The 264,693-nt window shown below is 39.2% G+C and overlaps 5 protein-coding genes, 1 long non-coding RNA gene and 1 other non-coding gene across 19 annotated transcripts in view; 1 reads left to right on the forward strand and 6 right to left on the reverse strand.

The window, feature by feature from the left end:
- CPM (carboxypeptidase M) overlaps positions 1-49,012 on the forward strand; it is a 77,515-nt gene extending 28,503 nt beyond the window's left edge. For 3 of the 8 annotated variants that reach the window (XM_019455055.2, XM_019455054.2, XM_019455057.2), the window contains exons 3-9: positions 16,741-16,838; positions 28,609-28,781; positions 30,614-30,798; positions 31,502-31,672; positions 35,216-35,368; positions 44,977-45,125; positions 47,111-49,012. In XM_019455055.2, coding sequence (XP_019310600.1) covers positions 16,741-16,838; positions 28,609-28,781; positions 30,614-30,798; positions 31,502-31,672; positions 35,216-35,368; positions 44,977-45,125; positions 47,111-47,353 — 1,172 coding nt within the window. In that variant the 3' untranslated portion in view covers positions 47,354-49,012. Of the gene's footprint in view, positions 1-16,740; positions 16,839-25,915; positions 26,225-28,608; positions 28,782-30,613; positions 30,799-31,501; positions 31,673-35,215; positions 35,369-44,976; positions 45,126-47,110 lie in introns of those variants that run through there. The other 5 variants (XM_053895636.1, XM_053895635.1, XM_053895639.1 and 2 more) reach the window with 3 other exon arrangements.
- LOC109270486 (uncharacterized) lies at positions 35,366-47,112 on the reverse strand. Its single transcript, XR_002081556.2, has 5 exons — positions 46,656-47,112; positions 45,724-45,850; positions 45,183-45,266; positions 37,622-37,754; positions 35,366-36,368 (listed from the first exon to the last, which is right to left on the reverse strand). It is a non-coding gene; the product is annotated as an uncharacterized LOC109270486 (long non-coding RNA).
- Positions 49,013-56,292: 7,280 nt separating the features above from the next.
- MDM2 (MDM2 proto-oncogene) lies at positions 56,293-81,901 on the reverse strand. Its single transcript, XM_019455049.2, is given in 11 exon segments — positions 56,293-57,373; positions 59,819-59,896; positions 60,841-60,996; positions 65,141-65,301; positions 69,899-69,995; positions 70,125-70,192; positions 73,713-73,762; positions 76,888-77,021; positions 78,604-78,678; positions 81,820-81,858; positions 81,860-81,901. Coding segments are annotated over 11 exon segments (1,476 nt in total). The 3' UTR covers positions 56,293-56,797.
- Positions 81,902-88,051: 6,150 nt separating this feature from the next.
- LOC128775165 (U6 spliceosomal RNA) lies at positions 88,052-88,155 on the reverse strand. Its single transcript, XR_008419813.1, has one exon. It is a non-coding gene; the product is annotated as a U6 spliceosomal RNA (small nuclear RNA).
- A 23,240-nt stretch (positions 88,156-111,395) lies between these two features.
- On the reverse strand, positions 111,396-127,596 carry SLC35E3 (solute carrier family 35 member E3). Its single transcript, XM_019455046.2, has 5 exons — positions 126,980-127,596; positions 126,007-126,117; positions 121,963-122,121; positions 118,893-118,975; positions 111,396-113,989 (listed from the first exon to the last, which is right to left on the reverse strand). The coding sequence occupies exons 1-5, from the start codon at positions 127,379-127,381 to the stop codon at positions 113,803-113,805; spliced, it is 942 nt and encodes a 313-aa protein (XP_019310591.1). The 5' UTR covers positions 127,382-127,596; the 3' UTR covers positions 111,396-113,802.
- A 6,628-nt stretch (positions 127,597-134,224) lies between these two features.
- Positions 134,225-177,859, reverse strand: NUP107 (nucleoporin 107). Of its 4 annotated transcripts, none has more exons than XM_019455043.2 (28): positions 177,729-177,859; positions 175,636-175,727; positions 175,117-175,203; positions 173,952-174,067; positions 171,436-171,580; positions 168,456-168,559; positions 165,639-165,766; positions 164,575-164,623; positions 162,297-162,368; positions 161,803-161,891; positions 159,916-159,994; positions 157,944-158,057; positions 153,563-153,653; positions 153,328-153,404; positions 151,309-151,368; positions 150,300-150,445; positions 150,128-150,176; positions 146,790-146,859; positions 146,352-146,470; positions 145,551-145,589; positions 145,094-145,244; positions 144,648-144,760; positions 142,988-143,090; positions 142,370-142,530; positions 141,471-141,596; positions 138,840-138,953; positions 135,239-135,406; positions 134,225-134,627 (listed from the first exon to the last, which is right to left on the reverse strand). In XM_019455043.2, the coding sequence occupies exons 1-28, from the start codon at positions 177,734-177,736 to the stop codon at positions 134,520-134,522; spliced, it is 2,778 nt and encodes a 925-aa protein (XP_019310588.1). In that variant the 5' UTR covers positions 177,737-177,859; the 3' UTR covers positions 134,225-134,519. The 4 variants fall into 4 exon arrangements, with proteins under 4 accessions (XP_019310588.1, XP_019310590.1, XP_019310589.1 ...); XM_053894968.1 differs by lacking the exon at positions 134,225-134,627 and adding an exon at positions 134,747-134,892 and having other exon boundaries at positions 135,136-135,406; XM_019455045.2 differs by lacking the exons at positions 175,636-175,727; positions 177,729-177,859 and having other exon boundaries at positions 173,952-174,091; positions 175,113-175,188.
- Positions 177,860-197,876: 20,017 nt separating this feature from the next.
- RAP1B (RAP1B, member of RAS oncogene family) lies at positions 197,877-243,513 on the reverse strand. Of its 3 annotated transcripts, none has more exons than XM_019455042.2 (8): positions 243,305-243,513; positions 208,256-208,338; positions 207,132-207,200; positions 205,604-205,660; positions 204,424-204,564; positions 202,640-202,783; positions 201,597-201,713; positions 197,877-199,202 (listed from the first exon to the last, which is right to left on the reverse strand). In XM_019455042.2, the coding sequence occupies exons 2-7, from the start codon at positions 208,310-208,312 to the stop codon at positions 201,627-201,629; spliced, it is 555 nt and encodes a 184-aa protein (XP_019310587.1). In that variant the 5' UTR covers positions 208,313-208,338; positions 243,305-243,513; the 3' UTR covers positions 197,877-199,202; positions 201,597-201,626. The 3 variants fall into 3 exon arrangements, with proteins under 3 accessions (XP_019310587.1, XP_053751976.1, XP_053751977.1); XM_053896001.1 differs by lacking the exon at positions 243,305-243,513 and adding an exon at positions 212,994-214,838; XM_053896002.1 differs by lacking the exon at positions 207,132-207,200.
- Positions 243,514-264,693: the final 21,180 nt, after the last annotated feature.

Genomic DNA, 264,693 nt, shown 5'->3' on the forward strand with positions numbered 1-264,693 from the left:
CATACCACACACACACACACACACACACACACACACACACACACAGTTTCCTTTCGTGGGGTGGGGAGAGGGATGAGGAAGATGAAGCTTTCGTTTGCTTTAGGAGTGAGATGCCTAATGGCTGTAGGAGTTAGATGCCTCAAGTTCTTGTCTGGAGAAAGGTAAATATCTATTGCATCTAAGATGGTGACAGAAAGTTCTGTTTTATATTGGAAGAGTAATGTGGAAGAGAGAGTAGTCGTAGAGTGAAACAAACAAAAAACCAGTTCAGATCCAAGCCATCTGAGCTGTTCCCTCACCTGTAAAATGAGAATATCTGCCTTCCCTACCTCATGGGGTTTCTGCTGCAGATTAAATATGATGATGTGTATGAAAACATTTAGGAAATTATGTAAAATATTAGTATTTTAAGCAGATAGGATTTCTTAAAATCTTTGAGTTATTCCTCAGACTCTATGATTGACGTCATTTAAATATGCTATTTCCTTTGTAATCCTAATAATCAAATTCTCTGTGAAACCCTGGAAAAGCCCAGAAATTCCTATGCAGGCAGCCCACTCTAGAACACCTCTCAGAGGGACCATTGTGAGAGTGTCTGCTGAAAACACCATTGCAGATTGCTTTGTAAGCTTGAGAAGTGTGTTCACAGTTTCTGAAGGTGGGCTGTGGCACTGATGTGAGTGGGCAACCGGCTCGTTCTTTTTAAGTAAATGTTTATATTTGTATTGACTTTGTAACAAGGACAGCAAACTTAAGCTACTTTGTTAGAGACGTTAATTAGCAGCAGCTAGGATGCCTGGTTGGGATCAGTCTGTAGAATGTGTGACTCCCGATCTTGAGGTCGTGAGTTAGAGCCCCACATTGAGTGTAGAGATTACTTAAAATAAAATCTTAAAACAAAAGTTAGCACCAGCTTATGGTTCTAGGTCCCACCCAGAACCGTAGTGTTAAAGTATGCTCATATTCTTCTTGGCTATGTGAGAAATGAAAGACAAATATAAATAAATCTCACGTTTACTACTTCTTTGAAAGCACTTGAGTGATTATTATGTAGTTTCTCAAGTTTGTTGACAACAAATGAACGCTGTGATAGTTTTGTTAAAGGATAAATTGAAAGGATCCGTGAAAGCCACAAACGTATGTATGGTCCTGCACGGAGGTCCATTGGGTAAAGTAGGGCCTCTCGAGTCTGTGTTGGGCTGGGTGACAGGCCCTGTTTCTCAGACTTTGCTTCTCAGTGGCCACTGCCCTTGTCCCTGCCAACCCTCCCCTTCCTCTTCCTTAAGAGTCTTGCTGCTGTGTTCTAACTGAAGCCTGGAGGGGAATGGTGATCAAATGGAGGCCGAGAGAACAATTCCAATCATTCACATTCCTTTTTTCCCCTGATCCAAAATCCAATCTTGAGGAAGAGATGGGACTCAGGATTGAGCTGCCCAACACCCAAGCTTTACTGATTCCTTATTTTTATCCTTTGTTAGTCACTTGGCCTTTGCCGGCTAAATGACTTGATGATCAGAAGGCTCAAAGGTCATATAAATCATACGATTTAAAAATATTTTTGTGGCCTTTTTTTCCTGGTTGTCGTAAAAATGAAAAAATTTCCTTTAGTTAACGTTCACGTTGACATCAAGATGATTTTTCTTTCTCACTACCTGCAGAGATGTAATAAGCTAATAGGCCTTGATTTGAGATAGTTTATATGGTAATTTCTTAACTCCTTTTTGTAGGATTGTTCTGTGTTTTTTCTGGGAAGAGGCAGCCTGTGAATTTCTTACCTCCAGGCCTCCATTCCCTTCCTTATGGCCTCACCTTTTGGGTGAACGGCTCTGACCTTTCTTGATCCTATGTGTCTCACTTTTATAAGCTGCAGAAGCCAGTGGAGCAGGCCATGGTGGTTTTGTTTGTTTGTTTGTTTGTTTGTTTTTACTTTTACCTTTTTGAAACCTCTCCTCTCCCCAGCTTTTCATTTTGAAATTTTTCAGACCTACAGAAAATACACAGTTTTCATGCAGAACCCCCAGTTGTTAATATTTTGCCACATTTGCTTTGTCTCTCTCCTGAGCTTTATCTGTAGATTTTGCTGAAGTATTAGAAATAGTAGCTTGCCACATCATCCCTAAATACTTGAGCATGCATCACCTAAAAATGAATTCTTCCCGCCTTACCACAGCACACCATTATTAAACTCAGAAAAATAATACTCAGTGAATAATATACTCCATTTTCAAGTTCTCCAATCATTCCAAGAATGTCTTTTATAATTTATGTTCTCTTAGAATCCAGTCAAGGCTCACACATTGGATTATAGTATTATATCTCTTTAGTGTCATAATCTGGGACAGTCCCCCTGCCTTTTGTTGACATTTTGAACGCATTTTGAACCAGTTTTATGTCATTGACTGATTCCTTAATGAACCAATTCCTTATCTACAAGCTCTTGGGTTATGCCCTTTCAGTGATGAGAGTGGAAATCAACATGGTTTCCAGCCTCATTAGCCTGGAGATAGTTAAAATCCGTGTGATGGCTTCAGTCACGTTGGTAATAAGCCATGTAAGAAAATGTGAAAGACTTGTTTATGATTAACAGTTCAGCAGGATTAGCTGAGGTGACTGGTTTCCTGCCCTGCCCTCTGGCCATGTGGGCTTACAGCTTCCAGGCTCACTACCACCCTCAGGCATCTCATCCTGGGAATTCTGAGTGAGATTCAGGGTTTATAAAATAAACTCATTGGATGTCTGGTGATAGGAATGTTTTGTGACACTTTTTGCTAATAGATTTTGAAGGACATGTTTTCTCAAGATAGCACCTTCTACTTTCTGAATCCATACTTCTAATTTTTTTTTTTAACTTAAGTATGTATTGGTCTATCTAAGCTGATCTGATCTGCAGATCTTCTGGAACATACATTGCTGCTGACTCTTGGCACAAGGTCTCCATCCATGTGTTATGGACACTTTATATTTCAAATTTTTCTTTAATTGTTCTAATGCTGCGTCGTCTGCTAGAGCCTATAGTTTGTCATGAGCCAATTCTGTGCACCCAAGGCCCTCGAGCAGATGTGTGCTTACCATGTTTCTGGCACTATTTGTAAAGCTTGTGGGGATTAAATGAGATAGCCCCATGAAGTGTGAGTACCCTTAATCCTGTAACCAGGATGACAAAACTGATGCACTCAGAGAGATTAAGCAACTTGCTCCATACCACATGGCTAGTAAGTGGCAGAGTGGGGGGCTAAACCCTGCAATTTGATTCTAGAATCTGTGTCAATACATAATGCCGCTGCAGGGATACTGCCTATCTTTTAAGAAATCCCAGATGCTGTTTTGAGGCAGATGGTGTAGCACTGAAATACTGGTTTTGATGTCTTTACTAAAGTATTTATTTGTGAGATTTAAATTTTTTTAATGTTTATTTATTTTTGAGAGAGAGAGAACATGCATGCTCACAAGCAGGGCAGGGGCAGAGAGAGAGGGCCACAGAGGATCCGAAACAGGGTCTACATTGACAGCCTGATGCAGGGCTCGAACCCATGAGCCATGAGATCATGACCTGTGCTGAAGTCAGGCGCTTAACCCACTGCGCTAAGCTCACAAACAGGGGCCCCTGGGTGGCTCAGTTGATTGTCCGACTTCAGCTCAGGTCATGATCTAATGGCTTGTGAGTTCAAGCCCCGTGTCCGGCTCTGTGCTGACGGCTGGGAGCCTGGAGCCTGCTTCAGATCTGTGTCTCCCTCTCTCTCTGGCCCTCCCCTGCTCACACTCAGTTTCTCTCTCTCTCAAAAATAAATAAGCATTAAAAAATAAAATAAAAATAATCTCAGAACAGTGTTACTAGTGAGAAGTCCACCTTTGTTAATCCCGCAAATCCATCAGATGTCCTGATTTTTGGTCAGGTCGAGTCCTTGAGGGACCCTATCCCATGTTGGCAACTTCAGGGCTTTTCCTGCTGTCAGGAGCTCCACATCCTTCTGTCTGGACTCTGGCCCACTTGACTTTCAAATGAAAGAAAGACTTTTAGGGCACAATCTCAGGGAGCGGGCTGATGGAAAGAAATGGTTCTGTCCTCCAGAGTAGTTTATGAGGAAACTAGTAAGTCACTTGCCCTCATTCCTTGCCACTAAAAGATGAGTTCTTATGGTAACGATAAATAGGCAATAAAGTTAAGCCAGCCCTCAGCCAACTGTCTTTTTCTGGGCCAAATGAATGTGAATTGACCTCATCATAAATCACAACTCTCTGACACCTACAGGAAACTCGTAAGAAATAAAAGCAGCTGGGGAGAAAGAACTGGAACGTCAATACTGAATGAGAGAATGCCCCTGACAGACCATGAAAGAGAACTCTCAAATGGATAATAAATATATAGTGGTAGATGTAATTATTTCATCTTTTAAAATAAGATTTTAAAAATCTCTTTAAGTACTTGTTTGCATTTTAAGGTAATACTCAACTTGGTTACTATGATTGCTGAACTCTTCAAAAGGGTGATCTGATTATGTTTGACTATTCTCCCAAGGGACCAAAAAGGGAAGTTCTCAGCTTTTTATAGTATGAGGCCTCTAGAGGTTTTCACTTGGGGGATTTAAAAACAAGTTTCCTGTCTCTATATGAAAAAAAAAAAAAAAGACTAGAAAGGCTCATAGGGAGATGATGGTGGTTGGGAATGATGGCTAGTTCTTAAAAAAAAAACTTCTTATAATTTACAGCTTAAAAATAAAAACATTTAAAAGAAAGGGAACAGATTCATCAGCCTCTGACCTGGAATAGAATGGGAAGACCAGAGAAGGTAGCCTTGTCAGGAGAAAGGCAGAGGAATTTCCTCCGATCTTGTTGGGGTTGCTGGTTAGTGATTAATGAGACCAGCCTCACTGCTTCTCTTAGAGTCGTGACTAGTGTTGAAATCAAAAAAGAAGAAAAGAGAACTTATCCCAACTCGACACATCTTCAAATTTTTCTTTTCTTTTTTTAATTAACAAAGGGTCTCTGAGCAATCAGAAGAATCCTTTATTTAGAAATTGAAATCCCCAGCCCCCCCCCCCCCCCATTTACCTGTTCAGGAAGAAATAAAATGGAACCAAACATCTACATTCCCAGGAATCATTTCAAAACATTAGTACTGTGCATGGAGGCAAATGAAATCCGATCTCCCCATAATGTTGGAAGAGCCCAACTCAAAGCCAGATACCGGGTTTGGATTTCTGTGTTCTCACATAGTAATACTCCAAGAAGGTCCATCTACTCTAGATTAGCCATCTAGAAAATCAGATCCTTTGCAGATCCTACCCAAATGGTAGACTAGCTGACTTTTCCATAATACTGGAAAACAGTTGCATCTAGTCTCTGGATCAAGGGTGACCCCAGCTCCAACTGGACTTCCTGAGTTGTTAATTTATCCAGTCATCCATCCATTCGACAATCATATATTGATCATATACTATGTATGGGCCACACACTATGATGGATTCTGCAAGCACAAAGATACACAGTCCCTTGCTTGTAGGAAAACCTGTGGTTTCAACAATGTTAGGAGAGGGGCTGCAGAAGTACTATGAATGCTCAAAGGGGAGAGTAACTCAGGCTGGCAAGGGATGGGACCAACAGAGGAGAAGGGTAAGAAAGGTGTTGGATGGAAGAGGCTTTTGGTTGAGCCTTAAAAAGGCCAGTAGAAGTTGGCCACTTTGATCAGGTAAACAGAGGACTAACCATGCACTGAAGGTGCTGAGGCAGATGGTTTGGAACTACACACCATTAAGAATGGCTAGAGGGGCACTTGGGTGGCCCAGTTGGTTAAGTGTCCGACTTCAGCTCAGGTCATGATCTCACAGTTTGTGAGCTTGAGCCCCGTGTCGGGCTCTATGCTGACAGCTCAGAGCCTGGAGCCTGCTTCCGATTCTGTGTCTCCCTCTCTCTCTCTCTCTGCCCCTCCCCTGCTCAAGTGCGCTCGCTTGCGCGCACGCTCTCTCTCTCTCTCTCTCTCTCTCTCTCTCTCAAAAATAAACATTAAAAAGAAAAAAAAATGGCTAGAGCCTGGTGTCTGGGATTATGGTGGGGGCTCAAGGCCAAAAGTAGGCAGACCATGAGGTCTGGTGTGCCATGCTGAGGGCTTGGGTTCTATCTTGATGCCATGGCAAACTATTACAGGACAAGCAGTGGAGCCATGGGATTCGATTCACGTTTGCTTAACCCCCCAAATAATGGAAAGTTTATAAGACATTATGCTTATTTGGACTTTGTCTTTTCTTTTCCTTTTTTAATTTTTTTGAGAAAGAGAGCAACAGAGTGCAGGCTGGGGAGGGCAGAGAGAGCAATCTGAAGCAATCTCCAGTCTCTGAGCTATCAGCACAGAGCCCGACATGGGACTCGAACCCACGAACCGTGAGATCATGACCTGAGCCGAAGTTGGACACTTAACTGACTGAGCCACCCAGGTGCCCCTAGACTTTGTTTTTTCAAATGATGAAGGTGATGTCAGAAATAGAAAGTCAGGGGTGCCTCGTTGGCTCAGTCAGTAGAGGCATGCTACCCTTCATCTCTGGGTCCTGAGTTCAAGGACCACATTGGATGTAGAGATTACTTTTAAAAATAGAAAATAAAATATGACCTCCCAGAATATTTAAAAAAAAATGAAAAAAAAATAGAAAATCAGTGTTTTTCAGGCCAGTATATAATCAGTTAGTGATGTACGGTTGTTTCAGCTAACTAAACGCCAGGCTCAGTCTTGCATTTGGTACCTATTTACTGAATGAATAAATGGGAAAACTAAAGGCTAAAAAGCCTTTGTATAGGATCGTAGCTTTCACAGTGAAGCTGTACCTGATTTTTGTCAAGTTCATATGAGGATTTACAAAGGAGTCTGGTCGCCTCAGGAAGCACTCAGTCCATCAAGGCAGCAGTTACTGGCTGTGGTGCCGGCTGCTGCCCTTGCCTGGTCTCCCAGCCGAGGGTGAGCAGAGCCTGTGCTGGCCGGTTCCTGGCTCCTGATGTCAGGTAGGCTTGTGTTCCAGCGGGTTACCGGGCTACCACTTTGCCTATGCCTGTGTTTTAGTGCATCCTTAAAGGGCCTCCTCTGTTCACCTTGCTTAACACTGCCCCACTTCCCTTCCACACGACAAGTATTTAGGTCCTTTGTTGTCCATTTTTCTCGATTCACGTCCAGCTTAGCACTTCTAGAATTCAAAGCATTATTTCAGCTCTGGAATCACGTCCACCTGTAAATGCTATTTGAGATAGCAGTTATAATGAGATGATCCAGGGGAAAAATTCCAAGAGACAGTCTTTGCTAGTGATGTCTTACTATGGTATTATTTTTTATTACAATGTTTTCAGTGCATTTTAATGTTTTCAGTGATTTATTGGCTGTCCACTGTCGATCAATAACTTCCCTGAATGTGTAGGACACCTTCTGTGCTATAAAAACAAAACTGTAGAACATGTTTAGTAGATAATTTGGATTGAGAAAATACACAGAAGAACAGTATTAACAGAGGTTTATGTATATTTTGTGCCATGTGAGTAGTGTTAAAGCAATATTTTTAGGGATGCCTGGGTGACTCAGTTGGTTAAGTGTCCAACTCTTGGTTTTGACTCAGGTTACGATCTCACGGTTCCTGAGTTCAAGCCCTGCTTAGTATTCTCTCTCCCTCTCTCTCTGCCCCTCCCTTACTTGATCTCTCTCTCAAAATAAATAAAAATAAACTTAATTAAAAAAAAAAAAAAACAAAGTTTTTAAACTTTCTTCACCTCTGGGTCAGCACCACAAAATCTTAGGGTTCTGGGAGCCCCTGTCTGGAAAAAAACAAAACCACTGTTTTTCAGCACTAAGAATGATGAACATTCAGTAGAGGGAAATATCATTTCGGGTGGGTAGGTCACAGAGGGTATATCAGAGGAGAGGCTAAACTCTACTACAGAAATTTTTTAAACCCCAAATCTCAGTGGGTTATAACAGCAAAATAAAGGTTTGTATCTTACTCACATGTTTTTCAGCAATCAGTTGGGACTTGGTTCCCTGTTGTCTTCCCTCCAGGACCTAAGCTGACAGCAGCCTCTATCAAAACATTGCCTGTCTTGTGATGGAGGGAAATGATCTAGCAAACCATGCCTTGGCTCTAACAGCTTTTTCCCAGAAATAACGTGTCTTTTCTACTCACATTTCATTGGCCAGAACAAGTCATGTGACCACACCTGAGTTCAACAAGGCACTGAATGTTGGGCCAACAGTAATACAGAGGTCTCTGCTAAAAAGTGACTTTAATACTGGTGGATTGCCATGATTTACCATAGTAGACACAATAGAGGAGAAGAAGGATCTAACTGCTCAGTCAATGCTGACAGCATTGTTAAGAAAACAAAACTCTTCCATGTGAAACCCTTAGAAAACTAACTGAAAGGGAGAATTTTGTTTTGTTAACCTATAATTGAGCAGAATATTTTTCAGTGCCAAAGCATGTAGTGTCACTTTTGTAAAGTCTATTTATTTATTTTGAGAGAGAATGGGAGCATGAGGAGGGGAGGGGCAGAGACAGAGAATCCCAAGCAGGCTCCATGCTGTCGGTGCAGAGCCTGACATGGGGCTCAAACCCATGAACGGTGAGATCATGACCTAAGCTGAAATCAGGAGTTGGACAGACACTTAATGGACTGAGCCTCCTAGGTGTTCCTTGTAGTGTCATTTTATAGAACTATTGTAAAGGGGAAATCAGGGTGGATCAAAGTAATCTGGGGAAACTTCTTAGAATTAGGTTTTTGTGGAATGCATAGGATTTGTAAAGGCTGAAAATCCAGGGATGCATTTTAGGTCAAAGTTGACAGAAGTAAAGATGAGGCTGAGCCTAGGGTAGGGAAAGGAGCCTGATCCCATGAGGAGCATCTGTGAGCAGGTAGTGAGAAATATGAGTGCAGGGTGGGTGACGGAAGACCCTGAAAACCTGGGGGAGGAATTTGGATCTGATGTGCCAGTATTTACTAAAAGTAGTCCTGGAGAGGCACCAATATCTTGTGAAATGCTGCAGTAAGATATTTATTGAACACCTGCTATGCACCAGGCACTGTTCGCTACGAATAGAGCAGTGAACAAAACAGGCAAACCAAACAAAATAGTAAACACACAGGGAGTGCATTTGTATGTTGCATTCTAGTTGAGACAGACATTATGCAAGTAAATGATTCAATTTACAATCTTAAAGAATGAAAAATGCATGAAAAAAGATACACAGGATTGGAGAATGATCAAGCTATCCAGGGCAGTGTGGTAGTATTAGTACATCAGGGGGATGAGATGGGGAGGATGACAAGACACCGGTGAAGACTGATAAAGTGAGGGAGTCCTAGGTGATAGCCAGCATCCACAGGCCCAGCATCCAACAGCAGGATTGGCACACTCAACTGATGAAAACCTCCTGATCCAGGCCTAGTACATCCGTGTACAAGATACTAGGAATACTGGGTCCAAAGAAGGTGGCCATTGGGATCTGCTCATGTATCAGTTGGAAAAGCGCTCAGTGGATGTGGTGCCTAGATCCAAAGCATGCAGGTGTGACACCCGTGCAGAAGCCCTAATGACCTCTGAGTCCCACAGCCTCCTCTGGGCCCACGCTCTCACAACAGGTAGCCCCGCTTGGGACCCCACACCAAGATCACTGTACAGTGGGAAACTCTGGTGCAGCAGACGTTGGTGTCCAAAAACTGCCTAGGAGTGCTGGGATGCCTCCTGTGTCCCCTTCATCCCCCTATTAACCTGAGCCACAGGACCCATGGCCCTTAATGGAATTTGGAATTGCCCCATCATTGCTTCCAGGCAGAACATAGCACTGGCTCTTACCACAGTAACAGCAGGATCCCTGGGACACCCGATTCCTTTCCAAACCCCTGAGCCCCTTCTCAACAAGTTCCTCTGTTCATAAACAAGATCAGCTTCGTGGGGATCAAGTGGCTGACTTGGGGGGGTCATCGCATCTGTTCGAGTATGGGTTCTTGGCTTTGCATGTACAGAAACAGACTGGGTGTTCATGGTGGCTGGCCAGAACCCCTCACTTCAGTACAGAAGCCACGGTAAATGCTGGCTGATTTGCCATAACGGAGGGCGTGTGCATGAATTTTGGGTTCCAGGTATAGAGCAAATGAGTTTTGCCCATGTGTTTATTTCTGTTGCTGTTCCATCCTCCCTACTTTTTAAGCCTTATCTTTGTAGATTAGAAGCCAAACATTTCAGGAAAAGCACCTAACAGCCAGGTCCCCTGAGGTATATCCACCCCAGATTCCACACTTTGGGGCAAAGTCTTTAAGGCTTGCCTATAATCCTTAAATAGCAGTTTGCAAACCAGTTTGGGGTTTGCATACCAAAGGGAGCAAACAGGAGCTTTAACTTCTCAAACCATCTTCATAGTACCCTCAACCTCTGCCTTCTGTTTCCAATTCTCCAGAGGGAGAAGGAAAAAAATCTCAACACCAGAAATGGTGCATATAGAAATCTTGGGACACCAGTTTGCATTTCTTTCGTTTTTCTTTTTGTCATTTTGTCTTTTTTTGTTTGTTTGTTTGTTTTAGTTAACATACTGTGCAATATTGGTTTCAGGAATAGAATTCAGTGATTTATCATTTACATACAACACCCAGTGCTCATCCCCCCACACCTCCTTCCATCAACCCTCAGTTTGTTCTCTATCATTGAGTCTCTTGCAGTTTGTATCCCTCTCTCCTCTTCCCCCACTCCCCTTTCCATATGTTCATCTGTTTTGTTTCTTAAGTTCCACATGTTAGTGAAATCATATGGTATTTGGCTTTCTCTCATTGGCTTATTTCACTTAGCATAATACATTCTAGCTCCATCTATGTCATTGCAAATGGTAAGATTTCATTCTTTTTGGTGGCTGAGTAATATTCTATTGTGTATATGTGTGTATGTACATACTCAAATACACCACATCTTCTTTGTCCGTTCATCACTTGGTGGAAATCTGGGCTGTCTCCATAGTTTGGCTATTGCTGATAATGCTGATATAAACATCAGGGTGTATGTACCCCTTTGAATCGTATTTTTGTATTCTTTGGGTAAATACCTAGTAGTGCAATTGCTGGATAACAGGGTAGTTCTATGTTCATTCTTTTGAGGAATCTCCATATTCTCTGTTTTTGCCTTTGATTTTTCATCTTGTCGGTAGCTAGAGCAGTGCAGAAAAGTGACTGGGAACAAAGCATGTGGATGGACTACCCAGCTCTGTCTCTTGTTACAGCAGTTCTTTTTTTTTTTTTTTTTCTTTTTGAGTTTATTTATTTTGAGAAAGAGAGGGAAGGAGAATCCCAATGAGGCCCCAATATGTCATCAAGGAGCCCAACACAGGACTCAATCTCATGATCCGTGAGGTCATGAGCTGAGCCGAAATCAACAGTTGGACGCTTAATGGACTGAGCCACCCTGGCACCCCCGTCACAGAAGTTCTTAAATTTCAGTATGCATGAGAATCCCCTGGCTTCTTACTAAAACACAGACTACTGGTCCTCATTCTCAGCTTCTGATTCAGTATATCTGGGGTGGAGCCCAAGAAAGTGCATATTTAACTAGTTCCCAGGTGACGCTGATGCTGCTGGTCCTGCGGCCACACTCGGAGAATGGCGGCCTTCTGAGGTTACCTAAGATTGTGTCCACTTGGGTAAAAGGCTAATCCTACTAGTAGATACCACTTACAGTTGTCGGGGGTGTTAAGTGAATATGCACAAAATGCTTTGAGCTATGAACACTATGCAAGCATAGCCAGTCTGGAAATTTTTGCCCATGCTTTTTGTCCCTGTTTTATTTGCTCTGGTTTGTATGTGTTTTGTTTTCGTAATGAGTCACTTAGCAGGAACCTCTTTTCCTCTACTTCGAAGTCAGAGGACATGTGAACTTTGGAGGCCAAATGTTCAACTTGATTTAAGTAACGTGCTGTTTTCACCTTGTCCATTATTGAATGCAGGGCTTCGTAGCTGCGTGTCAAGCTGTGTGTGTGTGCGGGTAGTGGGAAGGTGCACAAGTGAAATGGAAGGTTTGGTGTCAGATCTTTGACTCATACTTAGGGAAGGAGGAAGGAATTCATCAGCCTTACAACAGCCTTGCCCACTGAGCTGTTATTCCCACTTCTATATGCGGACGCTCTATCAGGCAAGCTCCCTCAAGCTCTGACTTGGGTTCAGAGGGTAATTGTAGGGATACACAGAGCAATGCAGAGTCTGGGAAACCAGCAGCTGATTCATCCCTCTGGATACCAGAGCTACGTGGATCATACAGTACATACAAACAAGCCTCATGAAAAACCGGAATGTGGCTCATCATTACAGCCACTCTGCTCCAGTGGCCAGGCCACCCAGGCAGAGTCTGCTTCTCTCTGGGCACGTTCCACTGAGAAGCTCTGAGCAGAGTCAGACAGGATAGCCTTCAAATCGGGTGTCTTATCTTGGCTCAGTTGGTCATCCCAGGTGGCAGCCTGGGTCTTGCCCCAGGTGTAAACCATAGCAACACAACATTGAAAGAATTGCCTGGGAACGTTTCCCACGGGGGAGGTTGGCTCTGGCCTATCTAGAACTTTCAGGGAGATTAAGGCAGCCTGGAGTCCTCAGAAGAATACAGAGTTTGGAATCAGACCTGGGTTAGAACCCTGCCACTTGAATCAGTTTCCTTAACAGTAAGTTGTAGGTACCACCCACCACATGAAAGTGTTGTGAAGCTCAGGTAACAAAGTGCTTAGGGGGTCTGATGCATAGGAGAAAAAAAATATTTGATTTCATCACCCTATCACTCAAACCCTTATCACTCATGGTGTGCCATTGTCAACTCTTGTAGACTCATATGTTAATTTAAGGCTTTTTTTTTTTTTTAAGGCTTTATATGCTATGGAACTATTTCCTTCCATGGTACCTTTTTTTTTTTTTGGAGAGTGTACCACATGAGCAAGGTGGGGGGAGGGGCAGAGGGAGTGAGAAAGGGAATCCCAAGTAGGCTCCATGCATAGCTTGGAGCCTGACCTGGGGCTCAATCCCACAACCCTGGGATCCTGACCTGAGCTGAAATCTAGAGTCAGACACTCCACCAACTGAGCCATCCAGGTGCCCCTCCATGGTACTTTTTAAATGAAAATCTGTTTTACATGGTTGTAGTTTATATAATTTTGTATTCTTATTTCTTTCACATGATATAATAGTTTTGTTATAAATTCTGTATGTAATTTTAGTGGATTTACATAAAAATACTTACTGAAGTGGCTCAGTCAGTTAAGCGTCCGACTTCGGCTCAGGTCATGATCTCGCAGTTTGTGGGTTCAAGCCCCACATCAGGCTCTGTGCTGACAGCTCAGAGCCTGGAGCCTGCTTTGGATTCTGTGTCTCCCTCACTTTCTGCCCCTCCCCTGCTTGTGCTCTGTCTCTCTCTCTCCCTCTCTCTCTCTCTCTCTCTCTCTCAAAAATAAATAAACATTAATTTTTTTAAAAAAAACTTAATTTTGAACATCTAACAAGAGTATTGGTTGAATAAATGGTAATGTATTCATATGGTAAGATATTAAGCAGCCATTTAAAAAGGAGTATATGTGTTAACATAGAAGCATGTTCATGATTATATGTAAAATGAAATGGTTTTACCTAAAGATCAGGTGGCTTCCAGATCTATCTGGACATTCACTATCTCAGTCTCAACAAGCTTTCACATTTTAATGGGCCTCAGAATCACCAAGGGAGACTATTAAATGCAGATTTGGGGCTTTACCCCTAGAGTTTGATTTAGCAGATGGGGCTCAGGGGTTGGCATTTTTACAAGGATCCACGTGATTCTGATGTGGGTATGACACTCCTCCCATCTCTACCTGTTGAAGTTGTACTTAGCTTTCCAAACTTCTCCATCTGCTTTCCCCTGAACACCTGAAGTACTTCTTGGCATTTATTATCTGTTTTCTTGTCTTTGGATCTTTGTGAATCCTTCTAAATTGTAAAACTTTTCCTGATCTTCCGAGCAAACCCAGTGAGACACCTATGTCACACCCCCGGGATTTGTGTCAAGCTCCCAGTTCCTGAATATAATATAGATCATGAAATATTTGAAATCCAAGTTTCGCTTACTCTGTAGTGAGGAGAAAGGCACCAAGCATTTCAGAACTCTTCACATCTGGCATTAGAAAGAATTTGGGGGAATAGGGTAGCCTTTCCAACCTCGATAAGAAAAAAAAAATCTTGTTTAAATTACCCTTGTCTTGGCAGTCATACTGTGAAAAGTAAAGTTTGTTCTCTGTGCATTTACTCTGGTCTAAGCCAGAGGTGGCCAGTGCTTGTGGAGAGGGGGTTAAAACCCTTCAAGAAGCTTGTCATTCCAAAAGCATTGCATGAATATCTTCCAGGATCATTGGTTGGTTTTCATTCTCAAACGTGGTGCCACTGAGGTTATTCGAGGTACATTTCTCATCTTGCAGTTCACTTAGGAGCCATTCATGCTAAAATGGAGATTGAGTTACCCACAAAGTATTTGTTCACTTAGGTTTTTATTGGTTTGATTTCCGTCCTTCCTTAAGCCAATTAGTATTGGCTATCCATGTCAAGTCTGGTTTTGTTGTCTTTCCCTAGCCTTACGTAACAAGCCAGCTGTTGCAAATCGGTTGTGATAGTGTTATCACAATTGGTAAATATTAGGTTGAGATTATTGAATTTTCCCCCTTGCCTAGGAGGGGACCAGGTCATATTCTGTACAAATCTGATTATTCTAGCTTTAAAGGCATTAATAGCCAGGGAAAAGAATTCTCCAGAAGGAACCCTCAAGAACCAGGGTTACTAGCTCGCTCAGAAAGTTTTTCCTTACTCACATGAAAATGTTAACTTTGTAGAAGTGGAACTCCAGATGCCCTAAGAATTCATACCGGGGAATAGAAGCTTCTGAGGTTAATGAGATGGTTCTGATGAAAAATCACTGGCTGGCTTATACTTGCCACATGGCAAACTTGGAATCATTCTTCAAAACCCTGTTAAGAAGTCATCTATAAACCCCTAGATCTATAAAGTTTTTCATGATCCCCTCCTTGGGGAAAATTAACCATTCCTTTTATTCTACAGGCACAACGGTACCTACATACACTTCTGTGGCCATATGCATTACAGTCTAGTGTAATGATGTGTTTGCGCATCACTAGTCTCCACTTAGGTCAGAAATTCACTGGGTGTCGAGAGTATAACTTACCTGTACAGTCTGTTCACCTGCCTAAATGGCTGGATACGGTACTACTAAATGAATGAATGTATGAATGAATGAGGATTCTGCACTAAACAGGTGGCATCAGTCAGATACATGGCATTTTGTGGGTGTTTTCTGAGAAATCCTGCAGTTACTGAATTTAAAGCATCATTCTGGCATGAAAAATTTCCTTACAAAATTGTTATAATAAATTATGAATGCTGGAAAAGACAGGCTGAGTATCTGTTTCTCCCTGGATTCCTCATGCCAACGGAGTGTTCCTCAGCCTGTGGGACCCCTGATTTAAGGGACTAGATCTGAAATTCCACAGAAACCTTCACATTAGCCCAGGAGCTGCTGTTAAATTCCTTCTCTGGGCTCGTGAATTCTACAGAAGGCTCAGATAGCACAGACGTTTGAACTTTGTGTCTATGTGATAGCTTTCGAATATACTCCTCAATTTCTAATTTTAAAGTCTTTGTATTTAAAAGAGCCTGATGACTAAAAGAGATGATTTTAGTCATCTCTTCATCATCTCATCATCAGTTATCATGATGACTGAAAGAGACCTCTTCATTTTACTGATTAGGAAACCAAGCCTCCAGGGAGACGGGCAGTTTTCGTTATTAGAAGGCTCACTGGAATTGAAGTCAGATAGGTCAGGTCTTGGCTCTGGGGCTCAAATCACAGCTTCTCACTGGCTGTGTGATCAGAAGCAGCTTACTTTAATGTTTGGAAGATCAGTTTTCTCACTTGTAAAGTTTGGTTCACGATCCGTCTCAGTGGGTCACGTAAGGGATTACTGAGATAGTGCGTAGCGGGGTCCCAGCCATGATGTCTGCACAGAGCAGATCCTCATTGATCTTTAATCTCTGCCCTTCCTTGCCAGAATCCAGCTCCTCAGGCAGGGTTAGGATTTAGAAGTTTTCCTTGAGGCATCATTAGGATACATTGTTCCCAGTTTACTTGGCAAGACTCAAGCACATAAAGGGCACTCCTTGCCAAGGAGCTGTGTTACATCAGGGTTTGAATACAAGATTCAAGATTTCTTACTTTAAAAACAATATCCCCAAAATAAGTAAATAAATACATACGTACATACATACGTACAATCTCCTTTCTGAGTTCCACGTTTTATTGCTTGTTGCTTTTTTCACTTGTACTGAGAATTAAGGCACCCTCCCAGTCAACCATTGACTGTAATTTAAGTTTGTATAATTATGAAAATTAGCAAGATCCTTTCTGAAAAGCACTAGGGACTCAGAGCAAAGCGTATAAACGTTTTGGAAAAATACGACCTGTGTAACCTAATCAGTTTTCGATTTTTAAAAAATCGCGTTCTAAAACAAGAAGTTAAATATCTGTGCTAAATTGAAGGGATCTGGGCTGGTAGGGAACTAAGCATTTTAAGCACGGAGGTGTCAGTCCTATGTGCTCTGGGCATCACAAGACATGAGTCAGGTGGGAGAAGCCGCAGTTTGCTGTCTTCTCGTTCTCCCAGAGTTCATTTGTCATTTTCAAACACAACTTATTTTTCTACCTTTCTCTTCCCTGTAAAGGCAGAAACCTATGGGTTCTTGTTGTGGGGCGCTTCCCAAAGGAGCATAGAATTGGGATTCCAGAGTTCAAATACGTGGCCAACATGCATGGAGATGAGGTACGTATGTGGCTCAAATATCTGGAAAGTTGCCGGAGGAGCTTCCCCTCGGGTCTCTTGAGTTCCATGTGAATGCTAAGGAAGCAACATAAATTACACCAACGAGTCTGGAAAGGTCTTCCCACAAGGTCTTCTGAGAGAACATAAGGAACCAGGGTCCAACAGCCACCACCACCAGTGCCCTGGGAGGGTACCTGGAGTCAGCTCTGTGCTGGGACTGGAAGAATAGCAGAGTCCAAGTTCTGCACTGCCAGCTGGGTCCCTGAGACCCTTCGTGGGGTGACTTCTCCCGCCTCCTGACGGGCAGCAAGGTGATGAGCTAAGGAGCTGTATTGTATTTGAACTCAAAACAATCAGAAGACCCCAAATAGCTAATCTAAATTCCTAATATCTATTTTTCTGGAAGCTTTTGTCACCTTCTCTTAATCTTCTACTCAGTGTTTTCAATCCTGAAGTTTAGACCATCAAGCTTAGCGTTCTCTCATTCAACAAATGCTCTTAAATTTTAAAATCATGCATTGCTTCTTCTCCAACTTATCAGGGATAAACTCTACTTTTGGTTTTGTTTGATGTCATGTCATTTATTTTGTTTTGCAATTACCCCTACTTGCTAGTCATTCCTGCCAGGCATTTGAGGGTGCTCATCTCCATTTCTTCCCTCCCTCCCTCAGACTATTTTAAGAACATGGCAACTGCAGTATTTTCTGTTCACCAGGCTCCCACATGCTCGGCCAGTCAAGTGGAGGTGAAAGATAGTTCCCAGTCATCACAGTCAAGAAAATTTACATAGGAATATGGGTAACACCCTATAAAACATAATTTAACTTTAAGGAACGTCAAAGTAAATGCATAGTGCAGTAAGTACAACCTAGTGACTTGTTAAAACGCTTGGGAATTTGCAGTAGTGTGGGTGGCAGGCTCTAATCAGATGCTGGGCTCCCTGTCCTGGCTTAACACCTCCCCCCCCCCCCCCCCCCCCCCCCCCCCCCGCCCCGACCCCAAGCTCCTTGGGAGCAGGACCCACCTCTCCTGACACACAGAGCCTGCCCTTTTCCGGGCATGCTGCCCGACCTGTCCTGCTGGGAAAAGGTACTTTGCAGCTGGAGCCCAGATGCAAACAAATACTTGCCTCTAAGGAAGGGGTTGGCCTTTGGACCCGATTTGTGAGTAGATGGAAGGTCAGACCCCTCGTGACTCTTCCGAGTGATCGGGCTGTGCCTATCAAAGACTCGATGTCGCCGGGAATCTGACCGATACTGTAATAAAACAACTGTTCACTGCAGACCCCAGCCCAGACTTCCGTCTTGTCATCTGGTCTACTGATCAAGATCCCATGGAATCCGTTTTTAGTAAGAGACATACAGCATTCATGAGGTTCAATAGTTTCTTTATTGAATTTTTGGGACTTCAAAAGTTGCAGCGTGCTGCTCAGAAATAGTCCTCTGAGCTGAAGCTTTCAAAGAGAAGCCAGAGTCCTTTCCCTCACTTGCCTCCGAATTTGCTTATTCCTAACATGCACTTTCCCAAATTTCTGGCATTTGCTAATATATCCCATCAAATCGGGGCTCTCTGACTCACTCACTCTGATTCTTTGAAGAATGCTAAGGACTGGGGCGCCTGGGTGGCTCAGTCGGTTGGGTGTCCGACTTCGGCTCAGGTCACGATCTCGCGGTGTGTGGGTTCGAGCCCCGCGTCGGGCTCTGTGCTGACTGCTCAGAGCCCAGAGCCTGTTTCGGATTCTGGGTCTCCCTCTCTCTCTGACCCTCCCCCGTTCATGCTCTGTCTCTCTCTGTCTCAAAAATAAATAAACGTTAAAAAAAAAAAAAAAAAAAAAAGAATGCTAAGGACTGAGACCAAGAAGGAGAAAGGGCCCAGTGTGTTTGGGGGCAGGGACCTGAGGCCCTGTTATCCCCCACATGTCCCGGCTGGTAGCAGTCAGGGCAGTGTGGGCCACTGAGGAACTTGTCCTGAAGGTGAGATCTTGTGCCTTGTCCCCTCCTGGTGCATCAGGAGCTGGGGACAGGGATGGCTTCACACAGGAGCTGAGGAGTCTGTGTGAGTAAGGTCCAACCACCTTACTCAGCCTTCTTCCTTTCTCAGATCTTTTGGAATTGAAAGAGCATTTTCCAGGACCCACTGTTAAAAAGCAACATGGCTGGGGTGCCTGGGTGGCTCAGTCAGTTAAGCGTCCTACTTTGGCTCAGGTCATGATCTTGTAGTTGGTGAGTTTGAGCCCCGTGTCAGGCTCTGTGCTGACAGCTCGGAGCCTGGAGCCTGCTTCAGATTCTATGTCTCTCTCTCTCTCTCTCTCTCTCTCTTCCCCTCCCCCACTCATGCTGTCTCTCTCTCTCAAGAATGAATAAAACATTTTTTAAAATGTTTTTTTAAATAACAAAAATAAAAAATAAAAAGCTACATGGCTAACATTTGAGGGCAATGGTTCTCATCTTTAGATGGATTCCTCGCTATTCTGCCACAAATTTTGAATGCTGACCTCAGGGTGTATGGATCTTCTGTAAGAGTCTGTGGGCCTCATGTGGAGAAACCCACAGGGGATATACATGCACTCAGTGGCATGGTGGGCACAATTGACCACACTATTTTTAAAATGTTTCTTCCTGGGTCGCCTGGGTGCCCAGGTCAGTCAGTTAAGCATCTGACTCTTGATTTCGGCTCAGGTCGTGATCTCGAGATTCATGGGATGGAGTCCCGAGTCGGGCTTTGTGCTGGCAGTGGGAGAGTCTGCTTGGAATTCTCTCTTCCTCCCTCTCTCTCTTTCTGTCTCTGTCCCTCCCCCGCTTGAGCACACACTCTCTCAAAAAAAATTTAAAAAATAAATGTTTCTTTTCTTTCCTGGACCCAACCCCACAGAGGTGTGGGTGTTTTCCTACACTTATACGATGGCTTGATGGTAGTCAGCATCAGCAGCATCCAGGAGACCCAGTCCTGCCGAGCATACTTGCTGTTTTCCCCCCATGAATTTTTACTTTACCTCCTTATGCCTTGTCTTAAAATCCAGTCTTTTTAGCGGTGCCTGGGTGGCTCAGTCGGTTGAGTGACCGACTTCGGCTCAGGTTATGATCTCATGGTTCGTGGGTTCAAGCCCTGCGTCGGGCTCTGTGCTGACAGCTCAAAGCTTGGAGCCTGCTTCGGATTCTGTGTCTCCCTCTCTCTCTGCCCCTCTCCTGCTCGTGCTTTGTCTCTCTCTCAAAAATAAACATTAAAAAAAAAAGTCCGGTCTTTTAAAAATTAAAAACAATCTATTATAAAATCAATCATGTACATCTTAGAATATAGGTAAACAAACAAAACACTGTATTTGATCATCCAAAAATTAGTACCGTTAAGTCCTTACTATTATATTCTTCTAGATGTTTATGTGTGCACGTGTGCATTTTTATTAAATGAGCTATGCTAATTTGCTATTTGTAACATTTTTACGTTAATACTAGCTACCTTTCAGGTCAATAAGAGTTTGTCCTGTCTTTAGCATATACCCCACTTTCTAGTTTCTCAAAATGTCCCCCAGATTGTCCTAAGCAGGATCCTGTCCAGGCTCAAGCATCACCTTTGGTCGGTATATCCCTTGAATCTCTTTTATTCTAGCATTTAAAGGATCTTTTCATTTCTAGACTTAATAAAGAGACCCCACCAATTATCTGTCCTGCAGAATATTCCACATTCTGGATTGTTTGCTTCCTTTCTTGTTATCATCCAACTTGTGCCTCTAGTCCCTCTGTTTCCTTTCAACTGGAAGCTAAATTTAAAGGTTTGCTGTATTTAGGTGAAACTTTTTGGCTAATATACGTTGTAGGAATTGTGAAAATGGGCTAATTTGGTGCTGAGGGTTTGCAAAAAAGCAGACTTTGGTAGAAAATAACTTAAAATGGCCCCTTTACAGTCAAATATTATTATAAAAGAAGTGATGTTAAACCTATACTTGTATAATAGTTTTCTTGTCTTCAGTCACCCTGCTGTTGGCTCACATCCTTCCGATGACACTGGCTCACTGTGCCATGTTGATCAGACTGGCAAGTTTCCTTCTGCACAGTGCTTTACGGGCAAATAATAATAATAGCTAACATTAACGAGCATGGGCCACACTAAGTGCTTTGAGCGTTTCTGCAGCAGGCATATTGCTTAGTCCCGGTTACCCAGGAGGGAGCCAGGTTTGTGCCGGTCATATGCTGTCCAAATCCGAGCCTGAGCACCAAGCCTTACCCAGCTATGGATCTGCCTCCTTCACTCTCTCTGCTGCCTTCTACGTGTTCCATTTTTATTGTTTTCATTTTTATGTATAGATCTGTGATCTGTCACAAATTAATTTTGTTTGGATGGTTACCTGGTTGTTGCAGTGCCATTCAATGAGAAGATTGGGCCTCGTTCATCATGTAGAAGGTGGTGAGCTCTTAGAGTAACCCTGGAATAAATCCAGGTCCTCTCTCTGTCCCTTTCTTTTTTCTACTCCCTGCTTTCCCCTCCTTGATTCCTGTGGAATCACACGGGGTAGCTAACAGAGAGCCCTTTGATCAGCCTTTGTCACATTTGCCTGTGACGAACCTTTGTCACCTGATGTTCGTGCTCTTTTCAGCACAACACCGGAGAAGTGTTTCTGGTTTCTACCTCTCTCATTTTAATAAGACTAGCAGGTGTCTTCTAGTTCATCCGGGCCCTCCGTTTGCACGCACGCTGACCTGTTGCATTATAGAAGCCCCAATTCTAGTTTTGATTTATGCAGGCTCCGAATCGGCCATGCAGACACATCTGAGGTCTAGTGTTTCCCACTGGAAGGGATGATGCCGGAACACACTGAGTGGGCTCCCTACCGTTCCCTTCCTCCACAAATATTGACATTTGAGAATGGGGTCTCCGTCCCCCTTGCCCTTCCCCTCTCTGCTGTTAACTGGCTTTGTAATGAACTATAACCAATCATCTACAGTCAGAGTTCTACTGGAAACTGGGACCATGCCCTGAAACTGGGACCGTCTTATACCTTCAGCCTACAGGTGGGCACAGAAGAGAAGCCTAAGAAAGTCACTCTCCGTGTTCCTTCCTCAAGGCCTCCTCACACTGTTTTGCACCTGTCTGCTAGCCCATGGTTTTTAAACTTCCTAGAAAAAAAAAAATCTTGGGTAATCTCTACATTGTTAAGACATCTCTGATTCTTCTCTAATGGAAGTATTGAAGTTTGACATGACTATGTACTGAGAAAGTTGAGTGCCAGTGGTTTTAAGCTAATCCAGTAAATAGGCAAAGTAATCCAGTAAATAGGCAAAGTACAGGTCATGGGCTGGGTTCACAAGGTTCCTTGACCTCAGGGCCCATGGTCTTAAGTAGTATGGGGGGTAGGTATTCATTATGTTCTTGTTATGCTTAACTGAATCGCCAATTTGGATTCTTTTTTTCCCCCCCTTTAAGCTCCTACTTCTTAAACATCAGTGAATTATTGTTTACTGTGATGGGTTATTAGGGTATAGACTTTTGAAATAGCCACATCACACTTAGAATTTCACGTTTGTGTGGCATTACCTTATAGTTTATTGTATTCTAGATATATAAATTGAAAGCAAAAACACTCCCTGGATAACAATGACCATATTTTTCAACCTAAAAATAAAGGATAATGGATAAATGATTTTCACACACCTTCTAGGCATAGGAGACAGTTTATGAGAGGCCCCTGGGTGGCTCTCAGTCAGTCAAGCGTCCAGCGTTGGCTCAGGTCATGATCTCAGTTTGTGAGTTTAGTCCCACGTGGGGCTCTGTGCTGCCAGCTCAGAGCCTGGAGCCTGCTTCGGATTCTGTGGCTCCCCCCACCCCCCGCTTGTGCTTGCTCAGGCTCTCTCGCTCGCGCGCGCCTGCGCTCTCTCTCAAAAATAAGTAAATGTAACCAAAAAAAAAACTTAATAAAAAAATAAAAAAGAGTTTATGGGATGTAGTTTGTATCCCTAGATGTTTGTATTTAGGAGGTATTTTAACGGTTTATATGAACACTAAGACATAATATCTGAATTTTGCATGTGCTGGAAAATCTGGAATGTGTAGCCAATGCGCGGTACAGGTTCCAAATATACTAAAACAAACAAAAAAATTAAAGCTTGTCCTTCCAGATGCCATTGGCCAAGCTCTTTTTTCCACCATTATCCCAAATGCTAGCAAGATGTTCTCAGTTAATGCAGCGTGGTTTTGGATCATTAATTTTTTCTTTTTGGGGTTAGACAAAATTAATCTTTACTGCAGGTGAAGTGTCTAATTCCTTTTAAGCATGTATTAAATTTGTCCTGTAATTGTCTTTTTTCTCTTCATCTCTACTTTTGGTGAGGCTGGACTAGGGTGACCAGTTATCCAGAGTCCTTGGCATGATCAGAATTGTTAGCCCTCCCCTCTGTAAAAGTCATTCAGTATTGACAACTGTTCAGGGACACTTGGGTAGCTGAGTCAGTTAAGCAACCAACTCTTGATCTCGGCTCAGGTCATGATCTCAGGGTTTGAGCCTTGCATTGGGCTTCATGCTGACAGTGCAGAGGCTGCTTGAGATTCTCTCTCTCTCTCTCTCTCTCTCTCTCTCTCTCTCTCTCTCCCCCCCTCCCTCCCTCCCTCCCTAACATGTTATTTATATTGCAGACTCTTCCAAAAATTTTCTCTACTGTTAAGAAACATTCTTTAAAGAGCTTGAACACTCATTTTTATCTATCTAGCAAATTCCACCTTGACTGTAAGCTGAAACTGATGGAGAATTTGTTTTTTGCTTTCTGGGTTATTACCCTTTTAACTGGCAGATCAGTGAGTTTCCAGAAGCTGGTGCGTTCATCCAGTCTTTCAGTCTCTTAATGAGGGATTCTCATACAAAGTCTACACCCACAGAAAGGAAGTGAGCATACTAACTGAAAAGCTGATTAAGTTAATAGAGATTGTTTTGACCATGTTCTTTTTTAAAATTTGGACTCCTAAGGTTTCATATTCAAAGACTTAATTTTAAAGAAGGGAGGTTTGGGGCACCTGGGTGGTTCAGTCGGTTAAGCATCCGACTTCGGCTCAGGTCATGATCTCGCAGTCAGTGAGTTCGAGCCCCGCGTCGGGCTCTGTGCTGACAGCTCAGAGCCTGGAGCCTGTTTCAGATTCTGTGTCTCCCTCTCTCTCTGACCCTCCCCCGTTCATGCTCTGTCTCTCTCTGTCTCAAAAATAAATAAACGTTAAAACAAAATTTAAAGAAGGGAGGTTTTGCATGAAACACGAATGAGTGCTTGAAACATTTACATTAAAATTGGGAAGAATTAATTTGAATAATATTTGCCATATATCTGCTGTTACAAAGGCAACAAAATATAGCCCAACAGAAAAAGAGAACTTTAACTCCCTGAAATTTTGTCTGTTTTACCTCAACATTTTAAAATTTTTATTTATTTTTTAAACACATCTTTTTTTTTTTTTTTTAATGTTTGTTTATTTTTGAGAGACAGAACATGAGCAGGGGAGGGGCAGAGAGAAAGGGAGACACAGAATTCAAAGCACGGTCCAGGCTCTGAGGTGTCAGCACAGAGCCTGACACGAGGCTCGAACCCACTAACTGTGAGATCATGACCTGAGCCAAAGTTGGACGCTCAACTGACTGAGCCACCCAGGTGCCGTCCTCAGCAATTTTTAAATTAACTCTTACTTGGTCCTTTACTGTATCTCCAAGATTTTTATTTATCCTCTGCAGTTAAGGACTTGCGATTTGTTTTGGAATGTGGAGACAAACAGAAGATACTTTGGCTTTACATTTGTTTACTTGAAAGAATCATGATTTTATTGTTTTTGTAAAAATATAATATAGGTTTTCTTTAAAAAGTGACACTAGAAAAATAAAAGGAATAAAAATCATTCAGAAGTAATCATTAATATGTGTCAGACATTACTCTAGAGATCTATGGATTTCTGTAGTAAGAGAATGAGAAGGTTTAAAGGATATAAAATAAAATGTGTCATTTTCTATGTTACCCTTTAAGAAGTAGGAGATTTCATTTTACTTGAACAGAATAAAACTGAAGTGAAACTAAAATAATTGGCGAACTTGATAAATATTTTCTCAAAACAAGAAATTATAGAGAACAAACTGATGGTTACCAGAGGGGAGGTGGGCAGGGGATATGCTAGGTGGGTGATGGACATTAAGGAGGGCACATGTTGTGATAAGCACTGGGTGTTGTCTGTAAGTGATAAATCACTGAAATCTACTCCAGAAGCCAATTTTACCATATTTGTTAAATAACTAGCATTTAAATTAAAACTTGAAATTATATAATTTTTAGCTCTTGATAGTATCTTACGACCCACTACCATAAAAACTTCCTCTCTCGTCTCCTCTTCCCTAGCCCCCACCCTCTGTTAATTATAAACCTTAACTTTTACATTCTGTTCTGTACCTGTTCTCCCACAGTTGCTCAGTCTAGTTCTATAACTTAATCATAGCTTCTTTACTCTTTGTTTTCATTTGCTTTAGGTTGGATGGATGTCTTTGCCAGCTCATGTCTTGAGTTTTGTCACGCTTGAGAATGTACAGTTGAGATAGTTGAGGGAAAGTCACAGCTTGAACTACATGAGGATTCTGATATGGCTCCCCCTGTACTTGGGACTCAGATGGGCCTTGAGTTCTTCCTGATTCATCCCTCTAACTGAACCATCCAACAGCCCCAACCAATGTTTAGAAATTTCAGGAGCTACAAGTGATTCCTGGTCACTTCCTCCTCCGTCTCCTTAACCTTCTCCTCTTCCCCAACCCATTGGCTGAATGTTCCTTAAATCACCACACTTTCCACATGTAAAGCAACTTTTCACAAATAAGAGTCACCAGCCCCTCCTCCGCTGGCTTTGGGTAGCTGGGGAAGTAGCTCATAGAGGTTGCTTCCAGAAGTGCTCAAGCTTCCAAAACAGAGAGTTGGAAACCTAGTGTATGGGTCACTTGACTGTTTTGGTTATTAGTTCGTAAGGACTTTTTTAAGATGAGAATTTTGACTGTAAAAACAAAATTCAAGGTAGCAGAAGAAGATAGAAATAAGTAGGAAAAAATGAAGTCAGAATTGAATATATTTCCACTCTGAAATTCATGGCTATCTATGAATATGTAATTCACATATCCCAAATTTTCTTAGTCCCCATTTCAATTCTGTGTTTGTTAGGATAAAAATATGATTTCTTTGCTTGCCAGTGAGGGGAACAAAGTTGAGAAATTACCATTCGAGGATTGCTCATCCTTTGTCACAACAGTGAATCGATACAGTGGAGTTGTAATCGGAAACTCTTCCCGCTCGCTGCCTGTATTAATGCATCTACAGCACTGTGCTTATTTAATCACCTGCTGCCCCGCTTCCCCATTGACTAACCCCTCAACAGCAATCTGATCTTAGGTAAGAGGCAAACATTCCTTACTCAGAAGTAGATTCATTGAACCCAGGAATAGAGAGACAAATTGATGTAGCCTCATCAAATCTTTCTATAATAAGGTTGAAATGTAAATTACTTTTTTTTTTTTTTTTTAAATATGGTGAATTTTCACCACTGGGGATTATAAAGCAAGATCTCTCTCTCATAAGTCTTTGGTTTCCTGATCACTGGTGATACATAATTTTAGGTGGATATGACCATTTTTATTTTCACTGTCCTGCATTTGTTTGTTTGTTTGTTTGTTTATTTATGAGAGTGCGCTTGTGCACACATGCCAGTTAAGAGCCAAGGGAGAGAGAGGGAGAATCTTAAATAGCCTTCATACTGAGAACCCAACACGGGGCTCTATCCTATGACCCTAGGATCATGACATGAGCTGAAATCAAGAGTCGGCCGCTCAACCAACTGAGCCACCTGGATGCCCCAGTCCTACTTTTTAAAAAATGTACATTAGAAACATATCTAGCAAAATCTATGAAGAACTCACCTAACTCCACACCCAAAAAACAATCCAGTGAAGAAATGGGCAGAAAACATGAATAGACACTTCTCTAAAGAAGACATCCAGATGGCCAACAGGCACATGAAAAAATGCTCAATGTCACTCCTCCTCAGGGAAATACAAATCAAAACCACACTGAGATACCACCTCACGCCAGTCAGAGTGGCTAAAATGGACAAATGAGACTAGATGCTGGAGAGGCTGTGGAGAAACAGGAACCCTCTTGCACTGTTGGTGGGAATGCAAACTGGTGCAGCCACTCTGGAAAACAGTGTGGAGCTTCCTCAAAAAATTAAAAATCGATCTACCCTATGACCCAGCAATAGCACTGCTAGGAATCTACCCAAGGGATACAGGAGTACTGATGCATAGGGCCACTTGCACCCCAATGTTTATAGCAGCACTCTCAACAATAGCCAAATTATGGAAAGAGCCTAAATGTCCATCAACTGATGAATGGATAAAGAAATTGTGGTTTATATACACATTGGAATACTATTTGGCAATGAGAAAGAATGAAATACGGCCTTTTGTAGCAACGTGGATGGAACTGGAGAGTATTAGGCTAAGTGAAATAAGTCCTACAGAGAAAGACAGTTACCATATGTTTTCACTCTTATGTGGATCCTGAGAAACTTAACAGAAGACCATGGGGGAAGGGAAGGGGGGGGGAAGTTACAGAGAGGGAAGGAGGCAAACCATAAAAGACTCTTAAGTACTGAGAACAAATGAGGGTTGATGGGGAGTGGGAGGGAGGGGAAAGTGGGTGATGAGTATTGAGAAGGGCACCTGTTGGGATAAGCACTGGGTGTTGTATGGAAACCAATTTGACAATAAATTTCATATTAAAAAAAACATATCTAGCAAAATGACACAAAGGTTTTCATTTTTCACGTAAGTGAAGAGTGAGCCAATTTAAAGAAAATATAAACTAAGCAGTAGTGTAGATAATGTGCAGATAGGGCAAAACATTTTGAGGATGATGTGCAGACGACTGAAGTTTCAGAAATGTGAGAACGTGGCAATCAGACGTACACAGATATGGCAAAAATTGCACAAAGGTGCAATAGGGGAATATTAAAATCGAAACCTATGTAAATTGTGCTGATTCCAAACTTGGATTTTCCCCTATTAAAATCTGCATACATCTGGGGCGCCTGGGTGGCTCAGTCGGTTAAGCGTCCGACTTCGGCTCAGGTCACGATCTCGCGGTCCGTGAGTTCGAGCCCCACGTCGGGCTCTGGGCTGATGGCTCAGAGCCTGGAGCCTGCTTCTGATTCTGTGTCTCCCACTCTCTCTGACCCTCCGCCGTTCATGCTCTCTGTCTCAAAAATAAATAAACTTAAAAAAAAACATTAAAAAAAAAAATCTGCATACATCTAATGCAGTGGTTCTCAGTCCGTCATCCACTGAGACAGGCATGGCAGCCTCTGGCCGCAGCGGGCATTCTCATGGAGACACACGCTCCCTCGCCCTCTCTGAACCACCTCTGCTCCACCACTCCAGAAGGTATTCTGGAAGGCAAACAAATTGGAAACATAATAAGAATCACTTATTCTACCTAATTCATTTTTTAAAAAGCAAATTATTTATAGATGGGTACTTTTTTTAAAAAAAATTAACTTTTTTTTTTTTTTTTAATTTTTGCTAACAAATAATTTTCAGCACACCAGTGACTGATTGCCACTTGCCAGAGTATCCGTATGTTTGAGAAACAGTGATCTCACAACTGGTTTGGGTTTCAAATACCAAACTTATCTAGTAGAAGCCCTTGATGGGGAATTTGCGCTTTGGAGACTGTTTTTCTTTCTGACCTAGTAATGTCCCATTTTCTCTATAACACAGACTGTTGGGCGGGAGCTGCTGCTCCATTTAATTGAACATCTCGTAACCAATGATGGAAAAGATGTTGAAATCACAAATTTAATCAACAGTACCCGGATACACTTGATGCCTTCAATGAACCCAGATGGATTTGAAGCTGTCGTAAAGCCTGACTGTTTCTACAGTAACGGAAGGTAAGGATGGGCTAGTCTATTTAAAACAAAACAACCACGGGGCACCTGGGTGGCTTAGTTGGTTAAGTGTCCGACTCTAGATTTCGGCTTAGGTCATGATCTCGTGATTCATGGGTTTGAGCCCGTCATCAGGCTCCAGGCTGGCAATGTGGAGCCTGTTGGGATCCTCTCTCCCTCTCTCTGCCCTTCCCTAGCTCGCTTGCTAGAGTGTGCGCACTCTCTCTCTCTCTCAGTAAAGAAACAAACTTTTAAAATAAAAAATAAAACAAGGCCCTCATCAGATAGTAGCCCAAGGCCTTGTTAGTGAACCAGCTCATAGCATGTGTCGTGTCATTGCCATGTTGAAAACTCTTCAGGCTGCCACAGCTTTGAGAATGAAAAGGGACGTCCTGAAGAAGGCTGCTTTACTCCTGTGGCCACCCTACTGCTCACCCCGCTCCAGCTGCTCAGAGTCCCCTCGGTCCCCAGGAATGAGCTGGCTCTTTCTCGCCTCAGGCAGTGGGCACACCTCATTTCCCACTCCTTACCCCTCACACTGCTAATCAATGTTTCCTCAAAGACTCCCTCCCTAACCTATCCTGTATTAGGTCCTCGGTTCATATCACCTGCCACTTTACCTTCATAGCACAAATTTTAAGGTCTGATTTCTTTTTTTCATTTTCTTAAAAGTTTGTTTATTTTTGAGAGAGAGCGACAGAATGCAAACGGGGAGGGACAGAGAGAGAGAGGGAGAGACAGAATCCGAGGCAGGCTCCAGGCTCCGAGCCGTTAGCACAGAGCCGAATGCTGGGCTCGAACCCACATACCGTGAGATCATGACCTGAGCCGACGTTCGTCGCCCAACGGACTGAGCCACCCAAGTACCCCTAAGGTCTAATTTCTCTTTGAATGTCTGTCTCCTCACAAATCTATAAGCTACCCGGGGGCAGGAATCCTGTTGCCTGTGTTCCTCACTGTTAAATCCCCAGGGCCTAGCTAGGCCTTCGGTAATTACCGGTTGGTTTATTAAGCCAGTACAAGAACTAACCAAAAAAGAAGAGGGAGTCTTGTAGTAGTTCTCATTTAAACAGTTTATTTTGTTGAACTCTGTCTCAGGAAGTTTGGAATTTCTCAGATGTCTAGTATACATTTATATTTGTGCAAACATTTGTTTGCTTTTACCAAAAGTAAAATCTCACCACTTGATTGCACTCAACTTTAGGGTTTTCTAGCATATTTAAACATGGCCGGTCCACTTTCCAGAAATATATTTGTGTAAAGTAGTATGTTCCTGTCGTTTCTGTTATCAATTGCTATGTAACGAAACCCTCCCCAAATTTAGCGACTTAAACCTTTTTTATTTACCCTCAATTGTAGAAGTTAGGAATTTGGACAAGATAGAGCAAGGCTGGCCAATCTCTGCACCATGTGTCTGGAGCTTCAGCCACCATGTGGCTGAGACAGCTGGACTGGGACATGTGTAGAGTCTCAATTCTGGCTGTCACCTGGGTTTCTCATTTCTCCACACGGACTCTTCACATGGCTAATGTCGGAGTCTCAGGGTTCCCAAAGGGAGCGTTCCCAGAGCAAAACCCTAAAACACACACACTTATCAAACCTCTGCTCACATCACAATAGCTACCATCCCACTGGTGAGAGCAAGTCACACGGGAGGGGACCGCAGGTTATGTGAACGCCAGGTGTGGTTCATCGGGGGCCACCAAGACAACCATCCCCAGCCCTATAGTCGCATTTTGAAAAACAGCTGGTGCCCAGACAAAAGGTTTGCATGTTGCATGAGGCTACTTCCTCACATACCATCAACAAAACCTAAAATATTCTTTCTTTTAAAGGGAAAATAGTAACTACTATGACCTGAATAGAAACTTCCCGGATGCTTTTGAACTTAATAATGTATCGAGGCAGCCTGAAACTGCAGCTGTCATGGAGTGGCTGAAAACAGAGACGTTCGTCCTCTCTGCAAACCTCCACGGCGGCGCCCTGGTGGCGAGTTACCCGTTTGACAATGGTGTTCCAGGTAGGCAGACACGGCCCCAGCTCTGGCTTTCTGAGCCCAGAGTGGAGTTACTGCTCTGCGTCTGGAGGGGACGGATCTTCCTCGGCTTGCCTTCTCTGCCAGGGTAAAACGGCCTCCGCGTCTCCCCTCTGGGCCGTCCTGCCCTCAGTTGATAAACCGTAGATGGGCGGTGTGGCTGAGCTGGTCCCCGACAGGATTATTTGAGATTCATCAGAAAAATAATAAAATTGGGTTAAAACACCCTACAAGAGGCAACATGACTGAAAGAACGTAAAATGAGAACTTGCCTTTCTTTGCTAATCATGAGCGATAATTGCCGACTCCTTTTAAAACTCTGTGGGATAAGGTATGTACCAGGGACTTAAAATAGTACAGTGGCTTTATTTACCCCCCCTGGTACGTAAGGAAAGTTTCCTGCCCTCCAGAAATTAGCAAGAGGGACTAAGAGGGTACTTATGAGCTGATGGAGGAGTCCTTTGAATATGGCTGTGGTGTATTTTGTGTGATGCCACTTTGCGTATATTCCCTAAAAACTAGGAGAAAGAGCAGAAGGGAGCGGAGCGTTCATGGCAGGGGGTGGGCTTCCCTCTAGTAAAGTAGAGCCTTCCTGTGTGACCGGACAGCAAGTTTGCTGACCGGGCGCTGCGTGTTTCCACGTCCTCCAACACCAACCGAAAGGCTTCGGTTTGTTTTTCACACACAGCAACTGGGACGTTATACTCCCGTAGCATAACCCCTGATGACGATGTGTTTCAATACCTTGCACATACCTATGCTTCAAGAAATCCCACCATGAAGAAAGGAGATCAGTGTAAAACTAAGATGAACTTTCCTAATGGAATTACAAATGGCTACTCTTGGTATCCACTCAAAGGTGAGTTTCTCCTCTAGCTTTCTCCTTATTGACTTCCTCCCCATGTGCCAGCTGGTTTTTGTGGACCCCAGCAGTTGTCAAAGTTTGTTTGGCATGGTGTGGTCCCTCCAGTTGCGTCTCTGTCAGCTAATGTCACAAAAGCAGTGGGGGGTGACTGAGCGATGTTCAGATACTTGTTCAGCATTTACCTACTCTGAGCCAGAAACTGTGCCAAGAAAGATGGACAGAACACAGACCCTACCCTCAAGTTTAACAGGAAGAGCCACGTGCAAATAAATAATTGTGGTGGCAGCTTATTAGAATAAAAAGGAGAGATTTAGAAAAGGTACAGCGTACCCCAGAGGTATACTGTAAAGCCAGGGTGCAGGAGGGAGTAGAGAAGACCTTGGAGAAATGTGATGCTTCTGCGGCATCTAACAAGGACAGCGGCTGATCCAGCTCATTATGGCCACGCACCAGTGGGATCCAGCTATTGCCAGATCTTCTGGTTTGTAAAATAAGCTGAACTTGTACGTGAAATATCTTGATCTTTTTTTTTTCAATATATGAAATTTATTGTCAAATTGGTTTCCAAACAACACCCAGTGCTCATCCCAAAAGGTGCCCTCCTCAATACCCATCACCCACCCTCCCCTCCTCCCACCCCCATCAACCCTGTTTGTTCTCAGTTTGTTTTTTTTTAAGTTTATTTATTTTTGAGACAGAGAGAGACAGAGCATGAACGGGGGAGGGGCAGAGAGAGAGGGAGACACAGAACCAGAAGCAGGCTCCAGGCTCTGAGCCATCAGCCCAGAGCCTGACGCGGGGCTCAAACTCACAGACCGCGAGATTGTGACCTGAGCTGAAGTCGGACGCTTAACCGACTGAGCCACCCAGGCGCCCCTGTTCTCAGTTTTTAAGAGTCTCTCATGCTTTGGCTCTCTCCCACTCTAACCTCTTTTTTTTTTTTTTCCTTCCCCTCCCCCATGGGTTTCTGTTAAGTTTCTCAGGATCCACATAAGAGTGAAAACATATGGTATCTGTCTTTCTCTGTATGGCTTATTTCACTTAGCATCACACTCTCCAGTTCCATCCACGTTGCTACAAAAGGCCATATTTCATTCTTTCTCATTGCCACGTAGTACTCCATTGTGTATATAAACCACAATTTCTTTATCCATTCATCAGTTGATGGACATTTAGGCTCTTTCCATAATTTGGCTATTGTTGAGAGTGCTGCTATAAACATTGGGGTGCAAGTGCCCCTATGCATCAGTACTCCTGATCCTTGGGTAAATTCCTAGCAGTGCTATTGCTGGGTCATAGGGTAGGTCTATTTTTAATTTTCTGAGGAACCTCCACACTGTTTTCCAGAGTGGCTGCACCAGTTTGCATTCCCACCAACAGTGCAAGAGGGTTCCCGTTTTTCCAGAAATATCTTGATCTTAAAGCCATTTTGCACGCTAAACAAAAGTGATTTTCCAGCTGGGTATGGGGGGGGTGAGGGCAAGCTTCCACTTTTCTGTCCGTGGAACAGGAGGGCCAGGTGAGAGAGGGGAGGAGATTGCCTTGTGGGGGTCACAGGAGGGGGGAATATTCTTGTCAAAAGTAACAATGGGAGAAGAAGCTGAGGGGTGTAAGAGAACTCACACGAGTCAGGGGCCTGAGAGAACAGAGGGACCTAGGGCGGAAGAGCCAGGGGAGACCGGGGGCTGGAAGGGGGTCTCGTTGCTCAGCGGAGAGGGCCCCATTTGAGACCTACCTCTAGCAGGCCATAGGCCATACTTGGGCGATAGGCCACACACAGACCGTCAGGTAGCCTTGCACAAGCTGGTACTTGTGTGTCTCTGCCAGCTTTCCAGGTGATGTGAATTAGCACAGACCACGACTGGAAGCTGCAGGGCCAGCGAGACAGCACTGCACCCCCACTCTCTGTTGGACAAGGCACAGTCCGCCCCGCCCCCCAAGCCTAGTCCCTGCTCAGCACTCCCCCAGGGAGGACAGGGCTCCCTCCCGCCCTGTCACCTTCCGGACACATCCAGATGTGCTTGCGGGAGGTTAGCTAGGAACCTGGTGTCACCGTTGGGAATTGTTTCGAGTGTCGCTGTGTGTCAGCTGTGTCTCCTGAGGGAAAATGCAGGCAGAGCCAGCTACGTTGAGGAGCTTAGAACACAGCATCCTGGCTCAGCCTGGAGGTTTTGTCCTCGGGGCCCGGCGTGCCTCATCCACAGGCGCACACGCTCTCCACAAGTAAGCATTCTCACCCCTGCGTGCTCTGTACACCTGTTTTGCCATTTAAATTCTTTCTGTCCGAGAGCCGTCCAGCCAAGGGCTTCTGTTTTATTATTCTCGTCCTTTTTTCTGTTTTCTATTTCTTGGTGAAAATGATCTCAGAGAGAAATACAAAACTTAGAAGGTGAGTAAAGGATCTAGAAAGGACATAGAAATTCTTCCTGCTAGAATCTAGATCTACGTAGATATTAATCTAGATAATATTTTGATGTATTTTGACTATTAGTATGAGTTTTTTTTTCTAATTCAGTACTTCCGAAATACCCTGATGGAATTGAGAATGTATTTTATAGGCAGATTATCAAGTACAACAAGTTGAAATCTGGCCGAAAGTCCTTCCTTCAAAGTTACCATATTTCAAAATCCAAGATGCCACTGGTTGGAAAATACACGGTACCACCAAGGAAGAAAAAACAAATGTTTCTGGCCAAACTCATGCCACAATGATGGTTTTTAGCCATCAAATTTAAGACACATCCAATTCAGAGATTTTAAAATATGAAAATCTTGCATCTTAGAAGATAGGAAATATGATTATACCCTTTTGAAAACTGGGTTTTCAGAGGTAAGAACCAGAAACTGAGCACAGGTGATGGCAGCCCCGGACGCAAGGGGGCCTGGGTCCCTTCTCTCCCGAAAGTTAGCACAGCAGCCTTTCTTTCATCCCCTGAAGCAGTTTCGTGTCATAAGAGCACGGGGCCCGCAAGACAGCCTGTGCTCTGGGCTCGGCCTTCACTGGCACGTTACTTACCGTAAGCGATTGTTTCCCCATCTGTAAAATATGGGCGACAAACTCTTCAAACGGTGCCCGGTAATAGTGAACACTCACTAAATGTCAGCCACTATTATTCCGCCGAATGAGTATACTTAGCTTACATGTGTATTTATGAATGGTTTGCAAAAACATTTTTTAGAAGTATCACTCTCAGTTTAAAATGATTTTCACAGAAGAAATGTACATTGATGAATCCTTTTTGTAATGTATGATCGGGGGGAAAAAAAAGGCTGACCCTTCCCCTGCCCCTCAGTTGATTTTGATGCACAGTTGAACCTTAGCTCTGATCCAGTTACCCATATGGGAACATTTAGGATTGCCTGTTCATGCCTGGGTAATAAAATGGCAGGCCGTGACTTTATATGCTAATATGTCAAATTCATCTTTTCCTGTTTAAATGTACTTTCTTTGCAACGGATTCATTTGTCCCCAAGGGACAGGATACTTGACTCTGTTCCAATTTTAGACCTTAAAAAATTAAATATGCTTGTGTTTAGGTGGAATGCAAGATTACAACTACATCTGGGCCCAGTGTTTTGAAATTACATTGGAGCTGTCGTGCTGTAAATATCCTCATGAGGAGAAGCTTCCATTCTTCTGGAATAAAAACAAAGCCTCATTGATTGAATATATAAAACAGGTGCACCTAGGTTTGTAAGATTTTTCTTATTAATTCCTCTTAACACAAAACATGGCATCTGGCAAAATGTTTGGGTTGAGAAAATGCAAGTCCCTGTTTGTTTTCTCGGTACAGCCTCATTTTTAGTACCAGAACTAATGATGAAGAATTTTCCCTGTATGAATATCTGCAGCATGTGAGAGTTACAGTGCTTGTTAGTTCATATAAGAGAGAGCATGAGGTATGCTACTCAGTGTAGGGGTATGAAATCCACAGTACTTCACATTTTACATGTTGAAGCCCTAGAAATCTGGCAAGAGATCCAGGAAAACAGGTTATGACTCTGTTACATCATCACCCATTTAGAAAATGCCAAGTTTGCTTGCCACTTGTCACACAATATCATAGATCCAGAGAACCCTGAACATGCCATTTTGCATTTTTTCTAGTCCTGGGCTGGTGACCTGGCACCATTAGCTTCAAACCCCTCACAGCCTGCAACTCTGCCAAATGATCTGGTCCTGGGAACCTTCCCAGTCTAGTCTGGTTTTTGACAGCTATCTAGCCTTTGTCATAGACAGGCTAAATGTGGCAAGAGTGTTTGTTCTCGAACATGTACGGCAGACTCGCTGGAGGGTTTGTTAAAACACATCCCCAGAGTTTGATTTAGTGTGCCTTGACTGGTTAATCTTTCCCAAGGAGATGCTGCTGCCGGTTCAGGGACCTTGCTTTAAAAACCATCATACTGCTTGTGATGGTGATGGATTCAGGGAGTTCAAATGTATTTAACCAGGCTGTGTCTCTTTGGGCAGAGTGTGGAAGGCTCTTCTGCATTGACAGAGTTTAGTTTTCTCCATTCATATGGCTTGGGGGAAGAAACGTATCAGAAATTGGCACAGTAGTTATGCTACCCCATCAAGCCCAAGTAGAAGGTATGTGTTTGTGTTGAAGAGGTTTGCCTCATAGGCCTGCTATATAGCTGCACAATTCCTGGAATTTTCTGTGTGCTTCACGCCAAAGCTTTCCACCTGCTAAAGAGACAGAGGCAGTTGAGGAAGGGAAGAGTCAGAAGCACAGGGGGTACAGGGCTGAGTGCAAGGACAATTAAGGGCTTCTCTGGGTTCCATATCCCTAAAATGGATGCCCCTCCCTCCTTTCATACCTCTATCCCCAACCTCCAGCACCCTCCCCCCACCCAAAAACACAAGCACACAAAGATTAGTGGTGAAATGTCTCAGCCAGTTCATGAAGTAGGCTGATTCTCTGTGATAAGATGTTAAAAAAGTCATTATTAGCATTTATTTAGATTATTGGGTCCTTCTCCTTTTTCACATCATCAAGCTTTGTTTTGGGTCTTCTCCTGATTACTATTCTGGTATTTCACCACTAGATTTTCCTCACGAGGCACATTTAGCCTTTCTACTGTATTTCTACCTTTAATATGTTCCTCTGCCTATTGTAAAATTTCTCCTCCATCAACATCAACGCGTGACTGCAAGCTGGACAAGGAATATGCTCCACATAACTGCACTATTTTTGGAATTTCAGTCTAGCAGTAAAAGTTATTTGCTAAGCACTGAATTAAGGTGGGCTCTGAAATATCATGGTGACCTAATAATGCCAACGAGGAGCTTTATAAACTGTCACTTAACATGCAAATTATAGCATGTTAAGTAATTCTTAATTTGGAGGGCTTACAAGTCCATTTACACTAGGTTTCATAAAGAGTATTTATCTGCCTGTCCCTATAATCAGGTATGCACAATCTACTTAAAAGTATATATAAAGCACATCAACCCTGCCCCCTTGTGGTTTAAGACAGAGGCAGGCATTTTCTTTTTCTAATTTAATAATGAAAACCGATTTCAAAATATTGACAGTGTGGTTACTGTTACTGGATGGAAAAGGTCTCTCAATTTTGGTATGTAGTAGGAAGCCAAAGAATATCTTTGCTTAGGGATGATGGGAGCAAACACCTTCTTAGGGGTATTACTGTGGTTTAAAGAAAGTACTGGTATTTGTCAAGCTGTGTTTGCATTCACTGGCTTAGCTTCATCACTTGCTTAAGACGCCTCTGAGACTTTGACCCATCTGGAAGTCTCCGGCCTACCTTGTCTGGGAAGGAAAGGCCTCCTGCACCAATAGAAGGGGCTGGAAGGTGGTACATATCACCCCCGTTTTACAGGTGATGAGACAGAGTCCTAGGAGCTGGGATTTACACTGAGACTTGACTGGGTTCTTTCTGTCACACAAAGCTGTGATGACGGGACATATCTGTACTTACCTAATGTGTCAAAGGACTTCCTAAGAAGGGCAGGATGGAAGTATTTCTTCAAAGAATAATGGCACTGATACCCAACGAATAAATGCATAATCAGGCTACTAACTTACGACTGATGTTTGTGATTGGGTACTACCTAAAGACCAAAAGGATAAATACCAAGTAAGAGAAATAAATATAAACGAAACTTTTAGAAGAGGTAAAAGAACAAATTACATGAAAATTGAGGTTAACATAGCTGATGTCTTCTGAAAATACTAGAAGGAAATACAACATTTAGTAATTCCTTCTCTGGGGGGAAAAATTAAGAGTCAAGAATTAGGAAAGAAAGTAAAAGGCAACTTGGGTCAACCAGAAGTCTGTTTAATGTTTGAGACAAAGATGTTTCATTTTAAACTTTTCTGAAGGAAACTAGTATGTGCCTCATATTTTTCTGCTCTAGTAAATAATTACAAAGTAGATAGTTTGGGGATAGTTCAGGGTCATTTTTTCATTGTGGAGTCTTACGTCATTAAGATGATTTGTCATTAAGTGAGCAAACTAGAAGGTGAAAAGTAACATTTAAAATGAGAAGAGTCTCTTTTTCAAAATACATAAACTTAAAAAAAGAGAGGGTGGGGGAGACCATCCCAAGCAGGCTCTGCACAGCAGTGCTGAGCCTGATGCGGGGCTCCATCTCAGAGTCTTTAAATATAAATGGCCTTTTGTCAACTGTACTCCTGAAATTTTGAGGGGTGGGGTGTGGTCCTGGATTCAGTGGGGGCTCTGGGGATTAGTGTGGATTTACAGCCATGCTGTACCACTTAGCTGTACAAGTTTAAGGTTAGTTAATAATCCAAAGCCTTAGTTTCCTCATCTGTAAAACTGTGATAATATTGATGTGAGGATTCAAAGAGAATATGCACATTAAGCACTTTGCCATAGAGCCTGAAACATACTAACTGGTCACTAAATGTTCACTCCTGTTGTTAGTAATAAGACACCTTCAATCAGTTCCATGATTCCAAGCAATCTTGTGATTATAATTGTTTCACATGTAGTTTGACCAGGAGACAAAACTCTTAAGTCCCTTGCATAGATAAGTATCTTATTATAAGTACACTGGCCTTTTTAAAAAGATTTTTTAAGTAATCTCTACACCCAACATGGGGCTCAAACTCATAATCCCAAGATCAAGAGTCACATGTTCCACTGATTGAGCCAGCCAGGCACCTCCCCACCCCCTTTTGTAAATACACTGGCATTTTTTAGTTTAGGATTTAATGGAATCCACTGAGGGCAATGTCATAGTAGTTTGGTGACTGAGTAGACAACTTGGAAAGGAAAGGAATGGACTTAGATTGTCATCTGTGTTCTCTCGTTTTGATAATCTGTGTTATTAATGGAATATTTGACAACAGATTTAGCCTATATATACAATTGGTAGCCTGACTGTATTTTAAGTTACATCCAAAAATAAGTTTTCCTAGTTTTGGTTCAAGATGGCAATGTAGGAGGATCCTGAACTCCTCTCCTCCCACAGACACACCAAATCTACAGCTACATATGGGGCAATTTCCTCTGAAAGAAACCCAAAAACTACCTGAGCCATTCCTACACATTGGGTGAGGGAGAATAAAACTATATTGCAACGAGTGGGAGAGGTTGAGACACGATCTTGCCATACACCCCCGTCCCTGGTGCAGGCACACATCAGGAAGGAACTTACACCTCCAAGCTTCTCCCTGAGCCGCAAAGGGTTTAAACCCCATATTTGGCACTCTACTGTTAAGAGCTACACCAAAGAGACAATCCCTCAAAACACCTCGCTTTGAAAGCCATGGGACTTGCATCCACAAGACCCTCAAGGCTATATCGAACTTCAAGGATTCATACAGATTCAGTTGGCTACCTGCCAGGGCCTCGTGCAGAGCCCACCAATTGAAAGATGCCCAGTTTTTGGGTTGTTTTTTTTTTGTTTTTTTTTTGTGAAAGAGGCCTATTTGCTGCTCTTAAAGCTTTGGCCTGAAGGGCAGACACCTAGATTTAACACACATCTAGGGGTCTACTGAAATATTCTCCAAAGATGGAGGCCAGCAGACACCATGTTTGCACTCTCTCTCCCTCCAGGTCACCAGTGTCTCCCAAAAAGGAGTTTATGCAAGCGTCTGGTACCTCTTGGTAGCTCTGGTAGCCAGTGGGGTTCGTGTTCATGGGTTCAACAGGACACTGGCAAACAAATAGTTCTTAACTGGCTACCACCCCAGGGCTCAGTGTAAAGGGAGCAGGGAGACACATCCAGTCCCCAGTCTTCCCCCTGAAAGGTTTTTTGGATACTTTAAGAGCCTCTGCCTGAAGGTCTGGCTTCTAATCAGCCTCAATCTAGGTACTGACAGGTCTTGGCACAACTTCAACTACTGGGATCTACTAAGAATAAAGTAGGCTGCTTAGACAAACACAAAGGTTTGAGAAACAACCAAGAGCTAGGGCAGAGTTGAATTATAAGGTTCATCCACAAAAGACCACTCCTCCAAGACTGGAAGAGGTGGCTGGGTGGCTCCGTCAGGTGAGCATCTGACTCTTAATTTTGGCTCAGATCATGATCCCAGGGTCATAGGATTGAGTCCCATGTCAGCTCTGTGCTGGGCATGAAGCCTGCTTAAGACTCTCTCTCTCTTCCACCACCCCTCCACCCCGCCCCCCTCACTAGTAAAAAATATTTAATAAAATTCCGAATAATCTAATGTTGTAAAGGTAGTGGGTTTATCACTTATAAAACTATTGTAAGCATTAAAAAACAAAGCAAATATATAGCTACAATAATTTGTTTATCCCAAGGTAAAAAGATGTAAAATGTGGGCTGGAGGGAGTAAACATGCAAAGGTTTGGAATGCTATCAAGTTATTATCAACTTAAAGTAGACTGTATTATGTAAGTCTCAAGGTAACCACAAAGCAAAAACCTATAGCTACATAAAAGATGAAGGAATCTAAGCATACACTAGAAATCCAACAAATTACAAAGGAAGAGAATAAGAACAAAGGAATTATAAAACAGCCAGAAAACAATTACCAAAATGGCAATAAGTACATACCTATCAATAATGACTATAATGTAAATGAACTAAATTCTTCTATCAAAAGACATAGAGTAGCTAGATGGAGGAAAAAGAAAAATAAATAAATAAATAAACCACAAGACCCATCTGTATGTTGCCTTCACAAGACTCACTTCAAGACAAAAGGACACACACAGACTGAAAGTGAAGGGATGGAAAAATTTTCCATGGAAATGGAAACCAAAAGAAAGCTGGGATAGCTATACTTATATTAACAAAAAAAAAAAAACAAACAGACTTTAAGATAAAGACTGTGATCAGAGACAAAGTCATTATATAATTCTAAAAGAGCCAATCCAACAAGAAGACCTAATATAGGTGTACTTAACTATATAAAGCAAATATTAGCGGACCTAAAGGGGAAAATAGACAGCAATATAATAACAGTAATGGGATTTAATATTCCATTTTCACCAATGGATAGATCAGACAGAAAATTACTAAGAAGACACTGACCTTAAACGACACGTTAGACCAGCTGTACTTAATAAACACAGAGCATTTCATCCAACAGCAGCAGAATATACATTTTCTTCAAGTGCACATGGAACATTCTCCAGGATAAATTTTATGTCATGCCACAAAATGAGTCTTAATAAGTTTACAAAGCTGAAATCATATTGACCATCTTTTCCAACAATGGTGGTATATAACTAGAAATCAATTACTAGAAGAAAATTGGAAAATTCACAAATATTCAGATGTGAATCAACATGCTACTGAACAATCAGTGGCTCAAAAGAGAAAAATCAAAACCTTGAAACGAATAAAAACACAACATAGCAAAACTTACGGGATGCAGCAAAAGCTATTCTAAGAAGTTCATAGGGATAAATGCCAACAGTAAGAAACTGAGATCTCACAGAATTGTTGAATTATTATATTTTACACCTGAAACTAATATAACACTGTATGTTTACTGGAATTAAAATTTTTAAAAATCTAAAATAACCTAACTTTACACCTCAACTTAGTTTGTTCTCAACTTAGGGGAAAAGAACAAACTAAGCCCAAAGTTATTAGAAGGAAGGAACAAAGATCAGAGAAGAAATAAATGAAATAAAAACTAGAAAGACAATAAAAAGATCAACAAAACTAAGAGCTGTTTTTTTTTAAAAGATAAACCTTTAGTTAGACTCACCAAGAAAAAGAGAGCAAGAACTCAGAAATGAAAGGGATGTTGCAACTGATACCACAGAAATGCAAAGGATCATAAAAGACTAAACAATTGTACATCAAAAAATTAGACAACCTAGATGATCGTTAAATCCATAGAAACATACACCTACCAAGACTGAATCATGAAAAAAAATAGAAAATCTGAACAGACCTTTTACTACTAATAAAAAATATGCCAGCAATCTCCTAATTTAAACAAAAGCTCAAGACCAGATAGCTTCACTGGTGAATTCTACCAAACATTTAAAGAAGAGTTAATACCAGTCCTCTTTAAACTCTTCCAAAAAACAGAAGAGGAGATAACTCTCAAATTCATTTTATAAGGCCAGCATTACCCCAATAGCAAAACCAACAACACTACAAGAAAATAACAAGCCTATATACTTGATGAACACAGATGCAAAAATCCTCAACAAAGTATTAGCAGACCAACTTCAACAATACATTCAAAGGACCTTGATCAAGTGATTTATTCCAGGGATGCAAAGGTGGCTCAGCATCCACAAATCAATCAACATGATATACCACATTAACAAAATGAGAGATAAAAATAATATCCCAATAGATGAAGAAAAAAAAATTAACAAAATTTAACATCCATTTAGAAAAACTAACAACAAAGTGGGTATAGAGGGGAATGTACCTCAACATAATAGAAGCCATATATGAAAGGCCTACAGCTAACCTCATAATCAACAGTAGAAGTTTTTCTTCTAAGATCAGGAACAAGACAAGGACACCTACCCTCACCACTTTTTTTCAACATAGTACTGGAAGTCCAGAGCAGTTTGGTAAGAAAAATAAAAAGCATGCAAAACAGAAAGGAAGAGGTAAAACCCTCACTTATTTTCAAGTCACAATACTATATATAGAAAACCCTAAGGACTCTATCAAAAAACTGTTACAACTAATAAATTCAGTAAAGTTGAAGGATACAAAATCAATATACAAAAATCTGTTGTATTTCTCTAGACTAATAGCAAACTATCAGGAGAAATTAAGAAAACAATCCCATTTAAAACTGCATTATTGACAAAACACCTAGGAATAAATTTCACCATGGAAGTGAGAAAGACTTGTACACAGAAAAATATAAACCTTTGATAAAAGAAATTAAAAGCACAAATAAATGAAGATAATCCATTAATTAGAAAAATTAATATTGTTAAATAGTCCATACAACTCCAATCTACACAGTGCGATACCTATCAAAATTCCAACAGTGTTTTTCACAGAGAACAAACAACCCTAAAATTTGTATGCATCCACAAAAGACCCTGAATAGCCATCTGAGAAAGAAGAACAAAGCTTCCTGATTTGAAACTATACTTCAAAGCTATAGTAAACAAAACAGAAGGATATTGGCATAAAAACAAACACATACATCAATTGAACAGAATAGAGAGCCCAGAAATAAGTTTAGGCATATATGGTCAATTCATTTATGTCAAAGGAGCCAAGAGTATACATGGGAAAGGACAGTCTCTTCAATAAATGGTGCTGAGCAAACTGGACCACTGTCTTATATCATACACAAAAATTAAAATGGATTAAAAACTTGAATATGCAACTTGAAATCATAAAGCCCCTAGAAGAAAACATAAGTGGTAAGCTCCTTGACATCAGTCTTGGCAATTATTTTTTTGGATTTGATACCAAAAAGCAAAGGCAACAAAAGAAAAAATAAGACAGGTGGGACTATATCAAGCTAAAAAGCTCTGCACAGCAAAGAAAATCATCAATAAAATGAAAAGGCAACCTATCGAATGGGAGAAAATATTTCCAAATCATATATCTGGTAAGGGGCTAATAGCCAAAATATATAAGGAACTCCTACGACACAACAGCAAAAAACAAACATACAAAACAAAACAAAACAAACAAACAAAAAAAACAATCCAACTTAAAAATTAAGCTGAAGATCTGAAGGGGTATTTTTCCAAAGACGACGAGCAGGTACATGAAAAGGTGCCCAAGATTGCTAATCATCAGGGAAACGCAAATCAAAACCACAATGAGACACCAACTCACACCTGTCAGAATGGCTAAAAATAAAACACAAGAAACAAGTATTGACAAGGATGTGAAAAGAGAACCCTTGTGCACTGTTGCTGGGAATGTAAACTGGTGCAGTCACTGTGGAGAACACTATGTAGGTTCCTCACATTAATAAAGAGCTACACAGTATGATCCAGCAGTTCTACTTCTGAGTACTTATCCTAAGATAATCGAACACTAACTTGAGAAGATATCTGCACCCCCACATTCACTGCAGCATTATTTGCAATAGCCAAGACATGGAAGCCACCTCAGGGTCTAATGATGATCACATAAAGAAAATGTATATGCACATCACTTTTTCTTCATACAAAAAAAAAAAAAAAATCCAGCCATCTGCAACAACATGGATGGACCTTGTGGGCATCGTGCTAAGTGAAAGGTCAGACAGAGAAAGACAAATACCATATGATCACCTTTATGTAGAATTAAAAAAAAAAACAAACAGAGGCACCTGGCTGGCTCAGTGGAGTGTGCAACTCTTGACCTCAGGGTTGAGTTTAAGCCCCATATATGGTGTAGAGATTGCTTAAAAATAAAATCTTAAAAAACACAACAAACAAAAAATTCCTACTGATTTGTAGAGAACAGATTGGTAGTTGCCAGAAGCACAGGGCAGCTAAAATGGGTGAAGCTGGTGAAAAAGTATAACTTCCAGTTATAAATCCTGGGGATTTAATGTTTAGCACAATGAATACAGTTAATAATACTGTATTGTATATTTGAAATTTGCTGAGAGTAAATCTTAAAAGCTCTCATCACAAGAAAAAATTTTGAATTATGTTAACTAGATATATTATGGTGATCATTTCACAAATAAATCATTATGTTATACATCTGAATCTAATATAATGTTATATGACAATTAGATCTCAATTTTTTGAAACAGTTTACCTTCCCTTAAATACTTTATTGTTATTATCAAGACAACTTAATAAATATTGGGCATATTTTTCTTAAGTAACTACAAGAATTTATATGTCATAAAACACGGTATTAACATTTAATGCTTTTTGTCTTGCAGGTGTAAAGGGTCAAGTTTTTGATCAGAATGGAAATCCGTTACCCAATGTAATTGTAGAAGTCCAAAACAGAAAACATATCTGCCCTTATAGAACCAACAAATTTGGAGAGTATTATCTCCTTCTCTTGCCTGGGTCCTACATAATAAATGTAAGTATACAGCCCTAGTTATTGTTATTAAAACACTTTAGAACTTGCAATACTTACCCAGAAGGAATCTGAAATAAGTCTGGAAAGTCCCAGAAGTAGATACATCAGGACAGAAGGAAAGGACAACATCAGACATGGCATCTGGTAGGGAGTGGGAGAGGGTGAGAGTGATAGGAACAAACCAAAAAAATCATGTTTTTCCCCAACTGGCAATGTTTTTAATAGAAGCCAAGTTCTATTTCTTTTGATCCCTTTTATGATAAAAGAATGACCCTTATTAATAACAATAATTAAACAATGTAGCCAAAGTACTTCCAAGCTTCATGGAATACCATTTTAACACCCATTTCATGAAACATAATTTCTGCTATTAAGTGGATTGGGGCACAGATTCCTTAGAATTCATTATAAATAAAATTTGATCCACAGACCGACCTATTTTGCAGCCCTTTCATAAGCAAATGATGGTGAGTTCCAATCAATGCAAGTAAAGTTCCAGGTTTAATTCTATTAAGATGTTTGAGTCATTTCTTCCTAGGAGGAGGCTTGGACTAGTTTGAGCGCAAACAGGTTTTTGTAAATGAATTAAATGAAGTACCTCATTTAGTTGACCAGGTTGTGCCCGTTCCTCTTTGATTTGACTTTCTCTAAGAAACTCAAGATTCTTCTGCTTTGCCTAGTGAGTCTGATCCCAACTATGGTAGTCGTTCTGTACAGAGTGACTCCTGGGGAAAAAAGTCATCTATTCTGTAGTAAAAACTGGCCTTGTATTTTATAAAGGTGAAATAATGGAAGGCATGTTTTTCAATTTATACAACTGCAGGATTCAGAGCTTCTCTGTTCCGTAGGTGATCCCCACAGTACTCAGCAGTGGGGGCTCATCAACTGCTAATCCTCTTGTTAAGAATCTCTCCTAGAACCAGGAAGACATCAATTCACTGTGAATCTTTGCCTTAAAAGGCCCCTTATGTTCCTGTTACACTGACATGTCCATTCTATGATAAGGGGAGGGGGCTCCTTGTAATGAAGCTAAATTATTTTTATGTAATCCCAAAAATAAGTCACACACTTACAAAGTTATGAATTGTTCATTTCCAGTTAGACTAATGTAGTACCTATTGGCTTTAGCTACTAGTTCTGGGATAAGAGTGGAAGGCAAGACTTTGGAAGCTGAAATGAATGACTGAAATATATATTAGTGCCCAATAAATGATTTTCCCCATTCTTTTCCCTCTCTACCATATATAGTAAAAGTATTTCTTAGTGGACATGGTCTGTAGTTAGGTTAGCATTTGTCGTATTTTTTCTGATATCTTCTACCAAAAAAATAAATCTAGCTTAGGACTCAAACTCATGGAGAAAACTGGGTAAAATCAAAGCTTTTTGAGGAAGCAATAAACTTGTACACTTAGATCAGCTGCAAGGAAAATGAAATAAATTAAAAAAAGAATTCCACTTACGAATAATATCGATACCCAATCAGGATATTAAGTACAGACTTGGGACAAAGGGAAACTGTCAACTCTTTACCTTTGCTCTCCATAGAGATGATGGGGATACAGTCTGTGGCTTTCTTCTCCTGGCTTACATCTCCAAATAAAGGACCTGTCTTATTTCACTTTATAATTCTTGGGGCAACAGCATTAGCAACGGTGGTCCATATCAATGGGCATTGGACAATTCATTCAGTGAGCAGGACTGAAGCGGTTACCAGCTGGGGAGGCCTGGCAGATGGTTACATGTGTTTCATAGAGGGCACACTTGTAGTGGTAGACATCAGTGTTTTTAGTGCTGGCCCCACAAAACATCTGAAATCACTCAGATAATTCTTTTTTTTTTTTTTTTTAAGTCATTGGCTTTATTCTTTTTCTAAGATAATATATTTTTATTTTTATTTAACATTTTTATTTTTTTATAATTTTTTTTTTAATTTACATCCAAAGTAGTTAGCATATAGAAAATAATTGTTTCTTGTTTCCTCTCAGGTTACAGTCCCAGGGCATGATCCATACCTCACAAACGTGGTTATTCCAGAAAAATCCCAGAACTTCAGTGCTCTTAAAAAGGATATTTTACTTCCATTCAGAGTGCAACTGGATTCTATCCCAGTATCAAATCCTTCATGTTCTAAGATTCCTCTATATAGTGATTTGCCAAGCCAGTCAGAGGCAACAAAGCCTAGTCTGTTCTTATTTTTAGTGACTGTCTTTCACATATTTGTCAAATAAAGCAAAATATGGAACACACTCCCCATCATCACCTGGAATCAGGGATTACTCATGCCAGGTTACTGCAACTCTCAACTCCCACTGTGGGACCTTGACTGAATAAACTTCATGGTCCTTCAGAAGATAAATGGTTGTTTCCAAATCACAGCAAGCTATGTGTGGTGATAACAAAAGCAATGATTTAGTCTTGATGAATGGAAGATACCTACCTTTCAAGTACTATCCACTTATGCTCAATCTTGAAGTTGTCTTAGAAATTTGTAAGAAAAACTTGAGAATCAAGAAAGAAGTTCCTGCAAGAAAAAAATGGAGCTAATTTTGTATACAGAGAGCCAGATGAATATAAGCAATGAAGATGAACATTCATTGATTACTTACTATATACAAAACCCTGTGGTGAATGCTAGATGTGAAGATATATAGTAATTACTGGTGCCAAATATAATTAATTCTCAGCACGTGGAGAAATGATAGCACTGGAAAATTTCATTTATCAGATGTTCTGAGGAGAGAAAATAGGCAACAATGTCTCAGTGGCCCACAAAAACATGAGCCTGATGGGATGACAAGGTTGTGTCTACAGAGCCCCAAAATAACGGTCAATTAAGTGTCCCTGCCTTCCTGCGCTCAGATGCCACATCAGTTACGCTGATGACCCCCAAATGTGTAAGTCCAGCCTCTTGCCAGAGCTTCAAACTCCAGTCCAACTTCCCACTGTACATATCTACCTGGATATGACCCACAGGTACCTCAAATTCATGTAGAAATCACACACATTTTTTCTCTCTAGAGCTGCTCTTCCTCCTGTAGTTGTCTCAGTGACTGGTACCACCAAACTAGAAACCTGAGTGTTATCCTTGACAGTTTCTTCTCCTCCTTCATCCCATATATTCAGTCAGTCACTAAAGATTGATGTTAATTACAAATGTTGATTGATCTTCCCTCTCTCCATGGCTAGTAACGTTGTCAAGTTTAGGCCACCATAGCTCACTGGCACCGCGGTGACAGTTTTGCTAGTCTCTTGTGCCCAGCCTTCTCCTCTTTAAGTCCATCTTCTACATGGCACTGAGGAAGAGGATCTACTCAAAACAAAAACCATCAGTCAACTGCTTGTAGCTCCTATACACTTAATGTGCTATTTGTGTACTATATCTGGAATACCATTCTGACCCACCACGACATTTTCTTTCCCACTCCTTTAAAATTCAGTTCAGGTATCAACTCCTCTAGGAAGTCTCTGCTGACCATCATTCCATTCCATTCCACCCCATCAACCCCTTCCCAGTCAATCTGGAGACCTTTCCTCTTTGCTTCTCTAATGTGTTACCTCTATTATTGAATTTACAACTGTATTATGATCTTCTACTTTCATGTATGATTTTCCCTAATAGAATGTGAGCTCTGAGGCCAGAGTGTATTTAATTTGTTTGGGAAAATTCATTTTTATATCCTCAGAGCCCAGTACATAGCAGAAACTGAATGAATGAGTGAAGAGTTCCACAAACCTACTACTCCCAGTCTCTCTCAGAAACTGTTGGGCTTTGAGTCATTTTGTCAAATGAGGTCCAATGCTTTGGCAATCTCCAGCTCAGTAGTAACACTGACAGAAGAGTGTTTTCAAATACATGTCAACAAATAAATTCAAGTATGGTGTTTTTACTACGCTTCGCATTTATCCTAAGGTTCATAGTAAACATGTTACCTGTTAACACAAGCTACCTTTTTTAAATTAGAAAACAAAATTTTTACCATTAGTACTCAATTTGAAGCAACTGTTCTCTGTTATCATGAGAGTTAACCCGTCTTAAAATATTATAAGAATTAAGGGGAGGGGGGACATCAAAAAATAGCAACTCCGTGAGCAGGTTTCTAAGTGCTGTGTATTGCTCATGGACTGCGAGTTGCCTTCGTCTTTCAATTGGAAGTTCTATAGGATCTGAAAATGAAACTACACTGGTTGGGTTTGGTGTATGGTGAATGCATGAGAACCACAAGTGAATGGGAGACACATGGGCACATAGGAGCTATCCTTGTGCCAAGCTTATTCACATGTACACAATCATACTTGTTAATCTAAACAGAATTTGTAGTCTTTTTATCACTTATAAAATCTGGTAATAACTTGAATATCTGGGTCATTTTTATTTAAATAAACCGTAATTTATTATATACTTGAAAGTATGTATTGCAGAAAATGATTTTGGATTTCTACAAAGCACATAAAATTCGATTTACCATCAAGCCTTATTTTTCAAGCAGACCTTTGGAGTCATAGCTTTTCCTTTTCTAAGATACCAATTTTCAAAGGGACATAAACCAAAATGTGATGTGGTTCATGAGCTTTAGTGTAAATTTCTTAAGGAAATAATGTTTTTAAAATCAGAAATTTCATCAGAATCAAACTTAAAATCATTTAAAGACAAGTAAAACAAGTAAAATACTCTCCAAACAAATCTAAACCAAACCTTCAACACAGAGTACATTCAGGGTATATATTTTGCAGCAATGGCTGTGCTCAAAAGTAAACTTTGTAGTGAGAGTTTAGTATGACTCAATCCCAGCTACACTCTCCACTAACCAAGTTAAATGTCCAAGAGGAGAAACAGCCATGACATTCCAACTAAGACCAGAGCCCCAAATCTCCCTGTATGACACCTTCCGTACTGTCTCTTTACCCTCTTAGACTGGTGATTATAATCCCCAGGTTCTGAGTTCAGGTATAATTCTTTTTATGGAGAAATCAACATGGTGAAGATTTTTGAGAGAGAGAAAAAGAAGACAGAACATGGGAGTGAAATTTTAATTAGCAAGAATCTGAATTCAAACCCACCCCACATAGTTTCCTTACCTGTAAAATGTACAAGCTCCTGCTTGACTGAGTCTGTGACTATCAAAAGCAGTGGTATGAAAATGCCATATTTTGATGCAATTTTTTGTTACTTGCCCAGGCAGAGAAAGGATAATTAACACTAGGTGGCATATTTTGAAGGCAGTATAATATACCTTATTAAAGACCAGGTCCCTTCCCCCAGGTATAAACAGAATTGACCTGAAAACAATCACTGGTTAGCTAGAATGAGCATTTAATAATATTTAAGGAATCTCATGAAGGTAACAAAGGTTTCTTTCATGTATCTACTTAAATTATGATAAATGTTAACATGAATGAATCTAAATGGAGGGGAATATTTTAGAGAAATGGTAAGTCCCTGCAGATAAGTGTCAAGGTTGATTCTGGGGCTTAATTATCACATTTAACCTTGAGCTGTTGGATGTATCAGAAATGTTAAAAGCCTCCTCTCAGCATTTCTGAAAGTCTAAGAAATCAATGTTGTGTTTTGCTCCAGAATAGAATTTTATTTGTAATGTTTTTTAAAATGTTGTAAGAAGTTACCTCTACCTTTAGAGAGTAAAAATAACGGATACCAGGCTGGAAATACATTTTCCTAAGGAATCCAGAAAAAATGAGCACAGTATATTGTCTCATTGCAACAGGGCTAGCTGCTAATTGAGAAGTTTGGTTTTTATTCTGCAGGGACAATATAGTTATTTTATGACCAATCCTTTATATCTTCCTCATGACTTTTAAAAATCATTTTCTACCCACCTCCCACCTAAAAGAGCCAAAACAAACAAAACACACACACATACCCTCACAATAACTAAGAAGTTTAGGGAAAGAGTTAAACTTCATTAGAGACTTTACATTATATCACTAATAAGCAGATGCTCTATTGCTCACAAAACATTTTATCCTACTTTAGCATATGAACTACTCCATAGCCTTTTATCAGATGTTTCACAGCTAATTTTATGTTTTCTCAGTGACCTTCTGCACTGTAATTAAAGACTTGCACAAATTGTCTAGGACAATGAAGTTTATTGGGTAGAGCCAAGACTACCTCTGAGTTCAGTAAATTTGAGTATTTCTGACTCAATAAAGAATATTCATGTAAGCAAAAAATACTGTTTCTTTTCATTACGTTACCTTAAAAACAAATCTGCAAGTGTAACAAAGTCCACATACTGGACAGAACTGATTACCACCAGACAAAGCCTGGGAAAGACCAAATTTAATGACCTTTTTATGAAGCAAGAACATTGCAACTCTTCAAAACCCAGTCACCCCAGGATGGTTTATATATATGATATGATGTATACCCACCCTATTATATATATTCCAGATTACTTTTTACCATGGGGAAGATGATAGATGAAAATGTGCCTTGTGATTAAAAAAAAAACCTGCAAAATTAAGAATGCACATTAATGAGAAATGCAGGAAAGAAATGGATTTTCCAAACATAGCCAGGGAACCATTTCTTGAAATAATTTAGCCTAGTACCATCCTTCTGAACTTAAATTCCTTGATTACCAAACACATTTTGGGAAATGCTGATGTAGGGGGAAGTCTTTTGTCCAGAGTAATAAATTTTGAATTCAAAGTGCTTTTGAAGCACAGAGCATAGTTATAAACAAAGATTTGCCCCCTATAGGAACTGGAAAATTAGTCCCTAACCCTAATCACTGTAACCCCTGATGTCAAATTTCTAGCCAAGGACAGAGAGGCTGGACCCAAGTTTGCCCTCTGAAACATGTAAACAATAGTTTAAATGAGACATAGGTGAGTAGGAAATGGCTAGTTTAGTGGTATGAATTTCAAAAAAGTATCTCAAGTTAGAAAACAAGTATCTCAAATTAGAAAAGTATCAAATTTGACAAGTATCTCAAATTAGAAAACAAATTGGGAACAGTTTTTCTATTTTCTAAAGAGAATTCATTATAATAGGAACCCTTTGGCAGAAGTTCCCTGGAATATTTTTACTAGATTTCAGAATTTGCAGCTCCTTAGAGGGTCCATTACTTCCCACTACCCCCAAAGGCAAGGTACAATTTTAAAATAAGCTAATTTTTAAAATATTAGACAGGGGAAAAAGAAAAAAGTGATCAGTCCATTTTTTGGATGGCAGAATTATGTGCTTTTCTTCCTACTTAATTTTTGAAATTTTCTATGTTTCTAAATTTTTTTAATGTTTTATTCATTTTCTGAAAGAGGGAGAGAGAGAGAGAATGCAGGGAAGGGGCAGAGAGAGAGAGCGAGGGAGACACAGAATCCGAGGCAGGCTCCACGGCCCGGACCCTGACGTGGGGCTCCAACTCACGAACCGTAAGATCATGACCGGAGCTCAGACATTTAACTGACTGAGCCATCCAGGAGCGCCACCCCGCCCCCTTTTTTTTGAAATTTTCTATTAAAAGAAAAAATTTTTAATGTTTATAAGAGAGTGAGTGGGGGAGGGGCAGGGAGAGAAGGGAAGATACAGAACTCCGGAAGTGGGCTCCAGGCTCCACGCTGTCAGCACAAAGCCTGACATGGGGCTTGAACTCATGAACTGTGCGATCATGACCTGAGCCCAAGTCAGATGCTTAACAAACTGAGCCACCCAGGCACACCTAAAATTTTCTATTTATTTAGAAGTTTTCTATTTTTTTTTTATAAGAAAAGTAAATGATTTAAACAGTAGAACCTCAAATTTTAGAAACACCAGTTTACAAAGGCAGTTGTTACACCTTCTTACGTATTCATTAAACATTTCCAGAGTTTATGTTGAAATAACACCTGGTTAAGTCAAAGTTAATTTAAAAATGGTTTTCCCTCATTGACCAAGGACACGGGAGTTCTGAAGGATGAATAGTGAAGGACTCTAGGACCAAGATGGGAAGTTTGTGTTTTAACAACCAAGAGCAGAACTCACTCACAACTCACTCACGTCTCTGCTCTCCAGCCCAGCAATCTGTTCCGGGAGGGCTCTGTCCACTCTGTTAAGGGTCTACCTTCCGTTAATGGAGGCCTTCAGAGAGCTCCTGGAGCTATGCTTCCACCTGGTGGTTAGAAAAGTGCTTAACTAAAGAGATTTGGTCTTCTCACATGCCTCTGTTTCTTAATGTGTTTAAATGTTTATTTTTGAGAAAGAGAGGCAGAGACAGAGTGTGAGCCGGGGAGGGGCAGAGAGAGAGGGAGACACAGAATCTGAAGCACGTTGCAGATTCTGAGCTGTCAGTACAGAACCTGATGTGGGGCTCGAACTCACTGCAAGATCATGACCTGAACTGCAGTTGGACCCTTAACTGACTGAGCCACCCAGGCGCCCCCACATACCTCTTAAAAAAGAAGGAAATAAATGTGAGAAAAGGTGGAAGAACTTTTACATAGAGGGATATTTTAAGCAAAGCTTTACCAATTCTGGTACAATTCTGATACCGTATCAACTTTTGAAGACCACTGTGTTCTCAGAATGTTTCTTTTGCCATTGAAGTAATTTATTGCAATATTGCAGACAATATTTTTTCAGGATGTTTTTTAAAACTGTCTTTTCCCCTCTTGTAAATTTCAGAAAACTACACGGCTATTTTCCTTGCCAGTCACCATCCTTTACTGAATGCCTACTGTGCACGCAATGCATTATATTCAATGCATTATATTCGGTACCTGGGGGGAAGAAAGAGATACAAATGGATATTACAACCTGCTTTTGGAGAGAAGGTACAAAGCAACACATCAGTAAATTTAAGTGTGAACAAAGTACCTCAGAACTGAGACAATGTAGGGGAGAAAAAAGATCTGGTTAATTCAAGGCTACTTTAGCTGGGTTTTGGCACTGTTATGGTCACAACTGGCTACAAGAAAAATATTATTAAAAGCTACCATTTATAAGTCCTCACTACCTAACCAGACCCTATCCTAAGCTCCATATATTTGTCTGTAATTCTCAGGTTACAAAGCAAGCAAGTACCAGATCTGCTATTTGAATTTAGCCCTTCCCACTCTACTAGGATAAAAATAAGTCATGCGAGAAGATGGAAATGAACTTTTGCACCAAAAGGGTTTAAGACAATGGTGGGGAAGAGAAAGCTGTTTCACAGAAAAGTCTAAAAGTCTAAATGAACACGCAATACATTTGAGATAATATCCAACAAGAAATAGAATTAAGTTTTTTCTGTCTTCAAATCAGGGAAACATGAAGCTATCTGTAAATATCTATAAAGGCACCAAATATGGGGGACACCAAAGCCAGTGAAGTCAATTTGATTGGTTTTACTGTGATCTTGAAGAAGGGCTAATAATGCAGGGTAGGGTGTCAACTGGGAAGGTGTGAACCAAATTAACACATAAAAGTACTAAAATTTAACTGAGAGATGTTTCAATGGAATTCATCTAACATGACAGTAACAACAACAGAAAGGATTGAAATTTTGTAATTTGTAATGTGAGATATTGTAATAAGCTTGTTAGGACATCTAAACAGTCATATTCTGAAGACAAATCTGTGGGACTAAAACGAGATGAAAGGAAGATGTCGGTCAATTTATTTAATTATTTTTTAAACGTCTACTTTTGAGAGCATGTGTGGGGGAGGTACAGAGAGAGGGGGACAAAGGAGCTGAAGTGCGCTCCACGCTGACAGCAGAGAGCCGGATATGGGGCTCGAACTCACAAACCATGAGATCCTGACCTGAGCCAAAGTCAGATGCTCAACTGAGCCACCCAAGCACCCCTATTAGTTTTTTAAAACATGAATCTTTAAAGAAGAGCTTTAAAAGACAGCGATAAAAATTCAAGTATGTTTTAGGATCATCCCCCTCCTAAAAATAATCAATTGTGGTTCCCTCATTCAATATATTATTTTAATGTGTACATTGTGGGGAGTCTCATCTGCTTGTCACTTGAAACTGCTCTTGTTTTCTGTTTTTATTTAGTTCATGTTAACAGTCCAATTTATAATTAAACATATTCAACACTTCTAAGCACCTGTGTGCTGCTGCACTAAAATATTTATCTTTTTAAAGTATTTTTAGATGTCAAAAATTCCCTACTACATAGAAGAGAAAGCTGGCTCTATGACAGATAATATGGCCAAAAAATTTTAAGCAGATGGCATTTTAAGATAAACACTTTTTTGTAAAGATGAAATCAAACCCAGTTCAAAACCCAAACAATGACCAAGTACAAGCTTTTCACAATGCCATGACAACTTCCAGTTATCACCCTAAACCAACAGACATCTACACACTAACCAGTATCTTCAAAACACTCATTAAAACTCAAAATTAACAAATGGGGCACCTGGGTGGCTCAGTTGGTTCAGCGTCCAACTCTTGATTTGGGCTCAGGTCATGATCTTGTGGTTTGTGGGTTCAAGCCCTGCATGCGGATCCACACTGACAGCTTGGATTCTCTCTCTCTCTGCCCCTCCCCCACATACAGGTGGGCTCACACACATTCTTTCAAAATAAATTTAAAAATTAAAAATTAAAAAGTGCACTTAATGATGACAACAGCTAACCCTGGTCTGGCTTTGGAGCCTGTGGACTCCTGCTTTACAAGACAGGTTCCAATGATGTGACTGACTCAAATTATTATCAAACACCTATATATCTGTGTCACTCACAATCAAGAAAAGGATCTTGGCCTCATGGAATTTAGTTTCAGAGATGATGCAGAGAAATGACAGGTAATTACAAGGAGCTTTCATGCTGACAGGTAGCAAGGTGGTTACCCAACTCCCTTCCCAGCCCCAGCTATACCCTTCCAGAACATTCACCATCACTTGTTGAGAAACCACTTAAGCCAACCTGCCATGTGATAACACAAGTGAACAGGAGGGAGAAAACAGCATGTCCCGGCCCTACTAAACCATGTAACCTCATTCTCTGAAGCTGGGTCTTATTCGTTGCCTTGGATGCTCCCAACTACATTAAGTTGTCCATTAATATGTGTAATGACACAACAGCAGTGATGGCCATTCCAAAAATAGAAGCACATTCAGACTTGTACCTTTGATTACCCAAATAGAGGATATTCAAGTATAATTTCTATTTTAACAAAGCTCATTACAGAAAAATTGTAAGATCCAATAATCACACTCTTGAAACAATGCTTAATCAAACATTTAGTATTTTTATTTGTAAATCAATAAATAATTTATGTATACTAAACCTAAAAATTTAGACAATGGATAGGCATGGCAATGAAACCATCTGCAGATCTGAATGTTTTCTAAGTAGCATAATCACTGCATTCCATACCCTGAATGTACATAACTTACATTTAATGTACTTATATTTTTTTAAATCAGATACGTCTCTAAATTTTAGCAAAGTGGGGATCATTTAAAATATGAGTAGCGGGGTTAAGGATGACCTACATATCGAACTCGAATTACATTAAAACCCAAACAGAGAATATAAACAGAAGTGAAATTTTTCTAAAAGGAAGTATTTACTATTCCCATTCCCAAAGTAAATTATACTAGAGAAGAAATAAATCTACATGTACGGAGATACTTTCTCACTTTGATATGTGTAAAAAAAAATTTCATGTTGTCTAAATTTTTAGGGTTATATAGTTAGAAATATAGAATTCTACTTTTATAGACATGTCCATTAGGGGAAATAAGTTAACACAATCATTTGAATTGGTTGTCTACATACTGGACAGGGCTTATTCCTCTTCTTTAGCTTTTTTGCACAAGTAAAGCATGCCATAAGATGTCCTGTTTTGCCATGAACAATGCAACCATTTTTAGGTCGACCCTGGCAAATCACACAAGGTTCAATGGCATTATGGGGAAAACTAGATTCCACGATTTCTTCTTTGTCCTGTGTTTCTTCCCTCTCAAACTCTTTGACATCTTCTTGGCTGCTATGAATGATGCTGTTAGAAGTTGATGGCTGAGAATAGTCCTCACTTTCTTGGGATTGGGAGGCCTGTGTGATTTTATCATCATTTTCCTCAGCACATGATTCCCTAGAATCATTCGCTGTAGTTTTTTTACAATCAGGGACATCAAAGCCCTCTTCTACTTGTGTTGAGTTTTCCACTTTGGCTTTCTCAGGCATTTTCCCTTTATCTTTCCCTTTATCTTCAGGAAGCCAATTCTCACGAAGAGCCCAACATCTGTTGCAATGAGGTGGAAGAGGAGGATTCATTTCATTGCACGAAGTACACTTCCAATAGTCCTTCAATGAAAAAAGAGTTCGTTTCTGTAACCCTTTAACAACTACTCATAGCCAACTCTAGCAACTTCAGTATGTCTGAAATAAAATCTATCAGAGTTCAATTTTCAGCATTTTGTTTTATATAAAACATTCAACATGTAACAATCTTTCCTCAAGCATGAGATTATAACAACACACATAAAGTATCTATTTTTTTCAGGCAAACTATGCTGAAGAATCGTAAAACAAAAAATGTATTCACCATGATCTTAACCACGTGCCAATAAAGTTATCTGGGGACATAGATACAGCTGGTTCATCTAGTTGAAGCAAGTGTGATGTAGTCTTTTACTCTGAAATGAGGCCTGTACCCACTTCACTCTCTTAAAGGCTCAACCCTAGGCCCAATGTCTACCAATCAATCTAGACGAAACCACTGCCCAATGAGCCACTGACTAAGACTGCCTTGGAAGTGCTCTAAAACCTGGGCTCAAGGGAGTTTCCCTCATTTCATCCACAAAGGAAATGCTAAAACATTCTCGGCAATCACGGCCACCTAAAATCTGTCATCCTTGTCACTATCCGAAATGTATGCCCCTTATTTAACTATGCTTTTCTGTGTTCTCACCTCTGTAACTGCTTATTGCTTCTCCCATATCTCAACTTATTTCCCAACCTTTCCACCATCATGCAATTTGGAAAACAAACCCCCTTTAAATCCTCCAGGCTCTTTTAACGAATATATTCTTATTCCACTATCTTAACTGAAGCATGTTTCTTGCCTGAGGACAACATACATGTAAAACTTGCCATGAATAATATAACCATTTTTTAAAAACTGTCTATTTATTTGGGGGGGGGGGGGTGGAGAGGGAGGGCTCTGTGCTGTCAGTACAGAGCCCTTGGAGCTGACACAGGGCTCAAACTCACAAACTGTGAGATCATGACCTGGTCTGAAATCAACAGATGCTTAACTGACTGAGCCACCCAGGTGCCCCAATATAACCATTTTTAAGTTGCCTCACAAATGCCTAAGACATCAGCAGTAGGGATGGAGACTGTTCACTATTGTACATTAGTTCGAGTTCTCAATGTAGGTTGCTACCCAACTGATAAAACCAAAGACAAAAGTTTTATAACGTGGGAGAAAGTGCTTCAAAGACCCCAATAAACTGCAGGATCTATGTCTGGCATAAAGTAAGTCAACTAGTTACTTGAATTATTTTCTATTACAGCAAAAAAAAAAAAAAATTTTTTTTTGAATTTTACAATTTCACCTTTTTTGCATTTAGATAATAGTTTCCAACTCAGCCAAGAAAAATGAGATTTCCTATTCAAATACAACTAAAGGCATTAAGAACAAAATTAGGGGCACCTGGGTGGCTCAGTGGGTTGGGTGTCCGTCCAACTTTGGCTCAGCTCATGATTTCACAGTTTGTGAGTTCGAGCCCTGTGTCAGGCTCTGTGCTGACAGCGCGGAGCCTGGAACCTGGAGCCTGCTTCGGATTGTGTCCCCTTCTCTCTTTGCCCCTGCCCCACTTGCACTCACTCTCTCTCTCTCTCAAAAATAAACATTAAGAAAAAAATTTTTTTTAAAAGAACAAAGTTACAGGCACTGGGGTGACTCAGTCGGTTAAGCACCCAACTCTTGATTTCAGATCAGGTCAATTCAAGCTCACAGTGCATAAGTTTGAGCCCCGTGTCAGGCCCTGCACCGGCAGTGCGGAGCCTGCGTGGGATTCTCTGTCTCCCTCTCTCTGCCTCTCCTCTGCTCATGTTCTCTCTCTCTCAAAATAAACATTAAAAAAAAAAAAAAAAAAATTAAAGCAGTGCGTCTGAGTGGTTCAGTCGGTTAAGCAGCCGACTCTTGATTTCAGCTCAGGTCATGATCTCACAGTTCATGGGACTGAGCCCCGCATTGGGCTACACACCAACAGTGCAGAGACTGCTTGAGATTCTCTCTCCTCTCCTCCCCTTATTGCTTTCTCTCTAAACAAACAAACAAACATTAAAAAAAAATTAAAGCTTTAATACACAGTAAAAAACCCAACTTCCAATACCCCAGGAACCTTATGAAGCATGAAATGTGAACGTCCTGAATTCTTAAATGGCAAACCCTACCTACCTCATTCTCTAGTACAAATCAACATGATGGGAAAAATGTTTGTAACTATTACAGCTGGGTGATAAGTACACTAGAAATACATTATACTACTCTCTATGCTGTACATGCTTGAAATTCTCAATAAAAAATTATTTAAAAGTTCATATCCTACCACCAAAAAACCCCTAAAAAATGTAGTAACAGATTCCAACACAACCAGTAAAAGAAAAAAATGCTTTAAAACTTTTTAAAAAGGATTTTAGCTTTATAGAAATTACCTCATGTCAGGAAGTAGACTAGGCATATTTTTCTAATGTTAACCTCAATGTTTTGATTCCTTAAAAAAACAGATGTATACTTACAGCTAAGGAAATTTCAGGATCTTCTTCAAATGAATCTGTATCACTCTCCCCTGCCTGATACACAGTTACTCGATATACCTAATAAAATAAATCCATCAACATCAATTTATCACATTTTTTTCCTTAACCAGGAAGGCTTCTTAGTGGTAAGTCCTAACAAATAGCATGTACTACTATAGATGAGAACCTCTGAGACAGAGGTTGAATGAAATAGAGGGGGAAAAATGAAGGACCATGAAATCCTCACCCACTATGGTAAAAAGGCAACAGGATGTTTAAAATGAATAAGGCAAAAAATTCAGTATAAGCATTTTTATTTTATAAATATGGGGATATTAAATAACTGTGAAACAGCCAGAAATGTTGAATGTGGTCACCTCCAGTGACTTTAACTGTGTGCATACTTTACTTTAAAAATTAGGGGCGTCTGGGTGGCTCAGTTGGTTAAGCGTCTGACTTTGGCTCAGATCATGATCTCACAGTTCGTGAGTTCAAGCCCCACATTGGGCTCTGTGCTGACAGCTCAGAGCCTGGAGCCTGCTTTGGTTTCTGTGTCTCACTCTCTCTCTGCCCGCCCCCCCACCACCTGCATTCTGTCTCTCTCTCAAAAAATAAACATTAAAAAAATTTTTTTTCAAGTAAATTAATATTAAAAGAGGGCAATTTTAAAATTTAACTTTATTAAGTAAACTCTACCCCAAAACATGGGGCTTGAAATCATGACCCAGAGATCAAGAGTTGCATGCTCCACCCACTGAGCCAGCCAGGCATCCCAAAAAGGGGAATTTTTTTTTTTTTTTTTAAATAAGACTTTTATAAGAACATTAAGAACTGTTGACTTTTTGACATTTATAGTTACAAGAGTATAAATCAAAGAACTACAAAAGCCTGAAGTCCACAAAATATTCCAGTTTGAACAAGAGTCAAAGATTAAGTGAAATCAGAATACATTATAATTTCAAATAGCATCAATGAATACAGAAAATATTTAAGAAATTCAGACTATAGAGAAATAAAACTACCTCATCATCTTCATCTGAGAGTTCTTGTCCTTCTTCACTAAGGCTATAATCTTCTGAATCGAGAGACTCAACTTCAAATTCTACACTGAATTGATCTGAAACTGAATCCTGATCCAACCAATCACCTGAATGTTCACTTACACCAGCATCGAGATCCTAAAATAAGGGGGAAAAAAAAGTTACTTGAAGTACATTACCTGTTGGCCTCTGTAACAGCTTCCTAGCTCATCCCTATAGTCCCATTTCCATCTTAGATCCACCCTACACAATGACACTAGATTAAGATTCTGGGTTATTAATATATTATGTTCCCAGTTCAAAACCCCATCACATAAAGGAAAAAAGCCAAATCCCCTTGGCATTCAAGGCACACAGAGTAGGGCCATATTAACACTTTCATCTTATCTTCCAACTAGACACTGCTCCCCCCACCCTCAATACGAACAATTGGCCAGATCTACCCTTTTTTCTAAACCAAACTTGACAGTTCACCTTACACACTTTACCTCTCTCGCTGGAATAACTTAACAGTTTTTAAGTCCTACTCATCCTTTTTTGATAAGGCTTCTGTCAATACCACAAGAAGAAAAGTACTTCCACTTTTAATTACCTTTCCTACTTACATATTGAATACTATATACCTTTACACATAAAATTATACAAAACATAGTTTTCTATACATGTTTCTTATCTGAGTTATACGTACTTTAAGAGTTAAAAACATGTCTTAATCTCTTTAGATCTTCAGATTGGTAGAACAGTAGTAGCTACAACCCACATGACAATTATGAGATTTTATAATTTTTTTGAGATTTATTTTTTAATGAACTTTGATAATAATTTCTTTGGAAGAGCTTTCAGACATTATTTTTTAAATTTATTTTTTAAATTCTGTATCAGCTCCTGTGGTTTCTCATTTTATAGTATAAGAACCCTAATAAGACCATTAGTCCCATATTTACTGTCAGTGCTAAGAATAGGAACATATACAAAACAGAAGGCTAGACAGAAAAAATACATTGGTCTAAGAATCAGGATACAAACATTCTTTTCTTCTAAGGTTTATTTATTTTTGAGAGAGAAAGAGAGTGAGCGAGCAGAAGAGGGGCAGAGGGCAAGACAAAGAATCCCAAGCAGGCTGCACACTGTCAGTGCAGAGCCTGAGGCGGGGCTCAAACTCACAAATAGTGAGATCAAGACCTGAGTGAAAACCAAGAGTCGGGCCCTTTACCAACTGAGCCACCCAGGCACCCCAGGATACATTCTTCTTCTAGATTTGCCACTAAACAGCTATTTAACCTTGGACATATTTAAAGCCGTAAAGGCCGCAGCCACTTCATCTATGAGAGTTTGGATTAAATAATCTCTAATACTTCTATCATTTGTAAAAAAACAAAGTATATTATTTTATAAACACTGAGGTCAAAAGACTTTTTCACAGTGATGTTAGGATAGTAGTAAAAGCAAAATTGACAAGTTGCAGTTAATGATTCTTAACAAGGGTTCTATTAACATTCAGGTTAAAATTACATATGAAGCTAGAATATGATCTCTAATAAGGTAACCTAATAAACTGTATACTTCAATTAACTAGCATTTTAGTGCACTAAGTCTAAATTTTTTTTTTAATGTTTATTTTTGAGAGAGAGACAGAGCACAAGTTGGGGAGGGGCAGAGAGAGAGGGAGACACAGAATCTGAAGCAGGCTCCAGGATCTGAGCTGTCAGCACAGAGCCCGATGCGGGACTCAAACTCACAAACTGTGAGATCATGACCTAAGCTAAAGTCGGACGCTTAACTGACTGAGCCACCCGGGCGCCCCTATTGCACTAAGTTTAGAATATGGGGATATATCACAAAAAAGATGAAAGTCTCAGCAGGTATCTTCTCTTGTATGGGTTGACAAAGTATGGCCCACTACCCATCTATTTTTACAAATACAGTTTTATTGAACACAGCCATGGCCATTGGTTTTCCTGAGACAATTTCTCAGTTTCCAAACAGACAATTATTAGTTATGGAATCTTAAACAAGTTATTTGAAACCTTCAAGCTTATCTTTCCCATCTATAAATGGAATGTGAGGCTGCTGAGCTGGTACCACGTAAACTGTCTAGTACAGAGCCTAGAATATAGCCTTAGTTCCTCAATTTATTAAGCCTAAAAGAAAAAAAGATGAAAGTCAACGCACTTTCCTTTAACTGCCTTCACAGGCGGGTGAATAATGACACCAAATGAGGACTATACCATTCTCATATCAGGTAAGCTAAAAACAAGGAAAAACCCTGCCCCTACCAAAAGCTTTCACAAGTAGGAACTCAGCCTGCAAAACAGTAGATTTTTAATAGAATTTTTAGAAGAGAATATAGGATAGGAATAACAAAAAGAAAAAAGAAAATATCCTCTGTTGCTTTAATAACAAGGCAGTGTCCCAGGGTAGAAAGCAAAAACAAGGACTTTAAATATCATTTAACTAGAATTCTGAAACAACTGTAACAAAGTCTGCAAGTTTAATGGGTCATAGTTCTACTTAAATCATTTGTAAGGAATAAAATTATCCAAACATAAAGTCTGTGTACATGTTAAGCTTTCTTTAATTGGATTCAATTTTCAGATCACATATGTTTGCTCTCAAGAACCTGTATTTTTTTTCTACAACATTTGTTAAATGTCTTAATTACCTCATTGTTGATGATGTGTCTCCCCATGAGGGCAGGGACCATATCTATATCTACCTTGACAACCACTCCAGTGCCAAACAGAACCTGGTATAGAAAACATTTACGTACCTACTGAATGAAGAACTTGCTCTCTATGCCATCTAGTGGCCTACAGAAGTAACAGCTCTATTAAATACTAAGTCTAGAGGGTACACCTGTATCCATAAAATCAGTGCTTTGGAAGGGAAAAAAAGTAAAGATAATGTAAGAAATAACAACAATAGGGACGCCTGGGTGACTCAGTTGGTTAAGTGTCTGACCTCGGCTCAGGTCATGATCTCACTCTTTGTGGGTTTGAGCCCCGCGTCGGGCTCTGTGCTGACAGCTCAGAGCCTGGAGCCTGCTTCCGATTCTGTGTCTCCCTCACTCTCTGCCCCTCCCCTGTTCACACTCAGTCTGTCTCTCTCAAAAATAAACAAACATGAAAAAAAAAAAAAAAAGGGGCGCCTGGGTGGCTCAGTCCGTTGAGCATCCGACTTCGGCTCAGGTCATGATCTCACAGTTTGTGAGTTCGAGCCCCGCGTCGGGCTCTGTGCTTACAGCTCAGAGCCTGGAGCCTGCTTCTGATTCTGCATCTCCCTCTCTCTCTGCCCCTCCCCTGCTCATGCTCTGTCTCTCTCTCTGTCTCAAAAATAAATAAAACATTTAAAAAAATTTATATATTTTTTTTAACCAAACTTCTTTCAGTGATCTCTCTTAAGAATTTTACTAATTCTGGGGCACCTGGGTGGCTCAGTCGGTTGAGCATCTGACTTCAGCTCAGGTCATGATCTCACAGCTTGTGAGTTCGAGCCCCACGTCGGGCTCTATGCTGACAGCTCAGAGCCTGGAGCCTGCTTCAGCTTCTGTGTCTCCCTCTCTCTCTGCCCCTAACCCACTCGCATTCTGTCTCTGTCTCTCTCAAAAATAAATAAACATTTTTAAAAAAATTTTTTTTAAAAAAAGAATCTTTCTAAAAAAAAATTTTTTTTACAAATTCTTTGGATTTTTGTATCAATAATCAAAATTACTAAATCTCTCCCGCCATCCATGTAACAACATGCCTGTATTTCACAGCCTTACTAAACACCTCTTTCCTGATATCTAGGCCTATGTACGGCTAAGTGTGTAGCTTAGACTATGCTGGCTTGTTTGCTGATAGCTATAATAAAGAAGATACTGTTACTCTAAATGTTCAAAACAAATTTGCCTTAGATTCTAAGATACTTAACTTTTTTCTTCCCTTATTTTTTTTTTAAATAAAACTAAAAATCCTCAGACCATTCCAATTTCTGTGAATGTACTACTTGTGCACAGCCCACAAAGATTCTCCACTATGGAGGACGACATTAACAACTATTAATATTGGTGCTAATTTTATCATCACACCCACAACTGCACGATCTCCCACCCTCCTCCCAAACCTGGGGTTGGGGACAGAGAAGATTTACATGGTAATTTTATCGGACAGAAAAATTTACCACTGTGTATATAACAGCAATTGCATATATATGCATTCTATCCAAATGTTTATTAGGACTGACAGAACTAGACTTTAAAAATAAGAGTCTTGTTTTATTTTATTTAAAATGAAAAGATTACCGGATTTGACGGAGTCCCCGTCGATTCGCTGCTACTGCTTCTTTCACAACATATCTCCCTTATTACACACAGAGCAAGGCTTTCATCAAAGGAAAGAGAAATACTATCAGACTTGTGGCGCTTTCTCTGCCGTTCACCAGGTAATTCATCTGAATGTTCTTCTGCATATATAAGGAAAAAAAGTCAATTAAAACCCCATGTTGTGATTTATTTAGCAAACGAGCTGCCTCGAGTACCTATTTGTACTGAAATTTAATCTCAATGAAATTAAACAGAGAAAATAGTCATTATTACCATTTCAAAACTTAATGCTTTTATTGGATCTGTCCCAACTGAGAGCTACAGCAGAACACTGTATTTATTTTTTCTAAGTAAGCCCTACATCAAACATGGGGCTTAAACTCACACCCCCAAATTCAAGACTCACATGCTCTACTGGCTGAGCCAGCCAGGCACCCCCAAAAGGCTGTATTTTCAAAAAGTTTTTCAAGCTTCTGAATCGCCTGGCTCAGTCAGTATATGACTCTTGATCCCGGGGTCGCTGAGTCTGCACCCCACGTTGTGTGTAGACATTACTTACACACATACAAGCTTTTCTTTTCAGAGGTGCTTGGGTGGCTCAGTCCGTTAAGCATCCAACTCTTGATTTTGGCTCAGGTCCTGATCTCTCCGTCATGAGATCAAGCCCCAATTCCAGCTCTGTGCTGACAGTGTGGAGCCTGCTTAAGATTCTCTCTCTCCTTCTCTCTCTGGCCCTCCCCTGCTCATGCTCTCTCAAAATAAATAAATAAAGGGATAAAAGCTTTTCAAGCTTCTTTCAAAACTTCGTCTCCATTAAGTCACAACTAATTTAATCCATCTAGAGCTTTCATTAACCAATCTAAAATTCTTCTGTCAAAAATCACACTTTAGAATATATCATTTTGTTTCTAAAAAGAACAAAAAATGTTTAATTTACTTAGAAGGTATTCTTAACATTTCAATTTCCTCAGTTCTATTTTTAATAGTAATCAAAATTTTATCTTAAATAATGAATTACTTCTCACTTTAAGTCAGAATGTTGCCAAATCTGTCAGGTACGTGAATGAGTCTTACCACGTATTAGATTTAAAAATAAATTCCAAATGAATTAAAGAGCCAAACACAAAGAACAAAACCACCCAAATACTTCTAAGAGAATATTCTTGTAATACTGGGGTAAGGAAGTGTGACATAACACTGCAAAGCCCTCAAGAAAAAATTTATCAAGGGTGCCTGGGTGGCTCAGTCAGTTAAGTGTCCGACTTCAGCTCAGGTCATGATCTCACACAGGGCTCCACGCTGACAGCTCAGAACCTGAAGCCTGCTTCGGATTCTGTATATCCCTCTCTCTCTGCCCCTCCCCCACTTGTGCTTTGTCTCTCTCAAAAATAAACATTAAAAAAATTAAAAAATTTATCAAAATTAGACTATGTTAAATAAATTAAGGTTTACATGGCAGAATGAACAAAAATGAAAAAGCAAATGTCAGCCTAGAATATGTGCAACATACATAAAATGGTTACTACTTACTACAAACACCTGCCACCAATCAAGTAAAAATAACAAAAACAAACAAAAAAACTCTTGATTTAAAAAAAGTCAGAGAGAGGCTCCTGAGTGGCTCAGTCTGTTAAGCAGTCTCTTGGTGAATTCAGCTCAGGTCATGATCTCATGGTATCCTTCGTGGGTTTGAGAGCCCTACACTGGGCTCTCTCCCTCCCTGGTCCCACCCCACTCCAGCTCCCTCCCTCTCTTTCTAAATAAACAAACTTAAAAAAAAAAAAAAAAGTCAAAGATACGAAAGGCAATTCACAGAATACAAGTGACTAATAAGCATATAAAAAAATCCCCTACCTCCTGATCAAGGACATGTAAATTAAAACAAGATACCATTTTTTTTACCCCCAAGAATGACAAAAATTAAAATGAGAGTCTTGAGATTTGAGAAAAAGGACATTTTTATACATTGTTGGTAGAAATGTAAAATAATATGACATTTGGTGGGCAATCTCTATCCTAGAAATATCTGCATAATTACTTAAGGATGTATGTGGCAAGGATGTTCGCTTCAGCCTTTTACATAAGTACCAAATAGGGTTATAGGATTAAACAAACCATAATCCATATGCCTGAAACAGGTACAACTTGCACACCCTTGTGCTCACTCCATTTCCTTCTCTTGACCTTCCTAGTCAAAGTCAACTTTTTCCTCTGAATTCCCCACTCTTATACCCTATACTTTAAGTAATTCTGTGTTGATCTCTCCAAAACTAAATCACAAGTTCTTGGTGTAAGTTCTTAATCATGTTTGTATTCCTTATAAAAGGTGATCTTGGTTGAATAATGTGGGCTAGAAGCCTAAAACCACACCAACTGATTCTTATTGTTTACCTCCATTAAAAATATCATTTGGGATTTTCTTCTATTAAAGTATCATATTACTCATTATAGAAATAATAAAAAAAACAGAAAATTTAAAAAATGTAAACCATCTGTAGTGCTACCCTTGAGAGAGAACTACTATTAATATTTTAGTGTAATAATTTTCCAGTTTTTATTTCCTTTTATTTTTTTAAGTGCCTATTTATTTTTGAGAAACAATATGAGCAGGAGAGGGACAGAGAGAGAGGGGACAGAGGATCCAAAGCACACTCTGCACTGACAGCAGAGAGCCCAATGCAGGGCTCAAACTCATGAACTGTGAGATCATGACCTAAGCCAAAGGCAGACGCTTAACCAACAAAGCCACCCAAACACCCATTTATTTCCTTTTAAAAAACGTATTTGAATCATACTATATGTACAATTTGGGGGTGGTTTGCTCTTAAATTTTCTTTTACGTTATTTTTAATGGCTACAGAATATGGTGTCCATGACATAGATTTATATACTGTTCATATAATTGAACTATTTAGTCCACAAAGCTGAGCAACTGCTTACTGTCTGGCACTGTGCTAGGCAGTGGGTTTACAAAAGTGAAGTCAGTTATCATCCCTGCCACCAGACAAAGTTTAATTTCAAACACCCAGGCAACCGAAACATAATTATCTACCAGCTATAATGAGTGCTATGAGGAAACAAGTAGGGGGCTGAGGAAAAGAACAATCTGCCTTTGTGACTGGTTAGAGACAGGCTCTCTGAGGTCACATTTCAGCAAAAACAGAAAAATGAGGAGCTGGTCTTGTAAGGCTGAGGTAGAAAAACTCCTGGCAGGAAAAAACAAAAACAAAAAATGTGTGTGCCAACAACCTTAAAGTAGCAAAGAGTTGACTTGAAGAACTAAATAATCAGTACAATGGAAATAATAGAGGTAGGAGGAAAAGGCCAAAAACCAGGTTAAAGGCAGATGATGGCTTTGTTAGGCCAAGGTAAAAAGCGTGGGTTTTATTTTAAATAACCAAAGTGGGTAAGTGGGGAAGTGATGCAATCCAATTTACCTTTTACCACCTCCTTTAGTACTGTGTGAAGGGACACAATTGTAAAACAAAATCAGAAAGCTGTTGCTGTGGTCTGGAGACCAGAGGGCAATGGCCTGAACTAGTGACGACGTTTTCTACCATATGTCTTTAATTATAAATAATGCTGTAATTAGTATCTCTAAATACACGTAATCTTTGAATTTCTGATTATATCACTAGGATAGATCTCTAGAAGCAGAGTTATTGGGATAATGGTAAGAACTCCAAGCCTTTTTATATCCATAAAGGTTTAAGTTGTTGTTAAACTATTGGTACACCAATAGTGTATCAGTGCCAATACACATGTTAACAAGGATGAGTAAAAAAATCTCTAATTTGGTAGCCTAGAAAAGAAGCCTTTTTGCATTTGTTATTGTCTATAAAGCTAAATCACAAAAACCCACCCCCTCCCTATTTATTAGTCATTTGTATTTACTATGAAAAATTGGGTGTTTTGTTCCTTTTCGTTATGTGGATTTTTAATTTTTTTTTTAATCAATTTTGGAGAACTTTTTATGTAATAAGGGTATTGACACCATCAGGTTTAAAGTGAATATCCTTCAAATATAATTTTTTCATTTATCTTTTAAACTCATTTGGAATTCACTTTGGCATAAGGTATAGACAGAATTTGTCTTTTCTTCCCCAAATAACTAACCACTTGCTCCAGTCCCATGTAGTGAACAAAACACCCTCTGCCCTTACCGCCCTCTGCTCTCCTGTGCGTAATTCTAGTCTGGGTTTATCTACTCTCTCTCACTGATCTGCTGAACTCTTCTTTCATCTGAATCACAGTTTTAGTTATTGACTTTTGATCAGACAACAGCCTCCTCCTCCTCCACTATCTTTTCTTTGTAAAAATGTCCTCAGCTATTTTTTTTTTTAATCTCATCTTCATTTCTAAGATGCTATTTACTTTGTTTTTAAACTCACTGGTATGTTTCATCACTTATTAGAAACAACAAATATTTTAACTGCTAAGGTAACTAAGAATAATGACTAAAATACAGTTTAGATGCTTGTCCTCTATTACCTTGAATAATAGGTGCCTAACTATAAACTCCATTGGGCCCAGAAAACTGTGCTGTAGTCAAACAGAAAAATATTGCTAAGAGAGAAATTTTTAAACAAATCATATAAAAATAAGAATGAAAGAAACCCAGAAATTAATTCATCTAAGGCAAAAAAAGCGCAAAATTTCATTAAGCCTAAATGCATTAATTTCATTAGAGAATAAACAGTGAAAAGCTGTCTGAAAGTGCCAATTAATCATATGTACCTGTCTCACTAATTGTTCTCCTTCTAGATGAGGTAGATGGTCTAGAAACCAAATCTGAAGATGAAGGTTTCTCTTCCTGCAACTCTTGCACAGGGTCCTAAGCATGCAAGGTGGGGGGAGAAAAACAAAAACTTAACTTGTAACACCAGGGAGCTGAAAATTATTTGTTTAAAATAACCTAACTTTCAAGAAACATCACACTAGAATGCATTCATTTCAAGATTACCTTTTGATCACTCCCACCTTCAAGGTGACACCTATTTTCACTCACAGATGTGCCTGAATCTGATGGTTCTGATGGGGGAAAAAAAAACAACAACAACAACAAAGAATCACAAACTAGAAAAGAAACTAGTCTGTCAGTCCAGGAAAAACTCCTTACACAATTTAACCTTTCAACAAACATTAAATGTGTGTCTCCCAGGGGCCAACCCCATGCTAGATATTGTAGAAATAAGTAATAAGATTCAATTTTAATACAGAGAATACATTAAGAGTAATGAAAGTGTAACGAAAAAGACAGAGCAATGATTTTTTGGTAGGGACACAGCAAGGTATGAGGAACAAGGAGTCAGGAAAGGTTCCATAAAATTTAAAGAAGTAGGACTAAGAAAAGCTATTCCAGGCTGAGGAACACCCTGTGAAAAAAAAAATCCAGAAGTGAATTACCAACGCTTGTTACAGGGAACTACAGGTAGTTAATTATTACTAGAATATAAGCAGGATCATAAAGGATCCTGTGTGTCTTGCAAAACAGAACAAGGACATCAACAAACAGCACTCATGCCTTCAATCCTACATCACTGCATGCTTCCCAGCTGACACTTCAGAACCTTCCCTAGCACTGTTGCAGCCATTAAGCATAAAAAGGAACACGCAAGAAGGGGTGAGGGGTGAGGGAGGGTGAGGGAGGGTGAGGGAGGGAGAGGGAGGGAGAGGGAGGGAGAGGGAGGGAGAGGGGGGAAGAGAGGTGGGGAGAGAGGGGGGGAGGGGGGAGAGGGGGGGAGAGGGGGGGAGAGAGAGAGAGAGAGAGAGACAGACAGACAGACAGACAGACGGAGAGAGATTATCTTAAGCCAGCTCCAGGCTCAGCACAGATCCCATGACCCTGCAATCATGACCTGAGCCAAAATCAAAAGTCAGACGCTCAACCTACTGAGCTCAACCTACTGAGCCACCCCGGCACTCCTAAAAAGGTTTAATCCAATAGATAAAACTGTATTGTCTTTTTATCCAGAGAACAATAAAGAACCCATAAATGATCATTTTAAGCGGAGAGGGACAAATTACTTCAGCAAAATAGAAGAAAAAGAGAGCAGAGGCAGGGAAGCCAACATTAGAAAGTAACTGCAATAATACAAATGCAGAAGTATTAAAGCCTAAACTAAGGCATGGAAGAAAGATCAATTCCAGAGAAGTTAAAACCATTCACCAAGAGAGAAACTTCAGAAGACAAAGAGATTGGGATGGGAAGATAATGAACTAAAGTGGATGAAACTCATTCAGGTAGGTAGGTTTAGTTTTTAGTTGGATGTATAGACTTGGAGCTCAGAAGTCAGCATTTCAGATATGGAATATATACAGGTGCCAAAGATCATAATCAAATACCCTCCAAAACATTTTCATCTTAATACGAATGTCAGGCCCAAGCATTAACACTTTGAAATTATGCACATTATCGTAAGTTTATTGCTTCTTTATATCATGGGTTATGTATTTTAAGTTGTACATATAGACAGGTTATATTACGTTTTAGTATAATAAAGGAGATGTTACAAAATAGATGTAATAAAAAGGAAGTACTAGGTGTGACAGGTTGAGAACACAGTTACAAGAGCTCTGAAGTTAATTCTACTAACTGAAACCTGAAACAAACACAGAAATAACAAATGGAAATAACCTAAGTAATCTATAGGTTACCATCTCATTAATATAATTTTCCTGGTAATCTACCAAGGTGTCTTTACATGAACCAATGAATACATCAGGTATAATATTTAAAAAACTTAAAATACTACTATAATACTATTTTTTTGGCCTTCATTTAATTTCATAAAGAGCTCTGTAAAACAATAAAGCATCTTGTTACCAGCCTAACAGTCACTTCTACTCTAGGATAAGACAGTAATGCCCTTTTCTGGGTCTTAAATCCTAACTATGGAACGGTATTCAACTCAACACATTTATTAAACACCGTATTACTAAAACACTGTATTGATGCAAAATGCAAACCTGAGTAGGATACAAGAAATATAATCAAGTGAAACAAAACAATGTAATAATAAGGTCCAAATACAGAATAGTGGAAGCACAAGAGTGGCCAGTTTGTTGCATAAACAAGCTTTTGAAAACAATTAATTGTAGTTCAAGAACGGGCTTTAAGAAGTCAGGGGTGTGTTGGGAGCCAGCTCCTACTGGCAAACAACTGTGTATCTTCTACCAATTCCATGTACGCAGCTTGAAAATGGCCATGGTGGGAGTTATTTACACGATGGAAATCAGCAAACACCACAAATCAGGGCTTTTCCTGAAGAGTCAGTGGGTTGTTAAACATTTACTAGCATACCACCATATATATTTATGTGTATCTCTCTGAAATACAAACCTAGTGTTTTCATCAGATTCTCAGTTAAGAACTGCAAGCTTAAAGATAGGCAAAGAAGATGCCGCTTACCTGAACAAACTGATAAAGTTTTGTCTATTAAATAAATAATAAATAAAAAATGGGCCCCATCTATTTGAATGGTCCTACTTAAGTATCTGTATTATTTCCCAAAACCTTTTAATATGTTTTAATGACATCTCTTCCAAGCATGGCCTTCTGAAATTATCTACCTTTCAGAAACAAGTGTTGGCAAGGATGTAGAGAAAAAGGAACCCATGTGCATGGTTGGTGGGAATGCAAACTGGTTCAGCCACTGTGAAAAACAGTACAGAGGTTTCTCAAAAAATTAAAAACAGGACTACCATATGATCCAATAATTCCACTTCTGAGTGTTTACCCAAAGAATACAAAAACACCAATTCAAAAAAGATAAATGCACCCCTATGTTCACTGCAGCATTATTTACAACAGCCAAATTATTTTATGGAAGCAGCCCCAGTGTCCATAGATAGATGAATAAAGATATAGTATGTGTGTGTGTGTATTCTATGCATACATACACACACACAATGGAGTATTACTCAGCCATAAAAAAAGAATGAAATTTTCCCATTTACACTATAGATATATAGAGAGAGTGTAATGTTAAGTGAAAACAGAGAAAGACAAATACCATATGATTTCACTCACATGTGGAATTTAAGAAAGAAAGAAAAACAAAGAAAAAGGAGGCAAACCAAAAAACAGACTTTTAACTCTAAAGAACAAACGATGGCTATGGGGCGGGGCGGGGGAGGAATATGGGTGAAATTAAGTGATGGGAATTAAGGAGTGCACTTGTGATGAGCACTGAGTGATATATGGAATTGCTGAATCACTGTATTGTACCTTGGAAACTAATATAACACTGCATGTTAACTAAACTAGAATTAAAATAAAAATATAAATTTAAAAAAATAAGTGTTTAATAAATGTTTGTGAGATGCCAAAACACCCAGAAATTTTCTTTCAGAATATTAATACTGATATCCCCAGGCTTCAGTTAATGGAATAAGATATTTAACTTTACATATCACAAAGCTGCATTAGAATCTCAGTATTATTTTACTTCATGTAGTTCATTTCTTCCTCTTAAATGACTTCCACATACATAAAACGTCTTTAAAATATTTTCATGGTGTCTGTTTATGTTATTCAAAATTAACTTACCATGCTGATTGACTACTACCAAGTTTCTGTAGATCATTGTATATATTTTCCTTGTAGGGAGGAAAAAAAAGAGACATACGTTTTAAAATAAAAATATATTAAACTGGACTTAACCAGACTTATAAATACATATTAATATGAACTATATTGTGCACAAACTAAATTTTAAGTTACTGCATTCAGGGGTACTTGAGTGGCTCAGTCAGTTATGTGTCCGAATCTTGATTTTGGCTCAGGTCATGATCTCACTGTTTGTGGATTCAAGCCCCACATTGGGCTCTGTGCTAACAGCATAGAGCCTGCTTGAGGTTCTCTCTCTCTCCCACTCTCTCTCCCCTCCTCTGCTCATGCTCACTCATGCTCTCTCTCAAAATAAATAAACTTTAAATAAATTACTGCAAACTGTACCACTGGTAAGCTTCTAGGCCCTAAAAAGCACCATGATAATTAGCTGTATGATTACCTACTGTTACTCTTATTTAATCACAAAGGTCCCTCTAGCTGAAAGACTTCGTATCTCCATTTCCTGAAATATGCCTTGTTTGGACCTCACCAAAAGACCCCAGGGAATGGGTGTGAATGCAGAAAGCAGTTTAATATATTTGTTTTCAAACAGAGAAGAAAAATTTCTAGCTCTGTACTTAAAGCTTAGAAGTAAACTGCCTAAAAATGTAGTGGGTTGTGCAAAACCTGCATCCTACATAGGAACTTGATTATAATTTTGACTTCTATCAACTCATGGACCAACCACCTAATGAATTTTCTTTCTTAATCTTAAAATTTATTTAAAGTTTCCTTCATTCATTTAGTAAATACAGACTGAAAACAAGGAATAAAATGGAAACAAATCTCTGCCCTCATAGAACTTATACCCCAACAGGAAGACAATTCAGTTATTCCAGCCTTCACTGATGTTATGGTACAGTTTTTTTTTAAACTAATGATTTTAGAGAATGTTATTGGTTACGTATCATTTCTAATTCCTATCATTAAGGGGAAGTGCCAATCCCAATTATTTCTTTTCACTCTTGGGACTAATGACACAGTTCTGTAAACTCATAAAAACCAGTATTCCTGTTCATACCCTTTTTCCAAGTTAGTAATCTCCCCAGTGTTTAATCTCTCAACATATTAAAATTCAAGTCAAAGATACTTTTTAAACTATGCTTTCAATGTGAGAAACTATACAACTGTACCTCAAAACATATCAGAAGATTCAACACTCAAACAGTGCAAAATCACCAACATAGTTATAAAATAAAGCTTATATCCCAAGGCCAAATGTAAAATAACAACATAAATGAATATTAGACAGGGACACCAGGGTGGCTCAGCTGGTTAAGCATCCGACTTCAGCTCAGGTCATAATCTCACAGTTCCTGAGTTCAAGCCCCATATTGGGCTCTTTGCTCTCAGTGCAGAGCCTGCTTTGGATCCTCTGTTTCCCCCTCTCTGCCTCTCCCCCACTCTCTCCCTCTCAAAAAATAAATAAATAAACATTAAAAAAATAAACATTAGACAAATGTGACTTAATGGAAGGATGTTTATATAATGTTGAATTAAGAAGCATGACAAAATTAAATATAGTATGTTCACAACTGGGTTAAAACACATCTGCACATAACAGAAAAACAGGTAAAAATACCATTCAATGACAAACTATAGTCTTTTTTTTCCTATTTTTAGTTTTGTCTTTTCCTATTGTCCAATAATGCATACTATGCTTACATAATGAAACTGTTTTAAAGTTATAAATACTCCATTTAATTACCATCTTTTTAGCTATAATATTATTGAACATTAAACACTAGTAGAACCTAGTTAATTGTTTCAGGTGAAAAGTATTCATCCCATTAAGAAAAACATACAAGCTAAGGCTCTACACAGACTGTGCTAAACCACATGGGAAAAGGAATTCCAAATGTAAGGAAAGGATGACTGAAGAAACAGTCTTCACTGGGAATGCAAGCTGGTGCAGCCACTCTGGAAAACAGTATGGAGGTTCCTCAAAAAATTAAAAATAGAACTACCCTACGACCCAGCAGTTGCACTACTAGGTGTTTATCCAAGGGATACAGGTGTGCTGTTTCAAAGGGACACATGCACCCCAATGTTTATAGCAGCACTATCAACAATAGCCAAAGTATGGAAAGAGCCCAAATGTCCATCGATGGATGAATGGATAAAGAAGATGTGGTATATATATATATATATATATATAATATATATATATATATATATATATACAATGGAGTATTACTCGGCAATCAAAAAGAATGAAATCTTGCCATTTGCAACTACGTGGATGGAACTGGAGGGTATTATGCTAAGTGAAATTAGAGAAAGACAAATAACGTATGACTTCACTCATATGAGGACTTTGAGGCAAAACAGATGAACATAAGGGAAGAGAAACAAAAATAATATAAAAACAGGGAGGGGAACAAAACATAAGAGACTCATAAATATGGAGAACAGAGGGTTGCTGGAGGGGGTATGGGAGGGGAGATGGGATAACTGAGTAAGGGGCACTAAGGAATCTACTCCTGAAATCATTGTTGCACTATATGCTAACTTGAATGTAAATTTTAAAAAAATAAAATTTAAAAAAAAAAAAAAAAAGAAAAAGAAAAAAAACAGTCTTCAGTTCCCAGTAATTCTAGAAAGGTTATTTGTGTTAAACTTGGCTGATGAAGTGCTACGATATATGACAAAATAATCTCCAAAGTAACGAATGCTTAAATTTAAGCCTTTACCCCAGGGTAAAGATGGTCTTTGAAAGTAACTGCAGTATTTTTTAATTTACAGTAACCATGACTAACATTTAAGTGTGTTCTATGTGTCAAACACTGCTTTTTACACATTGTCTTCATAAACTCCACATTAAGTATTTATATTATCCCTACTTTACAAAGGGTAATCTAAGGTTTTGAGCAAGTAAATCAATTTACCAAGTCACACAGCTAGTAAATAGCTGAGCTAGGTCTCAAAGCCAGGTTTGTAAGATTCCAGAATGTAGGTTCTCAAGCAATATGCTATCTTACCAAGAAATTAAATTTCCACATCTTTTATACATACAGCAACAATTTTTCTCTGACAAAAGGGAGTGAAGGTGGAGGCGAAGTGAAACATTTGTCCAGTTGGCTTTTTACAATTGACTAAACTGAAGAATTACCTGTGTTCTTTCACAGAGAAGCTTGGCACTCCAAACAAATCCCCTAGGAGATCATTGGAACAATACACAATATGCTGTTGCTTCTCATCATATAATCGTTTAGTCATAATATACTGGCCAAGGTAAAATATAACCTGAAATAGAAATATGATTTCTGAGCATTAAAGAAAAGTAAATGTTAGTTTCAAAAACATTCAATACCTCATTCATCTAAAGATGGTTAAACAACCAGCAACCATACCCACAACCATCTAGAATAACCTCTCTAGAGAGAGAGGGAGACAGAATCTGAGGCAGGCTCCAGGCTCTGAGCTGTCAGCACAGAGCCTGATGCGGGGCTCAAACCCATGAACCATGAGATCATGACCTGAGCCAGAGTCGGACTTAACCAACTGAGCCACCCAAGCGCCCCTCCCCTTATTTCTATCTACTACTAAACGCATACCTTTTGTTTCCTTAACTAATTACATGATGATAATGAGGTCAAACCCAAGTTAACAGCCCTAAAAATATCCTTAACCTCGACACTTCCCTACTGTCTGTAGACTTAACTAGCTAAGCAGGCCTCACTGAAAGGAATATTCCCTGGTAACTATGGACTGAAGAAACTGTTGACAGACCATGGGCAAGGAAGAAGAGAACCTACACTCCTACCAAACATCCCATTAGGAAGTTTATAAAAAGTGTGGCTGAAAAGGAAAATGATCTGGAGTCTCTTCTTGACCCACTATCCCAATGTAGATAAGGTACTTCAGTGTTTTAAGCAATCTGGGACCCATAAACTAAGTGAGAGAGATGGGGAAAAGGCACATTTCACTCACAGTGAAATTTTGCCTAAGATGACCCAATCTCTCACTGAAAATCATGCTTCTGTGCACAAATTTCAAGCTAGAGAACAATACATTGAAATGTATCCATTAAATAGAACATATATGTTCATGAATCAGCTCACCTCTATCCCAGAAAGATCAGTATACTGTACTCATGTATCTCTAGTGCAGAAGTTCTTAACCTGGGATCCATGGATGCCCAAGAAGTCCTTGGATAGAATTCAGGGGTTCCATTAATTTGGATGGAAAAAGAATTTCTGTATTTTCACTAACTTTTCACTGAAATTTAGCTTTCCTTCAATTATGAATATAGGCAACAAACCACAAAGTATTAGTAATACCTGTGATTTTTGCCACCAATAAAAACCACAAGTGTTTTCATATCATATTATGCTTGGTGTAAACATCTCAAAATATTAACTATACTCCTCAAAATATTAACTATACTCCTTGAAATTACATTTATTAGGTCTACTACTAAATCTTATTTAATGTGTTAATAAAAAAGCACACACACAAAAAAGCACATATATCAAGCTTGTTTACTATTTGAGTAACTATGTTACATAATTTGTTTCTTTTGTAATCCTATACATTTCGGTTCATGCATTTGGAAACAGGATTCTGAGAAGACTTCCAGTTTGCCAAGTGGGTCCACAGCACAAAAATGCTAAGAACCCCTACAGAGTCTCCCTTTGTCTCAGAGGTGCTAGCTGAGAAGTGATATTCAAGTATAATTAGAATTTTCAGCTTCAAAGTATAGTCCAAATGACAATGCTTAATATTGCTGCTTCCTGAAAAATCCCTCTATATTGCCAATTTCTTCCCATGGCTACATGTAACTAATAAGACATTAGTTATCTTGTTCACGCTTAATTTAGCTTACCTCTTTCATAGTATAAGTGTCTTTTTGTGCACCAACAGACTTTAACAACTTCAAGAGCAATGGCTTTGGTCTAACCTATGAAAAACAAAAACTTGCTATTATACTTCCAAAATTATTCCAGAACTGTTAAGTCCCACAGTAAGCATGTCCACGAAGAATTTCAATAAATGTAGCAGACATTACTTTTAACAATCTCACAAGGTCAGAACTCAAAAAATAAGTCAAATGTTTTCACTAAATGCAATAAACTATAGAAACTGAATACCGCAGACTGTCAAGGCAGTGTGGAAAAAATACTGAGATTTAATTACTATGCAAATTGTCACAGAATCCTCAAGTATCATCAGTTGCAATCAGAAATAGTGTCCACGCCAAGGCAGTGAAAATTATTCTTTTTCCTCCAGCTATTCCTATTATCTGCTTACTACCTTACAAACTTAAGCATAAATGGAATACTCCAATGAGATTACCATAAACTACATTGCAAAATCCAAGAGAGAAGAGTAAGTCTTTAGGGTAGGTCCTTTTCCCAATCTCTTCTTTCCACATATTAGGCTCCTGAAGGCTGGACGACTTAAATAACTAACCCAAATGACAAGGATAATTAAAAGCAGATCTGAGACTGCAACTCACAACCCTCATCTACAAAGCAGCATTTTCTTCCTACTATATCATGCTGCTTCTTAATTGGTCTACATTTCAAATACCTACTTGACAAACATCTATTGAGCTTGTACTACGCACCAGACAGTGCTAGGTATTGGGGGGTAGGGGAAATAAATAAAATATGAGCTGTATTCAAGGAGCCAGCCAACTAAATCAGGGGTCAATTTTTTTCTATAAAGAGCCAGAATGTAAATATTTGAAGCTTTCCCTGCCACGTGGTCTGACTCAGAAATACAGAATATATGTAAACCAATAGCCATGGCTGCATTTCAGTAAAACTTTCTTCACAAAAACAGGCAGGAGACCAAATTCAGTCCACAGGTTATAGCTTGCCTGACCCTGATTTAGAAGTTTTGCAAGTGGTATTGAGAAAATAACTGGCAAGGAGACAGAGATATAATATACTCTTTCTCCCTAACTGTTGCTATATCAAAATCTTCAAAACTCAACTATCTTTATAACTTGCTCCCTCCACAAAGACTAGTGTCTCTGCACCTCTCTTCAATATATTCCCATCCTTTGTCTAACTTGGAAATCTAACAGCATCCCAGTATGCAATCTAACTCTCAAAAGTAAATTTAAGAAAGCTGCCTACTTCCAGCTAATCAATTAAATAACCAAAAAACTTAAAATACACTTAAGTGTAGTACTGAATCATTAGCTGTTCTGATCACACACTTTTTTGTGTGTGTGCTTACATATACACTTTACTTCCAGGGTACTTAAAGAATGACCTCTCTGAAAAGATAAAAAATTATTTTTTTCCTCCTCAAATTTAATATATGCTATGTTAACTTCAAACTACATAAAACATCTCAAAGTAAAAATCTGCAATGGAGAGCCATTAGTTTTTTATTAAGACCTGAAAGACATGCCATAAGAAAACTGTAAGAAGCATTCTTAATCTTACATTTAATAACAAAGAGATAAATAAATGCCAAATGAAAAAAGATCTAGATGTGAAAATTAAAATATTACAAGAAAATACAGGGCTATATCTGCATAATCTTGGGATGGGAGAATTCTTCCAAAGCATGATATGAAATTCAAAAACCAACAAGTTTGACTTCATAAAAACATTCTCAAAAACAACATAAAGTTAAACATTTGTAAATGATAAAAGTCAAATATATTTGAAACACAGAGAACTACAAATTATTACAAAAAACACAATAAAACAAAAAAAAAAAAAAGTGAACAGATGAGACCAAGTAAATTCCAGAAGAAAGAAACGATTTAACGAATGACAAGACGCCCAATCTCAACAGACATTAAGGAAATACAAATTTAAACGATGACACAGTACCTTTTACCACAAAAGTAGCAAAATAATAAAAACTGGTAATACTCAGTGTTGGCAGAGGTGAAAACTGTTACAATCTTGTGGTAATCAAGATGTGAATAGCAATCAAATACATGTATAGTTTAGGACCCAAGAGTTCTACTTCTACAAAATCCTACAGGAGGAGACATGTACAAAGCAGCGCTATTTTTTTTATAAAAATTTTTTATTAATATTTATGATAGACAGAGCATGGGTGGGGGAGGGAGAGGGAGACACAGCATCTGAAACAGGCTCCAGGCTCTGAGTTGTCAGCACAGAGCCAGTCACAGGGCTCGAACTCATGAACCACGAGATCATGACCTGAGCTGAAGATGGACGAACTGAGCCACTCAGGCACCCCAAAGCAGCACTGTTCGTAATACTCAAAAATAAAACTCAGTTTTCTAAAAAACTATAAAAAAAAAAAAAAAAAAAAAAACCCTATCAGTAGAGGCATAAATTTTTTAAATACTACTACCCTAATGCTCTGGAACGCTATGGAGGCATTAAACAGAATTCTGTAGATTTACTGACATGGATGGAATTTGCACCACACCTCTAGTTTAATCCTGTTTTAATAGAACAGAACAATAACACATCATATATGGGTATATACATAGGAAAAATCTAAAAGGAGACATGGTTGAAAGAGAAGACTAGAGGGGTGCCTGAGTGGCTCAGTCAGTTAAGCGTCTGACTCTTGATTTCGGCACAGGTCATGATCTCATGGTTCATGGGACAGAGCCCCACATCAGGCTCTGTGCTGACAGCTCGAAGCCTGCTTGGGATCCTCTCTCAAAATGAATAAACTTAAAAAAAAAAAAAAAAAAAAAGAGAGAGAGAGAGAGAGAGATGATCAGAATTTTCAGTTTTCTGTAATGCCTAAAATCTTTCTAAGCATGAATTAGTTTTGTGACTTTTAGAAACCATTTAGGAAGTTCAATAAGTCAAAATAGAAAAAAAAATCGGTCACATAATAAACATAACTTCAGCATCCATGCTTAAGAATATAATGGAACTCAATTTTAAATCCAGTGTGGGAAAGTACGAAGAAAATGATACAGGTTCTTACAGTCAGCTTTTACAGTTATGCCTGAGTGGCAGAATTCAGGCTATGTTCATACAATTTCATTTAAAGAGCCATGCCATAAATGTGGGTCTAAGGAATTTAGTTGATCACCTCATAAAATATTCTTAAAAGTTACACTTGAGACAAAAATACCAACCAGGGTCTCTTGTTCCGAAGCTGGCATCTGTGAGGTGCTTTACAGCACCATCGGTAGACACAGACATGTTGGTATTGCACATTTGCCTATGAGTAGGAAAAAAACACACATGATAAAAACTTGAAATAATGAAACAAAGGTGAAAAAAAAAAACCACCAAAGTCATATGGAAGAAGATAAACACTGCCTTAAATATTGTAGTAAAACTAAAGCCAGTAACAAGCGGGGTCCCTTACCTGGATCAATGTAGAATAAGTGCTCTACGTCGGTGACCACAGGTATCTACCTCTAATCGCCAGTGAATAACAGCTGGGAAAAAGCATAGTTTAAATAGCCCCAGCTGGAGACAAGTCAGGGCTTAGCTCTTCTGCTACGTACTAGGAACGTGTCCGAACTTGACCAGCCCAAGGGAAAAGCTGAGTCAACTTAGACACAGAACCAGCCCAAACTCGCCCAGGACAAGGCGCCGGCTTCACGCACGCTACGGAACAGGCCACCTGTCATCATTGGGACCCCAAGCCGAGAGGCCGCCGTCGGCCCCGCAACGCACCCCCCGCCCACGTGACCTTTACCCTGACCACCGTGGAGCCCCCCCGCCTCCCGCCCGCTGGCTGGCGCGCCCGAAACCCCGCCCTCCCCCCCGGGCGGCCACAGCCCTCACCTCCTTCCAACAAAAACCTCCACAAACCCACGTGCCCCGCGCCCCCCACCACCAAATGCACAAAGCCCGCAGGCGGGGGAAGAGTCTACAAACGACAGCGAGCTGGGAAACCCAAGTCACAGAACAAACTCAGAACTGCCCATGCGCTTCCCCCGCCGGTACCTGCTCTCACCAAGCGGAGTTGTCCGCGCCTGGAGTAGGAAGAACGGGGACCCTCGAGGCTCCCCAGTACCCTTCACTGGGCGGGCAGAAGCCCCGACGCCGTGGGCCTCGGCGACCATTCCACTCACGGGGCCCAGGCCACTGGGGCGCTCGAACGCACTGGGTCCGGAGAAGAGAGAGGCTCCTGGCGGCGAAGCCGGCAGGACCTCGGTCAGAGGGGTTAGGGCTGCCCCTCAGACTCGGGCTCTTACTCCATTTTCTTTCCAGCCACACAGGGCCGCACAGGCCCCAGGAGGACCCGAGCCGGCCGAGGCGCGCCCGATGCGCGCCCCCTGCTGCCCCAGAGGAGCGCGCCGGAAGCCGCGACTCATCAGGGCGCTTGCGCGCGCGCGCGCGCCCAGGCCCCACCACGTCCGCCAATTGGGGGAGGGGGCTGGGCCGGCGCCTCCGTGAAGGGGGCGGTCCGGAGCGCGGCGCGCGCAGCCATGCCACTGGCCGCCGCCCGGCGGTAGGAGAGGCCGTGCCGGCGCGCGCGTTCGGCGGGGTGTCGACCGCCAGTCTCTCCGGGGTGGGGCTCGGCTCAGCCCGCCGCGCTTCGTTTGGCGCGCGACCCTTGGGACTTCTTTACCGTTGTGCTATTTCTGTATTTCATGTGTTTACAACTTTCGGCCGCGATGGAAACTGAAGGCACCAGGCGTATCTGAGTGCAGCTACCAAAAAAGAAACCAAAATTAACAGCTGTGCGATAGATGAAGCCCACACCGCCAGCCACTGGAGTTATATACATACAAACGAGTTATTTCAAGACTTGTTTGTTTTTTTTTTTTTTTAAGTACAATTAAAAATAGTACAATATAAAAAAATAGCACAATATAGACTCGTATGTGATGCATACAAATGTTCTGGCTGGAGAAATAGACGACTTGTGGCTACAGTGATGGGGGTATCAGGAGATAAGGAACGGCGGTTACTTTTCACTTTATGCTTTTAGAATGTTATGGTTTGTTTATATAATATATACATTCTCATTAAAAAATATATAAGACTAGGTACTGAAAAATTCACCTTGCCCCTTTTGGCATATAGGCGTGGCAATTTCAAAAATAAATAAGGACGTAAGAATTGAGTTTGTTCAACCCAAAAGGCACAGTCATTGCAAAGAACGAGCTTCTTTGGCCAGGAAGCAATTAGTTCCTTTTTTAAAAGGACTTTTTTTTTTTTTCTTTTAAGTTGTAACTTTACCTTCTCCCACTCCCTAGCCTACAAGAAAGGAATCTCTTAAACATACTGGTCTGTCAACTGATTTAATTGCCAACATTATTATCTTCAGGGATTTGGTTTGGCTTTTTAAGAAAAACCTCATCTTGGGGTGCCTGGGTGGCTCAGTCGTTGAGCATCCAACTTTGGCTCAGGTCATGATCTCATGGTTCATGGGTTTGAGCCCATGACCGGCTCTGTGCTGACATCTCAGAGCCTGGAACCTGCTTCAGATTCCGTGTCTCCCCTCTCTCTCTGACCCTCCCCTGCTGACTCACTCTCTCTCTCTCTCTCTCTCTCTCAAAATAAATAAACATTAAAAAAATTAAGAAATGGAGTTTCCTGAGGCACGTGGGTGGCACTTGATTTCGGCTCAGGTAATTCGGCTCTCCATTTCAGCTCAGGTAATGATCTTGTGGTTCATGAGATCGAGCCCCAAGACAGGCTCTGCACTGACAGCAAGGAGCTGGCTTGGGATTCCTCTCTCTCTCGTCTCTCTCTCTCTCTCAGGATTCCCTCTCTCTCTTTGCCCATTCCCTGTGGGACACACACGTGTGCATGCTCTCTCACTCTCTCTCACTTCCCTCTGTCTCAAAATAAATAAATAAACAGGAAAGAAAGAAAGAAAGAAAGAAAGAAAGAAAAGAAAAGAAAAGAATAAGAAAAGAAAAGAAAAGAAAAGAAAAGAAGAAGAAAAGAAAAGAAAAGAAAAGAAAAGAAAAGAAAAGAAAAGAAAAGAAAAGAAAAGAAAAGAAAAGAAAGAAAAGAAATTGGAGTTTCATTAAATGCCAAACAAGAATTTGGGCTATGGACAGAGTAAGCAAATTAGGAGAGATCAGAAGGAGGTAAATAGGTGAATTGCTTTAAACTGTGGCTTTAGCACCACCACCTTGAGCCAATTCAAGCTCGTGAATAGTCTGGCTAGCCGCCTCTAGATCAACTGTCCCCTTTCTCACTGGCTCTGTGTTTTGAAAAAATTCTCTTGGCAGAATTAGTAGAGCAGAGGAGCAAAGGGCAGAACTGACCGGATTAGTCTTTCTCTAATGAAATCAGAGAAGACCAGGAAGGAAGGAAAAAGTGATAGGATTTTAGGTGCTGGGGAGAGAGATGGATGAGGCAAGGATTCTATCTTTCAAGGAAACGGTATTAAAAACTTACCATGTGGAACAAGCACTACCCAAGGCCCCAGGTGGTCAACAACATAGTCATACTCCCTGCTGTCATAGAATCTAACAGTCTGACTCTACATTTCCACCCAAAGAGAATGACAATATCACTGACACAAAGTCTAGAGGAAATGAAAAGTTGGCTGTTGTTGAGTTTTGGTTGATGCACCAGAGAACAAAGAGTTCGGTGGTCGAAAATGTGGAACTGAAGCTCGGGCTAGAGACAGAGCTTTTGAGATGACGATTGGCTCAACATGTAAGAACTGATGAGCTCCTCAAAGGAGAGAAGAGACAGACTGGGATAAGGCAGCCGGGGTAGAAACAGCAAAAAATGAGCGAAATGACCAGAAGTCTACCTAAAGCAGGCTATCTAATGGTGTTCCCCAAACTGGAAGAGTCAAATAATGATACTGAATACTGCAGGAGTCAAAGAAGATGAGGAACAAGAAAACACATTGGATCTTCTCACTCTAACATCGTTGGCATCGTTTGTGACTTTATGATTAAGAAAGAAATGCAAACAGCTGCTGCTGTTTTCCTGCATTCCACCATCATCGTTTGTCACTCTGCCCTTGTACTCATACCAGACTTTTCTGGAAGCAAACATCTGCTTAATTTTTTAGTAGCATTGTTCTCGAGACGCTTCTTTGTTCCAAGAGATGGAGACACCTTGAGCGTCATGTTCTTTGGGACCTAAAGTCTGCAAACACATTTACAATAGACTTTTGTCCTGGTCCCAGGGCCACCTCAGACTTGCACTTATTAACGATAACTGATTAATCTTTAAAGAATGGGGGAAAATAAACAAGATTTATCTCAGAAACAGTGTTTAGAATGCTGAAAGTTTCACAATATTTATTTAACTGTAAAATTGTAGAAGTAGTTCAAATTCCACTTATCCTTCCAAACGTCTGGAGATGGATAGTGTTATTTAAAAAGCAAAATCCCAGCAAACAGTGAATATAAACACAGGCGCTTTTTTAAATGTTTATTTGTTTATTTTGAGAGAGCTCTCGAATGAGGGAGAGGCGGGGGGGGGGGGGGGGGGGGGGGGGGGGGGGGGGAGAGAATCCCAAGCAGGCTCAGCGAGGAGTCCGACACAGAACTCTATCTCACAAACTGTGAAATCATGACCTGAATCAAAATCAAGAGTCAGGTGCTCAACCAACTGAGCCACCCAGGTGCCCACAGACTTTTTGTTTCTATTTTTAAGAATTCATCGACTAACTTTTTGTTTATTTTGAGAAGTTTAAAATATGCAGAAACATTCACACAACAATTAATATCCAATGTAACCATTGCCTAGAATTCACATTTGTCATTTCTGCTTCAGATATATTTTAATTTTTTTTTTAACGTTTATTTATTTTTGAGACAGAGAGACACAGCATGAACGGGGGAGGGGCAGAGAGAGAGGGAGACACAGAATCGGAAGCAGGCTCCAGGCTCTGAGCCATCAGCCCAGAGCCCCACACGGGGCTCGAACTCGCGGACCGCGAGATCGTGACCTGAGCTGAAGTCGGACGCTTAACCGACTGAGCCACCCAGGCGCCCCCAGATATATTTTAAAGTATGGGATACTAAAAAAAACATTGAAATATCCCTGTTCTTAATCCCATTCTCTTCCCTCTCCTGGGGAAATTGTAACTATCAGTTTGGTGTATATCCGTTAAGTCCATGTCTTTATATGTTGACTATAATTTTATGAAACTGTAAACAGTAAATACAGTAGTCTACATACATACAAAAAGAATTGCTGGGCCATACGGTAGTAAGCCTTATATGGAATTTCAAAATCTAACAGGGAAAGCTGTCCTTATCTTTTTCAGTATTGTCTGTTCTGGGATGTCACTTTTAGAATTCATTTGTCTAAATCCTAAACCAGAATCCTATTGGAATTTTGATTCAAATTGCATTGGATGAATTGATTAATTTGACGTCTTTTCAGTCTGGATTCTTTCCAGATAAGAACATGACAGGGGCGCCTGGGTGGCGCAGTCGGTTAAGCGTCCAACTTCAGCCAGGTCACGATCTCGCGGTCCGTGAGTTCGAGCCCCTCGACAGGCTCTGGGCTGATGGCTCGGAGCCTGGAGCCTGCTTCCGATTCTGTGTCTCCCTCTCTCTCTGCCCCTCCCCCATTCATGCTCTGTCTCTCTCTGTCCCAAAAATAAATAAAAAACGTTGAAAAAAAAATAAAAAAAGAACATGACAGCTTTTTTCAGGTCTCCCTTTGCATTCTTTAATAATGTTTTCTCATTCTCTCTATAAGACAATGATTGGTTTTTGTATTTTGATCTTACAGCCATCAATACTGCTGCATTTTGTTTTATAAATACCGCTAGTTTTTCAGTAGATGCTCTTGAATATTTTTATGAAAACAGTAATGTCATCTGTAAAAATCATCAGTTTGTCTCTTCCTTTCTTATATCTTCTTTTCTTAGAACCTTTAGAGCAATTATTATTTTATGGAATAGTAGCAAAGATAGTGGACATCGTTGTCTTATTCCTGACTTTAGTAAAAATGCTTTTAGAGGTGCCTAGGTGGCTCAGTCAGTTAAGTGTCTGACTCTTGATTTCAGCTCAGGTCACGATCTCGCAGTTTGTGGGTTTGAGCCTCACATCAGGCTCTGTGCTGACAGCACGGAGGCTGCTTGGGATTCTGTCTCTCCCTCTCTTTCTCTGCCCCTCCTTCACTCGTGCACGTGCATGTGCACTCTCAAAATAAACATGAAAAAAATGCTTTTAAAATTGATGGATGATGTAAGTTTTAGGTAGAGCCCCTTTATTATATTACAAAAGTTTCCTTCTACTCATGTTTGAATTTTTTTTTTTAATATGAATGAGAGTTCAATTTTATCTAATGCTTCTTTATGTATCTGGAAATAATCATGTGGCTTTTCTCCTTAATCTGTTAATATGGTCAGAACTGTAGTGGCAGGTTTTCCTTCTTTCTTTCTCTCTTTTTCTCTTCCTCTCTTTCTTTCTTTTTAATATGGAACATTTCACAAATTTGCATGTTATCCTTGCTCAGGGGCCATAAGAATCTCTGTACCGTTCAAATTTTAGTATTTGTGCTGCTGAAGTGAGCACTGTAGTGATAGATTTTCTAAGATTGAACCATCCTTTTTTACTCATATAGACATTTATTTTTGAGAGACAGAGACAGAGTATTAGCAGGGGAGGGGCAGAGAGAGAGGGAGACACAGAATCCAAAGCAGGCTCCAGGCTCAAATTTGTGAACCACTAGATCATGACTTGAGCTGAAATCAGATGCTTAACTGACTGAGCCACCCAGGTGCCCTGGGTCGTGTTTTTTGTCTTTGTTTTTGTTTTTTTTAAGACACTGATGAACTGAATTTGCAACAGGAATAGTGTAACTGGATGGTATGGAGCCTAACTGATATCTTATCCTGTCCTTAGAGATTACCAAATATCTCAGGGATTTAAGTGGAGATATTGTCCTGCTGAGAACAGTTACTCAGTTCTCCAAGGCTAAGTTCAGATAAGGCCCAGTTCTTGACTTGAGATTCTGGTTCCCACAGGGCAATACAGGCTCAACCAGTTTGATGACTTTTAGCATTGAGACGGTTTGTTTTGTTTTGTTTTTAATGTTTATTTTTGAGAGAGAGAGAGAGAGAGAGAAATAGTGCACATGTGTGCAGGGTGGGGCAAAGAAAGAAGGGGACAGAGGATCCAAAGCGGGCTCTGCACTGGCAGCAACGAGCCCATGAGGGGATCGAACTCACGAACCATGAGATCATGACCTGAGTCAAAGTTGGACATTCAACTGACTGAACCACCCAAACACCCCAGCATTGAGAGTTTTAAAGGAGGACCAGGAGCAAAACAGGTTACCTTCTAGAGGAATGAAGAGTTTATACCCCCCTCTACCCATCCTCAGTCAAATCTGAGACTTGTGACCACATCTTGGCCGAACATTGCTGAGGCACTCAACTGGCAGAAGAGACATAGAGGTTGAATAGCATCCCCTGCTTTGGTGTGGAGGGGTTTCTGGAGTTTCTCACAGGTCAGTGGTCCCTAAAGAAGATGGCAGGGGTAGAAGGAGTTTTGCTGGTAGCTCCCAAGATGGCTACTGCTTTGGCGATAGAACGCTGGCAGCAGTAGATGCTATGGGATGTCCATTGGTGGAATGTGTTGAATTAGGCAAAACAAGGTGAGCTTTATTCAGCTTCCCCCTGCCCAACTTCCTGCCAGGCCTATGCCATAGGACCATTTGGAGAACTAGCACCACAAATGTACTGGCTTAAAGCAATGCAAATGTATTGGCTCACAGTTCTGTGTGTCAGAAGTCCAGGTAAGCTCGACTGTATTTCTCTGCTCCAATTCTCACAAAGTCAAAAATCAAGATTGGCCAACTTGGGTTCTTACCTGGAGGCTCTCAAGAAAAACCTGCTTTCTAGCTCATTCCGATTGTTGTCCCAGTTCCTGGTAATTGTAGAATTGTGGCTGCCTTTCCTTGCTGATTGTCAATGGAGGCCCCCACTCAGCTTATTCCTTGGCACCTGGTCCCCTTCATCTTCAGGCCAGCAACTGTGTGTGGAGTCCCCCTTATACTTCAAATCTCTAACTTACTCCTCTGCCAATAGCCAAAGAAAACTCTGAGTTTAAAGGCTCCTGTGATTAGAATTGGCCAACCTAGATAAACTCCTTTTTGCCAAGTGATAGCGCATCCTCATGGGCATAATATCTCATCGTATCCCCCAGCTTCTGGACATGCTCGCAGGGGAGAGAATCCTACAGGGCAAGGGTCGTTGTCGGTCATTTCTGGAATCCGCATACTGGTAGCGAGAACAGGGAAGGGAGAGTGGGATGTTGCAGACCCAATACCACATCCTCATCCCTAGTTCCAGGTTACCACAGCCACGGATTCAGCCTGCTCTAGTGCACGAGGAAGGCCAGCTTTGGATCGAATATGAATTGAACTTTCAAAATGAAGGAGTCAGTCTTAATAAGTGAAATGTGACCCTGTTCAGATAACTAAAAGAACTGAACAATGATGAATTTGGATTGAGGTGTCACTGAGGGAAACTGCCTCCCAGTGAAAATGGGGATTACCATGGTGCATTAAACCAAGACGTTTGGTTGCAGTAAAACTCCAGAAAGAAGCTCTTTATGGTGATGTTTTAAATTGGGACTTTTTCATCTAGGTTTTTGAGATTGGTCTATATTGTTTTTTCCTTACATACCCTTGTTTTGATATCAAGGTTTTAATGGTCTTATGCATTGAGTAGTTTTTTTTTTTTTCTATTCTGTGAAACAGCTTGTAGAAGACTGGAAATGCATGTTCATTAAAGGCTTGATAAAACTGATCTATGAAATGATTAAGGCATGGAGAGGTCTTTTGGTATTGGAAACTTTTGACTACTAAAGAAATTTCTATTTCTTTAATGATTGTTGTTTAGATTTCTTATTTCTCCTGAAGTCAGTTTTGTTCATGTATATTTTTCCTACAAAATGATCCATTTCATCCTAGTAGTTCTATTTTGGGGGTGTGATTGTTTATATCATGATCTTCTGATATACAAAAGACTCTACAACTGTATCTGTAGTCACGTTGCTCTTTTCAGTCCTAATATATGATATTTAATATTGAGGATGTGTTCTAAAGCCAAGATCTTGGAAAACCCATTCTTGTACTGGGTGGTTGAAAACATTTGGAAGTTGCAGCACAGCAACTCAGAGATTCTGGGGTAGCATAAGCCACAGCATCCAGGGTCCTGTAGAGGCCAGGATGTCCTCATTGAGCTGGTCTGGGGCACGATTTGCGCTGTGGTTCTGGCTGCTGCCCAGCCTCCTCCGTACCTGTCCGCTTTCCAAGCTGGTTACTCAGCTTTTCCAATGATTCTATGAGCCAATATCCTTTTAATAGTGCCTCCACCTGCCCCCGCAAATCACACAAGATTGATGATGCGATCTCACATTTCGTGGGTTGGAGCCCCGAGTCGGGCTCTGTGCTGACAGCTCAGAGCCTGGAGCCTATTTCAGATTCTGTGCCTCCCTCTCTCTCTGCCCCTCCCTTGCTTGCACGCTCTCTCTCTCTCTCTCTCAAAAATAAAGAAACATTAAAGATTGATATTATGGGTTGAACTACATTCCCTAAAAATTCATATGATGAAGTCCTAACCCCCATTATCTGAAAATGTGACCCTCTGGGGGGTCGTTACAGATATAATTAGTTAAGATAAAGTCATACTGGAGTAGAGAACACCGTTAATCCAATATGACTGGTCCCCCTATAAATAGGGGAACTCTGGACATGGAGACACACAGGAGAACACCATGCGAAGATAGCTTATGTTGTACAAACCAAGGAACTGCCAGAAGCTAGGAGAAATACCTGACACACATCCTTGCAAAGCAACTTTAGAGGGAGCATGGCCCTGCTGACACCTTGACTCCAGACTTGGGGCCTCCAGAACTGTGAGACAATATACTTCCGTTGTTCTGAGCCACCTGGTTTGTGGCACTTTGTTAAGGCAGCCCTAGCAAACTAACAGTTTCCATGACTTACCGCTGAGAAGCATGACTGATACCGCTTTGTATTGAGTGACTAATTATGGAACAACCCAGAACTGGTGAATCCGACAGCTTAGGGCAGAGATGGGTGTCTTTGAATGCCAGGTTGGTATGAGCTTCACATTAAAATCTCACAAAAGTAGAATTGTCTTGCAGGTCTGTAGAGCGATCTTGGGTGGTGTTAAAGTTTTCCTCCCAAGTGGGGACGGGTGGCTGGCACCATCCTCAGTGGATGCTTTGAGTGGGTCAGAGATTTCCTGCCCTGGAGGTCCACAGTCTCTGCCTGACCACTCAGTTTTATGCTGTTGCTGGTTTCTGAGTTGTTTGAAACTGATGACTACAACTAGATCCAGATGTTTCTGCTATGGATCTTCGAGGCGGTTAAAAACGACACTGCCTTCTCCATGATAAGGAGCTGCCTCACAGACACATGGATCTTCGAATTTTTTCTCACATGGCTAGCTCTAGAAGGGGGCAGCCAATTTCTATTTGTCAGCCCTGTAATTCAGGTCACTGGAACACTTTTTTTTTCTTCTTTTTTTTTAATTTTTTTTTTTAACATTTATTCATTTTTGAGACAGAGCATGAGCAGGGGAGGGTCATAGAGAGAGGGAGACACAGAATCCGAAACAGGCTCCAGGCTCTGAGCTGTCAACCCAGAGCCCGACGTGGGGCTCGAACCCACGGACCGCGAGATCATGACCTGAGCCGAAGTCGGCCGCTTAACTGACTGAGCCACCCAGGCGCCCCTTTCTTCTTTTTTTTAAAGTCCTGATACTCTTTGTTATGAGAGCCAGCGCTATCGCTTACATAGATTATGTTAGGCATTTCAGGTCAAACTGTTCCCTAGAACCCCAAATAAAGGACAGAAAGTTAAGACGAAGAAGCACAAATGACTGACCTTGCAGTACATGCTCAACCAAAAATAGCTCAAGATACTCTCATTGATAAGAGTCTTGGCAGCATCCGTACCCTTACTCTCTTTGGCTGGAACAAATAGGCACTGAAAACATGGGGGGAATAGACCTACAAACAATACATACTGTAATGGATTTTTACTAAGTAGTGGGGTTGCACATCTAGCTCGCTACAACTCAGATAAATAAAAAATTACATTTTAATTTTACCCACAATTGTTGTTGAGGCTGGGGGGGTGCCTTGGTGGCTTAGTCAGTTAAGCATCTGACTCTTGATTTCGGCTCAGGTCATGATCCCAGGGGCGTGGGATCCAGCTCAGTGTTGGGCTCCCGGCTGGGCATAGAGCCTGCTTAAGATTCTCTCTCTGCCCTTCCCTCTGCCCCTCTCCCCTGTTTGCTTGCTCTCTGTCTCATAAATAAATAAATACATAAATAAATACTTAAAAAAAATTATTGCTGAACCTATACCTGGACTTTAATAGGAAAATTAATTAAATGTCCAATATTTTAAAATCTGGTTGGATATGATCATGTTAACAATCTAGACAGTTGCCAGTCTCTTTTAAGTAGAATTGTTTATAGGTGCTTATGGCATTTAACAGTTTATCTTAAGGATTTCAGTGAGTAGTCATGCAATAAATATTCTGGTTTTAAAAAAATAGATGGAAAGAAAGAAAGAAAGAAAGAAGAGAAAGAAAGAAAAGAGAGAAAGAGTGATTGATTTCCTTTAGATTCCCCTCACCCCTGCTTTTCTAAATTGGTATTTTAGTATGGGGGTGGGGAGGAGGTGCTCCAGGCTATGGGCTATCCTTTGTCAATTCTGCTCACATCCACTGCTCTCCAGCCTGATGTCCCTTATCTACCAGGTTTCTCTACGTTTGTTAGCTTCTGATGCTGCTACCTAGAGGTTAAATCCCAGTCTCCACTAATAAAATCTAATCGCATCCCCTTGCTCTGTGAGCCTCTTGGCTTCAGCACTTACTGCTTAGATTTGTGAGTTCCCTTTTTATTGCCGGTACAAAAGAAAATCTCTTGGGGTACCTGGGTGGCTCAGTCGCCTAAGTGTCTGACTTTGGCTCAGGTCATGATCTCATGGTTCATGGGTTCGAGCCCCAGGTCAGGCTCTGTGCTGACAACTCAGAGCCTGGATCCTACTTCAGATTCTGTGTCTCCCCCTCTCTCTGTCCCTCCCCTACTCTTGCCCTGTCTCTGTCACTCAAATAAAAACATTGAAAAAAAATTAAAAAAAAGAAAATCTTGATTTCAAGTTATACTATATAGGCATATAGGTGTGTGTTTAAATTTAAATTTATATTTATAAATGTATACATATTTATATTTTATCTGTTATTTTATGCACCTACATATGTTTAAAGGGAGTATAAAGTTTTCTCTTCAGCAGTTATTCACCAGAAAACTGACTTAATTTTAAATAAAAATTGGGGGGAGTGCCTGGGTGGCTCAATCAGAGAAGCGTCAGACTCTCGTTTCAGCTTAGGTCGTGATCTCACAGTTCATGGGTTCAAGCCCTACATCAGGTTCTGTACTGACAGCATGGAGCCTGCTTGGGATTCTCTGTCTCCCTCTCTCTCTCTGCTCCTCCCCTGCTCTCTCTCTCTCTCTCTCTCTCTCAAAATAAATACATTAAAAAAATTTTTTTTAAATAAAAATAAAATTTAGGGGCGCCTGGATGGCTCGGTTGTTAAGCCTCAGACTCTTGATTTCAACTCAGGTCATGATCTCATGGTTAGTGAGTTCAAGCCCCACGTGGAACTCTGTGCTGACAGCGTGAAGCCTGCTTGGGATTCTATCTCTCTCTGCTCCTTCCCTGCTCATGCGCACCCTCTCTCTCAAAATAAGTAGATAAGCTTTAAAAAGATAAAAATAAAATTTAAATAATACATAAGTTCTTGTTTAAAAAGGGGATAAGGACGAATCCCCTTCAAGCCCCGCCCACATCCCCATGCCCCATCATCCCAGAGGCAACCTGGTTTATCAATTAGGTTAGTTTCCTCTCAGTCCTTCTTTCAGATATTTACACAGGTTTACATGTGTTCCTTAGGCAATATGTAATTTCATTCTGTGATGTTATTTACTTTCTTTTTATATGAAATGGTATCACGGCATTATACCTGTAACTTGCTTTTTTATCTAATCCGATGAGGTGGTGGGGCCATCCAGATTGGCACTGACTTCGGTAGTGTTCTTTTTAACTGCTTCATACAGCTGCTTACATAGTTTGAATGAACACTTTGTAACCCATTCTTCTATTCATAGTTCAGTGTTTCCAGTTTCTCCCTTTGAGGAACTCTGCAGTGGGCATGTTTGTACATGTTTTCTCCTGCACAAGTTGCCAGTGTTTTTCAGAAGTAGACACCAATAGCTGGAATTGCTGGCTCTTAGCAAACTTGTATTTTTATATTAGTCAACATTGCCAAATTGCTCCTCTACATGACTGTACCAATTTTATATTCCCATTAGCAATGTGTGTGTAGGCTTTCCCACACCTGCATCAATACATTTTATTAGTATGCTTAACTTCTGCCAGTACAGTGACTGAGAATTGTTATCTTGATGCTCTAAATATAATCAATTTTTCCTGATACTTGGCGAGGTTCAGCTTCTAGTCATATGTTCATTGGTCAGTTCTCCTTATTTTTCTATAAGTACTTATATTTCTATATATTTCTATAAGTACTTATATATTTCTATAAGTACTTATAAGTAACTTACCCTATTATTTTTTCCCCATGTTCCCATTGGTCTGAGTCTTCCCTTTTTGTAGGAGTGCTTTATAGATCTAAATGCTAATCCTTTCTGTTATATATGGCAAAAAACGATCTCTTAATCTGTCACTTGTTTTTGACTTTGCCTAAACATGTTGTATGCCTTATTCACACATTATCAATCTTATAACTTTGCTTATGATGCTTTTTGTAGCAGACAACTTTGACATGCTGCTCACATTTCATGCTGTTCAGTCTTCATGGAATCAAACTTATCAATCTATTCCTTTACATATTTTGCATGTAGGGTCTGGTTTAGAATGACTGCTAATTTCCCAAAGTCATAAACTTCTAGTTTCCCAAAGTCTAGTTTCTCTCCTATATTTTCTTCCAAGATATGTAGAGTTTTGTTTTTTGATTGGGTCTTTAATCCCTCCAGAATGTATTTTCATGAATGGTATTAGGTAGAGCATATAACTTCGTTTTTATCAAAACAAATGATCAATTGTCCCAATGCCATTTACTGAACTGTTGATAGCTCCCCCACTGAGATGGGATTCCATTTTTATTGTTCACATGACCCTAACTTGGATGAACTAGCCATCTACAGGAATAACCCACCCTAAGTAAAGGCTTACACATAGGCTGCTGAAACTAGGCAAATACTTATCTAAGTGAGCATAGGATGTGTCCTTAAAATGAAAACTGTAACTTAGTTATCTTAGAGACTGTTTGGAATAATATACACTAAAGAACTGTTATATTTACATACAGGAAGTATGTAAAAAAGGGAATTAAACAGTAAGAATTCGATCCTGATTGTCTAACATGGGAATAATCAATTCACTAGAGAAAAACATGAAGTTTTCTAAGTCTTTTCATGGCTTAAAAGAAATAGCTTTCTACATTAGTCTACTCCCTTACTTCTGATGATATAAAAATTAAAAAACTTTCTGCAAGCCTATCTAGTTTCACAGGCACCTTGATAAAAAAGGAGGGGATGCCCATAGAGAGGAAATGAGTATTTCAGGTATATCTCCTTTACAGAATTGAGAAATTGATACTCTGTATACAAATCAGTGTCTTAAGAGATTTTAACTGCATAGTTTAAACAACTCAAGCCATATAGTTTTCTGAATTTCTAATTCTGTGGTTTTACCTCTAGTGCTTGTAAGTGCCTGATACATAGAAGATACTCAGTACATTTGTTGAATACATGGATGGCAAAACCGTCATTGTTGTTTTGTTAGGTTAATATTTGAAATGCTATGAACCATAGTCATTTCCACCCCCCCCCCCCATTGGATTACCATGTAAATGATTTCTTTCTGCAAAGAGATACAGGTCTGCAGCTTGAAGCAGAGCTAATCACATTCAAGGCAGATCACAAATATCTCATTCATTTATTTAATCATTCAATATGAATTTGCTAAGAACCTATTAACCATGGTGCTAAGCTCTGGGGGATACAATAATAATAATTTTAAGGACCACAGTTATTGTATTTAACTAGACTGGAAGGTGGAGGAGGTTGTAATTGCAAGTACAGTAAAACCTTGGTTTGTGAGCAAAATTTGTTCCGGAAACATGCTTGTAATTCAAAGCACTTGTATGTCAAAGCGAATTTCCAGAACCATTGGCTCAGTTGTGATCATGTGACATTTGGCAACACCTACTACTCGTATTGCAAGACATCGCTCATTTATCAAGTTAAAGTTTATTAGAAATGTTTGCTGGTTTTGTGGAACACTCACAGAACAAGTCACTCGCATAGGAAGTTCCAAGCAGTAGGTCGAAAACAGTGGGGAAACTAAGCTGGTTTTTATTCAGAAAACTAGAAAGGTCTATGGACCTCCAGGGTCCTTACCTATCCAACCAAGGGTCAGGTGTCAAGTACAAAGTAAAAACCCCAGGTCTTTCCAGAAGATTGGGGAATCACACAGATTAGCAGACCAAGAACTGTTAGACATTTAGGTGCTTTCCAATTTTTTGCTGCTAACAACAGGGTCATGATAAACTTCCCTGGACAAAAATCATATGCACATCTTAACTCCCTTGGGATCAGGTGGATTCTCTGGGTCAAAGAAAAGCTGTGCCAATTTACAGCCCTACAATTGACAGAGGAGTGTGCTTGCTTCCCCCTGCCCCCCTTGGATACACTACATTTAGAAAGACCTGGATTTATAGGTCTGTATGAAAATTAACCAAATATTTGCCAACTTTCGATGTCAAAATGTCCGTTTCCATTTCGTAAATATTTTAATTAGTTAGAAAAACGTGTACGCTGCCCTTATGAAACAAGGAATTTGCTTTATATTATATTGCAGGGAGCACTGGGGTTTTGTTTGTTTGTACCAATGTTCCTGAGTTGGACTAGAAGTTCTCCAATGCTTTGACAGGTAGCTTTAAGATGGAAGTGTGACGGAACAAAACAAGGGTGGGGGAAAGGGGTAAGAAAAAAACCACAGTATGACAGGAAGGGAAGACAAAAAGAACACGAGCGAGGAAAACGAAAGAAAACAAAACAAAACACAACGTCGGGGGAGCAAGAAGGCGCAGACTTCTGCAGGCACACACTCTGCCCGTGCTTGTCTATTGTGTGGTTGCTCTGTCTGATGGTTTTGGTGCAAACATTTAGCAACTGCAGCTTCCTTTATCATTAGAGGAGGAAATGAAAGAGTAAGCACAATTACAGGGTGAGAAGTAATTACTGGGCCCAACATAAGAAGATTTTTTTTTTTTAAAGGGAAAATCCTTGTGTTGCAATTTGCTAAGTCACCAGGATTTTAGGGCTCTGACCCCAGTTAGTCATTCTTGCCTTTTAACACAGTTCCCGTTTTCTAACTGGCCACCGTGTTGTCAATAAACCCTGCAGGGCCCTTCAAACTTCTCTGAAACATTGGAAAATGAATTCAAATTCTAAGAAGCCGCATTTCTGAATGTAAATCAATCGACTACCTATTTTATTTCTTTCTACCTCTTAGGATCTTTCCTATGTAAGGGAATTTACTGAGGTAAAATTTAATTTAAATACTTTCAAGAGTCTTTGCTTTTATGACAGGAGAGGACGTTTCTCTACAGAGAAGTTTAAGATTTAGAAAGCGATGGCTCCCTCTAATGGCCAGAAAATGCCACAATCTAACTGTGGTTTTGTTTTCAAGCTCCGAGGTTGTGGTTAGTATTAGAATATCTCGGTAAGGCTAAATGTTTCCTATCTCTCATCACCTTACTTAAAAGTGTCAGCACTTTCAAATTATTTAAAGATGTAAATCCAAATATACCACATAAAAAGGGAATAAAAATCAATAGAGTAATTTTTTTTAAGTAAACTCTACACCCAACATGGGGCTTGAACTCAGGACCCCAAGACAGAGTCACATGCTCTACTGACTGAGATAGCCAGACGCCCCAAGAGTAATTTTTAAAATAAATTATTGTGTTTTTAAATTTTTTTTAACGTTTATTTATTTTTGAGACAGAGAGAGACAGAGCATGAACAGGGGAGGGTCAGAGAGAGAGGGAGACACAGAATCCAAAGCAGGCTCCAGGCTCCGAGCTGTCAGCACAGAGCCTGACGCGGGGCTCGAACTCACAGACTGTGAGATCATGACCTGAGCCGAAGTCTGACGCCCAACCGACTGAGCCACCCAGGTGCCCCATAAAATAAATAATTGTGTTTTTAAAAGTAGGGCTGAGGGGTAGGAGAACTGGGGAGATGTTAGTCAAAGGGTGAAAACTTGAAGTTAGAAGAATGAGTTCCGGGGATCTAAAGCGCAGCATAGTGTTTATGGTTAACGATACTGTATTATATATTTCAAAGTTGCTGAGAGACTAGATCTTAAATGTTCTCGCCACAAAAAAGAAATAGTTATGGGGGTGCTTGCATGGCTCAGTTGGTTAAGCGTCCAACTTTGGCTCAAGTCATGATCTCACAGTTTGTGAGTTCGAGCCCCACGTCGGGCTCTGTGCTGACACCTCAGAGCCTAGAGCCTGTTTCGAATTCTATGTGTTCCTCTCTCTGCCCCTCCCCTGCTCGCACTCTGTCTCTCTCTGTCTCTCTCTCTCTCTCTCTCTCTCTCTCTCTCTCTCAAACATAAATAAACATTAAAAAAAAAAAGAAATAGTTATGTGAGGTGATGGAGAGGTTCGCTAAGGCTATGGTGGTAATCATACTGTAGCATGTAAGTGTATCAAGTCAATGCGTTGTATGCTTACGTGTGCATAATGTTATATACAGTTGTCCTATAATTGTGACATCAATTGTATCTCAATAAAAATAAAAGATGGAAAATAAAAGCGAGTGGAAAAAAAAGACAGAGTAATGGATATGCATTTACCAGAGTATCAGTTTACTTGATTTGTGATATGTTTTCTAAATCAGTGGATGTTTGAAACATTTCTGAAGTTTCAGGAAAAAACAGTATGAAATAAACTGTGGAAATAAATCACTTGAAATTTCAGTGCCAATTTTTTTAGAGTGTATTTATTTATTTTGAGAGAGAGAGCGAGCATAAGCAAAGGTGGGGCAGAGAGAGAGGGAGAGAGAGAGAATCCCATCAGGCTCCTTGCTGTCAGTAAAGAGTCTGACGCAGGGCTAAAACCCACAAATCTGTGAAATCATGACCTGAGCCAAAATCAAGTCAGACACTTAAACAACTGAGCCACCCAGGAACCCCTCAAGTACTAATTTTTAAAAAGGTAGATCTTTATCATGATTAAAAACAAGTAAATAAGGTTAAAAAAAAAAGTAAACTAGAATCTAGACTAGAACATTGCCCAACATGGGTGAAGACAGTCATTTAGCTCAATGTGAAGAAATTCTGTGACCAATCGAGTCATGAGTTTCTTGAATTATTACTGCAATCCTATCTGCTAAATATCAAAATGTTATAAGCAGGAGTTTGGCTGTGATCCTTAATTCATGTATTTAACACATATGTATTGGCACAGCGTGAGGCATTTGAAAGATAGCCTTCTCAAAATAAAACGTCCTTGCGTTTTTGGAGCTTGCTGTGCAATAAAAGAGAGAGACTATAAGCAAACAAGTAAATATCTAATTGCAAATTGGGATGAAGCTTTAGAAGGAAGAGAATTGGGTTCTTAACAGAGAGACTAACCAAGGCATCTGGACACAGAAGTAGACACAGATTCCCTGAGATCTGCATGAAGGGGAGTTACCCACACACAGGGTGGGGAGAGCTTTGCAGGCAAACGGAAACTCTGACGGAGACACCATGAGTAATGATCACTCAATTACTCACAAGGCTGCAGTGGTTTGGTACAATACGTGATATATTAACAAGAAAATTCTTGTTCATATATGTGTCATTGCATAACATTTTAGCATTTTACATATGGCCATGTTCTCTGGCCTTTAGATGGAAGGCTCTGTGATGAAAGGAAATGTCTTCCATTTATTTCCATTTTTCTGGGTTTAGTACAGAGTGCTGCATGCAGAAGACTCTTAACTCATGTGACCAGAGGAATAAAGGACTATTTCTTTGAGGCTACCTAGTTGAGAAAGTCCCCTTGGTTGGATTGCTTCACGAGGGATTTTTTTTTTTTTTAATTTTATTTAGTTAACACAACAGTGCAATATTGGTTTCAGGAGTAGAATTCGGTGGTTCATCACTTACATACAACACCCAGTTCTCTTCACACGTGACCTTCTTAACACTTATCGCCAATCTAGCCCACCCCCAAGCCCAACTCCCTCTGTCAATCCTCAGTTGGTTCTCTATTGTTAAGAGTCTCTTGGGGCGCCTGGGTGGCGCAGTCGGTTGAGCGTCCGACTTCAGCCAGGTCACGATCTCGCGGTCCGTGAGTTTGAGCCCCGCGTCAGGCTCTGGGCTGATGGCTCGGAGCCTGGAGCCTGTTTCCGATTCTGTGTCTCCCTCTCTCTCTGCCCCTCCCCCGTTCATGCTCTGTCTCTCTCTGTCCCAAAAATAAAAATAAAAAACGTTGAAAAAAAAATTAAAAAAAAAAAAGAGTCTCTTATGGCTTGTTTCCCTCTTTCCTTCTTTTCCTTTTCCCCCTTCCCATATGTTCATCTGTTTTGTTTCTTAGATTCCATGTGTGAGTGAAATCATATGGTATTTGTCTTTCTCTGATTGACTTATTTCACTTAGCCTAATACATTCTAGCTCCATCCACGTCATTGCAAATGGCAAGATTTCATTTTTCGGATAGCTGAGTAATATTCTGACGTGTGTGTGTGTGTGTGTGTGTGTGTGTGTGTGTGTGTGTTTGGCTATTGTTGATAATGTTGCTACAAGCCTTGGGGTGCATGTACCTCTTTGCATCTGTATTTTTGTATCCTTTGGGTAAATACCTAGGAGTACAATTGCTGGGTTGTAGGGTAGTTCTATTTTTAGATTTTTGAGAAACCTCCATACAGTTTTCCAGAGTGGCTGCACCAGCTTGCTTTCCCACCAGCAACGCAAAAGAGATCCTCTTTCTCCGCATGCTCGCCAACATCTGTTGTTGCCTGAGTTGTTAATGTTTGCCATTCTGACTGGTGTGAGGTGGTATCTCATCATGGCTTTGCTTTCTATTTCCCTGATGATGAGTGATGTTGAGCATCTTTTCATGCGTCTGTTGGCCATCTGGATGTCTTCTTCGGAAAAGTGTCTATTCATGTCTTCTGCCCATTTCTTCACTGGATTGTTTGTTTTTTGTGTGTTGGGTTTGATAAATGTCACCAGGGATTTTGCATTCCTAGCATCTGACGACATGTCTGCCATAATCAGTGCTCCATACATATTTGTGGAATAGTGAATATAAGACCAAGTGAATACATTTTTCACTACGCAAATATGTCTATTTCCCTGTGTCCAATTAAACCAGTCATTTAATTTCTCAATCACTCAACAATCACTGACTACATGCGGCATGCCAGGCATGATGCCAGTGCTGAGGGTACAAAGGTGAGCAGAAACAGACAAGACTCTGTCCTTGTGGAGCTTACAGTCTATTAAGTATTACAAAAGTCAGAGGTAGTAAATTGATCAAGCATATACTGTGTTGTCTTTATTGCCAGGAGAGAGTTCCTGACAAAGGGCCTTGCCTTGATTTAACCACATAATTCCCAGAAGCTCAGAGCAGGATCCTTAGTGAACAGAAGCCAGAGTCTATTATTAGGGCTAAGGTGTGGGTGGCAAAACCCTGAACTGGGGTTGGTTTCTCAGTAAGGAATGTGGTGCTGTTGCAAATGACGGAGTGTAATCAGGGAGTGAGTCTGACTTTTTGAGCTAGGTTTGCTACTTCGCCCAATGCCTGTGGACTGGGGCAGGAAGGATGAGGGGGTGGGGGCGGCGGGAAGGCAGGGGGAGCTGAGAGGAAGCAAAACAGAGAAGATTCCACAAAGAAGATTAAAGAGATGCTCCTGGGTCTACACACACACAAACATCTCAAGAATGTGATACGGGTGGTCTCATTGCCCTTGTATGGGGGAAGACTGTCCTTTTCTTTCTTTTTTTTTTTTTTTTAAGTCAGTTTTTTTTTCTTAATTTTTTTTAACCTTTTTTTAATTTATTTTTGAGACAGGGAGAGACAGAGCATGAACAGGGGAGGGTCTGAGAGAGGGAGACACAGAATCTGAAACAGGCTCCAGGCTCTGAGCTGTCAGCACAGAGCCCGATGCAGGGCTTGAACTCACGGACCGCGAGATCATGACCTGAGCCAAAGTCGGCCGCTCAACCGACTGAGCCACCCAGGTGCCCCATCTACCCACGCTGACACTTAGGTCCCCTCCCTTCCCTCCTAGAGAGGAAATTACAACCTGGCCTCACTGCCTAGATGTGGCAGTTGGGCCCTCTTCCTCTGTAACCCCCCCCCCCCCCCACGGGATCGCACAGAATTCTGACAACTCACTCAACGACAACCTGTGTCACAGAGATACAGAGCCTGTCACAGAGTGGATTGTTTGGCTTCATAGCTCATTGCTATTTATTTATTTATTTATTTATTTTATTTTTTTTTTTGCTCATTGCTATTTATACCTACTTAGAATAAGACAAAAAACTTCATAAAGATTCAGTGCATCTGTGACTGCTCAATTTGAGAGAGAAACTCCTTTCCTTCTTAAAATGGCAGATTTGATGTGTCAGTGGCTTTGACAGCTTCCAGCTCTCCAGACCCAAGGTGAAGAGGGATAAATTAGATATATTATACGCCAAAAAAAAAAAAAAAGAAAGAAAGAAAGAAAAGAAAAAAAGGAAAAACACTTTTATATGTACTAACAAGGAAGTTTTTATCTATTGAGTGTTTTCTCAAAAAAAGGCTCTAAAGATTATGACCATTGGTTCTGTGCCCAAACTGCCACCACTTTCCTGTCCTTGGCATGCCTCGGTTTCCTCATCTGTAAAATGAGGACAACAAGACTGTTACAAGGGTTAAACAAGGTAATACATACACTTTTATCATTTTTAATAATAATAATGTGGAATCCCCCTGAAGGAATTGTAAGGATCATAAAAAAATACTGCTGTTATCCAGAACCGGCCATTCTCTTGTCTTTTTTTAAAAATTTTCTTAACTTTTATTAATTTTTGAGAGACAGAGAAAGACAGAGCGTGAGTGGGGAGGGGCAGTGAGAGGGAAGGAGGGAGCTAGAATCTGAAGCAGGCTCCAGGCTCTGAGCTGTCAGCACAGAGCCCGACGTGGGGCTCGAACTCATGAACTGTGAGATCATGACCTAAGCTGAGGTTGGACGCTTAACCGACTGAGCCACCCAGGCGCCCCAATCTTTCTTGTCTTTCTTAAGTGCCAAGCTACTGCCTGCCTCAGGGCTTTGGCCCTTGCTATATCACCTTTCCAGAAACTTCTTCCCCAGTCTTGTGCATGGCAGACCCTCTCTCACCCTTGAGTTCTTGGGTCAGGTGTAACTTCCTCAGAGAGACCTTTTCAAAAGCAGCCCCTCCTCCATCCCTGGTTCGGGTCTAGCACATTCCCGTTGTTCATTCTCTTCCCGGAATTGACCAGGTTCTGAAATAACCTTGTTGATGCCTCCGCTTGCTGGTTATCTTCCATCGCTGGAACTTAAGCCCCACAGAGGCAGCAACCATGATGGATGTCCTGAAAGCCCAGGGTGGCTGTTCACAAAGTGTGGACCGGTGACCCTCTTGTAAGGTCAAAACTCTTCACAATGCTACTAAGAATTGATTTGCTTTGCTTTTCACACATGTTGACCGTTGCACCGACAGTGCGAAGGCGACGGCGGGCAAAAGTGTTGGCACCTGGCGTGAATCAAGGCTGTGGCCCCAGATGCATCAGCAGCGGCTGCATTTTTCCTCACTCACACGCAAACAAAAGAAAACAAAACAAAGCAAAAACAAGCCGGTTTCACTGAAGAGTCATTTAAGAATGTCCTCGAAGGAGCAATCAAAATTATTGGTCTGTCTTAGTCCTGACCCTTGGGTACACGCCTTTTCAGTAGTCTCCGTGATAAGGTGGGAAACACACACACGCACACACCCCTGTTGCACACTGAAGCATGTTACACGGCTGACCTCAAGCAAGAGCTCTCTCCTGGTTGAGCTGCAAACTGGAGTAAACCGCTCTTTTCACGGGACACCATTTTTACTTGAAAGAACAGCGGACAAACTCTGGACCGGAGCATAGAACTAAAGATGTCGTTTTGAGAACTGACTGCGTAGAGCTGATAGGGTCTAATATGTGACCGACACTATTTCAGCCACTGGCAACAGACACATTTCTCTGCTCTCAAGGAGCTTCCAAGAGAATAAAGAAAGAGGTCAGAATTGAAGTTTGCTTCATATTTGAAGCTAAGGGCTAGGAGGAGAAAAAGAGGCCAAAAGGAAATCACTTAGGAAATGCATTAATTAAGGAAACAAGTCTGCAAAGCACTACTGTTTATTATTAGCAAAGCAGAGCGGTTAAGGGCTATAAGCCAAAATGTAGAAACAATCCTCTCATAACTGTGACCATAACAGTTTTATTCAGCAAAATGAGATTGTATTTATCCTGATACTTTAAGGATCTTGCTTTTTTCCCTTTTATATATCCTTGCCTTTTTTTTTCTTTTTAAAATTTTTTAAATGTTTATTTAATTTTGAGAGAGAGAGAGAGACAGAGTGTGAGCAGGGGAGGATGAGAGAGAGAGGGAGACACAGAATCCGAAGCAGGCTCCAGGCTCTGAGCTGTCAACACAGAGCCCAACACGGGGCTCGAACTCACGAACTGTGAGATCATGACCTGAGCTGAAGTCGGACACTCAACCGAATGAGCCACTCAGGCGCCCCCCCCCCCCCCGCCTTTTTTTTTTTTTTAAGAGAGAGGGCACAAGTGAGCAAGGAGCAGGGAAAGAATCTCTAGAAGGACAGAGAGAGGGAGAGGGAGAGAGAGAGAGAAGCAGGGCTCACCTGAAGCGGGGCTCGTGTTCACCCAAAGCGGGGTTCGAGCTCACCCAATGTGGGACTCAAGTTCACGAACCGTGAGATCATGACCTGAGCCGAAGTCAGATGCATAACCGACGGAGCCACCCAGGTGCCCCTCCTTTCTTCTTTTTTATATCCGTGCTCCTCCAGAGAATTTTCAACGTGAGAACATTCAGAATTAACTGGCAAGTGGCAATATCACAGATCACCCTGATTCCAACCAAATACCCTGTCAAATTTACAATGAGAATGATGACTAACTTTTCATCCCTGTGCCATATACATTGTTCGCTCCCAAAGTCACTTAAGTTCATATTGCAATCGTGAATCTTATACCTTTAAAATAATGCTCTTAATAAACTCAACTTGAATTCTTCTTCCCCCAAAGACACTCGCCGCAACCCCAGTTTAAACAAGGCTTTCCTGCTTTCTCCCCTCTGTGTCCTCACTCTACATTCATTCTGTGTTGGACCGAGGCCGGGGCTGTTCCCTCTGAACCAATGCTCTAAGTCATAAATGCCAGAGAAGACAAGCCTCCTTTTCATAGGCTGAGGGCACCAAATTGCATTCCTTCAATCTCAGGTATGAGGGAAAAAGTTCTCCAACTGGAAAAGCAGCAAAGCTCTCAGAATAGCATATAGAACATTTTAAACTTTTAACAAAAAGTGTGACTTTAGAAATTACGCACTGAGATTTTAGAACAAAATTTAGAACGAATTTAAATGAAAAGAGTAACTGGGGCACCTGGGTGGATCAGTTGGTTGAACGTTCGACTTCAGCTCAGGTCACGATCTCGCGGTTTGTGGGTTTGACCCCCATGTTGGGCTTTGAGCTGACAGTGCAGAACCTGCTTGGGGTTCTCTCTCTCCCTGCCCCTCTCTCACTCATGCTTTCTCTCAAAAACATACAAACTAATTCAGGACAACCCAGATGTCCTGCATTAGGAATAATATTAGAAATGATAGAAAGATGGGGAACCTGGTTGGCTCAGCCATAAGAGTATGCAACTCTTGATCTCGGGGTCATGAGTTTGAGCCCCATGAGTTGGGTGTAGAGATTACTAAATAAATAAATAAATAAATACACTTGAAAGAAAAAAAAAAAGAAATGATAGAAACTGGGGCCAAGAAGGGGCCCCAAATGTCCCTCCTGCTCACTCCCTTTATGCTTAGTGGCAATCCATATTTATTTATTAATTAGGGGAAATACTGGGAATGAGGTAGTTACTGAATAGGTAGAAGGCTGTGGCTGGGGCAAGGGGGGTATTGGGTAATTAGGGATGATCAAAGTCAAGGAGCAAAAAGAAGATGGTGGAGGGCCAAGTAGACCCCCTCCCACTTGAGCAGAAAGTTTGCTCCTGTTAGAACTGGTTCACTCACCCCAAGGTACCAATAGCCCCATGTGTGGATTCCATCTATGTGTCCTCATGTCCACCAAAGCACTTCTTGTCTCCCATCCCCCGGGCCCCCCAGAGTTTGGTGTTCTATGGAATGCAAAGATGCCTGGGGTCAGGCTAGCAACTACTCCTTTTCTGTTTTTAACCAGCTACATTTACTTGTTTCTTCCTGAGTTTTAAAGTCCAACGGATAGAGCAAGTCCTCCATCCTTGGCCCTTGTCACACGGAGCAGCAGGTTGCAATTCAAAGTGGCTTAAGCTAATCAGTGTTTACTTTTCATCTAGAACAAGAAGCCCGGAAACAGGCACCTGATGGCATTGTTTTAGCAGCTCAGTACTTTCAGATCATGTTCTCCTCACCTGTCCTTCGCCAGTTAGTACAATTCCAGACATCCACAGCTATGTTTGAGGCAGGAAAAGGCAGCGCCAGCCGTAACCACTCCTTTTAGTAGGAAAGCAAAAAATTCCCCATAAATCCTCGACAGACCTCCAATTATGTTTCAGTGGCGATACCTTACATGACCATCCCTAACTATAGGGCAACATAGTGAAAAGAGGATTTAGCATTTCTAGCCTCTGGAGTAGAAGCAAACAAAGAATAGGAATGGGTGTTCCGTTAAGAAACCAACAGTGTCTTCCGTGGCATTTTGTGCCTTTTTTCACTCCTGTATAACTTTTTGTTCAGTTGTATAAAACATTCTGATTCTAACAAATATGGTCAGTGAGCCACTCCATGATTCTCTAAGAACTCTAGTCGAAAGAGATTAGTCTTTCTTCTGAACCCCAGGCAGAGAAAAACCTGGAGAGTCTGAATGTTCCCGTAGTAAATCCCAGTTTTGGAGACCCCAGATCCCAACAGACTAATTGATTCCGAGCATTCCATCTCCTGGTAAGACACCGCCCTCATCACTGTTCGGCACCAAACTGCCAGCACTAATCTTATTTATTTTTATATATTTTTTTAATGTTTATTTATTTTCAAAGAGAGAGAGCAGGAGAGGGGCTGAGGGAGAGACAGAATCCCAAGCAGGCTTTGTGCTGTCAGTACAGAGCCCGACACAGGGCTTGATCTCCCGAACGAGACCATGACCTGAGCTGAAATCAAGAGTCAGATGTTCAGCTGACTGAGCCACCCTGGCACCCCATCCAGCACTAATTTTAAATGAGAGAAGAGTTGAGAAAACAGGAAGCTGACTTTGGGGAGTATAAGAACAAATAGGAAAAGGAAAATGAAAACATTTGGTTGATACAGATCATTTGATTGTAAAAGAAAAAATATTTTTGGGGCGCCTGGGTGGCACAGTCGGTTAAGCGTCCGACTTCAGCCAGGTCACGATCTCGCGGTCCGTGAGTTCGAGCCCCGCGTCAGGCTCTGGGCTGATGGCTCGGAGCCTGGAGCCTGTTTCCGATTCTGTGTCTCCCTCTCTCTCTGCCCCTCCCCCGTTCATGCTCTGTCTCTCTCTGTCCCAAAAATAAAAAAATAAAAAAAAAAAACGTTGAAAAAAAAACAAAAAATATTTTTTATGGATATTAAAAAATTCAAAATTTAGAAATGCATATGAACCTAAAGTTGCTTTAAACTTTAAAGTCCTTAAAAAAAAAGAGCACATAATCCTGGCTGGTTAAATAAATAAGCAGGCTTGTTCTTGTGGGGTACATAGTATTTATGGGATTTTTAAATAGAAAAATGTGAATTACTGTGGCTTGGGTGATGGGCTCTTTTCCAAATTAAAAACAGCGTAGCAAAAAATATCCCCCAAATAGCCATAAAAAATTCAGTGAATGGGCAATAATTTACCTTCCAATCACTTCATATAGAGTGTGAAGCAATTTTGATAAATCAAATGAAATCATGCCTTCTAACATAACATGAAAATAAATTACCTTTAATGTTTTGAAGATAATTTCTAAAAACAATCCATCAGTAAAAAAAAAAATGCACATGAACAAGAAGAATTCTTATAGGGGTCAAACAAAATCTTTCTCAGTTAATCACATCTGCTCTCAACATAAACAAATGAGAAATTTTAATTTTGATCTGAAAAAGCAGAACCAGGGAATTTTGGAGATGAAGAGTCCCTTGGAAATTATCTGGATCCAGGCCCTCATTTTGTAGATGACGAAACTGAGAGCCAAGAGTCAAGCAGTTTGCCCAAAGTCAAAGACTATTTAATTGCAGAGCCTGGACTGAAAGTCATGGTTAGCCTTGATTTCCAGGCTGACCCATTCCATCGTGCCATGCTAGCTCCCAAACTGAGACTGGTCTTTCTCTCAGCAGGTTTATCTTTTTCTAACCTTAGCAATAACAGAAACCAAAAAATGCACAACGGATCATTCCTTAATAGGCTTGCAAACAATTTTATTAATAGCAACCCATATTTCAAGAATACCTTCAGGAGCCAAAAATGAAACTCCTTTTCAGGGCAAAAGATCATCCCTTTTACAGAAAGAAGTATGTATACTACTTACAAGGTGGTTTCCAATTTTATTTATAATAATAATTTACCATTAAAGTCTTTGACTCACACACAAAAAGCTCCCAGCTCATGTCAACCTACATTCAATATCACTTGCAATATTGCATGTTGCAAAAGAAACAGAATTGTCTCTACTCTAGGATTCCATATCCTTTCCTCTCACCCACAAATGTCTCTGCCTGCTCCAATCTGCTTTTTGCCACCATCACTGCACTGAAACAGCCTTACTAAGGTCAACAGTGAATTGTCAGTAAATGCAATGGCTACTTTTCTGTACACACCTACCTTAACCTTCTCAGTAGTGTTGTCGCATTTGCCCACCCTCTCTCCCATTACATTATTGTTTTTCTCCTACCTCTTTTTTTCCTTCTCAGAATTCTATTCCTCCGCCAGTCTATGCTGGAGTTCCTCAAGGCGCAGTAGTAAACGGTCTTCTTGCTTTATATGAGCCTCCTGGGGAAGCCCATCCTGATCTGTTTTCTTCCATATCAGGCACACTCTGTGAACTCCCCATGTGTTATCTCCACTCCAACTAAAAAACTTCCTGCCTTCTAGACCTTCCATTTTTAACTGGATGTCTCAAAGACACCTCAAAATCTGGATGGCTATGTACGAACTCATAATCTTCCTCCTTCCCATGTCACACCCCGTCTTGTGTTTATTTCACGAATGGCACCATTCTCTCTCCAGCTACACCAGACACATGTGATTCCCGACGTCACCTCCTCCGTGCCCTCCATTTCCAATCCATCTCAAGCCCGGTTGATGCCATCTATTAAATTCTCTTGGACTGTCCCGCTCTAACATCTCACCGCCACTCCTCCCTCTCAAGCTATCATATCTCTGTACATTGTCTCCCAGCATCCCTCTGGTTCTCCTCCATTAGTTTCAAGACAAAGGGGTTGCCTGCGAAAACACTCAGAACACTCCCCTTTGCTCGTACTAGATTCCTAACATAGCCTGCAAGGTGTCCCATGGTCTGAGGCCGGCCTTCCTTTCCAGTCTCATGTTCCACCTTACCTTCCCTCCTTGAAATGTAGCCTTTATCCTCCATCCTGTTTGCAGTTCTTTAGACTCATTATAAGTCCTCCAACCAATGGGTCTTTGAACGTGCCTTCCCTTTTTACGAGAGTGCGATCCCCTCTCTTCACTTACCTAACTTCCATAAATTCATCACATCCCATCTCAGTCATCTTTTCTTCACAGACACCTTCACGGACAGCCAACCTGGGCCAGATTCTTGCTACATGCTTTAGAGAACTAGGTTTTTAGCATTTACCTGTATTTGTAATCATAAATTCACTCTGTTTTTATTTAATGTCTATCTTTTCCGCTTGACAGAAGTTTAAGATCACAGGGAATACAAGACTGTTTTGGCATAAAAGGACTAGCTTTGCACAGTGCCTCCTAGAGTATCTGGCACATATGTTCAATAAACTTCTGCCGAGTGAATAAAATGATCATCATATTCCTGAGGTTGGCAAGTAAAACCCAGTTCAAGTTTAGAAACGGAAATGCAAAACAGAATACATCTAATAAATCTGGTCTCCATTCTTTTACTCAGACTTTCACCTTTGGCCATTCTGTACACGAATTCACCCAACAACTGTTTACTGATGGAGTCAATGTGCAGTGCCTGATTAATGCTGTTGCTTTTAAATAAATTAAAAAGACAGCTAACACTTAAAAACGGCAAGGTTTAAAAAGCATTTTAAAAATGAAACAAGAGAAAGCTTGCCTCATTTCAGAGACAGATTTCTCCTTTACGTCATTTAAGATTTTATTTTTAAGTAATGTTTATACCCAACATGGGGCTCGAACGCAAAACCCCAAGATCAAGAGTCGCGTGCACCACTAACTGAGCCAGACAGACGCCCCTGTGTTATTTAAAAATTTTACTTTATTAGATTCTGCATTTTTGGGAGCTGGACAGGCCAGCATTACCAATGCATATACACATGGATGCCATCCTTTTTCCACTGGTTCTAATAAGTTCTGACACACAACAGGAAAGTAAAAATAACAGGTTCTCTTTATTTGTAACAGATAAAACTGAAGTTCAGCCATTTAACACAAGATTAAAAACAAGTGTAGTTACATCTGTAACGAAAGGACAGTGGGCGTTCATCCACAGCACTGTGTTTCTGGTTTGTTTCTGTGGTCGGGCCTCCTCATTTCCCCAGGAATTTCCTTTTCAATGGGAAGATCATTTTCAGGGCAAAAAAATGTTTATCAGACTCTAGTTCCAGTAGTACATATTTTATTCACTTCTATATACACGTACCCCTACTCGATCTTGAGCCAACCTTCTCATTGCATTCCTGACATCAGTCGTTTATTACAGCCCTCCCCCGACATTTACTATACCCCAAGTGTTTACAATGAAAAAGAATTTGCACATAGCACAAATCAACTCAGCTGTCAGTGTACAGAAGTCACATAATCCTCACGGCGCTGAAATATTTTTCTCCAGCTTTGGGGAAATAATTGTATGTTGGTTTGAACACACACAGACAACATTTCTTAGACAAACATAATGCCTAAGGCTCATCTGGTAAGACAAATTGCTTTGTAATTCTTAGCACAATAAAATATATCTTTAGAAACTGAGAACCAAAGAATATTTACTATTCATTCATTTATTTATATTTTTGGACAGAGAGAGAGTGCAAGCTGGGGAGAGGGGCAGAGGAAGAGAGAGACTCTCAAGCAGATTCCACACTCAGCACAGAGCCCAACACATGGCTCAATCCCACGACCCTGGGATCATGACCTGAGCCGAACTCACGAGTCAACGCTCAACTGACTGAGCCCCAGAACCAAAGAATATTTAAAACAAAAACAGAAAATCATACGTACCAGTCACACAACTAATGGACCGATACACTAAAATTCTGTCAAAATAGATTTTCAGTGAGGCTTTTCATTTCAAACAGGCCAGGGGAGAAAAAAAATCTTAGAAGGTACATTTTATTCACGTGGCTCTTTGTCCTCTTAAGAGTTGTTTTTTCATTTAACGTTTATAAGTAATATTTTTTAAAAGAACCATTTATTACAAGAGGGGTTATCTGTCTCAGTCAATTTCTTGTGAGACGTTATTAATGACAGCTTTTAACCCTCCAATGTCAAGAAGCTGGAAGGCAGAAAGACACTTTGCAAGTAAATATGTAGCACTGTATTTCCTTAAGTGGAAACCCTGTACTTCCCCTGCAACCTAATTTTTTAGAAAATTATCCCTTTAAAAACTAGCAGAACTCACTAAATATTGATTATTCTTCTGCTTCTCTTTAAAACCTTCCCTCATATTTTCACCAAGTTTCTGCCAAATGTTTGGACACTATTTGCCCTGACTTGTTGCCTGAAAATTTTCCTCAGCCACCTTAGAAAGATCGAACGTAGTTCACTGCAAATAGTTCAATGCCAACGGAAGCTCTACGGATACCTCCAATGTGGTAGGTAGGGGGTGATAGCAGGGAGGTGGTATTAGGAAATTACCAACGTGAAATGCTCAAAGAGGCCAGGAGAATGGGAGGAGACACCTGCTCAATTCCATCCATCATCTTCTCTTTGGACTGTTTCAACACGGAGCTATTTTGTTTTTTAACTTCCCATAGTGTCTCTAGAGCTCAGAGAGAGCTCAGAAATAAGAGAATACCTGTGGCAACTGTGGTTTTCTGGATAACATATAACTTCTCATATCTATTTTCTACCAGAAATATAGCGCTTTTAGAATTGGATTTTGTCTGATGGTCTTCTTTCCTATACTTTGTTTTCTATAAATGATATTTCATTTCTGTAAGTTAAATGATCAGGAGGTTATACTAAACTAAAACAGAAATGCTGGATTTAACTTCTGACTTGCACATTTTGGCTGAAATTCTAAAAGAGCTCACACTGCAGGCCACCTACGAGCAAGGAGAGGAGTCCTCTGTGTCCTTCCTCAGAAGGGCTGGAACACTTAAAAACCATGACACCTCTGTAGTACAGTGATACGGATTCCTTTGTCACTATTATAGAATTTTAATTTCCTGTATTTCATTTGGTATAACCAAACCATCCTACAGACTTCATATAACCAATCCTTGAAAAGAAGCACAAGCCATTGTTTTAGAGGTACTCTAAAAGAGAAAGTTGTATTTATGAACAAAATTTCCTTTGTGTTACTTCTTGCAAACCATCATTCAACAAATTTGGCAATGTAATTTTTTCTTCTTCTTTGAAGGTAACTTGCACACTTAACGCCTTTTATCTTCTTGGGGTGGCTTTCTTTTCTCCACCAAAACCCAATTAAGGACGCTGTACCAATTTACTCTTACTTCCTTCCTGTTCACTGAGTTTAAAATGGGTATAAGCGAGAATGCCAAATAACGTGCATAACATGCCAAGACCCTGATTAATTGACAATGGATCCTTAAATAAAACATATCCTCCAAATAAAGTGATGCAGAACTTGAAGTGTCCGAACATGTTATAGCTGAAGTTTGTGGATAAGGATAAAAAACCCAACAAGCTAGACTGTTCTATTCACATACACACACACAGAAGGAAAAGCAAGCTAGAGGTCATATTCACACACACGCACACACGTACATACGAAGCAAAGCCTTCCTGTGGCTGGAAGAGCCTCATGGAGCATGGATTGAATTGGCCCCCCCATCTGAGAAACGAGAACTTCAATCTGGATCAATCCTAGTTCCTTCAGAAGACTTCAGCAACAGTGACAGGAGAGCGCCTCAACTCTTTCTCTCCCAAAAGAAAAGAAAAGAAAAGAAAAGGGGCTATACGATAAGGTTGGAAAAGGAATTCAGAACAAGGTACAGAGAAGATATTCTGCTGAGCCACTTATATTTCCTAGTGCTATTTCTAATAAACTTCCCTTGGCACATAAAGGGAGGTGTGGCAGCCCCGGAGACCAGACTCAAGGTGAACACATCCAGTATGCTTAAGTTTAGGAGGGAAACAGGGACAGTATCGGGAGTAAGACCCAGCACCAACGACATGCTAGGCGCTATGCTAGATGTGTGGGTCACCCCACTGTATTAAGCATGACATTTACCTTCACCACAGTATCACTCTTCCCGTCCTGTAACTGTCGGGGCCCAAGGACTTCAAGTAACTTAGATCACAGAGTTAGTAAGTGGCAGAGCTGGAGTCCAAACACGGACGGGTCTATTTAACTCCAAGCCCATGTTCTAGTCTGGTGCGTGGCCAGCAGTAAAGTGCTGCTGGATTAGGGGTTTCCAAATCACTGTTCTTAAAAAAGACTACACACACACACACCTCACTCCTTTAAAAGTTGTTCTTACCGTATTTTACGACTATTTGTTCAGAGGTTTGATGTGTACCCCGCGACTCTTTGGATAATGCTAACAGAAGCAGCCAGTGCTCTGTGCCTCAGTTTCTGCGTCTATAGGACGGAAATGGATAAAAGCTCCCTCACAGTGCTACCGAGGGGACGAACTAGAGAGTGTGTGCAAACTTTCCAGCACGTGGCAAGCCCCACACGTGTCAGCAGCTGTCAACAGCAGTGCTGATGCAGAGTCAACATCTGCCAGGTGCTTGGCACGTATTCTCTCAAACACTCCCGGCAGCCTGATGCTGTAGATGTTATCACCCCCGATTCCTAAGAGAGGGCGGTGACAGCTGACAGCACTCACAGGCGGCTCAGGTGCACAGGGAGCGGTGGGTCTGGGCGTGCAGCCCTCGAGCTGTCTGACCTCGAAACCCGGGCTCTGGCCCCCGTTGGGGGGCCAGCCAAGCAGCCCGGAAGCTCCTTCTGGGCAGGAGGGCGCAGGCCGCGCGCCAGGGTACCTGCAGCTGCCTGAGCCACTGGAAGTGATATCCTGGAGGGCAGAGGGTCTTCCCCAGGACATTAGTTGTAACCACCACAACACATGCTTCGTTGCCCATTATGAACGATCTCAAAGTGCAGTGGCTCTAACACGCTCAGTGTTGCCTTACGCCACAGCCTCTCTTTTTAAGGAGTTCACGATCTGTGGAAGATGTTTATACTGGAGGGGAGGCAAATTTAAAGAAATTCTTCAGTGAGGTAAAAAAAAAAAATAATAATACATTCAATTAAATCAAAAAGGAACAGTCTATACCTGGTATTTCCGATTCCCCTCTCTAATTCTGCTCTCTGCTCCGGTCAGGCTTTCACCTTGACACCCAGCTCTCGTCAGAATGTCTGCACCCCCACCTTACCAAGCCCCCTCCTCAATTCCCGGCCTTCCCTGACTTGGCCTGTTGGCACAGCTGACCCCTTCTCCTTACGTGGGGTCTGAATCACTTCCCTCCCCTCCTTCGGTTGCTCCTCCTCGGCCTCTGCTGCCAGCTCCTCTCATCTGTGGAGGAGTAAATGCTGACACGACCAGGGACTCCATCTTTGGGCGGCTCTTCTTCTGCTTGTTTGCTTGCTAATCTCAACCAGCCCCACTGCTTTAAACATCTACACGCGACACACAACTCTCTGGAATATCTGCATCTGAGAACCTCGATCCTGGACGCTCAGACTTGTTCTACCCGCAGCTCGCTACCCCAAAGCTTCCTTTGGGCTGTCCAATTTCAGCTGACGGCAGCGCCATTCTACCAGGTACTCGGGCCAAAACCATGTGAGCCAACCTGCTCCCTCTCCAATATACTGTCCACAATTTGTCAGCAAAACCTCCTGGTGCCACTGGAAAATATACCCAGAATCCAATCACTTCTCACTATATCCACTGCTACCATCCTGGTACCAAACCACCATTACTTCTCTGGGCTCCCTTCTTCTCCTGCCTTTTTTAGTGCAGTGGTTCTCAACCGGGGTGATTTTGCCACCAGAAAGGTCCGGACACATTTTCGGCCGTCATACTTGGGGCATCTAGCGGGTAGAAGGCAGGACGCTGCTAGACATCTTACAATGTGTAGGACAGGCCTCTGCCACAAAGGACTGTCCAACCCCCAAGGTCAACAGCACTGAGTCTGAAAAACCGTGCTTCAGTCCGTTCTCAACACAGTATCCCAGACTGATCCTATTAGAACATAAGTAAAATCACGTCATTTTCCTGCTCCAAGCGCCCACAGCTTCCCATCTCACCCGGTCTGTATGTAAAAGTCACAGTCACAGTCTGTATGTAAAAGCTCTGCTCAGCCCGGCGCCCGGTTCCTCTCAGAGCCTCACTATTCTCCGCCCTGTACTCTTCCTGCTGTCACTCTACAAGGCTTCCTTGTTTCCCCAGGGCCTCTCACCACCGGGAACACTCTTCATCCCAATCTGCATGGGGCGACTTCACTTCCTTCGGGTTTTCATTTACAAGTCCCCTTTCTGTAGATGCCTTCCTGACTACCCCCTCCGAGGTTGCAACCCAGTCCCCAGCATTTTGGATCCTCTTTCCAGCTCTACTTTTTCTCCTCGGCACTTAGCACAATCTAACGCTCTAGATGGGTATGTTAAATATTTTCTTGTTTATAGCCTTCCTCGCCAGAATTGAAACCTGTGAGAACAAAGAGTTTTGTCTATTTGGTTCACCACAGTACCTCCAGTGCCGAACATAGAGTACATATGCCATCATGTAAATACTTACTAAGTCAATGCATGGTTTACAGTGAATTGTTCAATAAATATTTGTTGAATGAATGAATGTTCTTAAACCAGGGCACATCATCGAATGCCTTGATTTGGCAGCATGGTGCACAAGTTCTGGGACTAGACTGCCATGGGTTCAAATCTGAATACTACACATATGACTGTCAGTGAGTTATTTAACCTCTCTGCACCTCCGTTTCCGCCTTTACAACATAAAATGATAGAATTTAACTCACAGAGCTGCTTTGAGAGTGTGATGCCTAATACACCTTAGGTGTTTCTTTCTAACAGTGCCTGGTACAAAGAAATATTTATTTAGTGTTGGTTCTTCAAAAATACTATTCTTAGGGCACCTGGGTGGCTCAGTCGGTTGAGAATCTGACTTTGGCTTAGGTCATGAGGTCACGGTTCATGAGTTCGAGCCCCGCATCAGGCTCTCTGCTATCAGTGCAGACCCCACTTTGGATCTTCCGTCTCCCTCTCTCTCTGTGCCTCCCCCGCTTGCGTGCTCTCAAAAACAAATAAAACATTAAAATGAAAATAAAAATATAATTCTTATTATAACTTGTTGGTATTTATTGATAGTTGGTAAATATGTTGCTTTTTTTACTTTGCTGGCATCTCAGTGTTCACTCATTTAAATCAATCAGCACACTTGGACATAACGTTACTAAACTACCTCTCTCATTTGGGGAAATCCTTTTTTTTTTTTTTTTCAGTAAATTGTTTTTTTAAGACTTTTTTAAAAGTTTATTTCTTGAGAGAGACAGAGAACATGGTAGAGAGGCACAGAGAGAGGGAGGGATAGAATCCCAAACCGGCTCTGCACTGTCAGTGCAGAGCCTGACATGGGGCTCGAACTGACAAACTGTGAGATCATGACCTGAGCAGAAATCAAGAGTCAGATGCTTCACTGACTGAGTGATCCAGTGCCCCTGGGGAAATCTTTCTTTGCATCTGCTTAAGAGTGGAGGCAGAGGGGGGCGCCAGGGTGGCTCAGTTGGTTGAGTGGCCGACTTCAGCTCAGGTCATGATCTCGTGGTCTGTGGGTTTGAGCCCCACATCGGGCTCTGTGCTGATAGCTCAAAGCCTGAAGCCTGCTTCTGATTCAGTGTCTCCCTCTGTCTCTGTCCCTCCACTGCTTGCTCTGTCTCTCTCTCTCAAAAAAAACCCAAAAAACAAAAAACCACACATTAAAAAAATTTTTTTAAAAAAAGAGTGGAGGCAGAGATAAATGAGAAGAGAAACAGAACTACAAGCAAAATGCTAGTCATTCAGATTCACTTCTTCAAGGCCTGATTCATTTCTTGATTGAAAGTAATATTGAGAAAAACAGGCACACCAATATCCAAGTAAGTACAAAAACAGGTTCCAAAGTCAGATGTCAATGGTCTGAAATTATCTTTTGTTTTTGGATTAGCTGTACCCCTACTTTATTACCAAAGAGACTGAAAAGTGATTTTAAAACCTGGTGTCCAGTCCATTATTCACTCAACAAATATTTATTGAACTCCACTATGTGCAAGGATTGGTGCTCCATGTTAATTTTGATAAGGGAAAAGGTCACTTACTACTTAAGAAAACTCAAAAGCATTCATGATACAGAAAACTAACACATTTCCCCAGCTCACATTTCTTTAAGTTTCCATAGAGTCCAGAGTGGAAAGATACGGTAAAAGACTAAAGATAAGTCTATCTACTCAAAGTAGGCCACGCAATAGTTAGTGCAAGACTCCTAGAAGGAAACGAATGTGACAGAGTTTTAGAAAATAGAAGATGATGCACTTGTAAGTTACTAGGAAAAGGATACGTGACTGGTGAAGTGTTCCCAATGATCCAATAAATTGATAAGTTCACCATGAAAGCTATTACTCCAGACAGCAGCACCATAAGCTACAAACAAACCCAAAGAATTATTCATGTAAAGCAGTTGCGATCATTATAGTCACCTAGTAAAAATACACTTTGTTAGGCATTTCTAAAAACGTAAATGACAACCATTAGAACAAGATTTTTAAAAGAATCCATTTTGGAGACAACAAGAACGGAGGGTAAAATAGCAGAATGAATAGTATTCAGAAATGTAATTTTGTCTACAAAACGCAATGGAAAATTCTCCAGTAACATCCTGCCTCTGAATGTGAATTTCCAGGTTCATTTTTCTTATCCATCTGAAGAAAAATTATTCTGTAATAATTTCTAGTTATAAAAGTAATACAGACTGCTTATAGAAAAATCAGAAAACAAAGATAAGCAAAAAGCACATAAGGACTTCTTACAATCCTAACTACCCACCACTGTTAATACCTTTGCACATATCCTTTCCAGAGATTTTTCTAGTTAATAGCTCATATATATTCTTATTTAAATTAAATCGCTAAGAATTCATTGAGTATCTATGAAGCTAGGCCACACCTTCTGAGGAACAGAGTAGGGTCTTGTCTTCAAAGAGCTCAGAAACCACTTGAGGACATAAGAAAAACCATGATAATCATAGCTTACGCTTACATAGTACTCACTACATGCCAAGAATTGTCCTAAATGTTTTACATATATTAATTCATTTAACCCTCACAAATGCCCATGAGGTAGTAAATACCATCCCTTTTTACAGATGAACACAGAGAAGAAAAGTGACTGGCCTTCGATCACACAGACAGTAAGTGGTAGGGCTGAGATTTAAGGCCAGGGCAGCCTGATTCTAAAGTCTCTGTTGGTAACCGACTCTGCTAGGCTACCTCTATAACCACATGAAAGAGTGAGCTCTGGAAATAGAAAAGTCTTGAGCGTTGCCAGGCAAACACACGACAGGTTTTATATGAATCTCTAGACAGATGTCATTTGGGGCTGGGATAGGGAACGACTGTTTGGATCTTGAATGTACGTACAGATTAGAGGCAGAAGTAGTGGTAGGGTCCCAAGCAGAGGGAACAGTAGGGGCCAAAGCACAGAGGCATGAGAACACAAGGCTGTGCATGGGATGTGAATAAGCCAACCCGGCTGAGGACGGGGGACAAAGTGGTTGTACCACTGTATGCACATAGGACATCTGTCCAAACCTTTCCCACAATTGTATTTAAAGAGTTATAAAGTCATTTTCTATTTCTAAAATAAGAGAATTTAGATAAAACATTTTCTGTGGAATGTAAGAAATCTACATTCCAAAGAAAACATGTCGTATTTGAAGATTCCTTCTGTCCCCTGGGGCTTTTATCAGTTTTTAGATCACTGCGGTCAGGACTAAAGGAGCTGGATTTGTGTCCTATTTAGGTAAAAACAGTAATACCTCATTAGTTTTACAACAGTGAGGTCTGTTACATTTTCAACTAAAAGAACCTTGTTCACTAAAGATTTTAAAAATTGCTTCTAGGAGGCCAATGCCTTATCCATTAGGCTACTAGGGCTTCTTAAAAAATCCTTCTAGAAATATACCATTGTTAATTTTATTGAGTTGACAGAATGTTACATAATTCTTGATGACTTGGCATATCATTAAAAACACAATTGCATGCTTTACTTTGAGGCAATGATGCCTTCTAGGGACATTAAGGAATGAAAGTGACTTTTTCATATTAAATGGACTGCAACTGCTATGGTCTTAGTTCCTCTGACTTTTGGGGAGGGAGGGACTTCCTGCTGCTTTTCTCTGTTTTGAATCTGTCAGAGGGTCTATTGCATAAAACCCCCTCCTTCTAGTTTAAGGTCTCTAAGCTGCACTAAATTTGAAAAGCAGGTAACCAAGATGGCTAGAACTAAATTAAAAGGAAATATTATCTGAGGGATGGTCAAGGGATTTCTACTGTGGAAGAAAGGTTATATGCCAGAGTCTACGCACTTGAAATAACTGGCATTCTGCTCACAGGGAGCAAAGTAGAGCACTTAAGAACAGGGGTTCTGGAGCTAGCATGCCTGGACTCAGGCTCTGGCTCCGCCTACTGGCTGTGGGATCTTGAGTCAGCTCCTTAACTCTGTCCCTCAGCTTCCTCATCTTATATCCTAAATATGAGGATAATAATAGTATCCAACTAATAAAGTAGATTAAAAAAATAAAATGTGAGGATTAAATAAGTTAATATTTGCAAAGTGTTGGAATAGTTCTTGGAACAGAGTAAGGGCTATCCAAGTTTGATAAGTTACCAGCACCAACAACCAAGACTTTTCCACTGACAGTGTTCCAAAGGTTAAAGTTGTGGGAGGCAGAAATTCCTTCCCTAAGCAGGGAGACTATACTTTCTAACTTAAAATGTCCCCAAAGTGCATATCCCTTTGATCTGGCAATTCTACTCTTGGGACTCTATTCCAAAGGGAAAAAGTACCAGTTCCTGAAGACATACGTCTAAGGATGTTTACTACAACACTGTTCATAGTGGTCAAGAACTAGATCTATTTTGTAGACACTGAAAAGAATGAGCTGGAGAGATCTGCATGAGATATTAAGTGGGAAAAGCAAGATGCAGAAAATTATTTATGTTATGATCCCACTTTTGTAAAAGAAACAAATGTGTAATTTATGTTTATACAGGTGTGTGTGTATTGTGTTTACATGGGTATGTACAACACAGAGAAAAATACGGAAGAACACACACTAGAATGTTAACCTGACTCACCTCAAGGGGCAGGGACCAGGAATGAAGTGTAGAATGTGTACGGGGAGGAGGGCTGGCGAGAAGGAATCCATGAAACCATGTATATGAACACACACACACAGTGCCTTGGTTTCTTCATCTAAAAAATAATCCTTAGCTTGCTTCCCTTAAAGGGTGATTATACAGATAAATGTGAGAACGGCTCTGAGATCATGCTCTGAAAACTAAAAATCACACTTAATAGCAAAGGGAGGATTATCTTGGTTCTTAGGCACCATAACAATTAGAACTTACCAAAGCAGAAACTGACCAGGGGCCAAATATTCCCCCTTCTCCAAACACGGGCTCAAAGAAGGGCACGGCCACCAGTAACATGGCGGAGGACATCGGAGCCTGGTAGTACAACAGCTGCATTGAGTTCACTTGCAATTCATGCTGTTTGGCTCCTACCCACTGAAAATTAGGAGACAAAACAAGTTAGATAGAAAAAAATAGCATCACTTAGTAAACAAATGATGCAACTCTAGTCACAAGGATGGGGACCTGGCGGGGCGGGTTGGGGGGGGGTGGTGCTCGGGGAAGAGGAAACCGCTGATTATTCTACTTGATGCCAAAGATCAATAATATATACGAATGTCCTTTAAGCACCCTGGATGAAAGGAGCTTTACAAATTCAGTATGTGACAATCTGTTTTCTTCTCAGCTTTGAAGAGAGAGAAAAAAGAGTCCTCTCTTCCCTGCTGGCCCTAGTAAATGGGGGGAATCAATGAATGCACGCAGGGGCCCAGGAGTATCAGAGATCTTGGGAAAGAGACGGGAATGGAGATTTAGGTGATAAGCAGGAACCGGAAATACAGTGCTAGACTTCATTTCTTTCTAAAACTGCCCCCCCCCACCCCAGGCAAGAGAAGATGAGGGGTGGGCAGGGCAGACTAACTAGGGATTGACAGAAACCTCAGCTGCCCCAGGTGGCTGCCAGTGTGTGTAGCTAGAAAAGTATGTGAGGTCTTCTCATCCACTTTAGAAAACCCAATCAATGGCAGAAGGAATTTTCCTCTCGATGACTGATTTTTCTGTGGCTAATCTCGCACTGATGCACTGGAAGAAATTAGATAGTCACAAACCCTTTTCAAAGACTACATCATTCAGGAGAACCAACACCTCGAAACCTCAGATCCCATCAGCCCTCAAAATGTTGCACAAATATGAATAAAAAGGAGACTTTCAAGAAAGCTTGACAAGACCGTTTGAATAAGATCTGGCAGAGAACAGCCAGGCTTTTGAATAACTACTCCTACATAATTCTTTTTCCTGTAGATCTGGGTATCCTGTTACACAAACGTGAAGTCTATAGAAATTCACCAAGACAAAAATAGAAGAGCAGGAAATTTGAAACATACCCCTGCCAGCCTCAACTAAGAGTCTTCTGTGAATATGAAGGACAAAGAATCGATTCTTCTGCTGCCCGCTCCCGGGGGTGCTGCAGAGAGCAAAAATGAGTGCAGAGCATGGATGCCCGCTCCTCGGTTCTTTTAGCAACCTCACGAGGCAGCTGCATGTCTCTGACATTGAACCGCCTGGAAGGGTGGCAACTCTCAGGGCCTCCACTTTCCCTCACTGCAGTGCACCCTGGCTTCTGCCCACCGTGAATGAAACTGCTCTCCCAAAGGGCACACACCTCCAACAGCCACACCCAATGGCTACCCCTCTGCCTTCTTCCTGTGGGGGCTCTCGACAGACCTGACAGGTTTCTCGTGGAAGAACTTGACTTCTGGTTTGCACTCACTTACCTCTTCCTCCATTTACTATTCTTAAGGTAGATGTCTGGTCTTTTTTCTCTTTTATCTCCCTGACTGACGTCACTGACACCCGAAGACCTCTCCAGCTCTGACCTCCTTCTCAGGGCGTGCTCAAACTTCCACAGCTTGCCTGGACGCCTTAACTCACACAATCTGCAGGGACTGTTTTAAAAGCAGCTCAGTACTCACTTCCCCAAATTAGCTCCTCCTGTGTTGCTCCCATAATTAAAGACATAATCTCCCCCAAGGATGAGACTCCTTACTTTCCTCATTCCACATTCGGTCAGGTCCTGCTGATTCCTTCTCCAAAAGGCTTCTGGGGTCTCTATCAACTACCACTGTCTGTTCAGCGCCTTCCTGTCTTCCTCCTGAGCCACAAAGAGCTTCCTAATTGCTCTGCCTTCACCCTTTGTCCCCCTCCTACTCACCCTTCACTGCCACCGGAGTTAATTTTCTCAAGCACAGGGGACGGTCAAGTCACTCCCCTATCTAAGCCCCTTTCCTGGCCCCTGCAGGATAAAGCGCATGACATTCAAGACTGTGCCATCTGGTCTCATCCGCCCCTAGACCTTGTCCTTCCACAACGCAACAAGAGTCTCACCAAATAAATCAAGTTCTCCAAAAATGCTCTGTACTTTCACACATCACCGCAAAGAAAGACGTCTGCTGTATTTCTCTGCTCAGCAGATTCCTGTGGGCCCTTCCATTTCAATCGTTAACTTGCCCATAAAGTCTTACCTCACCACCCCCTTGAAGAACAGCCACTTCCTCTCTGGTGTTCCTCAGAACCTTCCTCACATCCTGAGCTATCCTACTTGCGATCAGCTGTCTACATGTGTTTCTACCATGCTGCATTACAGCCGTTTTTCATCTTTGTTATCTTCGAGCAACAAGCAAAAGAAATGTCTGCTGAATAAGTGAGCCTTTCCGCAACTAAAGCTAATACCCAATCACTCATCTTTTAACTCCTATGCCCCTTTTAACTCCAATGCCCTAGCAGTAAAGGCAGAAATAGCTTAGAGATTACACCTGGATACAATGGGAAACAACTTTAAAATGAATTTCTGGGGGAATATACCTATTCCTTAACAGTACATGTACTGTTTACTAATAATAGAAAACTCTGTTTATTAGTCTGTGAACAATCATTCCTTGGTCAATCCCATTTCAAATATGCGCCTGAGGGATACAGAATCCTTTGGTTCTAATCTGTAGCAATTTTGAGACTTGTGGGAACAAAAATGGTCATATTGGCAGGGACACTTAATACTCTGAATTGAAATTACATATAAGGAATGTAAGAAATTCTGATGTTCGATAAATAAAATTCCTTGCTATATTTAATAAACATTTAATCCTTCCTGGGCCACACAAAATCAGTTTCACAAAAAGGATGAATAGGAATGTTCACTGTTTCTAGTAACAAAATTTAAGCTCACTGAAGTATACCTAAATACAACCTTCTTCGAGCACAAAGCTGAACTTCCTCTGATTACTCTCTGTAGTGAAAGACACAGTATCCTGGCGACCAGTGACAACACTGAGTGGGTGCTCTTTCCTTTCGTGCCACTGGTCTCTTGTTAACACCGCTTCTTGCCACTTACAAATGTCCTCAACCCCAGAATTTTCACATAACAGTATTTCTGAAATGATCAGTACTAGAAAGCTTCATATGCTAAGGCTGTGTTAGTAAACTTCCAACATTCATAACAAGAAATGCCTTAGTTTATAACCAGCAGACATATGCGAAAAAGGTAAAACCGGTTACACATTTTGGCTCTGACTCCCCATGCAGGCTCACCCAGAATCTCCAGGCCAAGGTTTCCAGTATAGAGAAAATACTGTTTCGCTGAGCCCTACACCAAGTTATTTTTCCCCACTGTACAAGAAACAAAAAACATACTTGTTGAGACTTTATGGTAATGAAGTAAGTGAATCCATGCACAAATTTTTAATGAACGCCTGCTAAAGGCAACGCACTGTGCTGCTATAGTACAAGAAGGGAAATACCCATATATATATACTATATATTATATAGTATATACTATAAAATACTGAGAGAGACAAATTATTGGGAGCTGATATACAAGTTGTAACAGCAGCGTATGTTCTGAGACAAAGATTTATAAATCTGAAATTTTCCTCTCCTGCTCAAATTTCGGAAATGTACTCATTCCTTCACAGCAATCTTAATAATTAAAGAGTCAATCATAAATTTAACCAATGATCTCGGTCTCAAGAACAAAGTCTTCCTACTCATTTTGTAAAGATTTCCCAGATGATAGTATAGCATCACCCCAAACTCAGACTGTCAAGCATGGGTATTATACACTTACACCAGGTAGGTAGGTATTTGGTGAGCATCACACCCAAGTTTCTCTGTCTCCTTTCTTCTCTTCACCTTGAGCCAATTTATGCAATTAGGCTTTCTTCCCAACAGTCTATTGTCTCTATACTGTATTTTCTAAACCTTGGGATACAGCTTCAAAATTTATGAAATCTGCTAAAAAGGCACATAAAGAAAAAAAAAATTACCAACCACTTGATAAAGGGATGTAACTAAAACACCAAGAGCAGCAAACACCATTCCAAGGAAATTAAACTTCACATCGTAATAAGAATTTAGGATTACACCTAAAGTTATAGGAATCTGTAAAGAAAAAGAGGTAAATGTTCAGATTAAATTCATGAGACACAAATTTAGTATTCCTTTCATGTTGTCTTACAAAGTTAATCATAAAAGCATCACTGGGAAACAACCTCTGTAATTTTTTTTTCCATCTGAAAAAAACAGTTAAACCGATTTCCTCAAAGTGAAATATGTGAATTCTATATTTATGTTCATATTTAATTCTATTTAAAATTCCGGGTAAAATGAATCAATACATTGCAAATTGCAACAAAGGCATACAACGTGCATGCACATAGGAGTAAACAGACCCCCAAAACTAGCGTCTAAACAACATATAAGCATGAACGTATAGCAAAAGCATTAAGAATTTAAACACTGTAAGTCATTAAGTGCTAAAAGTATGTTCTCTTATTTAAAGACACAGAAACCTCTGCAGTATCTCGCTGCAGACATATTCGGAGACATGTTTTATGCTGAACCCTTAACGTTAATTCATACATGGTTTGAATCCCCTGGGTCGAAGGAGGGCCGTTTTTCAGTTTGAGATTTTGCAGATATTCCAATACACTGAATTGCATAATGTAATGCAGCGTTCTTTTCTTACCAATCACAGCATTTAAGGATTTCCATCAAACAGCAGTTACTAAAGCTCACACAAGCACACTCTTCTGGGCTAAGAGCCCAACAGAGTGCCAAGATGACTTTTTTCACCTCTCCCAAATAAGCCTGAAGTTCACAAACTCACAGATGACTCATCTGTGCATTTCAAGATGACTGGAAAAAGCTTGGCGCAAGGTTAAACATTCAAATTTCCCGGGGAGAAAGACGATCCAGGAGGTAGGTTGCTAGAGGTGCGCCTTGCGAAGCTAAAGCTACTCACCAGCGTGAGCTGTATTTTGGTAGAGAAGGTTTTCTTGTAGCACAGGGTCTGGATGACTATGATGACCGGCGTGGTCATGGCCTTGGCCAGCTGATAGGTGCCTATGGTGTTGTTCTGCAGAGAGAGATTGGTGAAGACCACGAAGCCACAGAAGCTGAGGGCCAGGAGGAGGAGTTTGGAAGGCGGCAGACTCTTGGGGGCAAAGATGTCCAGTTTCTGGCAGATGTACAAGCCCAGCCAGGTGACCACGAAGTGCACCAGGGTCAGGCTCATGTTAGGGAAGCCGTGGTGCACATAGATCCATTTGTTTAGGAACACGATGCAGATGGACACCAGCAGGTTAAGCAGGAGCCCAGCGGCGATGCGCCCGTTGCCTCGCATTCGGTCCGCAAGCGATGCCATAACCCCGGCCGAGCCGGGGCCCTTAAGCTCCCGAGAGGGATGCCAGTCTGTCTCCGGCTGCTCTTCCCCTCCTCCGCTGCCTCCACGTCCTCGCCGGCTTCACGGTCCGACCCGGGAGAGGCATGCACTCTCCGCGTCCCTGGCGAGCAGCAGCCTCAGCCACACACACACATGCTCCGCCGCCGCCCATTCAGCTGGTGACGACGCGGCAGCACGTCCCGCGCGCCCCGCCCACCTCCGCTCGCGACCACGTGGTTCGGGGCTCCAGTGCTTCCGTCCCCGAGGTGTGGGCGGAGCAGTCTCTACCCTGCGCAGGCGCGTTGGGCTCTGCGTGAGGGAAAATTGCTTTCTCGGTCCGTTATTTGCTTGGTCCCTTAACTTGGACTCTGGTTGGGTGAATATGGGACCTCTCTCTTGGGGTTGGACATTTCCTGTGTGTCATTTGATTTACTTGCTAGACAGCTGCTCTCAAGTTAGTGGAGTGCACACGCTATCGGCCGGTTTATGTATGAGACAGGTGCTGAGCAAATGTAGTCATGGCCAGAGAGGGGGAAGAATTACTTTTTGAAAGCATGTTTTTAAACATTTTATTTTAAAAATCAAAACATACAAAAAAGTAGACAATATGATGAACTCTCGTAAACTCATGGTTAGTACACTATTAAGATTTTCTTCTTTTTGAATCAATGTTTGGCCTTTTAATTGTTCTAGAAAACTGCCCGTTTAGCTTAAATGTCCTAATATACTTGGTTAGAGTTTTATATAGTAATCTAACATATTTGAAATTTATTTCATCTGTTGTTCTATCACTTATTCTAAAAGCTATGCATTTGGGTTTTCTTTGTCCCTTGATTAGGCTGCCAGCAATTTGTCTACTTCTCCAAAGTAACAAAATGTGGTCCTGTGAATGTATAATAAAAGAATCAGATCTAAACTTAGGGAGAGCAAGGCGGTCAAGGGCTTCCCCAAGGAAATGACTGTGAAGATTTGAGAATGAGTAGAAGTTAATAAGGCAAAGTCTACAGTCTAGTTTTCCTAACATAGTCTTCCTGATAAGCTTTTCTTCCTATCATGCTACCAAATTCTACTGATTCTTACCATACTGCGTGCCTTTTCCATTGTATGTTTATATTGCCATCCTCTGGTCCAGTTTGGACCTACAGAACTGTCTGGTCAATGATTTACAACGTTAACCCTCACCTGGTCCCCACTTAAGAGCTGTGGCACCCTGTCTTCATTTAGTCTATTCAATTCATTGTCTCCTTGTGGTTGTAGATTTGGACTGATAATCTTAGCATGGATGATACATTATCTTTTTATCATTCATCTATTTCTCTTGCAATATTTGAAAATAGTTACAATATGAACTCTGAACTTCGGGTTAAGATATAATAGCATCTAGTGGATTCCAACTGCCTGTTGGGTTAGGGTTACTAATCCTGCCATTCAAGACCTTCCTGAGTCTGACTCCATCTTTGCCATTCAACCAGTTTTCTGCTGTTCTGGAACCTGCCCTTCTCCAGACCGATTTAATTGGTTAAGTGGCTTTCTCTACCAAAGCACAGGAGTCCTAATCCTTACTTGTCCTGAAATGTGATTATTAGCCTTATTGCTCATTTACAGATGTTGACTATAGAGGTTTGTGGCTGTTACCTTGCAGCTAGAATGGGATGAGAGTAAGATTCCAACCCCAATTTCTCTGGCTCTGGGACCACTGCCCCTTCTTTTAAGTATGGAGAATTGAAAACTTGTGCAAAGTTAAAATAGTATTGTGAACCCTCCTGTACCCATCACCTGGTTTCACCAACTGCCATTTTCATGTGTACCTGCTCTTCACTTCTCCATTTGTTGTTGTTGTTGCTTATTTATTTTGGGGAGCGAGAGATAAAGTGTGAGCAGGGGAAGTGCAAAGAGAGAGGGAGTCACAGAATCAGAAGCAGGCTCCAGGCTCTGTCTGTGCTGTCAGCACAGAGCCCGACTGGGAGGCTTGAATCCACGAGAGCCAAGAGATCATAACCAGAGCCGGAAGTCAGATGCTTAAGCAACTGAGCCACCCAGGCGCCCCTTCACTTCTCCATTTGATCTTTCAAAAGCAAATTTGCATTCATTCAAATGCAATAAACTGTACATTTTGTGGTAAGTGTATGCACCTATGTAACCCACACCCCTGTCAAGATACAGTACATATCCATCACCTCACAAAATTCCCTAGAAAATCCCCACTCCCCAACGCCCAAAGAAACCACTGTTCTCATTTTTTTTTTTAATTTTTTTTTTTTAACGTTTATTTATTTTTGAGACAGAGAGAGACAGAGCATGAACGGGGGAGGGTCACAGAGAGAGGGAGACACAGAATCTGAAACAGGCTCCAGGCTCTGAGCTGTCCGCACAGAGCCCGACGCGGGGCTCGAACTCACGGACCGCGAGATCGTGACCTGAGCCGAAGTCGGACGCTTAACCGACCAAGCCACCCAGGCGCCCCTGTTCTCATTTTTTCTTCACCATAGTTCCGACTGTTCTAGAACTTCATATAAATGGATCATACAGTATGTACTTTTTGCATCTAGGTTTTGTTTTTGTGTGTTTTTTTTTGGGGGGGGGGGGCGGGCAGAGAGACGGGACAGAGGATCCAAAGCGGGCTCTGCGCTGACAGGCTGACAGCAGTGAAACCAGTGTGGGGCATGAACTCACGAACTGCGAGATCATGACCTGAGCTGAAGTTGGACACTTAACCGACTGAGCCACCAGTCGTGCCACCCAGGCACCCAGGTGCCCCTGTATCTAGGTTTTTGTTTTTTTCCCAGTTAAGTGTCTGACTCTTGATTTTCGGCTCAGGGCATGATCTCACAGTTTGTGAGTTCGAGCCCCGTGTCAGGCACAGTGCAGAGCCTGCTTGTGATTTTCTCTCTGCCCCTCCCCTGCTTGCTCTCTCTCAAAATATTTTTTAAAATTATTTATTTTTTTAGTAATCTCTACACCCAACATGGGGCTCAAACTCACAACCCTGTAATTAAGAGTCCCATGCTCTTCCAATTCAGCCAGCCAGGCGCCCCTAGGTTCTTTTGTTGAGTAGATCGGTTTTTCCATTTTCATATTGCTGAGTATTGTTTTGTATGAACATTCCACAATTTGTTTATAGTCATCCTATTTATGGACATTTGGGGCATTTCCAGTTTTGGACTATTATAAATAATCCTGCTATGAATATGTGTGCATCATGTTTTTGTAGAATTTATTTTCATTTTCTTGGATAAATACAGAGGAGTGAAATTTCTAGGTTAAAGGATAGGTGGTTATAGGAAAGTCAAAACTTTCCCCAAAGATTGTACCATTTTATATTCCCCCAGCAGGTGTATCACAGCTGTTCCACAACCTCACAATTTGGTTGTGTCAGTCTTTTTTGATTTTAGCCATTTTGATGGACGTGTGGTGATATCTCATTGTGGTGTTCATTTGCATTCTCCATTGATTTGAGCACTTTTTCGTGGGCTTATTGGTTATGCATTATCTTCCTTTATGAATCATCTATTCTTTGGCCCACTTTTTGCTTTATTGAGTTGTAAGATTTCTTTATATATTGAGTGGGAGTTTTTTCTGACCAAAGATCTGATATATTTTTGCAAATATATTCTCCTAGTCTGTGTCTACCTTATTTATTTTCATAACAGTGTCTTTGATGAGTGATTTTGTATTTTGGTGAAGTCTAAGGATTAAATTTTTTCCTTTATGCTTTTGGCTTTCTGTCATTTTTTTCTTGTATAGGAAATCTTTGCCTATCTGCAGGCCATAAAGGTATTCCTTTTCTTCAAAGCTTTAGTTTTAGCTTTAATATTGAGCTTTATAATCCATCTCTAATTAATTTTTATTAATGGTATAAAGTGGGGGTCACAGTTCTTTTCCATATGGATATTCAGTTGTCCTGTCATTATTTAACTCCACCCAAATCTTCTATTTTGAAGATTTTTACATCTACAGAAAAGTTGAAAGGTTAGTATAATAAACACTCCTGTGCCCTTCACAGAGTCCCTAGTTAATATTTTGACATATTTATCTGTGTAGACTTTTATTTTTTTTTTACATTTATTCATTTTTGAGAGACAGAGAGCACAAGCGGGGGAGGGGCAGAGAGAGAGGGAGACACAGAATCTGAAGCAAGCTCCAGGCTCCGAGCTGTCAGCATAGAGCCCGACGTGGGGCTCGAACCCACAGACCACGAGATCATGACCTGAGCTGAAGTTGGACGCTTACTGACTGAGCCACCCAGGCGCCCCAGTGTAGACTTTTATTTTAAAGCTAAGCCATTTTAAAGTAAAATGCAGACTTCACGACCTTTCATCTCTAAATAGTTTAGTGTGTATCTCTTAATAAGGATACTCTCGGGGAGCCTGGGTGGTTCAGTCGGTTAAGCGTCTGACTTCAGTCCAGGTCATGATCTTGTGGTCCGTGGGTTTGAGCCCCATGTCGGGCTCTGGGCTGACAGCTTGGAGCCTGGAGTCTACTTCGGATTCTGTGTCTCCCTCTCTCTCTCTGCCCTTCCCCTGCTCACGCTCTGTCTCTCTCTCTCTCAAGAATAAACATTAAAAAAAAAAAAAAAGAATAAGGATGCTCTCCTATCTGGCCCCAATATAACAATCACACCTAAGAAAATTAATTCAAGCACAGCAACTAATATACAATCTATTTTCTTGCTGAAATATTGATAAGAACTGTGTTAAACCTGATTATCAATTTGGGGAGAAATGACATCTTCACTATGTTGAGTCTTCCATTTAACGAACATGGTGTGCCTCTCCATTTACTTTGGTCTTCTTTGGTTTCCTTTAACAGTATTTTGTAGTTTTTAGCATACAAGTCTTACACATAGTTTAAGATTTAGATTTTCAAGTCCGTTTATAATGCTCTAATTTTTAAAAATTTTATTTATTTATTTTGAGAAAGACCGAGCACGAGTGGGGGAGAGAGAGAGGGAGGGAGAGAGAGAATCCCAAGCAGGCTCTGCATTGTCAGCACAGACCCCGACATAGGGCTTGAACCCATGATGCTGCAAGATCATGACCTGAGCCAAAACCAAGAGTCGGACGCTTAACCTACTGAACCAGCCAGGTGCCCCATCTCATTTTTTTAATGTCTAAAAATGAAAGAGGTTTTGGGAAGTAAATATTTCATCTTTGGATCAGTTTCACTAGCATCAGTAAAAACTTGAGGCAGAGTCCACTGCTTCTCCACCTTTCCCCAGCTGATGACAGAACAATGTTAGGACAACTACTGCTGTCTGCCTTGGGTACAAGGGGAGGATCATTTAAGCCAGAATATCCCAAACTAATTAGAATCACCTATGGCATATTCTACTTAAAAGTACAAGTTCTAAGACACTATCCCAGGCCCCCTTGCCAGACATCTGTAGAGGTGGCATCTATAAATATGTATTTAAGAAATTCCTCAGGTAACTCAGATGTTCAGCCAGCTTTAGGAGTTACTAATCTGGACCGTGTTTTCTTTTAGAGTCACATTATCTTAGTTATTCCCCCTTGTAAGTCCTACGCTCTCGTCAATTTGGCGTATTTGCTGATTCATAAACAGGCAGCACCATTTCTGGGCCTTGCACATACTGATTTCCCAACATGCAGTGCCTCACCCTTCTTGGGCCGTATCTTTGCCTTTGCAAATTCAGTGCATTACTCAAACGGCAACTCCAGTGCTTCGTCCTCAGAGACGTCTTAGCTGGAAGTAGTTTCTTCCTGCTCAGATTACTTGCGTTTTTTTTTTAAGTTTATTTATTTATTTTGGTGGGGGGTGGGGGGAGAAGGGCAGAGAGAGGACAGAAAGAATCCCAAGCAGACTCTACACTGTCAACATGGAGCCCGATGCAGGACTCAAACCCACGAACTACGAGATCATGACCTGAGCTAAAACCAAGAGTTGGAGACTTAATCAACTTAGCCACACAGGTGCCCCAGATTACTTGCATTTTTTGACGGTATTTTATTTTATTTTATTTTATTTTATTTTATTTTATTTTTATTTTTTTTTAACGTTTATTTATTTTTGAGACAGAGAGAGACAGAGCATGAACAGGGGAGGGGCAGAGAGAGAGGAAGACACAGAATCTGAAGGAGGCTCCAGGCTCTGAGCTGTCAGCACAGAGCCCGACGCGGGGCTCGAACTCACGGACCGTGAGATCATGACCTGAGCCGAAGTCGGACGCTTAACCGACAAAGCCACCCAGGTGCCCCTTGACGGTATTTTAAAAATGTATTTGTTTTATTTCCCCTACTAGAAGGGCTGGACTAGATTCCACTCATTTTGTATTTCCTAGTTTATTCAGTGCTTTCTATGTACCAGATACTACATTAAGTCTTTGCAAGATCCCACTTATTTTATTAAAAAAAATTTTTTTTTAACGTTTATTTATTTTTGAGACAGAGAGAGACAGAGCATGAACGGGGGAGGGCCAGAGAGAGAGGGAGACACAGAATCGGAAGCAGGCTCCAGGCTCTGAGCCATCAGCCCAGGGCCCGACGCGGGGCTCGAACTCACGGACCGCGAGATCGTGACCTGAGCTGAAGTTGGACGCTCAACCGACTGAGCCACCCAGGCGCCCCCCCCACTTATTTTAGTAGCCAGTTTGCTGAGAGGTTAATAAAAGAGAAATGTTTTCAAAATAAACAAGAGCATAATATTAGACAAAAGTCTTGCTATATTCATGTTGCCTGTAGTATTTAAAAAGTATTACGTTTTATGAGCAATTACATAACTGGCTTAGAAACGTATCTACTTTTCATCCTCTTTATAATTTTGAGATATTAGAGTACTTATGATCACAGAAGAAAAATATGATAATAAGAAATTCAACTTCTCATTCATTACATAATAGACAATCCTGGAACTTGTAAGAACAGAAAATTTTAATTTTTACATAATTTTATTAATAAACACAGGGAAATACTGACATAATACATTAAAATTTCAAAGTATATCACCATAATATTCCAAAAAATACAAAATTCAAATGTCTAAATTTTCAAGCATTTTCCCCAGGACAATGCAAAAGAAAAAAACCCAGTAGTTACAAATATGTATATTTTACAGAAAAGTCCACTTATCATGGAAATTAGCGAGATCACAAAGAGTGGATGGATTATGACTGAATTTCATATCCTAATGGATCAAGTCCCTCGTCTAGGAGCATTAGAGAGGATTCTCTTAACTTCTGTAGCAATTTCCTCAGTTCTTCCTTAGAAAATACCTGATTTTAAGAAAAGGAAAAAGAGAATGAGAACAAGGAAGAATCTATGAACTTGGAGTCACCTAATCAACCAGATTAGCTTAATGTAAGAAGAAATTCCTCTTTAAAACGATTTATGTAGCTGGAGGCCAGTATGTTAGCGTGGTCCAAGAACTTCAAAGCTATTTCTTTGAGCCAATCTATTTACTTCTAACTGCTTACGAATATGTACATATTTTTGGAGAAAAGAACAAACATTAGAACTGGACCATTACTTTAAGAAAATCTAAGGGGCGCCTGGATGGCTCAGTTGGTTAAGCGGCCGAATTCGGCTCAGGTCATGATCTCGCGGTCCGTGAGTTCGAGCCCCGCGTCGGGCTCTGTGCTGACAGCTCAGAGCCTGGAGCCTGTTTCAGATTCTGTGTCTCCCTCTCTCTGACCCTCCCCCGTTCATGCTCTGTCTCTCTCTGTCTCCAAAATCAATAAACGTTAAAAAAAAAAAATAAAAAAAAAAAATATAAAAGAAAACCTAAGAACATCTAAAAAATGTAGACACATCTCGCAAAATCAAATATTACTACAGAGCTTCTCAAATCACTAAAATTTAAAACTGCAAATGCTCTAGAACTTACCAGATACAGTTTGTGGCGCTCAGAGGATACCATGTCTGCTAACTGCAAGCATTCCTGATACTGGCCGGTACTATGCAATATGGTATGAAGCAGAAAACACAACATGGGCAGACAAAGCTTTCTCAGTAAAACCATTTGATGTGTTCTTTCATGGTCTTCTTCAGCATCCTATAGACAGACATCAAGTTGTCATCTTAACAAGTTTAAGCTAAGTAGTGTCACAAAAAAAAATCAAGTAGTAAATCAAAACCAAAATGTAACAGGTAGGACCTAATGGGGTTTCTCTAAAGCTTGTGACGCCCATTAAAAACAAAATAAAACAAGGCAGGATTTTAATCATGATAGCTAGAGACACCATTTTTTGGTAAAAAAGCATGAAGGGAAACAAAATATACTAGAGGAGTCCCAGGTCTGATAATGAAAACAAAATGCTTCTGAATTTGTATGTCTAATAATTATGTCTTGAATAAAAACATGCTTAGGGGCGCCTGGGGTGGCTAGTTGGTTAAACGTCTGACTTTGGCTCAGGTCATGATCTTGAGGTTCGTGGGTTTGAGCCCCGCATCGGGCTCTGTGCTGACAGCTCAGAACCTGGAGCCTGCTTCAGATTCTGTGTCTCCCTCTCTCTTGCTCCTCCCCGACTCACTCTCTGTCACTCTCTCATAAACATTTAAAAAAAAAAAAATGCTTAAAACAGTAAGAGTTAGAGACTAAATATTGCTAGAACAAAAATCAGAACAGAAAATAAGCCCCTTTCCCCTGGATGTATGTGTACAGATGGAAAAACATCCAGAAAGGACACCAAACTGACAGTGGTGATTGCTGCTGGGGAGAAAGGTCATGATGGGGGTGGGGGAAGGTGGGGAGAGGCATACACAGAAGGACAATGTCACTGCAAACTTTGTTTTTAAGCAATGTGAATTTAGGATTCCTTTGTATAATTTTTCAAAAATATAAAAACTAGGGGCGCCTGCGTGTCTCAAGTCGGTTAAGTGTCTGACTTCGACTCAGGTCATGATCTCATGGTTCGTGAGTTCGAGCCCCATGTAGGGCTCTGTGCTGACAGCTCAGAGCCTGGAGCCTGCTTTGGATACAGTGTCTCCCTCTCTCTGCCCCTTCCCCGCTCACACTCTGTCTCCTCTCTCTCTCTCAAAAATAAACATCTATCTATCTATCTATATATATACATATATATAACTAAAAAAACCTATAAATTTGAAAAATACCATTAATGAGAGAACTAACAGATATATGAGGAAAACTTAATTTAGAGAAAACAATTAACATTTCTAAATATACGTGGATCTTCTAAAAATTATGTGGGCAGTAAGAGTACAGAAATATATCCAAGGCATTTTGTCATAACAGATTTGAAAACTAGAATCATTAAAATAATAATAAAGTATCCAGCTTTGAAATGTATGAAATAATCTTAAATATAGGAAGGAAATCCACAGAATTCATAGTGTAAGATAAAACAGAAAACAAGACAAACTAGGGGCTCCTAGGTGGTTCAGTCAGTTAAGCGTCCGAACTCTGGGTCTCAGCTCAGGAGATCGAGCCCCACACTGGCCTCTGCACTGATAGCACGGAGCCTGCTTGGGTTTCTCTCTCTCCGCCCCTTCCTGGCTCTCACTCTCTCTCAAAATAAACTTAAAAAAAAAAAAAAAAGAAAAAGCAAGCTAAATAACTGATCTTTAGAAGAGCCTAATAAAATACCTAATTTTTAAAAATTAAAAAAAAATTTTTTAAAAAACCTAATTTTTTTAAAGGCAGAATCTTCTTAGAATTTGGCTTTTTCTTCCTTTAGGACCACTTATATGAATCAGTGAAAGTATCTTCATGTGACAGACTAGAGTATTAAGTTGCTAAAGCATTTTTCAAAGGTAGATGTACGTGGTGGCAGGAAGCAATAAAATGTAATGTGGTAATTCTACCAATGAATAATTGTACTGACTGATGCTGACCTAGGTCAGGTTTCCACACACAGGAAACATTACTATCAATCTTTTAGTCTTGTTTTGAGATAGAAATATAGAACGGTAAATATTAAAATGCATACCTCATGCTTTCTTAGCTTTAAAAGGGAAAGCACTTTCATTTCTTTCCTCAAATAGACACTCCCTACTTTCAGAGGGGGATTTAAAATCAAGGTCTTACTCATAAGTCAAATGAGCAGCTGGAGCCTGCTAAGAATGAGAGAAGCCTGCTTCCTTCTGAGTGACTGCTATCTGTGCTCCTGTGCCGTCTGTCCCCAAGGCTGCAGGGGCAAAGATGCGAGCAACCCAGTCACTCAGAACCAGTGACTCTTGTCAATTCTATTTTACAATACTCCAGACCGTCCATTTTGTAACTTTCATCATCTAACCTACTAAAATTAATAATTTAGAACAAAGATTTATGTATAAATACTCAAGTCTTTTCAAAATTTAAATACTTAAGTAGCATTTTGCAACATTAAAATTTTATCTTCATGAATACCAGCATGAATCTGAAGAGAAAAATTTAGCCCAAGTAACCTACTGAAGGTTCAAAACCATGTAAGAAATCAGCAGAGTTCTATTATGAACTTCAGGGAGAATTTTAAGATAACTACAGTATCAGGAATAGTAGTAAATAGGGGCTCTAATCTAGCCTTATAACCTATCATTTTTTGCTTCTGGTCAGAAAAGGGGAGCTAGAGGAGCTAGAAAAATATAGTACCTAAAAAAAAAAAAGGGAATATATCAAGATATGGAGAATAGCAGAAGGAAAGATACTGAGAATGCTTCTATGGTTTTCTGTTCAAAATACTACACCATACATCCAAAAATCCAGCATTTCCACTTCCCCTTAGACAGATCATGAGGTCTATAGAGGCAAAGCTGGTCACTCCTGGTTTCTTTTACGCTCTAGGATCAGGCCTCAGCGTCTTCCACTCACGTGAATAGTTACCTGCAGTATGCCTCCTTTCTCCTATCTCAACTCATCCAGATTCTACCCCATTCATTCAGGAATCAGTCAAATGCTATACATTTCAAGCATCCTATCTAGACCTCTTCCAGTGAGAAGCAACCTTTTCTTTTTCTGAACTCACAAAATACTTAACCTGTGCTTTGTTACGACATTTAGTACTTTTGTAACTGGTTCTCAACCCAGGATACACATCTAAGCTCTCAAGCCAGATTAAAAAAAACAGAAAACAACCACCCTCCCCTGACCTACCTCTGGCCAATCAAACCAGAATCTCTGAGGCTGCACCCCATTTTTGAAAAGCTCCCCAAGTCATTTACATGAATAGCTCAGAGGTGAGAGCCACGGTTATTAGACCTACCTTCATATCCTTAAATTGAGTTGAATATGACATATAATTAAATTTTCAGGTCCAGAATTTAAAAAAATTAGATTTTAGTATCCTGAATGAACATATTAAATCTGAAGAAATACTTTATCCAAGAGTCAAGATTTCTATTCCTTAGCTAGTATTTTCAGTTTAGGTTTCAATTATGAGATGTTCTGTTATAAGTACAACAGTTATATAAGATCTGTAGATGCTCCTATTCAGAGAAAGAGCCTTTTGAAAAAAGACTTTTTTTTAGCTGTACACAAGGCACAAGCTTACCTCTCTAACATCCACCATCCACCCTCCATCAACAAACAACAAGACATTGTACATTTTCTCCTTCACGTCAGCAGTTAGGGCATCCAAATGCCCTTTCCAAATAACATAATCCATCTGCAAAACAAACATAAGGGCAGACATATAACAGACCAAAACCAATAAATAATGTATTTGTAAAGCACACACAGGAATATTTACATGGAACATCACTCTAAAGAGTTGACTTAACAGAGGAACACGCGACTCTTGATCTTGGGACCTTGAGTTTGAGCTCTGTGCAGTGTAGAGCTTACTCGAGTAAATAAAACTTAAAAAAAAAAAAAGAGTTGACTTTAATCAGCCAAATACAAAAATAAGTATCAACAGACTGTAGTTAAATAAAACACTAAAACTGAACACTAATATCATCTGAAGGCATTTTTCACGTTTGGTTAATAACCTACAGAAAAGTAACTAAACACATGGCTTTTTTTTTTCAAAGAATATTAACAGAAATATCACCTATTACAAGGATATAACTGCCAAAAAACCTGCTTCTTTAAATATATAACCTGATAAACACACAGTTATATGGTCAATTAATCTTCAACAAAGCAGGAGAGAGTATCTAATGGGAAAAAGTCTCTTCAATGAATGGTGTTGGGAAAACTGGACAACAGCATGCAAAAGAATGAAACTGGGCCATTTTCTTGCACCACACACAAAAATAAATTCATTCAAAGACCTAAATGTGAGACCTGACACCACAAGAATCCTAGAAGAGAGCACAGGCAGTAGTATTATCTCTGACATTGGCTGTAGCAACATTTTTCTAGATATACAAGCAAAAATAAACTATTGGGACCACATCAAAAGAAAAAGCTTCTGTGGGAATGCAAGCTGGTGCAGTCACTCTGGAAAACAGTATGGAGGTTCCTCAAAAAACTAAAAACAGAACTACCCTACGACCCAGCAATTGCACTACTAGGCATTTATCCAAGGGACATAGGTGTGCTGTTTTGAAGGGACACATGCACCCTCATGTTTATAGCAGCACTATCAACAATAGCCGAAGTATGGAAAGAGCCCAAATGTCTATCGATGGATTAATGGATAAAGAAGATGTGGTGTGTGTGTGTGTGTGTGTGTGTGTGTGTGTGTGTGTGTGTGTGTATACTCGGCAATCAAAAAGAATGGAATCTTGCCATTTGCAACTACATGGATGGAACTGGAGGGTATTATGCTAAGTGAAATTAGTCAGAGAAAGACAAATATCAGAGACAAAACAGATGAACATAAGGGGAGGGAAGCAAAAATAGTATAAAAACAGGGAGGGGGACAAAACATAAGAGACTCTTAAATATGGAGAACAGAGGGTTACTGGAGGGGTTGTGGGAGGGGGGATGGGCTAAATGGGTAAAGGGCATTAAGGAATCTACTGAAATCATTGTTGCACTATATGCTAACTAATTTGGATGTAAATTTTTAAAAAATTTAAATTAAAAAAAAGAAAAGAAAAAAGAAGAAAAAATAAAAAATATAAACAAACAAACAAATAAATAAAAAGCTTCTGCACAGTGAAGGAAACAATCAACAAAATTAAAAGGCAACCCACTGAATGGGAGAAGATATTTGCAAATGACATATCTGATAAAGGGCTAGTATCCAAAATATATTAAAGAACTTATACAAATAACATCCTCGAAATAAATAATCCAATTAAAAAATGGGCAGAAGAAATGAACAGACATTTCTCCAAAGAAGACATCCTGATGGCCAACAGACACATGAAAAGATGGTCAACATCACTCCTTATCAGGGAAATACAAATCAAAACTTAACTCCAATGAGATATCACCTCACACCTGTGAGAATGGCTAAAATCAAAAACACTAGAAACAATAAGTGTTGGCGAGGATGTAGAGAAAAAGGAACCCTTGTGCACTGCTGGTGGGTAAGCAAACTGGGGCAGCCACTGTGGAAAATGGTATGAAGGTTCCTCAAAAATCACACCACTGGATATTTACCCAAAAAATAAAAAAAACACTAATTCAAAGGGATACATGCAGTATCCCTATGTTTACAGTAGCATTATTTACAATAGCCAAATTATGGAAGCAGCACAAATGTCCATTGATGGATGAATAAAGATGTGATGTGAATATGTGTGTGTGTGTGTGTGTGTGTGTGTATGATGGAAAATTACTCAACCATAAAAAAGAATGAAATCTTACCATTTGCAACAACAGGGATGGAGCTAGAGAGTGTAACACTAAGTGAAATAAGTCAGAGAAAGACAAATACCATATGATTTCACTTATATGTGGGATTTAAGAAACAAAACAAGCAAAGAAAAAAAAAAGAGGGACAAGCCAAGAGACACACTCTTAACCTCTTACAGAGAACATACTGATGGTTACCAGAGGGGAATGGGGTGGGGGGAATGGGGGAAGTAGGTGATGAGGATTAAGGAGCGCATTTGTGATGAGCACAGGGGGATATATGAAAGTGCTAAATTTCTATATTGTACACCTGAAACTAACATAACACTGTATGTCAACTATACTGGAATTAAATTTTTTTAAAAAATGTGAAACATATGACCTGTATTTTTAAGATGCAATAGACACATCTTATCTATATTCAACTTACTTCATATTTCTTTTCTTTGTGTTCATGAGCCACTTTCTCCGTAAAAGTTGCTTGATGTATCAATGTAGGTTTTTGTGGAGCTGAATTCATATGCTTAAACCACTCATTAAAGGTTTCATGGGCTTCCTAAGATGTAAAATAGAAAAATACAAAAAAACCACAGGTTTTCCATATGTTCAACACAGTACTTAAAATCTGGTTCTTAGAAGTAATTTTGCGGCATCAAGAAACAGAACCGTTCAATATTTATTTTTTGCACACAAAAAAATCATTGTGAATAAATATTTTGTCAAGTGGTAAACACCAGCAAGGTACGCATATATTGTGTTTTCTGGCACCTACTCCTATCTCAGCACCTGGTCATACACGTATCTTGACCTTTACCATTCTGTGATGTACATATGTCTACTTGTCTGTCTTCTTGACTAGCCCATTAGCTTCTAGAGGGCAAGGATAGACTGCTATCCACAGATGTAGCTCTAGAACTTAGCCCAATGTAATTGTTATTTGCTGAATGAATTTTAAATGAGTATGTTGTTATTTTAGTTATAAAGACTCTAGAGTATTTCGCTTTTCTGTTTTTGCCAAAAAAGAGAAAGAGAAAAAGAAATATTAAAGTTGATACAAGCATTCAAAGAATCTTAAGAAAACTAAGTTTCAGACATCACACACACTACCGCAGGAGATGTTCTTGGTTGGTTGGCATTGATTAGATACTTAAGGCCAATGAAGGCCAGATCACGATTTCAATGTTCCTGTGGATCAGTCAGTACCACAGTCACAAGAGAAATAAGATAATAAGTCAATCACCACTTCTGAAAAACAGTTCAAAGTCTGAGAGTGAATCAGAAAAGTCATCAGGAAGATAGGCACATTTGTGATTTTCTTTACAATCTCACCAAATAAGCTCTAATGCATAAATGTTCTCTGATAGCATTATCATCTTCAGCAGGAAGTGGACTGTCCATTCCTTGTTCCTCCCACTGATTATAGATTTCTGCTATCGAATCCTGAGGAATTTTCAAAAATACCTCTTTTGCAGCTTCATGCTTTTTTGATGCTGTGAAAAAGATGGTACACGTGTGAATTTCTGTATAATCGTTTATAAAGGAGCCAAATCATTGGTTTGCAACTTTTACAGTCAGCTATAAGCATCTCCAGTCCCAATGTACTTCTATTAAAGGTGTGGGGGATCTTTCTACCTAATGACCAGGATTTTCCTTATTCCAATGTGACAGCCACAAAAGGATACATTAAATGCAGTTGCTTTTACCCACTTTTGTGTCTTAAAGCAATTATATTTTTCAAAGCCTTGAGATTATATGAAAAATTGATTAGACAATGAAAATCCATTGTTATATGTTTTGTTTCATAACATCAGATTTGATATACAAGAAGGGCTGTTTTGTCATCTGTCCTCCCCTGCCCATTGGAAGGATTAGAAAACCAGTTAAAACTAAATTTAGGAATATATGGATTCAAACAAAAACTTTAAAAAGTATTAAAATAAAGCATACCCAAGAATTTTCTCATTATCGCATTGCCTTGTTTTAGCGCTTCTGCCCTCTGTGCTGGGTCAAATACCAACCAGTCAATTACGTCAATTTTTAAGCGGTCCTCCTATTTATTTAATTGGAAAAAAGACATCAATTTTGGTATTTTTCTAAGATATTTTGCAAATTAGTAGAATTAACTTACATCTGCACTTCTAGTAAACATGATTTTCCCCCAAGTTATACAGAATTATGAAAGAATCTACCTTTCCTTAGTTTCTTTTCACATTTAATAGCTCTCTACTAAATTACAAAAAAACTTATTGGAGTGTGAATCTGGAATTAAATATTCTGTGTCCCACCAACTTAACCAGGTCATTACTTAACTGTTATTCTAAAACATTTTTCTTTCCTAGATAAAACTTTCTTTAAAAAAACAAAACAGGGGCGCCTGGGTGGCTCGGTCGGTTGGGCGTCCGACTTCGGCTCAGGTCATGATCTCACGGTCCGTGGGTTCGAGCCCCACGTCGGGCTCTGTGCTGACAGCTTGGAGCCTGGAGCCTGCTTCAGATTCTGTGTCTCCCTCTCTCTCTGACCCTCCCCCGTTCATGCTCTGTCTCTCTCTGTCTCAAAAATAAATAAACATTAAAAAAAAAAATTAAAAAAAACAAAACAAAACCCTTTTAAAAAAGATGTTTATTTTGAGAGAGAGAAAGAGAGAGCAAGAGAAGGGCAGAAAGAAAGGGAGAGAGAGAGAATCCCAAGCAGACTCTACAATAGCAGCACCGAGCCCAACTTGGGGCTCAGTCCCACAAACCATGAGATCATGACCTGAGCCAAAATCAAGAGTCAGATGCTTAACCAACAGAGACAACCAGGTGTCCTGTCTGAAAATAGGATAAGTAAACTACTGAAGAGTTAGTGATTGGTCAAGTATCTAGAATAGTCTCAAGAGCAAAAACCCAAAGCTCACTTTTTTCTGTTAAAGAAGCTTCCCGGGGCACCTGGGTGGCTCAGTCGGCTCATCCCACTTTGGCTAAGGTCACAGGTCATGATCTCACCGTTCATGCGTTCAAGCCCCTCGTCAGGTTCTGTCCTGACAGCTCAGAGCCTGGAGCCTGCTTCGGATTCTGTGTCTCCCCCTCTCTCTCCCCTCCCCCACTTGCACTCTGTCTCTGTCTCTCAAAAAATAGACATTAGGGGCGCCTGGGTGGCGCAGTCGGTTAAGCGTCTGACTTCAGCCAGGTCACGATCTCGCGGTCTGTGAGTTCGAGCCCCGCGTCAGGCTCTGGGCTGATGGCTCGGAGCCTGGAGCCTGTTTCCAATTCTGTGTCTCCCTCTCTCTCTGCCCCTCCCCCGTTCATGCTCTGTCTCTCTCTGTCCCAAAAATAAATAAAAAACGTTGAAAAAAAAAAAATTTAAAAAAAAAAAAAAAAAAAAAAGACATTAAAAAATAATAATAAAGAAGCTTCCTTTAACACAATACTACTGTAAATAATTTTAATCCCTTACATAAGACCTTCATTTTGCTGCCAGCTTTTATAATTTAAAAGGTTTTGGCTGACAAAGAAAAATTCTTAAAAAAAGAAAAGACGCCAGAATATTCTAAGTTGGAAGTTGACCAAAAAGCAACATGAGGGATTATTCAGAGTTACACACACACCTCCCTTGCCAGTCATATTACCTCTGTAGTGCCAGTATCTAGGGCTGGGGCCACGTCATGATGACTGAATTCACCATTATCTTTCTTTCGGGTATTCTCAACTACGGTCTTTGTTATAGCCGCAATATCCAAATCTAAGGAATTTTTTTTAAGAGACAAAAATAAGAACTAATCATTCACACTAATATTCTCTAAATGGTCACAATGATTTGGTAAACTGGGATAAAATTTCCTTAAAAATGTAACACATAAAATATGAAAGACGTTACAAAAGAAAACGCCAAAATGAGGATATTTTACACACGAGTTGTAAGTCATTTTATTCCTAAAACAGAATTCCGTGAAAATTTTTATTTTTTTTTCTCTCAAAAGAAATAAAATTTAAACCTGGAAAGATAAGTGTTACTGATGCCAAAATGGTAACTTGCCTACAAAGCCCAACAGATAAAGTTCTCAACCATTTTTACCTGCTTCCTTAGCCAGCTCCAGGCAATGGTGACGCTGCTCAAATTCTGTAACACCTTCCAAAAATAACGCATACTGGGCAATAGCTAGGTCTTGTGGCAAGTGACAAGTATAAAATGCAATCAGATTTGTATGTTTCTCATTTATTAAAAGCTAAAAAACAGAAAAAAAAATCAAAGGATGTTAATAATAAAACAGGTTCTGGAATCAACAGTGCTTTTTAAAAAGTTCACTTCAAAATTTCAAACATATTTATGAGAGATTCATATAGACATGGATTTGTGCTGCTAAACAGGATAATTTAAAATTCCAAATAAAATGTACTTATAATAATTAAAAGATCTCTTATGGATTCTGATGGCTCTCCTGCCACTGAGCATTAACATACTACTGTTCTGATTTTTGTTTTCATCAAAATGGTGGGGAAAAAAAATCAAATTGTGGATTCTCAAAGTTTACCTGGATGTATGCCTTTAAAACTTCAATGGAGACTTCTTCCTTGATAGAAAAAAAAGTATACAACCCAATTATAAACACAACTGTTTATGTGTATGTGTACCAGCAATATATCTAATAAAAATTCTATCAAATGATTTAATGACTTTAATATTTACCACTGAGCAATCACTATACGCTAGGCTAAGCGCTTAGCAAAGTTCATGTATTGCCTGATTTAACCTTACCATAGCTTTTTGTAGGCGGTTACTATTATTGTTCACAATTTACCAAGGAGGGAATTAAGAATTTCTAAACTAAGGAACGAGGGAGGTTTTATTTACCCAGAATTACACAGCTAGAAGCTGCCGAGTGAGGATGTGAACCCAGGATTCTTACTCCAAAGCCCAAGCTTTCAACTGTTGTACCATCTGCCTTCTACATGTACTCTGACCAAAATGTTATCATCATTTAGGAAAAAAGTAACAAAAAGAAAAAGAAAACAGAAATTTTAAATCTCATACAAAAATGAGTCTGGTTCAGTTAGCTTAGTTGACTGATTTAGAGTTGGGTGCTGATGGGGATAAAGTTCTTGAATTTATCAAAAACCACATAACCACCAGCATTCTACATTCACAGACTAGAGCCCTAAATGGTTACCCGCAGTGGGTTATCACCAAGTGACCATAAGAGACTATACAGAACACTTTTGCACCCATACCACCATTTCTAGAAAACAACAACAAAAAAATAAGTGTGTTTTCCTGATGAGAGGCATATAGCATCAGCCTTGCAAAGAAGAATAAATTGTTCTTTTTTATTTACTTTGGTCTGTAGTCCCAGTGTGCGAAAAAACAAAATGAGGTGAGTCATGAAGCGGAGGAGGTGTCCAGGTAGATTGTTTCTGCTTTTGGAAAGCCATTTGTTAAATTCACCCATCAAACCTACAAGCCATCAAAGCAAAGATTCAACAATAGGGATAAAAATCAAAAGGAGAAATAAACATTATCAAAGACATTTTACTGCATTCCTATAGTGCTATTAAATCACTACCTCATTGTTAATATGCGACATATAAAACAGATCCTGGATTAAATTCAAACTCCATTTTTTTTTTTCAAACTCCATTTTTTAACAATACTTGCATTCAATATAAAGATTAAAAGATGTGGTGAGTCATGCATTGTTTTGTTGACTTTTTACAAAATTGCCATAAGAAAAAAAGAATTCATACCAACTAAAATGAAAAGTATAGTACCTTACCATCAATGTCTCCCAGGATAAGGAATTTTTGAACTATATGGTAATGTTCTTGATTCTCTTCCAGAACTCTCTGAAAAAATGTTTACATTTTCCATAAATCTTCCAGTGGTCATTCTATAGTATTGTTCACTGGCAAACTAAAATGTCAACTTTTGAAACAATATATACAAAGAAAAAGTTTTAATGAAGGGTCTCAGGAGATCAAAACAAAATATGAGAAGGATATTTTCTGCCCTTCCCTAGCTCGCTCGTGCTCCCTCTCTCTCTCAAAAATTAACATCAAAAAAAAAAAAAAAAAAAAAAAGAAGAAGAAAGCAGGGAACTATGACAAAACGGTTTAATCTCTATGAATATTATTAAAGTTTTACTTTTTATATTTTACTACTGTTTTTCTTGGCACTCCACGGTGAGCCAGAAAGGGAGGGCACATGGAACCTAAGCAAAACAAATCCTATGAGTCCTTCGAACGTGAGCGGCAGTTCCTGCAGGCATTCCTTGGGTATTCTCTTCTGCACATGGCACCAAGCGTAACAGAAATCACCAAAATAGTGATTAGATAGAGTAGAAAAACCAAGTAACCTGTTAGAGTGTTTAGAAGCAAAGAGTTTATTTCTTTTTTGTTGAATATGTTTTAATTTTTATTTCATTATCTGAATTTTCTTTCAGCATTTATTATTATTGTTTTTTAATGTTTATTTTTAAGACAGAGACGGAGCACGAGTGGCAGAGGGGCAGAGAGAGGGAGACACAGAATCCGAAGCAGGCTCCAGGCTCTGAGCTGTCAGCACAGAGCCTGACGTGGGGCTTGAACTCATGAACTGTGAGATCATGACCTGAGCCAAAGTCTGACACTCAACTGACTGAGCCACCCAGGTGCCCCACATTTGTTCTTTTTTACATTCAAATCTTTGCTCCATCTGAATTGATTTTAAAACATGGCATGAGGTAGTGATTTAGCTTTGTTTTCATCCAGATGGAAAGTCAATTATGCCCATACCATGTATGTATATAAACCATTTCTCTTCCTTTGAAATGAAAAGATCACCACTGTCATTAAGTTCTAATACATACTTGGATCTCATATGGACTTCTGTGCTTCACTGATCTATTCATTCCATACCAACTGCATATTATTTTGTTGTATCTTTATGCTGCTTTATTATCGAATAAGACAAGTACTGCATAATAGTGTTTTTTTCCAGTTTTTTTTTTTGCCATTCTCACTTATTTTACTTGTAAATTTTTCTGTTCAGAAAAATTTCCGAAAGTATTAAGTTTCTATGTTAATTTCTGAATAGCTAATATTTACATCAAATCTTCTCATCCAGGAACATGGTATATCTATTCAAGTCTTCCCATAAGATTCTATAGTTTCTTTACCAAGGTCCTCACACCCCCAGTTAATTTTATTCCTATGTGTCTTATAGTTTCGGTCAATAATTTAAATGGGACTTTTCTAATTAGTTGTAGAAAGTACAGACAGGCTATGATTTTTGGGGGGATAACTTTGTCTGGAACTTATACTTAAAAAATTCTTATTCTTTTTTTTTTTAATTAAAAAAAATTTTTAATGTTTATTTATTTTTGAAAGAGAGAAACAGAGTTTGAGCAGGGGAGGGGCAGAGAGAGAGGGAGACACAGAATCTGAAGCAGGCTCCAGGCTCTGAGTGGTCAGCACAGAGCCAGATGCGGGGCTCGAACTCACGAACCGTGAGATCATGACCTGAGCTGAAGTCGGATGCCCAACAAACTGAGCCACCCAGGAGCCCCCAACATTCTCTTATTCTTATTAATTCTTTTATTAATCCTAATAACTTATTGAATCTTGAGTTTCTAGATTTATACTTTTATCATATGTAAACATTCCCCCTTTCTAATATTTATGTTTATTCCTTTATTTTTCATTAGCTGGAATCTCCAAAATAACAGACTGGTAATGAATACTTGACAGAAGAAACACTAATTTCTTTACTATACAAAGTAAAGTAATACGGAAAAAATAAAACTCAACAGAACAACAGGTAAAAGATTTGAACAGGAAATTCACAAATGGTCAATAAACATAGGAAAACTTGCTCAGCCTTACGAACAGGAAGGGAAATAAGAGTAGAATAGTGAGCTCCTATTTCCCACCTAACCTGTTGGATTAGCAAAAAAAATTAGAAGTGTGACATTTGGGACTGGTGAGAATTCAGGGAAATGACCACACTAATAAATTATTTACAGGAATGTGAATGAAGTGCTACAATCAGGTAATTATACATCTACCCTTTAACTCAGCAACCCTGCTTTCAGGACACTTATCCTATAACAGGCTTGGTAGATAAGCATATATGTATATAAGCTTAACAGCAACTTTAGAATGAAAGAATGTTCACTGCAGTGCTAAGAAACAACCTAAATACCATCAAAAGAGGAATGCTTAAAAAGAGTAAGTTAGGTTACATTAAATCTATATCCACTACCTTGGATAAAGTATCATTAAATGAAAAAACAAGACAAAACAACTCTCCCCCAACCAAGTTGTAATGTATGTAGTATGATGCAAACAACAACAAAAATCAAAATCCTATCTTGAACTGTATACATTATTTACACATATTTGTAATGGTATGGAGAAGGATACGGAAGAATACAGAGCTATATATTTATCATCTCTGGGGAATGAGAATAACCATAAAGGGGTTGGGAAGAAGTTATTATATAGGTCTTATTTATATTTTTGGATTATTTTGTTACATACTTCAGTTATTTACAATTTGTTAGGCGAATAATACTTAAAAATATTAGATTATTTTAAGATCTAGGAAAAGTCTTGTTAATTTCCCATTAATAGTTTTACTTTTCAAAAAGAAAGGGATAAATTAGCTTACATGCATACCCTTATTTTTAATGCTTATTTTTATTTTTGAGACAGAAAGATAGAGTGTGAGCGGGGGAGGAGTAGAGATAGACAGGGAGACACAGAATGTGAAGCAGGCTCCAGGCTCTGAGCTGTCAGCATAGAGCCCAACAGGGGGCTCGAACTCACAAACCGCCAGATCATGACCTGAGCCGCAGTTGGATGCTTAACTAACTGAGCCACCCAGGAGCCCCTCCGTACTCTTATTTTTAGATAAAACCAATCCTAAACCAAAGAGACAGAAATGAAACATTATTTAAGTATGCAGCTAAGTCTCTTCCTTTTCAAGAATGTCTCTCATTTGGGTAAGAGGTAAAGAAAAGAAGAGAATAGAACAGTTTCATACATTTTTTTGCCTTTCAGCTACAGTGCACACCAACATAACATTCAGTGTTTCCTATTCCAATTATCCTAAAATGTCCCTACCAATATTTACCTTTTTATCAGTAGCTTGAAGTTCTTCAAATACCTTTTCTAAGGTCCAACTTTAAAAAGAAAGTACAAGAAAGGGATAAAACAGTATTAATAATATGAACAAGGGCTACAAAATAAAACTTTACAGAGCGTATTACAAATTACCAGGACAAAAACCAAACCAATAAACTCACTTTACTTCCAAATATTCCCTGGGGAGTTCTTCAGTTTCATCCAGAGTCAGTACTGATGTCCGGATTTCCTGTTCTACCAAACTGTCCACCATCACCCGAAAGTAGGCCCACACTGTGTCTTCCCAGGTGTCACAGACAGGAAGCAGCTTTTCCCCCATTCCAAACCAGAAACATACACACAGTCAACAAAAAAAAAAAGGGAAAAACAGTTAACTTCCTTTGATATGGACTATAAAATCATTAGAATAACATAAAACACTGTGGATTATAACATACCATACCAAATAATCCTTTACCACCACCCCCCCCCCCCCACATCTTCTAAAAAGCTCGAACTATTAACTTTTTTTTTCAAAGTAGGTTCCACACCCAACGTGGGGCTCAAACTCACAACCCTGAGATCAAGAGTCGCATGCTCTGCTGACTGAGCCAGCCTGGCACCCCTAAAAAGTTTGAAGTACTGAGACTTTTTCCTATTGAATTCACAATAGCATCAATTTTCCATGTTGATGTAAGATGGTGTTTCAACTAATTATTATAACATCCCTCAAATAACTATAAAGTGCAGGGGATGGTGGGGTCTGCAAGAAGCCCACACATGTAAGACAATCCAAACAGTTCCTGTGCCTTAGGGGCACACTTCTGTATAAAGCTATGGGCACTAGAAGTCAGCAATAAATGTGTATTGCAAAAAAGTGTGTTGTAACTAAATTTACAATTCTCAGAAATTAAAATCTGATTCCATGTATTAAAACATCACTTGGTGTACAGGATACATGAAATTAAGCAGCTCAAGTCACTATCCCATTTCACGATTATCGCTATCGCTGCTACTTCTTACAAAGTAACTTAAACTTATAAAATTTACCTGAAATCATTATTGCACTACATGCTAACTTGGATAGAAATTAAAAAAAAAAAGCTTATAAAATTTATTCTATATGATTAGAATATTTTATATATCTGATTTTGTTCCACAGGGAAAAAAGAATTAAAACAGACTACATACCTGCTTGAGATTCCCACTTAAAGCTGCATAAATTGCTCTCTCGTACCTATTAAAAAGCTCCTGAAATACAGAATATAAATTTGAACTACAGTTTTCCTCAGCTTGTCAATTTTTTTCATAATCTGAAATTTTACAATGTCTTCTAAACTGAACTTATTCACTTGACAGTTGTAAACTTTAGTGAAAAATCTAGTGAGGCAAAAAAGGGGAAGGACCCTTTAATTCGATGATACAGTCAGTGCTGAAAACTTCAGGAAAAATCAACCATCTAAATTTCGAATACAGGATGAAAGCAGATCCAACTGTAGCGGATGCTTTGATTATGTATCACTGTCAAATTTTATTTCAGCCAGAACCGGTGTAGGCATTTTCCCCTAAGAAGTTTCTAAATACCTAACACCACCTGATCCTTCTCTGAGAACATCAAGCAAGGCACCTGGATGGAACCTGTCGTGCACCAGTTTGCATCTAATTCCTAAGTAGAATTAATTATATTCAGCAAATTAGCCCATTTCACTACCACATTCTATTGATGGCATTTCCAGTCTTCTTATTATCCAGTGACCTCAGAGACTATCACTGTATTTCTGAGTCCTCTGCCTTTGTTTCCAATCACCCTCTTGACCATTCTTGCTCTCTTCCTTTCTATTATCAATATTATTCTAGGACAGGCCCTTATTACTTAGGATCTGAATAATTCTAACAGGCTCCTAACTAGTTTCTCAGCCTTTAGTCCATTCCATTTTTATTTATTTATTTATTTTTTACTTTTTTTGTTAATCTCTACACTCAACGTGGGGGCTCAAACCCATGACCCAAGATGAAGAGTCACATGCTGCACCGACTGAGCCAGCCAGACATCTATAGTCCATTCAATTTTTAAGCCTATTTTTCACTGTCATGCTAATCTGAAAACACTGCTGTCATGTGCCTTGAGGTTTTGATGGTTCACTGCTATCTGTGATATACTCATTCTTTAGAGCAACACTTGAGGACCACCAATGCCTGTTCTTAATTTACCCTTTTCAATCACCTTTCCCATTAGTCCTGTTACAATGTTTGTTTTGAAACTGTGAATTGGTTCCAATGCAACTGATCTATTAAGGAACTATTTAAACATGATGCAAATTTCCCATAACATACAATTTCATCCGAAAGTAATACTAGGTGAATGCAGAAAACTACACCTGGTTGAATGATGTCACCTAGAAATACTACACAAAACTGAGATACCTCAAACATTTACTTACTACCTCACTTCATTACATGTGTTATAAGCTAAACCCATCCACATTGTGTGACAATTTTCAGTTTGATTGATTTCAGCTGACCTCCTTCTATACTTCACAGTAACTCACAAGCTGCAACCCTCTGGCCCTCAATTCCACAAGTAAACTTCAGTGCTTTTTCAAGGTAAAATGCTGTAGTTATTGTAGCATTTGTGTATTTCCTGTTTAACAGTGCTTTATTGAGTTTTTACCCTTTTATGTATCACTGAGAATTTTTTAGTATTGTGCTCTCAACTCCATTTTCCCCAAAAGCCCTGTGGATTTTTTGCATGATTTTGCATGCTGTAGTGATTTTTTAGGAATGCACAAGTCACATGATGTCATAATAGGACTGACTGTAATTCTTTTGTGAGCCTTCTGTTCCAACCTGGTAGACCTACCTCCCTTGAGTTGTCCAACCTATACATCCTACCTAGAATTCCTTCCTCTTTTTTTCACACCCAAGAACTCAAAATCCTAGTAATTTTTTAAAGTGCAATTCAGTTCTCTCTCCTGGGAAGCCAGGTTAGCCCAAATGTTTATTCTCTGAACTCACTTGGTACCTCTTTCATATTTTCATCTTTTATCAGTGTTTGATTAGTAGTTAAGCCTGACCATCCTTATTCTTCAATTTGATCAGAAGTTTTTTGAAAACAGAAACTTTAGTCTTACACTACTCTGAATGTTTCAAAGCACCTTCAGCAGGCCTTCAATTAATTAGAGTAAAAATGAGTATCAGTAAATATCTTACGTCTTCTGCCATTCTCCAACAACTTATTTTCCAAATCACTCTATATGGATTCCCTTCCACAGGTTCTAATTCTGTTCCTATAAAACAGTAAAAGAAATAAAATTTATAGTATAAAATATAGAACTCCTTATTTCAACAATTTCTAAAAACAAAAGCTGTGCTTCACAAAGATTGGCATTTAGAGCTAAATACATACCCAGAGATTAAATTCTCAGAATAAAATCTACTAAAATACCTCCATTAACATTAGGGTCATGATAGAGTTTCCAGCCTTCAAGTGTCGCAGCTCTCCATGCCTGACCACAACGTTTACAGAGTCGTTGTGCCTTTAGAAACAGAAAAAGAGCAGTCAGTCCTATAACCAAGTGTGATACTGGAAAAGCACTGTGCCTTACAGAAAAGTACAAGCAATACATATCAAGATTAGGTAACTTAAAGCATGATACTTCAAAGGGAGATGCAGACAACAACTAGTCATGGCATTTCACTTTGCTACCCTTTGCTCTTTGGTTCTGGGCTTGCAGAGGAGGCTCCCATGGGGCTCACAGGCATTTAATTCTGCTAGAGACAAATGGGGCTAAAGAGGTTGATGACCCTTGACTTCAAGTATTATAAAAACATTGTCAGTCTCTATAACGACAGGGTGCTAGTGCTCATTCAGCCCACTGATATTTGTGTGCACTGTGATGAATCAGATGAACTTAGAGTAACCAGCAAGATACATCAGTGAGATAGAGAGACCACCTCTTTAGGAACCATCTCTTCGTCATTTACTTCATATGGTTTGGGCCAGATCCTACGATCCCACCTCCAAATGCTAAGATTAGGCATGTGATCGAACAAGAATCATTCCTAGGACTCTTGCTGGAAATACTGGCAAAGGGACACAGTCCTTTTGCTGGAATTGCTAGCTGGCAGGAGGATGCAAGTCTGGAGCTGCTGGGGGCCATCAGAGACACAAGGAGCGGCTTCTTGAGAATGAAGCCACAGAAAGGAGGACAGGGCCAAGAGCCTGGGAAAGAGACAGTATCCCAATACCATCCCTGGATCCTGCTTAAAACCAGATTATGACCCCACAGACTTCCCTGTTCCACAAGCCAATCAATTCTTCCCCATGTAAGTAACTTGAGTTGGGCTTCTACCACTTGAACCTAGAGAACCCAACTAATGTAACTAAAGAATATCGTACCCCAAAACATCATTCTGGATTTATAGCCATTAAACATAATGAAAGCTATGTATTAACATGGGGAAATGCTTTGATATGCTATCTAAAAAAGGAAGGATAAAAACTGAATATAGAATCTTGAAAACATTTTTCTAAGTAAAATAAATTAGATACAAAAGAACAAATATTGCATGATTCCACTTGCATGAAATAGCTCGAATAGGCAAATTCAGAGAGACAGAAAGTAGATCAGAGGTTATCAAGGGCTGAGGGAAGGGAGAAACAGGGAGTTATTACACAATGTTACAGAGTTTCTGTCTGGTGTGATGAAAAGGTTTTGGGAATAGATAGTGGTAATGGTTTCACAAAACTGGAAATGCAATTAATGGCACTGAAATGTACACTAAAAATGGTTAAAACGACAAATGGTGTTATCTATATTTTACCACAGTGAAAAAAAATGAATAATGCAATATACCCAACTACTGAATTATAGATTTAAAAATAATTTTTTACCGTTTATTTTATTTTTGACAAAGAAACAGCCAGAGGGTGAGCAGGGGAGTGGCAGAGAGAGAGAGGGAGACACAGAATCTGAAGCAGGCTCCAGGCTCTGAGCTGTCAGCACAGAGCCCGACGCGAGGCTCAAACCCACAAGCCGCGAGATCATGACTTGACCCGGAGTTGAATGCTTAATTGACTGACCCACCCAGGTGCACCTGAATTGTATATTTTAAATGGATGTATTGTACGGTAGGTGAATTGTACCTAAATAAAGTTATTAAAAAACCTTAATGTATACTATGATTACAATTATGTTCAAAAGAGGTATAAAAGACAGGTCTTGTCCGAAGATAGTAAATAACAAGTGTTGGTGAGGATGTGAAGAAAAGGGAACCCTTGCGCACTGTTGGTGGCAACGTAAACTGATGCAGCCACTGAGGAAAATAATAAGGAGGGCACCTGGGTGACTCAGTCATTAAGCATCTGACTTCAGCTCTGGTCATGATCTCATGGTTCATGAGTTCAAGTCCCGTATCAGGTGAGCTAGAGTCCCGCTTCAAGTGAGCACGAGCCCCGCATTAGGTGTAACATAAGCGCTGCTTGGGATAAGCCCCACTTTTCTCTTTGCCCCTAGCTCACCTGCTCCCTCTCTCTCTCAAAAAAAAAAAAAAAAAAAAAAAAAACCAACACCAAAACCAATGAGGAGGTTCCTCAAAAAGTTAAAAATACAGCTACCCTACAACCCAGCAATTCCACTTCTAGTATTTATCCAAAGAAAATAGAAACACTAACTTGAAGAGATATATACACCTTCATGTTCACTGCAGCATTATATACTGTAGCCAAAACATAGAAACAACATAAGTGTTCACTGACAGATGAATACATAAAAAGATGTGGTATATATACATATACCAATACACATACACAATGGAATATCATTCAAAGAAGAATGAAATCTTGCCATTTGCAACAACATGGATGGACCTAGAGGACATTATGCTAAGTGAAGTCAGACTAAGACAAATACCATAGGACCGCTCTTATTATACATGCAATTAAAAAAATAAACAACAAAACATGATCATAAATACAGAGAACAGATTGGTGGTCGCCAGAGGTTGGGAGTGGGAGAAATGGATGAAGGGGGTCAAAAGGTAAAAAGGAAAAAAGAAAAAGAATTTTCATCATATGTAAGATGAAAATGTTAATAATGAAAGTTCTCATTTATTGAGTATTTACTGTAAGCCAGACAATGTGCTAGATACTTCACAGGAATTATCTCATTTCTCATATGAACCCAAAGAGAGGTGCTAATTCTGTGCCTGTTCAATGGATGAGAAAATCGTGGCACAAAGGTGATTAGCTTACTCATGGACACACAGACAGTGAGTGGTACAGCCAGAGTGACCACATTGTAATAGAACAGGCACTGAACTGAGATCACAGCCTTGGATTCCAGCCTTGATTATTTCACTGATTCTGTGACCCTGAAAGTCACCAAACTTCTCCAAGTTTCAGTGTTGTATTACTGTTTGCTTGTAAATGAGACCACTGGAAAACGCGGACTATACTGAAGCTCTTTCTAGCTCTAAGAAAAAAAAGAATGCTAGAAGTAAAAAATAAGAAGAAAGAAAAACCCCATTATCTATGGTTTTGTAAAGGCAGTGGGACCTTGAAGGTTTTTGTTTTTCAAACCTTCAGTAATGTGATCACATTTTTGTTTTGTTTTTTAAAATACATCCCTATTTGCCACTATGATTCCTAGTTATTTTCCGTACCACCTGGCAGAGTGGCTGGAACTTAACTATTTTCTGAATAAATTAGTATGTAATAAACACTTCTTTTCTTAATTGGAAAAAAAAAAAAAAGAGGGGCACCTGGGTGGCTCAGTCGTTTAAGTGTCTGACTCTGGCTCAGGTTATGATCTCACGATTCGCAGGTTCAAGCCCTGTGTCGGGCTCTGTGCAAACAGTTCAAAGCCTGGAGGCTGCTTCAGATTCTGTGTCTCCCTCTCTTTCTTCCCTACCCAACTCATGCTCTGTCTCTCGCTCTCAAAAATAAACATTAAAAAATTAAAAAGAAGAAAAAAGGAATGATGCTTATTACCACTTATTACTATAAGAAATTCTAATAGTTTGAACATATGTCTCTCTAAAGAACATTGCCAAAGAGACTGCAAAATAGGCACAAGCTGTTACCGTAAGCTTGGAGCTCCTAGGCACCGGATGTCCTCAAGAGTCAGCAAAGCCATCCAGTATGTTGTCTACTTAGATACTAAACATTCTCTATAGAATATCTTCACTATCACAAAAGATCTTTTTTTTTTTTTTTTAAGTTTATTTATTTTGAGAGAAACAGACATAATACAAGTGTGGGGAGGGACAGAGAGAGAGAATCCCAAGCAGGCTTCATGCTGCCAGTGCAGAGCCCGGCACATAGGCCCTGAACTCCAAAACCCACAAGATCATGACCTGAGCCTAGCCAAAAGTCAGATGCTTAACTGACTAAGCCATCCAGGCACCCTCCCAACAAAAGAGATTTTAAAACATGAAGTTAAAAGGCAGAAGTCTGAGGGCCACTGTAGTTTTCACAGGTAAATAGTGTCACCTAGAAGAGCAATTACGGTCAGACTCATTCTTAACTCTTAAAAATCAGAACTAAAAATAATGGGGATATGCCTAGGGTATGCAGTACAATTTGGGAAGGCAAAGTCTGACTTCTTACAAAAGATTTTCTATTAGAGTTGCATAAACTACAATGCACTGCTTTCTGAAGTAATGTGTTTCTCATCACTGGAAATGTTCAAACACAAAGTAGATCCAGAAATAATGTGGCAGAGATTACAGCATCGAGGAGACATACGAGGTAGTCACAAAGGTCCTTTCCAACTGAAAAAGTCTATGACTTCTGAAACTGAACTAGCAGGGTGTATATGACTTACCTCTTCTGTCATTCCAGCACGGATTAGAGTGAAAAGATATTTGAGTAATCTGACTTCATCTTCTCTATCCAGATCATCAAGGGGCATTTTCTGTCTAATGGGAGCATCAGGGTCCTATTGAACAAACAAACAAATAAATAAATAAACAAATAACAATAAATTCTTTGTACCCACATACATTTTAAACATCCCCAAGAGATGATAAAACTCTCGAGTTTATATACTGAGATAAGTTTATTTACAATTTAGTTAAGTAACAAAGGGAGTGAAGTATCACACAAGCATTCCAGAGAGCCATAGAACTGTCTGCTGCCCATTCAAAAAAGACTGTTGGCCCACAAAGGTACATACCTCCGTCAGACAAGGCAGAAACACAATGGCAGCCAAACCAGGCAACTCTTAAAAATGCTACAACATGAGCTGTAGCCTGTTGTAGCAACTGTACCTCCAAGTTAATCCTAAACAGAATTAGGTCTAGATGGAGAATGAGCACAGAGGAAACACTGAAGGAAGAGTCAATAATACATTCTATGACTTGAAAGTGCTTCTCGCATGAGAGGAGAGCCATAGTGGGATTAAGGCGATATAAAACACACTGATGTCCAATCAAATAATCTTTCAAGAACAGATTTCTAATAAATAAATCTACCTAGAACAGTTTATTCCCACCTATTATTTTTCATGGATAAAGAAATGTGCCTTTAAACATTTGGGATAACATATTGTCCTCACTTTTGCAGCAAACATCACAAGTGGTCTTCATGATGAATTTTAAATGAAAAACTATTTTAGTTTTTGAAAACGTTTATTTATTTTGAGAAAGAGAGCACGCGTATGCACGAACAGGGGAGGGGCAAAGAGAGAGGGAGAGAATCCCAAGCAGGCACCTTGCTGTCAGCACAGAGCCTGACGCAGGGCTCAACCCCACGAACTGTGAGATCATGACCTGAGCTAAAACCAAGAGTCAGATGCTTAACCAGCTGAGCGAGCCAGGTGCCCCTAACTGAAAAACTATTTTAATGTGACTCTTATTTTAAATGCTACTCTTATGTATGGTAATACATCAATTCAGAAAATAAAGTACATTTTAGGTGAAATGGCTACTTTCATAAGTATTTTGTGGACCGATACAATCATTCAGTTTTGGAACATGGTCTCTTTCTGGCAAAAAGGAAATCACCACTTTCCACGTTAAAAGTAAATGATTTTTAGTTGTTTGCTACAGGGTGATTTAGCTATGATTTATTTCAAGCTCTTCCAGTAGCTTCCAAACAATTTTCATCAAAACCACTTTTGCTCCCAAAGAATTCTATCAATTTTTCCATCTGTTACTTACTTCTCCTACTTTTCATTATAAACATTTAGTGCACATTTCCTCTTTCTTTATTTCTCTCTTTCTTTATTTCTACAAGAATTAGACTCCTGTTTCTTTATTTCTCTTTATTTCTTTCTCTCTTTATTTCTACAAGAATTAGACTCCTTTCTTTTCAAATCTATTGTTATTCCTATTACTCATATCCTAGAATGGCCTTTCTAACCTCAAGCTTATGCAAAGCTCCCCTCTCCTCCCCCACCACCCACCCCCCCCCCCGCCACTTTTTATATGTAAGAGGCTTCATGAGTCATCACTTTAAAGTTGAAGAGTCAAACCTTACTGTAAGACCAAAATTAATTTGTTTTTAAAGCTGGCAAATCACTTTCTCTACCTTCTTTTACAATTTACAATTCATAGGCAATAGGTTCAAATGTTCAAATACATTCCATCAAATTCAAAGGCAACCAAGTAGTTAGTGGTAAACGGTATATACCAATCTTTGGGAAACCAAAACAAGGATCCCTATGAAGAAAATTCTCAGCCTTTAAAAAACAAACACACACACACACAAAATAAATAAAAAAAAATAAAAATTAAAATTAAAAAAACAAACAAACACAAAACCTTGAAGACAACTTTCATTTCAAAGAAACTTACCAATTCAGTGACAAGGGGACGGACACTTCCTATATAAGAAGGCAGCTGCCGCTGCTTCAGGGTATGCAGAGTATTTTCCCTGCAAGAAAAAATATAACATTTTTAAAAGGAGTAACTTTAATATGTTTATTTAAGGAAATAAAATCAAGTCAAAGTAGAAAAAGAGAGTACAAACTCAGAAAATCAGGCAAAAATGCTAAATATAAAGAGGCATTTTAGGGGCACCTGGGTGGCTCAGTCGGATAAGTGACTGACTACGGCTCAGGTCACGATCTTGAGGTTCGTGGGTTCAAGCCCCATGTCAGGCTCTGTGCTTACAGCTCAGACCCTGGAGCCTGCTTCAGATGCTGTGTCTCCCTCTCTCTCTCTGCCCCTCCCCCACTCATGCTCGCTTGCTCTCTCTCAAAATAAATATTAAAAAAAAAAAATTTTTTTAAGAGGCATTTTAGCTCAGATGACTAATGATGCTAAACATGTTTTCATGTCTTTATTGGCCACTCATCTGTCTGCTTTTGTGAGCTTATCTGTTCAAATCTTTGTCCCCCGCCCTTTTTTCTTTTACTATATTATTATATTTTTATTATTGAGTTGTAGTTCTCTTATCAGCTACAAGTCTTATATTTTTCTTCTAGTCTGTGGCTCGCCCTCTCTCATTTCTTAATGATGTCTTTAATGAGTAGTTTTTCATTTTTATGAAATCGAATCAATCTTTCCCAATTATTGCTTCCTATGATCTTTCTTACTCTTGCCTATCCGCAAGTCACAAAGATATCCTATGTTTTCCTCTAAAAGCTCTGTGGTTTTAGCTTTTATGATCCATCTTGAATTAAATATTGGGTATGGTGTGAGGGAGGTGTTTTTTTGCATGATATCTCGTTTTTCTGCAAGGTTTGTTGAAAAGACATTCATTCCCTCATTGGATTGCTTAGACGCCTTTATTGAACACTAACTGACCATCAAAGTGTGGGTCTGTTTTACAGTTCTATTCTGTTCCACTGACCAGTAAGAAAAGACTAACTCATAAAAAATGTGCGAAGACATTTACCTTAACTTTTTCAATTTTAAATGAAAATTTCTTTCTCCCAGAAAAATCACAACTACTCAAGATTTAATTTTTGACAACCACTGAATAGCACTAATTTCCTAGTTAAGCACAGAAAAGATATAATAATTGACTTGCAGATTTTGTACAGGCATAATGTTACTGAATTCAAATGCAATCTGAACAGTTTCTTCGAGTCTTAATATAAACTGTCCCTTTAACTTAGGGATGCTTTTTGGTTTCAAGGTCCTAAAATAATTTAGAAGTATTAAAGGATGTAGTGACCAAAGTTTTTCAAAAAAGCACAAGTAGCTAGAAACATAACAGAAGTATCTTCTTGATAATCAAATTACATTTAAAATAAGGTCCCACAGCCTTACCCTAGCCTGCCTATAAAAGTCCCATATGAGTTGACTCTCTTCAATCTCATTTCCTACCATACTTTTCTTTGCTGTGTTCAGACTGGCCTCCTTGCATAGTTTGTTTTCAGGATCTTTGCAGTTTCTGTTCCTGTCTGGAACAACTTGTCTCCCAAATTTTTGCACGTTTTGCCTCCTCTCACTCATTACCTGTTACTTCCTTAGAAGAGGCCTGTCCTGATTACCTCTTCTATTTAAAGTTGTACCCACTGTCATCTTCTATCCATCAACTCTCTTTTTTTCAAAGCTCTAATTGCCCAACAGGCTAAATATTTATTTGTGGTCTAACTCCCTTAAATAATGTCAACACCATAAAGGCAGGGTTTTTGTCTGCTTTGCTGACAGACTGAATTTAAATACTTGTTGAAAGATAAACAAACAAAACCAACACTGAGTGACTTCAAGAATAAGCGTTTAGTAACTTACCAATAAACTGATTTTGCATAAAACTCAATGTTATCAGAAAAATCTCCAATTTCATCTTTGGCAATGCTCTCTAGCCAATCCACCACGAGCTAGGAAAGGAAAAAAAAAAAAAAAGACCATTAACTATAAAATCTGTTACTGTTTTACTTGAAATGGTACTTCCATCCTTAATTCAAAATGTTTCTGATTAAAAAATACCAACTAACAATTTTTCCAACCACTATTTTTGCTTTTTTAAGATACATAAATATAGCAAAAGAATGAAATTTTCTATAGGAATAATACAGTTCTTAAAAAGCTATTCCTGGAAATGCTAGGGCTATTTATTTGAAAACTGAAGAACAAGGTTCTTAACTCCTTTTAACTGTAAGTAAAAACATCAAAAAGAAAAACAGTTTTTTTAAGTTTTAAATTTATAAAAGTTTCAGTTCTTTGTGTGTCATTTACCTTTTCTCCATGCTTCATAAAAAAATATTTTAAAATTCTAATCTTACCTGACTTTGTCGGACAAGTGGATCTCTCTGAAATAATGTTTCCACCACCACTTTCTCACTGGCATTAAGAGCCTATTAAAAAAATTATTTAAAGAAAGAAAAAAAAAGATGTTCTAAGAATATTATTTTAATAGAAAGGAAAAGGTGAACCTGACATGTATTCAATTACCCATAAACATTTAACCACACAGCAGATCTGTACATTCATGTGTGAAAATTTTTCTTAAGCAAATTTCAAACTGCTAGATCAATCTGCAGCTGTTCTTGATACTTTCATTCTTTAGCTATTCGTGGAATTTTAAAACTCTACTTCCTCAGAGATGTTTAGGGAAAACAAAACACAGAACAAAATGAAACAAGCAAAAAAAATCATAGTAAAGGGCAGGATGCAATCGTGTGACATTATCAGAAAGTGAACATTTAAAAACTTCTAAACTCTTGGGTGGGGGTGGGCTAAATGGGTGATGGCCATTAAGGACAAAACTGTGTGGAGCACTGGGTATTATACATAAGTGACGAATCACTCAGTTCTACTCCTGAAAACAATTATTACACCATATGTTAACTGATGAGAATTTAAATAAAAATTTGAAAAAAATAATAGAAACTCTTTCATTCTACATAGCAGAAGTTGATAGGTAATAAAATTTCACAATCCAAGGGCTTTCCTTAACAAGACACAAGATAATGAATGATCAAGGAAAACTTCACAGATGTGATCATATAAAAGTGGGAATGTCTACTTGACAAAGACCCCTTAAACAAAACTGAACGACAAGTAAAAGGAGGACTATCTTTAACATATACAAGAGGAAACAATAATTGGAAAATGAGCAAAGTGTATGATTACAGAATTCATGTAAGAATATTAAGGCTTAAGAATGAAGAATACTAGGGGTGCCTGGGTGGCTCAGTCGGTGAAGCGTCCGACTTCAGCTCAGGTCTAGATCTCATGGTTCGTGGGTTTGAGTCCCGCATCGGGCTCTGTGCTGACAGTTCAGAGCCTGGAGCCTGCTTCAGATTCTGTGTCTCCCTCTCTCTCTGACCCTCCCCTGTTAGCACTCGGTCTCTCAAAAATAAATAAACGTTAAAAAAAAAATGTTTTTTTAAAAATGAAGAACACTCCACCTTGCTAATAATCGATAATATACACATTAAAGTGACACACCTAATCTCCAATTGGCAACATCAAATGAGTTAGAGGAAGCATTTTCACCCATTGTCAGTACACTGCATTAGGAAGGCAAGATGACAATCTATCAAATTTTGACCCAATTTCACTTCCAGAAATGTAGGAAATATTGAAATACATAGATAAATACGAAGAAGAATGTTCACTGCCTTACTGATTGCTACAGCAGAAACAGTGGAAACAACCTAAATATGTCTATCAGAATGTCTGAAAAAATTTCAGTACTGGCATATTATGAAAAAATAAGGTAAACCTACATGAACTGACAGAAAAAAACAAATATTGGTGATTAAAAAAGAAACTCTTAGTATAATGTATAAATGAAATCATACTCTATGTTAAAAAAATAAAACAGGGGCGCCTGGGTGGCGCAGTCGGTTAAGCGTCCGACTTCAGCCAGGTCACGATCTCGCGGTCCGTGAGTTCGAGCCCCGCGTCGGGCTCTGGGCTGATGGCTCGGAGCCTGGAGCCTGTTTCCGATTCTGTGTCTCCCTCTCTCTCTGCCCCTCCCCCGTTCATGCTCTGTCTCTCTCTGTCCCAAAAATAAATAAAAAACGTTGAAAAAAAAAAAAAATTAAAAAAAAAAAATAAATAAAAAAAATAAAACAAACCCATGGGGCGCCTGTGTGGCTCAGTCAGATAAGCCTCTGACTCTTGATTTTGAGCCCCAAACTGGAACTCTGTGCTGACAGCATGCTTGAGATACTCTCTGCCCCGTCACACACATACTCTCTCCCTCTCGTGTGCACACACTCTCAAAATAAGTAAACATTAAAACACACACACACACACACACACACACACACAGACACACAGACACACAACCATGTGTATATATACATATAAAGATGCACAGAAAAGTGTCTGGTCGCAAATTGTTAGAACAGTAAGGGATAAAAGAGGACTTTTACCTTTTACCCTATAATATAAATCAATATTTGGTTACTTTATGAGATTGTATCTTTTACTTGTAAAATTTTTTAAATGAAGAAACTCAAGATGGAGGGTCAGAAATCAAATCCTATTATTAAAAACCATTTTAAGTTTTAAACATTTATAAAGGAAAAAAATTAATCTTAAACTTACACTGAGTACAAACATATTTTCATCTTCTAATGCAGACTGTATTCTGTCTCTGAGGAAAAATAACAAAACGAAAAAAGCTTAAATTGCATAAATATATGAAATCACCTTTTAAACCATATATATACACAAACCTACATTCTCTCCAGCATAAACAAGTTGAGCTTCCAATAAACTTAATCATTCTTTTGAAACAAAGATACAAGTAGTAAGTACCTTCTGGATCGGATATTGACATCTGAGCAAATCTGATATTTACTAAAAACAGACACTGCAAAAAGTCTTTCCTGGCTACCTGCTAAGGCACACACTGAACTTTCTAATATATTTGTTTTCACATGGCAAAAATTATATAATCTAATTTTCTTTCAGGATTTTCTCATCACAGTGAGAAAGCAGAGAATGAGAGGCAAAACCACTGAGCATCTGAGAGAAGGAATATTTGGTTAACTTCTTTCAAACTGCCACTTTATATAAAGTCTATTTTTCAGTTCCTTTTAAAATTTTTTACTGTTAATTTATTTTTGAGGGAGAGAGAGAATGAGCAGGGGAGGGGCAGAGAGAGAGGAAGACACAGAATCCAAAGCAGAGTTCTTTTTCTTGTCTATCCTAAGTACTGCAGTATTTTCAGTACTTTCCTGATCTTATTTTTGGGAGCTACCAGCTTTATGATCTAATATTCCTCTCTTCCCTCCTCACTCACTCCTGATAATCATCTAATGATGAGGCATTAGAAACAGTAAGTACCAAAGATAGTAGAACCTATTTCCACACATCCTACTCTAACTTTTAAATTAATTTGCCTATTTGGGGGCCTGGGTGGCTCAGGTCATGATCTCACAGTTCTTAGGACTGAGCCCCATGTCAGGCTCTGTGCTGACAGCGTGGAGCCTGCTTGGGATTTTCTCTCTCTCTCTCTCTCTCTCTCTCTCTCTCTCTCTCTCTCTCTCTCTCTCCCTGTAAAATAAATAAACATTAAAAAGACAAACCATGTTTAAATTAATTAAATTAATTTGCCTATTGGTTACCTTGTGTTTATTTCACTTATGAGGCCTACACAACTTTACCTATACAGAGAAGCCAGCAGCCTCCATGTGACCATCTCCTGTTGAAGAAGCCAGAGCATACTGGCTGTTTTTGAGAACTTCTGAAGTCCAGGTGTTGCTCGGCTCACTATTTTACTCAGTATATTCACCTAACGTAAAGACACAGATGTAAAGAGGTTTTCTATCATTCTGAGCCATAACTGCATATTCTTCAAGTGCACAGCTCTAAAACTAAACATACACACACACACACACTCACACATTTAGAGTATGAATTTTTCCTATCTATTGCCTTTTTTAAATTGAATGGAAATATAACATTCCCACTCGAAACGGTCTTAATTTGAAGTAAGGTGTGTTTATGTGAGTATATATGTAAAAGTTTAATATACTCCAAATTTCAGATTAAACAAGAACAGCCATGGATACATTTTTTTCTTCTTTTATAAGCTAAATCTAACCTATTCCTGACAAATCTAACCTATATCTAACCAGAAGATAAACCAAATCTAACCTATTCCTGACAAAATGATAACATGGACTAACAGCATAGCAATGAAAGTTGAAAATAAAGTTATCTTCAATTTATGCCTGGAAAATTTATACCATATATCAAATCAAGAAAAATATTTTAAGATTGGTACTAAAACACTGTCATTGCTAACCACAACTTAACCAAAGTCCCCTCCTTGTTCTAAAACCAGAGTTCTTAACCTTTTTCAGGTTGAGGCATTATGTGAAAATCTAACGAACAGCATGGATGTTCTCCCCAGAAACACACACAAAATTATTTATCAGAAGGTTTAAGAATCCAGGGTAAAGGAAACCTTTCTCAAAGGTTTTGAACAGTACCTCTTAATCTTCTGAAGTGAAATTCAGACACAGAATCGCTCTTATTCAGAACATGAAGAATCATTACCACCACAACACCTTTTCCCTCTCTTTAAAAAGTACTCACAAAATAATGTTACTTTTGTCTTAAGGCCAGTGTTTAATAAAAGTGTTATCAGTACTTCTCATTATTTTCTATTGGAACCCTAACTCTAGTAATTCACTAAGTGACTGTTACTGCTTCAGTTATTTAATGAAGTTACTGCTTTTATAATGGAACAATTCAGAGATTGATTATTGAAACAATATTAAACGATCAAGAAATGTTGGCTATTATATTGTAATCATTCTTGAATGTAATAAAGTCCATTTATTTATTTGCTTATTTTTTTAGTAATCTCTACACCCAACATGAGGCTTGAACTCATGACCCTAAGGATCAAGAGTCACATGCTTTTCCAACTGAGCCAGCCAAATGCTCTTCCTCTTCCTTTTTAAAAAAACAGACTTAATGTTTTAGAGCAGATTTAGGTTTACAGCAACACTGAGTGGAAAGTACAGAGTTCCCATTGCTTTCTGCCTATCAGGATCCAGCACCAGAGTGGAACATTTATTACAACAATGAACCTACACTGACATGTCATTATCATCCAAAGTCCATAGTTTACATAAGGGTTCATTCTTGGTGTTGTATATTCTACAGGTTTTGACATAAATGACATGTATCCACCACCATTTATCTCATACAGTTTCACTCCCCTAAACATTTACCAGGTTCCACTTTTCATCCTTATATTCCCCCACCCTCTGGGAACCACTGATCTTTTCACTCTCTCCAAAGTTTTGCCTTTTCCAGAATATTGTTTAGTTGGATTCATGTAATATGTAGCCTTTGCGAATTGGTTTCTTTAGCTTACTGATATGCACTTAGGGTTCATCCTTGTCTTTTCATGGCTTGATGGCTCATTTCTTTTTAGCATTCAACAATATTCCATTGTCTAGATACACACAGTTGATTTATCCATTCGCTTACTAAAAGACAACCTGGTTGCTTCTGAATTTAGGAGATGACAAATAAAGCTGCTATAAACATTTATATGTAGGTTTCTGTGTGGGCCTAAGTTTTTAACTCGTTTTGGTAAATGCCACAGTATGAATGTTGTGGAATCATATGATGAGACTATGTTCAGGTTTCTAAGAAACTGAGAAAGTGTCTTGCAAAGTGACTCCACCGTTTTGCAATCCCACCAACAACGAATGAGAGTTACTGCTGCTCCACACCCTTGCCAGCGTGTGGTATTGATAGGTGTTGGGGACCTTTGCCATTCTACTAGGCGTATGACATCTCATGATTTTAATTTGCAATTCCACGATGACATATGATGTTGAACACCTTTTCACATGCTTTTTTTTTTTTTTTTTTAAATTTTTTTTTTTCAACATTTTTTTTTTTATTTATTTTTGGGACAGAGACAGAGCATGAACGGGGGAGGGGCAGAGAGAGAGGGAGACACAGAATCGGAAACAGGCTCCAGGCTCCGAGCCATCAGCCCAGAGCCTGACGCGGGGCTCGAACTCACGGACCGCGAGATCGTGACCTGGCTGAAGTCGGACGCTTAACCGACTGCGCCACCCAGGCGCCCCTTTCACATGCTTTTTTGCCACCTGTAGATTTTCTCTGGTGAGGTGTCTGTTAATGTGTTTTGTCCGTTTTTTTAATTGGATGTTCATTTTCTAATTATTGGGTTTAAAGAGTTCTTTGTATATTCTAGATTCTCCTTTTTTTTTAAGTAGCAGAATCCTTCGGTCTCCCAAAGAAATCTCATATGGACCTTCAATAAGCAAAAAGCAGAGCTGCCCTGGCTAACCTCCCAACCATGCTACCCCTGCCACTACACCCTTAAGACATCTCCCCCCTTAAATACAGTATGGAAATTCACAGGTTGATGCTGTTCAAAAAACTAAGAGTACTGAAGTTTGACCAACAATGGAGTGAAAGTAACTTACCTGACTACTACAGATGTTTTCATATTCTTCTACAAGGTCAAAAACCGTATTTGAAGAGTGCTTCAAGTAAGACTGCAGGAAATCAGAAAACATACTCATGGATGCTAGAACACATTAAAAAGAAAAGGAACAGGAAAAGTTAAGTGACATACTCCTAGGTAATTATGTTTCTATGAAAACTTAACAACACAGCTACATATCTCTTTTTTTTCTGCTGTATTTTCTAAAAAATTACAACAGTGGTGGGGTGCCTGGGTGGCTCAGTCAGTTAAAGTGTCTGACTCTTGATCTTGGCTCAGGTCATGATCTCACAGTTCATGAGTTGGAGCCCTACATCAGGCTCCGTGCTGGTGGTGTGGAGTCTGCTTGGAATTCTGTCTCTCCCTCTCTCTCCCCGTCCTTCCCCCCGCCCCCCCAAACAAAATAAATTAAACCTAAAAAAAATTGTAACTGTGGTAAGATAAACATAACAAAATTTACCATCTTAACCATTTTTAAGTGTACAGGTTAGTGGCATTAAGTACATTCACAATGCTGTGCTACCATCACCATCATCCATCTACAGAATTCTTTTCATCTTGCAGAACTACAACTCAGGACAGCCAAAGCGATCCTAAGAAGGAACAAAGCTGGAGGTACTATACTTCCTGATTTCAAACTATACTACAAAGCTTGAGTAATTAAAACAGTATGAGAGGCCCCTGGGGTGGCTCAGCTTGTTAAGTGTCCAACCCTTGATTAGGGCTCAGGTCATGATCTCACAGTTCTTGAGATCAAGCAGCACAGAGCCTGCTTAAGATTTTCTCTCTCCCTCCCTCTTCCCCGCCCCCTCCCCCACTCTCATGTGCACATGCTCTCTCTCAAAATAAATAAAGTTAAAAAAAAAAAAAAAAGCAGTATGAGAAGGCATAAAAACAGACACATAGATCAATGGAACAGAATAGGATCCAGAAACAAACTCCCGCATGTATAGTCAACTAATATTTGACAGGGGAGCCAAGAATACTCACTGGGGAAAGAACAGCCTTTTCAATAAATGGTGCTAGAAAAACCGATGATCACATATGGAAAAATGAAATTGGACCCCCTAGATTACACCACTCATAAAAATTAACTTGTGGGGTACCTGGGTGGCTCAGTCGGTTAAGCATCTGACTTTGGTTCAGGTCATGATCTCATGGTTTGTGGGTTCAAACTCCCGTGTCGGGCTCTGTGCTGACAGCTAGAGCCTGGAGCCTGCTTTGGATTCTGTGTTTCCCTCTCTCTCTGCCCCTCCCCAACTTGTGCTCCGCTTCTCTCAAAAATAAATAAACACTAAAAAAATTTTTTTAAAGGGGCGACTGAGTGGCTCAGTTGGTTAAGCATCCGACTTTGGCTCAGGTCATGATCTCACAGTTCATGGGTTCAAGCCCCACATGGGGCTCTGTGCTGACATCTCAGAGCCTGGAGTCTGCTTCAAATCCTGTGTATCCCTCTCTCTCTCTGCCCCTCCCCAGCTCACGTACTCTGTCTCTCAAAAATGAATAAATGTTAAAAAAAAATTAACTTGAAATGGAATGGAGACTTAAACTTAAGACCTGAAACCATAAAACTCCTAGAAAAAGATATAGGCAAAGAGCTCCTTGACATTGGTCTTGGTAACAACTTTTTGGATATGACACCAAAAGCACAAGAAACAAAAGCAAAAGTCAAAAAGTCTGACTCAAACTCAAGAACTGTGAGATCATGACCTGAGTTGAAGTCAGACGCTTAACCCACTGAGCCACCCAGGCACCCCACGTTATAGTTCTTTCTACATTCTAGATATTACCCTTTTATCAGACATAGGATTTGCAAATACATTCTCCCATTCTGTGGGCTGCCTTTTCACTCTACTGACTGTATCTTTTGATGCATGAAAATTTTAGATTTTGATGTAGTTCAATGTATTTTTTTCTCTTGTTACCTACAAGTCTTTTAAGAGCACACGGATGTGTTGGCTATTAATCTGTCAACAATTACTACAAAAATATGAGCCAAATTTTAAAATATCTGATTTGTATTTTAAACACATAACAAAGCAGCTGAGAAAGTTGTAACAGATACTAAGATGATATATTCTACTCAGGGAAAACATACACACTCCACTACAGTACTGTATCATATTGAAGGTCTCATCCAGTGTTCATACTAAAAATGAACTTTTTTTCTTTCTATTTTATCTATTTAGTAAAAAGGATATCTAAATCACTCAAAATCTGAGTACTTATTACTGGCAGATACTATAAGGAAGCAGTGGTTACCACAGTGTTAAGAGAAGGGCTGTATAATCAAACTGCTTAGTTTCAAATCCTGGTGCCATCACTTTCTAGCCAGGTGAGCTTACGCAAGCTACCCATTCTGAGCAGCAGTTCCCTTTCCCCTCTAACGGTAATAGCTACTGTAACTCTTCAATGGACCGCTACAGAAGATAATGTTCACCCAGAGGTAAGCACACGGACTCTGGCACGTTAGCTGACGATGATGATAAAATGAAGATCCCATGTGGTAATGAATACATACAGGCACATGAAAAGCAAACTTTTCTTTCCAAAGGGGAATGGTAATAACCAACCTGAAACTAGAAAGGTCTTCATACTATTTGAAAGAAAGACAGCATTAGCATCCAGGTGAAAACATGTCAATATTAGATAAAAACTAAACCTAGAGAAAAAGAGATGCCCTTTCAACAGAAATACGAAAAGAATGAAGATATGAGACTTATCTAATAACCTAACAAGGTATTTGAACTGAAAAATGAAGTGGCAAGATGCCGCTCCAACTGAGAACGAAGGTGAGATTCTCAACCTTCCAGAGCTACTACATCAAACGGCTCAGCCATAACCATAACTAATCAGCATAATGAAAAATATTTTATAATGACACTCAGGAATAGGAGATAGTTTCCTGGGTCTCAGTCAAGCCAACAGGCTACATTGTTAAAGAGTTAACGCCATTTTACCAGCTTCGCCAGGATCATCCTCACGTAACATAACGGCACTGAGAGTTACATCCTCTGTTACACTGTGGGACTCTGTACTTGTGAGGAGTCCTGAACGCTGTGATGTGAATGCAGCAGCCCAATTACTGTCATCCAGATTAGTTACCTATAAAAAAAAAAAGGAAGATACGGAAAAGTAATGAGCTATTGCCATTGAGTACAAAAAAAGACATTAATGGCTATTTTGTTAAGGAAATCACAGCTTTTATACTGTTTTCTTCTCTGTACCACTCCGTATCTTTTTTTAAAAGGCAATAAATACTGCATTTTGTAACATTTAAGCTGATATTAACATGTAAAATAAGGCGGTCATACTGCTCTAAGTTCACATCGGTTTTTCACTATTGGGAAAACGTACAGGACAAATGATCCAGTTTTTTCAACATATAAACGCTAACAAAAAGGGTGATGGAAGAACTTACAGATTAAAAGATGAGCCACATCAAGCAAATGCAGTGTGTTTACCTTATTTGAATCCTGATTTAAACAAACTGACTTAAGAAAACATGACACAACTGAGGAAATTTTAAACAAACCAACTTAAAATTTGACACAGCCGAGGAAATGTGAACACTTAGTAACATATATACAATAATGAAAACATATATATACACAAAATGGATATTTAAGATGATAAACAAATTACTCTGTGTGTACGTATGTGCGTGTGTGGAATGTTAGATGTGTTAATGGCATCGTGTTAAAGAAAGAATTGTCTTATGTCTCAGAGATATGCACAAAAATATTTATGGGTAAAATGGTATGAAATCTGGGAGGTGTAAAGTAACAAAGGGGAAACACTTGTGGGTGTAGATGAAATAGGATCAGCCATATATTAATAACTGGGCAAAGAGCACATGAGGGCTTATTCTATTTCCGGACGTGTCTGAAGTGTGTGCACACACATTTAAAAAAAAATTTTTTTTATGTTTATTTATTTCTGAGACAGAGAGAGACAGAGCATGAAGGGGGGGAGGGGCAAAGAGAGAGGGAGACACAGAATCCGAAGCAGGCTCCAGGCTCTGAGCTGTCAGCAGAGCCCGACGTGGGGCTCGAACTCACAAACCATGAGATCATGACCCGAGCCGAAGTCAGTCGCACAACCGACTGAGCCACCCAGGCGCCCCCACATTTTTTTAAATTCACCTTTACTTAAAATCACCTTTATTTAAGATCTTCTGAAAGCCAGAGAAAGCTGTCTGAAGGTTTAAAAATTTGTCTTTATTAAAATCCAGGCACAAGCAACAATAAAAATGTTTATTTAAACCCAAACATTTTATAATAATGCCCATATTATTAATAATTTACTCTGTCTTGGGCTTTATGAGACTAGAAATCTTACTATTAATCTTGCAGTTCTGAAGCAATAAATAATAAGTCATCTTCTTTTGTTTAACCCCAGATGCAGTCAATTCACTCATGTTTTTAAGCAAAATAAGATAAATGCTGCTAACATAACCAGATTCAAAAGCAGCGTAAAATTATTCAATGACTATATCATTGTTAGACATTAACATTCTAAAAATCCGTAAGACAATAAGAAGTATTTAACAAATCAATTTATCCTTTCAAGGAGAGGTTTAACAAGCTAAACCATTCTTCAGAAAACACCTAATCTAGACAATTTCAAATGTGTGCAAAAATCCCTGTGACTTTTCTGGGGCGCCTGGGTGGCTCAGTCAGTTAAGTGTTTGACTTGATTTCGGCTCAGGTCATGATCTGCGGTTTGTGAGATGGAGCCCATGTCGGGCTCTGCACTCACAAGTGTGGAGCCTGCTTGGGATTCTTTCTCTGCCCCTCCTCTGCTTGCTCTCTCAATGTAAATAAACTTAAAAAAAAAAAAATCGCTGTGCCCTTTTAATAAGCACAGAGCCAAACACAGAACTGTTTTTGTTTTTAGCACTAAATTTTCCATCATCCTCTACTACTCCAACAGAACTCTTCTGTTTCCTTCTCTTATTAGATTGAATCCTTTCTTTTTTATAGGGTATTTTGAACACCTAGGTCAAGTCATTCTGTATGTTTATACGACATTTCTTCTATTTTCAATACTGTACCACACAGTGATTTCTAAAGAGTGTCTCATCTACTTTTTCCAACATTTTCTCTTTTCTTTCCTTTAATACATTGTCTCTCTTCCTTATGATACTCTTCATCCATTTCTCTTGGCTTCCTACTCTTCTATGCTTCAAAACAGGGATCATCAGCAACCAATCAAGTATTTCTTCAGAGGAGCAGACTGTCAGATTAACACATTCTACCTGCACCCAAATGTTGCTGGTATTACAGTTTCCAACTGTGACAGGAGATGCATAAGGTTTTCAGTTTTCTGAAAGCCTAACCAAAAAACAATTTCAATCTACGTAACCTAGTTAACTCTTTTGAGGACTATGACTTCAAACCTCACTAAAGGCTTTTAAGCTCCATATCTTACTTATATGAAAAGGGGGAAATTTTTACCCCATTTTTCCACATACCATAGACAGATTTCCCAAGAACCCTGAAGACTGTGTAAGCCGGGGAGACCTCCCTCCTGTTCCAAGAATGCAGGAAACATCTGGATGCCTCAGTAAGCTTCGGCTGGGTGGAGTAACTACAAACAAGAGGTTAGAAAAAGAATCCAAAGTGCATGAACATTGATCATGAAAACAAAACAATCAAACAACCAATAAATAACTTTGTTTCTAATTATTTAGATTCTAACCAAGTAAATCCTTTAAATATTAACATTTCCATGATATGAAGATTTAACTTATTTTTGTAAATTTGATCTTTTGGTACTAGTGAGCCCAGCAGGAAAATCTTTTACTGCAAACACAGATGCTTTCATTATAACATAACTAAGTAGTAAAAAAAAGAAAGACACTAATGAGTCCATGGATTATTCATATTCCAATTTTACAAATACTGAAGAGGTAGTTTAGTGTAAAGGGCACAGGCTTTGAAGTAAACAGATCATTGTCTGAATTTTGGTTCCATCACTTACATATATGCTTAGCCATGCTATCCTCATTGAGTAACTTCTCCACGTCTCGATTTCAGTTTTGGTAAAATAGAGATAGAATACCTACATCACAGTTATTGTGTATTTATGTAAAGTATAGTGCCTCACACATGGTAAGGGTTCAACAAATAGTAATGCAATCATTATTATTTGTTCTTAACTATTGATATTGTAACCAAAGATTATCATGTGTACTGTAAGCTTTAACATATAGCTATTACTATTATTAAATATTATATTAATGTTATTAAATATTATGTATATGTAACATATACAAATATATATAACAAATACCTGTTATATATATATAAATATATATATTATATATTGTACATATTTATATATACAACAAATACTTGTTATATATTTGTACATATTAATATACATTACTATATTCTTAAATGCTTTAAAAGCAAAAATTCTTATGAGGCACCTGGGTGGCTCAGTCATTTGAGCATCACACTTCAGCTCAGGTCATGATCTCACAGTTCATGAGTCAGAGCCCCGCATCAGGCTTGCTGCTGTCAGCGCAGAGCCCAATTTGGATCCTTTATCTCCCTTTCTTTCTGCCCTTCCCCGGCTCACACTGTCTCTCGAAAATAAATAAAACAGTAAAAAAAAAAAAAAAAAAATCTTACAAGGTGGTCGAAACGAACTGGGAGTTCGAGGGATAACCTGGTTTCTTGGTGTAGTATTAGCAAAAATTTCATCTTGGGATGGCCGAACTATAGGAAGAGTTAAGAAAAGTTTTCCATACAAAAAAGACACCATTAAAGTTAGAATCAACCATATTCTGAATACATAAAATATCTGAATACACTTTTCAACAAGATTTTGATGGCTACCACTTTTTCTATGCAAAGAGTAAATCACTCCCTCTACTGCTTAATTTCTCAGATATCAGTCTTATATTACTACACACTGAACTAAGAGTACTTAGATTTCAAATAAAAAAAGGATACCTCATCTCAGCAGAAGCTAGCTACAACAGGATAGCAAGAACGTCCTTATTTTCAGGGTAACACAAATTTTAACAATTTCCCTATCATTTTATTATAATGCTGAATGTCTAATATCTCTCATAAAAAGACAATTCTATAATTCTGATTCCAAGCATGCTGTAATTTGAATAATGATGCTTACAACGTAAAGGATACTTAAAACTCTTTTTTGAGCACTCTGTTTCCGTGCAGTCCGAGTCACTTCTGCCTCTCGGATCACAGGAGATGACATCTCTCCATAGCCGCTCCTAAAACAGTATAATTAAGTTCATGTGAGTGAAATGACAATGTACCATTTGCAAAGAACTCTATCATGACTGGAGCAAAAGACCCTGGGTCAGTCAAAGCATAGATCATCCCAGTAGCCAAGTCTTTGACCTTTTGGTTAACAGCGCTCTTTGATTCCAAACCCTGCTTATCCCTCAAAGCCCACTTCTCAAATTTTTCCTGCACAGGCATCTTTGAGTTTCTAGCACTCACTATGTTATTCTCACCTATGGAATGATTTCAACACTTGGCATCTATATCATAGCACTGTTTTACATAATTGCTTCATGAAGGCAGGTCTTTCCTTGGTTGAATTGAGGAGTTCCCTGAAATTGCAGGAACCATCTCTTAAAAGAATCTTCCGCAGTTTCCAAAATTCTTCAAACCATGGGTACTACGAAAAATAAAATCTGTTGTTGGGACTGGTGAGATGGGGAGCTAACTAAAAAAGAATTCTAATAAATTGGAGAAATGACTCTTCAAGTCATTTCTCCACAAAGTACACTAATGGCATCTCCTGTCTCAGTACTGTTGCAGTTGCCCTGATCTCCCGTTGTTCTCAGCTCAAGGTCTAGAAAATAAATCGTGTGAATTAAAAGACCTATATTTTGAGGGGCGCCCGGGTGGCTCAGTCAATTAAGCATCTGACTTCGGCTCAGGTCACGGTCTCATGGTTCATGAGTTTGAGCCCCGTGTCCAGCTCTGCGCTGACAGCTCAGAGCTAGGAGCCTGCTTCAGATTCTGTGTCTCCCTCTCTCTCTGACCCTCCCCCACTCATGCTCTGTCTCTCTCTCTAACAAAAGAATAAACATTAAAAACAAAAAAAAAGACCTGTATTTTGAGACAAGAATCTCACATGCTTTTTCCTCCACTCAAAATCTTAAGATAGCTCTGAAGCCTATAGAATCAAGTCCAAATTTCCTTTATTTTTACAATCTAACCCCCGACTTACCAGTTCAGTCTTATACTCAACCACAAACATCCCCATACAAACATACATTGCATGTGACCATTCAGCTACACAATGCCTTCCTTTTCATATTCTTGCACCCTGTAGATGTTTCTTCCACAGAAGCCTACATTTGCCCCTCTCATCCACCTGGTGAACACTTACTCACCAAAGAGCCTCCTGGAGTCTGGAGACACATATATCAGGTGGGCAACTTGGTTCTTCTACTTATTAGCTTCCTAACTGTCACTAAGTTCTTAAACTCTTTTAGCCCCAGTGTAATCTATGAAAAGAGGATCAGAGTACCTATCTTCATAGGATTGTAGGAAGACTAAATTAGCTAATACAATATATATGGTAATAACAAAGCATTTAAGGCACTCAATGTTAGCTATTATTCAGGCCAACTAGAGAGTTACCTCCTTTGAGAAGTCTTCCTGATAGATCCCGTGGCAGAGAGACTTTTATCGCATCCTCATTTTCTCTTCCCACAGAAAAGTTAAAACACATCATTTTGCACTGCTCCATTGTCTCCTCCACTACAACTAATTCCCAGAGGCCAAGAACACGAAAAACTCACCTGTATAGCAGGAGGCTAGCATAGTGCCAGGGTCATAGAAAGACTTTAATACTGTAACTATCTGATGCTGGAACTTGTATCAGAAAGTCTGGGCTGAGATCCCAGTTCCGTCACTGTCTGGCTTTGTGATCTCGGTCAGGTCAGTCGGCATGTCGAAAGCCAGACCACCTCCTATTCCGCCCACCCCAGCAATGAAAAACGTTGCCCCCAAACGCAGAACAGATGGCAGAGCTGCCGCGAAAACGCAAGGGACGATCACTGTCCGTATCCATTCCCGACCCAAGCTGCCTTTCTTCCATCATCTGCAGAGACTCCCAGCCCGGGGAAGGAGTCCTAGGGTTAGCACCCGGGCCTTCCTCGGCTTCCTGTGGGAGTCGGGCTTCGACTGTTTAGTTCCGCCCTACAAGCAGGAAGGGCAAGTGTCCTAGCTTAACCATTACCACCTCAACTGACCTGTCCATGGCCACAGCCTTCTCCACCGAGAAGCTCGCCAACTCGACTCCAGCTTAACCACCGCGTTTCAGCCTTCCCGCTCTCCGGAAGCAAACCCTTCGACCCGGAAGCATGTCCTAGCTAAGCCGTCTTAGAAAAAAAGGGGAGGGAGGAAGAAACACCTTTCCCCTTGAGCGCACGCGCGACGACTTCCGCCTTCCTGCCGCAGGTCCGGTCTGCGCAGGCGCGAAGGCGGTGCTTCAGTGTGATGGCGTCTGACGGGACCGGGCTGAGCCGGGCAGGGCTGAGGGGGCGGAGCAGGGGGCGGGGCAAGGACGGGGCCGGTGGGTTTAGCGGTGTGGCGACGCTGCCGCTTTGCCTGACTGGCATTTGTGGGCGTGGTCCAGGCGCCAGGTTATCCTAGAGGGAAACTTGGCTTGTATTGATAGTCTAGAGAAGTGTGCGGTCATTTCCTGGTATTCTCAGGAGGCCGGGACTGAGAAGGAACCTGGACCCTGAATTCAGACATGCAGGCTCTCCCCTCCACCTCCGGGGTCCCTGCCAGTCTCACTCAACTCAATCTTGTTTGAACTGTAGCGTAAACCCCCTACAGTTCTTGATATTGTTTTCCGTAATGGCTCTTTGTTTTTCTTTAACTTGGTATTTTTCCCTATTAAGGAGAAAAGGATCATTTGCCTTAGAAACCATAAAGAGTGGGGTGCCTGGGTGGCTCAGTCGGTTAAGCATTGAACTTTGGCTCAGGGCATGATCTCCTGTGTTGTAAGTTTGAGCCGGTTTCGGATCCTCTGACTCCCTCTCTCTCTCTGCCCCTCCCCTGCTGGCTCAGCCTCTCATTCTCTCGCTCTCTCTCTCAACAATAAACATTAAAAGGGGCACCTGGGTGGCTCAGTGGGTTAAGCATCCGACTTCCGCCCAGGTCATGATCCCGCGCTTCGTGGGTTCAGGCCCCGCGTGGGGCTGTGTGCTGACAGTTCGGAGCCTGGAGCCTGTTTCGGATGCTGTTTCTTCCTCTCTCTCTCAAACCGTCCCCTGCTTGCACTCTGTCTCTCTAGCTCCCCAAAATAAATAAATATTAAAAAAATAAGTACATAAACATTAAAAGAAAAAGCATAAAGAGTGATATGTAAGTGATGTATCACTAAATTCTACTCCTGAAACTAATATTACACTATATGTTAACTAACTGGAATTTAATAACTTGATACAAACAAAGTATAAAGGGTGATAGAATTGCCCTCTATTTCAAAGTGCCTGGATAGGCAAAAAGCAGTATATTCCCGCGCTGAAGGAATCAAAGCTTTGCCTTACCCATTTACATTCTGCTGCACTCCTGGGTAATGTACTGGGAAGGCTTCTTCATGCTGGATTCCCATTAAGACTGATGTGGAAGTGTTGGTGTTCAGAGCCCATGGCCAAGAAAGAATTCTTGAGATGTCTTCAGTGCAAAAAGGTGGTTTTACTAAAACCTTGGGAAAGGACCTGTGGGCAGAAAAGGCTGCCCTAGGGTTGTGATGAGTGACTAATTATATACCTTCAAATTATGAGGGGGTTAGGGATAGCGTAAGTCTCTAAGGATTTTTGGAAGCAAGGTTTCCAGGACCTGGAGGGGGCTAGCTATCGTTAGGAAAAGTTCATTTATTACTGTTTAGTCAAAACTCAGTCATGAGACCCTTCAGATGCATATCAGTGGGCCATAAGTTTGGAGGATGATTCCTAACATAACGGGGGGTGGGTAGAAATAAAGGAAGTTTGGAAAGGAATTTTTATATGTTAAAGTAGACTTAAAGGATCTTGAGGTCAGGATAATGTTAAGCTAAGATTGCTTTTTGCCCTCAGCAAAGTGTCATCATCAAGCTCCTAGAGGGAGGTCACTCTGCCTGTTTCAAGGACTTGTCAACGGGCTGTAGACAGTAAGGAAATTTAATTTTTCACTTGCCTCTGTTTCCCACATCATGACCACGTGACATTTGGAGAAAAAAAAAAAGTGACCTTGGATTCCATCTAGGCACAAACCCTCCACGCGTATTCCCCCTCATGTGTAAAATGGAAATACCACCTTTATCACCGTTGTCGCAAAGATTAATGACAAGATGCCAAATGTACACCTTCACATGGTAGTCATTGAGTCTCCTCTTTCAATTACCTACTTAATGAGTCCCCACCCTGGTGCTCTCTCATTCATCCTGTCTCCTAATTTTCCTGTGCAAAAAGTGCACTTGTTCTCTTATCCAAGGTGCAATCTGGTTCTTGTTCTCTTGTTGAAGGTGAAATCTGGTTCTAATGATTTTGTGGTGCTGGAGCAAAGTTATTCACAGCGTGAGCCAGTGGTTCAGGTTCTTGCCACGCGTCCCCTGGCAACTGAATTCCAATGTGTTCTATTCATATAATGTACTTGAAGTGATTGACCATAAGGCACACAATAAAAAGGAAGAGCAGTCTTGGGTGAAGGGTTAGCCCAATATTCAGTTCATATGCGAAGAGAAAACACTTGTTGAAAAGCGTGGGGGGGGGGGGTCACTTTTGACACATTTAATTAGTAGGCATGAACATTTAATTAGTAGGCATGAACATCATACTACCCCCAAAATATTTGAAAATGTATTCGTTTGATTACCTACCTTAAAACTATTTGCAATAAAATCTTTTGTATGGTGCCTGGTGTATATATTCTGGCTTTATGTTTGGATTTCAATGAAAAAAGTTCATTACAGCTAACTTCAGCAAAGGGGAATTTACCAGAAGCCTATCAGGAACTCACAGAATTGTTACGAAGCTGGAAAAAAGGCTTGGGAACAGTTGCACAGGAGCTAGAACCCAGAAAACAACTACCGCCAAAGCACTCAGAGCCAAACTGTCTCTGACCTGGAGCATTCTTTGCTCTCTCTCTTACCCTCAGCAGCTGAGAAAGAAAATCATTACTTGTTTGCCCCCTCCCTAGCTTTCTATTTCGAAAACTTTCAAACCTCCATGAAAGCTGTAAAACAGTACTCTAGGTGTCAATATATTCTCTACCTGCAACAGCCAATTGCTGACATTTCCCCACAATTGCTTGCTCTTTGGGTTTTTTTGCCTGAACTATTTGAAAGTTAGTCGTAGACATCTTGACACTTCACCCCTAAATACGTCAGAATGGCATCTCCTAAATCAAGAACAAGACATTCTCTTAACCAATACAATAAACAGAACATTTGGCATTGGCAGAATACCATAATTAACATAGTCAATTTCCTCAGTTGTCTCAAATGCCTTTTTTTAATGTTTATTTCTTTATTTGGAGGGGGGAGAGGAGAGGGGGAGAGAGAGAGAGACAGAGAGAGAGAGAGAGAGAGAGAGAATCCCAAGCAGGCTCCACATTGTCAGTGCAGAGCCCCACTCAGGGCTGGAACTCACAAACCGTGAGATCATGACCTGAGCCAAAATCAGGAGCTGGATGCTTAACTGACTAAGCCACCCAGGCGCCCCTCAATAATGCCTTTTATAACAGCTCTCCTCAAATACAGCATCCAACAGAGGATTATGCATTTAGTTGTCTTGTCTCTTCGTTCTACTTTCATTTAGAGTAGTCCTCCAGACTTTCAGACTAGTTTTTGCAGAATATTTCTCAATTTGGATTTGTCCAATTGTTTCCTCATGAAAACATGAGCACTTAAAAAAACGAAACAAAACAAAACACACCAGGCGCCTGCATGACTCAGTTGGTTGAATGTTTGACTTTTGATTTCTGCTCAGGTCACGATCTCACCGTTTGCAGGTTCGAGCCCCGCATTGGGCTCCGTGCTGACAGTGTGGAGGCTGCTTGGGATTCTCTCCCTCTCTCTGCCCCTCTCCCGCTTGCTCTCTCTCTCTCTGTCTCAAAACAAACAAATAAATAAATTTATAAAAAAATAAAAACAAACAGTTGGAAGATAGGATACAGGCATACTACATAGGTATTGTTGGGTGTTTCTCACAATCACATCAAGTGGCACATGAGGCCAGTCTGTCTCTGTTTCAAAATCTGCCTGACCTCTCTCTTCTCTCAAAAGAAAGCATTTCACCTGGCACCTCTTTCTAGCTGTTGTCTTTTTAGTCTTCTCCTTCTCAGCCCAATTTCTTTTTTGGTAAATTGTAAGTACCTGGTTAGTGGTTTTCTTACTATAAATCCAGTAGATGTGATTATTACAGAAAGATACAAAAATAGACACAAGGATATGGAGAAAATGAAACGATTCTTATGATTCCATTAACTATATCTGGCTACAATTTCATAAGAGACTCTCATCCAGAATCACCTACTTGGGGGGCCCCTGGGTGGCTCAGTCAGTTGAGCATCTGACTTTTGATTTCAGCTCAGGTCATGATCCCGGGAGCTTGGGATCAAGCCCCACGTTGGGCTCTGCACCAAGCATGGAGTCCGCTTAAGATTCTTTCTCCTCTGCCCCTCTTCCCCGCTCATTCTCTCTCTCTCTCTCTCTCTCTCTCTCTCTCTCTCTCTCTCTCTCTCTGTCAGATAAAATAATAAGAATAAAAAAGAATCACCTGAGTTTGGTTAACCCACAGAACCAAGAAACTTAACATGTTATGTCACTACGTTTTGGGATGGCTTGTTATATAGTCACAGATAACTGGAACAAGTGGGATTATACCGTAACACTGTTTCATGATCTGCTTTTTCACTTAACAGTATGAACATCGTATCATATCCAGTATCATTCATCTATATCATTCTTAACTTAGCCAAACATTTTGAAAAAATAATATTCCTTTTTGTCTCCATTTACATTTACAATGCAACCTAATGCAGTCTGACTTCAGCCCTCACTGCTAAAGGAAAATTGTTCGAAACAAGGTCACCAATAATTTGTCAGTAAAAGTCTATTTTTTCATTTCTCATCGTCTCTTGAGCATTTGACATCAGAGACTACTCTCTTTTCTGTCACTCTCCTGTCCCTATGTGTTACTACTTTCGTAGTGGGCTTCTCCTAGTCCTCTCTGGCTTTCTTGGCTAGTGTCCTCCCTGTCATATATATTTGTCCAAATCCGTAGAATACACAACTTATGTAAACTATGGGTCTTGGGTGATTATGATGTATAAATGTGGGTTCAGAGATTATAACAAATGTACCACTCTGGCGGGAGATACTATAATGAGGGGAGGCTACGCATGTTTGGGAGCAGTGAGCATATGAGAAATCTCTGTGCCTGCCTCTCAATTTTGCTGTGAACCTAAAATTGCTCTTAAAAATGAAATCTTAAGAAGTATCTAAACAAAGATCGCACCAAATGTTGATAGCGGTTGCCTTTGGTGAGACTGGATGATTTTGTTATTGTTGCAAGTTCACCAATTTGCTTTATTTAAAGTGATTTATTTTCATAGCATGGTTTAATTGAAATTCAAAAAAAATTTTTTTAAATAAATTCACTAAGAATTCCAGTGAGTCAGACGTGAATCTGGTGAATTGTTATGGTACATTCTTTTTTATTCTTTTTTATTTTTTTTAATGTTTATTCATTTTTTTGTGAGGCAGAGAGGGACAGAGCGTGAGTGGGGGAGGGGCAGAGAGAGAGGGAGAGACACAGAATCCGAAGCAGGACCCAGGCTCTGAGCTGTCAGCACAGAGCCCGACACAGGGCTCGAATCCATGAACGTGAGAGTTGGATGCTTAACCGACTGAGCCACCCAGGTGCCCCACAACATAAGTCTTTTAAATCACTATCGTAGCTACCAGATAAAATTTGGTTATTATTTTCTTAAAATGCTCTTGCTTAAAACCTATTTTGAGGTTAAACTATTCCATCTTGCAAATTGATATTAGTACTTGGTTGGCAATGTTTTATTCTTTTTTCCTCCTCATATTGACCAGCTCTTTTACTTATTTATTTAAAAAGTGTGGTAACATGCATAATATAAAATTTACTACTTTAGCCATTTTTAAGTGTGCAGTTCAGTGGAGTTAAGTATATTCAAAGTGTTGTGCAAAGTTATGTATAGTCTTAAATATATATATAAAAATATATAATATATATCATTATAAGTATATACATATAAATGAACCCCAAATAATTTTTATTTAATTCGTCTCCCTGCTCAAAACATATCAGATCTTGGTAATTAAGATGAAATTCTGACAAACATTTTATACATAAGGAGCAGTGATATTGTAAAGTAATTCAGGGCACCTGGGTGGCTCAGTTGGTTAAACGTTAGACTCTTGATCTCAGCTCAGGTCTTGATCTCAGGGTGTTGAGTTAAAGCCCTGCGCTGGGCTCTCCGCTGGGCATGAAGCCTACTTAAAAAAAAAAAAAAAAAAAAGTAGTTAAACATCAATAATATGAAGCAAAACAGAGCTCTGAATGCATTACAGGGGAACCTGCAACGTTCAAGTTTGGTTCAGATCAGGCAGCAAAAAAGACAGGATAAAATGTTAAATTTCAAGAAAAAGAAGTTCATGAGTCAGGGAGGAAAAATGTACTTAAGTGTGAAGCGTAAACTGTGTATGCCCTCCAAGATTCAGATGTGTTATTTGACTTCACGTTTAGAAGACAAAGTAGCAGAAAGACTAAAGGCTCGAGCGGACACTGATAGGATTCTAGCCAAGGATGTGGTTGTGGTGATAATACCGGGAAGCTATTGAGTGAGTACATTATGTCTTTTCAGATAGGACTCTTTTTTTTTTTTTTTGAGGGAGGGAGGTGATGCTATTTGGTTTGAAGCAAAATGCTTTACGCTGAGGTCAAGGAGGGTCAAAAGTTTCAATGCAGAGTCAGGTTGACACTGGTCTTTCTTTCCAGTAAGGCAGGGTGGTGGGTAGGATTTTGGTCGGTTCACATTTAATGAGTTATTTCACCTCTCTACAATCCAGTTTTCTCTTCTGTAAACTTGAGAAGATAAGAGTATTCTATTTCACAGTTTGTACCGGCAATTAAATAATATCTGTACCGCAATTTGAGAGGTGGTGCAGAACACAAAAACTCCTTGGGTTGAATCCTAGCCCCCCTACTTAGTTGGTGGAGCCTTGGACAAATTATGTCTATGCTTCTGTATAACAAATAAATTTATTTCACAAGTTTATGGTGTGAATTAAATGAGTTTGAATGCATAAATCACTTAGAACAATACTAGTATATAATAATCACTCAAGAAACATTGGCTGATATTATCATGCACCACATGTAGCAAATATTCAATATAAGTGTTTGCTCTTTTGTTCAGCACCAAGAAGGCAGGGACCATACCTGTTTTTTTCACCTTTACCGTTTGTCATTTAGTAAAAGCTCACATTTTTCTTGAATGAGTGGGTCATTTCCAATCAATACAATTGCATTCAATTCCTCAGAAAGTATTCTAGTAAGAGCATCCACATTTGTATAATCAGGTTAAGTTTATTTTCACTTATATTCTGTCATATGTAGATACTTCACAGTACCCTCTACCACCTCAAAAGATTTCTTTATCATCTTCATCTTGAGAAGCTTAAAAACAGGAAGAACCCGTGAATAATTTATGTTACAGCTTCTCTTTCTTCTTTCGAACTATGTTGAATCTGAAGAGGAAAATAGAATGATGAAATGTAAAACTTTGTAATTTGGAGTGACCCGTTTACTGCTGAATTGTGATTTAAACATCGATGTCTGGCAGATTTTTAACATAAAATCGTAAATACATTATTGCTTCTTAGAATTCTAACAGTAAGAATTAGCTCAGTGTAGGTTTCACTGTGGCTTGTGTTTCTAGTGTCTTAAGCATAAAGTAGTCAGTGACATTTTCAAGGTAGTGGTGAATTTGCTGACAAAAAGTTTGCCAGACAAATAAATCAATTGCAATGACTCCTCTTTACAGACATCTCAGGCTTCATCAATAGCGGAAATGATCTTGGAAGCAATTGAAAAGCTAAAATCGTTATTCTCTGTTGATACAGGGCATTCTCCAGCTAGACCACAATGCAGCTTATGCTGTTTCACATACTTCTCTACTTGGCATAGGAATTCTGTAAATCAAACACATTTGCGTTTCTGAAGAATGATTTATTAAGGCCCTGGAGAGAGCATTGCTTTGTTCTGTTTTCTCTAAATAGTACGCTTTATACGGTGTTTAGATTTTATTTTATTATGAAAAGAAGATAACTAGCATGAACCTTACCCCATAAATTCAACTGAGTAAGAAAAGTCACATTACAATTTTTTTCTTATATAGTGTTCTCTTAAAAAAAATTTTTTTTTAATGTTTATTTATATTTGAGAGAGAGAGAGTGTGCAAGTGCGCAAGTGGGGAGAGGGGCAGAAAGAGGCAGAATCTGAACCAGGCTCCAGGCTCTGACCTGCCAGAACAGAGCCTGACCCTTTGCTTGAGCTCACGAACTGCAAGATCATGACCTGAGCCGAAACTGGACACTTAACCGAATCAGCCACCCAGGCGTTATGGTGTTAGTTCTGACTGAGTCCTCATCCTGCCTGGTTTGGTGGGGTGAAGGCGAGAAATTTAATCTCACAGATCACAGTGTTCTCTCCTCTCTTCTGGGGTTTGCACAAGAATCCAGTGAGTGTCTTCCGTGGTGCTAAAGGCATTTAGCCTTCAGTTCACTTTACCTAATGCAGGTCATTGTCCAGCCTGAGTGTGTTGGCTGCATATGGGAGGAATGTGCTTCCTACCTACAGAGTGAGATGGAAGAAGGCAGGGAGGGGGAAAGAATGTAGAGGAAACAAACACACACTATTATCTGACTAAATGATAGCCTTTAAGAAACAATATAACAAATAGTTAAAATTTGAATAGGTAGTTTACCATATATGGACCATTATCTTTATCTGTAGGTAAATATCTTCTAATTGAGAGGATCTTTGAAAATGTATCCTTAAGAGAATGCATCATGCATCCATAATGCTATGAGTCTATTCCTTTTTTTTTTTTTTTTTTTTAACATTTATTTATTATTGAGAGACAGAGAGAGACAGAGCATGAGCATGGGAGGGACAGAGAAAGGGGGAGACACAGAATCTGAAGCAGGCTCCAGGCTCCGAGCTGTCAGCACAGAGCCTGACACAGGGCTTGAACTCACAAACCACGAGATCATGACCTGAGCTGAAGTTGGATGCATAACTGACTGAGCCACCCAGGCACCCCGAGTCTATTCTTTAATGACAAAATTTTAAAGGTGTTATTTTAAAGATTGAAAATATAGCATATTTTGGGGCACCTGGGTGGCTCAGTCGGTTGAGCATCTGACTTGGGCTCAGATCATGATCTCAAGGTTTGTGAATTCAAGCCCTGCATCAGGCTCCTGATGACAAGCCACTTTGTATCCTCTTACACACAACCACCGCCCCCCCCCCCGCCCCGCCCCCGCTCTCGGCACCTCCCCTGCTCAAAAAAAAAAAAAAAAAAAAGAAAAGAAAATATAGCATATTTGGTTCATAAGTCAAGAGCAGGAATTGACTTTTAAAATACTTTGAGAGTATTTTGAGCTACAAAAATATTGACATATAAGAGCAAACTATGCAGGTTCTATAAATAGAAGTGCATTTAAAAGCATAAAATATAGACTATAAGTATTGGCAGTAGGCTGTAATGCAAAAAAACCTGTGCCTGTCTTGATCATTGACCTTGAAACTTATTTGGAAGCTTTAGTCTGTGTTGTAAAAGGGCATTAGGTAAAGCTGTACTTCAAAATCCATCCTTGCGTCCTATTTGCAATTTTTAAATGATGGAGTTTAATCTTTAGGAAACTGCTTGCCATCCTAGGGGAGTACCGCTTCTTTGTCCTTCACAAAATCAACGGAAGCTCTCTAGCTTTGTAAAAAGGTTGAATTTTGGGTAATAAAAGAAAGCTAAACTTCTTTGACTTTTTGAATGATGCTTTTTGTTTTTTCTGATTTAAGTATGAAGTTATGATGATGACTTCATTTAAAAAATTTTAACTTTACTTAATGATAGCATAACAATATTAGGAGACAACAAATAATTCAAAAGCATCCATATTACTACTGCTTAGTACAGTAATTTTTATTATTGCACATTATTTATCACGTTAGCATTCACATTTTACATATAATGACATTCATATAGCTTTTAAAATGTATATTCCAGAAACTGTTATTTACCTGCTACTGACAATGAGGATTCTCTGTATCTTCATGTTCCTGTTTTTCTTTTTCCCACTGATGTATTTTTGCTTTTCTTCTTGCACCTACTCAGATCCCCCTAACTTCCTCACTCCTTCCCTCCTCTGTAGCCATGTTAACAACCTGGTATGTATCTTTCAGTACCTCGCTTTGTTCACTTTCAATACCTCATAGAAATCCCTCTAAGTCAACCATGAAACATCAAACTCATTCTTAAATGCTGCATAACGTTCTATGTGAGGCATGAATCATAATCTTTTCAATTATTCTTTATTGATGGTCATTCACCCTGTTGCAGTTTTTTCTTCAGTAGTGTGTGGCAGTAAATAGTCTTGTGTATGTATCCTTTCATGTCTTTGGTGTAGCCACCAGGAATAGGATAGCTGGGTCAAATATGCCTATTTTAACTTTCAACAGATATTAGCAGATCGCAAATTAAGATTTTGCTTTACCCCAAGGCTATGCAATGCACATTGCCATCAGCATTACACGACTCCTTTCTTGTTCTCTAACCTCCTTTTTGGAATTAGAGTGTTATCTCTGTGAATTTTGCCCATGCGTTGGGTTCTTGGTACTTTGCTTTGCATGTCTCTGGCTACTAGTTAGAGCATCTTTTTATGTTTATGAGCCATTTGGATTTGCTCTTCTCTGAACCGCCTAGTAATATTTCAACCATTTTTCCTTTGGATTGTTTCTTAATTTCTAAGAACTCTTTGTATTTTATAGATGTGAACCCTGTGTATTTTATACTTTCCCAAATCTACTTTATAATATATTTTGCCAAATTATATATCCACATCTACATATCTATATATAAATATATATTCTTTAATTTTATTATAATTTAAATACATAAAATGTTTTAATTTTAAAATAGCTTCTGAGTTTCTTGAATTGGCTAAGGTCTTCTTTATCTCTAGACTACACTTCTAGTCTCTTAGGTTTTCTTCTAAGATTTTTGTTTTACTTTGTAGCTTGAAAATTTTAGATATATTTGGAATTTGCTTTAAAAATTTTTTTTATTGTTTATTATTTTTGAGACAGAGAGAGAGAGAGAGAGAGAGAGAGAGAGAGAGAGAGAGACTGAGAGCAAGCAGGGAAGGGGCAGAGAGAGAGGGCGACACAGAATCAGAAGCAGGCTCCAGGCTCTGAGCGCTCAGGACGGAGCCTGATGTGGGGCTCGAACTCACAGACTGCAAGATCATGACCTGAGCTATAGTTGGCCGCCCAACCAACTAAGCCATCCTCGCGCCCCTGGAATTTGCTTTATATAGAAGTTGAACTTTTATTTTCTTCAGATGGATAGCTACTTGTGTCAGCATCATTAAGTAACATTCTTTCTTACTGAAATATATATTTTTTTCATATATTAATTTCTGTTATATACTGGAATCTACTTCTGGATTCAATTCTATGCTGATTAGCATCATTGCTTCTTTCACTTGAACTTTAAGATCATTTAAATTTCGACTTCAAAACTTCACTCAGTTGAAATTCAAATTGGAATTGTATTACATTAAAATATTAATTTGGGGGAGTTGATATTTTGTGATATTGTCTTTCCATTCAAGAATATAGTATTTGTCTAAATCTTGATTTATGTGCTTTAGTAAGACTTATAATACCTCTTCCTTGTCAGCCTTATTTCTTGAGGCATTTATAGTTTTTATCATAAATGTTTACCCCCATCTCAACTTTCAAGTGCTTATTGTGAATATAAAATAAAGCTATTAATTTTTGGCTTACTTATCTTGTATCTAGCCACTTTCCTAAGTTCCTGAAGAATTCCAATAGATTTTTTTTCCAGCTTTTGAGGTATTCTCTTCCTATTATTTTTAAAGTAATCTCTACACCCAACATGGGGCTCAAACTCACAACCCTGAGATCCAAGAGTCGCATGCTCCACCAACTGAGCCAGCCAGGAGTCCTGAGGTATTCACTTATAATATCAGCAAAAATAATTTCATTTTCCAGTGTATATAATAAATATATATTTCTATTGATTTAATGCCTTTGTTAACGGTATTAGAGGACACTAATAACCCCTATTTCAACAGCATTGTGTTGAGGATTAAATAAGATAAACACACGTAAATTGCTTAGAGCAGTGGGTGGAATATGGTAGGGGGCCCAAGAAATGATTAATATTATTATTACTTCTCACCCATTAGAGCTTGAGAGTTCTTCCATCTGAAAAGGTCTCTTTCATGTAAACATCATACCAAAACAAAACAAAACAAAACAAACCCAAGAATTAAACTATTATTTGCTAGTTTTTCTTATTTCATCATTCCCCATTTTGATTGGTTTTGGGGAACCTGGGTCACAGCTTTCTTAAACTTTTATTTCTGATTCTCTCACCTTCTGATTCTCTCACAGAATAGCAGGAAAGGAAAGCAGAGAAATAGCTTGTGTATGAATGATTCATTCCACGGACTGTAATTACATAACAACAGATTAATAATTATAATAATTATGATTCTACAGATTATTTTTCTTTGAAGAGGAGTTACAGTCAAATGAGGCTTAAGGCTTGGTGACTATATTTTGGTTTAACTCATGTGGTGTTTCAGAGTTTATTTTGCGCAGGTCTGTCACAAAATCTTTTGCTTCCTAGAATTTACCTTTCTTCTTCAAAGTGAGATAAAACAGGTAAGTCAACTGTAACCAATGCTACTGCCTCTTTGAGGGAGTTTTAGGAGTAACTAAGAAAAAAGCTCTTTCTTATGATGTAATAGCTTTGGAGAGATGCAGCTCTTTCCTGACAGCGGTGGAAGAAGTGGCATTGGAAATTGTCTTCACTTTCCAGGGTTGACACAGTTTGGCACTTTACATCTACTCTGGATGACATCTCGAGATTCGTCCTCTTTACCCACCCTGAACGAGCCTTGGCAGAGGGCCTCGTGCAACAAAATCATTAACTCTACATCTGGCATTAGCCACATCCCGAGAAGGGGAGAATGCCTTGACCGTAAGAATATCCTGTATCGGTTCAGGGTAGAAAGAGGACAGCAGGTGCCATCCTCTAGGACAGCATTGGTGGAATGAAATCAGTGTCATGGCAGTGGCTAACAATACTCTTTGTTCCTGAAAAATTAAGGGCTAGCTGTTAGGTTTGCTAACTAGTTAATTACTAGCTGGTCTAGCTTCTGCAAGGAGCTCAAAATGTATTTCAGGAACTGATACCGTCTTTTAGTCTAATCCAATAGACTCTATTAAATAGTTTCCAGTTAAAATCTTGTATGATGCTTTACTGAAGTCAGAAAATTCAAAGGAACAAATGAGTGAAATGAGAACTTTTTCCAGAATAGTACCAGGAGACAATGACTAACTCAATTTCTGGAACTGTAAGTTTGTTTCTTAAACATGTAAAGCACACAAATGGTTACTGTCTCCTTCTAACATTACTTACGGTAATTAATGGATAAAACTTCTCTGGAGAAGGCCCAAATCCAGTTCTGAGAAGTGATTACGCAGACAGAAACCTCCCCCTTAATGCAGGATGTACTAACAAATACAAAAAAACCCTATTGGATTGAATTAGTCCCTAATTTGCTTGTCATTTGGCTCTTGTGCCTGTCCATCACTCCAATTACTGAAACAAAAAAACAAACAAAAAAGCAGTAAGGAAAACATTCAATTAAGTGCAGCAGTGGAGTAAAATCTTCTAAATCATGATGGTTTCAGAAGCGCTCACTTTCTTCTAATACGAATCATGTATGTCCGGATTAAGGGTGGAGGGGAGGGGGAAAGAAAACCTTGAGTCTGAAGATGAAAAGTAAGAAAATAAAGTTTGTTATTTATATCACTCCTAAATCTAAGCCAGTGGAAGGGGGAGATTATTGTCAGCACTGAAAAAATAGAATATATGTAGTGAAGACAAGACGTATGCTAACACAAGTGGAAGGTAATTCAGCGGGATAAATTAGCAGAATTACATGAGTATTTTATATGAGTACTATGTTGGTTCTGAAATTGTGGCACTAGCCTGGAATGGACCCCTTATCGACTCCTGGAAGGCTCATCTGATTCTAGGTTTCCCTCCAAAGAATCTCTACAGAGTAGCTTAGACGTGGGGCTTTCCGAGATTGGATTTCTCCAGGGAGATCTCTAGGTCTGTGGATTCAATTCAGCATGTTTTGGGTTATCATGCTGGTCTTTGTTACTGTAAAATTAGTAGGCTGACAATGGCTCCCAGATAATGTCCTAATCCCTAGCTTGTGGTATTACCTTTATTTGAGAAACAGGCAAAAATAAATAAACATAAAAAAAAGAGCCTTTGCAGATGTAATTAAGAATTCTGAGAGATTTTCTTGGATTACCCCAGGTGGGTCCTAAATGCCATCACAGAAGTCCTTAAAAGACAGGAGACACACATAGAGAAGATATGAAAATCGAAGCAGAATCTGGCATGTTTGTGTCTTCATGTCAAAGAATGCGAGCAGTAAGGAATGGGTTCTCTCCTAGAGCTGCTAGGGAGCAAGGCCTTGCTTACACTTTTGATTTTGGCCTTTTGTCCTCCAGAACTGTGAGAAAAAGTTTGTGTTCCTCTAAGCCACGAAATGTGTGGTAATCTGTTACAGTAGCCCTAGGAACTAATACATACTGCTTAACTAGGACATGAATGTCTTTCTAGAAAGCTATATAAATAGAGCAAGAACAGATGAGAGTCCAGTTAATAACAATTTATCTCCCTAACACATTTCTGTGGGTAAAATACCAAAGTGCCTTATAAGAAAAATGAGAGGGGCAAAAATGTTTATTGGAAAGGTATGTGGAGAAATACTTCAATGGCATGTATTTGAAAGACGCCTCATGGCTTCGGTTTAGCAGAATTTGAAAAAAGCCTTGTCAAGGTTGGCTCTGAAATGCTTTATAGCCGCTACACGGACATCCATAGACCTGATACTAATTAAAGGCTGGAATTTCCAAAATCATCCTATTGTCTCCAATTAGTAGCCAATTCCCCACCAAGAAGTATATAAAGGGACAGGCATAAATTATATGTGTCTAGATTCTTTTGACATAAATTATGATGTGTCTAGAGAATAAAATTACTGCTGGCCTACGGATCAAGTAGAGAACGTTATCTTGTTCCTTGCCCTCGAAGGCGCTGTATTCTCAGGCTGTGGAAGGCTATTTGCTGCCTTCTCTCTGTAACAGCAATCCTTCGTACTCCAACCTTCTCCACTCCGGCCCACTTAGGCTGGGCTTTCCTATTTCACTTTCTCCATGCTTAATCCTTATGGAAATAATTTAATTCACTCACAGTTTCAGTTGCCTTCTGTATGTCAATGACCCCAAGGCCCAACTGTTACCATCTGCCTCTCCTCAGAATATACTCAGCAAAATATTTCCCTTAACATCAACATCTTACCAAAAAGTTCTTTCACTCATGCACTAAAAATAATTCCTTACAGGCTTCTTTCCATGTTACTGTCATTGGTGCTCAGTCTCTCTGGTCTTGTTGATAGATCAGGTTGTTTCACTCTTTCCTTCAGTTTCTATACCTAAGCCATTAACCAGTTCTCTAGTTATTCCTTTAAAAATTCTCTTCGACTTCCCTGGTCACCACGGCTCCAATCATTTCATGCTTACAGACCCCAGCAGCCCACAAGCTGTCTGGGTTAACTCAGGCTCTACCATCACTCCTCCTGGGACTATCCTTCATGGCTCTCAAATCTGTTGTTGCTTTAACCATATGATTCTCATTTAGAACAACAGGGTATTTCCCTGCTAACTACCCACTGTATATATTATTTATTTGATTGTACTCCGTTCCCAACATGGAAAGGTACTTTTTTTTCCTGCCAGCTATGCAGTTCTCCAATCAGTCCTTAATTTGCTCAGAGAATCTAACTAAAACTGACCTGAGCAAAACAGAAATATAAATCAAATAGTTTACATATTTTATTAAAAATTTTTTTTTCTTATTTATTTTTGAGAGAGCGCGTGCGCGGGAGAGAGCGAATGCAAGCAGGGGAGGGGCAGAGAGAGAGAGAGAGAGAGGGAGACACAGAATCTGAGGCAGGCTCCACGCTCTGAGCTGTCAGCACAGAGCCTGACGTGGGGCTCTAACCCACAAACTTTGAGATCACGACCTGAGCCGAAGCCGGATGCTTAACCGACTGAGCCACCCATTCACCCCTCAAATAGTCCATATATTTTAAAGCAAAATGCAATTTTTAATCATTAGTATCAGTAGAGATAATAAGCACAAACTGTGGTTAGATATGAATTATTACATTTTCACTTTTTTGATACTTGTTGACTGATCTTTCCCACCATCGATGCATTAAACACCTTGCCAGTAGGGTCTGGGCTTATTATATCATTTATTCTTTGCTACTCCTCTATGCCCGAGCATGGTACATTACACATTCAAAACTTTGACAGTAATAGTTTCCTGTTCTGAACTTAGTGCTCACAGGGGATATAGACTACTATACTATCTATAGTACAGTATCTGTAGTACAGACTACAACAGAAATTTGAATGGGTATTAATGGCAAATGACAAAAACATTAGACTTTGATCTCTGCCTACTTAAAAACTGCTATAACCTTTTGACTTAAGTGAAAGTATTATTCACATAAAAATCCTGCAAGATATGTGTTTCGTTTTCAGAAAAAAAACCTGGATTTTGACCCGTGTTGAACCTGGGTAATTATTTATGTCATCGTATAAGGAAAATCAGGTTACACTAGGTTCCTAATAGTAAAAATTCTTTCCATGCCCTTTCAGACAAATCAGAGAAATTATTAACTGCCTATAAATGATATTTATACATATTAAAAATAGTATTTTCCTGAAACCATTAAATTGTCCCAAATGGAAAGCTCTGAGAAAGTTTAAAAGACAATAACCAAATGAGCTTTGCTCATTCGCCACTTGTCTTTCCCCCCCCCCAATAGAATGTATGCTCCATGTGGGTGAAACGACCCTGCCGTATCCCTCACACGGCCAACAATGCCTGGAACACGGCAGACATGGAATACTGAATACATCTGCTGATTCTTTGATACAAAAACCAGGTAGATGTCTCTAATTTTGGATAAAATCTTTAAATTCTTAGTTCAGTAATCTATAGGCTACAAACAAGGATGTTTTAAGAAAGCAAGTTAAAATTATGTGCAACACGTGCAATACTTTTCATCTGCATTTAGAAAACAGACCTCTTTAGCAGTATTTTACTTTCAAAGAGAAACTAATGTCAAGCCCACAAACTTAGCTGCTCCATTAACAGGCTTACTAGCTAATTTTGAGAAATACCATCAATACCCCAACAAAGACTCATGCATTTTTCTCTGAATTGTCAGTTATGAGAAACTAGGTTTCATTCTACTCTGAATCTATTACACTTCTCTTAGTGCATTCATAAAAGACCAGATGTATTGATGCAATGGAGCAAATTACAGAATAAAGCAAAAACTTGAGTCCTATAAATCACAATTGTTAACACTCACTGATAGTTTAGGAGAAGCCTGAAAACACTAAGATTTCTAAGCTAAAGTCACAGGAGTATTAATCATAAAATACTGTAACTCCTCACTACATTTCCAAGACTTAAAAGGGAGGGGACAAAATAACAGCTGGAGATTAAATTCAGTGAAGGCACAGAATGAGGAAAACTAAAAGAAAAGATGTTGCAGGGATAAGTTTTGATTCTAAGTTTGTTGCCCCACATCTAAAGATGAAAGGATTTAAAAAAGAAAGCAAAATTTACTTTCATAACTGGGTATTTTAAAACTTTCTACTCCTAGTATCCACATGTGAAGATTATATATTAAATAAATAAAAAAACAACAACATGAAAGTCAAAGCAGCATTTTTTACACCTTTGTAGAAAAAATTAGGTGAAATGTCACTCTGGTTTTCTCCTAAAATTGAAGTTTCTCCAGGTATTGTTGGGGACATGAAGAAGTACTCATGATTTTTCCCGATTGAATTATATTTTAGTATTTTTCCATTTAAGCACCAGAAAAGTCCATCGATAGGATTCGAATTCCTAAGCTGCAGTTACTAATTTGGTTTTTTTAAACATTTTTTTTTTTTTTTTTTAGTGTTTATTCATTTCTGAGAGACAGAGACAAAGCATGAGTTGGGAAGGGGCCAGAGAGAGAGAGAGACAGAATCGGAAGCAGGTTCCAAGCTCTGGGCTCGAACTCACGAACTGTGAGATCATGACCTGAGCTGAAGTCAGATACTTGACTGCCTGAGCCACCCAGGTGTCCCTGTTGTTACCATTTTGTATGGGAGACAATGATGCTTTTTGCCAAACCACAGTCCTATTTCCAGTAGCAAAATACAAAATAAAAAGCAAAACAAAATATTGACCAAGAGGATGGCACTGGCATTTACTTCACTCCCTTTAACTCTATATGAAGGGGTGCTATTATCATTCCTATTTTACAGATACGGGAACAGAGGTGCCTAACCACTGTCACATGCTAGGAAGTAGCAGAGCTGGGATTAGAAACCCAAGAAATCTGGTTCCCACAGTCTTGTTCACTATACTGAAGTGTCCACTTTACTCCCCTAACACTCATCTGTAATTAATGTGTTGTTTCCCACCAGATCAGTGGTTCTCAGGCAGGGTGATTTTGCCCTTCAACAACCCCTCACTCCCTGAATCTAGCTGGAAAACACTTGGGCAATGTTTGGAGACAAGTTTGGTTGTCACGACTTGGGGGTGGCGGTAGTATTACTGGCATCTATAGGGCAGATACAGGATGTGCTGCTAAAAATTCTGTAATGTGCAGGACAGTCTCCCAACAACTCGTTATCCAGCATAAAACATACACCGCGCCGAGGCTGAGAAGTCCTGTAACAGAGTATAAATTCTAGAAGGGCAGGGTCCTAAGCTGATCTCAGTTTTTGCTCTATCCTCACACCTAGAACAATTGTGCTTGACCAGTAAGTCTTAAACTTACCTGAATATTTGTTTTCAAGAGCCTAGAACTCAGCCTTGTGCCCAGCCGGTAGACAACATTTATTAAAGGTAACAAAATTAATGGTGATGCCCTCAAAGAAGGTCAAATGGGTATAACAGGACACAGCAAATCAAGGCAATTTTAGTGTCCCATAATCCCACTTTTTGGGTTTTTTTTCTCACAATGACTATTAGTTCTTCCAAGATAAGTCTCTTAAGTGAGACTTCTGAAAGAACAGGTTTTTCTTTAGATACATAAAACTTTTAAATACATGGAACTCTTGGAGTTAAATTTGTAAAAGATGAAACCTTTTTCTTTAAAATGAAAGCCTTTAAAGTTCCATTCACGGGGCGCCTGGGTGGCTCAGTTGCTTAAGCGTCCAACTTTACCTCAGGTCACGATCTCACGGTCCGTAAATTCGAGCCCTGCGTCGGGCTCTGGGCTGATGGCTCAGAGCCTGGAGCCTGCTTCCGATTCTGTGTCTCCCTCTCTCTCTGCCCCTCCCCCGTTCATGCTCTGTCTCTCTCTGTCTCAAAAATAAATAAACGTTAAAAAAAAAAAAAAAATAAAGTTCCATTCACATGGCATGTATTAAGAGATTAGTAGACACCCCTAAATTAGATGGCATCACTAATCGATTGCTGATATGCTCCAGTGACTGGGAAATACTTTAAGAAAGTCTGAGTTAAGACTGGTTTACAAATTTCCAAATAACTGAATTATAGCACACATAAGAAAAAGCCAGGTTATCTAAAAAGAAAGTAGTACTTGAGTCCACTTCATTCCAAGATCTTTATAACCATAATATTCTAAGTATAACTTCATCCTGTATTTTTAAAAAACCCATGAAGCGTAACATTTGTCGAAGTATTTTCAATTCTTTCCCCTACACTTCAAAGAGCTACTAAACATTACCCAAAAGGCATACGTTCATTAATATTGCTTGATTTACAAAATTCTTTTCCAAGAAAAAATTCAAAAGGTGGTTTATGTGGCTATTCAAACAATACTAGGGAAAAAAATCTGACATCTTTCACTCACCATTTCTATAATTAATGAATGAATCTGGCTTGTCCAAATCTTAAATTATGAAATCACACTATGTAAAATGCACCTATTACATTTAAAAAGTTAAACCCATATTTATTTACTAGCACTGTTAAACATTACACAAAACACAGTCAAGTGGCAAGTAATTATAATGCAAGCCCTTGCATGGCAATCCAAATTTATTGAACTACTGATGCTAAGTTATACAAAATTGCACCACTTTAATTAAGGCTTTTAGTTTACATTTGGCCACCTCAAAGTCGTTGTAACATTAGGTTGGTCAATTTAAATACTGTGGCTCCCTGTTGGATAGACACACAATCTTTACACCCAAACGTTAATGCATACAAAGCAACAAGGCATTGTTAAATAAAACAGCAATAGTTACTGCAACTTAGGCCTTGTGACCAATTACACATGATTAAAATTACTTCCCACATTCACATCCACAGTACTCGTCCACCATTTAACATCTCAACCAAAACGTTACACATGTGAAACAATCACTAACAGGCAAAAATACTAAACCTGTATATTTGGTATTGCAAATACACTTATGCATGAGCAAGCAAGGGATTCACAGTGAGAATCTACAGCTGCAGAAGCCTGAAAATGATTTACAAAAATTGTTAAATCATTAAAAAATTGTTTGAAAATATACACTTCTTGTTGTAGACCCCCACTGTACACACAACTATAAACATTGTTCCCTATGTAAACAAAAAAGGAAACATATAATAAAAGATTTGAAAAGTCTGGACATTTCCTTCCCAACAGATATTAAAGGCAACGTCTTTAATCTAAGACATTATACTGAAAGGACTATCATATTTTAAAGACAAGATCACTGTCTCCACAGGTTTTTTTAAAAATTAAAAAAACTATATAGCTGTGTTAATCAAAGCACTTATTTGTACAATACAATGATAATGACCTTGAATTTCTTAAAAAAAATTACAATAAGCTACAAGTATCAAAGAAGCGAAGTTATCTGGAGTAGTCTATATAGGAGCTCTTTGGACTTTCTTTTATTATGCTAAAATAGTGGTGCTTTTAGGATTTACATTATTGTACTCTCCAATACAAAGTATGGGGCATGTTAAAGTATACAGTACACCATTTTCATACATGTACAACATTGGTGGATGAAAAATGTCTCTTAGCAGTAATACTGGATTGTAGCCTCTGGTTTTACCAGCTGCATACTCTAGGACTATTATATAAGTAAAAATCTCTCTTGTGATACTGGAAAGTGATTAGAATGTGCAAACTGATGTAGTAGCTTTCATCCGCCTCTTAAAGGGTACCACCACAGAAAGTCCATTTAAGATGTTGGTAGGTTTAACAAAGTTGGAATGCTGGCACTGTTGAATTGGGCAACAGTTCTTCAGACCTGTCAAAACGAAAAAATTACACTGAAAACATGGGTTGAAAACAGCACACTCAAGATCCAAAGGAACACATTAAAACAACAGTGTTAAAGTGTTAGAAAATGAAGAGAATACAGGCCCTTGTCATTACATTCGTGACGATGTACACACAACTCATAGCAAAGCAAAGCATGGGGAGACATTTTCATCCTTTTGGAATGACTTCATCTATTCTGCTGCCCTCCTGAAAGTCAGTCAAATGAAAGTTTTAGATACAAAAAGGGAATGTACCTTAGTGCAAATTTCTGCGTATTACCCTTCCAAAGACTAAAAGCAGAATAATAAAAAACACCACATTAAAACTTTAGGTCAGGTCAACTTTATTAGAATTAGGATTAAAAAACAGAGCGACATTAACAAAATGAATGTTTCCAATCCTAGAATTACAGAAGTATAGAATGCACATCTAACCAGTGTTTCTAATACCAGAAAACCAAGACCTTTCTTCCATACTCTTCCAGGAAGAGTGGCTACAGAGCTAGTTCAGAGAAGCAGACAAAACAGAATTTATTTCATGATGGCTCTTAACAGTTGACAGTTATCAATGTTCTAATTCCATATTTAAACAAATTAGATCAACTTAAGATGGATGTCAGAAAAAGCTGGTATTACGCTAAAATCATACGTAATTAAACTTAAAAAGTTTGTGAGTGATGTAAAAGAAGTAAAATCAGAACTCTTTCTGCCAAATATTTATTTTCTTTGGATGATTTTCTGTATACATTCCTGACTACGAAAAAGTTTTCTTTTTTTACTGTTTCTCTGGGGTTCAGACTTGCTGCAAGTTCCAGAAATGCTGTTAATATAGATATGGCTGTTGAAGCAATTTTTATAAATGCCTTGAACTTTAAGTCCTCATTTAGTCTGAATGAGTTTGGTAACTTTTCTAAATCCTAGCAGACTGAATGTAGCAAATTGAATAGCACAGATGGGAGTGTGTGAGCTCACGCACATGTGTGCCAAGAATGGGCATGTGGTCAGGAGTGAGAGGATGTCAGGAATGAGAGCACTTATCTAAACAGAAAGCTTTAAATGCAGAGTAGGGACAGAAACTCTAAGAGGCAGAATCAGAAGTGCTATAGTAGAGGGCCATTTTAACACAGGAAGTAGCAGAGCCACAAATACTAAAAGTTCTCAAGGATAAGTACAGTAAAATATAGTTTTAATGATAAGGGGGGAAGAAACCATTCTCATTGGCAAAGAGCAGCAGATGATAGTTGAGGGTTTACCAAGTACCAGGTACTGATCTAAGTGATTTACAAGTATTAACTCATTTAAAAAAAATAAAAAAAAAATTTTTTTTAACGTTTATTTTTGAGAGAGAGACAGAGCACAAGTAGGGGAGGGGCAGACACACACACACAGAATCTGAAGCAAGCTCCAGGCTCTGAGCTGTCAGCACAAAGCCCGACACGGGGCTTGATCTCACGAACTACAAGATCATGACTTGAACCAAAGTCAGATGCTTAACTGACTGAGTCACCCAGGCACTCTGATATTAACTCATTTAATATGACTGTTTTAAAAAACTATATAAAAATGTTGCATGTTCAGTTTTCCTTCGTTGTCTCATCTCTTGAGTTGTTTCTGTGGTTTTCTATGCCTGGGAACTCTTTGGCTATCAATGTCTCTTGCTGATGGACTTTCCCTGAATCTGCAGTTTATATTTGACTAATTTGGTGCCCCAGGTATATATGCTCCTATAGGACCTATAACAGCATAGTGACTAAGCATGGGCTTGAGAGCTAGTTCATTGTTTAAATTCTGAGCCATGAACTCAGATCACTGGATTCAAATTCTGGCTCTGCTATTTACTAACTGCAGGGCATGAACAAGAAATAATCTTTTTGTGCTTTAATTCTTTCATCTGTTATATGAGAATAACAGCTCCTGCCTCAGAGGACTGTTGTGAGAATTCAATTAAAATGTGGACAATACTGAGTGCCAGGAGTTTTTACTATCAATCTGATGCTGGACTTACACTATCCTGCATTTATCATATTTTGCAACTGTTTGTCTAATTCTTCCACTAGACCTGACTTAGCTTAAGGCTATAGATAGGAAAGAAGGTTGGTTTTGCTCACCACAATACCGTCAGCACAAACCAATGTCCCAGTGGGGCATAAGTATACATTGGATGAACTTACCTACAATATTCAGTTACATGAAATACCCTACTTTTGATGATATATAAAGGAAATAATTAATTACTGGGATATCATACTAACTTATGGATGTCTTAAAAAGGAAGTAACCATCTTTTTTTTTAGAACAAAACATTCTATACTCGTTTTCTTCATAGAGTGCCCTTAATGAAGCTGAAGTTAAAGGTTAGGGAAAAAGATAAATTAACATACCTGGCTCAGAGCTACAATGCATTTAATATATTAAAGCAGCTGACATGTTGACTTTTTGCGGGTCTTCCCAGGCACTGGAGTTTTTCTGTTAATTTGCCGCACTAGGTCATAAAAGATCTGCAAACACAGTATTTTTTTTTTTTTAATTTATAGGAGGAAAAAACCCAAAAAAGAAAAAGAAAAAGTAAAATGAAAGACTGAACTTTCCATGCATATATATATGAACTCCAACAAGTATTATGTTCAGTTAAGGAATAAGTAAAACCAGGTATTTCTGTAACTGCTAAATTTTCTTATTTATTTTTTAGGGGCGTTAAAATTATTCTCCTTAAAACAAACACTGACTTAAGAAGCAGCAGAGATCTTATTGTAGTTCATTAGAACATTTAACACCATTCAAAGAAAACAAACTTTTACTCTTTAAATCTTTCTATGTATCTTTATCCTACAATATTACTTAAGCCCCTTCAAAGCAAGAACCGTGCATGCCTTCTTGAATTTGTCTCCATCTTTTTTTTCTTTTAAAGTTTATTTTTATTTATTTTGAGAGACAGAGAGCAAGCAGGGGAGGAGCAGAGAGAGGGAGAGACAGAATCCCAAGCAGGCTCCATGCTGTCAGTGTGGAGCCCAATGCGGGGCTTGAACTCACCAACTGTGAGATCATGACCTAAATGGAAATCAAGAGTTGGACGCTTAACCAACTGAGCCACCCAGGTGCCCCAATTTGTGTCCATCTTTTACAAAACATCCTTTATACACACACACTTGAACTCTTAATCCTGTCTTTCCCACCCCTATCTTTTTTTGTCCAGTCTTTCTTTTTTTCATGGTAAATTCCAGCATTTAATAAAGAGGCTATAATAGATAGCTGTGCTACTTATTAACATGTATATATTTAACATAAGATTTTTGGTTAGAAGATCAACAAGCACCCGGAGTAAGCATTAACTTGGAGCTGTGTTAACACACAGCACACATATTTTTCATTAATTTTAAATCCTGAATTCCAAATCAAGAGTTTTTTTTAAAGTATGTCACCATACCTCATTAACATTTATTTTTGATTTTGCGGAGGATTCTAAGAATGCACAATTGTTCCATTGTCTTGCTAGATTTTGACCTTGTTCCTTTCCTACAACTCTTTCATCTTCCAAGTCACACTTATTACCAACCAGAATCATTGGAACCTAAAAATACAAAACAAAATTGTGAGGGTAAAAAAAAGTAAGTGAATATGCTCTATACATTCAAATCCAAAGAATTCTAAGAGTCAACCCTAAGGATTACTTTTTATGCCCAAGAAAAATACTAAATTAAACAATATGTAATAAAATTTATAATCAAATATGAAAACCTTAACTCTGTTCAGAACCTTTCATGTGAAATTTTTAGAAAACAAGCTATGATGTACTTATAAAAGAGGGGAAAAAAACTTTAAAATTATGTCCCAATGGACTTATAACTAAATATAGTAAGCAAAACACAAAATATTTTTAAAAAGTACAAAAGGGTATTACTATGAAATGTTAATATATTTCAAAAGTTTTAAATGTTTTTCTAAGGGATGTGAATCAATTACAAGTTTTTTGGTTTACCGACATGCATTTATCAAATAATCATTCTTAATTTAATAATACAAAAAGGAGAAATTTGGAAAGCTCCTAAAAGTTTTAGTTTTTACTAAAAATTTAGACAACCTTAATCATGTGATGTCTGTAACTTTAAAAGGACACTAAAGAGATAAATAATACTTACTCTGTAAAATTCCTATTAATCATTTAGAGATTGGTTTTCTAGAGAATTTTTGGGAAAAAAATCCAAATTAGAATATCAAGAATTTTGGCTTTTAGGAACAGATATAAAATTTTATATTCATACTTATTTAATTTAACGTAACTGATAGAACACTAATTATCAGAAATAGCAGAAAACGGACTAATTGTGAAATGTTCACTGAGCTGTAAAGATGTAATAATTCCCGAAAGTTCTCCTGTTTTAGAAGTCGAGGAAATGGGAACATTTCCCACAGATGCTTCTGAACTCTCACAATATTTGCTTATAATTAAGTTATGTATATAATACAGTGGTTCTTAAAAGTGTGATACCCAGACCAGCAGCATCAACACCATCTGGAAACCTGTTAGAAATGGAAATTCTTGAGCCCTAATCCTAGACCTACTGAATCAGAAATTCTGGGAGTCAGAGTTGGCAATCTGTTTTAACCAGGCATATAGCTGGTTCTGATGCAAGATCAATTCTGAGAACTGCTATCTATAGTATGATGAGGAAGTTAAGTAATCCTTTTAAAGTTTCCTACAGGGATTAAACTCCATTATGGTGCACTGTGAAGAGGTACACAGGTTAATGTTAGAATCTAATGCATTTGTTGGCTTCCTTCTAAAAAATATTATTATGCTCCTTTTCTATCAGTTGAGGTGTGTTCATACGTAGTTCTGATTCTTGTTAGAAAGGCTCTTAAGTCTACCAGAAATGTATAGAACATCTATTAGTAACATTTGCCACCCACATCTTTCCTTCCTTCCCACCAAATGCATGATTTAAAGATAGGAGGGGGATAAAATTTATTTTACACAGGTTAAGAAGGGAGGAGGGGATTTCTTACTTTCCACGTTATATATATTTGAAAATATTATGAGTGTTAAAGATGTATTTCTGCCTTTTAAGGAAAAAAGCTTTCGAGAAACAAGTCCCCCAACCCCCCACCAACCACATTAACTTTAAATTGGATTTAAATTCAAATTCTTAAACTGGGTATCACTACAATAAGGGTTTGAAATAAAATATATTCATTAGGAAATCAGCTTACATCATCAGTGTCTTTAACTCGAAGAATTTGCTCTCTCAGATCTTGTAAATCATTAAATGTGGACTGTGCTGTGATGGAATAAACTAATGCAAAGCCTTGTCCGTTTTTCATGTATAAATCCCTCATTGCGGTAAATTGTTCCTATAGCAGAAACAAAGGATCATTAAAAAACAATAAAGTTCTTACAGTTAATTTGATAATTTTAAACGTCTATAATTAGTGCTTGATGAAGAATATAGTAGTATTATGTAACATTACTTAAAATTATAGTCCATGGCAAGATGCTATTTGAAAACTGGTATTTCATGAAATTTTTACTTAACAATAAAACAACCAAAGCAGATTTATGTGCAATAAATATACTTAAGTGGGGAAGAAATATCCTTTCTCCACAAGAATCCGAAGGAGGCTCCAGGCTCTGAGCTGTCAGCACAGAGCCCGACACGGGGCTTGAACTCATGAACCGTGAGATCATGACTTGAGCTGAAGTCAGACGCTTAACTAAATGAGCCACCCTGGCCCCCAAAAGGCAGTTTTTTAACATATAATATGTAGGGTACGGAAACAATCCCCAAGTTACTCACAGCTCATTTACTAGCTAGTTTACTATAGCTCTAAGGGGACCACCAGCATGCTTACCTACCTTATCTTGCCATTTTCCCACATTTTTCCTCCTTCACTAGACTGAGAGCCTTTGCAAGTAAGAACACAGCCCATGCCACATTTCCGGTACTCAAACATTAGATGAATGAATACCATATACCCAGAATAAATCTTCCCTTCACCTTCAGATACCAACAAATCTAAGTTGGTCTATAAATACTTTGAAAGAAAAAAGATACTGCTCAAGATATTTCACAGAGCCACTGAGAAATAAATGTTTACCAAAGTATTTTCCACATTAATTAAAATATGGTAATACAGCTTAACTTGTTTTAAAAGTACTAGTGAGGCTGAAAATTTTCAAACAAATTTTCTACTTTTCTTCAATAAATGACCCGCTGCAATTACAAAGCACACGCATAAAAAACAGAATCCAAGAGAACAAAACAGCTTTAAGATTTAAGGCAAGTAGTAAACTTTTAAATAAGCTTAACTAGTATTTGTCTATAGAGTACTAGTATTTACAAGGTCAATATTACACAAGTTGTACATATACTTTGGTACTTGTTTTACATACCGTTCCTGCAGTATCCAAGATTTCAAGCATACACTGTTGTGCATCTACTTCAACTTGCTGGGGGAAAAAGCAAAATACATCCTCATTTTTATAAGATATGAAAGAATACCTCATTATATACAAAAGCCAATATGACATTTAAAATAGAGATTGCTACTTTACAACTAATCTCAAGCAATACCTGAATAAAACAGGAGAAAAAAACAGCTAGATAATCAAGGTCCACTGACCCTACCCACCCCCCCCCCACCAATTGTGTAAGGTGCAAAAATGACATGCTTGCTTTTTATTTTTTTTTATTTTACAGAGACACAGAGCACACAAGTAGGGGAGAAGGGCCGAGGGAGAGAGAGAATCTTAAGCAGGCTCCATGCTCAGTGTGGAGCCTGATGTGGGTCTCAATCCCAAAACTGTGTAAGGTGCAAAACGACATGTTGTTTGTTTGTTTGTTTTTTTCAATGTTTTATTTTACAGAGACACAGAGCACACGAGTAGGGGAGAAGGGCAGAGAGAGAGAGACAATCTTAAGTAGGCTCCATGCTCAGGGTGGAGCCTGATGTGGGTCTCGATCCCACGACCCTGGGATTATGACCTGAGCCAGAATCAAGAGTCAGACGCTCAACAGACTGAACCATCCAGATGCCCCTAAAACCATGTGTTCTCAACTCAAAGAAACCTACAAGATCCAAGTTCAATACGAATCACTCAGAACTTAATTCTGGGGAGGAAAGGATTCCAAAATAGCTCAAAAAATAATTTAAACCAGTAGTAGTTCCAAATAAGATCAGAAGTCATTCTATCTCATCACTGCCATACTTTACTTAGATATACCTTCACTTCTCTAGATAACTACATCGCCTTCGCTGCACTGGAACATTTCTGGTAGCAAAGAAGAAGACATGTATCAAATAAGTTATATATCCCTGTGACCTCTTTCCACCTAACATTTCCTAGGATAAGAAGTAAAACAGTATCTACACAGCAGCAGAGGACAAGCTGGCTATTACATAAGAGAGAACTCTCTCCCGACTAATTAAAAACGTCTTCATATTAAGTTTTATTGTCACATGTTGTGTTAGTGGACACTAACAGCAGCAGTAGCACTTTCTCAAAGAGTTATAAGTAAAAAGGTTAGGGGAGACTTCTGTATTTCCATCTCTAGTTTAAAAGGAAAGGAACCTGAGAGTATTCAGTCTTTGGGGGAAGGGTGAGGGGATGTGGAACTATCACTTGAGATGGCCTCGTTCTGAAGTTTGTGTGTCAAATTATAATTTTAATTGTAAACTTTAATTGTAAACTTAAAATTCTCTGAGAGAGAGATAGAAAGAGAACAAGTGTTTTAAGATTCTCATTAACTGGTAAGGATGCAATGTCAGGATATAATCAAGTGTGAACTTTTCCTACTAATTTTATAGATTAACTCAGCTTCTTCATCCTACTTTGTAAACAATATTCAACACTTACAAAGCTAAAAATATTCATTTATATTTAAAGTCTAAAGCAAAAGGCTTTCTAGGGTAACATGTACCTTTCTATAAGAATCTTCTATCGTAGGATCATATTTTTCAACAAAAATTCCTTGAACAAACTGTACAGTCTGAAAAAAATAAATAGCACACCATTATACTTCTTAAAGAAAACTACAAATCCAAATCTGTATGCTTTAAACTATTAAACTATTGATTTCATATAGGCAGTTATGCCATTGATGAAAACAAAACCACCACTATATTTAAAGTATGCATTGGGTGAGAAAATTACCTTAGAAAGCTTTTTTTAAAAAACATTAGTAACCACTATGCTCCTTATTAGGTAATTCTAACTTTAGAGCTCACATATTTAAAAAAATTTTTAATGTCTTCTATTTCAAACAAACTCAAGGCTTAAACTTGAATTTGAATTAGAAAGAGGCTAATTATTTTGTGTACACAAGTGCATACACCCTCAAGACACCGCCCATCACTTTAGATACATTTACAAGTGAAAGAGCAGCTCAGGTCCCATGGTACATACTTCGCAGTTTGATCTAAACACATCAAGTTCTGTGCATGGTGGCCAATGTAAGTGGCTGAGTTAGATGGTCAATCTGTCTTATCGTGGGGTTTTGTTGAACTGAACTAGATGTACTCAAGTTATTTAGCCTGAGTTTCTCCCCTTCCCCAGCCACTACTGTCAAGTTTTCTTTTTTCTTACTATACTATTCTTGAAATGGAAAGCATGGCTGCTAAAATAATGTGAAAACTGGACAGTCACAGGAAATATTTGAAAAAGGTTTTTTATAAGCTTTAATATTTTTTAGCATAAAATGTATATTATAAGCCAAGTCACAGTGAGAAAGACCAAAATTCATTCCTATCTGGCTCAGAATACAGATGGACACACATTTATGTGTTCTGTGCTTAGCCCAAATTGTATTCTGCTTATCTCATGTTGGTCTGGAACTAATACACCAGAGAGAATATGATCTACCCAGATACAAGTAAAAGCTGACTAAAATTACAGGAAAAAAAATATTATATTGCTTCTAAAATCACTGAGATTTCACCTTAAAAATAAATGAAGACAAAATAAATGATAATCAAAACCTAAAACTCAACAGAAAAAGAACATGTGTTGGAGTGAATTAGCTTAAGTACAGCGAGAATGACTTACCAGAGCAGATTTTCCAACGCCTCCTGAGCCAAGAACAACTAGCTTATACTCACGCATGGTGCACGCTTGTCAAAAGCTAGTACCTTGTAATGAAAAAAAAAATTCTTAAGTAATGTCTTTGTATTCATGTGCTTCTTTTATAAATTAGATATTCAACCAAGTAACTTAAAAATGATTACTCTACCATACTAGTGTGGCACGTTCCATAAACAGACTTACTAAAGGATGCTGTTGGTAGGGCTCTTTATGCAACATCAGAGGTAGAAAGAAGCCACAAAATTACAACTTGCAACCCTATCCTAAATTTATACAGAATATTTGCTCTATATTAAGTAGAAAAAGGGGGGGGGGGCTGAAAAACAGCATGAAGGGATATTTTACTGGTTACAAGATGGCAGTGACAGGCATGTTTAACTCCCTTTCCTGAACCATCTGTAACCTTGAGACCCAAGTAGAGTGCCTACTAAGTACAGGGATATATCCAATGAACAACAACAACAAATTCCTGCCCTCACTGAGCAATATTCCAATAAAGATGAACAGACTACAGCACAGGTCTGCAAACAAATCCAGTCTATCACCTGTTTTTGTACATAAAGTTATTGAAATTTAGTCATGTCCATTCATCTGTGTATTGTCTGTAGTTGCTATCTTGCTTTAGTGACAGAGTTAAGTAGTTACAACATAGGCCATCTGGTCCACAAAGCCTAAAATATTTACTATCTGGCATTTACAGAAAAAATTTGCCAACCCCTGGGATACATGAATGGTAAATGAGTTAGCAGAGAAAGCAGACCAAATATCTATTCCTGAAATGGGGGAAGGTACAAGGAGCCTGACAATGGTCAGGAATCAGAGGCAGAACTAAAGAATATGAGTGCCCAGACTGAAAAACTATGGCATGTTCAGGATGATGAATTAGTGGAAATCAAAACCAAACCAAAAAGAAACAACTAAAATTTCAGTATACTAAGGATAGAGAAAGAAGATCCTAAAAGTTTCCAGGCTAGGAAAATAATGTAAGAATACAAAACTCCTACATTCCTAGAAAACAGTAATTGGTCAGTGGCCATTATATAAAGTAGCCACCAGAATAAGTTCTAAATCTTCTTAATCAAGAAATGATAGTTCTATAGTTATAATTAACAAGTAACTACTAGAACTGGTTTAAACACATTTAATCTACCAATAACCAATTGCTTCAATGAATGAACATGCTTCTGCAAACTAGCCATTACCATCAGCCCCTTACTTCTAAAAGTCGGTCAATCAAGAAGGGAGACTCAATTTAGGCACATTTGTGTTAAATCTCTTTATATATTCTTTCTTTTTCTAAGACTTTCTACAGTCTTAGAAAAGATATCATTTGTTTTACCTTTTTATGCCACTCTTTTATTTCTCCTTAGGACACCGTATCTATTGCCATGGCTTCCTTTCAAAACTTTCTCCATTTCTGACTTTAAATATGTAGACTATCTAGCATATTTTCTCTTCTCCTGAATGGGAGGAAAATCGCCCAAACCAACCAACTAAATTAGCTAACTTCTCCACTTAACTAGTTCCTATGTTTATTTCTACACTGATTGAATCCATCATTTCCATGGACTTTTACCCCAGTTCTTGAACATTGTCTCCTTGACTTTTGTGACCTGGATGATTCTTACCAGATTATAATTTTAGAAAAGGGGATATAAAATAAAAGTTGGATCTACTTTTAGCTTTAAGAATATTTCACACAGTAGTATCCATACAAACTTAGGACAAATTACTCTTGCAAATTTATTTTTTAATGTAAAAAATCATTTAAAAACAGGATTACTCAGGTGACAATTCTATTACCAGTCCCATGCTGACATTACTCAACCACACAGGATCTATAATGACCAATTTGAGAAATACTGTTTTAAAAACCTAAGGTTCTATGAAAGAGGTTTCCAAATTTGTGCTTCTGAATCCAACTAGAGAAAATATGGTAATTTTGGGGATAAGAATTTCCTAAACATCCCAAATACTTCAGTAACAGTAAACCAAATATTTTAACATCAAGAAAACTAGACTCATCTCTCTGCATTCTTTTATCCTTCATGTAGCTGGGCTGTGCCAATTTCTGATAACTTCATCATGGTTTATCTATTACTTAAAAAAACAACTCACTTCGATGAACATACACCAAAATGCCAAGCAACTGCCTTGAGTGACAGTGTTTCTACAGTTGACATTAATTCACTCCTGCCTTTGAAAGTTTGTCAATGTTTGAACTCTTGAGATTCCTTCAAACCCTGTAAGATTAGAAGTCTGGTCTGCTGAGGGGAGGTGTCTGACCAGGATATCTTTCCCTTAAGTAACCAATAACTGCGGCTTTGTGCTTTTTGTTTCAGATATTGAATGGTGCCTTCCACTCTTTGATATTTGACCTCAGACCCTCATTTAGCACCATTCCACATGATGCCCTTAGACAAACAAATGTACTGAATGGGATGCTTGTGTCCGACCAATTTGTTTGTTCTATGAATTTGCCATCAGATGGATCAGTCTCAACAATGATGGGAACTCCAACTGGCTCCTTGAGCTCACACTGCCAAATTTATTTTGTTATCCTAGCATTTGTACCAAGCAGGTCTTTGTAGAATGCAATTAAGCCTTTTGGATATGGCTTGGAGGTGTACTATTTGGTAAATATTTTTGCCATTAGTTTAATTCTTTAGCTACTTGCTTTTTGTTCACCTATGTGCGTAAAATTTTGTGTCATGTGTTTTGTTTTGTCCTGGACTGTCTTGTTTCCAATCACTGAATAAAGGAATGCTCCATTTGGAATGAATGGAGGCATAGGCCCCGCAAGCCTCCAGTCCAATTCAAGCTGGCCCCAGGCACTAAACGTTGAAGATGAGTAAAACCAGTGGCCCCTTAGGCAGAGGCGAATGATTGGTCAAATGTCACCCTGGGTCACTTGCAAAATTTTGTGACAGTATATTATAAGGTCAATAACTGTGGGGCTGTTGATTATGCAGCTCCTCCCTAACCTCTGCTTGGTCAGGGAACCTGAGAATCTGTAAAGACACACTTGTTAAAAAATTTTTTTTCCAAATATTTATTTAGAGAAAGAGAGTGAGTGGGGGAAGGGCTGAGAGGGAAAGAGTATCCCAAGCAGGCTCTGTGCTACACAGGGGCTCGATCTCACTGAACCGTGAGATCATGACCTGAACCGAAACCAAAAGTCTGATGTTCAACCCACTAAGCCACCCAGGCACCCCTAAAGCACTCTTAAATCACTTTTACTTAGGAATAATTTCTATCCAGTGAAACAAACAGATCTTAAACAGTGAAATGAATTTTGACATATGCTAATACCCTCACAACCACAGACACAGCCCTCATTACAATTTACAACACTTCCATCATCCAGAAAGTTCCCAATGTGCCTCTTCTCAGTTAATTAACGGGATACCCTTTTTCTTAACTCTAGGGACTGCTTTCTTAGTTGTCAAAGCCACGACTTTCCCTAGGAAGAACTTCTGTGTTTTTTATAAACTCAATATAATCTTGATTCTTTTAATTTTTTTTTTATGTTTATTTATTTCGGAGACAGAGAGAGAGAGACACAGCATGAGTGGGGGAGGGGCAGAGAGAGAAGGAGACACAGAATCTGAAGCAGGCTCCAGGCTCTGAGCTGTCATCACAGAGCCTGACACAGGGCTTGAACTCATAAACCGAGAGATCATGACCTGAGCTGAAGTCGGTTGCTCAACCGACTGAGCCACCCAGGCACCCTTAATCTTGACTCTTGTACGTATATGGGCAAATGACAAAAATTGTGACTGACAAGAATGACTTAATTGGACTTATGGCCAACTTTTAAAATATCAAAATTAATACATTAAGAGAAACTGTAACTACAGAAAAAATTATTAGACAAAATAACATTCAATAATCAACTTCTTTAATTGGTATTCTGGGGCCTCAAAATAAAATGACTAAGAGAGCCTACTCTTCTTGAATCGTTCTCTTTACTCACACTACCCACACAATCCTATTCCTTTTGCTCCTTCCCCTTACCTCTGAAATACTTTTCTTGAGGGTTTGTCACCAAAGGAACAATTATACTCACCTCTTTAATTGCTGGAGTAAAAGAACTATACAGAAACTGAATTTAAACATGAGTATAGATTTAGTTGAAGTTATGGTTAAGGATTTTCTTAAATCTCAGGATTTAGAAGACAGAAATTTGTTTCTGGATTTCAACTTAATCACTAATTTTGAGTAATTTTAAGTAAGAGAAAATTACTTAATTTTCTCTTTATAAAGAAAAATGTTAAAAGCAGAATAGGAAAGACCAGATTCAAAGAACCCAGCATATTTTAAAAACTGGCCTTGACAGAACAAGAACCTATTTAGGAAACACACTATTTCAGAAGTCTTTTTTAGAGGTAGACGGGTCAAGATTTAAAACTGTAAACAAAATAAAAATGACTTGATATGAAACAAAATAAAAATTAATGTCAGGAAAGTGTAAAATATATTGTTTTAGACCCAATAGCTGAGATAAAGAAAGGCATGTCTGCTCTTTCTGTTAACTGGGCTTAGACCTGAATAGGAAACTTAAAACAAGAAATTAGTAATTTAGAAATCTACAATGGCTGAGATTTTTCAAAGGCCCTTACAAAGTAAAAAAGCTAGAAAAACCAAACCAAAAAGGTCTTTGTTTTATGAGAAATGGGAGTTTATGGATGAAGACACTTACATAATGCAAGGAGGAGAGCCATAGGAAGGACCAATGTTTCATGTTTGCTAAGAAGTGAAATACAATGATTCAAAATCTGTCCCATAATGCTGCTCCAAGTAAAACATGAGCACCCCACAATTCCTGCCGTTTTTCCACAAAAGGTAGCAATGGACTGACTACATAGAATCACAAGGGAATTTTGGGGGGTGATGGAAGTGTTCTAACACTAGTTGTAGTGATGATGCACAACTTTATAGTTACTAAAACCCAAAACGAAACACTGACACAGCTGACTGAATTAACATAACAATTACCATTAAAAATATTGACTATAAAAAGTAAACATTTATGGGAATTGCATTTCTTAATGAGAAGGTTGGGACCTAATTCCCCAATTGCTTTATTTATCCGTATTACCTATTGTTAGAATTAGAATCAGGTTCATCCACATTATTACTTCCATCAGTATTTTGTTTCTTTTATTCCTTATGATCAAAAATTATATTCATTGTAGGGATACATGACATTTTCTTTACACATTCATCAGGTGATGAACATGTGGATTATTTTCAGCTTGTGGGTAGTATAAATAATGCTTATCTATTTGTTTTAATTTTAGAAATTCAACCAAAAAGAATTTTTATTATAGAGCCCTATGGTCACAGGAAGTTTAAAACATTTCAAATTTTGAAGTAGAGAAATCTGATGTTGTCAACAGACTTTCAAACCTAAAATCATAGTGACAAAACACATCTAACTTGCCAAAAAGGTTTGTAACAAGGAACACTTATAAGGAAATGCAACCAAGCAAAGTCATTATCTTTCATTAATTTTTACTAATATCTCCTTATATATACCAAACTAAAATATTTAAAAAAAATTTATCTTGAAAGAGAGAGAGAGCATGAGTGGGGAAAGGGCAGAGAGGGAGAGAGAATCCCAAGTAGGCGGGGCTGACTTGTGGCTGGATTTCAAGACCCTAGGATCATGACCTGAGCTGAAATCAAGAGTTGGACATCCAACCGACTGAGCCACCAGGTGCCTTCAACTAAAATATTTTTATTTAAATCCCGATAAATACCAATGCTAGGGATATTTTTTTCCTTAAAACAAAAAACCTAACTGTATGATAGCCAAAATTTGAACTAATATCTACATTTCAAATTGGTACTTTCCACTACACCAGCTTTGAAAAATTGTTTAGAGATTCTAAGATTGAAATAATGGATTTCATTGTGAATGCTAGTGACTGAGAAAGGCCACTGCTTCTGTTTTGAAAATGACTGTGGGGTTGCATCTAGTTTTAGCAGAAAAGACAACTCTGCTCAGCAAGTAAAGTCTGTCATTGGCTTTTGGTGGGGAGGAGGAAAGAAGGTGCTGGCACCTGTGTATTTGAGTTGTGGGCAGAACGTTCCTGTTCAAGTGCTGTTAACTTGAAGCCCAAGAATAAGCACTTGAGAAATCTGAATTTCTAATTTCATGCACAGTTCTGATGGGGAGAGTTACATCTGAATTTCTAAGGGATTTGTGATAACTACCGTTTGAGACATCGAGAATAACTGCTCTCTTTTACAGAATCCCAAAAAGGGACAATTTTGACAGCATAGCATAGTGGTTCATAGCACCTAAGTTTCAAATCCTAGTTTTGTACAACCTTGGGCAAGTCATGAAAACTTTCAGAGCTTCACTTTCTTTACGGTGAAAGTGGAAGCAGTAATACCTACACGATAAAGTTATGAGGCAGATACAAGAATGTAAATTCCAGAAAAAAATTTTGTCTGTTTTATTCATTGCTATATCCCCAGAACCTGAAACAGTGCCTGGGGCACATAGTACGTGCTTAAGAAATTAAGGAATGAAATGTAGTAGTACTTTTCTTAAAAAAAAAAAAAAAAAAAAAAAAAAAAAAAAATATATATATATATATATATTTTAATGTTTATTTTTGAGGCAGAGAGAGACAGAGCATGAACGGGGGAGGGTCAGAGAGAGAGGGAGACACAGAATCTGAAGCAGGCTCCAGGCTCTGAGCTGTCAGCACAGAGCCCGACGCAGGGCTCAAACTCAGACCGTGAGATCATGACCTGGGCCGAAGTCAGAAGCTCAACCAACTGAGCCACCCAGGGGCCCCTGTAGTAGTACTTTTCTGTAAGAGTCATGGATCCCATGCACATAGTAACAATCAACAGAAGATAGCTTTTTAAATAATAATAGAGGAGGGGTCCCTGGGTGGCTCAGTCTGTTAGCATCTGACTCTTGATCTCAGCTCAAGTCCTCATCCCAGGGTCTGGAGTTCAAGCCCCACGTTGAGCTATGCACTGGGCATGAAGCTTACTTAAAAAAATAAAAACAACAGCAGCAATCCTCTGAGCTGTTGCTCAAGTTACCTCAGTTGAGAATCCATGGTCTACCTTTTTACCTACTCACTCAATAAAACATGTTGAGGGAATAGCAGTCCAGCTTTTGTTTGAGAAAGTTTCTTCTAGGTAGGTAAAGAGACACAATGTACAGGCTAAAACTGTTTTCCATCCATATATGGGTTTTTGTCCTTATTTCAGTCCTCGTGTTACTACAACCAGTAGTGGAATAGTGGAACAGTTGGGAATATTTTAAGATCAACTGAACTATATTGTAATTCTTTAGCTACAGACTCTAAGGCTTCCTACTATATTCTACTAAATCTAAGAAGCACTTAAAAAAAAAAAACACATTTTAGGGGACCCCTGAGTGGTTCAGTTGGTTAAACATCTGACTCTTGATTTCAGATCAGGTCATTATCTCAGGGTTTGTGAGTTTGAGCCCAACTCAGTTTGTGAGTTTGTGCGTCGGGATCTTCACTAACAGCACACTGTCTACTTGGGATTCTCTCCCAAGGCCCGTGCTCCCCGCCCCCCCCCCCCCCCAATACATACCTAAACTAAAAAAAAAAAAAAAAAAAAAAAAGTACTATACAAAAATTTCTGTAATAGTGTTGTTATCTTTGCTCTTTAACATTAATTACACAAGTGAATGAAGATTACTGTATGTACCTCAAGTTTTGCAGACTGTTATTTTGACTACCTAGGGAGAATCTCAGTATACTTTAGAAGCAGAAATATCTTGAGATGGTAATGTAAAATGAATTTTAATTCCTTTTGAACTTGTAAAATAGATACGTGTATGTGATAATGTGGTGGGATCATTTTCTTCTACTTTTGTTTTTTCCTGAGTTTTTAAAATTACTAATAAACAATATATTTATAAAATATGCAAATGAAAATTAAAAATTGAAGGCAAAAGAGGAGTTGTGGAGTTGTCTTTTAATTACCCCATGTTACTATCATTTAAGAATGTTGATAATCATTGGCATTTTTATAATTTTTTTTAAACGTTTATTACTGAGAGACAGAGTGTGACAGAGCATGAACATGGGAGGGGCAGAGAGAGGGGGAAACACAGAATCCGAAGCAGGCTCCAGGTTCCAAACTGTCAGCACAGAGCCCGACACGGGGCTTGAACTTATGAACCATGAGATCATGACCTGAGCCAAAGTCAGTCACCCAACCAACTGAGCCACCCAGGCACCCCTTATAATCACTGGCATTTTTAAAAAGTGGTCATTAGAAACTCAAAAATACCAAGTTGAGTCATTCAATTCACAATGAATAATAATTATAATACTGCTACTACCAGAGAAAAGTATCTTTCTGATAAATAATATACTGATGGTGACAGTGCATGTTTAAAGAAAACAAACAGGCAAGCTTAAAAGAACCAATTAAAATTCTTTTAATGCTATTTTTAAACCTTAGTAACTACTGTGCTTGTTCTGAAAAAGGGCTAAGAGGTATTATTGATAATTACAAAATTAAACATACCGTTTTAAGTGCTTTACAGAACTATCAACATAAATACTGACAATATTTACTCTAAAAATGTAAATATTGAAATTTTAAACATTTTCCTCTCTATTGTCAAAGAGATATTTATCCTTATGCTAATTAGCATGCCAAAAAAGTCTACTTAGAAAGAAAAGATAAGTAGGGTGGCAAAGGAGTTAAGTTCTAAGTATTTTAACGGGCATGCCAGGAGCAAAGGTTTGTATTCTGAAAAGCTGGCTGGTTTGTTGTATCTTCTTGTACTTCAGCAGAAAATACAGATTGAAACAAAAAGATACAAAGTAAAATTAGGGTACTTGATATTAGAAATTATTAAAAATTCTAGTTGTCAGGTGTTATTGCCATGGACTGTCATCTGAAGAAATGGGAAGTGCAATTAAAACTATTTCATAATGATCTAAAAAATCTACATTGGAAGAAATTTTAAAACCTTCAAGCAGTTAAAGGCAACACCACAAGAAAATGATAAATGAAGATGTATCAGCAATGGGGAAGTAGGTCTTGGTCAAACTCTATGCCAAAAATTATGGTGCTACTGGTCAAATGTGAAACATTCTAGTTTGAGTTTCTAATACAGGTAATGGGATCTGGCTGATTTACATATGATTTTGTGGCATTCCTTGTAAATAATGGCATTTATTTGTAAAAATTAAATGAAGTGTGGAAGTTGAAAGCGAAGTTATGAATTGCTAATTAAAAAAATAATATGCTTATGTTAATCTGCATCTGAACCAAGCTTTAATCTGTTAACTCACCTATTATGTTAAGTCATAAATTAATAAGGGACTCTCAGATCCTCAATTTATTCAGGTGGTTAAACCGGTAAGAATGCTGTATATATGCAAAATGAATTCAGTGCTGTTAATAGTGACACTTCTCACTTATACTTCTTCAGCAAAAAAATGTAATTTCTACAACAAGCAGGCACTTACACAATTATAAATATGAAGCATGATTCACATTACTTCTCTAATCATCTAAGATTACAAATGAAGAAAATTAAACACTAAGGAATCTACTCCTGAAATCATTGTTGCACTATATGCTAATTTGGATGTAAATTTTAAAAAATAAAAAATAAAATTAAAAAAAATTAAGAAAATTAAATTGGTTTAATAAATAAATTGAATAAAAAATACTTGAGGTTAAAATTTGCATAAAAATTTAGTAGGAAGGGGTAATTTTTGGGTATTGTATGTCATTTACATGTAAAGATTTCTAATTGTAATTACTTATACAGATTTCCTAAAATTTGTGTGACTTACAACCAACTCCTGATCAAGGAAACAGACTGATATATCTTAGACTTTGCTGCATTTCTTGCAAAACACTATTCACTAATTTAAAAGATTGTACCCAATGAGCCCTTTGAATAGATTAAGTTGTGTTTTCAACATAAGTTTCTACCATTTGGCTTTATTGTTTATTTACTTTTATTAAAAAAAATTTTTTTTTTTTTAGTGATTGTTTTGAGAGAGAGAGAGAGAGAGAGAGAGAGAGAGAGAGCAAGCAGGGGAGGGGCGGAGAGAGAGGGAGACAGAATCCCAAGCAGGCTCCGCATCGTCATCATGGAGTCTTGTGGGGCTTGAACCCACAAACTGTGAGATTACGGCTTGAGCCAAAATCAAGAGTTGGGCACTTATCAGACTGAGCCACCCAGGCACCTCCTGTTTATTACTTTTAAATCAACAACTCTGGTGGGGTAATATGCCAATTTATTTGTGGCTGGAGTTACACTTGGATTTGGGAAAGTCACAGAGATCTGTCTGGGATCCACTGGAGAGGTCATGGCTACAATGTCCCTTCCTCTGCTAATGGGTGAAAATGGGATTTCTGTAGCAATCTAAATGTAGTTGGTATTATGAGGTACCATTATTCAATATGTACAAAATGCCCCTCAGTGATTTCCTTTCTCTGCTTTATACACAAAGATATTCATGATGCCCTCTCCTGCCCACTGCCCCCCACCATTATGTAGCAAGAATAATACACAGATCAGGATAGAATGTTCCTGACCAGCATATACTCAGAATGCAATTCTGAGGAGGGTAGTGTCAAGGAAAACTTTCTGAAGTATTCTTGAACTATCTCAGTCCACAATCAGTTCCCCTTTCTGACAAACTACACCAAATACTCTAGCACTTGATTATATACTATCTTGTACTGTCTTTTAAGAGGACAATTATAGAAAGGAACATTATCTTAAGGTTTAAGAAGTTTGGCTCTATTTAAAAAGTTATATAACTTGAGATAAACTACTTTATTCTCAATTTACAGTATCCTTGTTTGTAAAATGAGGGTAGAGGGAAGGAGGAAGAACGGAACACAGAGATGCCTTACATCAGGCAGGTAGGCATGTAAATGCTTGAAGCAGGAAGGTGTTAATATTAGGAAATGGTGTGAGCAGAATGAATGCTTATACAGATGAAGTCATTCAAATTCTGAAAGTTGTGAATATTGTGAAAACCAACAAAATCTACTTAAGGTATGGAGATCTGGGTTCTGGTACTAGTTTTCTACTTCTGTACTAAATGATCTCTAAGGTCCCTTTCAATTCCAAAATGTATTGTTACATATACCAGGGCTTTGAAGAATTATATATAGACAGAGCTTTTAAAAGTATCTTAAATGTTATATTCCCTTTTTTAAAAAGTATTTTTTTAATGTTTACTTCATTTTGAGAGAGAGACAGCGCGAGTCAGGGAGGGGCAGAGAGCGCGCCAAGACACAGAATCCAAAGCAGGCTCCAGGCTCTGAGTTGTCAGCACAGAGATCGACACTGGGCTCGAACTCACAAACGTGAGATCATGACTTGAGTCGAAGTTGGACGCTTAACTGACTGAGCCACCCAGGCACCCCTCCCTCTTCTTAATTATTATAAAATAAAGGGGCTAAAAACAATACAGGACAATGTACACATTCACAGGCTGCTCTCAGCTGGGAAAATCCATTAGTACCACCAGGTACTCAACCAAGGCAAGATGCAAAGGCTTTCCGTATTTTCTTCTTCGTTCTGGCATGCTAGTCCAACATGCTTTGTGCAATTAAGATCTCCTTTTCAACTAATTTATGATTAGGGCATGGACATGAGGTTCTCTCTCACTCAGGGTGGTAAACATGGAATGTGGAAAGAAGGGAGCCCTAGAACTGACTACCTATGCAACTTACCAGAGGGTAGTTACTTATTCTAGGCTTGTCTTAATCTATAAAATACAGACAATAATATCAATTTTACAAACTTAATGGACAGATTAAACGTATATGGTCTATGAAAGTCTTAAGTGTTAATCATTACTATCATCAACGAGATGAAGAGGGACAATTTTGTCCCCAATTTGGTCTAGAAATATTTGTTAAATCAAGGAATGACTAAAGACTAATAATTCATTTCCAACAAAGGAAAGAACTATTTAGATCCTTTTTTTTTTTAAATCTTTATTTATTTTTGAGAGAGAGACAGCGTGTGAGCAGGGGAGGAGCAGAGAGAGAGAGGAAGACACAGAATCTGAAGCAGGCTCTAGGCTCCAAGCTGTCAGCACAGAGCCCGACAAGGGGCTCGAACTCACGAACTGTAGGATCGTGACCTGAGCTGAAGTTGGACGCTCAACCAACTGACCCACCCAGGTGCCCCAGGTCCTTTTTTTTTTTTTAAAAAGAACTATTTAGATCCTTAAGAGACCACAAACAAGTTACCTTTTGTACATAAGTTGCCATTTAAGTTCACATTCTTGACAGACGTCAAGAATCCCAACTGAGAATGAATTACACAAATCTTGAGAAAAATCAGTTCTTACACTTGCCATGTAGAAATGTAATTCAAGTAGAAAAGAAAATGCTCTGGAGCAGGAAAAGTATTAAAAGCAACTTTTAGGTTCCAGAGACACCTGCTCTCAACCTCAATCTGATTTATTCTTTAAATCAATCCCATTAATAAATGTAAAAAGCAGGTTATGGTAAGAATCAAATCCTTGAAAAGTGGTAAGTGATATTTAAAAAGCATTAATTCCTTGGGGTGCCGGGGTGGCTCAGTGTGTTGACTCTTGATTTTGGCTCAGGTCATGATCTCAGGGTCATGGGATAGAGCCCTGAATCGGGCTCTGTGCTGAGCGTGAAGTTTGGGATTTTCTCTCTCCCTCTCTCCCTGGCTTGTGCTCTCTCTAAAAATAAAAAAATAAAAATAAAAAGCATAATTCCTTTCCATTAAAATGTCATAGGGTCTCCAAATAGCTATAGTCAAATTAAAAATTTTCCAAAAACAATGGTTAACTCAAGCAATTCTATCCTCAAGTTATTTTGCTACAACACCCACCCCCAACCATCCATCTTGAAATTCTGTGATCTTAAATTATAAATAAAGGACTAAGTAAAAAACTTAACTACTGGTTCCTGAAGTCAAGTGGCATTACTTCTCTCACTGAACACTTTCTGGAAGAGACGATATTTGATTTCTCCTTTCCGCCTCCAACTCCAAAAGAAGTATTTTAGCAGTTGAAGAGGACTGCTGTGTTCTCTTTGCACTCCTAAATAAATTTAACTAATTAAAATGTTAGGAGAACCTAGTATTAATCCATTGGACACAATGACAGAAATCAAAACTTCTGAGATTTAAAAATTATTTTTGGAGGTCCAAACACTACCTCTCATACTCTCTTTTAAAAATAAAACTAACAGGGGCGCCTGGGTGGCGCAGTCGGTTAAGCGTCCGATTTCAGCCAGGTCACGATCTCGCGGTCCGTGAGTTCGAGCCCCGCGTCGGGCTCTGGGCTGATGGCTTGGAGCCTGGAGCCTGTTTCCGATTCTGTGTCTCCCTCTCTCTCTGCCCCTCCCCCGTTCATGCTCTGTCCCAAAAAAATAAATAAAAAACGTTGAAAAAAAAAATTAAAAAAAAAAAACAAAAACTAACAATGAACCACAAAATAAACAAAAATCCATTAAAATGACTATTACTTATCATATTTACTTTCTGAGTTGTCTGCATCTCTCTTGAGGGGAAAATGGGAAATGTTTCTAATCTTATATTCTGCTGAGAAAGGTCTTCTCTGTGAATCAGTTTTAAATCTAGTTAAGTGCAGAATTTGTAGGCTACCCAACAATTTCACTGTTCTGACTACATTTATAATACCTCAAGTAAGGAAAAAATTTTTCTCTTGCCCTTTTCATGGATTAATATTGCCAGTAAATAAAGCTTATTCCTACATATACTATGACATGCAATATAAGGTCATGGTTTCTAGTTTTATTACTGGAGTTATTACTATAGTTACCTTTCAGTTTAGTACTTGATCATTTCTCAGCCAAATCAAGAGAGCAAGGTAGTTAGGTGACAAAAAAAAATGGAGATTCCAACATGTTTTGAAAAGAAGAAGAAATAATATGGGCTCAAGATGACCTGTTTGTTAGTTTCTATCAGATCCATCCCAACAGGTTGGATTTGTAGAACTCTCCTCTGCTCCCAAGAGTTCTTTGGACATGACTTAAGAATCTACCTTGGGGCGCCTGGATGGCTTAGTCGGCCATGAGCGTCCGACTTCAGCTCAGGTCACGATCTCGCGGTCCGTGAGTTCGAGCCCTGCGTCGGTCTCTGGGCTGATGGCTCAGAGCCTGAAGCCTGCTTCCCCTTCTGTGTCTCCCTCTCTCTCTGCCCCACCCCGTTCATGCTCTCTCTCTGTCTCAAAAATAAATAAACGTTAAAAAAAGAAAAATTAAAAAGAATCTACCTGTCAGGGTTTTTTTTTCTTCTTTTTCTCATCAGATCTATTAGTAAATTCTATGGGTTATACATAGTGACTAAAAGATCTTCTGTGTCTCCCAAACATAATTTAGGTAAATATGGATAGAATTATGGATATTAACTTTACTATTTGTTATATATAATTTAGAATCTAATACACACACGCCTTATTTAACTATATCTTAATTAGGGAAAAAACAGGAAAATATAAGAATTAAGAGCACAGATTTTACATCTGATTTCCTAAAATGCCAGTTCTAACTATTAGCTAAATGACCTTGGTCATGTTATTTAACCTCTCATTTAAATGAGAGGTTATGTGCCTCATTTCCTCATCTGAAAATGAGAATAACAGTATTTGCTTCATAAAGTTTTAAATATTCAAATGAAATACGCAAATGTTAACAGATAGTAAGCAGTATTACTTGCTATTTTTAAAATCCCATCTACCTATTTACAGTGCTCAAAATTTGAAGCACCTACAGTACCTCAAAATCATACTATACTATAGGAACTTGTATATCTAGGGGAGTTGTCACTCTCTCTTATCCATCCCACTACCAAATCTGATCCATTCTACCTTGGCATCTCTGAAATCAATTCCATTCTCTCCACTTCATTCCTTTATAAGAGCCCTCATTATTTCCTACAATGAAAAAGTGCGGCAGGGAGGGGTGGTGGATCCAAGAGGCAAACATGAAGAGAAAACATTAATATGTTGTACACTTGAATTTCAATGACCAGATTACAGATGTTAGTTTATTTTTAACTGTGAAGACAAAGAGGTAGGACAAGCTAGAAATTTGAGGGAAAAAAATATGACAACTATATTTTAGTGGACTTTATACCCCAGAATAACTGTTGGTTTAAGACATTAAAATGTAGTGTTCGTGGGGCACCTAGGTGGCTCAGTCAGTTGAACATCCGACTCTTGATTTCAACTCAGGTCATGATCCCAGGGTTGTGGGATTAAGCCCTGTGTTGGGCTCTGTACTAAGCATCTAACATGCTTAAGATTCTCTCTCTCCCCCTCTGCCTCTGCTCTTGTGCTCTAAAATAAATAAAAAATAAATAAATAAAATAAAATACAATGTAGTGTTTGCACTGTTACCTCACAATCAAGCAGGGTCTACAGAACAAAGGGCTATGTGTACACAGAAGAGAATTCTCTGCCTATACAGACATGTCGAACAAGGCTCAAGAAAACTATATGGATATTTAAACCAGACCAGTGGATATTTTAAAGAAGTAGGGGAGTTCACTAGGAAATGAGGACATTCTGGGAAAAGGGATTATGAATGTATGGTGTGGAGGGAGGGGGGAGTGGATGGACAAGGAAGGGGACCCTCTTAGCTTGAGAGTTTGACCTGTATTCGACAAGAAACTGAGACAAAGAGTTTGCAAGTTGGGAAATGATATGACCATATCTGTATTTCAGAAACCGAGTATTAGTTTTCTGAATTTTGGGAATTGGGTAAGAAGCTACCACAGGTGAGAGATGGTGACCTAAGTTAGGACAGTGAGAGAAGGACATGGTGACTGACTAGATGGGTGAGGAAAATGGGATGGGATACAGCATGATCAGACATGGATAGTGAGGCCATTAAACCAGATTGGGAGCCTAAGAACAGACTTGGTTCAGTAAGTATCTTATCTTTTACAATAGGTCTTAAAAGATGGCGGGGTAAAAACTGACAATGGTATAGACATGGTAGTAGGATTTATTACTAAAGAGATTAGGAAGAAGATGCTCAATGTATTCAAAAGGCTTCAGGCATAGAAGAGAACATTGATTTGTTTAGCAAGACTGTAAATGTACCATGTATAACGTTCCACTCAATATTCCTGGCTTATTAATTGAAATATATAATTCATTTAGATGACTACAAATCTCAATTTTAAGGTTTATAGTTTTAGTTAAGTCTTCATCAAATGATCTTTGATTTGATGAAGGCTTTTATCAATTTATGAATAGAAAAAATTAATACTGTACAAAACCAAAAGCCTTCCTAGGCTTAATGAGTATCTTGGGGCAAAATATTCAGTAACAAACTTGTGTTGTACAATAAACCATAACATATAAAAATCATTTGCCCACAAAGTGTCAAATAGTGTCTTTACACTTGCTTCTTTTCCTCCTTATCTGAAGCCTTTTGTGACCAAGGCAGTAAATATCTTGCATCCTATTTTCTCATTTCTTTAGGATTAAACAAGTAAGTACTGCTATGGTGACACCACTGCCAGTGTTTACTTCACATTCTTTTATTAACATCTAGTCTAAAGGAAAATTTATCTATTAAAAATCAGCCAAAACTACTATAAGCAAAGTACAGATTCCTTCCTTCTTTTGTGAAAAGAACACCATTCTTTCTCAACTTCAACCTAAAATTTTCCATTTTCTTGTCTTCTCAAGTTTTTTCATCGCTCAAATCTGATCTTTACATTTCTATATAGGAATATAATGTTGGGATACGTTTGCTCTAAAGGCACAAGTAATTTTTCTACAACAATGTGGTCCAAGATACAAGCTGGCAAGTCTCACAGACTGGCAAAAAGAACCATAAAAAGCTAAAACAACATCAGAGGATTCTATTCACATTCTTAAAACAAGAAAAAAAGAGTGTAACAACCAAGCAAACTATTCCAGAAGAGCCTATTTTAGCCAACAGATTAGTCAAATTAAAGATGCTATTATTATTTTACATATAGCCCCAAGAGGTACAGTTAAAAAATTTAATCATTACAAAATGGGGGGGGGGGAAGGAAGGGAGGAAAAGGGGGAGAAACCAGGTCATTAATGTCCTTTTGGTATAAAGTATCAATATTTTGAATGGCTCTTTCCCAATAATACCACCAAGGCACGGTGCATGTCCCAGAATAGTTAAGCTACTATGGCTTAACTGCTGATAAAACTTGCAAAGATTTTTGGTAATTTTAAGTTATATACCTGCTATTAGAGAGATTTCAGCCATGGACTTCTCTGACTTATATACATGAGGACATACAAAAGCCAATTCCAGCAAAGGAATGACTAGGCACAGACTGTCCTAGACATTTCTTTAGAAACAGTCTCTGCAGTGCAAATCTATGAGCAAAACTCAAACCACTGTAAAGGGAACTAAGAGAAAAATTTCAGGTCACCTCAGACTTTGCTTTATTTAATACAGTGCACTGAAATAAAGCATTAATCATCTGACAGATTATGCAATTTTAAATTAAAAAGTTGAGCAGCACCACGTTCTCATAAAGTCACCAATGATATGTCATACACAAATATATTCCTAAATAGATCAATTAAGCAAGTGCACTTTTGTATCTTCATTTGAACATTTAAAAATGTACAATACTCAGAAACTTAAAAAATAAAAGCTGAAGTGCCCCCCAACACCTCCTCCCGCCAAGCCAATCACCTAGTTACCAGGCATTTACTACACTTCTTAGAAACTGTGCCAACAGTGATATGCAAAGGAGATGGCTACAGCATAAAGTGGAATCAGGGTTACCAAAAGTCCTGGTTTTAGCACTGTAAGTCTTGTGTCCCAGGAAATCCTTAGTTCTGAGCAAATCAAGGTAGTTGTTCATCTTAGTAGGAATACATCTTCATATGAATTTGCTTTCTGTTATGCTTCACAATCTTAAAGATACGAGAAGCTTCTGGGTGGCTCAGTCAGTGGAGTGTCTGACTCATGATTTCGGATCAGGTTATGATCCCAGGGTTGTGGGGTCAGGCTCCACCTTGAGCATGGTGCCTGCTTAGGATTCTCTCTCTCTCTCTTTTTTCCCTCCCACTCCTCTCCCCTGCTTGCACATGTGTGCACTCTCTCTTAAAAAAAAAAAAAAAAAAGAAAGAAAGAAAACAAAAGAAACTGCAAAGGCTTAGAAAACACCTTGCACAAACTTGGGGTACGACATAGCTTATCTTTTTCTGCAACAGAATCATACTCTTCTCTGAAATAAAATATGGAAATTAAAAACCAAATTGTGTGTGACACTATGCATAAGAGCCAAGTTGAGTGTTTATATGGTAACAGACAATATTCGTATAGCATTTACAATTTACTGTATATCTTGACATGAGTTTTCTCATTTGGATACAAGTCTAGGGACGTTTCTCATAAAGAAACACTGTCCCTTGCTTAATTAGGAGTACCTTTCATCTAATTAGTATTTGAACATGCCTTAAGTGAAAGTCACAATGAAGGTTACAAAGATGAACAAAACATACTTGGTCTCAGGAAGCTTACAATTTTGTAGGAAAAATGACATAAAAATATGAAAAATATCAAAAGAAACAAAAAATATTGTGAAAATCTGAAGACAGGTCAGGGAGAGATTTATGAAGAAGGAGGCAAATGACCAAACGGCACAGCACTTCAATAGGAAAGAACATACTAGAGAAAAGAAAAGTGAAAGCAAAGGCACAGAAGGCAACAAAATGTAGGAATATGAGTAGACTCCATAGGAAGCACAGTCTGAATGGATCTCAGGGTATAATGGGAAAATAAAAACAGCAAGAAGGTCTACATACAGTTAACATATATAGATCTCTGAGTTGGTCAAGAACCTTGTCTCATTTTTTTTTTTTTTTTATTTTTTTTAAATTTTTTTTTTTCCAACGTTTTTTATTTATTTTTGGGACAGAGAGAGACAGAGCATGAACGGGGGAGGGGCAGAGAGAGAGGGAGACACAGAATCGGAAACAGGCTCCAGGCTCCGAGCCATCAGCCCAGAGCCTGACGCGGGGCTCGAACTCACAGACCGCAAGATCGTGACCTGGCTGAAGTCGGACGCTTAACCGACTGCGCCACCCAGGCGCCCCCGAACCTTGTCTCATTTTAAAGAAAAAAAAATTTTAATGTTTATTTATTTTGAGAGAGAGAGGCAGAAACATAGGGAGACACAGAATATGAAGCAGGCTCTAGGCTCTGAGCTGTCAACATGGAGCCTGATGCAGGGCCATGAGATCATACCCTAAGCCAAAGTGGGATGATTAACCGACTGAGCCACCCAGGTAGCCCTAGAAACCTTGTCTCATTTTTATAAGCAACAGTCCTAGACATTTTGAAGAGAAACATACCAATATTGAAAAAACTAGAGGTACTTTTTAAATGAATAAAAATAGTTCTAACAGAAGGCTGGACAATACATCTAGAAATATTAAGCATTTTATTAAGATGATTTAAATATGGTCTACTTTTAAAATGCACCGGTTTGCAACAAAAACCTATAATGAGTTGATGAAAACTAAAATTAAGAGATCAGAAATAATGTACTGCGTGGAGGAAAGAAACTGCAAGAGACTGACAAAAAGTTAAGACAATCAGTAATTTCAGCTTCATTCTACAAGACTGTAGGAATACTATGTACCTACTATGTGCACACAGTGCAGATACCAGATATACACATCAAGGCTATTTTTTACAACAGGATGTTAACTTTGATGCCATAGCATGTGACATCCAAAGCATACTGAGATTACTTTTAGTTAATACCGCTACCACACAACATGGCACCACTTAGGGTATTTGCGTTAAGATCTCACTTATATTGACAAATGAGGCAGATTCCTAGGGCAGGCCATACTTTTCCTCAAAAAGCTGCTTTGGATCCATCCAAGTACATAATACTCAGTTATGACTTAAATATCTCATGGCCAGGGATCTAAGTGTGAAGTTAATTGCTGCATAACCAGCACTTAACAGTTGGAATACAGAATGCAATTATTTGTTGAATGAATCAAAACCAGTTTCTTGCCCTAGGGTCTGGCAAACTCCAGACCTCAGGTCAAATCCCATTTACTGTCTGTTTTTTTATAATTAAAGTTTTGTTGGAACACTGCCACGCAATTGCATATTGTCTACGGTTGCTCATACTACAATGGTAGAGTTGAATGGTTGTGACAGAGACTGTATGGTTCACAAAGGCTAAAAATTTATGATTTGGCACTTTACAGAAAAAGTTTGCCGATACCTGCTCTATAAGCTAGAACCTCGAAGTAAGGATAGATCTTGTCCACTAATTCACTGGTGGCCAACGGGTTTTAGCTCAAACAACAACTCAAAATATCCTGGAGTGCAGTGTTGAGAAGGATTCTGAGACCAACTCCGGTCTCAAAGGGAAAGATTACAGTTCTTAATTATCAATGACTACTGTGGTTTAGGAGGAGAAATAGGGTTGTAACTCTAAAAACACTGAAAACTTCTGTTGCAGAAAACTTTATTTTAAATAACTAGCACTGCTGTTTGATAGTTTACAAAGATGTATTAATTAGCCACAAAATAATATGCACACTCTCTCCCCCCAAAAAACGTGAAAGGAATCACTGAGAATGGTTTGCCTGAATGCTGAAGACTGTCTACCAAAAACAATGACTTTGGATTCTGGCATAGTTGCTGATGCTCATTTTTACAACATTCATTCATTCATCATTCATTCATTCAATATTCATTCATTATTCACTTGGTCAACAGATTCAGTTGTTTAGAACCATTCCTAAGGATGATTAAACAGTGTTACCAGGGGAACCTATGGCAAGAAAATAAGCCCCCAACATACCCCAAAACTCAATCAAGCTTTAAAGATAAAACTGAAAAGGGCATGTTGGGTAAAGTACATTTTTACATTTGAAGCTAAATTAAATCTGCCCCCTTTGATTCTGGAAGTAGTTAATAGAGCAAACAGTTTAACATTAAAGGATTCATGCCACTGGAGCTCTGCAAAGTTTCCCTTTAGATTATTTTAGAAAATTCCTTTGTTGGGGCGCTAAGTGGCTCAGTTAAGCATCCAACTTTGGCTCAGGTCATGATCTCACTCACGGCTTGTGAGTTCGAGCCCCACATCAGGCTCTGTGTGGACAGCTCACAGCCTGGATCCTGCGTCTTCCTCTCTCTCTCTCTGCCCTACCCCTGCGTGTGTGCGCGCACGCTCTGTCAAAAATAAATATTAAAAAAGAAAATAAAATTCCTTTGTTTGCTGGACCTACCACAAGTACTTGCACCCTAGCTATAAAGGAGGCTGGGAAAACTAGTCTCCAGCATTTTTATTTTCTACAAAGCAAGTTGTTAAACAGGACTTATTTAGATCTGTGTCTTTTCGGGGCGCCTGGGTGGCTCAGTCGGTTAAGCGTCCGACTTCGGCTCAGGTCACGATCTCGTGGTATGTGAGTTCGAGCCCCGCGTCAGGCTCTGTGCTGACTGCTCGGAGCCTGGAGCCTGTTTCAGATTCTGTGTCTCCCTCTCTCTCTGACCCTCCCCTGTTCGTGCTCTGTCTCTCTCTGTCTCAAAAATAAATAAACGTTAAAAAAAAAAAATTTAGATCTGTGTCTTTTCAGACACTGGTCTCTCTAAAGGTAAATGTGAACACACACATCTGTGTATCTATAAAAGACATTTTAAGGCAGATATTACATTTCTGTTAGATGTACTCTGGCCCATATAGGCCACACCCCAGAACGACAGGAAGTAAGGAGCCATGCATGGGATATGGGAAGAGGTAACAAAACCACTGCGGGGAATGGTGACAAGGAGGGTCTCAAGATCAGATCAAATTTAAATCTGAAGACCCAGAAGCCTACAAGAGCTAAGGTATTACAGCAGTGGTTATCATATTGATGACCTCTCATCATAGTAGGGATTTTAAGTGTTTGTGTGTGAGTGCGCATAAGTCTTTAAAAGCACTTCTGAAAGACTCTGATAAAACCTCCTTGTTCTTCCTAAAGTCCCTAAGACCTACATTCCTAGCAAAGAAAGGTCAGTTCACCACAGACTGTCTTACTCATCTTTTTGCCTTCAAATAACTGTCCGCCAATTTAGTAAAGAAAAAGAGGGTCTCTCTGTTCCTCAGGTCTCCAGAAATCAGATTCTTCAGTAATTTAAATAACTTGCTCTCAATGTCTTAACTTTCACAAGTCACAGAAAAAGAGAAAACAACCACTGCAAAGAGATTACCATTATTGGAGGTAAGAAAGCTAATGATGTATTTTTCTGTTCCTAGGTGAAGTCACATCTTCTCCAAGTTTGCTGATTTGTCATTTCAGAATTTAATACTAACACCAAAGATGCTTAATAAAGTCTTCTGAACAGGTTGCAGAATCAGATAACTACAACCACAGAGACATCCCTATTTGTTAGATACAATATCTGCTTTCATATATTTCAAGCAAATGCTACACTAAGTACAGTTTATGAGCTGTTAGGGTAGAGGTAAAAGAAATCAGAAGTGAGGTGCTTTAGTACTAGCAGGTAAATTAGAATTTAAGTTAAGGGTAGATTCCAGAACAAACCAAACCTGTCTTCATAAATGGAAGAACACCACGACTATTTCTTTTAATATAAACACTCAAATTTTACAAAACACCACCATCTATAAGGATGGGGGAACATTTTTTTTAAAACGTAATTTTACAATCTGTTTCAACATAAGGCTGAATTCAGAAACAGAATTAGTGTCTTCCATGAAAGAAGGAATAAATGACTGCAAAAAATATTTTATTTCATTGTACTGTTAACCTCCTAACTAGGATTAAATGACAAAGCTTAATGTGACTGCCCTCAAATGCATTTGAAACCATAAGAGGAATGCCATGATTTAGACTGTGGGTTCATAATTTGCATGACTAAGTTACATTCTAAATGAAATTTCAAGCCCAGGACATTCCTAATGGAAAATTCCCTAGTAAACCTGCCAAAAGTTCAGAGGAGAAAAATTAACCAACTGACAAAAAAAAACAGTGGAAGCAGAGGTACTTCCCATAGTTTTCTCTTGTAATTTTAGTATCTCAATCTAAGTAAGCAGCAGTTTATGCTAGCTGCTTAATGCCAACACTGGTTTATGCAACTAATTGTTTTATGAAGTTATTTTTAACTAATTTAAGTTCTTCCTTTTACACTTTGCCATGGCCAGTTTGTTCAAAGATGCTTCTCAGTTATTGAGTAAAATAAAGTCCATTTAGAAAAATAAAATGCATGCCACACTTTGGAAGCCACAAATAATGCTTGTATTTGGCTTTCTCATACATTACTCACTTACTTGCATAATTAGTAGGTCAGTAAGTACTTTTTTTTTTTTTTTTTTAAAGTAGCTTCAGAACTTGCCTGTCTTGGCAATTCTAAGAAATAGAAGTCAGTATCCAAAAAATAGCATATACATGTTTGCATTCTTGGACATTCGTATATACCAAATGAATGGAGAAAAGCAATGAGAACCAAAGTTTGGGTGTTAATTAGGTTGTTAGAATAAGGAGTGCACATGGGGAAACCACAAAAAGTATGCAGGGACTTTCTGTAATCAATTCTGAGTTCCAAAGAAGCATCTTCAGATATTTCCTTCCTTCCTTGTCAAAAACAAGTGATTCCATCAAGGATTTCTATTTTTTATATATTTATGTATTTTGAGAGAAAGAGCATGTGTGTAAGAGAGCATGCATGCATGGGCAAGGCGGGGGAGAGGAGAGAGAGAATCCCAAGCAAGCTCCACACTGCCAGTGCAGAGCCCAACTCATGACTCAATCCCAAGAACTGTGAGATCATGACCTGAGTTGAAATCAAGGGCTGGATGCTTAACCGACTGATCCACCCAGGCACCACCCACCCTGCTCCGGATCAAGGATTTTTAGAGATCAAGTCAGCCCTATATAGTATTCCTATTCCAACCTCGTATTGTACTCTTACTTCACAATTAAATGTATCATGTAATTTTTAGAAACCTTATGAACTGGGAGACAAACTACATTATATCTTAAAAGACTTTAAAAATCTACTAAGAAATTGTGGCTAATATATGAGCTGTCAATCATTAAACATTTTTTAAAAAACCACTTATTATGTTCCAGGCACCAATATACACAAATGAATCTTCACTATTTCCAAACATTTAACTGGATTCTAAGGAATTAGGTGGTTTTCCCATTCCTTAAGAGACTCATCACCCTAAACAGGGCATTCCAGCCTGAATCTGTGTCGAAAAGAATTGCTTGGCAGAGACTGTTTCTAAGCTAATGTTTTCAGACCCTGATGTCCTCCCCAAAGACACAAAGTAATAAAGAGTAAAGTCTTTCTAACAATTTTAGATCCATTTTTCATAGAAGATATAATTTTTTTACAGAGCAAAACCTCACCTAAGTACTACCATGAGGCTATTTAAAGTTTTTATTCATCCTATTCAGTGTGACTATTCATGTTTCACTTTAGAAATATTAAGAGTTTGAATACTCTTACTAATATTCAAAACAAATCTTTCCACAAAATTCTGAATTCCAAAACACCTGGGACCAAGAATTCTAAGTGAGGGATTCTGGGCCTATAATTCATTTCATAAACATCTATGATAGCAAAACACTTCTTTGAAAAACTTTGCATTTTCTAATTTCTGTATTGTTGCCTACCCTGATTCACTGATGGTCTAAACCTTACGTTCTCTCTTGATATCATGTATAGATCATACCCACCTCATTTTTTAGGTCTTTTTGGACTAGTAGAGCCTAAGATTTTTCACTATTCCTCCGACTCTATAACCATTTATCTCTATCACTCATTTGGGTATCAATTATTATTATTTTGAACTGCTATTTAAATTTCAGATTAACTTTTCATGTCTTTGCTAAAACCTTTTGTGCATAATTATGTGATTTAATTCTAACATATAGTAACTGAGAACAATTAGCTCTCAATAACATTCAGTCAGATGAATGAGTCCTCAAGAGACAGATGCCCTAAATAATGAAGAATTATAGTTGGAAACAGATATAACACTTAAAAAAATTAGTGTAAATGGTCTATGATGGGAACTGATAAACTACGGAATACTTTATGTATTTTTCTCATTAAAACAAAAAATTGTTGAGCACTATGTGCCAGTTACTGGGCTAACCATTTGAGATTGTGGTGGCAAAGTGACATGGTATTCCTGGCCTCCTGAAACAGTTTAGAGGGCAAGAGAGAATAAGTGGATAAATGTTAATTACTGATTATGATAAGAGCTATGACGACAATAAACGGGATACTCCTTTATATAAGGTGATCAAGAGAAACTTCCCTGTAAATGTACAGCTGAGTTAAGATATAATGTTGACACTGAGTCAGAACTACAGAGAGCGGGAGAAAGATCACACTAGAGAGTAGCTGTAAACCCCAAATCTCAAAAGATGGTAAAGGGCTTGTTGGGTCAAGATCAGAAAGAAGTTCAGTACGGATAGAGCTTTGTTAACAATGGAGAAGAGATAAAGTTGTGAAATAAGCAAGAACTGGATCTGGTTTCTATTTTAAGACACTGGGGGCGGGGGGGGGGGGGAATTGGGACTGGAGGATACTACATGATCTGATTTACATTTTTTTTTTTTTTTTTTTTTTTTAATTCTAGGTGTAGACTGAGCTAGATGAAGACAAGAACTGAAACAAGTTAGGAAGCTCCTGTAGGAGTCAAACAAGAGAGGACTGGCTTAAACAAGAGTTAATACCACAGAAACACAGGATTTTAGCGCTCAAAAAGACCTAAACAGCCATTTAATCAAACTTGCTTCATGGAAAGATAAGTCCTAAGAGAGAAGTTAACTTGTTCAAGGTTTTACAGCCAGTGTCAGAGAGAAGCCTGAGACGCTTAGGTCAAAATTATAATCACTAAGCCACGCTACTTAACAGGCTGGAATCAAAGGTCTAGCAACTACTGAAAACTAGCACATCATTCCTCAAATTTACCCCTCAAGCTTCAAGTCATCAGCTAAAGCTTATGCGAAAAGTAAGTGTCAATTTGAGCACCTGAAGGTTCAGAGGAAAGTACATAAAGGGTCTGTCTGTTGAGGAATAAAAGTACTCTCAGCTCACACTGCTTAGTGACGGAACTTTTACTTTAAACCCCACACTCTCAGATAGTTAATATTAATTTATCTTCTACCTAGGACCCTTTCTTTGGTAGACAAGATGGATTAATCACTAAAACATCACAAATGCTTTTCAAAGTGTTTATCATTCCTGTTCAATCAGAGCTCTAAAGTGAATGCAGTTAACAGTAGTCTTGATCATTAGAGAACGTCTTAATCATCTTCCTTACTCTTTTCTACACTATTTCCTGCCCTTCTACCTCTTCACTGCCTATTATCACCATCATCACTTTCATGTCAACAGAAAAATGTTATGAATGCTCTTCTGTTCTTAAAAGCTTGCACATCCTGTCTTCTCTTTGTTGAAGATGATGAAGGTGACAGGACTTTTGAAAGAAAAAAATGTATAAGAAAATCTAAAATAGAGGAAATTTCATACAAATTTTTTTTTCAGCTAGCAACTAAAACTGCATAAGCAATAGCCAGTGCTATTAACTGTGATTAATTTGGGTGTCCTGAACCTAAAATATAATCTCAGTATGTTCCTTAGTTCAGAACAGCTGACCAGGTAATTGTTTAATATAAAGAGAACTAAAGCTTCCTATTAAATTCCCTCCCCCTCACTGTGGAATTAGCTTTTGTAGGCAGGAGTTCTATAATGCTTACTCCTCAAAGCTACCCCAAAGTTAGCATTTTTACACTTACTCCTCTACACCCATCCACGCCTCTGCCTCTTCCTCTTCTGTCAACGCTGTTCTTTCAAACAGTGGAACTCAGACTCACTACTCTTCACAGAACACATCCATTTTATTATCTCTAGGGAAATAACTGGCACTAAATTTCTAAGAAATTAAGTACAGTATAAGCTACAACTTACCCACCTTTCATAATCTGAAACTTATTACTTGAACTGAATGCAGATTAGCCTAAAACTCCTTTAAAATTTGGAACTGGGGTGCCTGGGTGACTCAGTCGGTTAAGCGTGTCTGACTCTTAGTTTTTGCTCAGGTCATAATCTCCCCATTTGTGAGTTCAAGCCCCACATCATGCTCTGTGCTGACAGTGCAGAGCTGCTTGGGACTCTCTCCCTCTCTCTCAAACATAAATAAACTTTACAGTAAATAAAAAAAATAAAAGATTTGGAGCTGTTCTATGACATGAAGTTTATAAAAATCCTTAACAAGGATTGCTACAACTGTTCCTAAACAAGCATGAAAGAAGAACTTTCAGAAGAACTTACATTTGTTTTAAAGGTATCTACTAAAGGGGCTCTTGGGTGGTTCAGTCGGTTGAGCATCGGAATCCTGATTTTGGCTCAGGTCATGATCCCAAGGCCGTGGGATCTGCATTTGGGTCTATGCTAAGTGGGGAGCCTGATAAAGACTCTCCCCCTCTTACCTTCCCCACCTTGTGCATGCTAAAATTTAAAAAATACATACATTTTAAAATGTATCCACTAAAGGTAGACAACACAGCATTCTCAGGTCAAAGAGACATTATTAAACTTGAAATGAGAAGAAAATTGATAGCTTTACTACAGGAAAGCTACTAAATATTCTAAAATCATGAAAGTCAACTATTAAAAAAACTACCTTAAGGTTATGTCAGAATTTGGGCACACGTACAATCTATGTAGAGATGAATTACCAGGTGTACAAAACAAATATTAAAACCAAGAAGTAGGCTTAAAAAATAATAATCAGCTAATCTGTTACTATGATCAAAAGTTGAATGGAATGCTCAAGAAGCCTATTAAAAAAGTTAACCTAAAATGACTACATATTAATAAGAGATTTCAAGATGAAGCACATGAAAACATTGCTTCACATTTATCTATGGTTCCTATTCTTACATTCCCCTCCAACATAAATCAAAGATGGTAAACACTGAGAACAAAGCATGGAAAAATGAGTGTACAAAAAGGTGAGTAATAACCACACAGATGGAAACATTTAGCAGCCTTAAATGTCGATATTCTCTTTTGATACTACACCAAAACTTGACAACTGGTTGCAATATACTGGAACGGAAACCTTACCAAAAAACTTTAGATCTGCCGAAATATTAAAATCCATTGGTTTAATGGAAGGATTTCTTACCCACGCATGATTTTGTAACATCATGCATTGGTCACTTAGAAAACGCTTGTACAGAGTTATGTGGATCTTCAAATGTTGACACATTATATATTCTTTTTAAAAAACTATCTTCTTTAACATCACTAATATCATCAGAAAAATTTTTCTAAATATTGGGAAGCTGTCAAGAGCACAGTGGCTGATATAAATTTTCCAAAATTCTAATTTTCACTTGAAAACTGGAACTTTATCATTGACCATAAATACTGTTGATCCTTTCCTTAAAGCAACAGGCTCATTTTGTTTATTATGGAGAAAATGTCTCCCCAGTACCCAAGTCTGAATAACTGTAGTTTTTCAGGGATTCTTTAAAGTAAAAATGGTATTCATGAAAAAAGTGGCTGGTTCAGCTTGCAACTCAAATTACGCAAATGCTTTTCCTATAGACAACTGTTATATCTTCAATATGCCAGCAAAAATAGTGTTTCAAGCAATCTTTTCATTCTGTCATAGTATATTGAAATAATATGTACAAGAGCCAAGATTTGATTAAAAAACAAAAAAACAATTTTTTTTTGTTTTTTTACTTCTTCAAGTGCATTTAGGTGAGTGAAGTTTTTTGTTTCTGGTTTTTGTTTTTTTGTGCATGGCAGTGAAGAATACAATGACTACGAATACAGTGTGGTGCTCTGACTTGACCGGTTCTAAGGTGCCCTAAATTTTACCCACCACTGCTTTCGTACCATTGGTACACATGTCAACGCAGTAAAAAAGGTAAAGAACATCTCAGTATTATTGTAAAATCAGTTTTGAATGTGCAGACTCCTGAAAATGTTCACGCAACCCCAAGGATTCTTTGGAGCATACTTTGAAAACCACTGAGCTAGACAATTTGTTACGCTGTTCACAATCACAATGATTTTGTCTTAGTCCTTACTCATACATTAATAACAGTCTTAAAAATCAACTTCAGCTGGAAGAAGCAATGCTACAGAGGAATAAAAGTTTTATAGAACAAGAACGAATACTACATTAGTATAGTCTCTATAATAATTTACGGATAATACTCCACTTAATCCTCAACAACCCAAGGGATGCCTGGGTGGCTCAGTGGGTTAAGCATCTGACTCAAGTCATGATCTCACAGCTGTGAGATCAAGCCGTGTGTTGGGCTCCAAGCCCTCTCCCCCTGCCCCTCATCGGTGTGTGCACTCTCTTAAAAAAAAAAAAAAAAAAAAAAAAAAATCCTCAACAACTCTAATATATGTTATTTTTCCCACTGAGGAACCACGAGTAGGAAAACTTCAGAAAGGGAAGTACAAATTTTGCCTAAAACTTCACTGTACTGGTGGAATTATAAGTCATATTGTCTTCTTTGTATTCTTCTGCATTCTAAAACACTTTAACAAGAAAATTAAAAAGACAAACATTTAAAAATGCAGCCAATCTTACCAATACAAACCCAGTGCAATTTCAAGTTGAAGAATTTCAAGAGCAGAAGAAAATATACACATATTTATATACTTCATCCCTATCCTTATTATTTGTACAGTATAGAATTCAAGATTACCAAAGGATTCCTCAGTTTTGTTATCAAGTAACTTAAACATAACTTATAAATCTTAGAAGTAGCAGCTATAACTTTGTTAGCATAAAATAATAATATTCTCACTGCAACCTTAAAACACAAGGTAACAGTTGGATGGAATATGCATACCACTTTGACACCAAAAACCTATTAATTAAACAGTTTATATTTACAGTTTTTATTTTATCGATATCCTCAGTTCCATTAACTTTCAGAAAGTCTCCCAATTTTTTTTTAGAATAAAGTGACTTGGAAAAATATATTCCAATGTATAAAACTTTAGAAGTATAAATTTTAGAAGACACAGATAATTAGAACTTTATTTTATATAACATTTTCCATTTCCTTTCCAGAAGCCTTTGCCAAAAACTGCTATTACACAGACAAAACAGATTTTCTTTCATCTTTTTTCTCTTCCCACAAAGCAGAGGAAAGCAACAGGTAATCTACCAGTGAGGCCATCAGTTCTGTGTATGTTTTCAAGAAAAAGTTATTTAATGAAATGCTAAGTTTTGAATAAGAAAAAATGTCTATTTTGTTAAAAGTACATATTTACTGATAAATTTTCAGAGCAAGTACTGAAAAATTCAGCAAGATCTATAATGTAGTGAAGGTGCTGATTCCAAGTCAATAATTTAAAGCAATCAAAATTATTTATAACTGTTTTAAATAGATGTTCTCTTCCTTTAATATCTTTATTGAGTCTATCTGTACAACAGTTAAAAACATTCAATTCCTCACCACTGGAAAAAACTACCTAGCAAATTATCTCCTAAGATCAGAATCCAGTTTAAATTTAAAAGGTCTCACTGGTTACATACATTAAATATATAAGGTATATAAAGGAGCTTATCTACAAAATTATAAAATAGCATAACTACAAGAGTAAGCTTTAGAAGCCAGCTCAATGTAAAAATCCAGAATCAGAACATTAATTACTCTCTGTGGTTAGAAAGACTAAGATTCTTAATTTAAAAGTAAACATATTTCTAGTACTCAAGTACCTCAAATACAAATAATTTTAATCATAGTTATATTCCAGATACTGTTCTGCATAATAAAAACCAGATGGAAATTCTGCAGTTCATGTTGCAAGTATTTTTTCTTTTGGTAATTTAAATATTATTTAAAACCTGGTACATTTCCCTAAATGTTCATTTCTTTCTTTTATAAATTTAAGGTTCCTTAGAAACAGTTTAAAAATTCTTGATCCTGTGTTAATGCAGAACAAAAATTCTTTTTAAATTGCTACTGAAATAATAATCACTTGCTATATACCCTTAATTTGACTAACATCAGGAATAAACACATCAAAGCTAGCAAGTATGGAATACTGGTATTTCTTTTTGTTTGGGGCACATTTTAAAAAGTTATTTTAATTCTTTAAAGGCAGCACAAAAATGGTTCTTCTTTAAATGTCTTTAAAACAGAAATTCCATGGGGTACCTGGATGGCTCAGTCCATTAAGTGTCCAACTGTCAATTTCAGCTCAGGTCATGATTTTATGGTTTGTAACATCAAGCCCCACATCGCTCCATGCTGAGCATGGAGCCTGCTGGGAATTCTTGGTCTGTCCCCCGCCACCCCCCCCCATGGTCCAGGTGCATGCTCTCTCCTCCCACCCCCACCCCCAAAAAGAGAAATTCTATGGAAAAGGGATTGGTCTTAAAATCCAGTGTTCAACTAGGCTCAAAGTATAGCAAGCCAGTCTTTATTGCAAATGGATAAATTCATTCTATTTTTTGTAGCTACTGCTTCCAATGTATTCATGAGATTTCCAAAGAATTAATAAACTAAAGACTTAAGTTCTCAAATGGTAATTAGTACCTTTTGATACTACTGCAAAATATCTAAGAACACTGAAAAATATTTGGCTTCAGCCCAAGTGTTTCAGCACATGGTACTCCTGTTTATTGAAAAATTTGTTCAATGTTATAATGAATCATTGCATCAGCCAAAATATCTGTTCCTTAACTTTTTCTAAAAGAAATTTAACTTAAAAAGGCTAATAGTAAAAACTTCAGCCTAATCTCTTAGACCATGGAGTCCTCAAAAATGGTAAGAGGGGAAACATAATCAAGGCACATATTTAATCACAACTTTATGTGGTCTTACAAAGTTTAAGATAAATCTTTATCAAGTTTTCTCTAGACTGAACATGTGACATCACTGTCATAACAAAAAAAGAGCACTTTTGAATATTTAGTTCACAAAGACTAAACTATTCCTGGTGTGTCAAATTTAGACAGCACAGATCAATACCCACTGTCTTTATATATACACATATACACGGGAACATGTTATTGTAAGTCTAGGGAACATGTTATTGTAAGTCTAGGAAAATGACACATGTGTATCAATAAGATCTTGGTATTATTCAGTAATAAAATTACCTATTTAAAATCACACATTTGGGAAAAAACTAAATATCCGTGTAAAACAGTGAAATTTTCTTTGTATCCAGATCTAGTTCACACATTAATTTTACTCCCCTAACAAATATTTATCAAATACCTACAACAAAAGTCAAAACTGAACGAGCAATCTCTCATCCCAATCTCAGACTTTCTACTTAAAACAACATGTATAATTAGTTACCATGTTATCAATCTCTGCACAGGCCTTCTACCAGTCTTGAATTACACTGAAGATACACTTAATATGATATTTATGTACATGATCAAAGTTTTAGGATTAATTCTTCATTACAACTCAATAGATGCCCCTTAGCATGGAGGCTTACTTTCCTTTCATATAGCAAAGAGAAATGTTGGAATTTTATAGTTAAGGATTATCTTGAGGATAAAATGAAAATCAGTTTGTAAAATTAAAAGGATCCCAAAGCCAATGTGTTAATGTTTATTTTTGAAGGAAGACAAAGTGCTCTCCAAACAGTCTCTCTTAAATGTTTACTACAATTAATTTTTCTACCTAAATGCTAAACCCTTATGTGCAAAGGCAAGGTTCTCAGAACTAAGATTATAATGGTGAGTGAAATGGATCAGTTCCTCCCCTCATTATGCTTACATTTAACAAACTGGTATTATCTATGTGCAATGTACCACGTACATGTGCAATGTACGTGCTTTGGGGCATACAAAGAAGACATCCTGTCCTTGGACTTTACAATTTAGAGTAAAAGATAACAAAAATCATACGAATAATGACAACAGAACAGTAGCAGAATGTTGGAAGTGATAGGTGTCACAGCAAGAGAGGACTTTCCTGGAATGGAGCAGGGGGGTATTACGGAGAGAATGCAAAAGACAGAGCAGTTATTTTCATGCCCCCATCACATTTTTTAAATTCAGCCAGTGTATTATTGGGCTCTTCAGTTGTATTGATACCTCGAACATTAAAACAAAACTGGCTACAGGTGTTTTAAAGATCTGCTTTGGGGCTTCCTCAGATAAGACAACATCACAATTTATTGTGAATGCCAAACAAGAAAATCCAAGTGAAAACACTTGGTGCAGTGCAGAGTTTAAAAGCAAAGATGGGCTCAAGTAAGACACTCATTCAGGGTTCTGTGTCCTTAAAGTTATTTATTTAACCTCCGTGACTGTCAATTTCCTCTCCTAAAATCTGGAAATGAAACTACCCAAGTGGTTCTTCCACACTATTTGACTAAGGTACCAATCGTTTTGTGTATGATTACTATCCTGTAAAAATGTAATTCACTATAAAAATACTTTATTTCTTCTTCCAGTTTCTCTACTACATACTGTCCTAAAAGTCCGCAAGGCCACTAACTAATCTTATCTTTTCTAGGCCTCAGTTTCCTCCTCCATAAAATGAGAGGGTGGGACTGGATGACCTAAATAGTCCCTTCCGGCTCTTAAAAAGTCCCATGACTCCGTTATGACTCAAATACTATTCAAGAGTCAGCTTTCAGGAGTGATAGGACTTTGAAGTTAAATGAACATCTCCCTTCTTTTAGTTACTTCTTGCTAAGATAAGGTTTTGTTGAGCAAGTCTAAACAGCTTTCTAATTACAAAAAAGTCAAAAATTTACAAGTTAGAAGCTTTAAGTTGTAAGTACTCGATATATATTAGATGCTACCAGCAAAACAAAAATCCAATTAGACTGAATTAATTTTAAAATCACGATGTTCATTTAGTGTCAACTTCTACCCCGTTAAAAATGTAATTTCCCGTTACTGTAATACAGAACTGCTTATGTTCCTTCCGAACAAGAGTTGCAGGGCAAAAATGCTTTGCTAAACTAATAAATGTGTGGGGCGGGGGGGGGGGGGGGGGTGGCGGCGAAGGGGAAGCAAATCTTGTACTTAAACTCGCAAGGATGATCTTTTCTCCAAAAGCCATCAGTTTTCAGTAGAAAAATCCAAATGGCCCAGTTAACTGGGGACAGTTTTAAATAAAATTCATGGTGCTGACAGTTTTAAGATTAGACACATCGAGATGGCGAAAAAGAGAAGACGACAAACTTCCTGGATTTTGTCTCCCTCTGTAAGAGAAAAGAGATTTCCTCTTGCTGACGAAAGGAAAGGCCCCTTTAACAGTTTTTCCCTACGCGGTGGCTGCTGCCAGACTAGGTGGGGCTCCCTCCGCTGCCTTCCTCCTGCCACTTCCCGCAACAAATGGAGCAAACCAGTCCCGTTTCAGGCAAACTTTTTCCCTGTCAGGCTGGAGCCTGCAGGGCGCCGGGGAGTGGTTTCCCCGAACGCTCCCCGTCCTGGCTCGGGGCTGGGGGAAGCTGGGTCTTCTCAAAGGACAACTTTCTGGTTTCCGTTCTAACTTCCACCCACACCCAGGAGGGCACAGGGGTGGCCAGCGAAGGGGCTCCGGCGCGGGGTACTAGTGTTCCGGGGAGCCCGGCGGGGGACGGCGGGCAGCGGGAGAGGCTGCGGCGGCCGCGGGCAGGAGGGAGCGAGCGGGTGGTGGGGGGGGGGGGGGTCCTCGGGCTCTCACTTCCTCCGCCATATTTCAGACATTTGACCCCTTCCGCAAAGCGCGCTGTTCCCCGGCGGCGGCGGCGGCGGCTCGTCCCCGCCGGCCCGGGAGGCAGCGCGTTCGCCGGCCGGCCGCCGGGCCCTCGCACCACCTGCCGCGCGCCGTGAAGCCGCCGCCGCGGCCGCCAGGGTCCCTGACCGCCGCGCGCGCCCCGCCCGGCCCGCGCCGCACCCCACCCGCTCCCCTCAGCCGGCGCCCGGCCCCCGCCCCGCGCGGCCGCCGCCACCGCCGCCGCTCCCCTCAGCGGCCACGCACACACTCTGCGAACCTCTCACGCTGTCACCGGGTCCCCGCAGCCCGCGTCGCCCCGTGCCTTGCGCTCCCTCCGGGTCGCTGCTCCGGCGCCACGGCGGTCCTGCCGCTGCCGCCGCCGCCGCCGCTCGGGCTGGTTTACACGCCTGACTCTGGGCGAGGTTTGGCGGTGTCGCCTTGACGTCAGGCGTTCAGCCTCGCTCTCGCTTCCGTCCGCGGGCGGGGCGCGCGGGTGCGCGGCCGAGGAAGGGGCGGGGCCGCGGGGCGGAGCGAGGGGAGCCGAGGGGGCGGGGCCTTGCGCGCCGCCGCAGCGCAGGCCGGACCCACGCGGCGCCCTTCGCGGCAGCGTCTTCTCCGCGGTGTTTCTCTCCCTGCTCTCGTCCCCCTTTCAGCTTCGCCTGGGCCACCTGGTTCGGGACCCATAGGCGTGTCGGCTTCCCTGACTTCAGCGGGTTACATGGTGCGAAGGGCTTAGAAACCCTTCGAAACTTAAAAGATGCCTTTATTGCGAACTGTAATTCAGTCACCAACGCCACCTAACAGTTGGTGCTCGCGTATTCCTTTGTGCTGGGGAAAGTGGCTGGGAAGTAACTGAGCGTGCAGTTTCCACACCTAGAGCTCCCGTGAAGGAAACCAGGCCAGGGCACGGTCTTTTTCATTCTTCAAAGGGTTTTTCTCTTGACAAGTATTTCAAACACTGGTGTCTTAACTCGGGTGAACTCTTTGTCCAAATTACCCTGCCAAACTCATTTAACAAACCTATGATCCCAAACAACTTTGTACTTAAATCAACTATTTATATGAATAAAATAAATTGGATATTTAAATGAATGACTCGGGCACTTTAACGGGTTACTCATAGGTAGATTTATGGTGAGGCTACTGGGCGACAGAAAGCATTCTCTGTTCCAAAAATGCCTTGTTCCGAAAAGGGCGGGAACTTGACAAGGGAACTTACATTATTAGAGAAAAGACTAAAATATAAATACCCGTCTTACAAAATATCAGCTCTTTTATGAAATGAAGTTTTGATGGAAGAAGAGATTCAAAGAGAGAGTAAGTGCAGGAAAAAGTCAGACTTGGGAGGTAATTGAAAACTAACGTTTGCTTAGTTCAGTTTAACTATTCTTTTTTTAAATGAATTTATTTATTTTGAGAGAGAGAGTGCGAGCAGGGGAGGGGCAGAGAGGAGAGAGAGAATCCCAAGTAGGCTCCTCGCTGTTGGCACAGAGCCCGTTTGGGGGTTCCGATCTCACAAACTGTGAGATCGTGACCTGAGCCAAAATCAGGAGTCAGATGCTTAACCCAATGAGCCACCCAGGTACCCCCACTTGATTCTTAAAATAAGTTTTTATGAACTTTGATAAATTTGGAAGAGTAATGAGAAGTATGATTAATTTCACTCCTGTAAAGAATACTAGTAACTGAAAACTAACCGAGTTAAAGAATATTCAAGAATGAATTATAATTTTCCTGTTTTCTGTATGTAAGTGCTTTCTAGGTATCTCTCAATTTAGATGAATTGAATGTTACATATTTCTGCAATTTCCATTTCCTTAGAAAACCCCTTTTTAATGGAAATTTCAAAGGCAAATTTCAGAGCAGTCTTTAGGAATTTTTATAAAATCTAAATGAATGAATTTTAAATAAATTTGACTTGACTTTGCATGAAACTTTGATCAAGTCTGAAAGCCTGAAACTCTTAAGTTCATGGAAGCAGATGTTACTTGAGTATACCAGTGTTTTTTCTTCTTTCTCTCAACTTTCCTTGACTTTCCGGCATTTGATTTATTATTATTTTTTTTTTCAAAGCTCGTTTTAGAAGTTTGGAGTTAGGATTATTTAGACTTTGAGGGAATACTTTATTTTAATTAAAAATACATTTGTTTCTCTTTTAATAGACTAGAAATCATTACACTTGTATCATACTATTATCTTTAGGCAGAGAATGCGAGAATCTGCATGTCTCAGCACCAAACTCTTCTTGAAATCTTCACCAGGATATTCCACCGGCAACTTCAACTGGTCATGCATGCCAACTGAACTCACCATCTTTTGTCATCAAACTAGTTTCTTCTCCTCTTCTTTTGTTAATCGTATCACCATCTTTTAAATTAAACAGTTTCCCAGCCTGATCCTCCTTTCTCTGCCTTTTCTCAAATCATCAGTCAGTTGGCACATCTATAAGTAATTCTTTTCTACTGAGACCACACTTGTTTAGGTTGGCACTACGTCTCAACTCCTTGACTTTAGCCACACCTTCCTACCTTGCCTGGTGGCCTCCTGTCTATGCCTCCTGTGATTTATTCTACACGTCGTTGCCAGATGAATTATCTTAACGCATATTGAGCAAGTCAGTCTCTTCCTCAAAAAGCCTTCAGTTACCCTGTTGCCCTACCAAAATAAAATCCTTGTATAATATCTTATTTTCCTTCTTACTGAACACTGCCTTACAGTCAGAGTGGACTTTTCGCCTAGCCCAAATATAGTGCTGTCCCACTGCTCTGGTGTGGTATAGGTGATCTCCTTTGCCTGAAGCGTTCCTTCCCACTCCTGCCTGCTATTCAAGGTCCATTTACTTTCTCTAGGAAAGACTGTCTTTCTAATCTAATATGGTCTGATATTTTCAATCGAACGTGGTTTATTCTCTTTTGAATCCCTGTAACACCCTATGGCTCTTTTTTTTTTTTTTTTTTTTTTTTTTTTTTTGGTCACTTGTTTTCTACCTTCCTCCAGAACAGGAGTTTGCAAACTTTTTCTGTAAAGAGCCGGATGGTAAATATTTAGGGCTTTTGCCAGATGGTCCCTGTTGCAGCTACTCAACTCTAACTTTGTTGTGCAAAAACAGCCATAGGATACGTAACAAATGAGTGTGGCTGTGTTCTAATAAAACTTTCTTTATGGACACTAAAATTTTAATTTCATATAATTTGCACATGTCACAAATCCCCGCCCCCCTTCTTCTCCCCCTCCTCCTCCTCCTGCTTCTCCTTCTTCCATTTAAAAATGTGAAAACCATTCTTAGCCCCTGGTTGTACAAAACCAGGCAGTGGGGCTGTTTGCCCTACTGTGCTCAGGGCCAGCTTCATGGATGTGTATTGCGGTCCTGTGCTTAGAAAGGCTCAATGATCAGTTTAATGCTCTGATGTTACCATCTTGAAATTTTAAATAATTTTTGAGCAGGAGGCCTGCATTTTTTTTTTGTTTATTTATTTTGAGAGAGAGAGAGAGAGAGAGAGCCAGCCTGAACTGGAGAAGAGCAGAGAGAGAAAAGGAGACAGAGGGTCAGAGTTGTCAGCACAGAGTCTGCCTCAGGTCTCTCTATCTCTGTCTCACGAACTGTGAGATCATAACCTGAGCCAAAATGAAGAGTTGGATGCTTAACTGACTGAGCCACCTAGGCAGCCCAAGAGGCCCGCATTTTCACTTTGTGTTGGGTTCCCCCAACTATTAGAAGAGAAGATCCATACGATCAGGATGTGTATTTCTTGCATTTGGTATGGTGCTTTTCACATCATAGGCATTCAAAATGTATTTGTTGAGAGATCTCTCGGGGTTGTATTTGTATTGAGCAATATTGAAGGATGAGGTAACACCCCCCACAAAAGCAGAATTGCTTCTACTCACTATAAAAGCAGCACATCTCCCAAGCTCAGGGTTTCCCTCCTGTATTACTATCCCTCTGCATGTGTAGGCATCTAGGCAAGTCTATTTTCATTGTCCCCACAGGACTTGAGGGATATGTAGAACCAGTGCAAGCATGATGCTCTGGCTACTGCTTTTGCTGTGAGCAATAAAGTCCTTTGTCTCTGAAAAAAAAAAATGTATTTGTTGAATTTTCTATTCCTAAGGCACTATGGAGTAGTGGAGAACACAAGAAACCTCAGCTTCAGCGCTTGTTAGTTGCACGGTCTTGGGCAAATTCCTCAACCATGGAGAGCCTTGGTTTTCTCATATATAACATGGGGATAATAAACTCTGCCTTACAGAACTGTTGTAAGATGGAATGTAGGACATGGTCATGTCTTAGCCCCTGGGACTAGATGAAGCTCAGAGTTAATCTTTTCCTTTTTAATGGAAGTTAATTCATAGTGTGCTTATCCATAATTCATGCTGCATTTAACTTGATATAGTATTTCTGATTTTTCATGTTGTTTCCTTAAAAGTTATACTTCAGGGGCGCCCTGGGTGGCTCATTCGGTTAAGCATCTGACTCTTAGTTTTGGCTCATGATTTCATGGTTGTGAGTCTGAACCCCGTGTCAGTTGTGAGTTTGAGCCCTGTGTCAGGGCCTGCTTAGGATTCTCTCTCTCTCTCTCTCTCTCTCTGCCCCTCCCCTGCTCATTCTCTCTGTCTCTCTCTCAAAATAAATAAACTTTTAAAAAAAAGTTATAAAAAAACAAAAAAAAACACACAAAAAAGTTATACTTCAAATAACATCTATACTTCAGTAGTTCTATTTCAAAAGCCCACATAAATAGAGGTCTTATTGCAAATCTAAAATTAGATTTAAAAAAAAACCTCAAATTTACAACTTTCATGATTTTCATGAATTAACAGTTCATGATTATTAGCATTAGCAAGAGTCATGCTGTTTAACTTCCAGTTAAGTATGGTAACAGTAGCATTGGAAGTCATTAGCCTTAAATATTATCATGTTATTTCATTCACAAATGAACAATACTGAAATTTGATTCTTTCAAGGCACTTTCTTACTATTTTTGTCCTCTTTTGTGTGTATTCATGTATGTGTGCGTATTTATATAGATACATATATATAATATGTATGTGTATAGTGTATATGTAATATGTACATATATGTATAATATATATACACCACTGTATATAGTGTATAGTATATTAAAATAGTTATATTCCTTTGTAATATCCTGCATAGTTGGAGGTGCAGACTGAGAAGGATAAGAAGACTACTTGTTGATGCAAAAGACAAAAAACCATGGCTTAACTCCTCAGGTTCATTCTGTTCTCTTGGTCAAAGATCGTGTTTCAAACTCCATGCAGTTATTTTCTAAATTTTGCTTTTTATCACACAAGAGACGAAGTAAGAGCATATTAGACCATTGTTACTCAGAACTCATACTCCCCTAGGGTGGTTTGTTTGCTTCTAAGATTTCTGTTTTGGGGAAACCAACTATTCCCATATAAGAAAAATGAGGCAGCTTGGCATGTTTTCTACTCTGTGTAATAACTGCTTATTTGTCTCAAGATATATTTCAAATTCTGTCTGTATTCTATTTTGGCAGTTGGAGGCCTAACCACCAAACCTGCCTATGCCACATTAAAGAAAGCTAACAGTTCTATAATTTTGTCATTGCGAATGTCTATGATGTAAGGAACAGACAGTGCTTAAAATTTCTCCCTTTCTTAAGCTGTGGCTGAGAAAAACCATACAAATGAAAATGACATTCCCCAAGCCATTGTGCAAATGAGTGTTAAAGGAGAAAATCACTGGAAGAACCAACTTTATGAAATACCCGCTGTCATGAAACTTTCAAAAGAAATTTAAAGTAAGAAAATCTTTTAACATCACATATAAGTACTTTCGGAATCCGGGCTGTCTCCAAATAAAACGGCGAATATAATCATGCCATAGGTGCTCAGAAGTTAGGCATTCTCTCAGACTTTATCGTTGCGATAGCATTTGGCATCTAGCCCAAGTTACCCCTGAATCCTGTGTATGAACCACATACCTCCATATTAATGGCCAAATTCCAAGAGGTAGGTTTTAATGACCCATTACACAGATGAGAAGGCTAAAGCTTAGAAGACTAAGTGACCAAGGCCATATAGAAATATGTGGGCAGAATTGAAATGTATTATCTTTGTCTGCCTTCTTTTGGCACCATGCTGTACTACCATTCTTCAACTAATGCTGTTTTTTCATCCAGAAAATCTCTCTTGTCTCTTTTGTACTTATTTAAAGCTTAGTCATTGTTTAGGATCCAGTGGTTTCTTGCTTCTCTGAATTTCTCTAATAATTATTGTTTTTACCACTCATTTGGTACTTATCAGACATTACTTTATTTAAATAGCTTTTGTTTTCTCTCTAACCTGAGATTCTTGGGAACCAAGACGGCATCTTACAACTTTTCTACCTACCATATTGCCTGGCATCACATAGTAGAAATAAAATGTAGTTTAGGGGATCTTTCTAATCTTTGTTAGACCCTCCAAGCTGATCATAATGTATTTGTGACCTCTGGCAGTTATTTGACCTTTCCATGTTCCCTTTTAGTAATCTTCAAAATGCATGTGACAATGCCTGTAATGTAGGGCTTTGAAATTTTTAAAAATAAGAGAGCAGATACAAAAACGAAAGTAATACAGAGCAGCGATTAGTGGATTGGTTCTGGAATCAGAAATCAGACTGCAAGTATTCAAACACAGGCTCCATTCATCCTAGAGAATTTACTTCTGGCAACTCAGTTTCCTCATTGGTAAAATGAGTACAATAATAGAACCTACATTACAGCATTATTGTGAGGATTAAAAGAGTTAACAATGCAAATAGTGCCCACCACAAAGTAAACACTCTATAAATGTTAGCTGTCGTCATCTGGAAGATTACCAATAAATGTTGGTTCCTCCTACAACTTCTGGCACAATAAAACTGTGCAAACATAGTAAGAATTCAACAAGTGTTATAGTTAAACCTTCCCTTTTGCTTTGCTTATGACAGTCCTCAATTAAGGATTGGCTGTGTTCTCAAGTTTCTTTATGTCAGTAGCTTATAACTTGAAAATATGTATGCAGTGGAAACAATGATGTAAAGTTTACAGCATGAGTATCTGAAAATATGACTTGATTATTAAGGAAGCCTAAAAAAGCCTATTTTAATCCATAGATACTAAAAACACAGTTCTAAAAATACAGGCATACCTCGGAGATACGGCCAGTTCCGTTCCATACCCCCACAATAAAGTGAATATTGCAATAAAGCAAACGAATTTTGAATTTTTTTGGTTTCCCAGTGCATATAAAATTATGTTTACACATATTCTACAGTCTATGACTCGTGCTATTAATAGCATGTCTAAGAAACAATGTACATAACTTGATTTAAAAATGCTTTATTGCTAAAAAATGTTAACCATCATCTGAGTGTTCAGCAAGTATAATCACTGATTTCACGTCATCATAACGAATATAATCATAATGAAAAAGTTAGAAATATTGTGAGAATTACCAAAATGTGATACGTTCACACCAAGTGAATAAATGCTGTTGGAAAAATGGTGCCAAAAGTCTTGCTCGATGCAGGGTTGCCACAAAGCTTGTTTGTAAAAACAGTATCTGTGAAGCACAATAAAACAAGGTATACCTGGACTCTTTCAACTACTACTAATCAGTATTTATTTATTTATTTATTTATTTATTCATTGTTTTGCACATTTATTTATTTTTATTTTTATTTTTATTTGTTAAATATAATTTATTGTCAAGTTAGCTACCATATAGTGTATACAGTGTGCTTTTGGTTTTGGGGGTAGATTCCCATGATTCATCACTTCCATGCACTACCCAGTGTTCATCCCAGTAAGTGCCCTCCTCAATGCCCATCACCCATAATCAGCATTTCTAACACTGTTTGCTTAGTTCTCACAGCACCTTTTCCTTGTGGTTTTCCTCTTTTCTCTCTGGCTGTTTTTTCTCACTCTCTTTGGGCTATCTCTTCTTCCTTCTGACCTTTTAAGGGTTGGAGCCCCCCCAGAGCTGGATCCTGGGCCCCTTTCCTGTTGTCTACTTTCTTCTGGGAAGTTCTAGTCTTTCCCATGGCTTTCTATGCCAGCTAAATGTCAGAAGCTCACAGGGGTGCCTGGGTGGCTCAGTAGGTTAAGGGTCTGATTCTTGATTTCCGCTCAGGTCCAAATCTCACGGGTTTGGTTCAAGCTGCAACTCCCTTCCTGCCGCCCCCCCCCCCCCCCCCCCCCCCCGCCCCGCCTCCACTGGCAACACAGAGCCTGCTTGGTTCAAGCCCCCCACTGGCAGCACAGAGCCTGCTTGGGGATTGTCTCTCTTTCTCTCTGCCTGTCCCCCCCCCCCAAAAAAAAATAAATAAACTTTAAATAAATTCCAGAAACTCATAGATCTATGTCTGCAGCTCAGACTTCTCTGCCGAGCTCTGGATGCATAAAGCCAATTGCCTTCTGGAAAGATTTCCTTTGTTGACTTTCCCCCTAACTGCTTTTCCTCCAGGAATCCTCATCTTAATAGAAGGTGGCAGCTTCCTAAAACAGAAATCTAGCACTTTCCTCTATCTTACTCTGCATAGCAAATTCCTTACCAAGTCCTATTGATTCCACTTCCAAAGTCACTAAAATATGCCCACTCTTCTCTATTTCCCTCAGCAGCTTGGCTTGTGTACTTTCACTTCTGTCCCTCCCCCCATCCATTCTCTGAACAGTGGTCTTAAAAATAAAACAGTTTGGGGGCACCTGAGTGGCTCGATTGTTTGAACATCTGGCTCTTGATTTTGGCTCAAGTCATGATCTTGTCCATATTTAAATTTTCCATTGTGATGGGTGATGTATACACGGTTACGTGTTATGTTTATACCTTTTGTGTGACTCAAATATTTTATAATAAAAGTAATATATCTTATTTTCTAAATAAGGAGTTGGGGGGGAAAGAGAGGAAAGCAAACGATAAGAGACCCTTGACCATGGAGAAAAACGTGAGGGTTACTGGAGGGGAGGGGGGGGTGGGCTTGATGGGTGATGGGTATTAAGGAGGACACTTGTGTTGAGCACTGGGTGTTATATGTAAGGGATGAATCACTGAATTCTACTCCTGAAACCGATATTAACACTATATGTCAGCTAGCTAGAATTTAAATAAAAATTTGAAAAAAAACCCCAAAATAAACAAACAAAAAATATTTCCATTGTGGTGTATATCATTGTTGATTTATTATATCGTACATCTGAAACTAATATAATGTTATATACCAGTTTTCCTTGATTGAAAGAAAGAGGAAACCAGAGTCTGAAGAGTTAATAAAAAATATTTTCAGTCCTCAAAAATTCCTGATTGTATCAAAGATGACTTTTTACTGTTGATTTGTTAAGTTCATCATCCAAACAAGTCCAAACATTACATTTAATTATTATGCCTATTGAATGTCTCTTAAACTCTAATCGTCTCTCTTCCTTTTGTTGAGTGAATGACTATCTGTATTTTTTCTTTTGTGATGTGCCTTTTTGTTTCTTTCAGCTTTTGTACAAATGACATCACTTTCCGTCAATACCTTCCTAAATATTCTGTGGCGAAAATCCTATAGCTTTTACATTACACACCTTTATCTAGAAATACAAGACTGAAAAAGTAAGAACCTCCCTTTCACATATTTACATTATGTGAAGAAAATATAGAAGATGGATTGAAAACAATTCATTCAGCCCCAAATCCAGGCAAGAAGTCTAGATATTAAGCCTATACTACATACTAGGAAGTTATCTCATTTGATCCTTTATAAAAACCTTTGAGTTGGGTTTTTTAATCTCTGCTTTTAGGATAGGAAACAGATTGAGGGGGATTAAGTAAAAAATATGGGATCACAGTGTCAGTCCTGAGTCAAGGCCAGGTCTCTCTTTCTGAGGGGCTCTTGGTCTCCCCACCGGGCTATGCTGCTGTGGTAATAAAGACAGTGATGAGGTGATGAAGGGTGGTTTAAATGGGGGGAAACTACCAAAGGAAATTCTGGTGGTTGCTTTACCCAGATGAAAAAGAAAAAACAGGGTCCTACCCAAGTGTATATCAGGGGGAATAGATTATTTTGGCTTAAGGTAAATATATTTGAGAAAATAATTATTTAGTGGGATTCTGATAAAAAGTGGTAAAAGTCTGATAAAAGTTTAACAGCAGCAAAAGCAGTCTTCTGAGAGCATTTATCTCTCAGTGCCCTGCTCTAGCTGATCCTGTCTTTTTTCTTTTTAAATTATATCCTTTGCTTTTTTTAAAGACAGACTTTAACATCACCAATGTGCTTATACATTTCCTTCCTGCTTCTCAGTAGACCTCAGAACCACAACGTTTTTCACTAGAATCCCTTTCCCCTTCTAACTATCTCTATCTAAATTCTTCAGCGGCTTGTCATGTCCTTAATGCCTAAGAAAGCATGTCAAAGGATCATGTTAGCAAAGGGAGGGAAATTACATTTAAAATATATTTGGCCTGAAAAATTCTGTCTGCTTCACCAGCTTGCCTGAATGTGCCTGCATTTATTTACCAAAGATGTGAGCCAGCCCAGCCTCCTCCCGCTTGCGATGACATAAGAATCATAAATACATAAACTTAAAACCAAGATGACACAATAATCTTTCTAGATAATTACACATTTATAATTGCTTCATAAAAGGAGACATCCACAAAACAAACAAACAAACGAACAAACAATCAAACAAAAGGCAAAGAATAACTGACCAATAGCAAAGAGAAGAAAAGTATTTAAAATATCTTGGCTGCTATGGGGTATATTCCCAAAAGAATTCAAAGCGGGGACTAGAACAGATATTTATTATACCCATGTTCAAAGCAGCATTATTCGCAACGGCCGAGATGAAAACAAACCAAGTGTCCATCAACAGAAGAATGGATAAGCAAAATGTGGTGTATACATACAATGGAAGATTATTCAACCTTAGAAAGGAAGGAAATTCTGACATTTGCTACAACACGGGTGAATCTTGAGGACAATACACTAGGAGAAATCAGCTAGCCACAAAAGGAGAAATGCTGTATGATTCCACTTATATGACAGCTCCCTAGAGACAGAAAGTAGCATGGTGGTTGCCAGGGGCTGGGATGTAATGGGGTGGTAGTTTTTAATGGGTACAGGGTTTCAGAGTGGGAAGATGAAATGTTTTGGGAATGGATGCTGGTGATGGCTGCGGAATAAGGTAACTGTACTTAATGCCACAAAACGGTATACTTAAAGGTGGTTAAATTGGCCAATTTGGGGTTACGTGTATTTTGCCATAATGCAAAAACGTGTCGGTGAAGAACTTGGGCTCTGAGTGAGAAAGCCTCAGTTTAAATTCTGACTCAGTACCTTATTAGCTGTGAGAACCTGGTCTATTTCCACATCCTAAGTTTGAGTTTCTTTACCTAAAAATTGGAATAAGAATAGAGACTTGTGAGAATTAAATAAAACAATCCATCTCAAAGCCTTTGCACGTCACCTTGCGCATAGTCAGTACTCAATAAATGTTAGCCACTATGATTTTCTTATCGTTTAGTTACATCTGGACTCACTTTTAGAGGCTAGATTGGCAGATTTTTCTGATGAGTTTTTAGGAATTTCGCACAGATTTACATGTCTTAATGATGTGATTCCTGAGGGTGATGTCGCTCACTACCTACATCAGCAACAAAGGTAGCTGATCCAGAGACACTGATGGCAGGGATGAAGTTCCAATGAGCTTGTGAAGTTTGGTGGAAAGAACGAAGGTATTGGAATAATTATAAAAGTACCCCCGTCGTGTTTGGGAGGTGCGATTTTCAGCCATTTTCTTTCAAAGGCTCGAAAATAAGAAGCAAGGCAAATGATATTGATTTTTGGATATTCTGAAACTTTAGCTAGGTTTTAAAACTTGTCTGGTAATATCTGCAGCATAATCCGAGAGACGCTGTCCAAGTTGTGACTATAGGAAACTTTCCTCTGGCCTAGATCGTGTCCTTCTTTCTGGCACTGAGTGTGCATCTACTGACTTGACGAATTATAGGACCATGATTGTGAAATGTCTCAATTCTACACTCGGAAGTATGATCCTTTCGTGTGTGTGTGTGTGTGAGAGAGAGAGAGAGAGAGAGAGAGAGAGAAACAATAGAGCTGTGGAGTCGCTGTTTTTGAAAAGGATAAACCTGAACGATATGCGGGAGACAGTGTTCCCGGTGTTTTACAAATCAATGCTCAACCCTCCAATGTTGCTACTGTCATCAACTGTATTTTAAAGAAGAGGAAACAGGTTCAGAACTTGCCTCTGTGTGTGTGTGTGTGTGTGTGTGTGTGTGTGTGTGTGTGTGTATTACTGAGCTGTAGTTTGAATACAGGTTGATTTGGCTCCAATGTCCATGCTCTTTATCTCAAACCATAGGCCCCAAGCCACAACGTCTTGTCATGTGTTGCTGTCACGAGGGCTGGCGTCACTTTGGGAGTTGCCGCCGGTTGTGAAGTCACAACCACTATCACTGGTGGAATAGAGTGGTGGCTCTTTGCTCTCCAGCCTGCCCTCTGCGAAGAGGGAAGGAGCCATTGCCCAGGGAAAGCAGAGGGAGTGGGGCAGTACAGCCCCCGTTGCCCTCAAATATTGCTTCTCTTCCCTTTCCTGACCTCAAGCGGCCACGATCAAAGCCACTCAGTTTGGAAAACAACGTGCCATTGTCTTCAGAATTCCCCTGTGACAGTAGCCACGGGCTACCTGGGAGTAGGAAGGAGGGACAGGGTTTCTTTCACACTCCCTCTCAGAGAAGCTAGTTGTCTCCTGGAAAGCCTAGAAAGACTATCTCAGCCTCAACAAAGACACACTTGACAAGTGTCACTAGCGCTCAGGGAGGGCCCAGTGAGGCCAGCAGGCGTGGGCAGGGGTCATGAAACCCACGTAATGATGGGGCAGCCTGGGGACCCTGGACAGACATGGCTGCCTGTAGTAGTGACCGTCTGTTGGTTGCAAGTAACAGAAAACAACCTGAGCTACCTTAAGCAGAAAGGGGACAGTATTAGAAGAATACAGAGGTATCTCAGGGAACTATGGAATTATAGAACAGCCAGGCCTCAGGAAGGGAAGAGTCAAGGAAAGTCCTGGGACTGCAGCGGCAGTTGATGGAGGTCCCGGCCCATAGCAATCCAGTGACTTGACGTGGCTCTCAGTTCCAATATTTCTTCAGGCTCAAGAGAGAGTGAGAGTAGGATATGCTTGGCTCAGATTATTCTTTGCAGTTGGCTTAATCAGCAATGGCTGAACACGGGGAGGGGAAGGGATTGGTGCAGTGGGAAGTTCACACAACAGAAACAGGAACCCTCTGTGGGCAGAGATGAAGGGCGGGGATGACACCATATTAGACACCCACCATTTCCCCCCCCCCGCCCCCCCCCCCCCCCAGAGACCGATTTTACATGGAGAGTCATTCAGCAGGGAAGTTGCTCACAGGCAGTATGGTATAGCAGTTGGGAGTTCAGGCTTTGGAGCTAGATTGCCTGACCTCAAAGCCCAGCTCGGCCACCTCCCAGGCAACTTATGTAAGTATCCTGTGTGTCTGTTTTTCCCCCTCTAGAGTGGGAATAGTAACAGTACTTACTACATGAAAGCGTTAAGATTCAATGAGTTAATAATACCAGCAAAGTGCTTAAAACAGTGCCTGGCACACAGTAAGCCCTTGATAAATTACTATTATTATCTGGCTTTTGAGGCATCATCATATTTATTGAAATTGTCAAATGGGTCTACCTCACTTTAAAAATACCCAGTGGGGTGCTTTTTAACATGCAATTTTATGAAAGAAAGAGGAGAGCGATCAGATAAAGGCTCTGTTATGAAAACAAGCATGACAACTTATGTTTAACTTAGACATAAATACAGATGCAACAAATTAAAAAATATATGGATACCAAAACATTAAGAAAAGAAGTAAAACAAAGAAAATAAAAAGGAAAAATACAGATGCAACACCAAAAGCACAGTCTATAAAAGAAAAAAAATTGATAAATCAGACTTTATCAAAATTAAAAAAAATTGCTCTTCCAAAAGTGCCATTAAGAGAATGAACAGATAAGCCACAGACTAGGAGATAATATTTGTAAATCATATATCTGATGAAGGGCTTGTGTCCAGAAAAACAACCTTGCTTACAGTTCAATTAAAACTACCTAACTAAAAAATGGGCAGAAGATTTGAAAGACATTTCACCAAGAAGCTACCTAAGTGGCTAATAAACACAAGGAAAGATGTTTGACATCCTGGGTATGGGAAACGCAAATTAAAAATCACAATGAGTTTCCACTATAAGCTCACTAGAATGCCTCTGATCCAAAAGATTGATTTATCAGGGCTTCCTGGTGGCTCAGTCGGTTAAGCATCTGACTTTGGCTTAGATCGTGATCTCACACTCTGTGAGTTCGAGCCCTGTGTCGGGCTCTGTACTGACAGCTCAGAGCCTGGAGCCTGCTTTGGATTCTGTGTCTCTTTCCCTCTCTCTCTCAAAAATAAATAAGCATTAAAAATATTTAAAAAACCCCAGAAGGCTGGTTTATCAAGTATGGAGGACATGGAACATACTCTTTGCTGGTGAGACTGTAAAATGGTGCATCCACTTTGGCAAATTGTTTGGCAATGTCTTAAACATAAATTTAGTATATGACCCAGCAATTCTTTTCCTAGGTATATACCTAAGAGAAATAAATAACATATGTTCAAAGAAAGACTTGTATAAAAATGCTCATAGAACCATTGTTTACAATAACTACAGACAAAAAAAGACAAAATTCAAATGACCATTAAACAAAATGTAGCATTATACAATGAAATACTAACCAGTCATAAAACCCCTCAGATTATTGCTATATGGACAACATAGGTGAACCTCAAAATCATCATGCAAAGTGGAGAAGACAGAAACAAAAAACTATATCTTGCATGTTTCTGTTTATATGACGTTTCTGAAAATGGCAAATCTTTAAAGACAGAAAAGCAGAACAGTGATTACCTGGGCTAGGCATGGGAGTGGCCATTGACTGCAGGCAGCAATGACAGAAATGTTGACGGTGATAGAAATGTTCAAAAACTAGATTGTAGTAATGTTCGTACAATTGCACGAACTTATTAAAATCGTTAGGATGTATACTTGCTAGCAGGTGAATTTTATGGTATGTAAATTATACCTCAGTAAAGCAGTTTCTGTCCCATACTCACAAATCCTGACTGAGTTACCAGTAAAAACCATAGCTGACAATAATTAAGAAAGAAGAAATCTTTTAGTCCAACACTACTTGCAGAGCCTCTTTGGGTTTCGTAATGTTTTATGCCCAGTCCCGTCCCATCTCCCCACTGATCCACTGCAGAGTGGTGATGTTTTATGATCAGGATTGAGAAATCGTGTAGAGACAATGGAGTCTAAGAGTACTCTGCCCTGAATCTTTTAGGTGGGGGTTCTTTATGAACTGTACTTAAAAAGCTCTAGCTATTCCCATTCCTATTTGCTATCCAAGCTTTCCTGGAGTGTAGGAAACCATTCTCCAAGGAAAATTCTCCAATGCTGATTTCTGTAGCTTGTTTGCTATTACCCAGGAATTTCTTTTCTTTCTCATCAATGTATCATAGTGCCCTGACCTTGACAGGAAGAAAACAACTTTCAGGTTGACTGCTACATCATAAAGCCTTCTCCTGTTACTAAAAAAAACTTCATTTGCTTGATAGTTATTTCCTGTCTCAAACTATCAAATGTTTCTCCTGACTGCAGCCATCTGGGGGTTTGTTTTTTTCACACCAACATGTTAACAGAAGCCACCCAGAGGGAACAGTATTCATTCATTTATCCATCCATCCATCCATCCATCCATCTTTCCATCTTTCCATCTTTCCATTCTTCCACCCATCATCTATACATTCAAGAATGATTTCTTGAGTGGGGCGCCTGGGTGGCTCAGTCGGTTAAGCATCCGACTTCAGCTCAGGTCATGATCTCACGGTCTGTGGGTTCAAGCCCCGCGTCAGCTCTGTGCTGACAGCTCAGAGCCTGGAGCCTGTTTCGGATTCTGTGTTTCCCTCTTTCTCGGACCCTCCCCTGTTTATGCTCTCTCTCTCTCTCTGTCTCAAAAATAAATAAATGTTAAAATTAAAAAAAAAAAAAAAAAAAAAAAAAAGAATGATTTCTTGAGTCCCAGTTAGGGACCATACACTGTACTAGATATTAGGGATGGAAAAATGAGTAAGAAAGTCATTGTCTCCACCCTCTCAGAGCTTAGAGTCTTTCTTGAATGACAGTACAAGACTAGCACTGAAGACATGTTTTTTCCACTTTCCAGGTTTTCTTGGGCTGGTCTTTGCTTCTCTAGAGGCTGCACTGGTGGCATCTCAGGTGATCTGGTGTCTATGTGGTAGCTGTAATGGTGGAGGCAAGGAGCTCCTGGCTCCTGGGGATGGTTTTGATCCACAGGCAGTGGTCACTTTGGTAGGCTCCAGAGGGACGGGCTTTGAAGCAGCTCTCTTCTTCTTTTTTTAAGATTTTACTTTTAAGTAATCTCTATACCCAACATGGGGCTCAAACCTACAACCGCAGAATCAAGAGTAATGTCCTCTACCAACTGAGCCAGCCAAGCGTCCCTGAAGCAGCCCCTTCTTCAATGGCAAGTGCAAAAGTTGTAAGGGTAGCCACAAGAACTTTGGTGGTGGTAGCTGCAGCTTTGCCATCGTCTCAGGTGACTCCAGCACGTCTGCAAATTAAATAGACGTCAGACGCAAGGAATGGGTCCTGTTGCCTGGGAGCATATCAGATCTGTAAGGTAGAGATGAGAATTCATTTGTTTCTCAAATATTTCGTATTTCTGGGAATACACGGTAAATCAAGGTTACTTTCCAACTCTTGCAGTATTTTCAGCTCAGTGGTATGTGGTAGCTAGGCAATAATATTAGACAACATTGTTTTAAGAAAAGAGGAATTAAAAATAATGTGTCTAGTTGGGACTCTACAGAGAAAAAAAGACAGTAAGTAATCAGTCAATTGATAGCTAGAACCAAAAGGTAGAGTTTTACACTTTATTTTTTCTTTAAGTTTACTTATTTATTTTTGAGAGAAGACAGATTGAGAGAGAGAGAGAGTGAGAGAGACAGAATCCCAAACAGGCTTGGCCCGATGCGGGGATTGAACTCACGAACCATGAGATCATGACCTGAGCTGAAATCAAGCGTCGGATACTTAACCAACTGAGTCACCCAGGTGCCCCCACACTTTACTTTTGAACAAAGCAATAAAAAGTGTGTACAAATGGAGCAGCGCTTTCGACAACCTGAGTTAAAAACTCATAAGAACATTGTATTTGTTGGATAGTGTTTCTGTTGTAAACTGACCCTGCATATGATAAAGTTTGAAGCTTCTTGAGTCAGATATTTTGCAGAATGCCCTAGAGTCTGATCTACTTAACTGTATCAGTCACGTCCATCAGCTGCGGCAGTCCCCTTCCTCCTGCCTCTCTGGAGATTCCTACCATTAAAAACACTTCCTGTGAGGTCAGGGAAGACAGATAGATACATGGCAGACATGCCCATGCCCAGAGCACCAACTCTATTTTAGCCCTCTTCACCACTGAGTCCAGAAATGGCTTCAGCATCTGTATCAGCTCAGCATCCCAGGCTCCACTACCGATCAATTGGAATTAACACTTGCGATGAAACTTACCTGTCATCCTTGGGTTAGAGAATGAAAACAAGGGCGTTAACTTTATAAGGCTGTAGTGAGATGAAAATATATTTCTTGGCAAGAAAGAAGTTGCCTTGACCAAGAGTAAGAACTCTTTTTCAAAGTTAACCCCTGGTCCTGAAGAATCAGGGGAGAGAGAAAGAGAGAGAGACAGAGAGACAGAGAAGACAAGAATGTCACCCTGAGTGGCAGCAGGTAGGGCCAGGGAGATAGCACAGAGAAGAGTAGGCGAGGAGAGGAGCCAAAAGTGGCTTATTTCACAATTCTCTGGGGTTGGGATGCTCCAGCTTGGTCTTTTCTTAGCACTATCCTGAGGAATTTGGTGGAGAATGACTCAGAGTGTGGGCCACTAGAAGTGACTCACCTGCCGCTCCTTGCATTACCTGGACTTGGAAGCCATCCACCAAATACTGGTTGGAGCAGCCCAGCCCCATCCACTCTGTGACAACTGACATTTTGCTCTGAGGCAAATCTGAGTAAATAGACTTGAACGTCCCTGTGCTGATCATTCCAGTGAAAATGGAGATAAAGCTTTTAGTGACCTCAAAGGCTGTGAGGTTTGTGGCTTTACAAAGAATGGCCTGAAGTCATGTGAGCGTGGCCAAGCAAGTCTGGGAACTTCCATTTCAAGTTCTCTGATACAATAACTTAGTGACGGGGATAATTTTACTGGCCCATTTAATAGAATGATAAAGACCACAAAGCCATCTCTGAGACTCTGGGCAAGTCTTGCTATTTCTCCATTTCCGTATCTATAAAGTAGGGTAATTCCTTCTGTAGAAAGAAAAAAAATCATAGCAAAATATATTGAGTTTATACCGTCTGCAAGACATTGAGATCGGTCCTGGGGAATAATAAAAGGGGAATAAACATAGACAGCGCTCTCAAGGAATTCAAGACGTAAGAAAGGAGAATACGGACACCTAGAACAATAACAACACAAGGCAGACTAGGAGATGGGTCTGAAGAGCAATGTAAGAATTGAAGTCTTGGAGGATGGCTCACTGACCACTTCTCGGCCATCTGACTTATTCTGGATGGAAAGGTGTTGGGCAAAGTCTGGTATAGATGTTTTTCATATTTATTTTTGTTTTTGCTGGTGAAGAAATAAAAGGCTGATTCCATATGTTTTATTCTCTTCTGCATTATTCATGGAAGAAAAAAAAACAGTGAGCCATAAATAGTTTGAAATTAATATATATGAGGCTGTGCCTTATGTTTTAATATTATAAAGAGCTCAGCTGTAATATATTAACACCGGGGAAGGTAAAACTTCCTTCCACATAGACCAGAGGCTTGGGAGCTTGTTATGGTGCAGAATGAGGAACAAGACACAGGTCTGCCGTCTTCAAAGCAAACTCCTGGTTCATGAGAAGGAAGCTGCCAGTGTCAAAGAAACTTGAACCTTTTGTTACCTTAAGACGCTTTTACTCTTCTTTTGGCTCTGAGCTGAGAGAAGCGCTGAAGAATTTTGTAGCAACAAGCTAAAAATAAACTAATCTATGGCCCTCCTCCTTCTCTTTCTTTCAGCGGGAGGATTCTAACCCAATTAACAAACTGATTTAAATGAAAATAAAATTGTGATCAGTTTGGTTGCTTTCTCCTCCTTCCCGCTGTTGAATCCCACTGTAATTAGCATTTCAATTTTTTCATATCTAGCTTTAGTCAAGGAAACAAAATTGAGGATGTAGGCTGTGTAATTTGCTAGAACTTTTATTCATTCTTGCTTAATACACTCCCCCATCCAACAGACTTTATATTTCCACAATTTTACATACATTTTTTTCTAGAACATGAAGAACAGCCCCAAGAGAAGAGACCCATTAGCAAAAATTTTCTATCTACATCTCTTATCTGCCTCTAACATGGAGCAAACTATCATATGTGAAATATGCGTGTTTAACCTCAAGTCACCTTAAATACATTGAAAACAAACTAAGTCAAATAGAAATGGGAAATTTTGTTACTGATATTTCATTCAAACTGCATTTCTAAATTAAGAGTTTCAAGCACACCATGGAGTCTAATTGTGATTGTACTATCATTTCTAATGCGTTAAAAGAGTTAAATAATTTATTGTAAACCACATAGTAACTTACATGAAAGAGAACCCAGAACTGGTGATTTCTAACCAGAAGGGGCACCTCTGCCCTACTACATATGATATCATGTTACATCGCTTGTCCGTTGCCCATATCCCCAAGCTCATGGACTCTCTTCCCAATTATTACTTCCTACTAAGTAAAACATTTTATTTCCAATGAAACTACTTTTCTCATTTGTAGGACTAGATTCATTCTCTTGTTATCAGAGCTACAGAATATATACCTGAATTTTTGTATATATAATAAATGTATGGACAGTTGTGTTCTTGTCTCTGTAGGGTGTTTCATTTATTGTTATCTTTAAAGTACTTGATGGACATTTACATTTGTTTATCTTTTAAATTTATTTTTGAAATATTTTCCTATTGACTTGGATGACTGTGGCTATATCCCTTTGCCTCAGCTTGAGGATTCCTTTCCTCTTTCTTTCTTTCTTTCTTTCTTTCTTTCTTTCTTTCTTTCTTTCTTTCTTCTTTTTTTCCTGTGTGGGATTTGTATCATTTGATAGAAATCAACTACCAAAAAATTAGAAATCTAATAAGGGTCTTAGATGTCTAAATATTTTCCTGTAAAGTGTGACTAATCTTGATTCATATTGTGTTCAAACTCAAGGGTCAAGTTCAGACGAAACTATTTGGTATCAAACACAAAGGCAATAACAAAAGTCTACCAAATGTCAGAAGAACGTATCAGTGGGTGAGATGCCCTTTCTCTCTCTCTCTTTCTCTGTCACACGCACACACATACGCGCACGCGCGCGTGCACACACACACACACACACACACACATTGGTTCACTTGATAAATGGTTGGTAATTTTTTGCGGTGAATACTCTAGGGCGTGCTATTTAAAATAGACCTTATTTAAAGCTGCTTTGCTTGAAGTAGGTCACTCTATACTTTCCAACAGTCAGATACAATATTCTCTATAAAATCTAGGACTTCTAAGGCTAGGAGTTAAATTCACTCCATCAAATAATGTGTTGACCAGTTCCTTACTATAAATCTCTTTAAATATTTACAGGGGTGAAAGAAACATATCTTTCCTGAGTTTCTCTTCTATGTCAGGCACCTTTCTTCAAGTCCAGGTCCTGAAGATAGACTTCTTTGATTGAAATCTGGGCCCTGCCACTCTCGACCTGCAGGACTTGGGCAAATTCTTTAATCTTGCTGTATCAGTTTTGTCATCTATCAAATGGGGATGACAGGACTCAGTTCATATATGGTTAAGAGGATTAACTAGATGGTACAACAAAATATTTATCACAGTACCTGGTCCTTAATCAGCAATTCCTTCTTGCTGTTGTGACTACCTTCACGTACCATCAGCACCTTCTGTCCTTACTATTACTCTGGGAGGCAGGCATTACTGTATCTATTTCACAGATGAGCAACCTCATAACCAGTGAAGTTTAGTAATTGACCTCAAGTTACAGAGCTTTTCCTCAGCAGAGCTAGTATCGGAACTTCATCTAGTTAGTTCTAAAGCCTGTGTACTTCACTGCACTGAGTTCTCTCTCTGCATATAGATTATAAATCATTATAGGACATTTTCTACATGATTTTTGACTTTTGGCATGAGTCAGTCAATTTGAATTTATCTGTATTTCAACAACCAATTAATTCTGGTAATAGGCACACTTGTAGCCATTCTGCATTTTTATTTTATGAGAAAGACACTGATGATAAAAAGTCAATGTATAGGGAAATTTAGCTGAAGAAGAATGAGGAGAAGGAGACAGAGGGGGATTGTGGGGGAGGAGGAAAAAAAACCACACACACAAATTCCAAGGTGTATTTCAAATTTGGGACCAACTCAAACCAATCTCTTACCCCATTTACATTATGCAAAATTATTTTGGAGGCATCAC

The sequence above is a fragment of the Panthera pardus genome, unplaced genomic scaffold (genome assembly GCF_024362965.1).
Source record: "Panthera pardus isolate Hobbes unplaced genomic scaffold, ASM2436296v1 HiC_scaffold_6, whole genome shotgun sequence".
Lineage (NCBI taxonomy): Eukaryota > Metazoa > Chordata > Mammalia > Carnivora > Felidae > Panthera > Panthera pardus.

What these genes read in the sequence shown, in the direction of transcription:
- NUP107 (XM_019455043.2), bottom strand. An exon ending in GTCCCCTTGTCACTGAATTG is followed by an intron (nt 158,058 to 159,915) that starts GTAAGTTTCTTT and finishes TTTGTTCAATAG; the next exon opens with GACCCTGATGCTCCCATTAG. An exon ending in CACTGGGACTACAGACCAAA is followed by an intron (nt 145,590 to 146,351) that starts GTAAATAAAAAA and finishes TTTTCTATCAAG; the next exon opens with GAAGAAGTCTCCATTGAAGT.
- SLC35E3 (XM_019455046.2), bottom strand. Translation starts at nt 127,381, where the DNA reads ATGGCATCGCTTGCGGACCGAATGCGAGGCAACGGGCGCATCGCCGCT. An exon ending in TTACATCCCTTTATCAAGTG is followed by an intron (nt 122,122 to 126,006) that starts GTTGGTAATTTT and finishes CCTAATTTTCAG; the next exon opens with TGGGTAGGAGCCAAACAGCA. An exon ending in CCTGGTCAGTTTCTGCTTTG is followed by an intron (nt 118,976 to 121,962) that starts GTAAGTTCTAAT and finishes GTTTGTTTGTAG; the next exon opens with CTTATGGTGCTGCTGTCTGG.
- RAP1B (XM_019455042.2), bottom strand. Translation starts at nt 208,312, where the DNA reads ATGCGTGAGTATAAGCTAGTTGTTCTTGGCTCAGGAGGCGTTGGAAAA. An exon ending in GCGTTGGAAAATCTGCTCTG is followed by an intron (nt 207,201 to 208,255) that starts GTAAGTCATTCT and finishes TATTTTTTTCAG; the next exon opens with ACTGTACAGTTTGTTCAAGG. An exon ending in GAGTTAAAGACACTGATGAT is followed by an intron (nt 202,784 to 204,423) that starts GTAAGCTGATTT and finishes TTGTATTTTTAG; the next exon opens with GTTCCAATGATTCTGGTTGG.